This window comes from Microtus oregoni, unplaced genomic scaffold (genome assembly GCF_018167655.1).
Source record: "Microtus oregoni isolate MIOR12 unplaced genomic scaffold, Mior012 000020F_ref0000438, whole genome shotgun sequence".
In the NCBI taxonomy this organism is placed as follows: domain Eukaryota; kingdom Metazoa; phylum Chordata; class Mammalia; order Rodentia; family Cricetidae; genus Microtus; species Microtus oregoni.
In genome coordinates, this window is record NW_024543079.1 from 3098046 (window position 1) to 3368904 (window position 270859).

The 270859-nt window shown below is 45.2% G+C and overlaps 5 protein-coding genes across 10 annotated transcripts; 2 read left to right on the forward strand and 3 right to left on the reverse strand.

The window, feature by feature from the left end:
• The first annotated feature begins 4088 nt into the window (after positions 1-4088).
• Stau1 (staufen double-stranded RNA binding protein 1) lies at positions 4089-45897 on the forward strand. 5 transcript variants are annotated; one of them, XM_041670940.1, is made up of 13 exons: positions 4281-4388; positions 20977-21273; positions 30973-31111; positions 31992-32157; positions 35413-35511; positions 38326-38556; positions 40234-40377; positions 41059-41205; positions 42063-42138; positions 42299-42618; positions 43216-43338; positions 43969-44054; positions 44638-45897. In XM_041670940.1, the coding sequence occupies exons 3-13, from the start codon at positions 31032-31034 to the stop codon at positions 44651-44653; spliced, it is 1488 nt and encodes a 495-aa protein (XP_041526874.1). In that variant the 5' UTR covers positions 4281-4388; positions 20977-21273; positions 30973-31031; the 3' UTR covers positions 44654-45897. The 5 variants fall into 5 exon arrangements, with proteins under 5 accessions (XP_041526873.1, XP_041526876.1, XP_041526874.1 ...); XM_041670942.1 differs by lacking the exon at positions 20977-21273 and having other exon boundaries at positions 4117-4388; XM_041670941.1 differs by lacking the exons at positions 4281-4388; positions 20977-21273 and adding an exon at positions 22274-22293.
• Positions 45898-47818: 1921 nt separating this feature from the next.
• Positions 47819-101319, reverse strand: Cse1l (chromosome segregation 1 like). The gene is made up of 25 exons (XM_041670937.1): positions 101193-101319; positions 89584-89678; positions 82477-82619; positions 75593-75694; positions 75366-75511; positions 74821-74911; positions 73038-73145; positions 70943-71035; positions 68057-68224; positions 67825-67954; positions 67031-67096; positions 66194-66396; positions 65436-65520; positions 63628-63689; positions 60483-60619; positions 59380-59483; positions 57773-57870; positions 54990-55140; positions 54666-54874; positions 54093-54190; positions 53910-53995; positions 53465-53546; positions 51878-52024; positions 50429-50660; positions 47819-48966 (listed from the first exon to the last, which is right to left on the reverse strand). The coding sequence occupies exons 2-25, from the start codon at positions 89666-89668 to the stop codon at positions 48877-48879; spliced, it is 2916 nt and encodes a 971-aa protein (XP_041526871.1). The 5' UTR covers positions 89669-89678; positions 101193-101319; the 3' UTR covers positions 47819-48876.
• Positions 90088-90561, forward strand: LOC121460501 (eukaryotic translation initiation factor 1). Its single transcript, XM_041670943.1, has one exon. It carries the CDS (start codon positions 90125-90127, stop codon positions 90464-90466), a length of 342 nt encoding a protein of 113 aa, XP_041526877.1. The 5' UTR covers positions 90088-90124; the 3' UTR covers positions 90467-90561.
• A 7532-nt stretch (positions 101320-108851) lies between the features above and the next one.
• Positions 108852-191911, reverse strand: Arfgef2 (ADP ribosylation factor guanine nucleotide exchange factor 2). Of its 2 annotated transcripts, none has more exons than XM_041670220.1 (39): positions 191632-191911; positions 175233-175263; positions 174506-174629; positions 168001-168147; positions 166656-166835; positions 166040-166295; positions 162102-162170; positions 159672-159820; positions 155844-155974; positions 152893-153127; positions 152097-152196; positions 150599-150738; positions 148883-148991; positions 147614-147797; positions 144911-145022; positions 144243-144448; positions 142052-142136; positions 141746-141917; positions 140735-140886; positions 138941-139069; positions 137760-137918; positions 136937-137084; positions 135765-135864; positions 135569-135609; positions 135306-135475; positions 133701-133852; positions 132494-132666; positions 131347-131507; positions 130399-130529; positions 130139-130268; positions 129458-129593; positions 128073-128211; positions 127916-127970; positions 125194-125308; positions 121837-121967; positions 118155-118323; positions 116047-116185; positions 113190-113307; positions 108852-112399 (listed from the first exon to the last, which is right to left on the reverse strand). In XM_041670220.1, exons 1-39 carry the CDS (start codon positions 191750-191752, stop codon positions 112223-112225), a joined length of 5376 nt encoding a protein of 1791 aa, XP_041526154.1. In that variant the 5' UTR covers positions 191753-191911; the 3' UTR covers positions 108852-112222. The 2 variants fall into 2 exon arrangements, with proteins under 2 accessions (XP_041526154.1, XP_041526153.1); XM_041670219.1 differs by having other exon boundaries at positions 159672-159823.
• Positions 191912-192087: 176 nt separating this feature from the next.
• LOC121460339 (EKC/KEOPS complex subunit Tp53rk-like) lies at positions 192088-205906 on the reverse strand. Its single transcript, XM_041670686.1, has 3 exons — positions 205828-205906; positions 203400-203847; positions 192088-192220 (listed from the first exon to the last, which is right to left on the reverse strand). The coding sequence occupies exons 1-3, from the start codon at positions 205904-205906 to the stop codon at positions 192088-192090; spliced, it is 660 nt and encodes a 219-aa protein (XP_041526620.1).
• Positions 205907-270859: the final 64953 nt, after the last annotated feature.

Sequence of the window (270859 nt, forward strand, 5' to 3'; positions counted from 1 at the left end):
ACCAGATGGTTGTGAGCCACCATGTGGTTGCCGGTGATTGAACTAAGGACCTCTGGAAGAGCAGCTCTTAACCTCTCTGAGCCATCTCTCGAGCCCCTGGCAATTTCATTTGACCATGGTAAGAGATAAAACCTCCAGGGGCTGGAGAAATGGCTCAGTGGTTAAGAGCATTGCCTGCTCTTCCAAAGGTCATGAGTTCAATTCCCGGTAACCATATGGTGGCTCACAACCATCTGTAACGAGGTCTGCTGTCCTCTTCTGGTCTGCAAACACACACAGATTGAATATTGTATACATAAGTAATAAATATTAAAAAAAAAGAGAGATAAAACCTCCATGTTTGACTGAAAACTTGCTTGGTGGGTTGTGGGCCTAGCATGGACAAAACCCCAGATTCCATCCCCAGAGCTGTATAAACTGAGCATAGTGACACACGTCTTTAATTTCAGCACTCTGTAGATGGAGATAAGAATGTCTGGCCAGGCAGGGGTGGCACACGCCTTTAAACCCAGCACTCGGGAAGCAGAGGCCATCCTGGTCTACCAGAGCTAGTTCTAGGACAGGCTCCAAAGCTACAGAGAAACCCTGTCTCGGGGAAAAAAAAAGTATCTGAAATTCAAGTTGTCCTAGGCTACATAGCAAATTGAAGGCTAACTTGGGCTATATGATGCTGCATCTAAAAAACAAAACAAAAAACCCAGGGCTGTGGAGATGGCTCAGTGGATGTGCCCTGGAAGGGTGAGGACATGAGTTGGGGCCCCCGGAATCCACATAAAATACAGTAATGCAGACCTGGAGATGAGAAGCAAGCAGACAGGAGAATCTTGTAAGCTTGTGGGCCAGGTAGCCTGGTGTACTCAGCAGGAAGAAGCAGAAATGCTGTTGTCTTTATCCTAAGGACAAGAGTTTGACACCCCCCCCCCCCCCGGACCTACATGGTGGCAGGAGAGAACCAGCTCAGGAATGTGGGTCTTTTCTTTCCACACATGTCATGATACACGTATATACAATGTACATATACACACAAATAATTTTTTTAAATATTTATTTATTAATTATTTATTTATTATGTATACAATATTCTGTCTGTGTGTATGCCTGCAGGCCAGAAGAGGGTACCAGACCCCATTACAGATGGTTGTGAGCCACCATGTGGTTGCTGGGAATTGAACTCAGGACCTTTGGAAGAGCAGGCAATGCTCTTAACCACTGAGCCATCTCTCCAGCCCCTCTTTTTCTTTTTTTGAGACAGGACTTCTCTGTAGCTTTGGATCCTGTCCTGGAACTAGCTCTTGTAGACCAGGCTGACCTCATACTGACAAATATCCACCTGTTTCTGCCTCCCGAGTGCTGGGCTTAAAGCCATGTACCACCGCCGGGCTACAAATAATTTTTTAAAAACGTGGGCTTAAGAACTGGCTCAGCAGTTAACACTTGCTGCTCTTACGGAGGACCTGAGTTTGCTTCCCAAATCCTACGTAATAGCTCACGGCCACCTGTAACTCTAGTCTCTGATAGCATCTTCTGACCTCCCTGGCACTAGGCACATATGTGGTGCTCATACATATATGCAAAACACTCATATATATAAAATAACATTTTCAAAAAATTCCTTTAGGAGTATTTTTTGACTCCATGTGGTAGTGTACTCCAGCACTAAGAAAGCAGAGGCAGGAGGATCTCTGTGAGTTTGAGGCCAACCTGGTCTACAGAGTGAGTTCCAGGACAGCCAGGGCAATATGTCTCAAAAAGACAGACAGACAGACAGAAATAAAACAAAAACCAAAATACTACAGGAAACTACATTTTAAAACTTACATACTGCAGGGCAGTGGTGTACATGCCTTTAATTCCAGTACTCTGGAGATAGGCAGGTAGATCTGAGTTCAAGTCCAGCTTGGTCTACAGAGCTAGTTCCAAGACAGCCAGGAATACACAAAGAAACCTGTCTCAAAAAATTATGTACAAAACAGAAATTAATCTGTGTGAGCTACACATCATGTGTGTGGGTTCTTGGTTGCAGAGTGAGTTCTAAGATAGCCTAGTCTACAGAGTGAGATCCTGTCTCAAAAACAAAACCCAAAAATAACAATCATGCACGTTATCTCAAGACTGGGTAGACCTGAGCTCTTACATGTGTATACGTGTTGGGTGCACATTTGTGTGCACATGTATGGAGGCCAGAGGTCATTGTTGAGTATCTTCTTCAATCCCTCTCAAACTCCTTATTTTATATACATTACATATACATATATATTTCAAGATAGTGTTTCTCTGTGTAGCTCTGTCTGTCTCTCCTGGAATTTACTCTGTAGACCAGACTGGCCTTGAACTCAGAGATCCACCTGCCTCTGCCTCTCCTGTGCTGTAACTAAAGTCATGGGTCACCCTACCCAGCTCAAACTCGTTTTTTAAAGAGTCTCTTACTGGGGCCTAGAACTTACCAATTCAGCTATCCTGACTGGCCAGTGAGTGCCAGGAACCCTCCTCTCTCTAGCACCAGGGTCACAGATAGGCACCTTAGAGCCTGGCTTTTTCATAGATTCAGATCCTCAGGCTTTTATAGGAAGAACTGAACTATCTCCCCCGAACTCTTGGTGATCCTTCTGTCTTTATTTGGGAGTTGGGTAGTGGGCCTCCAAAAGAGTCAAAGAGTAAGAGTTAAGAAAAACAACCAACCACATTGCTGGGCGGAGGTGGCACAGGACTTTAATCCTAGCATTCAGGAGGCAGAGGCAGGTGAATCCCTGTGAGTTCGAGGCCAGTCTGGTCTACAAGTGCTAGTTCCAGGACAGCTAGGACTGTTACACAGGGAAACTCTGTTTTGAAAAACAAAACACAAAACAAACAAACAAAAAACAAAACAAAACAAAAAACCCCAACCAACCACACACAACCTTCTGTAACTCTCTTTCCAGGGGACCTGACACCTTCTTCTGCTCTCAGCCCCAGGTAAAACACACGCAGGCAAAGACATAAAGAAAAACATATAAACTACTAAAAGATAAATTCTTGGGATCCAGAGAGATGGTTCAGTGATTGAAGCACTCGTTGCTCTTCCAAGGGGTCTGGAATTGATTACCAACACCCACACGGGGCTTACAAGCAGTATATACATACTGGCAGGAGTCTCTTTCTGAGAGTTCAATAAGTACCATAGGCTGGCCTTGAACCCAAGTGCTGGAATTTGCAGTGCGAGCCAGGACTTCCAGCTTTTTCCACTGCTTTCTAAAGAGGCCTTTCTTTGGTGACATCTTCTTGCTATTGACCCTCTAACATGTAGAACTAGTCCAGTGTAATAAGTTTCCAGCAAATTTGGGAACCGCTTATCTGGACTCAGAAGTGATTTTTCAATCTTGTTTCTCTTATATAACACACACTTGAAGTAAGCTAAACACACACTCACATACACACTTTAAAAAATTAAAACAAGGGGCTGGAGTGATGGCTCAGAGTTTAAGAACACTGACAGCTCTTCCAGAGGACCTGAGTACAATTCCTGGCAACCACATGGTGGCTCACAAGCCATCTATAACGAGATTTGGTGCCCTCTTCTGGCGCAGGTATACATGTAGGCAGAACACTATACATAATAAATAAATAAATCTTTAAAAAAAAAACAAAACAAAAACCTACATGGTGAGCAGGTGATAGAACTCAGTGGTAGAAGTTTGGTCCAATCCCCAGGACCACATCAAATAAAACCGCACCAGCCTCTTGTCCACAGAATCACACTCTGTTTAGGGTCCAGTGCCAGCAACCAGTAAACACCTGTTCTGCATTAGAATGTAAACTCCACGAGAGCACGGACCTGTGCACCCTCGCCGTTTTCTTGGCTTCTGACCTTGCACACGGCAGCAGGTTCACAAATGTTGACATAAAGAAGGAGTGTCTGCATAGGGGGAAACACAAAGCCGAGAGAGAAAGGAAGATAGGCCTGCTTTCCCGGCCCAGCTTGAGGTCCTGCAAAACTACAACTCCCAGCATGCCCCGACAAGACGGAACCGTGCCGGCCCCTGACGCACCAGCATGTCTAGAGGGCGCAGGCAGGCTGCGGCGCCCGCCGGGACTTGTGGTCCCGGCCGCGGTGGGGGTGGGGCCGGTATGGAGGCGGGCGGGGGCTGGGGGCGGGCGCGGCCCCTCCCCCGTCACTTCCTGCCGGGCTGCGGGCGCCGGAGCCGCTCTTCAGCGTTTGCGCTGGCGGTCGTCGCGTCTGTGTCGTCTCCCCCTTCTTCTGATACCCGGCCTGGCGGCTCCCGCCTCCTCCGCGGCTACACCGCCTCTTTCCTTCCCGGTCCCTTCTTCCTCGCCCTCCTCCTTTGCTCCTTCTCTTCATCGCCGCCTCCCAGGACCGCCGGCCCGGGTACGAGCTCCGGGGAAGCAGCCAGGTGAGGCGGCCGGGCCGGGCCTCGGTAGGGCCCCGTAGGCACGGCGGCAGCGGGAGGTGGGCGGCGGGTGGGCGAGGCCTCGCGGGCGCGCGAGCTGCGGCCCAGGCCCGTCTCCGCCCGCGGGGCCTTCCCGGAGGAGGCGGGCCCTCCGCGGCGCTCGTGGGCCCGGTGCCCGAGTTAGGCGGGGGTGCGGGCAGGGCTGGGTCGATCCGGAGCCCCCAGGTCTCGGCGCCGTGCACAGTGCTGCGGCCACTGCCGAGCCGTCGGACATGGTGCCAATTCCCGGCTCTGCCCCCTTCGCAAGTCACTTCATACTCTTTTGTGTTTCAGTTGTGAGGGGAAACTGGGGGAGGTAGAAGACTAATCCCGTCCCAGTCCTGTCACTGCCTCTTCAGGCTGTGAAGGTGCAGTGAAATGGGGCGTGTAAAGAGCTTATCAGCGTGCCAGACCCACACCGTGTCCCAATAAACGGTTTGCATAATTTATTAGCGTGATATGAAGGTATAATTTAGGGTGCAGACTGGACAGAAGTTGACCTACCTTCCCATTCGGGTTTCCTCCGAGGTAGAAGAACCCGCGTGCCCACTGCCAGCGCCTGGGCATTGTGCTTGCCTAGCATCAGAAAGGGGCGCGCGCTTAATGGGGACACGGTAGCAGGCAAAGTATGGATGTAGACATAGCTAGCTGTCCTTTCTGGAGAACCAACTGTGGGGACTTCGTCTGTTCCCCCAAGCTCAATAATCTGTCCCATGTTTCCCGGTCACCAGCCAGAACCTTGTGATTTCTTTTTCTGTGGAAGTTGCTGGCACAAGCGCCTGTAGGGTTCAGCAGACCTTTCTGGAGCCCTCCTGTGTGTGTTAGGCTCTGGAGATGGAGTATGCAAAGATGTGAAAGCCCTGCCTTCCTGGTCGCATCCACAGCTCTTCACGTTCTTTGACTGAACTTCTCTTTCACTCCGGGGTCGCATTTAGCAGTTTCCCGGAAGCCCTGGCCGCACCTCCCTCCCTGTGCCAACACTGCTGGCTCTTGTGGAAGCTTTATTTTGTTCCGTTTTACCCGGCGTGATGTGGGGGCCCATTTTCAGGTCCGTCTGTTTTCATCTGCTGGCAACTGTAATTCTTGAGAAGGTGTTAGCAGAGATAGAAACAAGGATCTTGGTCTTTTAGGCATCTCTGCCTACCAAATGTAAATTATGAACGACTTCGACTTCGTTACTTATTGAAGGGAAAACTAAAAACTGTAGTTGGTGAGTGTGGAGGGACCAGTCTTGGCCGTTATGGTGAGTTTTAGAGGACCATCTTTTCTGACTCAGCCTTTTTCTCTTTTAGTAAGATGAAATTCTTTTGTTTTTATTTTTGAGTGTAATAGCAGCAGCAGCTGTGTGGACTTCGGAAGACAACTTTTGGGGTTCAGTAGGTTGTCGGGGCTCCTAGCTGTGCAAGCACTTTATATGCTGAGCTGTCTCAAAGTGTCTGCTTTTTGTTTGTTTTAAATCTGCTTAGTGACATTGGCGTACCCTTCCTTAAAGACAGGCACATGCAAATTTATGGAAGTAATATGGTGTGTTTGCTGTGCTCAACGACTTTTCTATGCCTTAGGATTGTTTTGTGTATGTTAGTGTGTGTGTTTTACCTTTGTGTTTGTGATAGAGTGTACACATGTGCATGACCCTGTGTGCCTGTGGAGACCAGAGGTCAACCTCTGGTGTCTTGCTGCTCTTCCGTGGTGGCTCTCTACCTTATTTTCAGAGACGGTATCTCCGTGCATGATGCTTCTCCTGACCTGCCCATCTCTTCAGCCCCTCCACCACCAGATTGTTTGGGGCAGTCAGTTTCCTTAGTAATTGGAGATGGTTCTATCACAGCCGTCTCAGCAATGCGAGGCAGCCTCTGTGTTTTCATTTTGACTCTTCCTAAAATTTGTAACAGTTGGGAAATAGTTTCTAGCATACATTGTTGAGTACAATAGGTTTTTTTTTGGTTGCTTGTTTTTTTGTTTTTTTGTTTTTTTCAAGACAGGGTTTCTCTGTGTAGCTTTATAGCCTGTCCTGGCACTCGTTCTGTAGACCAGGCAGGCCTCAAACTCAGAGATCTGCCTGCCTCTGCCTCCCGAGTGCTGGGATTAAAGGTGTGCGCCACCCTGGGCCCTGGCGAGTGTAATGACTTTTTAACAACCCCTAAGCAAACGATTCTGCACGCAGCTCTGAGCATATCCTTTACCATGTCAACAATTAAGGCAGTTCCAGGAAAAGTGATATGCTGTGGTGGAGAACCTGAGTTATTTTGTTTAGCTTTTTTTTTTTTTTTTTTTGGTTTTTCGAGACAGGGTTTCTCTGTGGCTTTGGAGCTCGTCCTGGAACTAGCTCTGTAGACCAGGCTGGTCTCGAACTCACAGAGATCCGCCTGCCTCTGCCTCCCGAGTGCTGGGATTAAAGGCGTGCGCCACCATCGCCCGGCTGACAATTGAAATGTTGAGCAGTGGTGAATGCCTTTGATCCTAGCACTTGGGAGACCAAGGCAGGCAGAGAGACCCTGTCTCAGAAGTAAAAAGAAAAGGGTTTGGGGGCTGTAGCTCAGTGTGGGACACTTGCTTAGCACGCACAAGGCTCCAGGATTAATCTCTAGTATTGCAAAACTCCAAACCATGTGTTGTTGAATTGCTGTCTGAAGGGCCCCTGCAGTGTTTACAAGCAACGCATTGGCTGAGTGTTAAGATCCTTAGCTCTGTGAGCAGTGTGCAACACCAGGTTAGGGATTGGTATTTCCCTTGTCTAAAAGTAGATCTTTTCCAACGTTGAGGTTGACCAGAATGTTGTAAATGTTTGCTGATGTTACTCAATTTCTCTGTGACTGTTATTTCTGGGCTGCACGTGTGCATTAGAGTTTGGTCAGTGCCAGTGCTCTGCCGCTCCAATTGTCACAGCCTGAGTGGTGAAGAGGGGCTGCCTCTTCACATCAATCTAAGAGCCTGTTTTTAAATAATTTATTTATTATTATTTTATGTACATTGATGTTTTGCCTGCAAATATATCCATGAGAGGAAGTCAGATTCCCTAGAATGAAGTCACAGATGGTTGTGAGCTGTCATGTGGGTGCTGGGAATTGAACCCAGGTGCTCTGAAAGAGCAGCCGGTGCTCTTAACTGCTAAACCATCTCTCCAGCCCCTAGGAGCCTCTTCTTAATCCCTGAATTCCATGTCTAAGAAGGAAGAAGATATTTAAAAACACTTGGTCTACCAGGTGGTGGTGGCGCACACCTTTAATCCCAGCATTTGGGAGACAGAGGCTGTTATATCTTTGTGAGTTTGAGGCCAGCCTGGTTTACAGAGTGAGTTCCAGGACAGCCAAGTCTACACAGAGAAACCCTCTCTCAAAAAACCAAAACAGAACCTGTTGCAGTATGAAAATGTTTTCAATAGCCCAGAATGGAGTATAATAAAAGTTTATTTATTAGGGGTAAAACTCACAGAATTTATTAGGGGATAAACTCACAGAAAGAGTAGTGATCTACAGTCCTCTGTGTGTGTGCGGGGGTGGGGGGGTGGGGGGGGCTGGATTCGACTTCAGCCGTCAAGCCCTCCTTTTTGTCTGCATATGTAGTACTTAAGACCATGCCCAAAGTAGGCCAGTATCGTAAAGGTTTTTGGTTGAAGGAGTTCCCACAGCAAAATCCCAAACCCACTTGGTCTTTCCCATTAGACTTAAAGTAAAACTTTGGAGTACTTATAATTTTTACTGTAGTCAAAATACATGTTCTTATGTTTCACCCATAAAACATTTATATATAAATTATTTTAAGTTTAGCCATGAACTTGACCCATGGATCCCCTGGCTCGTTGTTTAAATCAGAGCATCATTTCGGTTCTACTCATGGCAGCTCAAACAGCAGGAACCAGTGTGGGCACCTTTCCTGGGGGCTCTTTACCCAGCCTCGGGGGAACAGGTGCCTTCAGAATTGACCTGCTTGGTTTTCCAGGCTGCAGGTTTTTGAAAACCATAGATCTTTTACTAGTTTTCTTCTTTGGTATTTTTGTGTGCGCTGCAGTCTGACTGCTCTCCTCACAGGTCCCTCCCAGGGGTGTTATGACCTCCATGCTGTGCGGGGGCCATCTTAAATGATACTGTTGCTCCCTCAGTTGACAGCTTTTGGAGTTGCTTGCAAGGCCTTCTCTTAGCCTGGAGTTTTAGAGACTTCAGAACTGTCAGTGGGAGCCTAGAGAGATGGCTCAGCGGTTAAGAGCACCAGAGGACCCAGGTTCAATTTCCAGCACTCACATGGCAGTTCACAACTGTCTGTAATTCCAGTTTTCTGGGATCTGATGTCTTCACACCAATGCACTTAAAATAAAGTTAAATAGCCGGGCGGTGGTAGCAGACGCCTTTAATCCCAGCACTCGGGAGGCAGAGGCAGGAGGATCTCTGTGAGTTCGAGGCCAGCCTGGTCTACGAGAGCTAGTTCCAGGACAGGAACCAAAAGCCATGGAGAAACCCTGTCTCGGAAAGTAAAAATAAATAAATAAATAAATAAATAAAAAATAAAGTTAAATAAATTATTTTAAAAAAACTATTGACAGTATTTTCTTGACTTGTTTCACAGTAGACCTGTAAGTGGATAACCTGTGTGGAATTTTCCGTGGGTTTTTAAACACAAAAGCAAAAACTCCTTACTAGAATCAAAGCTGTTGTGTTATGCTGCTCTAAAGTACAGACATTGCATACTAAAGTACTGAACATGAGAAGACCTGTGAGTTGCTATGGTTACTTTCTCCCAACATTTTATTAGAAAGTTTCCAACACATACCGAAGTTTCTAAAATTTTAGTCTTCGTGCTTTAGGTCCTTCCTACTGTACCATTATCACCGACCCCACTTGCACTAACATGCTTGTCTGTCTCGTGGCAGTTGGTGCACAGCACAGGACACGCTTCAGATGATGCTCACTGGGGTTTGTGGGTTTTACTGTGCTGAGGGTGGGCCTAGCCAAATGCCCCACCGCTTAGCTCCATCTCAGCTGTTAAGGTTGATTTTATTTTATTTATTTTTTAGTTTTCTCTTTTCGAGATAGGGTCTTCCTTTGTAGCCCTGGCTGTCCTGGAACTTGCCATGTAAATCAGGCTGGCATTCAACTCACAGAGATCCACCTGCCTCTGCCTCCTGGGTGCTAGGATTTAAAGGTGTACGCAACTATGCCCAGCCTTCATCTTTTTTAAAAGTCAAGAGCTTCGTTGATTTTTACTTCCAATTAGGTTTTGACTGAAAAATCTCTGTTTTTAAGGCTAATTGTTTGTTGAACTTTTGCACCAGGAAAATGTTGACCAAATCTTTTGTTCTCACCCTCAGGAAATGGTAGGGTTAGAAGTAGCTCCATGGGGGCTTGTTAAAGGGTCCAGGTGAGGGCTTAAATAGCTCCTGCTGACAGCTCAGTGCTCTGAACTAAAAACCACTGTGAACTGTTTTCAAGGGAGTTGAAGGAAATTCCTGCCAGTACCTAATATTAATATTTTCATTCTCACACTAGTGACAGGTTGATTTATTTACTTATTTATTTTGGGCAGACTGATTTAAGACTGATGTCACCTTATAAGTGGAGGTGACAAACCCCAGGAGTCTTGTGTTCATTTCTTTAATAAAAGTACACTCCAGAAGCACAGATGGGAGGCATTTGCATCTCACTACCAGGCATGGTGGCTCACATTTTTATTTCAGCACTTGGGAGGCAGAGGCAGGCAGATCTCTGAGTTCGAGGCCAGCTTGGTCTATTAAGTGAGTTCCAGGACAGCCAAGGCTACACAGAGAAACCCTGCCTCAGACAAAACAAACCAACCAAACAAAGGAGTGTGCACTCAGAAACAACATTCTTGTGTTCTGTTTGTTCAGTGCTTCATCCTCAGCACACAGGCGCTGTCTAAACACTGCCACACTGACGTTTACTCTGCAGTGAACTAAAAGGACCTTATCTCCCTGACTACTTGCCTGTCATCCAGGTAAAGGGTCATGGCGCCTCAGGGGGTGGAGTTGGTAAATTGGGCAACAGAACTGTAGGCTTCCAATCTAATCTGCCTTCGCTGGGTATGGTAGCCTCTGACAGAGAGGGCTGCCCAGCGTTCTGTACATTACAGCATCAGGAAGCAGTATTCCCATTTCTATCAGGGAATTCTGTAAAACATAAAACTTCATAAAAATTCTGCTTATGGGAAGCATGGATTTCAGGCAAGTCTAGTAACCTAAGCCTGTAATCCTGGCGTCTGGAAGGTGGGGTAGGAACATCAGGAATCCAAGGCCAATTGTGACTGCACACCTTGAGTGAGATTGTTCCAGTTTCCATGAAACCTGTCTCTCTCACTCCTCCAAAAAAGATGTGGATCTGTGCAGGGGCACACACCTCTAATCCCAGCACTCGGAGGGAGAGGCAGGGGGATCTCTGTGAGTTCCAGGCCAGCCTGGTCTACAGAGTGAGATCTAGGACAGCCAGGGCTGTTACACAGAGAAACCCTGTCTTGAATCCCCACCCCCCCCCCACAAAAAAAATGGACATGGGAAAATAAGGCAAGACCTGCGATCACAAGACATGTTCCTGAGGGAAGGAGTTGGTACCCTAGCAGTATTGTACATGTACTTCATTTGAGAAGAGAACACCCTTCTATTGTGTGAGGCACACTCATCCCTTCTGATTTCACAGTAGCCTCTGAAATGGCACCCATCACATACCACCTCTGTGGCAGCACAAGGCCAAAGGCAGTAAGTCACTGATCAGTCATAACAGATGACTGACTGGATATGACTGCCATAAGTTCTAAGACAGCCAGGGCTACACAGTGAGACCTTGTCTCAAAAAAAAAAAAAAAAAAGGGCATGTGGTGCTCGCCTTTAATTCCAGCACTCATGAGGCAGAGGCAGGTGGATCTCTCTATCTCTGTAAGTTCGAGACCAGCCTGGTCCACAAGAACTAGTTCCAGGGCAGTCTCCAAAGCTACAGAGAAACCCTGCCTCAAAAAAAACAACAACTTTCTTTTGAATTATAATATTCTGCTTTATTGGAAAAAGCACTAAGATTCTAATTAACTTTTTTTAAAAAAAATATTTATTTTTTTATTATGTATACAATATTCTGTCTGTATGTCTGCAGGCCAGAAGATGGCACCAGATCTCATTACAGGTGATTGTGAGCCATCATGTGGTTGCCGGGAATTGAACTCAGGACCTTTGGATTTGGAAGAGCAGGCAGTGCTCTTAATCACTGAGCCATCTCTCCAGCCCTCTAATTAACTTTTGAAGGTTGCTACTTTTTTTTTTTTTTTTTTGTGATGATACTGAGGAATGAATTCCAGTTAACTTTTTTCTTGGGGTGGGGGGCGGGGCACAATGAATTTTCCAGGGTCAGTATCTATTGCTGTCTTTCCCACCTGCTCTAAGAGCCTGGCTGATGTAGTAGTTTAGTGTTCACGGGTAAGCTGCTTTTTGGACCATTTCTCTCCCACTTCCTTTTGAATCACTCATCTCCTGAACTACAAGCCTCCCTGGCTCCCCTTGAATTTACAGAGATCTGCCTGTCTGCCTCCCAAAAATTAAAGGTATGTACCACCATGCCCAGCTGAAAGTGTTTTTTTGTTTTTTTTTGTTTGTTTGTTTGTTTTCGAGACAGGGTTTCTCTGTGGCTTTTTGGAGCCTGTCCTGGAACTAGCTCTGTAGACCAGGCTGTGAAAGTTATTTTTTATCAAGAAATAAGTCTATAGTCAATGTATCACTTTTAGTAAAGTCCAGTGGCAGATGACAGCTCAGGAGATAGCTGGTGTTCTTTTCTGTGTAACAGCGCTGGCTGTCCTGGAACTCATATATATCCACCTGCCTCTGCATCCCAAGTACTGGGATTAAAGGTGTGTACCACCACCACCACCCAACTGGTGTTCTTCAAGGCTTCTCCCTTTTAGGGTTGTTGCCTATCCTGAGCCCTTACCCTGGGTCAGCAGTTCACAGCCACGGCAGCTTTTCTGTTCCATGTGTCTCTTTCAGTAACCAGGTAATGTTTATTATGAGTGATTTATTATTTTTCACACACACACACACACACATATATTGTTTTTTTTTTTTTTAATTTTCGAGACAGGGTTTCTATGTAGTTTTTGGTGCCTGTCCTGGAACTAGCTCCAGGCTGGCCTTGAACTCACGGAGATCTGCCTGCCTCTGCCTCCTGAGGGCTGGGATTAAATGTGTGCGCCACCACTGCCCCGCTATTGCTGTAGTTCTTAGACTTTAGTGATAGCTTGCGATGCTGGTCACTGCTGTAGTTCTTGGACTTCACCGCGGGATGGAACTGTTGGTTTTTTTCCCTCCCTTGACAGCTTGTACAGCACCTTCCCAGCCTGTTGGGTTTATTTTTTTTTAAATATTTATTTATTATGTATACAATATTCTGTTTGTGTGTATGCTGTTACAGATGGTTGTGAGCCACCATGTGGTTGCTGGGATTTGAACTCAGGACCTTTGGAAGAGCAGGCAATGCTCTTAACCTCTGAGCCATCTCTCCAGCCCTATTGGGTTTATTTTTAAACTGCTGTAGGGAAGGGGAAAGTAAGAGCCTGGTAAAGTTTTAGGGAGAGAAAAGAAAATGAGGTTTATGGATGGGGAGGCTGTTGGAATTAGACTTTTTTTTTTTTTTTTTTTTTGGTTTTTCGAGACAGGGTTTCTCTGCGGCTTTGGAGCCTGTCCTGGAACTAGCTCTGTAGACCAGGCTGGTCTCGAACTCACAGAGATCCGCCTGCCTCTGCCTCCTGAGTGCTGGGATTAAAGGCGTGCGCCACCACCGCCCGGCTTTTTTTTTTTTTTAAATAGGGTCTCTATGTAATCCCAGTAGTACTAGAACTCACAGAGATCTCTTGCTTCTGCCTCCTGAGTGCTGGGATTAAAGGTGTGCGCCACTGGTGATACCTAGCTTTGGAATTAAATTATTTTTTTAAACTTTTGTTTGAGGTAAATGGTTTTTCTGGGAGGAACAATTTACGATGACTTCTCATTTATGATATGTATTTTTACGTAGATGTATTTATTTTATTTGTATGAGTGATGTATACATGTGTGTACCACATGCTTGCCTGGTTCTTGTGGGGACCAGGAGACAGCATTAGATCTCCTGAAAAATGTGACATACCATGTGCGTGCTAAACATCTAACCTGGTTCCTCTGTGAGAGCAACAAGTGCCATCTTGTTGTGAGCCATCTCTCTAGCCCAGTGACTCTCAACCTGTGTGGTGTGACCCCTTTGAGGGAGGTCCAACAACCCTTTCATCGGGGTCACCTAAGACCTTTGGAAAACATATTTTTTTTTTTAAATATTTATTTATTTATTTATTAAGTATACAATATTCTGTCTGTGTGTATGTCTGCAGGCCAGAAGAGGGCACCAGACCTCTTTACAGATGGTTGTGAGCCACCATGTGGTTGCCGGGAATTGAACTCAGGACCTTTGGAAGAGCAGGCAATGCTCTTAACCACTGAGCCATCTCTCCAGCCCTGGAAAACATATTTACACTACAATTCGTAACAGCAAAATTATAGTTACAAAGTAGCGATGAAAATAATTTTATGGTTGGGGGTCACCACAATATGAGGGGAACCCTTCTAGAGGTTGAGAACCACTGCTCTAGACCCTAGGAAGGTTTTTTGTAGCAGGCCACCCAAGAGTTACACTTGTATGCAGAAGAGTCCTCCTTGCCTACTTGACTTTGGCAGATGTGATACAGGATCACATTCAAGGCTTGAACTGTGTGCAGAGATCTGAGCAGTCAGGTGTTTGCAGGCATCAATTGTAGATAGTTTTGTTGTCTAGCAAGTGAGTGGGAGTGGGACTTTGTTTCCTGTCTTTGTTTCTCTTGAGTCCCAAGTACATAGTGGAATGTTTTGTAGTTATATGGTTATATTTCTTTTTTGTGCAGTTATTTATGTATCCAGGACTGTGATTAAACACTGACTTGACATTGATCTTAAAGCAGTCATTTTGGGAATTATCGTGTAGGAAGCTAATAATGACTGACATATATCTGTGCTCATGGCTTTCCTTGCTACAGCTGTTTGGATGATATTGGAGTTTGTGGATTGTTTCCTGGGAGGGGAGGGGAAAGCAACAGTGAGAGGTGAGTTTTAATTTCAGAAAACAACTGAAGTGCAGTTAGGGTAAAAATGTCTTAGATAAGGGTCTTAGACTGGAGTGGGACTTAGTGGTTGAGAGCTCTTCCTGTGCTTCCAGAGGACCCGAGGTTGAGGGCTTACTACCTCAATTCTAGCTCCAGGGATCCTATGACCTCTTTGACCTTTGTGGACACACACACACACACACACACACACACACACACACACACCACTGCTAATTTCTTCTTAAGGGTTTATCTAATCTTGGTGCCTCATGCCTGTGATTCCCAACACTCAAGAAGTAAAGGCAGAGGATTGCCACCAGACCAGCCTGGACTGTGTAGTAAGTCCTTGTTTAAAACAACAACACCAAACTACAACAAAAGTGCTTAACTTGGTGTATACTACTAATGAGACTTGGTCTGGGCGGAGTCCCAGCACATGGAAGGCAGAGGTAGGCGGATCTCTATGAGTTCCAGGCCAGCCTGGTCTACAGAGCAAGTTATAGAAGAGCCCAAGGCGAGAAACCCAGTCTCAAAAAAACAAAACAAAACAAAAGACTTGGAAATTGTATTTGAAAGTTAGTATGACTAATGGCCATTGCATATAACTCTGGCCTCTTCTGACATGTTCCTTGTGTATTAAATCATTCCAGTGTGCTCAGTGTCATCAGGTGGTCCTGCGTTTACTGCTGAGTGAGAAACATATTCGCACCTTGCCACTTTGTAGCACATTACGTGCAATTAAAAAACAAAGAAACAAGGTTTTGTGAGGTTTACATGCTCATGTACTTTCTCCATACCAGAAAAGGTGCTTTACACTGTAAAGTGGTATCTGTCAATTAAGGTGAGGCTCTACTCTTGTTTTTATTATTATTTCTTTGCATGTGTGTTTGTATATATATAGATATGTATATATGTATGTATGTATGTATTTGTGTGTGTATAAGTCTATTTATTTTAGCTAAGACCTCACTGTGTAGTTCAGGTTGTCATCAAATGAGTCTCTTGTCTCAGCTATGTTGTAGGAGGCTGCTTGTTTGTTCCCAACTGCTTAGCCCCAAAATAACCACACAGAAACCATATTATTTGCAGTACTGTTTGGCCAATAGCTTAAGCGTATTTCTGGCTAACTCTTAAATTAACCCATCTCCATTAATCTGCATATTGCTAGAAGGTTGTGGCTACTGTGTAAAGTTCACATCTGCCTGTCTCTAGCAGGGCTACATGGCATCTCTCTGACTCTGCCTTCTTTCTCCCATAGTCATTTCTCTGTGGGTCTGCATGTCCAGTTCATACAGCATAACATCAAGCAGTCCAGGCAAGAGCAGTTTCCTGCCCAAATGGCTAGCAAACTCCATAAGGAGCCTCTTCGATGCCCATGATCCTTTTTGATGTATTGGTGCTGCCAGGAGCAGATGTGTCTCATTGTCATGAAAAGTCCTAAATTCTTAAGCATTTTAAATGCCATCTTCTGTAGTCTTTGAAAGGTTTGAAGAATGCCATCTGAAATATATCTCTGTACACTTAGAAAATCTAACTGACATGACTATAAGCTTGACTGTTAAAGATGACTATTAACCTACATTTCTTAATTATACTTTACATTTTTAAATGAATTGCACAAGCTACCTTAATCAAGAGCAGAAATACACATATAACAAAATTGACCTGAAATTAGTGTCAATAAACCTAGATCTATACCAATGCAAAGTATTTTTTTTTTTGTTGTTGTTTTTGTTTTTGTTTTTCGAGACAGGGTTTCTCTGTAGCTTTGGAGCCTGTCCTGGAACTCCCTTTGTAGACCAGGCTGGTCTTGAACTCACAGACATCCGCCTGCGTCTGCCTCCCAAGTGCTGGGCAATGCAAAGTATTGATCTCTATATCATATCCCCCTTTAAATGTAAACAAACATCTATAAACAATCATTTAGGGAATTTGGGCATAGTTCTCTCCAAGCTGTTTCCTTCTTTTTGTTGGGCAAAGTATTCTTTGTGGTGTCGTAGACACCTTTTGGGTGGTCTTGGTCCATCAAAGCACATTAGTCTGGAAGGATTCTATATTTTCATCTTCTGTGGAAACAAAAGAAGAACCTCTTTTCCAAAGCAACATATCCTGAGACTCAAATTCTGAAGTCAGGATGCCTTTATGTTAGTTTAACTTATCCATACAGCGAAATGTCTCTCATTACATAGCTCTTTAACAGTCAAAAAATTCAAAGAAAACACAATAATATACATAATCCAGACTCTGTGAATTTTCCATCTTTAAGTGGCTTGTTTTTACCCTATTACTTTAATATTTATTTTATTATCTTTATTCCTTTAATCTATGTCTGTACTCTGTCTCTTTAAAGACTTTGTTTTGTTATTTTAAAACCATTTACTTCTTTTTATAACTCTCTATACTCTTTTTCTTCTTTCCCAAGCCTACATACATTTTTTAAAACACACTATGACCCATTTAGAGGTCTTTTTCATTTGAATCTGTCTTTATTGCATATCTGTAATCCTTTTCTTACCAGAACTACTTTTTTCTTCTTTAATTAAATGCTAAGTAGGCATGGCTAGCGCCAACATGGCCCTGCCTGTTGGTTCCACCTGGTCTAACATGGAAGAAGCATGTTTACTACCTCTGAGACTGCCCGGTGGGAGCCATCCTCACCACCTCAACTCTGGTAACCAGTGGGCCCATGCTGTCCTCTTGAAAGAGCCAGAGTTCGCACTGGCAGCATGGCCCAGAAAGCCATTGTTTCAAAAAGGCATGGCTTTTTTTCTGCTACCACTGGATCAGAAAATCCTCTCTTAAAGGAGCTGTGGTGTTAAGCTGTGTTTAACTCTTTTTTAAAATTATTATTTAAATCACTGCTTGGCCCATTAGCTCTAGCTTCTTATTGGCTAACTCTCACATCTTAATTTAACCCATTTCTATTAATCTTGTATTGCCATGAGACTGTGGTTTACCAGGTAAAGTTTCTGCGTCTGTCTCCAGCAGGGCTACATGGCTACTCTGCCTCCTTTCTCCCAGCATTCAGTTTAATTTCCCCTGCCTAGCTCTGCTCTACCCTATCACAGGCCCAAAACAGCTTCTTTATTAACCAATGGTATTCACAGCATACAGAGGGGAATCTGCTCTACCCTGTCACAGCTGAGTGTTAAGACTATGGATGCCTGTCATTTTTCCCAGTGAGATTGTATGAGGCTTTTTTTGTTTTTGTTTGTTTGTTTTGAGACAGGGTCTCTATGTAGCCCTGACTGGCCCCAGTGCTCAGATGAAAGATACATGTTTTTATGATACTCTGGTGTTCAGCAGATGAAGATCTTTTGAAAGAAGTGTTCTAAGCTCCTCCGTGTCATTCTTCTGTGTTGCAGTGCTTGTGTGTAAGTAAATGTTGGCCTGAAAGGAAGACTAGCATATTCTCCAGCTGGGCTCTGAGGCCCTTCAGTAGACGATGCGGGACAATGTAGGAAGCTGGACCCTTACAGTCAGGTGTCCAGTGAGTCCTAAGGATACTCGTGTTCCAAGCTTCTAGCCTCCTTTGTCTATGAGTGACAGTTTGATCTCTCACAAGGCCCTCATGTACTGGATAGGAAACAACCCTGAAAGGCAGGTTTAAAGGAAGGTGGTTTGTGTGAAGGGTTATATATATATAGCTGCAGCGGTGGAGATGCTAAGATGCTAACAGCAGTTGGAATGCCATGGTCCTCAGGACTGCTTTGAACTCGACAGATGCCCGTAGTGGAGAGCTTTGTTCTCTGAGCGGCTGAGTACATGGCGCATTTTCCCATTTACAGCTGTGGTGTTGTACTGGTGCTCTAGTTCCTCTGCCCTCTAGATATATGAGGTCACTTTTACATTGATCAGATGTGACAATCAGAAATACCCAGCCATTGCTAGATGTTTCTGGAGGAACAGAGTTGTTCTCTTAACAGCATTGCCTCTCATTCTCTCTTCAGGCTCAAACATGATACCCAGGGTTTCATTAGTAAGTAATTAAAGAGTGACTGGCAAATTTATTATTTTTTTTTGTTTGTTTGTTTATTTATTTATTATGTATACAATATTCTGTCTGCATGTATGCCTACAGGCCAGAAGATGGCACCAGATCTCATTACAGATGGTTGTGAGCCACCATGTGGTTGCTGGGAATTGAACTCAGGACCTTTGGAAGACGAGGCAATGCTCTTAACCACTGAGCCATCTCTCCAGCCCCAAATTTATTATTATTATTGTTGTTGTTGTTGCCTGGGTCTGTGACTGAATCTAGAGACCTCTTTATGTATGCACAGTAAGTGCAGCTTCACCAGTCTCCATCCCCAGCCTCTTGCCTGGTGAGTTTTAGTGCTGACTGTGTGAGAATTTAAAGCTTATCGAGTTGTTGTATATTATGGTTTTTTTTCTTTTGTGTTTTTGTTTTTTGAGACAGTGTTTCTCTGTGACACAGTCCTGGCTGTCATGAAACTCAGTTTGTAGACCAGGCTAGCTTTGAACTCATAGAGATCTGCCTGCCTCTGCCCCGAATGCTGGGATTAAAGGTGTGGACCACCACCACCCAGCTGTATATTATGTTTTTTTATTGGTTTTTCGAGACAGGGTTTCTCTGTGGTTTTGGAGCCTGTCTTGGAACTAGCTCTTGTAGACCAGGCTGGTCTCGAACTCACAGAGAGCCACCTGCCTCTGCCTCCCGAGTGCTGGGATTAAAGGCGTGCGCCACCACCGCCCAGCTGTATATTATGTTTTAACTGCCCCCTGTCCCATGTGTTATGAGAGGCAGTGGTGGCCAGGCCAGAGCTTGACACTTGGTGTCTTCCTTTTGCCATATACCCTATCTGTCTGTCTGCCTGCCCGCCCGCCCGCCCGCCCGCCCGTCCGTCCGTCCTTCCGTCCGTCCATCCATCCCTCCATCCATCCTTCTATGGACATGTTCTTGTTTTGATTCTGGAGCTTGCTGATTGGCTAGACTATCTGGGCAGCAAACCCAGGGTTCTTCCCCAGCACTGGGATGAGTAGCTGTGTTCTGCCACTGGTCTTGACTTTTTGTGAATTCTGGGGATCAGATTCAGGTCCTTGTGTTCACATGGCAAGCACAGCTCACTGAGCCACCCATACTTTTTTCCCCTCTAGTTTTTAGCTGCTTATTTCAACTCTTTGAGGTGTATTTGAGACTAGCATTTTGGGGGCAGTCTCATTGAAAGCCCGATTGTTCTGAGCTTCTAAAATCCTCACGTATTTATGACTGGAGCTGGAAATGTTGTCACTGGGCCTGCTTTATACAGTAGGAGCAAAAAAGGATTCCTTTGGGCCCCACCCTTTCTAAGTTTAGGCATTCATTCAGTCTAAGTTCTGCCACGGGTTGGGATGATCCTGTTGGGACGGGCTTTGTTTTAGTTCATTTTCTGCTCTTGACTCTGGTTGGTGTTTACAATAGGAGTAAACTGATTGGCTCCTGCCAGTGAGTAAAGCTTTCAAGAAAGACTTTAGGGAGACTAGGAGTGAGCCAGGGAAAGAGAGGAAGCTCTTTCTCCAGAACAAGGGCACACTCGTGAGTCCACACTTGCAGCTTGTCTGCATCTTGGATGGGTGGGTAACTTTTTTCACTCCCAGAGTAAACATATGGTGCGGTGCAGCAGCACTGGGGATGAGGGCGCGAGGTCGTTCGAGCTAGGCCCTATGGCGCTTCTTTGGAGGTTTGCTTCAAGTAACTTACTTGCTCTGGTTTATCTGTGGGAGGGGCATGGTGGTAAAAATCATTGTGTGGTTTTTCTGCCAGTGCATGGCTAGTTAGTTGGTGTGTGCTGGAGGCCTGCCTGGCTGCCTGTTTCCATAAAATCATAGCACTTTCAGCTCCCTTCAAACTTCCTCTGCTTTGTGAAAAATGGACATAAGTGTGTATGGAATTGTTCCCACTCTTACATTTTTTTAAAATATTTATTTATTTATTATACAATATTATGTCAGTGTATATGTCTGCAGGCCAGAAGAGGGCACAAGACCCCATTACAGATGGTTGTGAGCCACCATGTGGTTGCTGGGAATTGAACTCAGAACCTTTGGAAGAGCAGACAATGCTCTTAACCTCTGAGCCATCTCTCCAGCCCCCACTCTTACATTTTTATTTTATATGTATATGTCTTACTTGCATGTATGTTTGTGCATGATGTGTGTGCAGTGCCCACAGCAGTCAGAAGAACTGGAGTTATATGTGGTTGTGAGCCACCATGTGGGTGCTGGCCACAAGCCGGACCTCTTAATCACCGAGCCAACTCTCCAAACCCCCCACTTTTTGTTTTATTTTGTTTTGTGGATAGGGTCTCTGTAGGCTTGTTAGTCTAGAACTCATTATGTATACCAGCTGGCCTCCAACTCAGAGATCCACCTGCCTGTGCTTCCTGAGTGCTAGGATTGAAGGTGTGAGCCACTATGCCTGACTTTTTATTTTCGAAATTATTTTATTGTATTTTGCCTATAGATTGATGTCTGTTCCAGCTATGTGAGTATGGTAGCTGTGGAGGCCAGAAGGGATGTTGGACTTCCTGGAGCTGGAGTTAGAGCGGATGTGAGCCTCAATGTGGGTGCTGGGAATAGAACCCGAGTCCTCAACAAGAACAGCTACTGCTGAGCAACTCTTCAGCCCACCCCAGCCCCTGTTTCCTGCAGCCTTGCCATCCTGCAGTCCCCTGGGCTCCCATCCTCTTCACTCGCACCTGCTGTGGTCCCAGGGCAGCACAGGGTCTATTCAAGTCACTCCGGGATTGTGAGCCTGAAGGTTGGTGCAGTGATTTTCTGACTTAGAATCTATAATTAGATGAACCTCCTAATAAAGAGAAAGAACCAGCAATAGTGAGAAACGCCTCCTATAAGTCAAATGATGGGAGACAACAGCAGTTCCTAGTGACCTGCTAATGGTGTCACTACCCAGGTTGCTTTCAATTTCTCACAGGTTTGAGACAAGGAGGTCTTTCCATATCCTATAAATATTAAGCACTGGGCTGGAGAGTTGGCTCAGTGGTTAAGAGCATTGCCTGCTCTTCCAAAGGTCCTGAGTTCAATTCCCAGCAACCACATGGTGGCTTACAACCATCTTTAAAGAGGTCTGGTGCCCTCTTCTGGCCTGCAGACATGCACACAGACAGAATATTATATACACAATAAATAAATAAATATTTTTTAAAAATATATTAAGCACTACACATCGCCGATTCTCTTTGCAATATGACCACACATTGCATGGGTATGGCAAACCATCTTAAATCACTGCATGAAATGCAAACTAGGATGCAGCAGCATGAGAAGGAGCTGTAGACTTCTAACTGATCAGCGTAGCTACATGTTGCATGGACTGTTTTGTAACTGAGGTAATGCCAGGATTGACTGGCATTTCAGCAATTACTCTTCTGCCTCTGTAATTTAGCTTTTTATTTTCTTTCCCTCGCTACTTTCATGTAGAGATTTAGATTCCATTGCTCTGGCTTAGCTGCATCGAAAGCTGTTAGTTTGCACGTTGTTCATTTTGCTGGGAGTGGCCTTTCTCATCGTGAAGTTCTAATTCAGATTGTATCTGCTGCTGTCTCTGGGAGCCAGACACCAAACAAGGATGGGCGTCTTCTAGCTTTCTGCTAGCTGCCTGCTCACCACACCTGCACTTAGACCAGCTCACAGCCCTGTAGCACGTCCTCCAGCACAACAAAGAAGAGTTCGGCCTCTCCTCGTCTGGCTTCCCATCTGACTGGCAGCTTCCAGAGGTAGTGCTGAGGTGCTCCACTTTCCTTTTAGGAAGCAGAAGGAGGTATTGCTGTCTACACTTCTGTGTCCAGATAGGGAACCTTGGGGTCTGGAGAGATGGCTCAGCGGTTAAGCTGAGCATGGTTAAGAGCATTGCCTGCTCTTCCAAAGGTCCTGAGTTCAATTCCCAGCAACCACACGGTGGCTCACAACCATCTGTAATGAGGTCTGGTGCCCTCTTCTGGCCTACAGGCATACATGCAGACAGAATATTGTATACATAATAAATAAATAAATATTAAAAAACCAAAATATTAAAAAACCAAACAAGCAAAAACAGATAGGGAACCTTGGTTGGATGTGGGGTAGACAGACATGTAACTGCTCCAACCCAAACCTCCTCTGTTTCAGAGTTTGGAAGCTGGCAGAATGACATGAACAGGAAATACCACTTGGAATAGTCATTGTTCTATCAAAGTTTTGCCTTTTGAATGACTTCTCAGAACTAATGAACTCTTTTTCTGTCTGAGTCACTTTTCAGGGCATCAGCAAAGTTTTCACCAAGAAAAAGGGGTGGCCAGATACTACAAGACCAGAGTCATTAACATTCATTAATTTTTCTTGAAATCTATCTATCCGTCTGTTTGTCTGCCTATCTATCTATCTATCTATCTATCTATTTATCTATAATTTATTTGAGACAGGGTTTCTCTGTAGCCTTGGCTGCCCTGGAGCTTGCTCTGTAGACCAGGCTGGCCTCAAACTCAGAGATCTGTCAGCCTCTGCCTCTGAGTGCTGAGATTAAAAGGCATGCACCACTAGTGCCCAGCAAAATATATATATATATATATATATATATATATATATATATATTTATGTTTGCTTGCGTGTATTTACGTTTGTGAATATATACTGTGGCATGCATTTGGCGGTCAGAGGGCAACTTGGTGTCTCAGTTTGGGTTACTGTTGCTGTGATAAAATAACATGACCAGAGCTGGACAGTGGTGGTGCACTCCTTTAATCCCAGCACTTGGGAGGCAGAGGCAGGAGGATTTCTGTAAGTTCACAGCCAGCCTGGTTTACTAAGCTAATGCTAGGATAGCTAGAGCTACACAGAAAAACCCTGTCTCAAAAGCAAGCCAACCAAACAAACACAAAAACACATTAATTGATTGATTGATTGATTAAATAATTCATTAATTAATTGAAGTACCATGACCAAAGTAACGTGGAAAAGAAAGGGTTTATTTGGCTTACACTTTCATAGTTACTGTTCTCACTGAAGGAGGTCAGGGCAGGAACTCCAAACATTACAGGAACCTGGGGGCAGGAGCTGATGCAGAGGCCATTGAAGGGTGCTGCTTACTGGCTTGCTCAGCCTGCTTTCTTATGGAAGCCAGGACTACCAGGATGGTACCACCTGCAGTGTACGGCCCGCTCCCCATCAATCACTAATTAAGAAAATCCCCACAGGCCTGCCTACAGCCCAGTCTTATAGAAGCATTTTCTCAAGTGAGGATCCCTCTTCTCCTGTGTCATGACTCTAGCTTTTGTGGTGTGGGAGGTCCTTCTGTCTATGTGTTGCTTTTATTGGTTAATGAATAAAGAACTGGCTTGGCTTATAGCATGGGAGAAAGAAGGCGGAGTTAGAGATGCCAGGGAGGTGCCAGAGACAGATATGCTGCAACTTTGCTGGTAGGCCATGACCTTGTGATATACAGATTAATAAAAATGGGTTAAATTAATATATAAGAGTTAGCCAATAAGAAGCTAGAGCTAATGGGCCACGGAGTGATTTAATTAATACAGTTTCTGTGTGATTATTTTGGGTCTAAGCAGTCCGGTGGCCCTTTCCTCCAGCACTTTGTCAAGTTGTGTCAAGTGTCAACCAGGACACTTGATGAGGCTCTGTTCTCTCTTATCGTGTTGTTCCAGGCTTGGCATCCAAAGCTTTTGTTCACCGAGTTGTCATGTATGTAGGCCCTTAATTTTTATTTTGAATTTAAGTGAGTTTAAGTCAGGAAAATTGTAGGGTACTTCAGAGCCCGTAAGGAGGGCTGGTTAGAAACTAAAGAAAGAAACAGATTTCTTTTGAAAAGGGATGCATTTAAAGGTTTTCAGATCTGGTCACTAGGAAATGAAAAATAACTAAAGATGTCATGAGTTAGGAAAGTCTTGACACACTTGGAGGAAGAACATACAGGTGCTTCCTTCTTCCCTAGTGTGACGAGATCATTGCACACATGCGTGTGAGTTTGAGTGCTTCCACACCAGGGTACCTGTAACAAACTTTACAGCCCTGTCTGGATAGCTGCCCTTCTGTGGACACCGTTCTTGCTTGTCTCATTTTTTTAATTTTATTTTATAAATCTGTCTGTTACAAAACATTGTTTTGCTTTAATAAATCATGCGTGTGCGTGTGTGGACACTTGTGTGAGTGTGGAGGTCAAAGGACAATTTAAGACTTGGGAACAGAATTTAGCTCATCTAGCTTTATTGGCAAAGGTCTTTTACTCTCTGAGCGTATTTGTCTGATGTGTAAATCTGTTCTTCATTTTTTAATCTGTGTAGCCCTGGCTGTCCTGGAACTCACTTTGTAGACCAGACAGGCCTCAAATTCAGAACTTCACCTGCCTCTGCCTCCTGAGTACTGGGATTAAAGGCGTGCAGATCTATAAAGATCCTGGCTCTTTTTTGCTTAGCTGTTCCACAATTTAATCTGCTACATCAGAATCCTTTAGCCTGCTTCACAGGATGGCATTCCCGATTGTCACCTCACTTCTCTCCAGATGTGTTTGACTGTCCTAAGGGAAAAGCACAGACCATTGTATTCCCCTGGGATTTACTGCTTTTTCTTTTTTTTGTTTATTTTTGAGACAGGATCCCTTTATGTAGCTCTGACTGTCCAGGAAATATGTAGACCAGGTTGGCCTCAAACTCATTGAGATCCATCTGCCTCTATTTCCCAGGTGGGATTGAAGGTGTGCATCACCACACCTTTCCGCCATGTCTTTGCTTGCCTGGAGAAGTGCCTTACCACAAAGCCCAGGGTGACTTGAACTCCAGGTAACTTAGGCTGTCCTTGAACTCAAAGCACGTCTCCTGAGTCAGCCTCCTGAATGTTGGGATTACAGTTGGGTTTTGTTTTGTTTGTTTTCTTACTTTTTTGAGATAGGGTCTCATTATGCAGTTCTGGCTACACTGGAACTCACTGGGCAGACCAAGGCTGGTCACAGATTTACAAAGCTATGCTTGTCTTTGCCTCCCATTTGCCAGATTAAATGCCTGCATCTCTATGCCTGGCAACAGGCGTAGTTTTAAAGATCTAAATTATGTATTGTGTATCCTACATGTATACACCTATACCATACCTTGCGTGTGGAGGTTGGAGGACAGCTCTGTAGAGTCAGCTTTCTTCCTGCCTTCCAGGCCTCAAACTCAGCCTTCAGCCTCACTGAGCTACTTTGCCAGCCATGTGTGTGCACTGTTCCGTTTGCACGTGGTTCACTTTGTTTTTGTTTTTGTTTTTTTGTTTTTTCAAGACAGGGATTCTCTGTGGACAGCTTTGGAGCCTGTCCTGAAACTCACTCTGTAGACCAGGCTGGCCTAGGTGGTTCACTTTGTAAGACTCCCACAGGGCCATGGCATTTTACTTACATAATTGTCAAAAATAGATCACAGTGGAGAACAGCAGTCTTTAAGAATGTTCAAGGAATGAGAAGCCAGGTTTGAGAACAGCAGTTATGACTGGGAGCTAGAGATGCACCCTTAGCTGAGCTTTGGCATGGCAGCCTGCTCAGGGGCCCTGCTTGTGGGCTTACAGGCTGCTCCAGCAGCAGTGCCTGTCAGGCTCCGGTTGTGTCTGTCCTAGGTGTGTGCTCTCTCTGTTGTTAGTTTGCAGTGCTGGGTATGGAACTGCAATGTATGCTAGGTCAGGGCTGTTTCAATGAACGGTAGCCCTAGCCCTATGAAGACACAGTACTTACTCACTTTCCTAGGTTTCTCGGCTATAGGTGGTTCAGGAATGATTCTGGTTTTGTCTTCTCTAAGCATACACTCCCAGCATGCTTTGCAGTTTTCCATCCCTGGGAAACTAGAAGTCATACATACTGCTGCTAATGTCCATGAATTTGGTTAATTTTCAGTCTCTTCCACCATGGAAAATCCAAGGAGAAAAATCCAAATTTATCTTGTGAATGAGTCAGCTGTCAGCATGGTTTAGCCTGAATCAAGTTTGTGTCTGAGCAAGGCCTACCTCTCTGGGGTAAATGATTGTCCAATCTTCTCTGATGGCTTATACAGACAAGGTTGTCTGGTTTCTGTACTACTGCACATGGGACTGTGGCTCAAAATACAAGCTCACAGATTTTAGACAGTTGCCTTTATTTTTATTTCTTTTGGGTTTTCTAGGCAAGGTTTCTTTGTGTAACCCTGACTGTCCTGACCTAGACCACGCTGGTTTTGAACTCACCGATCTGCCTCTGCCTCCCAAATGTGCACCACTATGCCTGGCTCACTGAGAATTGCCTCCACTTTTTTTTTCTTCTTATTTTGGTTTTTCTAGATAGGGTTTCTCTGTAGCTTTGGAGCCTCTCCTGGAACTAGCTCTGTAGACCAGGCTGGCCTTGAACTCACAGAGATCCACCTGTGCCTGTCTCCTGAGTGCTGGGATTAAAGGAGTGAGCCACCGTTGCCCAACGAATTGCCTCTACTTTTACCCTTGCAAGGTAGATCAAGAAAATACATACTCTCTTGGAGTATTTGGCTCTTTCTTTTCCTTCCTTCCTTCCTTCGTTCCTTCCTTCCAGATTTATTTTATGTACGAGTGTTCTATTTGTGTGTACACCTTTACGACAGATGAGGTCATCCGATCCCACTGTAGATGGTTGTGAGCCATCATGTGGTTGTTGGGAATTGAATTTGAATCTCTGGAAGAGCAGCCAGTGCTCTTAACCATTGAGCCATCTCTCCAGCCTGGAGTATTTGGCTTTTAAAACTCTTAAGTCACATGAGATTGTGTAGGTTTGGAGTAAACAATTCCCAAGTGCTATGATTGATTTGCCATAAATATTCTAACCCTTGGGACCCTCTTGTCTGCCTTTAGTTCTTTCAGTCTGTCTGATATCTGATTAAAATCAGGAGCGAGAGTGGTGGCTTAGTGGTTAAAAGCAGTCACTGTGCTTCCTGAGGACATGGGTTCAGTTCCTAGCACCATATGGCAGTTCTCAACTGTTTGTCACCCCACTTAGGGAATACTACACATTCTTTGGTCTCCTCGGGCACTAGGCACACATGTGGTATGCATACAGGCAAAACATCCATACACATAAAATAAAAATCAGTCTTTACAAACTAGCATAATTGTATTTGAAGGGTCTCTTTCTGTCGGTGCATCCATAACACATAAAATAAAAACCAGTCTTTACAAACCAGCATAACTGTATTTGAAGGGTCTCTTTCTGTCGGTGCATCTCAATAATGTGACATTGTCTCACAACGAAAAGTGAAAAAACATCTTTCTACGTTGCTGGGCAGTCTTCTAAACCACACCCACCAGAAGTGCCCAGGGTCCAGGTTGACCCCAGCCCTGGAGGTGGTTTGTGGTTGTTCTCAGTACAGCTGCTGCCACAGCTAGGGAAAGGAAGAACTTTCTTAAAAGCACAGGAAGGGAGGAATCTGGCAGTCTGTCTGGGCTAAGAAAGTCTTCTTTCAAAAATGTGTCTTGAGGCTGCCCAGTATGTCCTGATGGCTTCCTAAGCGTCGGTCCTCCACTGTGAATGGCAGATTCCTCCTCACCATCTCAGTCTGAGGTCCCTGACTGGGTGGTCTCAGAGGACTCATGCGGAGATGCTTCCCCATGCAGTGTTTTAGGTTGAGGACAAGCATGATGAAGTGCCTTTCCCTGGGTAAGGCTGTGTAGTTTGTCAAGAGCGTAGGTTTTTAGTAGAACCATGTCAACTCAGTATGGCAGTATTGCTTATAATTTGTCCATCAGCAGTGTTGCTTCTGTGTTTCCCAATGATTAACAAGGGTGAGAAGACCCTGCCTACATGCAACCTGCTAGGTCACAGTGCTTCAAACAAGGGCTAGCAGATTAGGAACCTAGGGATGTGTTTGGGAGGCACATGCAGGAGGCTGTGGCTGGTGGGCTCTAGTTACAGTCCCAGTCCTTGGTAATCAGGAGAAATTCCGAGCATCTCAGGTCAACCTTTTTGCCTTTAATTTCTCTGTGGTGGTCTGTGTCTTCTCTCAGTCACAGCTGTTCAGAGTGATTGAGGGTTTCTCATTTTATAGACCTTGAACTCATAGATCAGCCTGCCTCTCTGCCTTTTGAGTGCTGGGATATAAGGTGTGTGCCAACACTGCCCAGCAGTTGAGGGTGTTCTTTTTTTTAAATATTTATTTATTTATTATGTATACAATATTCTGTCTGTATGCCTGAAGGCCAGAAGAGGGCGCCAGATCTCTTTACAGATGGTTGTGAGCCACCATGTGGTTGCTGGGAATTGAACTCAGGACCTTTGGAAGAGCAGGCAATGCTCTTTAACCTCTGAGCCATCTCTCCAGCCCCGAGGGTGTTCTTAAAATGCAATTATGTCTGTCTGTCTGTCTCTCTCTCTCTCACACACACACACAGAGACGCTGAATTCTGTTATGAGGAAGAACAGTAACTCATTTGACCTTCTGATTGTGCAAGCCCATTCATATTCTTAGGAATTTGATTCATAGACTAAATTTAGTTGAGCCAATTTTAATATAAAATCAAAATCATTCTTATTTTTCTCTACATAATATCTTTTTTTTTTTGTTTTTTTTTTTTTTTTTCGAGGCAGGGTTTCTCTGTGGTTTTGGAGCCTGTCCTGGAACTAGCTCTTGTAGACCAGGCTGGTTTCGAACTCACCTGCCTCTGCCTCCCAAGTGCTGGGATTAAAGGCGTGTGCCACCACCGCCCGGCTTCTACATAATATCTTAAAGGCATTTAAAGGTGAATTTTCTTTTCTTTCTTTTGGTTTTTCGAGATAGAATTTCTCTGTGTAGCGTGGGCTGTCCTGTAACTCACTCTGTAGACCAGACTGACTTTGAATTTAAGAGATTTGCCTGTCTCTGCCTCCTAAGTGCTGGGATTAAAGGCGCGTGCCACCACTACCCAGCTTCTCTTTTTTTAAAAATGTGTATTGTTTTGCCTGAATATATGTGTGTAGTACTTGTGCACTTGGTGCTTTTGGAGGCCAAATAGGGTGTTAGATTTCTTGGAACTGGAGCTACAGGTCTTTGCAAGCAACCAGGTGATGATGGGAATCAAATCTGTGGACTCGGGAAGAACAACCAATGCTCTTAACCACTACTCCATCTCTCCAGCCCCTAAATGGAGTTTTCATGGCACTAATCAAGCTTGCTGTTGCTAGTGTTGTTCTGTTTGTTGTGTTTGTTTGTTTGTTGTTAATTACTATGTATACAGTGTTCTGCCTGTGTGTATACCTGCAGACCAGAAGAGGGCACCAGATCTCATTACAGATGGTTGTGAGCCACCATGTGGTTGCTGGGAATTGAACTCAGAACCTTTGGAAGAGCCGCCAGTGCTCTTAACAGCTGAGCCATCTCTCCAGCACTGTTTGTTTGTTTTTGAGATACGCAGCTTAGGCTGGTCTCACATTTATAATCTTTCTTCCTTAGCCTCCCTGGTGCTGAGATTATAGTTTTCGTTTTAAAGGTTTATTTCTTCATTGTGTATGTTTGGTACTTGTATGGCAGTGCTAAGTGGAGGTAGCGGACAACTTGCCTGCATTGCTTATTTAGATCTTCAGGTTAGACAGTAAGCACCTTAATCTACTGTGTCATCTCCAAGGACCAAAAGGGGTGTTTTCTCATTTTTAATTACTGATTTATGTGTGTGAGTGTTTACCTGCCTACCACTGTTGCCTGGTGCTTCCAGAGGCCAGCAGAGAGTGTTAGATCCTTAGGAGCTGGAGTTACATAGTTTTATCTTGTAGGTACAAAGAATTAAACCTGGATCCTCTGGAAGGGCACCTAGTGCTTTTGATGGCTCAGCATCTGTCTAGCCCACCCCACTCTCAGTGTTGTTTACGATGGGGTGTGTGGAGTGACAGTAATCTCTTCAGGCTGTTTGAACACTTTGTGAAGATGTGTGTGCTATGTGTGGCGTTCAAAGGTAGCATCAGGTGATTTCTCATGTCACTGTCTCCCTAAGCCTTAGAGGTGGGACTATCCCTACAGCTCAGGCTCATGTTCTCAGCTAGGTTGGAAGCCTGTAATCCTCCTGTTAGAGCTGGGGTTACAGGTGTGTGTGGGAGCCAGGTTCCTTATGTTGGTGCAGGGATCTAAACTGGTCTCATGATTGGACCACAAGTGGTCTTCCTGTTGAGCCCTAGTCTCTGTTTTCTCATATGGATGATTTTTGAGGTAAAATCTCTCTCGGTGTATATGAAAATGAAACTGGGTTTCCTGTCATCTGGGACCATAGTTGAGCCTCACTGTAATGTCAAGTCAGAGACATCTGAGTGTTTTCTGGTTCTTATTTGCCTTCTCCAGATAATCTACTTGCCTTGTCTTTCCCAGGTTTTTCCTGTGGTTCTGTACACTGTAGATTCTTGGGTTTCCCAATGGATGTTCAGGGGTAGAGGACTCAGCTCTTTGTAGTACATTCTCTTGAGTCTGATTTACAGGCATGCTCATCAGGGTCCAGGGCCTGAAACTGTTGTTTGTATGATTTTGTGTTGCAGAAAGTATAGGTCCTACCGCTGAGCTCAATGCACTTTGTGTGAAACTGGAAAGAAAACCAATGTATAAGCCCGTGGACCCTCACTCTCGGATGCAGTCCACCTACAGCTACGGCATGCGTGGAGGTGCCTATCCCCCCAGGTATGTGCTGGGGTGGAAATAGCTGGGATGTCTATAAATTGTGACAGGAGTCATGATTTGGCCTGATTGGGGTTAGGGTGTGCCATTGGTGTTGTCTTGGCAGATGGCCGGAGCAGGTTCCTGGGGAGCAGCTGCTCACACTCACCGTCAGGCCACCCTGGGCCCTGCAACACATGCTTCCTGCCTGCTGTTTGTTGACTGTTGTACTTTGTCAGACACTAAGACTGATGAACACTGAGAAGTACTGAAACCTAGTGTGCTTCCAGAATGCCTGTAATCCCAGCGCTCAAGAGGTGGAGGCAGAAAGATCACCTGCTGCATAGTAGCCTGGCCAGCCTGGGCTACATGAGATCCGATGTGTTGCTGCAAGCCTTTGTTGTAAGGAGTGAGATGTTAGTGAATAGATCAGTGATCGAAGTAGACGTTTATTTTCCTTCCTTCCTCTGATGAAGTGGGAAGTAGCAAAACCTCAAAAATACAGACTTTGAAGTTGAAGGAACCGACTCTTGAATTTGGTGTTACTGAAATTTCAGAAATGAGGGTCCTTTCTAAAAGGCTTCACCCTTAAAATCCCCAGATTGCTTGGGAGATGTGTGAATGCATAAAGTGAGCTGAGTTTGTCTGAGCGCACCCAGTCCGTCCTGGACCCTGCCAGTACAGCCACATGGAGAGTCAGCCACGAGCTTGACGTCAGTGTGACTCGTCCCCTGCTTGTCTGTCTGTCCTCTGCAGCAGCTGTAGTTCAGTGTGAGCCTTGAGGCAGCCTCCACTGTGCTGCAAACACAGTGATGAGACCACAGTACAGGAAATGTGGGATTTGCTGAAGAAGGCATGGGTGACTTACCAACCGGAGACTGAAACCCCCACCCTCTATTTGTAGGTACTTTTACCCATTTCCAGTTCCGCCATTACTCTACCAAGTTGAGCTTTCTGTGGGAGGACAGCAGTTTAACGGGAAAGGAAAGACGAGACAAGCTGTGAAACACGATGCTACCGCCAGAGCACTGAGGACTCTGCAGAATGAGCCTCCACCAGAGAGGCTGGAGGTAGGTGGACACAGGCCTGGGACAGCCCGCTGCTGCTGACGCTGTCTGTAGTCATAGGCTGATAACCATCGACATTCTGTGGCCTGGAGATGTCTCCTAAACGTCTCCGCAGGAAAGCCGAGCAGCCTTTCCTTTCTTTCTACTCTGGCACAGCCCGAGTGACGTGGACATGAAGGGAGTGTGCTGGGAAGGCGGGGCTCTTTCTCAGTGCTGACACCGAGCTGTTGGAGCTGCTGATTGATGTGCGCTCTCTTTCTCTCTCTCTCCTTTCTTTCACTGTGTAGCTCTGGTTGGTCAGAACTGGCAATGTAGACCAGGCTGGCCTCAGACTCACAGAACTCTGCCTGCCTCTGCCTCCTAAGTGCTGAAATCAAAGCTGTGAAGCCAGCACACCCAGCTAGACCCCACTGATTTGTGGTATTAAGTTAGAGAATTGCTGTCTTTCTAGCACACTGTCCCAGAACACGGTACAGGTTTTTGCTCACCCTGCAGCTTGGCAGGGCTATAGGTGTGGCAGCTTGTCCTCTCTGCTTAGTTTTGGCACAGGAAGTTCACCAGCAATTGGGAGGGAGGGCCTAGTGACAAAATGACTCCCTCTGCATGGACCATAGTTCCTGTTTAGTTCCCTCTGCTGGGACTGTTTGCACTTCCTCACAGTTTGGTGACTGAAGAATGAGTGTCCTTGGACTGGAGAGATGGCTTAGTGGTTAAGAGCACTGGCAGCTCTTCCAGAGGACCTGGGTTCAGTTCCCAGCACCCACATGGTGTCTGTCTGTATCTTCAGTTCCAGAAAATACAACACCTTCACAGACATGCACAGGCAAAATACCAGTGCATATAAACTAAAAATAATTAAAAAAAAAAAAAAAGAGCATCCTTGAAGACAGGAAATGGAAACTGGTTCTTAAGGCTCATTCCCAGAAATCACAGCCTGGCTCCTGCCATGTTTTATAGGCTAGGCAGGCCTGGAGCCAAAGGAGGGAGACAAGGAGCCTCATGTTTTATGTTGTTTTTATTAAAGATCACATTAGATAAACTCAGCTTAATTCTTTTTTTTTTTTTTTCAGCTTAATTCTTGTACATGTATAATCCAACTGCTTCTCTGGCATTCTCAGTGTGGAGAAGCCACTTCTGGAAGAGAGGAGTGTTTATGAATTTGGGGTCTTTCTTTGTTTTGTTTTCCTGTTGTGGAAGGTTGATGCTAATCATACACTGAGCTATGCTATCAGCCCTGGGCTGCAATTTAAGAGTTCCATGGTTAGGAAAGGAATCTGAATGTTTTGTTTTTCTTTTCTGTGACTGAAGAGTAATTCTTTTTTTTTTTTTTTTGGTTTATTTGAGACAGTGTTTCTCTCTGTAGCCTTCTCTGCCTTGAACTCACTAGACCAGGCTGGCCACCAACTCAGAGCTCTGCCTGCCTTTGCCTCCCAAGTGCTGGGACTAAAGGTGTGTGCCACCTCTGCCTGGCAAGAAGAGTAATTCTTAAATTGTCAGCCAGTAGCTGCTTGAGCAGCTCCATGCTAGTGAGAGAGTGTCTCAAAGAAGGGTGGGGCCTGAGGGTGATGTCTGAGGTGGCCTGGTTCCCTCACACAAAGTTAAATTTCAAACTAAACCTTTTAGATGCTCAGCTTTCATGGCACTTGGTTGTAAAATGGGCTTTAAGAGGTGCCCTATAAGAAGCCGGCACAAGGCCAGGGAGTGATGTGCCCCTCTGGTCCCAGCTGATTAGGAGGTTGAGGCAGGAGTGTCCCTTGAGTCCAGCTTGAGCAATATGGCTAGCCCATAAGGAAAAGAAGGCCAGGGCCCTTCCTGTTGAGGAGTAAGGACCCATCCAGGCACTGGGCACACAATGCTGATGAGGCTGCAATGAAAGGGCCCTCGCTAGGAAGGAAGCGAACACATTGTGGAGGAGGAGGAGAAAGCACTGGTGTGGATCTGGAATCAACACGTGTTGCTGTGGGTGTCTGTGGGTGTCTGTGGGTGTCTGTGGGTGTCTGTGGGTGTCTGTGGGTGTCTGTGGGTGTCTGTGGGTGTCTGTGGGTGTCTGTGGGTGTCTGTGGGTGTCTGTGGGTGTCTGTGGGTGTCTGTGGGTGTCTGTGGGTGTCTGTGGGTGTCTGTGGGTTAGTGGTCAGTGCCCAGGAGCTTTGCTTCTCTTATCTTACTTGACCTTTACAGCGTGCTCGCTCTCTTGTAGGCGGGTCTGCTTGATGAACTGACCCACACAGCAAAGCCTGTTGGCAAGTTCAGCCAGGAGTTCCTCTTAGGGCTAATCCTGGAAACAGAAGTTGACAAATTTGGCAAAAGAAAGCTACAGTGCCTGGTCAGGTCCGGATCTGCTGGTGCTGTGTTGAGCTAGCTGTCCAGAGTCTGTTAAACTCTGTAGAATCCATATTCCTAGCTAAAGAGAGGTGGCCTGGGCCCCCCTCTGAGCCCTCCTGCCAGGAATGAGGACTGGTGAACCTTGGTACCAAGGTGGACTCTACCCTGGTTGAGGAGACTTTATTGGTTTGTGCCTTGGCTGTTTGCCTGCTGCACTGTGTGAGCCAGCGCTACTGGGCATTCTGGTCCTCTGCATTATTTACAGACATGGTTTCCAGGGCCTCTGTAGTATGCCTGTGCGCCTACCACGGAGGGATTTTCCTCCGACTGACTCTGGCTTGTGGACTTTTTTAATATTTATTTATTTATTGTGTATACAATATTCTGTCTGTGTGTATACCTGCTGGCCAGGCCATTACAGATGGTTGTAAGCCACATGTGGTTGCTGGGAATTGAACTCAGGACCTTTGGAAGAGCAGGCAATGCTCTTAACCTCTGAGCCATCTCTCCAGCCCCGGACTTGGCCATTCTTACTCTCCCTGGAAGCATTGGTGCCTTCTATAGCACCGCCAGGCCCATTGTACCCCAAGGCACTGCTGTGGCTTATTATAGTGTGTTTACTAGCTGAATTTGTACAGTATTTGACATGAGGCTGAAGGTTCAATTCCATATGGCCTCCATCTCTGGTTCATTGCTAACTCTGTAAAGCTGAGGCTCAGTTACTATAGATTGATTAACTGAAAATTGAGTATTTTTTTTATGTTTTAATTTTTTTTGAGACCATAAAGTTCTGGCTATCTTAGAACTCAGCCTGTAAACCAGGCTGGCCTTGAACTCAGGGATACACCTGCCTCTGACTCCTGATTACTGGGATTAAAGGTGTATATCACCATACTTGGCTCCTCAAAGTTGACTCTAACAAGTATTTTTCTGTAGATGAATGGAAGAGAATCAGAAGAAGAAAACCTCAATAAATCAGAAATAAGTCAAGTGTTTGAGATTGCACTGAAGCGGAATTTGCCTGTGAATTTTGAGGTAAGACATGCACGACATTGTCATTACCAGATCCTGTCAGGATTCATGATGGGATCCGCTTGCTCCTAAATCCTGGAGTAGTGCTCAGCTAAGGTGGCCCTTCATACTGATGGGCTGGACAGTCCCCTCAGAGAAGGGGTTACTGTGTCTTCCTGCGAGTGTCTGTGGGTCTCTGTCCCTAGGAAAGTGAACTGTTCCACGCTCATCTTCACACTTGCACACGGGCCCTGTCCCTCCCCTTGCTCTGGAAAGCAACTTTCCCTCCCAGATCCTGTCTCCTTAGGTGGAGGCTCAGTCAGACTGGCTGCAGAACGCGTACCCAAGAGGAATAGCCTGAAGGAGGATTGTTGGTTTTTTGTTTTTTCGTTTTTTTTCTCTGACAGGGTTTCTCTATAGCTTTGGTGCCTGTCCTGGAACTAGCTCTGGAACCAGGCTGGCCTTGAACTCAGAGAGATCCGCCTGCCTCTGCCTCCCCGAGTGTTGGGATTAAAGGCAGAGTGTTGGCGGCATGAAGCTGTTATCTTGTAGAATATTTTAATTCTGCATTTATAATGATCCCCTCATTTTATTTCATAAAATGCAGATCTTCTCCTGATGCATGTTTCCCATTTAACCTTCATTCCATAGCCAGGTTAGGGTAACTGTCCTATGATCTGGCAGGTGATGTCCACTTCCCACCAGGGGCAGAGGCAGGGTGATCTGTGCTTGCCTCCCAGACCAGCCTGTGTGAGAACTGTCCTTGTTCCCTGCTTCAGAAATCAGATACTCCTGTCTTATATGCTGTCTTCTCTTGGGGAGGCACCATGTGGCTGGCTAGGGTAGGAAGGAGACATGACATAGAATGACAGGGCTAGTTAGTTGCTGGGTGGAAGCTGTATCCCAGACTCTCCCTGAGCGTTCCCTGTAAAGGAAAACATGCCCTTTCTTAGGGTAGAATAGCACGAGAGTGCAGCTCTAGAGACAGGAGAGAGGATGACCAAGATTAAGGTGTCCGGCTCCCCAGATCCCTGCTCAGGATCACCCCTGAATTCTTGATAAGTTTGTCATCCATTTTTACTGGTCACTGCCCTGCCTGAGTCTCAGAGCTTTTTGGAGCCTTTTATTGTGGTGGCATCTGGGGATTAGATTACCCCCTCTTCACGTTCACAACTTGCTTTTAGGAATAGGTAGCATTCCAGAGACATGTCAAGCAGCCACCAAAGAGAAATCATCAGGGTGCCCCCTAGTGATGGTCTTGTAAGGTGTACTACTTTTTTCTTTCTTTTTTTAAAAAGATTTTATTTATTATGTATACAACATTCTTCCTCTATGTATGCCTGCATGCCAGAAGAGGGTGCCAGATCTCATTACAGATGGTTGTGAGCCACCATGTGGTTGCTGGGAATTGAACTCAGGACCTCTGGAAGAGCAGCCAGTGCTCTTAACCTCTGAGCCTTCTCTCCAGCCCCTACTACTTTTTTCTTGTTGTACTAAGATACTACTACCAAGGCAGAAAGAGTTTGTTTTGGCTTCTGCGTCCAGAGCAGTAAGAGTCTATCCATCATGGCAGCAAGTGTGTAGGCGGGGCTGAAAGAGCAGGTGCTGAGTCTGTGTCTTCAGTGGCAAACAGGAAAAAGAGAAGTGGAATAGGATGAGACTCCGTAGTATTCGCAATGCTTATCCACGGTGATGTGCTACTTCCTTAGCAACTCCTTGACCTCTTCAGACAGTGCCACCAACTGGGTACCAAGTGTGTTCTAGTGCCTAGGGCTGTGGGAATATTTTCATGCAAATCAGTACATGAGGTAATGATGTGGAACCATCGTGGTTCATCTCTAGGTGGTGCTGGTTGAAATATTCCTGCTGAGTGACTGTCAGGTCAGAAGGGTCACAGCCGCATCTATTGGTGGGTTGAACAGGGCCTGCCTTTTCTGATGCTTGTGGCAGATTGTCTGGCCCATACTGGATTCTCAGAAAGTATTGTTGAATAAATGAACACAATAGTTAATTTCCAGTCAGGTTCAGTGTGGGCTGTGAGGTCAGAGTAAGCCAACATATATTTGATCTGAGGACGTGTGGACCATTGGGCTCCTCTCCCATGGACAGCTGTTTCTTTGAAGAACTTTGTTTCCTGGGCATTTCTTTCGACTGCTTTCAAAACTGTCAGATTTGACAGGACAGTCTGAAGCAGGACAGATGTGTGACTGGAAGGACTTTAAGCCCATGCCGTGATCGTACAGGAAGCTGAGCTCTACTGTCACCTCACACACACCCTCTTCCTGCACTCTCTGTTTTGGGGGATGTTTTTACTGTTCTGCCGTGCAGCCCAGGGCCTCCTTTCAGTCTTGTCTTTGTGGTCACCTTTCATCTGTGACAGTCCTCAGCCTTCGTTCTTCATGAGCTTGGTGTGTTGGAAGGCTAGTTGAGTGCTCTCATTCTGAGGGACTAGATCAGGATGTGCATCTTTTCAAAGGTAGAGTCCTTCTCAGAGCCCCGAGCGCCATCACTGTCCCACTGGTGCATTGGGTCAGGGCTCTCCAATGGATGGGGTCCTTGCAGAGAGTCTCTTTCTTCCCTTGGGATGTGGGACCTTTTGAGGACACCCTTGAGTCTGGGAATTAGCATTCCCATTGTCATCTGTGGGGTTGTCCCTGACAACCATCTGAATTTCTAAGCCTCTGCTGTCAATTAAACCCGTCCTTTCTCTCCCCTTTGATATTCTGCATGTGTTCACAGATGATTATTAGATCCCCTCCACATGCATTTCTTTGAAACACGTGTGCCAAGTAGTGTGCCTTACCACTTTTAACAAGTGTCTGTCACGCTTTCACTCAGTCTTACCCTCTGACACAGGTGGCCCGGGAGAGTGGCCCACCCCACATGAAGAACTTTGTGACCAGGGTTTCAGTCGGGGAGTTTGTAGGGGAAGGAGAGGGCAAAAGCAAGAAGATCTCCAAGAAGAATGCAGCAAGGGCCGTGCTGGAGCAGCTGAGGAGGCTGCCACCTCTGCCTGCTGTGGAGCGAGTGAAGCCCAGAATCAAGAAGAAAAGTCAGCCCACATGCAAGGTGAGAGCCTGTATGGCAGGGCTGCAGTGTTGCAGTGGTTAGGGTAGAAGCTTGGCTGCTGTCCAGCACCACAGTTTGCAGTAGATGCTTCCCAGGCAGCACATGAGCTGCAGGTGGAGTAGAGATGGTTGAAAACAAACACATCCAAGTGTCAGGTTAATATGGGGGTGGGCATCAAAGCCTGTTGGTCTCTGTGGAATGGGTGGGGTAGTAGACCACCTGTGGATTCTTGTCTTGAGCCACCTCTAGTTCAGGGCTCAAGGTGGAATTGGCACACACAGGGCTGGGTCTTGGGTACCAGAGCCCATAGAGACTGTTTTGGAAGAGTTTTGGATATTTGAATGAAACTTAATGGGTCTATAAAAAAACAATGACCGAGCCCATGTCTGGGGCGGGAGAAAGACAACATTGACCAGCTGGGTAGTGGTGGTGCACTCCTTTAATCCTAGCACTCAGGAGGCAGAGGCAGGTGCATTTCTGAGTTCAGGGCCAGCCTGGTCTACAAAGTGAGTTAGTTCCAGGACAGCCAGGGCTGTTACACAGAGAAACCCTGTCTCTGAAAAAACAAACACAATGAAAAACATTGACCCAGGGGGCTGGAGCAGCAGTTAAATGGCTCAGCAGTTAAAAGCACTGGCTGCCCTAGCAGAGGACTCTATCCCGGTTCAGTGCCATATGGTGATTCACAATTGTCTGTAACTGCAATTCTAGGGAATGTGACTCCTTCCCTCTGTGGACACCCGGCACACATGTGGTAATACATGCAAACCAGACATTCATACACATAAGATAAAAATAAATTTTTATTAAAAACAAAAAAATGTTGACCCCTGTTGAGCACTTAAAGGGCCAGGACTTGGGTCATCCACTGCTCATTTTCTTAAATTTTACCACGCCTCTGCCACTTTACCAGTTTTCAGCTGCGGTGTCAAGTCACTTTAGTCACCTGACAAGTGCTTTGAGGAAGGAGCCTCCTTTCCCAGGCTTCAGCTGGCATGTGTTTAATTCATAATATTGTTTTTGCAGTACTGGGGATTGAATGAAGGCCTCAGGTTTGCTGGCCGTGCCCTCTACCACTGAGCTGTATCTTCCAGTTAAGGGCTTACACAAGCTTCAGTGGTTTCTAGGTTTTAGTGACTGAGAAAGCTAGATTGTGGGCCCTGTGCCTATTCAGTCAAACATGGGTGATGGCCCTGACTCCATCTACCCTTTCTGTCATTCTTGACCAAACACTGTGGTCCCATAGCCCTTTACATGGCAAATCCCAGTAGGTGAATGTCCCAGTCATGAGGAGTCCTCTTCATCATGTAGGAAGTGGAAGAGGACACGTGCAAACACTGCGTTTGTGTCAGGTTGGGGCATGCAAAGGGATTCTGTCCTTGGGGGATCCTGGAAGTTTTCTGAGCAAATTTTGGGGGAATATATATATTCCTTTTCATTTACTGTGAAGACATGAGTGCTTTCCCCTCACAGTGAAATGTTGAAGTCCATTTTCTGTGACACAAAAATTGTTTTAGTATGACTATAAAGCACATTCAATTTTTAAAGGGTTTGGTTCTGAGCCATTAGACCAACACTGAGATTTTTGTCTCCTGTCAACTGCTGACTCTGGGTGGCTGATTTCCTGTGGAATAGAAAGTATAACGTAGCAGACTGTGTTGTACTGTTTCTCTTCAGCTACAGACAGCCCCGGATTATGGCCAGGGGATGAATCCTATTAGCAGACTGGCACAGATTCAGCAGGCCAAAAAGGAAAAGGAGCCGGAGTACGTGCTCCTTACAGAGCGAGGCCTTCCACGTCGCAGGGAGTTTGTGATGCAGGTGGGTTGGTGCAGCTGTGGACAGCCCTTCCCCAACCATATCAGTCCCTGGTGGTCCATACTCTACCAGCACATACTGTCAGTAAGGCCATGTTGCAGTTCATTGGGCCTGGCGATGCATGCATTTAATCTCAGTACTCTCCAGGCAGGTGGGTCTGAGTTTGAGGCTGGCCTGGTCTACATAGCAAGACCCTACCTCAAAAACCAAACAGAAACAAAGGCAAGAAAATGAGGATCCAACTGGTAAGAGGAAGTTAGACTGGCAATTTGCCTGAAGTGACTGGTCTAGGCTACTCTGCCTAGGCCAGAGAAGGAGTCCCTGTTAACCCTCTCAGTGTTCTGGCAGATTTTGATTTAGCAGCCAGATACCTCTGGATGGAACAGCTTTAAAAGAGTATGCTGGAACTTGTCCAACAGCCAGCCCTCAGGAGAGTGGAGGAGGAGGCTTCACTGTGGTTAGATCTAGACACATACCTATCTTTGTAAATATGCTGTTGGAAGGGATTGTGGCACACATTTCCATATAGTATTCTTGGATTTTAACTTGATTGTGACCATCACAGGAATAGTTTCAGAGTACACAAAACATGTAGTAAAGTCATCCTCGGGCTTTTGGCAGCAACCAACCAGTTCCTGTTGTGTCTTAGAAGGTTTAGTCACAGGTCTTTGATGTTTTCTTCAGGTAAAGGTTGGGAATCACACTGCAGAAGGAGCGGGTACCAATAAGAAGGTGGCCAAGCGCAATGCTGCTGAGAACATGCTGGAGATCCTGGGGTTCAAAGTTCCCCAGGCACAGCCTGCCAAGCCAGCACTCAAATCAGAAGAGAAGGTGACTGCTGGGACTCTCACTGCCAGGTGGCCTAGCTCCCTGCATGGGCAAGCCTGGGGCAAGGCTTCATCTTCCCTGCAGTAAGCAGCCTGCCCCCTGGGGATCGTCCGTTGATAGTGTTTGCAGGAGGGAAGGTTCCTGTCCAGTTCACCGTGTCCCACGCGTGGTTTGAAGTCTGTTTAGTGTCACTGTGGGGTGGATGTGCATTTTTGGGAGGATGTCCTGCTCTCTCCTGATGGGTAGCTGGGATTGGAATGAACAAGTATGGCTGTCATTTGTGCTTCATAGGGGTCTGCATGATCTAGTGGTTTTTCTGGGACTAGATAGCATGGTTAATAACAGGCCAGATCTCTAGTTTGGCTCCAGCCATTGTCCTGTTGGGGTTGACTAAAGTAGGACTGAGTCTCTTCTGAGCTCTGCCATTTTGTGACCAAGAAATAGCTCCCTCTGTGCCTGTGAAGTCAGTACCTGGGACCCAGACATTCCATATGGAATTTGCATAGACCTGGACTTGGCGTTCAGATTTCTCATTTGAAAACCTTGTAGAGTACATGTAAGCACCCTTGCCTCGTGTCTGACAGTTATGCACTAAATGCCTCTTGTGTCCTTTGTGGAAGTACTGTTTCTGGATGTTAGTTCTGGGTAATGTAAGACATACACATTTCTTAGCACCCTACTGGGCTGAGCACTTTGAAGCCAGCATTCTCTGGTCCTTGGCAGAGTCAGCTCTGCATTCATGATCTGCTCCATGTGACTGCCATCATGGGCAGTCAGAGTTTGTGTGGTGGGGGACATGAGAGACTATGCACACAGACCCCAGTGCTTGTCCATGCTCACTGCTATTTTTCTTTCTTAAGACCCCAGTAAAGAAACCAGGAGACGGAAGGAAAGTAACGTTTTTTGAACCTAGCCATGGGGATGAAAATGGAACTAGTAAGTGTAACCCTCTTGGTCCAATGTGCTTTGTCTGGGTTTGCATGGTTCTTGTGTGACAGTGTGAAGCACCAGTAGGCACCACCTTCCTAGGATTGGGATGGTGGGAAGGGTGGCACTGTAACTTCTTAGGTGGCTGTGACCTCTATGTCCCTTATAGGTAATAAGGAGGACGAGTTCAGGATGCCTTATCTTAGCCATCAGCAGCTGCCAGCTGGAATCCTCCCCATGGTGCCGGAGGTTGCTCAGGCTGTTGGGGTTAGTCAAGGACACCACACCAAAGATTTCACCAGGGCAGCTCCGAATCCTGCCAAGGCCACGGTAACTGCCATGATAGCTCGCGAGTTGTTGTACGGGGGCACTTCGCCCACAGCCGAGACCATTTTAAAGAGTAACATCTCTTCAGGCCACGTATCCCATGGACCTCGCACAAGACCCTCTGAGCAACTATACTACCTTTCCAGAGCCCAGGGATTCCAGGTGACTGTTTGTCTTTTTAATAACATCTTTAAATTAGGTTCTTTCTGCATAAGATCACTTTTGTAGTGTTTGCAAGATCCTGGGTTCTGTCCCTAGCACCACAGAAACCAGAAAAAGTGAGATCATATGCTTTGTCTAAAAGATCAGAAGTACAGTATGGTTTTGCGCAGAAGTAAAACAACAGGAATAGCTGTGGCATATGACAAGGTGGCTCATCATGTAAAGGCGCATCCTCAAACCTTGAGTTTGGGGGCTGGAGGGATGGCTCAGAGGTTAAGAGCACTGGCTGCTCTTCCTAGAGGATCTGAGTTCAATTCCCAGCAACTACATGGTGGCTTACAACCATCTATAATGAGATCCGGTGCCCTCTTCTGGAATGCCGGCAGAACAGTGTGTACATTATAAATAAATAAATCTTTAAAAACAAAACAAAAACCCTTGAGTTTGGTTGTTGGTGGGAAGAAAACCAACTCCAGCAAGTTGTCCTTTAGGTCTACAGGGAGAGAAGATATTTTTCCTTAGGAAGCAGCATTTAAAACCTAAGTAGGCTCCTGAAGGACTCTGGGCTGTGTCCCACACGGTGCTCTTTCTCCTTAGGTTGAATACAAAGACTTCCCCAAGAACAACAAGAACGAATGTGTCTCTCTCATCAATTGCTCCTCGCAGCCGCCCCTCATCAGCCATGGCATCGGCAAGGATGTGGAGTCTTGTCATGATATGGTACGTGGGCCTCAGAGGTGCCTCAAGAAGCTGACTGGGCACCTGGCACATTCCTTCTCTGGGCTGTTAGTGGTCTCAGGAAGAGAGACAAAGTTCTGTAATCTTACTCACTTCAGCCCCTATTCTGGCAGCTGTAGAAAGCCCCCTTTTAGAGAGTCTGGTTCAGATAAAGTTAAACCCTAAAAGAGAAGAGCCTGCACACATGAGCTTTGTCACTTACTGGATGATAATGCTGCATGGAGCGAACGCCTCTGATTTAGAGGGAAACATGGGAGTCTTTTGTTGAGAGCATGGTAGGTCACTGTCAGGTGAAAAGCCAAAAGTAATATGTGGTACCCGAGGAAAATGGCAGTTTGGTGCCTTATCTTAAAAATTCAAACATTTTATCTGGGCGGTGGTGATGCAAGCCTTTCCCAGCACTGTGAGTTCAAGGCCAGTCTGGTCTACAAAGTGAGTTCCAGGTCAGCCAGGGATACAGAGAAACTCTGTCTTGGTTGTTTGGGGTAGGGAACTTAAATATTTTATTGGGAAGAAAAAAGTTCTAAAAGGTTGCTAGCAGTTTGTTGATGTCCCTTTCCATGTGAGTTTAGCCTGTGTTCTGTGATTTGACTGTTCCTTCCCCTCTCTTAGGCTGCATTGAACATTTTAAAGTTGCTGTCTGAACTGGACCAACAGAGCACAGAGATGCCGAGAACAGGAAATGGACCAGTGTCAGCGTGAGTGAGCATATGCACAAATTGCTGCCACTGTTGGTTGACTCTGAGGAAGTATTTGCCAGAACTGCATTCTGGCTTTAACACCTGCAGGCCCCCAGAAGTACCCTTCTTTATCTGACTCTCAGTAGTCACATGATCACATGATTTTAATGGTACATGGTGACACACCTTCTCCAAGGGTTACCTCTTCTTTTTATTTACTTTTTTTTATGTGTAAGGGTATTTTGTGGGCACAGGCCAGAAAGGGTATTGGAGTTACAGATTGTTGAGATGCCATGCTCTGGAAGAACAGCCAGTGCTTTTGACCAGTGAAGAAACTCCAGCCTTTCCCGTGTTTATGGAAATAACCCTTTCAACTAAATATTTTTCTTTATGGAGATGGTGGGGACTAAACCTAGAGTCCTTGGTCATGTCAGACAAGTATTCCCAGAGCACTATCTCTTTCCTCAGACACAGAATACATTCCTCCTTCCCTCCAGTTCTAGGATGACTGTTCTCAGCTCCTACAAATGGGAGCTACATGCAGTTAGCTTTAGTTCTCATTTCAACATTCTTGCCATTGTCATTTTTCTCTTCCTTAAAGGTGTGGGAGGTGCTGAACCTTTTCTGGCCACAAACCATTATAAATCCCAACATGTATACTGAAAATACTGAGAACTGCTTTCAAAATTTGGAATTTCTGATAACTCCAGTGGGCTGAGACACGAATATAGAAGGTGGCAGCAGTAGCAAAGAAGACACAGACTCCAGGTGATGTGGCCTTGGTTGTGCTGGGCTGCTAGTGACAATGTGCTCTGCCAGCCATCAAGAGAGACCAGCCCCATCACCTTCAATTTTTATATTGTGATAAAAGAGAAACAGAAAGCATGGCCTATTCTCATGCTGGCTCATTCAGATACTTCGGACAACCCTGGACAGCCACGCCGGAGAGGCCCCGGAGCTAAAAGCACCAGAGAAAAGCCAGTTCTTCCTGTCCTGCATAACAGACGCAGCGTGCTCAGCCTGCCACGTGTAGTGCCCACCCACTGGAACCACTGCTTTCTCAACAGCGATGCTGGTTCATTATTTCCTTTGGTTGATGACACTATATAATTTTCTTTTCAGTTTCTCAGTTGCATCTACTTATCTAGCACAGTTTAGAAACTTGTCTGAGACCGATGCTATCAGTCTAGCAAAGATCACAGGCCTGTTTGATGCGTCTGTCCCTCAGGCTGGCTAAACAGATTTTACCAGAATCCTTTACAGCCCCCCCCCACCATCCCCTATATAAATTGGACAGCTTAGGAAATCTAAACTTTAGGTGGTCTTTTTATTTTATTTTAAGCAGCAGACTTAAATGAACCCAGACCTTATTACATAACTCGTCAGTGGGCATGTCTTTTAAGGAGGTAGCTTTTTACCACACTACAGGACATTACCTGTGGGTCCAGACCCTGCAGGCTGGTGTCCCTGGAGTGCCTAATGCAGTCAATTCCAACCTCCTTGGAGGGGAAAGGTTTCCTGGTGCTGTGCTGCTGTGCACAGATGCAGGTAGGTGAGCTGGCCCTGGTGGAGAGCATTGCAACCTCAGACTGAGCACTGCTTCCACATTTGGTTTAGCTGGAACCTTTTCACCCATGGAATGTAAGTAGTCTTTGTCAACAATAAATGGTAATACTAAATTTTTTTTTTGATTAATTTATTTTCAAACACCACTACTTCTAGATCAAACCTCTTCTGGTTCATTACCCATCCCTCTTTCTTTAAAACAAAAAGAAGAGAATATTTGTAATGCTTGTGATTCTGTCTGGGCGAAAATCTGAAGACCTAAAAATCTCTTTATATTAAACTATTGATCAATAAACAGCTACTAAGAAAGTCTTTTTCCAATTGAGCAGTAACTGAAGGCTGTGAGGAAGGGATGTGGCAGCTGGGGAAGTCAGGTTGGCAGTGACTGAAGATTAAAATAAGGGATTACTTTTTTTGTGTGTGGTTATTTGAGACAGGGTTTCTCAGCCTTGGTTTACTGTCCCGAAACTAGCTTTGAAAACCAGACTGATCTCAGAGATCTACCTTCCTTCTGAGTGCTGGGATTGAAGCCCTGCAGCACCATGCTGACAGAATTTACTTTTAAAGGCTACATGTACACTTGCCTGTGCAATGTATGAAAAATTAATGGCACACATTCAACATGAATGCAGCAAAATGAGACATTTTATCTTCAAAATAAAAATCTGCCATAAGTCAGTAGTTCCTTTTGAGACTCCCTAGTGCACACAGACTGATAGGCAAATCATACTCAAATATTTTCACCAACATGAGCATGAGGAAGCCATTCTGATTCATACCCACATGGCTTACAGGGACACAGGTACCTTGCCAACTCAAGAATATGGCTAAACAACTGATGAAAATCGTCCTTCCTCCAGTAACCACTACCTGCCTATAGATCTTCCTGTGCCCCTTCTGCAGCCAGACAGCATGCCAGCCACATTGTCTGTGGCCTATGCTGTTGTGTTCTCTGAACTCTTTCCATGTCTCTCCATGAGCATTTATATGTCATATAAAACTAAACATGCACTTTTACCCACAGACATGCTTCATGGCTCCTGATGGGCTGGAGAGCACTAGAGGTTACAATTTTAAGACACTACACAATATTTCTGAGTCAGGGAGTCTTAGCTTCAGACACCAAGGCACAATGGCTACACAGGCCCCTTTACCTCTTTAGGCTAGGGATGTTTTTATCTCCCTGCCCTTGCATGCTTTATTGTCCTATAAAAGTTATTTCACTGAACTGCCTCGGACACTTTTGACCTTGTCTTCACAGGATCTTTGTTGATACTTTAAGGAGGTAGCTTAACTGATTATTGCCACAGTCAACAACAGATATGCTTGGGTAAGCAATGTTAAACCCATTTAAGCAACAAAGTTTGTGTGTGTGTGTGTGTGTGTGTGTGTGTATGAAAATAACTCAGGCACGGCTTTGACACTCTTAACAGCAATAAAGTCAATACAAATGGAGTCTAAAATGTGACCTCATCTGCTAAATTTCCATGCCTGGAGAAGCTAGTAACAGAATAAAGATGAGATGAAGAGAGCAGCATTAAAGCTAGCTCTAGCCATACCCCTGGGTGTTCCTGGAGCAGCAGGCAGGATAGACTACAGGCTTTATCAAGAGGGAAAGCAGGACAGAGGACTGGCATCAGCCAAGAAATACTATCACCAACAAACACTTATCAGCAAAGAATGACAGGAGCTCTGAAGACCAGATTTCCTATAAACTGTGACCTGGTCAGTTTTGGTCCCTTATTTATTTTTTGAGACAGGCTTTCTATGTATAGCCCTGGGTGTCCTGGAACTTGCTCTATAGACCAGGCTGACCTTAAACTCAGAGAGATCCATCTGTCTCTGCTTCCCACGTGCTGAGATAGGGTGGTAGTGGTCAGCAAGCTCAGTGAGAATGAGCCTCTGCTCACAATCTCTGTCCCTGGCCTCCACCAAAAGATCATGGACCAGCAGCCTTCAGTGCTGGTTCCCCACAGGTTTTCTGCTTTCACGGCTGTGTGCATTATTTGTCTCTCAGCCTGAAGATGGCTATTGACACCTGCTTCTCAGTAAAGCACAAATAATTAAGAGGCCAAGTCAACTGTTACAGCTGATAGCTGTAGTGATATTTCATTTGTATTTTAATAAATAAAGCTTTTCTGAAGTTCAGAAAGTAAAACAGCTGCACACTGATCAACAGACCAGGCAGTGATGATACACACCTTTGGACACAGTCTCATTCTGAGATTCCTGGAGGCAGGATTGGACAGAGGTAGAAGTAAGAACCTCTTTGCTTTGCTTTTCTGACCTTCAGGTTGAGCTCCAAAATTCTGTCTCTGGGTTTTTATTAATCGTGCCACAGACAGCTAATGCAGACTTAACTTAAACCTCCCCTACCATCTGTCAGTGTACCTCACCACCTGACATGTTAGTGAGTCTGCTCACTACATCTGGTACAGTCCCTGAAGCTGTCTTAACTCCACAGGACCTCCAAAATGGTCAGCACACGGACACAGAAGCAGCAGTCTCCCTTCCACAAACAACCCCAAAACACACTTCCTTTGTGTTTACAGATGAACTGAGGAAGAAAAAACCGAATTGTCAGTTCTGGGAGCACCCAATGTCTCCCATAATGTTACTGCTGCACCCGTGCAATCTGTACTCCATGATTTGCCAAGAGCTAATTACATAAAGGACTCTGAGCTACACTCACGAAGTCCAGAGGGGAAACTGGAAAGATTTAAAGAAATTCTTCATTTTTATGAAAGCACCAAAACCTTGTCCTGAAGATGCTCTTAGATACACATTTTTGTGTTTTTAATTGCTGATTTTAGACTTCAACTATGAAATGTGCACAGCTTGGTAAGTCAACAAGTGATCCTTTACTTTTTCGCATTTCCAATAAAAGCTTAAAGAAACAGACAACAGTACAAATGACGAGAGAAATACTAGCTTTAAAAGAAAGGGCTTAGTTAGAAACAAGTAAGTCTCCACAGGGAAGGTCTGCCAAAAATCTGAAATAATCCAAACCGTGCAAATGCTCAACCCATGGCCATACAGGGTATTGTAAATACTTGTCCCATGAAGCCACAAACCAGACAAGATACCAGTTATGTTGATGTTCAACACAAACAGCCTCGTTTGCTTAGAGCAGTATTTACTGTCCTCTGTAAGATGGAGCTTGTCACAAATTCAAGAGGTTGAAAACCTGTACTGTTTTCACCAGAGCTGTGCTGAGGAGTCCACATGGTTCCTAAGAAACCATCCTGGGCCCATGGGGTCAGGAAGAAGCCATTCACAGCAGAGTAACGCTGGCTGCCTGCAGGTAGCCTTGAAGGTACTGCAATGCTTCTGCATTGAGGCTGGTGCTCACCATGGAGGGAACCTGTGAGGGAAGGAAGCACACGGTGTTGGAGGCTCTTGTGTCACACTCAGACTGGCACCTGAATGAATGCTTGCCGCCAGGTGGGGAAAGGCAGCTAGTTCTTGTCCCTGTCCACAGGAGGTAGAAATAACTGACTTCATTCCTTCAAAACGGCTGGGCTTAGGGCAGGTGAGAAAAGGTACTGTTTGGGTAGAGGAAGTTTGATCCCCAGGACTCATTCAGCAGAAGGAGAAAACTGACTAGTCAGCCGGGTGGTGGTGGCGCATGCCTTTAATCCCAGCACTCGGGAGGCAGAGGCAGGCGGATCTCTGTGAGTTCGAGACCAGCCTGGTCTACAGAGCTAGTTCCAGGACAGGCTCCAAAGCCACAGAGAAACCCTGTCTCGAAAAACAACAAAAAACAAACAAACAAACAAAAACAAACTGACTAGTCGTCAAGTGACCTCTACAAACATCTCAAAAACTAAGGTAGATTGCCCTCTGGCCTATACATACACACATATACATGGTAGACCCATAAAGAATTACTGTTAGGGGTGCTATGGTTGATAAAAGATTTTTGTTGTTTTTGTTTAAACGGGTTCTCTGTAACAGCTCTAGACGTCCTGCAACCAGGCTGTCCTGAACTCCTGACTCTGCCTCCTTAGTGCTGGGATTAAAAGCTTGTACAACTAACATCTGATAAGGTTTTTATGTTCTTTTAGTTTACAGACAAATTATGTATCCAAGGTTTGCCTAAAACTCACAGCTATCCACCCAACTCAGCTGGAATTGCATGTTTGGCAAAAAAAAAAAAAAAAAAATTAACGAAGCCTAATTAACTAATTAAGTACTTCTGTGTACTTATAAAACAAGTAATTTACAAAATGTTGGTAATTAGCCGGGCGATGATGGCGCACGCCCTTAATCCCAGCACTCGGGAGGCAGAGGCAGGCGGATCTCTGTGAGTTCGAGACCACCCTGGTCTACGGAGCTAGTTCCAGGACAGGCTCCAAAGCTACAGAGAAACCCTGTCTCGAAAAACAAAACAAAAAAAAAATGTTGGTAATTATTTTAGCTGGGTTTGTCATGCTGTTTCTATAGGTGAAAAAGAAACTACAATATAGTAGAAAAATGCTGAAAGACTAGCTAAATGCAGCTAAAAGGCCAGGATTAGATTGAATCCATGATCTCTTACCTAATTTCTGAGTATGTTGCAGGCTTTTTGTTTGTTTTTATTTTTTGGAACAGGGTTTTCTGTGTAGCCCTGACTGTCCTGGAACTCTGCCTTCTGAGTGCTGGGACTATGGGTGGTGTGAGCCACCATGCATAGCACGTTATAGTTTTTAAAAATATTACCAAAAATAAATAAATAAATAAATAAATAAAGAAAAAAAAAAGGTTTCCTTAGAATCCCAAGGTGCAAGAGCTACTGATGTCCTGACTGGCCAGTCTTGTCTCCAAGAATGAAACAGCACACTTACCCTTCCCGGACAAGCTGTAGACAGTTTGTGAAGTGACTGTGCCAGGTGGATTTTGGGGTTGTTCACCATCTGACCTACAGGGTCATGTTCTTTTTTACCAGCAAATGCTAGTTGTGAGAAGGCAGTCTGGTATCCTGGCGTATCTTCTATGTCGATAAAATGCTCTTCATCAGGAATGGTATCATCTTCAGGTAACTCAAAAAGGCCAATGAGAGATTGTAACAAAGGAGTCCTGGATGGTAAAAAAGAAAGAAAAGCACAGAAAATTATGTATTTATTTTTATTTTTTGTGTAATAGCCCTAGCTGACCTAGAGCTAGCTCTTGTAGACCAGGCTGGCCTCGAATTCAAAGATCAAAGAGATCCACCTGCCTCTGACTCCTGAGTGCTGGGATTAAAGGCGTGTGCCACTACCATCCAGACAGATAGATGGCTTATGTACAAAATTCCAGAAATAAAAGAAATGAAGGCAAGCTGGGCGGTGGTGGCACACGCCTTTAATCCCAGCAATCAGAGGCAGGCAGATCTCTGTGAGTTCAAGACCAGCCTGGTCTACAGAGCTAGTTCCAGGACAGGCTCCAAAGCCACAGAGAAACCCTGTCTGGGGAGGTGGGGGTGGGGGGAAACAAAACAAAACAAAAAAGAAATGAAGGCATGAAGACGGCAGTGGTTTCCAGACCAGCCTATGCTACATAGTAACAATCTATCCCAAAATAAAATGGCTAGGGATAAACAGTATTGAATAACAAGCTCGGAGAGAACCAGAGTCCAATTACTACAGCCTGGGTGGCATCAGCAAGCTTCTAGTTGAACAAGAGACCAAGCCTCAATAAAGCGTGAATGAGGAACACATCCCAAAGGTCAACTGTGGACAATATGCAAATGAACCCAGACAGGTGTGTTCATACACACATGAACACATCTATAAACATACCCCTCTCCAAATCAAGAACTAAGGCCACTGGCTGGGGCTGAAAGATAGCTAAGTGGTTAAGAGCAATGGCTGATCTTCCAGAGGTCCTGGGTTCAATTCACAGCACCTACCTAGTACCTGTAATGGGATCTGATGAGTTCTTCTATAGAGCGCTCACCTACATAAGTAAATAAATCTTAAAAAAAAAAAAAAATCAAGGTCCTAGTCAGAAGGTGGTGGTGCACTCCTTTAATCCCAGCATTTGGGAGGCAGAGGCAGGGAGTTCGAAGCCAGCCTGGTGTACAGAGCAAGTTCTACAACAGCAAAACCTGTCTAAAAAAACAAATTAAGAACCAAAACCAGATCTGCCACTAGCATTAGGAGTTGTAGGTAGGAGAACTGCTTAGATTGTAGTATGAGACACTGATACCAATAGTGTCTACACGTCATGTTAAAACTGACTAGATCAGAACACAATCTGCAGCCACAGACTTGGGAACACTTCACTTTCCCCTACTCTCAGAAGGGAGTACTCACCACAGCTTGGTGTACTCAGTATCCATCATTGGTGGACATTCGGTAAGTAATTTGGTTATGCCAACTGCACAGATTTTTTTCTCCACATTTCCAGATACTTTCTGAATCTCTGGAATGATGATTTTTTCCAAAACCATTCCAAACATTCTATTAATAAAAGCAAAACACATCACTCAGTATCAGACAAGCACTAAGTGAAATAATTAGATGTTTCTATTCAGTGGTTTTAAATGAATGAAATAAAAATAAAGTACTACTGTCTCAACTGACTGCCACGGTATCTTTATTAACACAGTTACTATAAGCCTTCCCTTAGGCAAAACCTTTGCAGCTTTTGTGGGCAGGGCAGGTGGGAAGAATTATACACTTAAAATGTTACTCAAAAATTGCCAATTTTTCTTTTAAAAAGCTGCTCAAGAAATTTTTGAAAAATTAAGGACACAGCTAAGACACAAAAGCCAGAGCACCTACCACTGGCAAGGACCAGTGTGCCAGTTCTGGATTAGGGAGTTTCTGTCTTTATTTGCTTAAACACCTATAAGCACATAAATGCTGACAGTGCGTTTAATCAGTCCTTGAATATGCTTTTGATAACATTCTGGAAGTAAAACTTCTCACATTCTAATTAATGCAAAATCCTTATTTAAGTACAGGAAGTACAGAAAATAGATCAAAGGTGGGGTCTTTACTGCCCTATATCAAGAGGACATTTATTTATTTATTTATTTATTTTTTTTTTTATTTGGGTTTTTCGAGACAGGGTTTCTCTGTGGCTTTGGAACCTGTCCTGGAACTAGCTCTGTAGACCAGGCTGGTCTCAAACTCACAGAGATCCGCCTGCCTCTGCCTGGGATTAAAGGCGTGCGCCACCACCGCCCGGCGAGGACATTTTTTTAAAAAGATTTATTTATTATGTATACAATGATCTGCCTGCATGTATCCCCGCAGACAGAAGTTGGCACCTGATCTGATTTACCGGTGGTTGTGAGCCACATATGGTTGCTGGCAATTGAACTCAGGACCTCTGGAAGAGCAGTCAATGCTCTTAACCACCGACCCATCTCTCTAGCCCCAAGAGGACAGGTTTTGCTCTGTGTAAAAGGGTCCCATAGGGCAGTAGGTAAGTTTCAGACAGCCCCACAATCCCCTACTACTAGAAATTGTATTTTCTTATACTACTTTCCAAGATAATTGACTTTAAAGTCAATCTGCACAGTTTTGGGATATTTTCTCACATGATTTTCCCCTTAACAACTATCCTCGATCTCTTCTCTGTTAGTCTCCTAGTTCCCTATAGGTCACAATATCAAACACATTCTGTGAAGTCAGAACCAAACTTCACCAACTGCAAGGTTCTATGATTGCTACCAGCTGCTGCCGTTGAACAGTGCATCTTTTAGTAGATGCTGAGCTGTGTGAAGAATGTCAGAAACTTGGGAAATGAGGCCTTTCTATGTCCAGAAGGCTTCCAAAACCTATCCGCAAACCAGAACAAAATCACCATCAACACACACACACACACACACACCCTAGTTCATACTAAAGAGGTCAAATAATTTTCTTCTTATAAACAAAGCCGTAACTCACTTTGGTTGTATGCCATCAAATATTTCTTGTAATGCTAACGCTCCATACTTAATGCAATATAAATTAATAAACACTAAGAAACCTGTTGAAAAAAGACAAAGTATTATTAGTGGAATTAACTGAAATTTTAAGAAATTTCTCTTTACCTGCCATGGGAATATATATATCAGTTCAGCACTTGCTCCCAAGACACCCCAGAGTAGTCTCCTTGTCAGGATCACAGTCTTATGAATCTCCACATCACTATTTCTACTGAAAAGGGTTTTTCTCCCTAAACTTACACAAAGCAAACACCAAACTTTGGAAGATAATGCATTTCAAACTAAGCAATTGTTTGGGAAACAAACATTTTCCCAGATATTTATATGTAATATTTATGACTGATAAAAGGTCTGCCCACCACCAAGAGTTTCAAAATCCTCAGTTTTCCAAATGATTTGCTTACTCTTGATAAACTTGGTGGTCTTGGAACTCTGCAGTCTCTGGAACAGTAGAATAAAGATCTGCTTCCTGTACTGGTCAACTGACTCACTAAATACCCGAAGAGAAGAACACAGATCATCAGGTCAGTCCTATGAGCATGTAACACAATCTTTACTTCAATACTCAGGGGGTTAATATGACTCACGGAGGCATGTGCTCTATTATGCTGTTGAGAAGATAGAAGCCTTGGTGATCATTTGCTTTGGATGCAATTAGCTTCTGGAAAACACCCAGTAACCCAGGCTGCAACAAATCAGATAAAAAAAAAAATGAGAACCCAAAGAAGTGGAGACTAATTCTACAAGTTCCATAGGCTGTTATTTTGGAAAGCGGCTACCACCAAACAATGCAACCAGCTTCATTCTCTTGCTCTTACTAGTGGACTGAGAATCATGTAGCATTGGCTACATGGAGCCAAAGATGACTGAACTTTTAATCCTCCTGCTCCATCTCCCCAGAACTGGGATTCTATGTGTGCAACCATTCCCTGCCTTTCCTAGCTCTTATTTTTGAACTGTAAAGGGGTGAAGACGACACGCCCTCTTACCATAATAACCCATTCAAGGTAAACCTTTGAAATTAACCTACTGGCTCTTATTTTTCCACTAGAGATATAATAACCAAATAATAGCTGATATCAACAAAGTATACATTATCATTCCTATTAATCACATCTCATTTTATTGAATTTAATTATTTTAAGGAAATTCTGACTCACAATTTTATCAGCTGCAGCACTTGCTATGGTACTTGAGCCTCGTTCTAAGAATGCCTGGAGCAGCCTCACTAGAGCAGGTATGTTTCCTGTTCTTTCCCAGAGCACTGGCTGAAGGAGGTGTGGAAACAAGGCCATATATGAAGATGGGATATCATTTTTGTGTGTTTCCAGAAGCAAAGACATCACTTGAAAGACGTAGGGAATAAATTCTGTTTGATGAAATTCAAAGAGAATCGTTATTGGCAGCCTGCACAGCTGTGGTATAAAGGGCAGCACTGTATAACCACAGTCTCATCACAGAAGAAGAGACTTCTGCTAGCTTACCTTGTACATCATTTTGTAAGATTTCAGTGAACACTAAGAACAGAGCCTCCTCAAAATTCACAACAGCAGCAGGGTTAGCTTTGCAGGTTATTCTTATAGACAAGCATATCGCTTCAAACATGTAGTGATTAAAATGAGGTTTGCTGGGATTCTGAAATAATAAAACCAAAGAAATACCATCTGAAAAATCCAAGTGACTATATTACCTAGATAGAGCAGAACACACTTGATCCTCCTAAAAACAGGTAAGATAGATGTTAGCTCCTTTTAAAATGGCATCAAAAGGGGGCATGAACACACCTTTAATCCTAGCACAAGGGAGGCTGAGACTGGCAAAATTCTCTGAGCTCTGGGCCAACTACATAGGTAGTTCCAGGCTAGCCAGGGATACACAGTGAGACCCTGTCTTAATGAAATAAAATAGTGGAGCTCGAGCTATGACTCAGTGGTTCCGAACACTGGCTGCTTTTACAGAGGACCTGGTTTTGTTCCCAGCACTCGGGGTGTGGTGGCTCACATCCATCTGTAAAATTCAGTTCTGAGGAATCTGACACGCCCCTTTTTTGAATTTGGTGGGTACCAAGTATGCACACAGTACAAACACTCATACACAGAAAAACAGGTAAATTACCAGTAAGAACGAAGGAAAAAAAAAGAACTAAACCAGTGATTGTTTCTTGTTTGTTTATTTTGGGAGTGTTAATGCTGGGAATGAAACTCACAGCTTGGCACACTCTAGGGAAGTGCTCTACCACTTAGCTAGCTAGGTCGTTCACAGCTCCATTTGGATTAGGTAAGCTGTAGTCCCCAGGTCTGTAAGAGTGATCTTAAATCCAATTGTCCTCAGAGACCCACACTACAGGCAGTGGGAACAGCCCACTCTGGCCCTGCCTGGCATGGACACCAGTGTTTCGGGTCTGCAGACTCAACAACAGCAGTTCTATCTTCTCAAGCGCTCTTGCAAAGTCACCCTGAGCTGGCTAGAGCAGGAGGGAGCATGCACAAGGTGTGTGTGTGTGTGCTCACACAACCCTGCCTTGTTCTCCCTCCATTCCCGAAGAACCAAAGCAGTTCTACACTGAGAAAGGAGGCAAAAGATAATCAGTCTGCTGTCAAACTAATACTCTCTCACTTTTTAAGAGAAAAGGTCTCACTATGCAATCTTGGCTGGCCTTAACCTTAGAAGACCCTCCTGCCTCTGCCTCCTGAGTGCTGGCATGAAAGGTGTGAGCTATCATACCGCACCAACTCTACTACTTATGAATTCAAATACTTTTTCAGAGCATATCATGCTTGTGTCCCCATGCTTTCATAAAAGCATGCCAACATGAGGCCAGAAGAATGCTCAGACCTCCTTGTTTGAGCTGTTGCAGGCCATGATGCAAATACTGTAGATGGCAACTGATAATTCAGATGTCAACCCACCAGATGAATAATTCTCTGATCGAGGAGAACCCAGTTCAAGCAAAGCTTACAGGACCGTAGACTCTGAAAACTGGCTGCTTTTGTCTATAAATTCACATGTGCAAAAAACAACTGTGGAATCTCCCCATTATTGTGCATTTTCATGTAATTTGTACATGTAATTTCATGACTACATCTCAATCTTATGGGCACACATATCTGTATGAGCAGGAAGATAACTTCCTAAGCTGTATAATTCAGATAAACAGAAATACACTAAGATACGCTTCATAACTAGACCTATTGTTCCATGAGGACTGGAAAACACTTAGAAGCCTGTTTTGTTTCTTTATTCAGATTAATGTAAGAAAACCATTTCTCCCCAGTCCAAAACAAGCTACATACATTTAGCTGATTTAAAACCTCAAGATCAGTCGGGCGGTGGTGGCACACGCCTTTAATCCTAGCACTTGGGAGGCAGAGATTAAGGCCAGCCCGGTCTACAGAGTTCTAGGACACGTTCCAAAGCTACAGTGAAACCTAGTCTCTTAAAACAAACAAAAAACAGACAAACGAACAAACAAAACAAAAATAAAACACTGAGGAGCAAATTCAAACTAGACTGTCTCTATAAACAGATCTTAAGTTAATTGCAGATATACACAAAGACAGAGTTACAGGCGTCTAACCAAGGTTATTAGCACAAGCAACCTAAAATACCATGCCTGCTTCTCTTGCCAAGTCTGACTGGTAAAGACCCACTCCCTATGCAAATTCCTCAACAGGTTGTCTCGTCGGGCACTGTACCCCCGGCCTCAGGTCACAGCCTATACACCAGAAACCCAGAAGCCAGGTGTTGCCATAGTTACTCCCCTCAGATGTTGCTTTTGTAACTTTTTTATTGAAAATAGTTTGTTGTTGAACGTGTATATAGGAGAGAATTGTACCTAGAGAACAAGAGCTGGGAATAAAGAGCATGACCCTCAGAGATACGTGAGTCTCCTTCCCTCAGATAGACAGGACGTTTTTGTAAGCCCTGCTGCTCTGAAGGTATTCTTTCTGCAACCCTGGTGTAATTCAGGGAGCTGGTCTCAGGCTGCAGGACCTCCTACTACACCTGGCCTGGTGCCCAAGGGCACTGAGCTCAAACAATTCACAGGAAATTTAAAAGCAATCCTATGGGCTGGCAAGAATGCCCAGCAGGGTGAAGGCACTTTCTGACAAGCCTGACAGTATGAGTTCAATATCGAGAATCAACATGGCGTAAGGAGAGAACTTCTGCAAGTTGTCCTCTCACCTCCACACACATCACAGCATCAGTGTGCCCACATACACAGTCAATGTTTTTAAAATGCAATCTTATTCTTAAGGGCTGTTACCTTACTAACAGCTAACAGCTTCTGTGTGAGCTGAGTGATGAGAGTAGCGATATAGGGGATTATGGCTTCTTGCAGGAGGGAGAAACTTCTCATGATAGCTGTAAAATATAAAAACAGCACAAACGGTTTAGTTAATCAATTAAAATAAAAGTGAATGGAGGAAAAGGCCACTACTTAATCAAATAAAAATCTAAGATGCTTAAATATTCCCTATATACCATCCTCCATTTAAAAATGTCTCCCTTCTTTTATATCAGGCTAAAGGTTGGCAACATTTAGGTGGAGAATATTAAAGCACATCTATGAGACCAAGGTTTAAATAATTCAACAAGGAACAATAAAAACATTACTAGATAAGTAAAGGAGCAGATAAAGGAGGAGGAAGGCACATTGGGGTGGCAAGGACAGCAAACCAGAGCATTCAGTAACAGACCTCAATCTCATGAATTTCAATTAGAAACCACTGGAAGAACTATTAGCCAAGATCTAAAATAAACAATCTCAGGGCTGGAGAGATGGCTCAGTGGTTAAGAGCACCGACTGCTCTTCCAAAGGCCCTGGGTTCAATTCCCAGCACCCACGTGGCAGCTCACAACTGTCTGAAGATCCAGTTGCAGGGGATTTGACACTTTCACACCAATGCACATTAAATAAACCATAAAAAATATTAAAAAAAAAAACAATCTCAGCTCACAGGAAAGTAGAAGAAAACACTGGCTACTGATCTCCTTAAAGACATTAAAAAGCTAAATACAGAGTCCATAATATAAAAACTCTGCACATCAACAGGTGCCTAAAAACACGTGGCATAGGAAAGGCATACACTGGTAAGCTAAATATGACTATTATCATCACATACACTAATTTCCAGATTCAGTGTTTACTAAAAAGCCCTACTACGACATGGTAGTCCCAAGCAACAAAATCTATTATCTCTTGGTTCCAAGTTGTGCACAAGGTGTTTCCTCTACCTGAACACACACACACATCAACACAGCCTAAGTTAAGGCAGTCAAAGGATGTGACACTGTTTTTTGAAAAGGTAATGTACCATGCACACTAGGAACACAGTAACAAAGACCACAGATCTCTTTGTTGTCCTCATGGTGTTGAAGCCCACATATATACAGTCCCAAAATCCTGATGGGAGCTGGAAGATCAGGAAGTTCCTTTGGCAAGCAAATGCCATGATGTAAGAGCACTAAGGCCTTTTAGGTGTTGACAGTGAGAAAGACAGATTGCTCCCAGAAGATAAAGCTGGTACCAAGAGACTTTCCTAAGGCAATGCATGGCAGATCACTACTGCTGCCAGCATTCCCACTCAGCAGAGCGCAGCTGATTGTTGCCCTCTGAAAGTAACTCTAGGAAAGGAAAAATGAAATTTTGCTACATGTTTTACACAAGGAGTAGCACTTCATCAACCTAAAGTAAAACATTTTGGAAAAACTGTTAGTTAATAAGGTAACAGAAAAAAACGAAACAAAACTTTTTTTGGACAAATAGTACCTGGTTCTTGAAGTATGAAACCTAATGTATAACTAAAGTGTTTACCTTGTAATCTGAGGTTAGATACTTAGTTATGGTCTGTACACCAGGGAAATGCCTACCTTTCATAATATATTCATTTTCTGAAGAGCCAGGAAGTGTGAGAGCTTTGAAAAGGTTTGTTAGCAGAATCTCAACAAACGGTGCGATTTCTGCAGCTGTAAAACTATAGATGAAAAAATAGCTTTCAGTCACTGCCAACTGTCGAGCCCTGGGCACTACTGCAGCACACTCCTTAGCATAAACAAGCATCTCGAACCAGTGAGAACTGGTGCGCAACACTGATAAATAACTGCTCACACGCGCACGTCACACTCCTAATTAGGCACACCCGAGTAACTGAGCACACACACCAGGTGAACTCACTATCTTCTCAACCTGCAGTCTTCTTGGTTCCTATCTACCACCATGGAGAACAACACTCACAATCAGGCACCCTCTTTTCTTGGAGGTGCGGCACGTGCTCTCTGCATGCATATCTGGGCCTGAAGATGCCACACAGGGCAACCTTTCATCCTGAGTGGTAACTGAGAGTGTCTGTGCTCAAGGCTGGATGAAGAACAAGGCCTACGACTGTGTTCCATGTCTTACCTAGAGCTTGGTTTCAAGAAATAACACTTGAAAAACGGCGTGAAAAATCAGAGACCCCCCCTCCTCTGCATTTCATCCTTATCAGGCCACAAGAGCTATTTTCTTGGCACCTACCGAATGACTCACTCAACTGATCTGTACATCTCAGCTGAGATCAAGGAGACACTGCAGAGACAGGCTGCTACACACACTGAGCTGCCCTCTGTCTCACTCTCATGGACACCGAATACTCAAGTCTCCCTCCATGTTTTTCCTCTCTCCTTTGACTGCTAGAAGATTACAAATAAAACTTGCAGCCTCTTCATTATTTAAGGCCCTCTGACATACCAGTTTCCATTACCCGCACTACTGTTATTTTCCTTTGCTCTAATCCATTATCACAGTGAGTCTATTTGACAAGTTGTGTTACATCCTTTTGGAATGAAAGAAGGTAAACGAACAAAAATTACACATCTACATTTTTTCTGAAGACTAATGACATTATGAACACATCCAAAGACATTTCAAAGCAGGAAGATATACCCTCGGCCCTAAGCTAGAAAGTATGCGGATGAATGAGAAATCAAATACTTACAGAGTGGCATTATTTGGACCTCTCATAGTAAACAGCCTTTCGAGAGCATGTGCAGCGTAAGTGTGGACAACAATGCTTTCAGCCTGCAGATGACTAATCAAGAGAGGAATAGAAACTAAAAGGTGCTCTTTTGGTACCTGAAAAACACATTAACAAATCTTCTAAATCAGATTATTATTTTTTAATAAAAGACAATGGAAAAATGGGGTATACTGACATTAAAAACAGCACCCCCCCCCAAACTCTGATGTACTGTAGAATGATATATTGTTAAAAACACAAAATATGAATGGTTTGAAACCCACTAATTTCTAATTTTTAAAAAGTTTCTGGGGGGGGGAGTTAGTTCTGACAGGGTTTCTCTGTATAGCCCTGACTGTCCTGGAACTCACTCTGTAGATCAGGCTGGCCTTGAACTCACAGAGAACGACCTGCCTCTGCCTTCCCAGTGCTGGGATTAAAGGCATGCACTATCACCACCCCGCTGAATAGATTAATTCATGTGTATGAGTGTATAATACATGCACACAGGAGCCTGTTTGTCAGAAGAGGGAATAAGATCTCCACGAACTGGAGTTACATAGACAGTTGTAAACCACTTCTCTAGCTACTAACCTCACTGAATTTTTTTCCTCTCCAATTCTTTTTTCTTTTTTTAAAGATTCATTTATTCATGCATTTTATGTATATGAGTGCTGATTCTGGTCCCATTATGGATGGCTGTGAGCCACCATGTGGTTGCTGGGAATTGAACTCAGTATCTCTGGAAGAACAGTCAAGTGCTCTTAACCACTGAGCCATCTCTCCAGCCCTCCAATTCTTTTCTGAACACAAAATCATATATATATTTTTTTTTTCTCGAGACAGGGTTTCTCTGTGGCTTTGGAGCCTGTCCTGGAACTAGTTCTGTAAACCAGGCTGGTCTCGAACTCCCAGAGATCCGCCTGCCTCTGCCTCCCGAGTGCTGGGATTAAAGGCGTGCGCCACCATCGCCCGGCTTTGAACACAAAATCATAAAGGCAAAATCTAATAGATAAGCGAATACACCAAAATATGGAAAAACAGCTTTCAACAATTTGAAGAACTGAGTGCCTAGCTTGGCCACAGGTGCATGTCTTTATCCTTGAAGCATCTAATAATCTGCTAAGGGTATAAACACCACAGATAAAAGCTAGAAATATGGCTTCCATAGGACCTGGGTTTAGTTTCCAGCATCCATATGGTGGCCCACAACCATTTATAACACCAGTACCAGAGAAGCAGATACCCCATTTCTGACCGTCAAGGGTAACAGGCATATATGGTCTACACATAAAACAGTAAAGTAAATTTAAAGACATTTTCGTTAGAAATCACAAATAAACAGCATTCGGTTGTCTTCCTTAGTGAGAACACTGGTAGTTATTTTGAAGCCACAAACTTACATTTTAGGGTAAATTAAAGAAATATAAATAGAATAACATTAATGTTACATAAAAGCTGAGTATAATGGTGCATATATTTATAATTCTTGGAAGGAGTATGTGGAATTTAAGGACAACCTGGTCTCATAGTCAGTCCTAGGCCAGTCTGGAAAATAGTAGGACAATGTTGTGAAGACAAAGTGAAAAAACTCAAAACAAAGGGAAAAATTATCTTATGGTGAATCTATTTCCTTTCCAATTGTCCCTATGAAAAAGCCTCGATGCAATGACACCTCACTGGCAATATCCCTGGAGCCACTGGGTGGTCTTTTCTAAGCTGCTGTTTGAGACAAAATACCCCTAAGGAGCCTTGGCTGATATGAGCCTTACTCATGGAGATCCATCCTGCTTTTGCTTCTCAGATACAGGTAACCTGGCTTCAGATGGTGGTCTTTGAATAAAATTATAACCTTTGAGAGGAGTTCTAGGAAGGAAATGTACAAGAGGAGCCTGGAACATTCTGTTATTTGAGAAAAATTCTCAGAGGTTATAGAGTCTGTATCAAGACACAGAAAGCTTGTTGGCCAAAATAGGCAGCTAAAACCCCCTAAAGCCTTCATGTGTAACCCTACAAGAGTATGTTTTCTTCTGTAGAGACTGATAAGTATACTATCCGTTGACGCAATAATGGTGATGTTAAGATACAGTAAAAATCACAAGGGTACATGTTTTGAAAGAGTAAATTAAGATTATTCAAAACATATCTGGAAAGATTAAAATGCTATTAAAAAATGAATTGGTGATAGCAATTTTTCTTCACATGAACCAACTGATAAATGTTATTTCTAAAAGTGGACAGCTGTGATTGTGTCTGCTCTGATGGAATGAAACAAAACGTATCTAATACATTTCTCTTCTCTTGGGAGGCTACATCCAATCCAACTACTAACTCCAACAAGATCAAAATACAGATGAATTTTTGGGTAAAGGTGCTTGCAACCATGCCTGATGTTTCATACACATGGCAGGAAGAGGGACCACTTCATCCAGTACCCCTCTGACCTCCATATATGTGCTGTGACATGCCTACCTACCCAAAATAAATTTATTACTTCAAAATAGCAATACAGAGACTAGAGGAATAGAAAACTACCATAAGGATGCAATCAGCTAAGGCAGAATGTGCAACTCTGCGATTTCAGTGACTATTCTCTGACAAATACGGTGAGTAGAGCAGGTCTGTGACAAAGTAGGCAATATCAAAATTGTCAACTACAAACAACCTAGTTTGGGTCAATTTTTTTGTTTTTTTCCGAAACAGGGTTTCTCCGTGTGGTCCTGGCTGTCCTGGAACTAGCTCTGTAGACCAGGGTAGCCATGAACTCAAAGAGATATGCCTGACTCAGCCTCCTGAGTGCTGAGATTAAAGGTGTGCACCACCACCACCCAGCCAAATTTTTAATAAAACTGTTATAAAACATAAGATACTAAGGTGGGTTATAGAGATCAACACATGAGAACACTTGCTTGTTATCATGTGTGAATCCATGAGTTCAGTTTTCAGGGTAAGAAGTAGAAAAACAAAACATTTAAGGGAAATTAAGCATCATCTGGAATCACAGGTTATTAAAGAGGATTTTTTTTTTAGTTAGATGCAGATGTCAAATACTGATTACACAGGAGACTAGAGAAGTTGCTGTATAAAACTATTAAATGCCAGGTGGGGAAAAAGCACTACTTACTTGATTCCTAAAAATCATAATATATTTGATACCATCAGCTTTAAGAACAGGAAACTCATTCACTATTAAAAAAAAACAAAAAACAAAAACACAATTACATAAGATTACTCACAAATCAGTGACATCAGAGCTTAAACAATGGAGCTACTACTGGTCAAGTGACTGGAGTTTGGCTGCTGCGCAATGTATGTCAGTGTCCCAACAATTAAGCTGTTCTGAACTCACATCATTCAGTTGGGATTTGCTTTCAATTCCTCTAGTGAAAGAAAAACAAATTGGTGATAATATAATACCAGCTAGCTGTTGCTAATCATAAAGCCAGCTGGACAATGGAGGCATAGAAGCTTATCAAACTACTGTGGACCCCTGTGTGTATATATGCTTTCATTGTGTAACTCTGCCTAGTCTGCAACTTGATATGTGTGTGTGTGTGTGTATATATGTGTACACACACACACACACACACACACACACACAGAGAGAGAGAGAGAGAGGGAGAGAGGGAGGGAGAGAGGGAGAGAGGGAGAGAGGGAGAGAGAGAGAGCATGTGCGCGAGCAGGCTGGTCACAAACTCATAGAAAATTGGCTGCCTTTTGGTAAGGGGATTAAAGCATACTCCAGAGATATCCTGAGTTTATGCATGGCACTGTCCTTCCTATCATGGTTGCCATGAGAAAACAGCAGCCATGGCCAATGGCCATGGGCCTCAGCAAGGACCATAAGGGGACAAAGAACATGAGCATGCCGACACACAGCCAGCGATAAGGGCACCTCACTAAGCACCCAAGTTCTTGCGGGACATGAGGCTTTGTAGCCTATGAGTGGTGTGTCATGGAGCTGCTCAAGGTGTCCAAGGACAAACTCAGGTATGCACATCTGTTCCAAGAGGAAGCAGGAAGAGCTAAGCAACATGCTAGTGGCCATGGGAAGGTGGTGGCCAAAGACTGATGACTCCCACCCCCATAAACGCAGATGACACACACATACACACAAAAGATATGCTCCAGAATGCCTGGCTATATACATTCCTCTTACCAAAAAAGTTTTAAGGAATTATCTCAATTTACATCAGCATATTCATAAACATGGGAAACTTTTCTTACCAATTTCACATACTTTGAAACTAAATTTGATTTCTTTCCTTGTTTTTTCAAGGCAGAATATGATCCATCACCATATGGCCTTGAACTTGTCCTGTTGCTTTAGAAGTCTATGAACTCCTTAGTCTTCTTGCCTCAGCTTTGAAAATGCTGGGATTACAGACATATCACTCACCCACCCATCCATCCATCCATCTATCTATCTATATGTGACAGGGTCTCACTATGTAGCTGCAGTTATCCTGGAACTCAAGTCTAGATCAAACTGGCCTAGAACTCAGAGACCTGGTGCCTCATGGGTGTTGATAATAAATCCATGTGCTACTACAACTGGCTAAAATTTTGATTTAATGTGTTTGTTTTTCCTGCACTTAAATGTGTGCTGGAATTAAAGATGTTCAGCACCACAACCATCTTAGAACTTTTAATTTCCTTTCTTTTCCTTCCTATATGAAAAACACAATAAAAATGTAGCAGGATAACAAAGCCAAGTTTCAGTCGGTCTCCTTACTCCTAGTTTCTTCTAAAACAAAGAAAAAAAGTATTGTCAGGTTAATTTTACATAGACAGGAGCTAAAGAAACCACGTCATTACTGCCTCTGAAAATTCCAGTGACAGGGAGCCCTGAACTTCTGCCATATTACTGTAGCAAAAACTGAAGGTACAACATTATAAGTTATAGAAAAGAAACAATTTCACAAAACTCACCATTATTTGATTTTAAATCAGGAAGTATGTGATTCACAAAAAATTCAGTTAGGTTTACAAGTTCATTGGCTTGTGTGATTCCATGCTAAAAAAAAATACATAACAGTAAAATAACACAATATACGCATACAATAGCACAAACTTAGGAGATGAGCGCTTTATTTAACTCTCTATTATTGTTGAGTATAAATGTTTTACTTCATCTATGTCTATGCCCCACATGTATGTCAGGTGCCTGAGGAGGCCAGAAGACGGTATCCGGTCCCATGCAATTGAAGTTACAGAAGGCATGAACCATGTAGATGCTGGGATTTGAACCCAGGTCTTCTGGAAAAATAGATGGTAGACTTAACCAAAAAGCTATCTCTTCATTGTTTTTCCTTTTTCTTTCATGAGCCAGGATCTCACTACGTAGCACTGAGGGTCTTGAGCTCACGGTTCTCCTCTAGCCTCTTGTGTGCTGGTATTACCTTTTTAGCCCAGAGATGAACACTTCAATGCCCAAATTTTTAGATATAAAATAAAACTGTCTTAATACAATAAATGTTCCTAAACCAATTAGTTTAGCTAAATTAATTATGTTTTATACAGTGAAGTAAGAATGAGCAGTGTGGATCAAGAGGCAAGTACGCAGTTCATCCACATGAAGCTGTGCGGAGAGTATATTAAGAGCAAGAGGCTGCATTAGCAAATAAGACATTTCGAGTCCTGTGGTTGCTAAGCTGTTTCAGAAACAAAACCAACAAGAAAAGATTTACCTTCTGTGTTTGAGCTTTGGATGCCAAAGACGTGACAAGGTAAATGGCTGCATCTTTGTGTTTCCAGTTGACAGAAGGATTTTTTGCATATTCCTGGAGCATAGAATTAACATAACCAGAGAAGATTCCTGTCACAGGACCTTCAAAAAATTTGCATAATCCTCGTACAAGATCACAAGCAGCCCTGCGTCTAGTATCAATATCTATAAAATCGAAAGAAAATGTATCTTGGGACAAAGAAGCAACCAACCAGTCCAATTTTTAAGAAACTGTCAGCAACACAAAGAACGTACTTTTTCCCTAAAAAAAAAAACACAGTTTAGAATGAAACTAAAGTGGTTATATCATAAATTCTACAAAAAATAATTTGAAAAGACAAAAGATTTAAGACTTTTATTTTTGCTTTTTGATAAGGACTGAACCCAAGTAATCAATGTAGCAACGTAATCAATATAAGGGCTCTACTATGAGCTATATCCCCAGTCTCTATCAATTGGATCTTTTGAGACAGGGTCTCATATAGCATACGATGGCTTTAGCTGAGGATGACATTGAACTTTTGTATGTGGTGTGTACATATATGTATGTTTCTGTGCACGCACAGGCATTTTTAGTGTGTACAGGCTAGAGGTCAATGTTTAATGTCTTCCTTGATCACTTTATACTTTTTTGTGTGTATCAGTGTGAAAGCAGATGAGGGGACAAACAGACACAAGGGTCAGAGTTAGAGAAGGAAAAGACGATACTATTAGCTATTTCCCACATTTATTAGAAAAAAAAAAAAGCCTTAAAATTGGCTTGCTAGGTGACTATTAACTAAAAAAACCAAATACATACCAGAGCCTTCTAAATCCCTTCTTATGTACTCCTCAGAATTATCTTCAAATGCCTCTTCGTCAGCAGCTACAGAGAAAGTTGATTAATTTGAGGTGGCCTCCAGAGAACACATATCATCACAATCTACATCTGAACTGCTGTTCTAAAAGTATTCTTTCACTGTGACTTTAGCAGCAAACACCCCAAAAAGTGAGTAATCGACAAATCACGATTGCAATAAATATTCTTTATTTATTATTCATTATTCCTAAAACCCACCTTCATCTCCAACATTCAAAAGTTTAGGCATCATTCTAGGAATGCCTTCTATTTTGCCAGTAAGTACATTAAAACAAAACACAACTGTATTCACTATTATTTGATAAAATATTTCATGGATAAACACAAGTAGCACAGACATTATCAGAATAAGGACCTGTCCAGATGTGTCTTGAAAACTCACAATTGAAACAATAACTGGATGGTGGTGGCGCATACCTACCTTTAACCCAGCATTTAGGAGGCAGAGGCAGGAGAATCTCTGTGAGTTCAAGGCCAGTCTGGTCTACAGAATGAGCTCCAGGACAGGCTTCAAAGCTACAGAGAAATCCTTCTCAAAATACCAAAAGAAAAAAGAATAACACACACACACACACACACACACACACACAAAATCATAGCAATCAGAAGACATCTTATTAAACTGATGTTAAACACCTTTAAACAATAGGGGATCTCATGCCTAGCTCACCAGTTTGTACTTTAGAGAACAGCTTTTAATCCCCTGAAAATCCTTTCCACTTTCCCATAATTACCTCTAAATTCCATGTTAGGCACAATAACCTTTTCACAGATACTTGTCAGTGTGTTCTGGTCCTCAAAAAGATTCTTATAATGAGGTCTTTCGCAAACTGAAGCCAGAAATTGAATTGCATTGCTTACCAACTGAAACAAAAGACAAAAATAAGAATATATTTAAAAGCAAAACTAATTTTTTTAATGAAATAAACAGGGAAGGAATATTTCTTGTCTCTAATATCATCTTACCAAATCGTATTTAACCTCTTGACCTGTTGTAACTAGTAAATTCCAAATGGCTGTGACAAAGCGAGGCAGGTACCGCTGAAACTCCTCATCATACTTTTGTGCATAGAGTGCAGCATTATCACAAATCTGAGACTTTAAAAGCTCCAATAAGCCTGCTTCCTCTTCATCCTCACATGAGAGAAAAGATAAAACTCAAAAACATACAACTTTTAGGTTGATATAAAGGAAGGAGAGAAGCTGTAATTCAGGCATAGGCTTCTTTAAAACGTAATTAAATCCAAATCAACTATTGTACTGTATTTCTGCAGGCATCACATATGCAAGGTTTTCAAAGAAACAAGTGATAAAACCATTATTTACTAATCACTGACAGTAACTCTTAACACCTCCCACCTTTTGATTTTTAAATATTCAAATATTTATTTATTTATTTATTTTGTATACGATATTCTGTCTGTGTGCATACCTACAGGCCAGAAGAGAGCACCAGACCCTATTACATGTAGATGGTTGTGAGCCACCATGTGGTTGCTGGAAATTGAACTCAGGACCTTTGTAAGAGCAGGCAATGCTTTTAACCTCTGAGCCATCTCTCCAGCCTTTTCATTTTTTAAGACAAGGTTTCTCCATGTAGCCCTGGCTAACCTGGAACTAGCTCTGTAGACCAGGCGGTCCTCAAATTCACATAACTCTGCCTCCTAAAGGCAAGCTCCACCACTGCCTGCCCCCCCTTGAAAATAGTCTTTCAATATGTACCAGGCTAGCCTCAAACTAATGATCCTTTGACTTCAACATGCCAAGTACTTGAATTATAGGCGAGCATCACAACACCTAGATCCTCACTATTTGAGCTGAGTAAGCCTTTTTTCTCCTTGTTGTTGATAATGAAACATTTCAAATATGAGACTGAAAAATATGTGGAGACTAGAGAAACATCTCAGTGTTGAAGAGCACTTCCCATTCCTGCTGAGGACCCAGGTCAATTCCTAGAAGCCAAATGTTAGTTCATGACCAACGAAAACCTCAGTTCTAGGATGTGATATACATTTGCATGTGTGAGGAAAACACACATACACAAAAAATAAAATTTAAAAATATAAAACAGAAAAAATAATACTATAGAAGCTTGAACAGTAATTATATATACTTTCTGTAGCATGGGTTTTTAAAAACTATATTATTTTCAAGTTTTATGTGCATAGGTGTTTTGCCTATATGTATGCCTGTGCTTCATGTATGCCTGATGCCAGTGGAGATCAGAAGGGAGCATTGAATTCCCCTAGAACTGGAATTACAGATGGCTGTGAGCCAGTATGTGGGTACTGGGAACTAAACACAGGTTCTCTGTGTCAGAGCTGTTTGTGCTTTTACCCATTAGGCAATCACATCAGTGCACTCCCATTTTACTATTATGCTATTCCACAGAGGATTATCATTTTATTACTAAGTATACTTATATGTGCAATGCCCTATCTCCAAACAAATTAACACTATAAGGTTTGTATAAACACTTTGCTATAAAATATTTAACAGCTGGGGGAACACAATAGGAAGCTAGGAGCACTTGCTCCTCTTGCAGCCCTGGGTTTACTTGCCAGTATCCAAACAGAAGTTCATAACCACTGGTAACTCCAGTTCCAGGGGATCAAACATCCTCTTCTGGCCTCTGCAGGCACAGCACGAATGTGGTGCATATATGTATTCAGGCAAACACTAACACACATAAAATATTTTTAAAATAGCAGCCTTTAATTAATATAACTTTAAGTAGGGCTCACCAACTGCATTGAAACTGATTAGTGCAGTCTCTCCTTGTGCCCCTCACGCTTTGAGTCCAAAACAAGTGACTCCGGCACATTTTTGATTAGCTGTATGGACCAGTTTCTCCTCCACATACTATCTCCTTCACAGAATTGGACATTTCTCAACTCTGATGAACTTTGAAAATGTATGCTAAAAAATAAATTAACAATAAACTAAATATTGAGTTGGGAATGGTGAAGCATGCCTTTAATAACCTAACTTAGGAGGCAGAGGCCACTGCATTGAGTTCAAGGCTAGCCAGGTCTACAAGCGAGTTCCAGGAAAGCCGGGGCTACCCAGAAGAACCCTGCCTCAAAGGGAGAGAAATAGAAAGTCATCAAGCATGGCAACAAATGCTATTATCTGCTGAGCTATCTTACAAGCTCCCCAAGGAACATATTCAATATAATTTAAGTTTGTATCAATATACAAAAATCGAAATCAATGTAAATTGCCTATAAATAATAGCCCACAAGTATTCACTCTGTTACTCGCTATTATTAGTATAGGCTCAGGGATCTCTTTTTAAAAAGGGGGGGGGGGATTGGATGGGATAATAGATTAGTGTGAGCTTACTCACACTAATAATAATAGTAATAGAATGTACGCGTTCTCTCTCTCTTCCAGCTGTGGGATTTGGCTGCTGTTCCCCATTGAACAGAAGACTGTGATCTGTGATCTATCTCTAAATAAATAACCCTTTATTACACTCAATTCTGACCTAGTGTGAGATTTCTTTTTAGCATCTGTCTTCAGGATCTCATAATCCAGGGTGTCCTCAAACCTGAGAATGACACTGAATTCCAAATCTTCTGATGCCGACGTTGCTGAGGTTATAGGAAAGTAGACCATTACGTTAAAAAATTTCCTACGTATTACATAGTCAAATTTCTTACATTTGTGGAATTTTATCTAGTAATAATCCACAAGTAAGTCTTCAGACTAATTTTTTTCCTTTACTGCTGTTTTGAACCCAGGTCCCACTCATGCCAAGCAAACATTTCAACACTGTATTTCATCTATACACCAAGATAATTCTTAATGAAGAAAAAAAAAACTTTTGACAATATTTTAAATACTTACATCAGTCTGTAGGAGCTTATTATCCAATGTCAAGAGGGTATGAAAGTTGTTCATCCAAGTTTCCATATTATCTTCAAAGAATTCAGGGAGATCCTAAAAAATAATCGTGGACTTGAAACTTTGATAAAATGGAGAGAGTAACCTATTTCCCCACTACGATAAAACATCTGGCCATGCCTCTGGGTTCACATACAGACTTTGGTCCATCTGTGACTGTGGCAGCTGATATCTGTCCTGCAGTCCCAAGGCCTCTGAAAATCACACCACTGTACCTACTATGTTTCCCCAGTCTATATCCACGTATTTCTTAAGAGATTCGACGAGGACTAGCATGATGCCCATGTTCACAAAGTATACTAATTACCAACCTCTTTCCCTTCCAACTAGTGAGTTTATTGTAAGATGACCACAGTCCAGACTCTGGTTTCTTGTACAATTGCTGATTTTCTCTAGTATAGACAGTACAGTACAGTCTTCTGAAGAAATGGGCTTCCTACCTGTGACAACTCAAGCTTATTTTTCCTGATTTTTCAGATAAACAAAACAAAACGACAACAACAAAAACTCAGTAGTACTCACTTAAAAATTTTGCTATCCAGTTTAACACATACATTGTTTGAAGACATTTGTCAACCTTCACCTAATAAAAATGGAATTTCTTTGGGGAAGGCTCCCTGACCACTGCAAACACTACCATGTTCTGAATGTTAAGAACAGGCAGAGACTACACAGTACAAAGGACAAATTCAGTTCCTCTATCTCGGTGCATGAATGTGCACCAGTTAATACCCCTTCCTTGTCCTGAAGTTCTAATTCAAAAATCCCTGCATCAAGAACAGGCATACAGCATGTGCATGCATGCACACAGAAAAACAAACCTAAAGAAAGAAAGAAAACTTAAGAGAAGCTCAGGTTAAGAGCACATCCTGATCTTAGAAGGGTCAGAGTCTGGGTCCCAACACCCATGTGGTTGAGTCCCAAACACCTGCAACTTGTTTTGGAATCCAAATCCAGTCCTGACCTCTAAAAATATCACACTTGGCACATACTCTGACGCATAACAAATAAAAATAGGTAATTTTTTTTTTTTTTTTTTTGATTTTCGAGACACGGTTTCTCTGTAGCTTTTGGTTCCTGTCCTGGAACTAGCTCTTGTAGTCCAGGCTGGCCTTGAACTCACAGAGATCCGCCTGCCTCTGCCTCCCGAGTGCTGGGATTAAAGGCGTGCGCCACCACCGCCCGGCTAAAATAGGTAATTTTTAAAAAGCCCAAAAGGAATAACTGGAGATGGTATCTTGATAACAAGCATAACAGATTTTTCTTGCTGTAGTGCAGTGGTCACCAGCACTCCCTCTGACATATCTATAGCTCTTATTCCTTTCAGAGCCTTCCCCTCTCACAAGCCTACAATGAGATGGTTCAGTGGTGAAGATCGCTAGCATCCACATAATAACTCACCACTACTGTGACTTCAGCCGACTTCTGGCCTCCTCAGGCACCCATACACACACGGCATACTTCACACATACAAATAAATAAAAACTCAAAAATCACATTGATTTATTAATTTTTGTCTCTGCCATGCTTTTAAAATTTAGGGCAGAGGTGTAAGGTGGAGGGAGGAGATGCTGAAGGGATAGCTAAGTGATTTTTGGCTCCTAGAATCCACAAAGGAACTCACAATTGTCTGTAATTCCAGTTCTGATGTCAAGTCATTTTTCCAACCCCTAATGTTAAAATGATGTTAAGATTTTTGAGGACTTTCTCTTGTTCATGTACATAAATATACAGTTTCTTAGAATTATCTTTATAACTTGTTCAAAGTAGACCCGTTGTAGAGAGAAAAGGTCCTGACAGCAGTTTTACAGAAAAACAAAGCTGTTCCCCGTCACCACCTCCAAGAACTATTAACAAAATAGAGAGAAAAAAAAAAAAAGGAAAAAAAGAAAAGAAAACGGCTTGGGGGTGGGGCTACAGAGATGGTTCAGTGGTTAAGGAGCACTGGGGTAGATTGTATATTTAAAGTTGAAAGAGAAAGAATGAGAGTGAGAGAGGAAAAACGAGAACCCAAAGCAAGAAATCAAATGAAACTTACCTGAAAGTTTAAACTATAGAACAATTTTGAGATCAAGATCAAAGAAGAAAAAAGAATCCTCAGGGCAGAGGCGTCATTTGCATGGGTGCTGCACAGTTCAATGGTAGCCTTGGAAAGGAATTTAGGAACATGGTTTTAGTGTATCATAAAATCAGCATGCTGAGCTTAATTAGGGCCACAATGGTCTACAGAGTGAGTTTCAGGCTAACCAGAGCTACATTATAAAGAGTAGAGAGGAGGGCGAGAGAGACGACTCAGTGGTTAAAAGTACCACAGTGGATAAGAACCTACAGTTCCAGAGAATCCTACAGGCTTACACATAGTGCAAATACATGCAGGCAGGAAAACATTCATATACAAATAGAAAAATAATCTAAAAGAGGAGACAACCCGTCTCAAAGCCACTGAAAGAATGCCTATTGTGTAGAGAATGTATAAATATTAAACAACAGGAATTTTATATGCTAAAAATTCCTGTACTTTGCACATATATTCTATGTAAGTGTTACTTGCTTTATTCTGGAATGCAGAATTTAAAATATTAAGGTTTTCTCAATGAACTGTAATACCCAAGAAAAGGGGCAACATTTCTAACAGAATATGCAGAACAATATGTTCATTTTATACACTGTAATCTGGATAAATCGTTTTTCTTTTCCAGACAGTCTCACCATAGAAACCAAACTGATGGGGACGGAACCTGCTCAAGATAGCCCAGATGGCCTAAAATTTCCAATCCTCCTGCATCTGCTTCCCATGCGCTGGGATTACAGACATGTGAACTATACCCAGTCTCTAAGACTTTTTACATTGTTAGTAAATAAAAATCTTTACCAATCTAAAGTTGGAAAACTGATTACACTGCCTTAATTTTTGAAAAAAAAAATTATTCAAACACTAAAAACCCTTATATAAGTTCTGTATCTGAGTACTGACTGACTACGACACAATTGTTCTCTGTGAAGGCAAGAAATGAAAAGCATTTCTGTCATCAAAAAAGTCAGACTTAAGCCGATGTGCTTAAGTTTCCTTTTACTAACAGTATTTGTGCAATCTTGTCTGAAAAAAAAAAAGAAAAGGTTAAATTTTCTTTCAATTTTATAGGATTCTTATAAACACGAAGAACATTCTAAAGAAAGTACCCTGTGCTCTGTAAAATAACATAATTAATTAAATTCCACATATGTCAAAAATATCAATCTCTATTTACAGATATAAATTCACTTACTTGGGTGAAATGATAGGATGCTTGGTTTTGTTTTTAAGTATCCCTATAAAAATGAGGGAGTAGAGCCGGGCGGTGGTGGCGCACGCCTTTAATCCCAGCACTTGGGAGGCAGAGGCAGCCGGATCTCTGTGAGTTCGAGACCAGCCTGGTTTACAAGAGCTAGTTCCAGGACAGGCTCCAAAACCACAGAGAAACCCTGTCTCGAACCCCCCCCCCCAAAAAAAAAGAGGGAGCAGACTAAAAAAGTGTCAGTAACATAATACTTGTACAACATGGAAGCTCACTCCTCACCATGCCCATTTCTGCACAGGGTTGAAATTTTTCTAAAGGAAATAGTTTAGCACTTGGGAGTCAGAGACAGGCAGACATATGTAAGTTCAGGCCAGACTGGTCTACACAGCAAGTTCAGGACAGACTCCAAAGATACAAAAACACTATCTTAAAAAAAAAAAAAAAAAAAGCACTATCAACCAAGCTTTAAAAAGAAAATCTCTTAAAATGTATACACATATTTCATCATTTAAAATACTAGGTAATTTTCAAGACATACCATACCTTAAACAGATTAGTCAAAGGCAAAGCAAAGGCATCCAAAACAAGTTTAATTTCAGTCCATAACTCGTTTGACTTAAACTCATGCCGGTATCTAGAAAAGGAAGAGGAAGTATAGGAGCACAACTTTCTGTTGATTTAGATGATCAAAGACAGGCGACTAGACACCTTCAACCATACAGCCTTCTGAATTCAAGGTACAAATATCTAATTACCTAATAGAAAATAGGGCAGTAGGAGATAAATGTCCTTTTTTGTTTGTTTGTTTTGGTTTTTCAAGAAGGGTTTCTCTGTAGCTTTCAAGACTGTCCTGGAACTAGCTCTACAGACCAAGCTGGCCTTGAACTCGCAGAGATCCACCTGCCTCTGCCTCCCAAGTGCTGGGATTAAAGGTACACAGGCACCACCACTGCCTGCTGAGATGAAGATTCTTAAGAAGAAGCAAACACAATAATGCTTTCTTTGCCACTCAAGGATGTTCATACTCAGAAAGTTATACTAATGTAACAGAAGGAGCATACTAAAAGAATAAACTTGCATATTAATACCTTTTAAAAAGTGAATGTGCTGTACGAAGGACTCCATTAATAACATGGAAATCTCCACTCTGAAAGCGATTCACCATTTCTGTCAACAAGTCAGGCCATTTCTGAGGGAAATCTTCTCTCCCTATGATGCTAATAGCGTCACTCAGCTAGGGAAGGAAAGGTTTAATTAGCAGAGAGCCTCAGAAAGGCGCACCCACCTTCATGGGCCTACAAGTAAGAAACATCACCTGCTTCTGAATCTGCTCTGGGCTGCTCAGCATCAGATGTACTATATTGGCTTTAATAGCCACTCGATCAGCCTCACAAATTTTATTTGGTTCATCTTCAACCTAAAAGAGAAACATCAACAAGTAGGTGATGCAGGATCCACATTCACATTCATCTGAGTTCACAGGTAAAAGACAACTAATTTTTATTATCTCAGGTTACCAAGGAAAATGGAGAATGTGGCCATTCCTCAGACTCCTCCTTCAGGAATAACAACAGATTTTAATAATCTGGCAAAAGCATGAACTCTTTCCTTAGAGAAATATATATTTTGATGATACCAGAGAAGTCTATGCTCAGGGTCTATCTTTCCAAGTATCTCTTTTTCTCTTAAGCTTCATGCTTAAATTCTACATTAAATTATTTTTTTCCTTTTTGGTGTTTTGAAACAGGGTTTCTCTGTGTAACAGCCCTGGCTGCCCTGGAACCTGCTCTGTAGACCAGGCTGGTCTTGAACTCTGAGATCTGCCTGTCTTTGCCTCCCTAGTGCTGGGATTAACAGTATGTGCCACTACCACCTGTCTTAAAATATCTTAAACTGTTTCAAAAAGAAAGAGAGGGAGGGAGGAAGAAAGAAAGGAAACAAATGTATTTTCTTTTCTAAATGTAACATCTGGCATAAAAACTACTGGGCTCTCTGACTCCCTAATGACAATTAAGAATTCTGTTTCTTGCCAGGCATGGTGGCGCATGCCTTTAATCCCAGCACTTGGGAAGTGGAGGCAGAGGCAGGTATAACTCGGTGAGTTCAAGGTCATCCTGGTCTACAAAGCAAGTTCCAGGATAGCCAAAGTTACACAGAGAAACCCTGCCTTGAAAACAAAACAAACCGGGGGCTGGAGAGATGGCTCAGAGGTTAAGAGCACTGACTGCTCTTCCAGAGGTCCTGAGTTCAATTCCCAGCGACCATATGGTGGCTCACAACCATTTGTAATAAGACTGGTGCCCTCATGTGGCTAGCAAGGAGACAGACAGAACGCTGTATACACAATAAATAAATCTTAAAAAGAAAAAACAAAACATAATACTGGTTCTGAGCTGGAGATTGTTGAGCAGGTAAAAGTATGTACTACTCTTGCACAGTACACGGGCTTGGTTCCCAATACCCACAGTGGCTTATAACCATCTATAAATCTAGTTCCAGGGATCTAATACCCTCTTCTGGCCTCCTTGGGTACCAAGGAGGCAAGAGGTATGCAGACATACATGCAGGAAAAACATCCACTTTCTTTTTTTTTTTAAAGAATTTTACTTCTGGGCTGGAGAGATGGCTCAAAGGTTAAGAGTATTGACTGCTCTTCCAGAGGTCCTGAGTTCAATTCCCAGCAACCACATGGTGACTCACAGCCACCTGTAATGAGATCTGGTGTCCCCTTCTGGCTTGCAGGCACACATGGAAGGAATGCTGTACACATAATAAATAAATATTTTTTTTTAAAAAAAGAATTTTACTTCTTAGATGAAACATAAAGATGGACATCTGTAATTCCAGCACATAAAGGATAAGTGACAGGTACTGCTTCACCGAAGAGTGAGTTTAAAGTCTATACTGTCCCTATATAAAAAAATGGATGGATGGATGGAGATGGTTCAGGGAGATGGTACTGCTAACAGTGAGTTTAAGGGTTATGTTGTCCCTAAATAAATGGATGTACGGATGGAGATGGTTCAATGGGTATAAATGTTTGCCAGGCAAATGTGAGGACCTGAGTTCAAGCAAATCCCCCAAATCTATATAAATCCAGATCTATAGCATGAACATCTATTATCCTAGTGCTACCCAGAGATGAGGGGCAGAAGCAGAAGCCCTAGAAGCCCAGGACCAGTAGACGATGCAGAAGAAAACCAACAAAATGAACATAGAAGGTAAGGACCAAACTCAGATGCTATTCTCTGACCTCCAAATGTGTACTGTGGCCCTCTTGTATATGCACTTACACTAAGTGGCCGGGTGTGCTTGCATGTGCACACTTGAGCCCACGAGCACAGACACACACACACAGGGAGAGAGGGGGGGGGGCGGGCTGAGAGCACGGATAATAGGAAGAAGAATGCTTGCATAGCACACACAAAATTCTAGGTTCAGTTTAAAGGACTAAATAAATAAATTAGGCATGGTGATGCCTGGAATCCTAGCACTTAGGAAGTACAGGCAGATGGGTTAGGAATTTAAGGTTATTCTCAGAGACACAACATATTTTGAGGCTACTCTGGGCTATGTGAGACCTGGTTAAAAAAAAAAAAAAGCTGGGCAGTGATGGTGCATGTCTTTAATTCCAGCACTCGGGAGTAAAAACAGGAAGTTCAAGGCCAGCCTGGTCTACAGAGATAGTTCCAGGACAGCCAGGGCTACACAGAGAAACCCTGTTTTGAGGGGGAAAAAAGATAGAGAGAGAAAAGGAACAATTAGAAAATAATTTGAGGTCTAGGGTGTGGGTATATTCTGGAAAACATTGACTAGGATGTATAAAACCTTAGGGTTGGTCCCTAGTAACACCAAAAAGAAGGGAAGAAGAGAAGGAAGAGAGAAAGGAGGGAGGGAGAAAAGAAAGAAGGCAAGTAGGCAGGCACGCAGGCAGGTAGCAAGGATGATGTGGGATGCCCTTCTTTATGCTGTGATCATGTCTTATTACCACTGGTTAATAAAGAAACTGATTTGGCCAATAGCCAGGCAGAATATAGATAGGTGGGAAATCCAAGCAGAGGCAGAGGGAGAAAGAAGGCAGGGTTGGGGGCTGGAGAGATGGCTCAGAGGTTAAGAGCACTGACTGCTCTTCCAGAGGTCCTGAGTTAAATTCCCAGCAACCACATGGTGGCTCACAGCCATCTATAATGAGATCTGGTGCCCTCCTCTGGCATGCAAGCATACATGGAAGGAATGTTGTATACATAATAAATAAATCTTTTTTTTAAAAAAGGCAGGGTCGGGGAGAGACACTACCAGCTGCCAGGGAAACAACATGTAAGGGAACAAAATATAAGCCCAGGAGCCTCATGATAAAATATAAACTAACAGAAATGGGTTAAGAAGTAAAAGCTAGGGTTGGAGAGATGGCTCAGAAGTTAAGAGCATTGCCTGCTCTTCCAAAGGTCCTGAGTTCAATTCCCAGCAACCACATGGTGGCTCACAACCATCTATAATGGGGTCTGGTGCCCTCTTCTGGCCTGCAGGCATACACACAGAATATTGTATACATAATAAATAAATAAATATTAAAAAAAAAGAAGTAAAAGCTAGCTGGGAATATTCCTAAACTACTGGCCAAATAGTTGGTAATTAATTTAAGTTTCTGTGTGATTACTTGGGACTGGACGGCTGAGAAAGCGCAGTCTCCAATTACAGAAGGAAGATTTCAGTTTACATGTAAGTTAATCAGCATGTGATTAAAATCTATAGATTTGTCAATGCATATTAAGTAGTCATCTTGTGTTGTTGGGGGATTTACTTGTTTTTTTTTGAGATAGGGTCTCTATGTAGCTCTGGCTGGTCTTGAATTAAAAAAAGTTTCACCTGCCTGTCTCCCATGGCTGCAATAAAAGGCACATGCCATCATGCTTGGTCTATCAAGAGTCACCTTTAAAAGCAACAATTTGATTCTCATCTTAAAGATCTGTCCTATGAAAACTCACTGTCTGTTACTAGTTAAGAGTATACTCAGAGGTACACCTCTTAAAGATTAACGAGGGGTTGGAGAGATGGCTCAGAGGCTAATTTGGAAGATTACTCTTTCAGAAGTCCTGAGTTCAGTTCCCAGCAACCAACCACAAGGAGGCTCACAACCATCTATAATGAGATCTTAATATAATGAGATCTGGTGCCCTCTTCTGGTGTGCAGGCACAACACTATACATAATAAATAAATAAATCTTAAAAAAGATAGACTCTCTTTGGTTTTATAGATAGAGACAAACACTAAGGATGCTGAGGCACAAGGAATGCTCATGAGTTTAAGGATTGCCTATGCTACAAAAAGAGACAGCCTCAAAAAGCCCTTCCACCCCTCCTACCCTATAGAAAAGAAAAGCTAGCATGCCTGCAAACTGCATGGTCTTTCTAAGATTCAAAATTATTTCTTCACCACATAGAACAATATTTAATGAATAATATAAACTTTAATTGCATCCAAAATGGGGCATGTATTCCCACACAAAATCTGAGAAGGCTTAAAAGAAAAAGTTCCAAACACACAAATATAGTGATATTCTGTTTATAATTTATATATATATATATATATATATATATATATATATATATATATATAACATTAAGAGCTTGCCTCAAGATCAGAGTGCAAAGCTAGCCTCATTAGTCAGCTATACAGGCCAGATAGTGGTGGCGCACACTTTTAATCCCAGCACTAGAGAGGAATATAAAGTGGCATGAAACAGGAACGTGCTCTTTTCAGTCTAAAGATTTCGTAGAGGGGCTGGAGAGATGGCTCAGAGGTTAAGAGCACCGACTCTTCTTCCAAAGGTCCTGAGTTCAATTCCCAGCAACCACATGGTGGCTCACAACCATCTAAAATGACATCTGGTGCCCTCTTCTGGGGTGCTGGTACATATGCAGGCAGAATGCTGTATACATAATAAATAAATCTTAAAAAAAAAAATTTCGTAGAGGTAATAGCTCTCTAGTGCTTGGCTGCTTTGCTTCTCTGGTGGTCTTCATCTTGAAACCCAGTATGTGTCTCTGGGTTGTTATTACTCGTGCTTATGTTAAGTATGTTTTCAAGGGTAAACATATATTTTTATAAATATGTTTTATTTTATATAGCCTATAAACACTCCAGAGATATACAGACATTTAAGATTTTATTTTATTTTTTTTAGAAACACAGTTTACATTTAAGATGTTTTAATGACCTAAGGCTTTTCATGATAGTAAGACACATCTGCTCCTGGCAGCACTAATTTAATTCAAAAGAGGATAATGGGCATTGAAGAACCTCTATATGGAGTTTGCTTTAGTTGTGGAAAATTAGTCACTTGGCAAGAAACTGCCCTTGTCTCGACTGCTGACAGTATGCTGTCCAAATTGGATGTACAGGACACACACACACAAAAAAAAACTGCAACTGCTGAACTTTGTCAAGGACAAGTTAAGATCAGACATGCTAAGTCTGAAGGCAGAAGATGGATGCTCCAACAGAGGAACCTAGGCAGCCAGCTGCATCTAGCTTTTCTATAGTTGGAGGTTGTTTGCTTTTGCACTTCCTGTTTAATTGGATAATATATCCTTCTCAGGTCTCTGATGGGGTTGAAGATCGGATAGTTATAATTAGTTTTCTGTAGCTTTGATAGAAAATAAATCAGGGGGGACTGGAGAGATGGCTCAGAGGTTAACAGCACTGACTGCTCTTCCAGAGGTCCTGAGTTCAATTCCCAGCAACCACATGGTGGCTCACAGCCATCTATAATGGGGTCTGGTGCCCTCTTCTGGCACGCAAGCATACATGGAAGGAATGCTGCATACATAATAAATAAACAAATAAATAAATAGAAAATAAATCAAGTACAAAACTTTGGACTCACTAAATAGATAATATCTCTTGGACTCCATCAATAGATAATGGAGTATTTTCTTTAAATTTGCTAAATACTAATGGACTAAACATTGTAAATGTATTTCTTTCTTGATAATTGTTCTTATTGCATATAATTTTACTGTTATTAGATTTTAAACCTTTCCTTTTTATTTAGACTAAAAGGGGGAAATGTTGCAGAATATTTATTTACACTATGAAGATGTGTCTTTGCCAAGGTGCCTTCTGATAGGTTTAAGAGCTGAATGGGCAAAAGCTAGGCAGGGAAAGGTTAGACAGGACTTCCTGTGAAAGAGACGACTCTAGGAAGAAAAGTGGAGTCACCAGCCAGAACAGAAGCAGAATGGGCAGTACAGACAGATGAGGTAAGGAGTGACGATATACAACGTAAATTAATATAGACGGGTTAGTTTTAAGAACTAGTTAGAAACAAGGTAAAGTTATAGAACGAACTTTCACAATTAAAAGTCTCCATGTTTTTATTAGTGAGCTGGCAGTCCAAAGAAAAATCTGTTTACACTTTAAGATATTTGTTTTATAAACATTTTCTCTAACTTTTTTCAATTTGTGTTTGTGTCTTGCCTACATAAGTACACGTGCACCATCTGCAAACAGGAGCCCCTTGAAGAAAAGGGCATCAGATCCCCTGAAGCTTCAAATTTCAGGCAGTTCCAAGCCAGGCAGGTACTGACAATCAAAACTGGGTTCTCTGTAAGAGCAGTAAGTATTCTTAAATTGCCAGGCCATCTTTACAGACTTGTTTTATAAATTCTTACGTCATCAACCCAAAAGACTGTAAATAAGAATTTTATCTTTAGACAACACACACTATAAACAGATATTTAGATAGATAGATAGATAGATAGATAGATAGATAATGATACAGTGAGTTCCAGACCAGCCAGGCCTACACAGTAAGACCCTATTGTAAAATAATAAGTGAATGAATAAGGAAATCTTAATTACTTTAAATTTTACTTTTTTTGAAATGGGATTTCACTGTGCTACCTGGCTGTCAAGACCTCAGTATCCTTCTGTTTCAACCTCAGAATCTGGGGTTACAGAAACATAACACATACCCATCTTAAACTCCTTTAATTATCCATTTAAACTGTCTTCCCATCGTAGGTCTGTCTCTTAACCTGAGTAATAAAGTTTAAGAAAGTTATGTGGAACATAAATAACAGGAGTTTGGAGAAAGAGCCTGTTTATCATGAATCTACATCTGAATATACTAAGAGAATTTATATAAACCATATCAAATATACTAGTATTTAATTCTGTATACCCAAAATACTTACAATTCTCCAGTTTCTTTTAATGTAGTTCTTGAAGGTTACTGAAGCACATACTTTAATGACGTTATCCTGTGACTTTTCCAGTAATGTTAAAAGCAACAGTGGGTAATTCTGATTTCCTTCTACAGATTCAAGAAATTTCTCAGCTGTGAAAGAATTTTCATGTTAGACTCGTTATAATAAAAACATTTACACTCTATACTTGTAATGAACTATGTCTTTATTTAAAGTATAAAAATAAGGCGGGGGGCTGGAGAGATGGCTCAGTGGTTAAGAGCATTGCCTGCTCTTCCAAAGGTCCTGAGTTCAATTCCCAGCAACCACATGGTGGCTCACAACCATCTGTAACGGGGTCTGGTGCCCTCTTCTGGCCTGCAGGCATACACACAGACAGAATATTGTATACATAATAAATAAATAAATATTTAAAAAATAAAATAAAAATAAGGCGGTGGTGGCGCACACCTTTAATCCCAGCACTCAGGAGGCAGAGGCAGGTGGATCTCTGTGAGTTGGAGGCCAACCTGGTCTACAAGAGCTAGTTCCAGGACAGGCTCCAAAGCTACAGAGAAACCCTGTCTTGAAAAACCAATAAACAAACAAACAAACAGGGTTGGAGAGATGGCTCAGAGGCTACGAGCACTGACTGCTCTTCCAGAGGTCCTGAGTTCAAGTCCCAGCAACCACATGGTGGCTCACAACCATCTATGAGATCTGGTGCCCTCTTCTGGCCTGCAGGTGTACATGCAGGCAGAACACTATACATAATAAATAAAATAAAAAATAAAGTATAAAAATATTTTTTAAAAAAGGGAAAGAGGGCTGGAGAGATGGCTCAGAGGTTAAGAGCATTGCCTGCTCTTCCAATGGTCCTGAGTTCAATTCCCAGCAACCACATGGTGGCTCACAACCATCTGTAATGGGGCCTGGTGCCCTCTTCTTGTCTGCTAGCATACACACAAACAGAATATTGTATTCATGATAAATAAATAAATATTTAAAAAAAAATAAAAAAGGGAAAGATTAGATGATGAATGATGGCTCAAGATTTAAGCTGAGCTCCTAGAAGAGGGTCTAGGCCAATCCAGGCTAAGAATTGAACTTCAGGCCAACTGGAGCTACAAAATGAGATCTGTCTTACAAACAAAACAAACCAGATACATAGATAGAAATCAACCAACAAACCACTGCAAAGATTAAAACATTTTTCCTACAGGGTAACATCTGTGTTAGTCATTAAATAGTTTTACACATAGTATCAGATGAAATGTATACCAAAGCCTTTGTTTTCAAATGACCTCAACTCAATTCTCCCACATTTATGGATGGCCTACTCAGATGATTGTCCACCCAAAGTTGCTGCTTCCCAAGAAAGTACTAGATGTTACTGTAAGTTACACATCCTGCCGCCTTCCACAAACATTATTAGATTATTAAGATTATTTATATGAACAGCTATTACCAGTGAGCTAAACTGTCACTATCACCCAGAAAGCCTGTGACTATTAGCTCATCTAAGATCACAAAACTAAGACAAAAGACTTACTTCTTTTAAAGAAGACTTATTTATGCTCCAGATTAATGGTATACAGCTTTGATCTCAGCACTTGGGAGGCAGAAGCAGGTGGGTCTCTTTGAGCTCAAGGACAACCTGATCTACACTCGGAGATCCCATCTCAAACAAATAAAACCAAAAAACAAACAAGGAGGACTAGAAGAAAAATAAAAATATTTTTTAAAAAATTGAACATGTATGAGCATTTTCCTGCATGCATGCACATGTGACTGCAGTAACCACATTGGCTTCCCCAAACCTTGTTTTGCACCTACCATGTCCTTCATGAAGAATTCAATGCTGAATAAAAAAAGTTTTCAGGAAAAAACACATAATGTTGGTTTTCTTGTTTGGGGTTCTTAATGTGATTTTTAAAAATTTGTTTATATTTACCTATTTTTAAACTGTGTGTCTGTCTGCCCAGTTTATGTGTGATGATATTCTCTTCCACCATGTTGGTTCCAGAGACCAAACTCAAGTCAGCCAAAAAGTTTGGCAGCAAGCACCTTACCCACTAACCTATCTCATCTACTCTCATCTACTCACAGACAGGGTTTCATGTAGCCTCAGCAGCCTCTAATTTGCTATGAAGCTAAGGATGAACCTGAGTATCTGATCCCAAAAGCTGGGATTACAGACATGGGCTACCATGCCCAACCTATGCAGTGCTGAGGACTGAATCTCCAGGTTCAAGTATGCTAGACAAGAACTCTACCTACACCCTTAGCCCTCAAGCATTCTTCTCAAAAGTTCAAGTCCATGTTTTTGTGTTTCCTTTAACCCACTGATGGTAAGACAGTTTAGTGTATAAGGCACTTACCATATGTCTGTACTAGTCTAACAACCCAGGTTCTATCTTTGTGAACCAGGTAAAGATAGGAAGAGAGAACCAACTCTACAAAGTTGTTCTCTGCTCAGTCCATAGAAATGTGCAGTGATTTCAGCTGATAAAACAGAAGGTCAACCCACCAGAATGAATGCATTCTGATGAAAGCAAACCCAGATGAAGGGCTACAGCCTTTGAATAACAGCTGTTCTTAAAAGCAAATTTCTTGTGAAGCCATAAACAAAGACTCTTTCTCCAAGTAGAACTCATCCCAAAAGATTCAGCAGTGTATAAATTATTATTATTGCTGGACAGTGGTGGCGCACGCCTTTAATCCCAGCACTCGGGAGGCAGAGGCAGGCGGGTCTCTGTGAGTTCGAGACCAACCTGGTCTACAAGAGCCAGTTCCAGGACAGGCTCCAAAACCACAGAGAAACTCTGTCTCGAAAAACCAAAAAAAAAAAAAAAAAATTATTATTATTATTTTCGTTTTTTTGAGATAGGGTTTCTGTGTGTAGCCCTGGCTGGCCTTGAACTCTGAGATCTGCCTGCCTCTTTAATCCCAAATGCTGGGATTAAAAGCGTGTGCCATCACCATCTGGCTTGGAATATAAACTATGGGGCACAATTTTTCCCATGTACTGGTATACTGGGTGACTTCTTCCTGACTCTGTGGGACCTCCAGTGAGAAATTTAGTCACGCAGTCAAAATTCTTGGTTTCCAAAGTCTAGTCTCCACTCCACTCCCTGAGATAAATTTAGAAGCCAGCTCCCTGCAATTATTTTGGCATGACATTTGATCAGGAAAAGTGTTTTTCAAATAGATCACATTTGGGACCTTCAAAGGTAAGGGTTGGCAAGTCCAAGCTTGCTTGGTTCCTAGTCCTTCCTGGTAAGGAGACTGGGTGTTCCAAATTCACCTGCAGCTGACTTGGGAAAGTACTAACCTTAGCTGACTCTTGCTCTAACCCTAAAAAAAGCTATTAACTCCCTACACTCACCTTCACCTCAACTTATTGATACAGGACTTTAACCTAGGAAACTGACTGTGTCCTAATCCTGAGAGATAACAGGAAAAAGCCACCATTTTTCTAGCAAGCTCTGGAGAAAAGTAATCCCTTTCACACAGGTAGCATGAGGACAAGCACTGACAATTGGCATGGCCGTGGAAAATTGTCAGGCCCCGAATTTTGTACTATGTAACCATAATTTCCCCATGTTCTAACCATTTAGGGTAATGGATGTAATTCCTAGATCTGAGAAGTCCCTTTTAGCTAGTTGCATTTGTGAAAATGCAGATAAGACTCCCCATATCTTCTTCTGTTGTTACACCAATCACCATAGCAACCCTGATGTCAGCATCAATCCTGATCACAGGCACTGCAGCCTGACAGGTAGACAGAGGGAGACTGCCAATCACTGTGTCCTTCATCCCTTTTCTTTTACATTTATCTACCACAAACCTCCAGTTTAATTAATTACTCCTACAAATGTAGTATCATGCATGAATTCCCCTAGTCCCGTCCTAGGATTTAAAGCCTCCTAAATCAGTTCTTTTGACTCTTAATGCTGCCTGGGAGTCTTTCTAACCATGCCTTCCTGGGTCCATAAAGCAAGCTGACAAGTGTTATTTTGGGTAGTTCTCATCTGTTTTGATGGCCCCGAAAAATTCAAGCCTTGTAACTTTGCTATTACCAGAGAATAGCCATTGTGTGTGGGTGTATATATAAACTGGAAGCTTTGTAGCATAAGAGAATAAAGAAACTAGCATGAAAAAGTACAGAGTGAGATTCATTTTTTGCCCTCTGATCCCAAGCCTTCCGCTGGTTGTAGATTTCTTTTTTGAACCTTGAAGAGTGCGTTGGGACTGGACCTCAAAAGCTCGTTAGTCCTCTGCCACAAATACACTGTGACATATTATCTTATCTGTCCACCTACTCTAAATTAATTAATTAAAACTTTTCCATGTTGACATGTATCTGCATAGTCAAGAAACCTCAAAAGTCTTCCAATTCCAGGCTGGGGAGATGGTTCCATCAGTACAGCAGTAAGCACGATGATGACCAGAGTTTGTCCTATAACCCTAGCGTTTGAAAGACAGAGACATGAGGATCTGTAGGGCTCACTGGGTAGCAAGTCTAGCCAATGGGTAAGTTAGGTTCAGTAAGAGATTCTGTCTCAAAAAAAAATAGGTGGTGGTGCACGCCTTTAATCCCAGTACTTGGGAGACAGAGGCAAGCAGATCTGAGTTTGAGGCCAGCCTGGTCTACTGCAGAGTGAATTCCAGGACAGTCAGAGCTACAGAGAAACCCTATCTCAAAAAGCAAAACAAAACAAAACAAAAGGTGTGACAGAGGTAAAAACTTGATGCTGACCTCTGGCCTCCATAGACAATAGAGTCTTCCAAAATCTATATACATCCATACAGCTGTTGCCTTCCAATCAGAGTTGGGATCCAGCACACAATGTGTCTTTATCACATCATAAAGACATAGACAGTCTAGCAAGCATGGGGCCTTGGATTCCATTCTCAGCACTGAGACAAGGGGTGGTAGGTCTGGTCAGATACACACAGACTTCTATCAATCTTTAAAAAATTTGCTTCCTAGAAACAGCAGTTTATTTCTATACTCTGTACTGCATAAAGCTTTAGCATCCTAACATTAAAAGAACATGTTAAAAACAGACTGGCCATGGAGGTGGCTCACTTAGGTTAGTGCTTGTCACTCAAACATATGGACCTGAGTTCCATTCCCAGGACCCACATAAAAAACCGGGTACAAGGGCTGGAGAAATGGCTCACAGGTTAAGAGCATTGCCTGCTCTTCCAAAGGTCCTGAGTTCAATTCCCAGCAACTACATGGTGGCTCACAACCATCTGTAATGGGGTCTGCTGCCCTCTTCTGGCCTGCAGGCATACACACAGGCAGAATATTGTATACATAATAAATAAATAAATATATATATATTTTTAAACCGGGTACAAGTGAAGAGAACATGGCTGTAATCCCAGGGCTATTCAAATAAGAACAGGTGGATCCTTGGGCTTGCTGGCCTGGATGGCCAAATCACTGAACTCCTGGTTCAGAGATCCTATCTGAAAAAATACCATGGAAAGGAATCAGAGAGCTGGCAGAGCAATTAAGAAGAGCCCTTGCTTCTCTTCCAGAGGACCAAAGTTCAATTCCTAGTACCCATGTGGCATCATACAACCATCTGTAACTCCAGCTCTAAGAGATAAAATTCCCTCTTCTAGTCTCCTTCGGCACCAGGCACAAGCATAGTGTATATGCACACAAATTCAGTGCATATACACAAACACAGGCATACACATAAATCTTTTTAAAAAAGAGGAAGATAGCCAACATTAACTTCTGGTTTATGCATGTGCAAGCATGTATATATATATATACACACACACACACACACACACACACACACACACACATATACACACACACACACACAGATATCACAAAGGATGGGGTGATAAAGAGAAGGGTAGTCAGATACGGGGGGGGGTATATGCTCAAAGTACATTATGTACTGGCTTGAAATGGCTTTGATAATCCTGTATAACTAGAAAAAGACATCATACGAACTTCTCTAGAATAGATAAAGCTAGGGATCTAATTCAAAAGTAGTTCCTGGCACTAGATTTCTTACCCAGCAGGGGGAATATGGCATGGACACAAACCACCCAGATAGTCACAATTCTATGTATTTTTTACAATCTTTCCCTCCACTCATGATGTTACTATTTGTGTCTTCATATCCTCTGAAGATAAACCCTCTCCACAAGCATGACATTATTATGTTCTGAAAAGGTTGGGGTATTTCTGGTTCACACAGAGTGGTATCAAAGATTACCAACTGTCTGTTCATAAGACCTTTCTGAACCACCACATTTCCAAAGTCTTTTGAAGTTGGCTGTTATCATTCAAAAATAAGGGTAATTCATATTGGTATCCTTATTTTTCAGGCAAAGTTGCAAATGTGACCATATAAAACTGATTTGCATCATCCTTAGAGTTAACATATCCCAAACAAATCAGGCGGTGGTGACATACTCCTTTAAGTCCAGTGCTTGGGAGGCATAGGCAGGTGGACTTCTAAATTTGAGGCCATTCTGGTTTACCGAACGAGTTCCAGGTCAGCCAGGGTTACACAAAGAAACCCTGTCTCAAAAAGCAAAAACAAAAAAATATTCCTAACAATTACCTTCCCTTAACAAGGACACATATTTACATTCCAACCTGGCTAGAATCCCTTCATTTACTTTTTTATCTGACTCTTATGGGCATCTGAGGTTGAAATTCCAAGTTTATACAAGTTACTCTGTCTTTGATAAAACTAATTAAAAGGATCTTGGTACTTAATTTCATTCATGTAATCACCTTTTGGGAATTACCCCTATCTTGATGCCTTTATTGTTATGCACCTAAACTTGGCAGATTTAAATAAGATTTTCAGAAAGTTCACGAGACAAAGTTTTCTTTTTCTTTTTTCTTTTTCGAGGCAGGGTTTCTCTGTAGCTTTTGGTTCCTGTCCTGGAACTAGCTCTTGTAGACCAGGCCTGCCTCTGCCTCCCGAGTGCTGGGATTAAAGGCGTGTGCCACCACCGCCCGGCTGGAGTATTATTTTTTTTTTAATTTACCACCAGGTAGACTGCACAAAAGCACAAAAGGTCTCAAAGAATGAATCAACTAAAGAACAAAGACATCTTTACCTGGACGTCTAATAGCAGGATCAGGATCCAAGGTTTTCTTCAAATACTCTGTTAGTGTCTGCAAATTTGCATCACTGAGCTCCATTGCTCTGTATCTAAAATTTAAAAACAGTCCCATAAGTGATCAATTGAGGAGAAAGTAAATGAATGAATATGAATGAAGAACATAAACGAATCTTTTTGTTACTGTTTTTTTCTATTTTGCTTTAGGCAGGTGAGTCTAGACCACTGTTAGCAGCAGGTCAGCTCCAAACTCATTAGACCAGGTGGCCTTGAACTTGTGCCATAATTCTGCTTCTGTATCTTTATAAAGTACATGAATCAGCACACTCGTCTATGAATACTTTTATATCACAACCCTTTTCTAAAATTATACAGGCCCCAGTCACTGAGCTGATGCCGAGGACTCAGCTGCCTCCCCCTCGAGCCCCCTTGCTTCCCGACGCGCCCCCCCCCCCCCCCCCCCCCCCCCCCCCCCCCCGCCTTCTCCCACAGCCGCCTTCCGCAGGCCGTTTCGACCGAGGAAAAGGAATCGTATCGTATGTCCGCTATTCAGAACCTCCACTCTTTCGACCCCTTTGCTGATGCAAGTAAGGGTGATGACCTGCTTCCTGCTGGCACTGAGGATTATATCCATATAAGAATTCAACAGAGAAACGGTAGGAAGACCCTTACCACTGTCCAAGGGATCGCTGATGATTACGATAAAAAGAAACTAGTGAAGGCGTTTAAGAAGAAATTTGCCTGCAATGGTACTGTAATTGAGCATCCAGAATATGGAGAAGTAATTCAGCTACAGGGTGACCAGCGCAAGAACATATGCCAGTTCCTAATAGAGATTGGACTGGCTAAGGACGATCAGCTGAAGGTTCATGGGTTTTAAGTGCTTGTGACTCTGAAGCTTAAGTGAGGATTTCCTTGCAATGAGTAGAATTTCCCTCCTGTCCCTTGTCACAAGTTTAAAAACCTCACAGCTTGTATAATGTAACCATTTGGTTACATTATACAATGTATAATGTATACATTAACTTGGACTAGTGTAACTCCTTCATGCAATAAACTGAAAAGAGCCAAAAAAAAAAATAAAAAATAAAATTATACAGTTGGAGTGGGTTTTTTTTCCCCTTAAATTGAAGTGGTAGGGGCAGGATCTTTGAGACAGGGTTTCTTATAGACCAGTCTAACTCTGAACTAGGTATTTAGCTGATGATGACCCAAACCTTTATTAAAAAAAATGTTAAAATTTTGTTTATCTGGGTGTTTTGCTTGTATGTATATATGTGTCTGAAGGACATACATGATGAAAAGAGAGAACTCCTGCAAGTTGTCTTCTGACATCTACATGACACAGCACACTTGCTTCCTATTCATGCCACTGCACACACATCAACGTAAAATGTAAACCGGGCAGTGGTGGCAACCACCTTTAATTCCAGCACTTGGGAAGCAGAGGCAGGCGGATTTCAATGGTTTCAGAAAACCTCTCTCTGGCTCCCCAGTGCTGGCAATTAAAGGCCTATGTTACCACACCTTTTTCTTAAAGCTTAAACCAAAACTAATCTTGCCTGGAACAATAATAATCAAAAAGAGACCACACACACACACTCACACACGTACCCAACAATATGCTGGAAAATTTAAAAATAGGGGCTGGGCAGATAGTTCAGCAGTGCTTGTACACTACTAATCCTGCAGAAGATCTATTTCAGTTCCCAATACCTACACATCAGGCAGCTCAAACATCTATAATTCCAGCTCCAACAGATCTGATATCTTCTTCTGGCACACATAGTCACATGAATATACACATAACTATCTTATTAATTAAACATAAAATGAGGGGCTGGAGAGATGACTTAGAGATTAAGGGCACTGGCTGTTCTTCCAGAGGTCTTGAGTTCATTTCCCAGCAACCACATGGTGGCTCACAACCATCTGTGATGAGATCTGGTGCCCTCTTCTGGTATGCAGACATACATGTATGCAGAACACTGCATACATAAAAAAATAAAAAATTAAAAAAAATGAATTACAAAAAACAAGTGTACAGGCAAGAAGATTCGGGGGAATCTAGGTTTGATCCCTCATGTAAGAGGGGGGAAAACCAAATACAAAATTATCCTTTGATACCTATATGTGACATAGAATGTGATCCCCAAATATTTATTTAAAAAGACCAGTGAAATAGCTCTGTAAGTTAAGGCACTTTCTACTAAGCCTGAGCAGAAGCAACACAGTAAAGAAGAGAACCAATTCCCTCAACTTGTCCTAGTTTCCACACATATGCCATGGCATGTGCATGGATATGCACACAAACAGAAATTTTTTTTTTGTTTTTTATGTTTTTGTATTCTGAGACAGTATTTCTGTGTGTACCCCTGGCTGTCCTGGAACTCACTTTGTAGACCAGGATGGCCTCAAACTCAGAGATCTGTCTGCTTCTGCCTCCAGAATACTGGGATTAAAGGTGTGCACCACCACCACTGGACTGAGAAAAAAAAATTCTTATAATTCTCCTGTGCTAGAAATGAACAAATGCAAAACACACATACATCCCACTGAACTACATCCCCAGTCCTCACATTACAAAGCTAAATAAATGGCTGACATAGATAATAGCTGATAAAGAAAAACACAGCCTAAGAAACTGCAGAGAGGTGACCATGGTCAACAATAGTGACTTTAGGCACAGAGAATAGGTTTTAAGCGTTTTAACACATAAAACAGGAGGCTAACTAGAAGAACGAGCACTTGAGACTCTGGGCTCAGTCATACCACTTAGCTTACAAAAGAGCTGTAAGGCTGCAGGTGATTTTTAAAACCAGACTAGTGATGGGTGCAGAGTAGTTAACTATTAAACTCAGCGGAACAGTGCATTTAAAATAGATGAATTCTATGGTAGATATAACATACCTCAATAAACCTTTTTAAAACCCACTTTTGGGGGCAGCAAGATGGTTCAGTAGGTAAAAAGCACTTGCTCAAATCTGAATTCCATCCAAATCCCACATAAGGAAAAAACTACACCCAATTGTCCTCTGGCATGCACGCCATGACATAGGGTCTACCCCACTCCACCCCACCCATCATACACACAAAATAAATAAAAGGGGCTGGAGAGATGGCTCAGTGGTTAAGAGCATTGCCTGCTCTTCCAAAGGTCCTGAGTTCAATTCCCAGCAACCACATGGTGGCTCACAACCATCTGTAATGAGGTCTGGTGCCTGCTTCTGGCCTGCAGGCATACATGTAGAAATTGTATACGTAATAAATAAATAAATATTTAAAAAAAAAACAAAAAAAAAAACAAAATAAATAAAAGTAAAAAGTGAAATAAAAAAACCATACTTCTGCTTAGATTTGATTACAACATAATAAGCTGGTAGCTTGTAGACCCCAACACATGCTAGCCAACTGAGAAATGTAGCCTTTCCTGGGAAATCATACACCAAATTATCCTTAGGCTGCAGAGGAGAAAAAAAAAATTGTTCACCTGGGCAGCCTTTAGTCCCAGCATTCAGGCAGCAGAGGCAGGCAGATCTCTGTGAGTTTGAGGTCAGCCTGGTCTACAAAGCGAGTTCCAGGACAGAGAAACTGTCTCGAAAAACAACAAATCTTTATAAATTCAATAAAGCTAAGTAAGAAAATGTCAAGCATACCATGATTCAAATTACACTAACTATACATAATTAATTTTACTTAATTTTGTGTAAGAAGAGGGAACTAAAGAGATGGCTCAACACTGGTCCATGATTCAAATTACATTAACTATACATAATTAATTTTACTTAATTTTGTGTAAGAAGAAGGGAACTAAAGAGATGGCTCAACACTGGTCTCTCTTTCTGGAGGACCTGGTTTTAATTCTCAGGACCCATGACAGCTCACTATTATAATTCCAGTGTTAGCGGAAACAACACCCTCTTGCCTCCTCAGACCTATACACACAATGAACAGACATACATGCAGGCAAATACCCATATACATAAAAATAAATCTCTGAAAAAACAGGGAAAGAGTGGTATGATCTATTTATATGGTGGATACAGGGATTTTCATTGTCTTCCTAGTGGACTATAATTATTTTATATATTACATTTACAATCATAAAGTTTTAAATAGTTTTATTTTTATTAGTCATTTGTTTATTTATTGAGAAAGGGTGTCGTTTAGCCCAGTCTGGCCTCAGGCTTTGAATATAGCCTTGGATGATCTTGAACTTCCCAAGAGCTTGGATCACAGGTGTGTGCCACCATGCTTGGTTTGTGCAGTGTTGGGGACGGAATTCCGCTCTCAACATGCTAGACAGCTTTCTACCAACTAAGGCACATCTCCGGCCCTATAGTGACCTTGTCTCAATAAATAATCATAGTTGACCTTGAACTTTCTTCCCGCTCAGCTACCAGAGCACCCAGAATATACAGTTTAAGAAACCAAACCTGTAATCCCTTCTGCAGACTCAAAATCCCTCAATCAGTAAACTGAAAGGATTTCAGTTTCTTACAGACCTATTGTAATCTCTCTCTAGAGTCCCAACCCCCCCCCAATCAATTAATGGAAAGGGTTTTGTTTTTGTTTCTTACAAGTATATGTCAAACTCATCTGGCAACAAAATCTGACCTCAAAGACCAACAAGATGGCTCAAAGGGTAAAGGTGCCTGTCAACAGGCCTGATGATCTGAGTTTACTCTTAGCACCCATAAGGTGGGAGGAAAGAGACTGACTCAAGAGTTGTCCTGACTTCTGCACACGCACCATGCCACCACAAATACATATGCACACCCACTATCTCCAAAAACAATTAAAAAAAATCTTGGCCTAGACTGCCTAAGACTACAAATATAATTAATAATCTAGTTTAGTATAGCAATTTGCTTCATTAAGGAAATAATGTGTTGGTGGATGGTAGTGGTGCATGCCTTTAAACCACGTACTTGGGAGGCAGAGGCAGAACTGTGACTTCAAGGCCAGCCTGGTCTATAGAGCCAGTTCCAGGATAGCCAGAGCTACACAAGGAACCCCTCATACCCCATCCCACCCCACCCTGAAAAAAAGAAAAGAAATAACATGTCTGATGAGATAGTGAGCAGGCAAAATGTTGGCATGTAGTGGAAGGAGAGAACAGATTCCCCTTGACAACTTCTACACACGCACTGTGGCATACCTCCCAATGAATAGAGAGAAAAAGATCATGCCTGTTTGTAAGTGCTACCCTAAACCCCACAAGGTATGCGGGGTAAAAAGTATATTCACATGCATGTCAAAAAAACCCTAAGGGCTGGAGAGATGGCTCAGTGGTTAAGAGCATTGCCTGCTCTTCCAAAGGTCCTGAGTTCAATTCCCTTTAACCACATGATGGCTCACAACCATCTGTAATGAGACCCTCTTCTGGCCTGCAGGCATCCATATAGACAGACTATTGTATACATAATAAATAAATAAACATTTTAAAGAAAAACCCTAAACTCTGAGAAACATTGTCCTCTGGAGTAAAAATGTCAAAGGGATCTACAGGCAGCACTTAACAGCTAGGAAAGTTACTGGAATATGAAGTCACCCAAGATTTACTAGGACTGAGTCCTGATTGAATATGAAGAATTGGAATCATCTTCAAAAGGACAATACTATGAGTTCAGTACCAGTGCTAGGAAGAGGCGAATATTAAGTAGGAGATTAACACTAGAACTACTGGTCCCTAGAAGCCAGCTGTTTCAAAACTTAAAACGTATTAATGGGAGCCACTGAAGAGTTTTTGATTTTTTAAAATTTACTTATTTTATGTGCGTTGGTGTTTTGACTTCGTGTATATCTGTGTGAGGGTGTCCAATCCTCTGGAACTGAAGTTGCAGTTGTGAGCAGCCATGCAGGTGCTGGGAATTGAACCTGGGTCCTCTAGAAGAGTAGTCATTGCTCATAACTACTGAGCCATTTATCCAGTCCTTTTAATTGCTTTTTTTAAAGATGAGGTCTCACTGTGTAGCTCTGGGTGTTCTGGAACTTACTACATAGACCACCCTGGCCTTGAACACACAGAGATCCACCCACCTGTGCCTGTTGAGTGCTAGGACTAAAGATATATGTCACTATGCCCAGCTCACTAGAGATTTTTCAAGTGGGTGAAATTTAATTAAAGCAGAGAATTTGGAACTTTGAGCTGGTAATAGTTTGCAAAACAGAGGTAAAGGCCATTCAGACAGTATTTTTAAAATGGGAGAGGGTAATTTCTATAAACTAATCATACAGTGCTAGGTGATTTATTTGCTTTACCATTTATTTGTCTTTTGAGACAAGATTTTTCTGTGTAGCCTTGGCTGTCTTAAACTTGCTCTGTTCACCAGATTAGCCTTGAACTCACAGAGATCTGCCTGCCTCTGCCTCTCAAGTGCTGGGATTAAAGGTAGGTGTGCGCCACCACCACCTGGCACCATTTTCAAACAATAAAGAAGGAAACTCAGGGGCTAATAATTTACATGCCCACAATGATAAGACCTGTCTGATCCATTAACACTTTTTCTGCTCACAAGGCAGCCTCTGAATGGAAATGACAAGGCTGAACTGAGAGCAGGGTGTTATAAACGAGAGCAGCCTAGAAGCCAGGGAAATGGAGCAGCAGTCAAGGAAGATGATCAGATACCAACAGCACTTTTCTGAAGAATTAAAAAAACCTTTCCACCAACGTTTTGTTGAGACAAGGTCTCACAAAATGACCTTGAATTTATAACAACTTGCCTAAGTGTTGAGATTACAAGCATAATCATAATCACAGTACTACCACAGTCTGCTAAGCTTTCACCTTGATATACACTCTGAAAAAGTGAAGCAGACAAGGACTCCTATCTAATGTACTTTCTCAGGGCATTTCCCAACAGCCAGAACCCAAGACCTTCAAAAACAAAACAAAACAAACAAACAACTATGCTGTCTGTATTCTTATCTTAGTCCTTTCCCCTTAGCTATAAAAGGATTTATCCCAAGGGAAGTCAATACTGAGCTTGAGGATGGGTGGCCAGACCCAACACAGGGCACAGGCACAGGTACAGGTTATGGCCCACAAATTTGATACACAACCTTGGGATCGCTGTCACCCACAATGCTGAGCTTATAGGCATTCATGCCCTACCTGACTTTAAATGAGTGCTAAGAATCTGAGTTATAGTCCTTGTGTTTGCTCTGCTGAATCGTTTACCAGCCCCTAGAAAAAAAGCAAAAACAAAAAACAGCCAGGCGATGGGAGGCAGAGGCAGATCTTAGTGAGTTTGAGGTCTAGCTACCCAAGAACAACTGCCAAAAAGACAAAACGACAGCCTACAGAATGGGAAAAGAACTTCACCAACCCCACATCAGACAGAGGGCTGATCTCCAAAATATTCAAAGAACTCAAGAAATTGGTCATTAAAAGAACCAATAATCCAATAAAAAAATGGAGTATAGACCTAAACAGAGAACTCACAACAGATGAATGTAAAATGGCTTAAAGACACTTAAGGAAATGCTCAACATTTTTAGCCATCAGAGAAATATAAATCAAAACAACTCTGAGATTCCATTTTATACCTGTAAGAATGGCCAAGAACAAAAACACTGATGACAATTTATGCTGAAGAGGATGTGGGGCAAAGGGGAACACTTCTGCACTGCTGGTGGGAGTGCAAACTGGTACAGTCACTGTGGAAATCAGTATGGTGATTTCTCTGAAAATTAGGAAACAACCTTCCTCAAAACCCAGCAATACCACTTTTAGTTATATACCCAAAGGATGCTCAATCGTGCCACAAGGACATGTGCTCAACTATGTCCATAGCAGCATTACTTGTCATAGCCAGAACCTAGAAACAACCTAAATGCCCCTCGACCGAAGAACAGATAAAGAAGATGTGGTTCGTTTTTACACAATGGAGTACTACACAGCAGAAAAAAATGACATCTTGAAATTTGCAGGCAAATGGATGAATCTAGAAAACATCATATTGAGAGAGGTTACCCAGACCCAGAAAAACAAACATCATATGTACTCACTCATAAGAGGCTTTTAGACATAAAGCAAAGAAAAACCAGCCTACAAGTCACAATCATAGAGAACCTAGACAACAAAGAGGACCCTAAGAGAGATATACAAGGATCTAATCTACATGTGAAGTCGAAAAAGACAAGATCTTATGAGTAAACTGGAAGCGTGGGAATCATGGAAGAGGGCAGAAGGGGAGAGGGGAGGGAGGAAAAGGAGTGGAGAAAAATATATAGCTCAATAAAAACAATAAAAAGTTTTTGGTGTTGGGGAGATGGCTCAGCAGTTAAGAAGAGCACTGGCTGCTTGCTTTAGTATGCTTTCTATTGCTGTGGTAAATACCACGCTCAAGCTTGGCGGGCCGTGGTGGCACTCACCTTTAGTCCCATCACTCAGGAGGCAGAGGCAGGTGAATTTCTTGAGTTCGAGGTCAGCCTGGTCTACAAAGTTCTAGACATCCAGAACAAAACCGAGAAACTGGGTCTCAAAAAACAAGAAAATATCATGCTCAAAAAGCAACATGGGAAGAAAGAGTTTATTTTATCCCTATTGTAATATATCAGGCAGGGGAGTCAGGGCAGGAACTCAAGGCAGGAACCTGGAGGTAAGAAATGAAGCAAAGGGCACATGCTTCTAATCCCAGCACTCAGGTGGATCTGTGTCTACAGAGCGAGTTTCAGGTCAGTCAGAACTATTACACAGAGAAACCCTGTCCCTAAAAACCGAAAACAAACAAAAAATAGTGAAACAGCAGAGGCCATGTAGGAGTGCTATTGATTGGCCTGCTCAGTTTGCTCTTATACAACCTGTCTAGAAGTAGCACCACCAATAGTAGGCTAGGCCCTCCTATATTAATCACTCATCAAAAAAATTAATAATAATCCCAGAGACTTGCCTATCTGGCAACCTGATGGAGACAACCCATCAACTAAGGCTCCCTCTTACCCAATGACTTTTGCTTAGTCAAAGAACACAGAGCTTTAAGAGGAGGACCTTGACTTGTTCCTAGTGCCCACATTGCAACTCACAACTGTCTGCAACTCCAGTTCCAGGGCATTTTATGCCCTTTCTGGTATCCTTAGGCATAAGGCACACACACCCGTGGTGCATGAAGACAAATACTCAAACATACAAAATATATACACACCTTTTAAAAAAATCTTGAATGAGGAGCTGAAAGTCTAGCCTCTTCCTATAGGTCCTCAGTTATAAATGAAGGTTTTGGGAATAAATACTATATCCCAAGGCCATCTCACAGACACCCATAATAAAATGACCCAAGATGTTTGTCTTTTCCTCAGATATGTCTACTGCACTAAGAGAAGCCATTTCTGGGGAGAGGGAAAGAAACCCAATACGAAAACCCATAATACACATTTAAGGGTATATCTACCCTTGCCATAAAATTTTTACAAATTTATGTGTATCTCTCTCTCTGCATGTTTCTGATTTTATGTATGTACACCTGAGCACAGATGCCCAAGGAAACCAGAGGCCATCAGATTCCCTGGAGTTAGAAGTAGAGGCAATAGTAAGCCACCTGTGAGTTATTGGAAACCTACCTCAGGTCCTCTGCAAAGGCAATACATGCTCTGACTGCTAAGCCATCTCCCCTGTCCCCCAAAATTTCACCATATGCATTTATTGTGTGCCACATCATATGTGCAGAAATTGGAAGACAATGTGCAGAAGTCAGTTCTCTCCTTCCACCCATGTGTATCCCATGGAACAAACCCAGGTTGTCTAGCTAGGTATGGGCTACTTACTCTCAATCCATCTTGCCTACCCTATCCTTAGCTTTTTTTAAAAGAACAGCTATTAGGTACACTTCAAGAGACCAACAGTACGTTGGACAGTAACTTGAGTACCTACTGCCTTTCTCTGCTTCTACGCACAGTAATCCACCACTCTATTAAATAAATCCACACTCCTTACAGTACCTACAAAGTCCCATGAGATCTCTCTTCTTCAAACAACTTGCTGGATTTTCCTATAATATCCCAACATTCCCTTAGTTTCTGTCCTTGAAAATTTGCATGCTATTCCCTCTGCCTGAAATACGGTTCCCTCACTCTTCCCTAGATAGTCTCTGTTCAAATGCCACCTGTTCAGAGACTTCTGTCACTTGTCACTATCTGAAATAATCTAATTCGTGTTCTCTCCCCCAACTAGAAAATGAGGTCCCCAAAGAGAGAAACCGTGTCCATTTTTGCCCCGTCACTGTATCCCTAGGGATTAAGTAGAATGAAGTTATTAAACATATAAAATAATAAGTCAATTCCACAATTAGAGTACTGTTCGCTCACACACCCAATCCCGGGTGGAGAATGGTTTCCCAAATCCCAACTAGAAATCTAAGCAGCCCAGAGGAGGGAAAAATTCCTATGTGCACATGGAACGGTGAAAAAGGGTTGAGTGTGGTAGCCTCCACTTGGAGAAAGATGAATCTGGGGCCAGCTTGGGCTATGTAAGACCCTTTATCTAAAACTTAAAAAAAAGGCCTTCCATGTCTTCATGAAATAACAACAGGGGCATCCATCATGTGGCACGCGTACGTGGGACACAGCAACAAACAAGAAAGGTTATTCTCGAAGGGTTTACATCAGAGCAGACGAGAAAGACGAGGAACAAGCAGTAAGAACTACCTATAAGGTCAGTGCTGCGGAGCAAAGCCATCTGGGTGCTGAGAACCGAGAAGTGAGAACGGATGCCTAGGAGGGGAACCTGAAAGGCACGGAGGCAGCCTCCAGCCTCGCCCAGACCTAAGATCACAGAAGGCGGGGGCCGAGAATCTTAAGAGCAGGCCAGCATGGCTACAACGCCGCTGGAGAGGCGGATGGGAGGCGGGCGGCAGCTCAGGTGAGCCCTCTGGGAAGCACAGCCAGCCATCGGGGGAACCGTGAAGCCACATCACCCAGGGTGCAAGGGTTTGAGGTGCGGGTAAAAACGCCATCTCAGGAGAGATCGCTCAACCTCTGCGAGAACACGGGACCCACCCCCAGCATCACATCATCAAAACACGAAAATTTTCGTAGAGCGGCAACGACTGGCCGTGAATTACACGGCCAGGGAGACACACTAAGTGTGCAAGAGGCCAGATTTTCCAACTCGAAAGCCGGCGCGCCCCAGGAAGGGGGAACCCCATTTGACTGTACTAGGAGCACGAACGACTCAGCCAGGCGAGACCCGAGGCCCCGGTCCACTGTGGTGGAGACCGAAGGCCCGCGAAGCCTCCTTCCAACCCAGGACCCGACCCACTCGGCCAACTCAGGCCTCGGCGCTCAACACCGTTCACGCTGCGGGCCACGGCGCGCCGAGAACGGACGCTCGGGCGCGACCAATCAGCGGACGCCTACGGAGCGAAGGGCGGCGGCGCGGCCAACCAGCGCGGCGCTGGAGGGGAAGGGGCGGGAGCTGCGGAAGCTCGCGTGAGGCCGAGCCTCGGGCTGCCCTCGCTTCCCGGAGCGGTCAGGCTCGGCCCTGAGGCGGCGTGCGGGGAGGTGCCGGCGCGCGGCCTCCAGCAGAGGCCCGGACCCACTTCCCAGAGCTCGTCCCCCGCCCTCAGCCGCGCCCCTGCAGCCACCCTGCTCACTCCGTGCCTCACCTCGTGCGGACACCGAGACCGAGACGGGAATCCCAAGCGAGAGCTGCAGCCGACGCTACCCACTCCTGCCGCTGCTCCGCCTCACATTCAAACCCCGGCAAAATGGCGCGGCGGCAAAGGTGGCGGCCACAGCGCATGTGCGAGCGAGGCCGAGACACGGGGCGGGGCCAGGGGTCGTTTTGGTCCCACCCCTACTGGAAGGGCCAATCGGAACCCCGCTCTGGTCTGAGGTGCCGTCGCGCAAGACACCGTGCCCTTTGATGCTTGCAGCTGGTTTGGATTTCTGAGCTCAGACCATCGCGTGTTCTACAAATGGCTCTTAAAGACTCTTAACTGTTGGATGGACTGTGCTCGTTCCCGTCAGAGAAGGGAGAGACCGTCCATCCTAAAACAAGCAGAATAACCGAATGAGTAAGAATTTCAAGCTAAGGGATAGCCGCGCAATTAAGACATAAAACCAGCCTGGGCTGCCTGACTGTAGTAATCCCGCAGGAGGGAAGGCAGAAACAGGAAGATCTCTGGGGCTAGTTGGCCGGCCAGCCTAGCTAATCGGTGAGCTCCTGTTTCCATAAGAGGTCCTGCCTCAAAAACTAAAGTTGGGAGGAACTGAAGCAGACACACACACACACACACACAACATGATTTTAGACAGAAGCTGGAGATGATAGCACGTGCTTGTTATCACTTGGCACGTAAGAGGCAGAGGCAGGGGAATCACCATATATTTGAGCCCAAAGTAGTCTACATAGTGAATTTGAGGCCAGTCAGAGCTAGGGAGTGAGATCTTTTCTCAAAATATTTTTTTCAGGTGATGTAACCGGTGGCAGCTTGAAGATAACTGGGATGAGCAGGGGAGGCCCCTGGACAAGAGAAAACATTACCTTTTTAAAAGCCAGGAGACAGCGGTGTGATGTCGGCTTGACAAGAACTGGGCAGAATAGCTGTTGGAAGCCAGCCTGAGCTAGACTTCGGACTAGTGAAATGTAGTAAGAAAAGATCAGGACCAAATGCGGGGTGGGGGACACGGACTCAGCAGCCAGCTCAGCTTCCTTTCTCTGTTCCTCCCAGTTCCAAGCTTACCCCACTTCACAGCACTGATATTTGCTGCTACCACCTCTGCCTGGATCTCTTCTAGATCCAACAAAGCCTGGCACCCTTTGCATTTGGTTTCAGAATAATGACAGCTCCCCAGGGATGCTTTACCCCTCTGAAACTGCCCACTCCACCTTAACGTGAACTCGACAGCACACCATTTAGCCCTTAAAAGACTGCTCAACTTTACTTGAATTTCAGGGAACACTTATTTTTATAATGGATATTAATTGAGACCATTAATAACCCTAAGAAAGCATTATTTATATAAGGTTCCCATTAAACTGGGCATATTTTGTTTTGGTTTTGGATTTTCTAGACAGGCTTTCTCTGTAGAATGCTTGCTGTCCTGGAACTCACTCTGTAGACCAGGCTGATCTCAAACTCACAGAGATTCACGTGCCTTTGCCTCCTGAGTGCTGGGATTAAAGGTGTGTGCCACCACCACCCAGCTGGATGTTCTGATTTTATTATATCGTTCTTAGTTAGAATGTTTTTAAAGATTTGTTTTTTATGTAGGGGGAGGGGTACATGGGTGCGTGGGGCGTGTGTGAAGGTCAGAGTACAGCTAGTGAGAGTCAGTTTTCTCCAGCTTGTAGGTTCGAGGGGTTGAACTCAGGTCCTCAGTCTTGGCAGCAAGCGCCTTACCCTCAGAACCAGCCCTCATTATGCCTTCTGTCTGGCATTTATAGGTTTCTACAATTAAATATCACCCACCAGCCCAAGAACTCTTATGAAAGTGCTCAGGGCTTACTACTCTTGTTCATGCCTCCAATACCTAGCCCAACCTAGCTGTTCAATAAAGATGTGTTGAATATTTTTTTAAAGATTTACTTCTTTTTATTTTCTGTGCACCATGCATACAGTGCCCAAGGAGGGCAGAAGTAGGCGTCTGTTCCCCTGGACCTGGAGGTTAAGGATACTTATGAGCTACCATGTGGAAGCTGGGAACTGAGCCTGGGTTCTCTGGAAGAGCAGTCAGTGCTTTAACTGCCGAGCTCCCTCTCTGGCCCCATGTGTTGGGTATTCACACAGGAATAGGTGAAATGTCATGTACAAATACGGCACATTTACTGTTGCGGCATTGATACAGATGATTGTCGCTGGAGCTGAAACTTGATGCCTCATTCCTGCTAGCAAGCACTCTGCCACTGAACTACACCACCAGCCCATAAGCAATTATCTTAATCATACTAACCTACGTCTCCCATACAACTATTTTCTTCTAGTCATGGGAAGTAGAAAGCTAATGAGTTGCTGTCTTTCAACTTTGAGAGCCATTCCTAAGGCCTGGAGCTATAACTCAGTGACAGAGCATTCCCTGGATTTTGTTAGAAGCATAAGTTCAATGTTCTGAAGTCAGAGACCGCCACTCCAGTTGAAATGTCTCAACAAGGCAAGTTTTTACTTCAATCTAGAGTCTAGACCAGGGATTCTCAGCCTTCCTTGTGTTGTGAACCCCACACATAACATTATTTTCTTTACTACTTCATAACTGTGATTTTGCTACTGTTATAAATTGTAAGGTAAATATCTGTGGGTTTTGATGGTCTCAGGCAACCCCTGTGAATGGGTCATTCGAGCACCAGGTTGAGAACCGCTGCTCTAGGCTATGGATTCTAGAGTGTGTTGCTCGCAGAAGAGCAAGCAAGGGGCAGTGGGCAGTAAGTGTGCCACATTTTCTTTCTTTTCCTTTTTTTTTGGGGGGGGGGGGGTTTGAGACAGGGTTTCCCTGTGTAGTTCCTATCCTGGAACTAGCTCTTTTTAAAAAAAAAAATTATTTATTTATTAAGTATACAATGTACTGCTGGCAAGGAAGGCACCAGGTCTCATTACATTACAGATGGTTTTGAGCCACCATGTGGTTGCTGGGAACTGAACTCAGGACCTCTGGAAGAGCAGCCAGTGCTCTTACCCTCCGAGCCATCTCTCCAGCCCCTGGAACTAGCTCTTATAGACCAGGCTGGCCTCAAACTCACAGAGATCCACCTGCCTTTGCCTCCCAAGTGCTGGGATTAAAGGCTCACGCCCAGCTGCCTGGCATGTGCTATGTTTTTAATTCTGTGCAAGTGGTAACTGTGTCTTTTCCTCATTGGCTGGGGTCTGACCACACATTCTTTCTCCACTGGCTAGTTTCAAAAGGAACTGAAGAGTCAGGCAAGGTGGCACACACCTTAATCCAAGTTGAAGTCAGTTTAGTCTGCAGAGCGAGTTCCAGAACGGCCAAGGCTAAACAGAGAAACCTTGTCTCAAAAAACAAAGAAACAAACAAATCAAAACAACAACAAAACAAAATGGAATGAAGGAAACTAAAGTAAATAAAGAAGAGGTAAAGAGATTTGAATTTTTTGTCATAAAGGCAAATGTTACAGTATATGATAAAAATACTCTTAAGATTTCTTACAGGTTTCTTACAATTTGATGCTCAATCCCAATATCACGCACATCACACATCCAAATACACACACATACATACCACATATACATATGTACACCACACATACCCCGAATGCAGGCTGATGTTCTGCATCTAGCATCAGTCAATAACTGCAGCTTTGGTAGGTAGCTCTCAAGCTGAGCCAAGATGATCAGGTCTGTGTAAGGATAAGCGCCCACACACACACCATGTATGTCTCTGTAGCAACAGAAGAGCCCTGCAGTGGGTGCCTCGAAAGGCTGATCTGCATGCTGAAGCTTCACAAACACCAATACCTATGTTTAGTGTTGGCTAAAACTGCTAATGATTGTTACACAGGGAAACCCTGTCTTGAAAAACCAAACGATTATGCTGAAAGCAAAGACAGTAACTGAGCAGAATTTCCAAGTATTCATTCATACTGTTATCTTTATTTCCAAATACTATCAAAGCAATCTGTCTGAAGTATGTAAAACCACCCTGCAAAGATGCATTTCCATGAGAAAATCATCTTTTTATCTGGATTCAGAAGGGCGTGGGTATATTCTGCTTGTGCTTGCAGGGAACAATCCTTCTCTTGGCTGCATCACACATTTAAAGCCCAACTACGATGAAAGAGTGGCCATCGCTAAAATCAAGAAGCATCCACTGGGGTTTTGTTTGTTTTAAATAGAGGCAGAGGACTAGGGAGAGAGCTCAGCAGTTAAGAGTTGTCGCTGCTTTTGAAGAAGATGAGTTCAGATCCCAGCACCACTCAGTGCCTGACAACTGACTGTAACTCCAGTTCCATGGGTCCAACGCCCTCTCCTGTCTCCACAGGCACTGCACTCGTGTGATACACAAATACATTCAGGCGAAACGCCCATTCGCATCGCATCAAACAAGAATAAATTTTTTTTAAAAATATTTGTTTATTTATGTTCTGTCTGTGTGTATGCCTGCAGGCCAGAAGAGGGCACCAGACCTCATTACAGATGGTTGTGAGTCACCATGTGTTTGCTGGGAATTGAACTCAGGACCTTTGGAAGAACAGGCAATGCTCTTAACCACTGAGCCATCTCTCCAGCCCAAGAATAAATTTTTTAACAACAAAGAGGGGCCTTTAGTTCTTACTGAGTACAGTCAATGTGGCAGAAACACCCCCACTGTCCAGCTCAGGATGTGAGCTGGATAGAAAAAAATGTGATGTCTGTATTCTCTGCTTCTACTTAGGTTGGTTTTTGTTTTGATTTTGAGACAGTGACTCACTCTGTAGCCCAGGCCGGCCTTTAACTTGCTTTAGGTCTCCTGTCTCAGGCTCCTAACTGCTGGGATTGCAGGCCTAGGCTACCATGCCTGGCTTATTTTGGGCTTTTGAGGTCAGTTCTTATGATTGGCCTATGTAGACTGACCTTGAACACCTGATCCTCCTGCTCCATCTACCAAGTGCTGGGGCTACTGGAGGCATGAGTGCTGTGTGATAATGCTCTTGCACACTCTAAAGATTTGTCACTTGTATTAGTTTAATAAAATCTTGATTTGCTAGTAGCCAGGCAGGAAGTTCAGGTGGGGCAACCAGACTAAGAATTCTGGGAAGAGGAAAGGCAGAGTCAGTCACTAGCCAGACGCAGAGGAAACAAGATGAGAATGCCTTAGTGAGAAAAGGTACCAAGTCACATGGCTAAACACAGATAAGAATTATGGGTTATTAATAAACCTGAGTTAATAGGTCAAACAGTATATAATTAATATAAGCCTCTGTGCGTTTATTTGGGAGTGAATGACTGTGTGAGCGGGCAGGACAGAAACTTCCATTCACACCTAAGCTTGACTTTTCTATTTCCTCATTTAAAAAATAAAAAATTGGGGCGTCTTACATGGCTCTGTGGCTCATGGCACTTGCCACCAAGCCTGACAACCAGAGTCTAATCCCCAGGATCCACATGGTTAAAGGATGGAACTTATTCTTGGAAGTTGTCCTGTCACCTCCACGTGTGCCACAGCATACTTGTTGACATGCACACATAAAGTATACCTTTGCATGCACATAAAAAGTGTAATTAAAGACTTTTGTTTGGTGCTGGGCATGGCACTGCAGGCCTTTAACCAGCATCAGGAGGCAGAGGCAAGGGGATCTCTGAGTTCCAGGCCAGCCTGGTCTACAGAGTGAGTTTCAGGTCAGCTTGGGCTACACAGAGAAACCCTGTCGAGAAAATCTATAACAACAACAACAAAAATATAAAACAAAAGCAAAAGTTTTTTTTTTGAAGTAAGTTTTTTGGGGGTTTATTATATTACTATTATTATTATTTGTTTTTTTGAGACAGGGTTTCTCTGTAGCTTTGGAGCCTCTCCTGGACCTCACTCTGTAGATCAGGCTGTCTTGAACTTAAGAGTGCTGGGATTAAAGGCATGTGCCACCACCACTGCCCAGCCTTGAAGTAAGTTTACAGCTGCTGCAGCTGTAGTTCATTTGCTCGTCTAGCATACACTAACCCTTGAATTTCATTCCCAGTGCTCCATAAAACCAGGTCTGGGGTGTGTTCCAGTAGTTTCAGCATTTGAAAGACAGAGGTAGGGGGATTGCTATGAGTTCAAGGCCAGCCCGAGTTACAGACTAAGACCCTGTCACAACCAGCCAACCAAATAAATAAAGTAGCTGAGATTGCAAGTATGCGTCACCAGGCTGAGTTATTCTTATTTTTTGTAGTGTTAGAGATTAAACACAGGATTCAATGCATGCTAAACATGTACTTTACTGCTGAGCTACATATACCACCTCAGGCCCACGCCTAGCTTTCATGAAACCTTTCCCAAATCCTCATTCTTACAGGTGGTGCTTCCTGAGACCAGCGCCCTCCTTGGAAAGCTTCATTCCGGCCCTGTTCTACCTTCTTCCTCCTCACAGCTAGTCTGTCCACAGGCAAAGGTTAGCTCATCCAGACAGTGGTCCTTTGAGGTCTCCCTGAAGTCATACGGATCTGTGGAGACAGACCTCTTGTTCAGCCTCTTCTAGGGGGGGTGTGTGCTAGGAGGGACAGACACATACACACATTCATAAAGAGGGTCTCAGACACACTCACACACACAGCTTTGCAGTGCTGACTGAAGGTTGAGGAAATGCTGCCAGCCATGGGCCAGTCCTCCCATGCTGCCATGTGTCGGTGTGCAGCCTGGTGGAGCCTGAGAATTCTACTTTTGAAGCTGTTGTTATAGTTCATTGGTAAAGCCAGCACGCATGAAATCTTGGATTTGATCCCCAGAACTGAATAAAGACCAGTGCAGTGCACCCCTCATAATGACAACATTATGGGTATGTGGGAGCAGGTCATCCTTTGCTACATAGCAAGTTCAAAGGCTAATTTGGGATATAAAAAATCCTTCCCATAAATAAATAAACAAGTAAATAAATAAATACTGAAAAAGATTGGGGACATAGCTCAGCGACAGCACCTGTCTTGCCTGACCTCTGGAACTCACTCCTCACCATCATACACTCAAAGGGGTCATCAGGATTATCATCGTCTCCCTTCAACATTCAAGGACCATCATGGAGGAGAAGGCAGAAGGAATTTAAGAGCTAGGAAAGGGGGCGTGTTGCGGAATGCTGTCTCCTGGGCACGGTGTGGCTGTCGCACTCTGGAACTCACTACGTCTGTGCAAGAAGCATGAGGATGATACACTGTGATGATCAGACCACCTTAACAATGGACTCCAAGAAATCAGAATCCTCCAGGAGATCTCATGCTAGGAAAGGAGAAGGCATAAAGCCTGGGCAAGCCGGAGGGGACCCCACCACACACTTGACAGACTACCCTGCCAGTGAGCAGAACCGAGACAGTGATGGGTCAGAGACTGGTGAGACCACGCCTCGGCCAGGACTGCTGTTATGAAGATTTCTTGCCCTCTGCTTTCATTTTTATTTTATAAATGTGTGGGTGTGTGGAGCGCCAAGTGTGGAGACCAGAGGAACCTCTGTGGATGGTCTCTGTCTCCACCTTTATGTGGGTCCCAGGGGTCAGGCTCAGCTCACCAGCCATCTCCCCTGCCTGGAGCCAAGTCCCATCACCAGCGGGGAATGACAAGTTTGTATCTGCTCTGGCAACAAACTCAACCCAGTCCAACCTATACGGCTTGACAGAATATAAAAAGTATGACATTAGGATCGGCTTTACTTTTTAAAACTTTATTGATTTTCCACCTGATCAAAGCATGGGGTATTTAATAGTATTATACATAATATTTTTACATAGAAAACTTTACATAGCATTTCATATTATATAATTCTGCTTTATTCTTTCAAAAATGTTTACATCCATTGGGCAAGGAATGCTTTTCATTAAATTATCAATATTAAATGCACTTAATCATTGTGTATAGATGAAATCAAAGTAGCTAGTAACTAACTTTTAGGCATTTTCAAAGAGGAAAAACATACATTTGCACATAAAGAAATGTTTGATGCAAATATGCAAGATAAAATTTTTTAAAAAATTAGAACACTGAGAAAACCCACACATTTGATGAGTGTCATTTTCTGAGAGCAAGGATTTTCAGATGGAGTCATTCTTTACGATGCTCAGCTTTGGTTTTTTGTTTTGTTTTGATGCTTCCCAAACCACAAAGCTGCTAGTAGACAACTCCAGCTTCATGTGAGCTTTAGCTGTGTCTACCCTCCCACAGACAGTGAAACAGGGTTCAGGAGGATCCAGTGCCTACTGCCCCCAGTATCCACTAGCACTGTAGCAACAAACACCTGAGTGGGGCGGCCACATCTGCATGTGCCAGCATGTTTTTTTAGAAGTAGAAAGACAAGTAAATACATAGCCATAATCACAAAAGAACAACAACAAAACTGTTTTTGGAAGGTGGTGTCTTTATAGTTTTTCTCATTTTTTTTTTCACAAAAGTCACCTGTTGGAGGAAAGTATTGTGTTTACAGATATCACTATACAACTTTCCTAATGTCTGCTTTAGTTATACAGGATGAGGGAAGGTGTGCTTGACTCTAGGGCGCACACCAGACATGGCATCCCCACTCTGTTTGCTGCTCAGATGCCAAAGCTGGTGATTTTCTTAACAGAACCGCTTGGAACTGCAGCTTCGGAACAGAAACTTCTTCAGAGACCAACACTTAAAGCATTCTGATAAAGAAATAAGGCCTTGGAAGATAAGCTGCTCTGCTCTTCCTCTTCTGCTGCAGCCGGGCGGCATCTGCCTGTGAGGGTACACAGCTGTTCCCACTCTGCACTGATGTCCAGTGGGCTCAAGCTACATTTGCCATGACAAAGACTAGATTTGTTCATTACAAAGAATTTATACCGAATGGCTTGTTTCTGGAGGTCAGGGACACCACTGTCCACTGACAAGAAAAGTTACCCTGAATGGTTTTACACTGCTTTTAAAAGATCTATTGCTGTACAATTCAAATGCATCATTCAGAAAAATCAATCTTTTTTACACAACAAAATGATAAAGAAATTGGAGCCCGGAAAAGTCAGTAAGAAAACACACTGACACACTCCCCACTCTGTAAGGGGCAAAAATTACAGAGGAGGCAGGGAACACTGGGGGCAAAGCGCTGGTGTAGATGGGTGGAATGTCACATGACAGGGGGGGAGAGCCACCAGCCAGGGACACAGCTCAGGCAGGATGTACCCACTGAACAGAATGCATGTTCCCTGATTACATGTGTAGTATAAATACTGCAGGGACCACTGAGAGCTGAGGTCATGCTGAGTGGCAACAGCAGGGAGGACATGTCAGGGGCAGGTCTGCAGTGCAGCAAAAGATGTCTCAGATTCCAAGACACGTCAGTCACATGTGCTCACACCTGCACTTACGCCAACATGTCAGTCACATGTGCTCACACCTGCACTTACGCCAACATTCTCCCTCAGTCTCGCCCTGCGAGGCCATGGCCCTCTCAGCTGATGTGTTAGGAATGATCTCAACCTGCTACTTTTTTCTTTGGTAGAGAAATTAAAATACTTTTTGGGAAATAAAAGCATAAACACAAGTTCTGCTGGCCAAACTGAGCATGTGGCGAGGCTGTCAAAAACAAGAGAAAAAAACAGCAAAAGCACCAGGAATCCCTCTCTAGAAAGAAAAAAAGGGTCCAATTCCACAGACGCACTCCCAAGGGCTGACTAACTTCTAAGGCACCAGAGTTGACATAATACAACCCCAATTTGTAGGACTTGATGCAGGCAGAAGTCTGGATGTTTCCACTGCATTTCATGACATAGCTTAGCACTCAGTGCTGCCCCAGATGAACAGTGGGGGAGGGCAGACAAGGAATCGTGTGTTGTCTTTTTCATGGGCTCCAGATCGATTAAGCTTCCTCTAGCTTTGCTGCTGTGGGTGTTGGGAGCGCTCAGAATTCTCTCTATGAGGTTCTGGGCATGACACCATTACCAGTGTAAGGACCCCAGAATCTAATCTCGCCAAAGACGCCAGCTCCTGGCTCTAGTTAACAGCTCTAGGTGCCACCCCGGCCATTGTCACAGTCCAGCTGTGCTGGCCCCACAGTAGCTCCAGTTCCACTCATGGCAGGGTGGGGGGCACTGGAGTGACCCTTATTATACTAAGTTACTGTCCCCTCCTCTGATGGTCCCTCTAACAGGGACGGCAAAGCAGCCACACTAACCGTCAGACACTCTGCTGAGAAAAAACTACAAAGGTTTACTCAAGGATAAACAAACTCTGGGTCAGGTGTTTCATTTTCATTACTATTTCATATTAGAGATTTCAGAGAGATGTGCAATGCATTCTGGAAAATTTATCTAGAAAATTTAACGGAACACTCACCCACAAATACTTCAAGGAAGGCTAACACCTTCATTAAATTCTTTTTTCCCTACAGACTTTGTCTCCCCACCTTACTAAAACAGGGAGCCATGAGGCACTACATTTTCTTCAAACCTTGCAAGCTCTTTACATCTACTAAGCTCTGCCTTTAATCAAATCTTCAATATAACTTTGTAAAATACTCTAGAAGTCACTCAGACAATAACAAAACATAAGAAATAACATTCTGTTCCCTACCTTTCTTAATCTAAATAGGCTGACCCAAAACTGACACAAACATTCAAACTTCTCTAATACATTCAAACAACAAAACACCCAGCGTACTTAGGCGGCAGTTAGCCTTACGAGGAATTTTATTAACACACTCTCCAATAAACACGAATCTATACAGTGATGTTCAGTACATCCAAAGAGAATCACTTCCTCCAACAAAACATATATCGCCAGTCTTGGAACTCTGCGAGAAAACGGTGGTTTTCACAACGACAGATGTGATAGTTCTGTCAGCGAAACGGAACGACGGATGGAGAGCTGACTCTCCATCACTCTGTTACTGGTATGCAATGGGTTAATGAGACACCGTGAGCCTCTGTTGGGGACTCTGAGGAGGCCAATGTACAGGTCACCACTATCCAGGTCTGAACCCCAACAGGGTGGGTGGCTCCCTGTTTGCCAGCCAGGATGTCATGACGGATACTCTGCAGAACCATAGCAGTGACCGTGGGAGCCAGTGCTACCACGTCGATGACAGTGCTGCGGGCACTTGTGATGGCTCTTCTGGAATCCATATCTTATACACCAGGCCTATCCGCAGGAAGAACTTTCGGAGAACTGCTCGGAGCTCAGGGATCAGGTCAAACTGCATGATTTCACACAAGTAGGGGTAGTATACTGAAGCGTGTGCTTTGAACTTGCAGTGGGAAAGCAGAAAGCCAAGTTAGACATGGAACATTTCTTTGGTTTTGCACCAGTTTTTCAAAGGTATTTATCTCAGTCTAAACAACAATATTCAACAACACTGCTGCAGCTTTTTCTTATTATTAAAACTTTTAGCTGGGTGACGTGGCATATGACTAAAGCAGAAAGACTGCAGGTTCTGGGCCAGTCTGGGCTACATAGCAAGACCTCTCATGGCCAGGCAGTCATAGCACAGTCAAGAAAATGAGATCTGGGTGTGACTTAGTAGGTAGAGTGCTTGCCTAGCACGCATAGGGCCTTGAGTTCAATCCCGAACACCCAACACCACACAAATCAGTAAGTAAATAAATCTTTTTTTTTTTTTTTCCTGGAACTCACTCTGTAGACCAGGCTGCCTCTGCCTCCTGAGTGCTAGGATTAAAGACGTGTGCCACCACTGGCCAGCTTGTAAATAAGTCTTATAATGCTGCAGAAGTAGAGGCAGAAGGATCAGGTGATCTTCAGCTCACAGGGAGTCCTAGGTTAGCCTGGGCTATATGAGGCCCTATCACAAAACACCCTCAACGAACCTGTCCATTTTAATGATACTGAGTTTAGTTATAATAGTCTTGCTTCCCCACAGCCACACACATGGGTTCACACTTCATCCCTTTTCAGCTGGGAAAGGCCCTGTCATCAGAAGACACCCACTTTCCTAACGAGCTGTCTGCACAGTCATCTCAACTGGAGGAAAAGCACCGACCCTGACCAGAGTCTGCAAGAGACATTAGCATTCACTGTACCTTTTCGTCATTAATTTTGAGGGTTTTGGTTAGGAGTAACAGCAGGAGATTCGTCCATGCTTCCCGATGGCTTTCAGAGTTCACAGTAGTGAAATAGGCAAGCGCTTCACTGCAAACCCTGGAATTAAGAGACAGGCATGTCAAGACGGTAGTTGGCATTTCATGTCCAGTGAAGAGTCAGATTCCTTCAGTGCCCTACTAAATACCTACACTGGCTATGCCAACCTGGGCAAACCACCAGGTCTTCATTTTTTTCTGTCACATGAAAGCTTGGCTCTGGCAATGGCCAATGTGAAGCTTGGTCAGTCTGTAGCACATGAAGCACTGAGGACTTCTTCACTGTATATATTAACTGTCTCCCTTCTCACCTGTACCACGTGAAATTGCTCCAGACTTAAATGTTGTGCGGCAGCCCAGACAAGAGATGCTAGGAGCCTATGCTTTAGGCTTGATTTAATGACAAGGGTATGGAGAAAATAAGGCGGGAGAATTATGAGTTTAAACTAGCCAGTTTTCGGTGGTATACAGGGAGATTCTGTCTCAAGGAAGGGTGGGGAAGAACCATTGTAGCTCCTTTAATCAAATAATTCTTTCAGTCAAGACTTAGTGCTGGGGTTGGTGGAACACACCCCCAACATTTAGGAGGCAGAGGAAGGAGACCAGGAGTTCAAGGTCATCCTTGGCTACATGGTCAGTCTGAGGCAGCCTGGGCTACATGAGATCCCATTTCAAAAGATCAAACAAGGGCTGGAGAGATGGCTCAGAGGTTAAGAGCATTGCCTGCTCTTCCAAAGGTCCTGAGTTCAATTCCCAGCAACCACATGGTGGCTCACAACCATCTGTAATGGGGTCTGGTGCCCTCTTCTGGCCTGCAGGCATACACACAGAATATTGTATACATAATAAATAAATAAATATTAAAAAAAAAAAAGATCAAACAAAAGTCTATTATAATATTCTCACTGTAAGACATCTGGAAAGGGTATAAAATTATTACTGTAAGAAAGGAACTCCATTGTTTTAAAGGACACATGACAATATTTTATAGCTGATTTTTCCTCCTACATCTCTTTTGTGGGTGTCCATGTAATGCTAAGAAATGACCCTATGATGTCTACCACTGCACTATGTAGTCAGCCCCTCCTCCCCAAATAGCTGCCAATATTTTATTATAGGAATATACCAAAATCAAAATATTGAAAATTGATACACCCACTTGACAGTTAAGATCCACAGAATGATGTTTCTGTGTGCCGCTACTAGTTGTGTTGGAGACTGCCGCCTTAGTGCAGGGAGCCAATGATGTGTGTTACTGTAGATTTCAGAAGAGTAAAAGAAAACCTGGGAACTTGAGGTGCAGCTCAGTGGTAGAGAATGTACTTAGCCTGCCAAGGTCAAATTCACACCCCAGCATCAAAGAGAACTACAAAATAAGAGGCTCAGCAGTCTTTTGGTAATGGCCAGGAAGTGGGTGGAAACTGGCCTGCAGTTTACATTGCTACACTTCTGTGTGTTGAACCTGCTAATTCTATGACCCTGAATCTTCCTACAAAGAAGGAATGACAGGATGTCAGGGCTGACAGCAACTCCTTGGACCTCCTCACAGGAGAAACCTACCCACCTGAGTACCAGCCAGAGCCAGGACTTCCCTCAGTCTCAGCACTCAGAGGTCAGAGCACTTTTTACAGTTCAGGGAGGGGTTGGAATGCAGAGGAATAGCCCTGCCTACTCTGCTCAGGATTCTAGGATCTGAATGGATGAGGCAGAAGAAGCCAATCACGGAGTGATGTTGAGTAGGAATTTCTCTCCTACACTTTTGTATATAATCCTGGCTGGCCTGCTACTCAAAGGGATCCACTTGTTCAGGACAAAAAGTTGTGTGCCACCACACCTGGCTTTTTTTTTTAATTTACTATGTATGCAGTGTTCTGTCTACACATATGCCTGCAGGCCAGAAGATGGCACCAGATCTCATCCTAGGTGGTTGTGAGCCACTAGGTGGTTTCTGGGAACTGAACTTGGGACCTCTGGAAGAGCAACCAGTGCTCTTAACTGTTGGAAAATATTATTTTCAGGTGTGTGACTTTTGTTTACGCTGCATATGTTTAACTATGAAGCTGTGATTTTCTTTGCCTGTCTAAAACACCTGATGGTCTAATAAAGCAATGAATGGACAATAGTGAGGTAGAAGCAAGGACAGGCGGGGGCTAGTGTTGTGATCTAGCTGCCCTCACAACACCCCCCCCCCACAGCTGAACTTCCTTGTGGTCTATAATTGACAAGGATGTTTGTGTTCTTTCTGGCCGGTGGTTTTCCATAGAAGTAGTAGAGGTATAAAAGGCTTTAGCTGGGGTAAAATAAAGGTTACTGTTTTTCTACCTGAAAAGAAGCTTCTGTGTCTTAATCCCAGCAACACCCCCCCCCCCCCCCGTGCAGCAGGCTAGCAGGCAGAGAGTAAAAATAGAAGGAGAAATCTGGGAGGAGAGGGAACTAGGAGCAAGAAAACAAGGAGAGGAGGACATCAGGGGCCAGCCACCCAGCTACACAGCAAACCACAGAGAAAGTAGTAAAGCAAGGTCTACAGAAATAGAGAAAGAGAAAAGCCCAGAGGTCAAAAAAGGTCAGGATAATTTAAGATAAGAAAAGCTGGCAAGAAACAAGCCCAGCTAAGGCCGCAAGTTTATAGCTAAGAATGAGCCTCCATGTGTGATTTATTTGGGAGCTGGGTGGCGGGCCCCTCAAAAAAAGTCAAAAGAGTAAAATACAACATTTAATCCCTGATCTATTGCTCTGGCCCTCTCCTATTCTTTTTAATTCACAGAATTATTAGGTAAAATTAATGGGAAAACAATCTTACGTTAAAAGTCGCTGCTGTATTTCACCCCAAGAATCCCTGCGGTCCTCGTCGACATACATTCTAAACAAGATCCTCAAACAACAGGCCAAGCTGCTGGTTTCTTGTTTGAGAAGATTGGGTTTGGACTTGCCCTTGAAGCCTAGAGAGACAAGGCAATCAGGTCAGCAGTGCACATTACCAGCCTGGACAGTTGAGATGCCATGGGAGAGGTAGTCCTCTAGTTAAGCAAGAAACCGTGAGGCAAATGGTGGTGGTCATGACTCTCCAGCGTGACCTGTGCAGGTGCAGTGCTTCTTCCATTTAAGAATTTTAGCACTCATGCCAGGCGGTGGTGGCGCACACCTTTAATCCCAGCACTCGGGAGGCAGAGGCAGGTGGATCTCTGTGAGTTTGAGGCCAGCTTGGTCTACAAGAACTAGTTCCAGGACAGGCTCCAAAGCTGCAGAGAAACTCTGTCTTAAAAAACCAAAAAAGAAAAGAGAATTCTAGAGTTCAGGCTGGCAAGAGGGCCCAGTGAGAAAAGTCACTTACTGTGTAAGCCTGGAGACCTGAGCTGACTCCACAAAGTTGTCTTCTGACAGCCACAACACACATGCTATGGTATGTACATACCTTCATGTTATGCACAGACAATAGTTTTTAAACTGTAAGAAAGAATTTCCTTTAATCCCAGCACTTGGGAGGCAGAGACAGGTGAATTTTTGTGAGTTTAAGTTCTAGGATAGCCAGGCCTACATAGAGAAAGCCCATATCATCAAAAAAAAAAAAAAAAAAAAGATTGATGTGGGATTCCTCTCTGTATGCTGTGAATACCATTGGTTAATAAAGAAACTAGTTTGGCCTGATAAGGTAGGTAGGCGGGGAAAATGAAACTGAATGCTGGAGAAAGGAGGCAGGGTCAGATAGAAGCTATGTATCCCTACCAGAGACAGACGCCAGAACATTACTGGTAAGTCACTGCCACGTGGTGATACACAGATTAATGGAGATGGGTTAAATTTATATGTAAGAGTTAGTCAAGAAGAAGCTATAGATAATGGGCCAAGCAGTGATTTAGTTAATACAGTATCTGTGTGGTTATTTTGGGACTGAGCTGCCCCGCAGCTGGGAAAACAAACTAAGATCCTTCCCTTCAACAGATGATGTATGATTTTGCCTACAAAGCACCACAGTTTTTTTTAAAGTATGAAAATATGCTTTATAAATATATAATAGATAAAATATTAATGTAAAATTAATAATTACATTAATAATTAGAATTAACAAAATGTTAGTATATAAAATATTAATATATATAAAAACAATCAGCCAGAGATGTGCCAATTACTCTGGACAAAACCGTCCCACAGGCAATGGGCATGGACAACAGTCATTTAAAATGGGCAAGGTAGCACATGCCTTTAATCCCAGCACTCAAGGTAGAGGCAGACAGATCTTTGAGGTTCTACAGAGTGAGTTCCAGGGTACCCAGGTCTACACAGAGAAACCCTGTACCAAAAACCAAACCAAACCAAAACTAAACCAAGCCCACACAAAACAAACTAAACAACAACAACAAACCCTCAGAGTCAGGCCTAGTGGCCACAGCTGTAATCTTATCACTCAGGAGGCTGAGATGGAGACTACCATGTGTTCTAGCATAGCCTGGGCTCATAGCAAACAATTTTGTTTCGACAAAACAAGGTATCTGGGGAGAAGGTTAAGGGATCATAACAAAAGTCTGTAGAATGTTTTGGCAAAGTTCAGGATTGTAAGACACCTACAGTTTCTACCCCTGGAAAAATATGTAAGTATCATATAGGCTGGTGAGACGGTTCCGTGGTCAAGAGCACTGGCTGCTCTTCCAGAGGACCCAGCTTCAGTACCCAGCACCCACATGGAGGCTCACAGCTGACTACAACTCCATTCCGAGAGGATGCAGTGCCCTCTTCTGACCCCCATGGACATCAGGCATGTGGTACACCAACATACATGCAGGTAAAACGCTCATACACATAAAAACAAACAATAAATTAAAACAATATTAACATCAGAACTCTCTCCAAAGACTTTAGTATTTTAGGATGGTGTCTGGTATGGCTTGTCACAAGCCTGTCTGTGTGCCTTACCTGCTCTCCAGAGAACAGTTCGCTGCTCATAGTTGGAATTGAAGGCCTTGGAGAACGAATGGGACTCCTGCAGGCAGTCCAACAGCTTGAAGAGGTGCTGGGAAGACATGAACTTGTACATGCCCTGATTCTCCGTCTCGATGTGGATATCTGCATCTAGTGTGTCTTGCTAAAGGGGAGAAACAAGATGGCTGAATGAAGACTTTAGCAGGTACTGAGGCATTGTTAGGGCAGACAGACAAGACAGTCCAAGTCTCTCAGAATCACTCTCGGAGTGCTTCCCACTCAGAGTCTGTCTCTGGCTGCATCCTGAGGGGCTGTGTGGTGGCGGGCTCGGGACCCATGTTTCCAAGCTGTCAGTCAGTACTGTCTGCTGCGAAAGCAGGGAGTGTGTGCTTCAGTACCTCACTACAACACTGTGTTTTTTTTCTTTTCTTTTCTTTCTTTCTTTCTTTCTTTCTCTTTTTTTTTTTTTTTTGAGACAGGGTTTCTCTGTGGTTTTGGAGCCGGTCCTGGAACTAGCTCTTGTAGACCAGGATGGTCTCGAACTCACAGAGATCCTGTGCTTTCTCTTTTCAAATGCAATCAAAGTGGCAGATGGCCAGAGTCCCAAGCTAACAAAGACAGGGAGAGGAGAGCTAAGCCCATGGCTATTGGAGCTCAGTCAGATGACTACTCAAGCCCAGCGATGGCCTTAAGACTGGCTAAATATGTGTGCAGTGCTCCAAACTGTTAGTCAATGTACAGTCTGAAACCTGACACATGCTCAAGAGACTTTTATATTTCTGGAAATTTCTAGGAATTGGCCATCCTCCTCGTAAGAGGCTGAGGAGGAAAGACTGTAAAATGTCCTAAGTTGATCTAAAACTCTGGAGCAGTTGTTGTCAAAACCCCAGCTGATGCCAGATGTGCTAACACACACCTACCTGCTATACCAGCTGAGACAGGATGATCAGGACTAGCTTGGGCTACCCAGTGAGTTCGAGGCTGAGCTGTACAGTGAGACCCTATTTTAAAGCAGATGCTAAACTCCATACAAGATTTGGATTGGTAGAGAAATCTTGAAAACATACAAGATTGGAGGGCTGGCATTCCCAGCTTCTAAAACACTAAAAAGCTACAAGAATCAGGTTAGCGTTCCGCTGGCACACAGATGGCGATGAATTAAGCAGCATGAGGACACAGAAACAGGCCTTGTACTGATGGTAAAATGGCTTCTGAGACAAATGCCAGGAAAGGAAAGACTGTATCCGTGCTGAGGGCGCAAGACCATCACACACCAGAGACAGAACTGGGTTCCCACTTTACACAGTACACAAGAACAAAGCATGTTTGAAGATGTAAGGACACCTCATGCAGAGCACCCTTTCTTTTGAGACAGGGTCTCTTTTATGTAGCTCTGGCCATCCTGAAACTCACTCTGTAGACCAGGCCAGCCTTGAATTCACAGAGCTCCTCCTGCCTCTGCCTCTAGAGCACGACGATTAGAGGTGTGCACCACCACCTCTGGTCACTTATATAAACATCTTAAAACAGTTAGAGGGGGGCTCAGCAGTTAAAGAGCTCTGGCTGTAACTTACATGTTGGCTCACAACTGACTATAACTCCAGTTCCAGGAGATCTAACGACCTCTCCCGGCCTCCTTGGGCAGCAGGCACTTTGTGCACAGATACATATGCAGACAAAACACCCATACAAATAAAATTAAAAAAAAAACTCTTAAAACATGGTTCTATAGATAAGTATGGTGGGGTGCACCTGTAACCTTAGCACTGGGGATGTAAAGGCAGGAGATGGAACACAGCCCAGCCTAAGCTAGGAAGCAAGTTCAACGCCAGTCTTGGCAGACATGAGAGCCTGTCTCAAAAAAACAAAAACAAAAACAAAAAAACCAAACAAGCCAGGTGGTGGTGGCACACTCGTTGAATCGCAGCACTTGGGAGGCAGAGGCAGTGGATCTTTGAGTTTGAGGCCAGCCTGGTCTGCAGAGGGAGTTTTCTAGGACAGTCAAGACTACACAGAGAAACTGTCTTGAAAAAAAATTAAAACCAAAACCAAAAACTGAAAACACACATAGAAAGGGAGAGGAGTTTCCGGTCATAACTGACAAGGAATGAGCATGTGTTATATACACATAACTTAGAGTTTAACAGTAAAGCAGTAGTTATAAAATGGTCAAGTGTCCACCAAATCAGATGGTAGACTCTACTACTGTTAAAGACACCATATGAGGGGTGGAGATGGGACATTTTTCTTTTTTAGTGAGTAAGAGTACTGCTGTGTAGTGGCCTGTTTTAGCTTCCGCAGCACTGGGATTACAGGCAAGCACCGCCACACCCAGTATTAGTCATAATGGCCAGAGGAGTAACTGTGCTATGGAATGGCCACAGCAGAATGTTATGTGGCCATATGTCAAAGAGATACTGCTGTGCTGTGTAATACAAATGAACTCAAAACTCCCTGCTAAATTAAAGGATCACACCCCAAAGTTCACACTCTGTACTCTTTATATGAGATGCTCTCAACAGGCAAATCCAGAGACAGAAAAGCCGATGAGTAACTCGCACGGTCAGAAAGAGGAAAGGGGACTGCTGATGGCCACAGTACTGTTTTCACAGGAAAACATTCTCAAGAGACAGTGTCTGCATGCCTTTGTTAAAACAAAGGACTGGACTGCTTAGCTTAAAAAAATGAAAAGGGCAGAACGTGCAGCTGTGTTAAATTCAGCAGTTCTTATCCACTTAGGTGGCGACAGGGCCGAGGCTCTGCCTGGATACAGGTTGCTGGCTGACTGCAGCCCCTCACTCAGAGCATGCTAGCTTCAAGCTAGCAAAGTCTCCAATGCAGCATAAGGTTATTGCCTGGATGCTGGACACTAGTTCTGCTTCTAGAATCGTTTACATGCAGAGAGCCTCACATACAATACAAAGATGTGCTTCCTAAAGAAAAGCTGGGGATGCTACATTTATTTTGTGTGTGCATGGGTACCACAGCATGTGTATGGAGGTCAGAGGGAGTCGCTTCCCTCCTTTTACCATGTAGGCCCTGGGCTCCAACTCAGGTTTTCTGGGTCAGTGGCAAATGCTTCATTCACTGAGCCATCTCACTGGCTTCAGGAGTTTTTATATACATATTGTTCCTCTCACATTTTTGTTGTAGTTTTCTCTGTAATCCCCTGGCTTGCTTTTGTTTCTGTTTGTGATTTCTGAGACAAGGTCTTATGTAGCTCAAGCTAGCTGCAAACTTACTGAGTAGCCCAGGCAGGCCTTGAACTCATGACAACTCTCTGGCCTTAGCCTACTGAGTGCTGGGATCTCTCACATGTGCCACCACACAGCCTTCTCAGTTATTGATGATAAAGCTGTACAGCAAGGGTAGGGAGTTTCCCTGAGATAAACAAACCTTTCCCTAGCACCAAGGGAGGGTGGTACCTGGGCAGTGCTATGCTAATAAGCCAACTCTAAGGGGAATAAAGACCTTTGCCTTTCAGTGTTCTCTGTGGTGTATGTTGTTTCACTGTGCTCAACTGCCAGTGAGCAGCACAATGTTTCTAAATGTAAGGGTGGACAGAGATGAGCATGATGGGATCGGGACTGCCCATCTGTGCTGGCTCCAACATGTTGCTGCTACTCACAGCCTCCCATGGACAAGAGTGCCCCAGCCCAGGCCCTGGGGTAGTTACCTGGGCAGCAACCATGTGCTCTGCATCCTCCTTTTTGCTGGTCGCAGGGTAAAACACGATGTTGTCAATGGTCTGTATCAACTCCAACTGAACCACACACTTGATGAGGAGGCTGGCCAACAGCTTCTGATCTACATAGATGATAAACATTAACCCTGACAATGATTCAGTACTCTTCACTGAGCTCTTCCTGTGTGCCCAGAACACACAATGAATGAAAACCCTGCCCCCCCAAACACCCACAGTACCCAAAACAACAGGTAGGACCTAAGAGTGGTGTTCGGTGGCATGACAGGGTAGAGAGAGGTGAACCACCAGGGTTGTATTGCAAGCTTAAGCAAAATGCCAAATGTCTCCCCCAAAAAGTGGTTATGAAACAACAAAAGAAAAAGGAAAGCAGAAAAGGAGGGAAATTCAGGAAAATTGAAAAGTAAGAAAAATTGAACAAAGATCTGAAGGTGAGAGAATCGACTGCAGAACCTGTGTCTTTCAGCAAGTTTCACCGTCACCCACAGCACTCCTACACTGCAACTGTGGGTTGTGCCCTCATGGCGGGCAGGCAGGGTGCCGACACCAGCTAGCTTCTGAAAGCAGGCATAGCTCAGTTTATAAGGGTCCGGGGAGCTCTTCTAAGTTCTTAGTTTCTTGGCCACTTTTTTCCATCTTGGAAGTGGTGCAGCCTTCTGCATCTCCTACTTCTCTACATCTTTGACATGATCTTTAGGGCACTTGTACCCATGAGGTTCTAGATTTGATCCCCACCCCTGGAGTGGGGTATGAGGAGGTGCTCATGGAATAGTGAACCTTTGCCTAATCACAGTTCTTTATTCTGACTGCTCCCTGTTCTACAATGCAGTCCTGCCATGAGAGGCTGACTCCATGCACCGTGTGTCTCCAGCTCGAGGGCTTGAGCATCTCAAAAGTTCTGTCCGATTCGTGGTCCACTAGGTAAAATGAAACTCTCTCTCAGCGCATGAGAGAACTAGAATGTTGGAAAGTCCAGCACCGCCACAGGAAGACGGAAAGCAGTCGTCTTTTTAAGCGTGGGTGTAAAAGTCTACAACAGTCTAACAACTCTCTCTGCAGAATGTTCCAACTTTCAAGGGAATGAGGAGGAGTCAGTTCAGGGGTAGAAGTTTCCCTAGCATGTAAAGCCATGGGTTCAATCTCCAGAAACATCTAAAAAAAATTTTTTTTGGTGGGGGGAGGATTTTTTTAATGTATATGAATGTTTTACCCGCACAGACATTTGTGCTGCATGTGCATTCCTGGTATCCAAGGAGGCCAGAAGAGGGCATCAAACCCCCTGGAGCTGGAGTTATAGAAGGTTATGAACCTCCAAGTAGAACTGGACCCAAATTTAGGTCCCTATAAGAACAGGCAGTGCTCTCAACTGCTGAGCCACCTTATCTTTCCAGCCCCCTAATCAAACTTTAATTTTAAAAAATACAAAGTCATCTAGGTGTGGTGGCACACACCTATGATCCCCAGTGCTCAGGCAGCAGAGGCAGTGGATCTCCTTGAGTTCATCAAGGCCAACCTGGTCAAAGCAAGTTCCAGAAAAGCCAAGGCTACACAGAAAAACTGACTCAAAAAACAGAAACAAAACAAAAACACAGTGACATTAGCTGGGCATGGTGGCACACCTTTAATTCCACACTTCGAGGCAGAGCTCTAAATAGCAAGCTCTGACCTAATAGCAAGCTCCAGGACAGCCAGGACTACATGCAGAGAACTTGTCTCAAACAAAAATTACAAAGAAGTTGTAGCTGATGGTAGTGAAAAAACCAAACTATTCAGCCAGGTATGGTGGCCATATCCTGGAGGCTGAAGCAGGAGTCGGGAAGACTGTAAATTTCAGACCAGCAGGACTAAAGTTGGATTGTGGTTCACAAAACAGAACAAAACAAGAAATTGTGCAGACATTTTGGGCTCAGAAGGGAGGCTGAGTTGGGAAAGCAGGAGAAGAATTAACTGCTGCCTGCAGGCACAGCAGGGACTCCAGTCCCAAATACCTCTCCAAATGCAGACATGTTTATACCTGACCCCATCCAACTAATGACTTGATTTAGAGATGATGACAGATCAGGAACCTTTAATCCTCTGGCTATGAGCAGTCACCAAAGGACAGGACCTCAGTCCCAGGGGCCTTCTCAGTGGATTTCAAGGGGATTTTTATTCCTTCAAAAGGTAACAGGGATCACATATTGTCTTATCCTACTGTGGTGCTTCAGAAGTCAAGTTCGTGTTTACTTCACAGCCTGGCACGTGGAGAATGGGGTGGGATTGCCCTGAAGACAAATGATGGGGACACCACTTCAGACAGAACTGGAACACTGTGAAGTGTCAAAACTGTCTGGCCCTGTCTACTACACATTGGTAAGTTATAGCACCTGCCATTCAAATGCAAAGTGGCATTCTTCAAAGGACAGCCGAAAGACCAATGAACTCGCACATGGAACAGGACAGCATCTGGCACATAAACAGGGCCATACAGTGCAGTCCTGGATGGCATGGAACTATCTATACAGATCAGGACAGGAGCATCAAACCCAAAATCCACTGCTAGAATTAAAGGCATGTGTGCTCAACGCCACAGTCCAGGTGTTTTTTCTTCGAAGTCACTGGAATTGGTTTGCAGAGCGCCTACAGCCCCAGGTGGGTGTGACAGACATAGAGAGCAGGTTCTCACAGACATGGAAAAAGGCTCCGGTCAATTATAATTAAACAGGAAATCACTCTAGAGACATTTAATTTTATTGAGGTATTCCCAAAGATCACGCAAACAGGAGCAACCTTAACAGATGGCAACCTGGAAGCATCCATCAAAATACCAAATGTTCTTCTTACCCTCTAACCCCACTGCTAGTTAATTTCTAGGAATTTTCTAATGATGTGTGTTAACGCAGAACAGTACACAAGGGTGATAGTCACAAATGACAATAATTAAACAATAACTGTCCATTATTAAGATTCATTTAAACAAAGATGCATCTATATACTGGGGTACAGATAACAGCAGGAAGGAATGTGAAAACTATGTATTCATAGTGAATGGTGCATTAGGTGAAAACGCACTATCACATACTATCCTATAACTCGTACAAAAAGGAGAGGAAGACGTGTGTTTGTAGGTACATATGTGACTATGTACAAGCATGTATTTGCAAGTATATGGATAAAATGACTTGAGAGAGGCTGAAGTGAGCCTGGCAACACTGTGGCACGGGAAAGGGGAGGAGCAGGAAGAGTAGTGTTTGTTGACACTTCTGTGCTTCCCAAACATCTGCGTCACATACATGTCTGGTCCAGTTAAAATAACTAAATGTCAACACACCCAGAACAAAAGAGTCTTACTTGCATATGGTGCACCCTTCCAGCTGTCATCAGTGGGGTTGGAGAACTGGCTCTGTCCTCTCTCGGAGGCATTTCTGTCTATGCTGCTCAAAGACTGACGGTCCAGGTCCAAATCCTAATGTAAATCAGAAAAAAACAAAAAGACAATGTTTGTTTCTCTTTGGTATCCAGCACAGATGTGACTTTTAACCAACTTTTAATACCTATGGCTCATGTAAATTAGTTAAAATGTCACAGTTTCCTATTTAAACTCAAAACATTTCTCTCCACATTATAATGATGAGTGTGGCAGGTTTTTAATTAGGTCAAGTTAAAAAAATAAACCAGCAATGTTTAGCTTCTGATACTAAAATGAATATTTAAAGACAGAACTAAAATGATGAATGAACAAGATGGCACAGCAGGTAAAAGTGTTTGCTGCTGAACCTTGTGACCCAAGTAAGTTACTTTAGGTTTTTAGAGACAAGCTCCCCCTATATAGCCCTGGTTGTTCTTGAGCTTACTATATGGACCAGGCTGGGTTTGAACTTACAGAGATCCATCCACGTCTGAGCACCACCATACCCAGCAAACCCAGAAAATATTTAAATACCATGCTTTACTTTAAACTGAATAAACTCTTGGGCCAGTGAGATGGCTCAGCAGGTAAAAGCACCGGCTACTATATCTACTGTTCAATCCTCGGAATCCACATTATGAACTGAGAAGCACTTCTCCAAGTAGTCCTTTAGATACAGGCGGGCACACAAACACACACAATTAAACAACCTAGGGCTGGAGAGATAGCTCAGTGGTTAAGAGCACTTGCTGCTCTTCCAAAGGTCCTGAGTTCAGTTCCCAGCAACTACACGGTAGCTCACAACCATCTGTAGTGAGATCTGGTGCTCACTTCTGGCCTGCAGGGATGCATCATGCAGAACACTGTATACATAATAAATAAATAAGTCTAAAAAAATCTGAAAATAAAAATTGAATAAACGTTGACTTCATCTATCTTCATGTTTAAGGCCCAAATCCTTTTAAAATCTAATGTTCTTAGTGTTACTTGGGAATGTAAATGAATCACACGCCTTCCTGAAGTACTAAAACAAAAATTGTTTTTGTTTGTTTTAGTTTTTCAAGACAGGGTTTCTCTGTGTAGCCCTAGCTGTCCTGGAACCTGCTCTTGTATTGGGAACTCACAGAGATCCGCCTGCCTCTGCCTCCTGCGTGCTGGTATTAAAGGTGTGCTCCACTACGGCTCAGCTCAAAACAAAGAATTTTAAAGAGAGATTTAAATCAGAATTTTTCGGTTAAGAGCATTTGACTGTTCTTTCAGAGGAACAGAGTTTGATCCCCAGTACACAAGTCAGGCAGCTTCACAACCACCTGTAACTCCAGTTCCAGGGGATCTGAATCCCTATTCGGGACTCCATGGGCACTGTACTCACATGCACAAACCTATACTCATCCACACAGATATACACATATCACAGTTTTTTTTTTAATTAAAATTTATGTGACTTCATACAAAAAATACCTGGGTGGTGGCGGCGTACACCTTTAATCCCAGCACTTAGGAGACAGAGGCAGGAGGATCTCTGTGAGTTTGAAGCCAGCCTGATCTACAGAGCAAGTTCCAGGACAGCCAGTTATACACAGGGAGACCCTGGCTCAAAAAAACAACAACATCACAAATAAATAATAAAAAAAAAAAAAAGATGATCACTTATTTGGTAAGCAGGGCACTGTTAATTCAGGACAACAATAAGCAAGGCGCTGTATGAGGATTTCAACAGAAAGCTGGTCCCAGAGAGAACAAACTTGCAGTACTGAGCAGCTCCTGATAAGACCTTCTCTTTTTTTTTAAATATTTATTTATTCATTCATTCATTTATTTATTATGTATACAATGTTCTGTCTGTGTGTATGTCTGCAGGCCAGAAGAGGGCACCAGACCTCATTACAGATGGTTGTGAGCCACCATGTGGTTGCTGGGAATTGAACTCAGGACCTTTGGAAGAGCAGGCAATGCTCTTAACCACCGAGCCATCTCTCCAGCCCCCTGAGAGACGACCTTCTTAAAAAGACACAGAGACATGCTCACAATGCTCTGTGCTCACCTACCTGCGCAGAGTGCGAGCCCATGGCATGTGCAGACACAAAGGACAAGAAATGCACGTGGGTTTTTACTGCAGGAGACTTATTTTAAAAAACACCTTTCTGTACTTTGTAGGAAATGATAAAGGCCTACTTAGTTCTTGGGGAGACAAGGCAGAGGGGCTCACTATAAATCCCCTGGCTAGTCTGGAACTCACAGAGACCTGCCTGCTTCTGTCTTGAGCACAGGGATCAAAGGTGTGCACTACCACACCAAGCAGGCATGTTAACAATAGATCTTGTGAACCTTGTGAACTTTTTCACTCCTGTAAGAAAACTATAAAGCATATAGGCTGATCGTTTGATGTGGGTTTTTTCCTCCCAAGACAGGGTTTCTCTGTGTATTGACTGATGTCTTAAATTACATTTTATTTGCTTATTTTAAGTGTTTGGGTGGGCTAGGAAGGGGAGGGTGTGCCATGGTGCACCTGTAGGAGTCAGTTTTCTGCCTCTACCATGTGAGTCTAGGGCACTGAACTCAGGCCATCAGGCTTGGTAGCAAGTGCCTTTACCCACTGAGCCACCTTGTTAGCCTAGGCTGACTAACCTTATTAAGATACGAGAAAAAAATAAAGGAACTTACCAAATGTTTATCTGAGGACTCTTCCTCCATTCCCGCAGGTCTCCATGTAAGCAAACTTAAGGGAACAGGAGACAAGGCAAAGATCAGTGTAAGTTGCACCCGGGAGCCAGGCAATGTCCCCTGGACACACAAACATGGTAACCGCCTTAGCACTTACACATGTGGAATGGTGGTTTTGAAAATGTCCAACATGCAATTGCAGGTTTCGTCCCAAACAGCAGGGCTGAACTTCTCTCCATTGGATATCACTAGGTTCTCTAAGCAATTAGTACCTGATCGCGCCAACTGCTCATTATCTGCAAAATCCAACAGCATCTGCCATTAAACTTGAACTGCTGTCCTGACACCAACCAAATGGAATCCAGGTCTTTATCTGATACTGGGAGGTAAGGATTGGAGCTGGAGGTCTGTAGGTTTTAATGAAGCCAGGCTATAAAGAATCACATATTATAGCTGAAGTATGCCATTAAGAGGCCCAAGTTGGGGTTGGAGAGACAGCTCAGTAGTTAAGAACACTGGCTGCTTTTCCAGAGAATTTGGGTTAAATTCCCAGCATCCACATGATAGCCCACAACTACTGTAATTTCTACCCAAGGGATTCCTCTCATGGCCTTCATGGACATTTAGCACACACTTGGTACACAGATATACATGTAGGTAGAATAGTCATGCACATAAAATTTTAAAAATGTAAAAATATGTATTTTTAAAGAAACACAGTGATCCAATCAGTTTTGCTGGTAGGGGTGGAGGAAGATGAGGGTTTTACTGCTTTAGTTAACTGGCTCACATACAGGAAATAGCAGAATATGCAGAAAAATAGTGTTTCTGATTTAATCACTAACAACATTCCAATTTTTGCCATCAAAATAATATAGCTGTTTGCTGCCTACCTTAAAATGGAATCACTTTTCAAAAATCTTAACTGAATTTAATTAAGTTTGCCTTGGCCAAAATGGGATCCAGGTCTTACTAATCAATCCATGATCTTTATCTGATATATAGCTACATGAACACACAACTACTCAAACGAAAGGATGTCCACAAAGTCCACTGATGAAGCTGTTGATTTTGATTCCAAAAATACTTTAAAAAATATTGTACTACCAAAAATTACAATCATATAAAATCCGAAAGCAAAAACGTACATCTTATCTTTTAGAACAAAACCAGTGAGATCCATTTCTAAAATGTGCTGTATAAAACAACCTGGGAAGGGACTATTGGATTAAATTGTTTTTTTTTTAAATATTTATTTATTTATTATGTATACAATATTCTGTCTGTATGCCTGAAGGCCAGAAGAGGGCGCCAGACCTCTTTACAGATGGTTGTGAGCCACCATGTGGATGCTGGGAATTGAACTCAGGACCTTTGGAAGGGCAGGCAATGCTCTTAACCACTGAGCCATCTCTCCAGCCCCCTATTGGATTAAATTGTACACAGTATCCCTTGGCATTACATCTATATTTCATAGAAAGAAAATTAATTTTTCATTAGGCTCCGTGAGGAATGTTACCCTCTCCCCAACTTAATGAATACCTTGTTTAACGCACCACTGCAGCTGTGCAAACACATCAGAGAGAAGCACTTCATTCAAAGCCTCGTAGAACTGGGTGAAGACGTCACAGATAGCATACAGTGCGTGATTGCAGGTGGTTGTCATCCACTCTGATTTCTGGGGAAAAAAAAAGATGAATCTTCAAAACCAACCTCTGTAGTGAGATGACTATTCCTATAGCTAGAACATCCTTTAGTGGTAAGTACCAACATCTCAACACCGTCTGCACCACTCACTCAGAACCACTACCTACAGAAACAGCCGTGTGAGCAAACGTGCACTGAGGAAGATGTTCAACACCATGACAGTCATACTCAGAACAGTGTGACTGGAGAAGGGCTTGTCGTGTCCATGCTGTCCCCAGCTATTATGTCACCGTGAGTACTTAGGGACCAGGTGATAGGACAAAACAACAAAGGTGAGCAGCCAGGAGCCGGCAGAGCTGGCAGGCAGAGTCCATGAGTTACTCCTTTCCTTTCTCTCCCCAGAAAGGGATCTCCCAGGACTAGCTGACGCTGGTCTAGGAGGGACATCCATCTGTCTACTTGACAAAGCACTTTAAGTATTCAGTGTTTTCAAATCCCTGCTATTTGGCAACGCAACCCCAGGAAGGTCGGCCAGGCCTTCTTGCCACTTGTAGGCAATCACCTAGCTCCACCCACCTCTGACTGTTGCTCAGGGAGTTTCATGTTGTCAAAAATCCGAAACACGATTCTGAACAGGTCCTGCCACCAGTGTTTTGCAAAGGTGTGGCCATAGCTCTTCATGATCTCAAACATGACAGTGAGTCCTCTGGAGGAAAAGCAAAGGAGAGCCGGTGGGGAAAACACCAAAACCAAGATGGGGGAGGGAATGAAACCAGGGAAAAGAAGCTGACTTATTTTAATGACGTCAAGGTCCAGCTGCCCTGAGGACCCATTACCTGGTGCGCACATCTAACTTGCATCTGTTAATGATGCAGGAGAGCTCAAACAGGATGGGAAACCAGCCTCTGACCCAGACTCTGTCACCAGGAGCCACATTCATGTCATCGCTTGTGTATTCTTGCAGTACCTGCAATGAAAATCATTTCTCAGATGCAGCCTAAGCAAGCAGTAGGGATCAGAAAGGCAACCACACATGGACTGAGCTCCAGACAACCTTTTTCCCAAATTCTCTGTTCAGCAGCATTAAAGGGAAGTCCCAGAGAGACTGAGAAAGATATCAACCTGCCCATTTGAGGTGTTATTCCCCTATGAACCTATGAACCTGAGTGAGGAAGCTCACAAGAGCACTGGGGCAGAGAGTGTTATATTAAGAACTGTGCTAAAGGGCTGGAGAGATGGTTCAGAGGTTAAGAGCAAAGGCTGCTCTTCCAAAAGTCCTGAGTTCAATTCCCAGCAACCACATGGTGGCTAGCAACCATCTGTAATGACGTCTAGTGCCCTCTTCTGGCCTGCAGATATACATACAGACAGAATACTGTATACATAATAAATAAATAAATATTTTTTTTTAAAAAAGAACTGTGCTAAAGATCAAAGGCTGCTAACCAAGTACCCAGAATAATGTTTGTATCCAGAACATTACTGCAAGACACAATAATAGCAGTGGCTACTAGTTACTGAGTGCTTGCTATGTGCCCATTTACTGACAAGCTGCCCAAGGTCAGGTAGCCAGGGTCTTGCAGGCTCTGTAGACCAGGATGGCTTTGAACTTAGAGATCAGCCTGCCTCTGCCTCCTGAGTGCTGGGATTAAAGGTGTGCACCACTATGCCATGTCTTGGACACACTTTTCTAACACACTGATGGGAAGGGCTTTGTCAACAGCAAGGGTATTGGCCCCACAACTCTATGGTTCTTCCCACAGAAGCAAGGATGGGAGACACACCCGAGGCCTCTCTGAGACATATTTCCCACAGAAGCGGATGAGCCGGATGGCCTCCATGCTGGTGTCAGGAAAAGCAGCATTGCAGGCAAACTCCGACAAGCACTTCACAGCATCCTGGAAGGAGTCGATGGCTGCGGGGAAGTGGTGCTGGAAGATGGTTGCTGGGGAGACATAAGGTAGCAGGGTTTGGAAATGGAGGTCAGAGCCAACTGTCTTCATGAATCAGGGCCTCTGGGGAAGCCTTTTCACAGCTGTTCTTTTTCTGTGCCCCAATTTCTTCTTTGACAAAGTGGAAAAAACAAAGGTTACTCATTGTAGTTCTGTTTACAATTTCCATGAACACCAACATGAAACACTAAATATCTGCTCCCATGGGAAGTAGGAGCTTCCTGGGAGCCTGTCATGTTCTCATGAACCAGTGACCATGAGCCTCGTTTCAGCTGTTCTTGACGCCTTGTGTACTGTACGGTATCAACACTGAACCAACAACCAACAGCACTGCAACTCCCGCCTACAGCAAACTTGTCTTTCAGAACAAGACACATCAGTATATAGTCAGAGGTCAACACCATGCTCTAGGTCATTTCCAAACTGAAAGCACCAACAGAAAGCACAAACAGGCCAGGTGGTGGTGGTGCACGCCTTTAATCCCATTACTCGGGAGGCAGAGGCAGGCGGATCTCTGTGAGTTCGAGACCAGCCTGGTCTACAGAGCTAGTTCCAGGACAGGCTCCAAAGCCACAGAGAAACCGTCTCGAAAAACAAACAAACAAACAAACAAAAAAGAAAGCACAAACAGGTGAAAACTGCACTTGGCAGACCGCAGAGAGGACCCCTGCTTGCCGTGAGGAGAGCGCCATCTTGTTCTATCTCAGTTCAGAGTGTGTCTTGAGTGGCTTGGGTTTTCTACACTGTAGTGAGTCTGTACCTTCAGACATGGGACTTGCAAGGTTGAGAACTGGCTGTATCTCCTTCACTGGGCTGTTGTGAAGATGAACACATGCTTCTAACCCTGCCCAGCCTGTTTATTCCAACACAGCAGAACTAGAGCAAGGAAGCTCCCATAACAGTAAGATGAACAGTTAAGAAGGGGTTACCTGCTAGACTTCAAGAGGAATGTCAGAGGGAAGGGAACTGAGACACTTACAGACAATGTGGCCAGTGGTTTGGAAGGCCAGTTCCACAATGTTCCCATCGTGGTCAGAGGCTGCCTGGTGGAACACAGCAAAGATGTTCTTCCAGCCTGAGCGGATGTTGGCAGCTTGGGAGCTCACCATCTGGGCGATGCAGCGGATCACCATGTCCCGGATGGTCGGGGACCTTGGCAAGAGGTGGGAGGGTGGGAAGATAAGACACATTCTGCCCTTTCAGGCAGCACATTAGAAAACCATGATTGATTGATTGATTGATTGTTGTTTTTCGAGACAGGGTTTCTCTGTGGCTTTATTTATTTATTTATTTATTCATCCATCCATCCATCCATCCATCTATCTATCTATTTTTGTTTTTCGAGACAGGGTTTCTCTGTGGCTTTGGAGCTTGTCCTGGAACTAGCTCTGTAGACCAGGCTGGTCTCAAACTCACAGAGATCCGCCTGCCTCTGCCTCCCGAGTGCTGGGATTAAAGGCGTGCGCCACCATTGCCCGGCTGAAAGCCATGTTTTAAAGCACACAGTAATGCATATTCGATTAGGCTCAGCTTCTCTTCCTATGCCACTGTGGAATTAGAGCAACTGACCATCCTGCAATCACAGAACCAAGGAAAAAAGTGCTACTTGGTGTCCAGCAGAAATATGGAATGGACAAGTCTGGATTTATAAGGATTTGGGCAGTGGAACCAGAGTTGGGATTATTTCTGACTTCTTGTTCATTGACAATGACCAGGCTGCAAAGGCCTGTGTTCACTGACCACATGGCAGCCATTCAGAGAAGGCAGAGAGAAAGTCCACAAAGTAAAGATGCAACGTACAGCAAGGAAAGACTGACTGCTTACCTAACCAATTCCAAAATCCCAGGAAACAGAATTCCTGACTTTTTTTTGGCTACATAGACTTTTAAAACTTGCTGGAGATGCGTATGCATATATATTTATACATATACACACAGATGCACACGTACATATATGTGGTGGTGCTGGGGAATGCATGTTCGGGATTGCAATAGGACTGCAGACATTCTAAGCAGGGGCTAAGCTAATTCCAAGCCCTTGGACTATGTGTTGATTAAAGAGGTTTTTACGCAGTTGTTCAACCAACTACCAGGAAGAGAAAGAATCCATCATGTGGTTGGTGGTGGGAGAGACTTTCAGACAGCAACAGGAAAGGTGACAAGGGTCTTTACAGTAAAGTACATTACCTATTTTTCTTCATTATATGCTCAAAAGGCCTCAGAAAATCCTTCTGAAATCTGAAGTTGGCTAATTCTCCTTTCTCCAGAAACTTCATGGAGAGTTGCCTCAGTGAATCAACAGCAAAGATGGCCACATCTTCATTGGGGTTACAGCCAACCTAGCAGAACAGGAAGTGAAAAGCAGGTTCAGTGAAAGTGTTGTGGATGTGGGGTCTACATCAGAGGCAGGCAGTCTACCTGCCCACTCTCTGGGAGGCACATCTACAAAGACAAAGAATGCTACTTCTTGGCTGAGGCCTGTCACATGTCAACTGTCGCAGTTAAAGACCAGCGAGCCTCCAGCCTCTTTCCTGGGCTGGGATTACAGGTGTGCACTGCACTCCAGCATGTGGTTGTTCTTTCTTTCAAGTATTTATTTTTGGTATATATGTGGTATATGCATACATGTGTGTAGGGTCGTGTGCAGTGCATGTGAAGGTGAGATGTTGACATCTTCTATTATTTTCCCCATTGTCTCAGACAAGGTTGCTTACCAATCCTGAGCCCACCAAGGGCTAGGACAGCTGGCCAATGAGCTCTACGAGCTGGTCTCTGCCACTACCTGGGGATACAATGTGCACTGCCTAGTCCAGCTTTTATGCGGGTTCTAGGGATCAAACTCAGGGGCATGATCATGCTTGCATAGCAGGACTTTGCAGACCAAGTCATATCCCAGTTCTCTGAATAGAATGAAATCTGGAGTGGAGAAATGAAGCCATGGCTGGCTTACTCCAGCACCTGTCTGTTTTAAAACAGCTGTTTGTTCTAGATGTCTTTCGCTTGTCTCTGACTTACAATAAACTGTAGTTTTTCCAACAAGGTTTTGGAAGAGGAGTGGCAATGGAGCCTGTGTATAAGAAGTTCTGACACTGAATAGTGTGTGAACACAGCTCTGCTATGGTCAGTAGGAAGGGACTGTAGAATTTCATGCCTCCAAGCACCAGCAGGTTTGTCCAGCCACTATAATGGTATTATCCTGTCCTCAATATGAGTTTATTTTTAAAACAGAATGGCAATAATATATGCAAATTGGCTGCAAAGGATGGTATATGCCTTTAATTCCAGGACTTGGGAGGCAGAGGCAGGCCAACCTGGTCTACATAGTGAGTTTCAGGACATCCAGAACTACACAGTGAGACTCTGTCTCAAAAGACCTTTAAAACAAAGAAAAGAAGAAAAAGAAAGGGTTATATCCAGGTTGGCCTACAACTTGCTATACAGCCAAGGATGACTGTCAACTCCATGCTGGATTAAGGCATGCGCCACCATGTCCTATTTGTGTAGTGCTGGGGACTGAACCCTGGGCTCTGTGCATGATGGACAATCATTCTACCAAGTGAGCTACTGTTCCAGTCACGGGTATGGATAGGAAAGTATCTTCATACTATTGGACTTTTAATTCATTTTACATGACTCCAATCCAAATATAAGCACAACATTTATTCCTATCAAGCTGCCCTTGATTTCACAGGGAAAAATGAATTGAGGGCAAATCCCCCAAATGGAGCCAACTCTTCCCATTCCTGTTTTCTGTCAGTTGCTGCTAAGAGCTCTTTAGAAGTGAGCAGTTACCTTGTTGAAGTGCTCTCCAATGACATGCCATATCCGAGACCACTGCAGCCGGATTCGGCTCATGTTGTAGTAAGATATCTCCACAATCTTCTGCAGGCTGAACATCCGGGGATGGTGAGGGGAGGCCAGCTCATCCATGGACACAGCACACAGCCAGCGGACAAAGTCAACTGGAGACAGCAACGCATGGGAAGCCCGGTGAGAGACATTCACACCATCACAACAGGAGGCATATACAGTTCTCACAAGAGTAAGACACATACCTATTGCATTTCCATCCAGTCTGGTAGAGCCAGTAAAAATTCTAGGGGGGAAATTGATATTTCTCAAGAACTCAGATAAGGAAGAGAGAAAACATTAACAGCTAAACAGATTGGATTCACCACACCCAGAAGCTAATAAATGACACCAGGTGCAGGTGGTGTCCTGCATGGTGTCCATGGAGAACAAAAGCATTACCTGTCCACTGCAACAACCACACTCTGGGAGCTGGTCTCACCAACAGACTCCTGGAAGCTGGCCATTTGTCTTTTATCAACACTACCACTCACCAAATTACCTAAAATACAATGCACAAAATTTAGGCTGAGCACAGTGGGGCACACCTGTATTCCTAGCACTAAGAGGGAGAGGCATAAGGATCACACAAGTTCAAGGCCAGCCTCTGCTACAAGCAGCAGGATTTGGGAAAACTGCCTCAAAAAAGCAAAGCAAGTAAACAACAGAAAACACCCTTTGCCTCAGGCAAATACAAAGGACATAAATGAGAACAGGAATGCAAGTTAAACACACTAAGAACAAAACGCTCCACTGCTGACAGAGTAAAAAGCTTACATTTGGGATTTAAAACACATCCTTGCTATGGCTCTCTTGCTTGTAGACTGGCTCCCAATGCTTAGGAAACAAGCAAGGAACAGCCAAGAGCTCTGAGAACACACAACAGCGGGACGCTGGTGGGCTGAGCAGGATTTCACTGCAGTCATCCTCCACAGCAAACAAGGACAGCTGCTGTCACCACCCGTGCCCCAGAACCTGAACTGTACTGGCTGCACTGTGCCACTCCACTGTACTTGGACCCTGCAGCCTCGGCTACTTCCCTACCATGTGACTCTGCTCAAGTCACTTCCCCTATGCTTTAGTTTTCTCAGTTCTACACAAAGGGAAGGTAGCAGCTCCCATATCACTGGATCATTGTGAGGATCAAATAAGCTAAAATACATAAACTGGATGCTCAGAATGTGGCCTGGCACATTTGCTTGGCGTTTTGACTATTATAATCATTACAGAGCTGACCAGAGTCCTTCAATCCATAGCAGAGATGGGAACAACCGTTTACTCTAAGAACATGGATGAAGTGTAGTCAGAATCTAGCCTCTCCCTAGTACAGACACAGACAACAGTGAAGCCCTTACTGCAGGGGGCCCCAGCAAGGCCCCAGGTGGAGAAGGAACAGGAAAGCACCCTACTCATGCTGGAGAACCAGATGCTTTACTCAACTCATTCACACCAAGGCACTGGGGCTGCAGCTGCACAGGAAGAGGACAGACACAGGGTAATCCTGATGTGACAAGGAGAGCATCATCACTGTTAACCTGTGAATCTGTGCTGGCCAGCTGGGCCTGGTGTCTTACCGAGGCCAAGACCCAGGAATTCTTCTCCTGCCAATGTGTGGCCCTTCAGGCTCCCTTCTCTTTCCCGCCCGGAGCCAGACAGATAGCGAGTCTTCACCCCAGTTCCTATCAGCTGAGCGAGCTCCAGCTGGCTGATGCATTTCAAGATCTAAGAAGAAGGGGTGAGAAGTGAAGCCTTTACAGCCAAAGATAGGACGCCTAAGTCTTCAGTCTCTGTGTTTCCTGGAACATACAGTTTTTCACACTAAGAATAAATCATAGGCCCTTCAGATGGCTTCCCTAAAGTCAGAATCGCTGGCTAAGCAGTAGTAAGAGTCCTGTCTGTACAACTATGATTGTGGTTTTAAAAGCACACTACTAGACACTATTGTTTTCTAACTATTAAAAAGCAAACAAACAGCTAGTGGTGGTGGTGTGTGCCTTTAATCCCTGCACTCAGCCTCCCTGGTTTCCACACTGTTCCTTCATCTTGCCACCTGTCTTTCCATTTCTGTTTTTCATGTTTTGAATGGTACTTCTCCCAGTCCATTCCTTCAGCTGTGATCAGCTATGTGCCCCACCAAAATAAGTTTCCTAAAACTCTCCTGATCCCACCCCAACACCAGCCCAAGTAGCACTCATTGCTGTCTGTCATTATGCCACGTGTCTGCTGATTGTTTTGTTACCTGCCATCAGTGTCAAGAGGGCATAAACTCTGTACTCACGGGCAACTTTTAGACTCATGAGGTAAAGGAAGGGTTAACTTAATCAACAGAACTAAGCAGAAGGGGAAAAGACATAAATAAGAGGCTGAGCTATCCCAAGAAAAGGCAGAGATGCATACCTCATGCCAAGAGTTGCCAAGGTAGTTGCCATCAGTGTGAGCCACGGTGATGAGCGTCTTTATGGTGTCAATGTTCTTCTGCTTCATTTCCGTGATGCTGGAGCTGGCTGTCAGCAGGGAGAAGCGAGCAAGGGCCTGAACATAGGCATCTCGTTCCAGCTGAAAGAGAAGCCCAGAGAGCACTGTGACTCTACCCTCAGTATACCTACTCACATAGCAGGCTGGCACACTGAGCTTTCCTGCTGTTTCCAAATGTACACAGCAGGCTTTTGGCTCACCAGCCCTCCAGCCATCCCATGCTGGCATGCTTCCACCACTGGACCACCCGAGGCTCTCTGTGCACAAGCACAGGTGAGAACTAGCTCTTTGCAGTGACAAATCACACACTATCTGTACTGTGTTCTAATCTCTCTGCTGGATGCCAAGACTATCAAATAAATGCTATTATTTACAGCAATTCTGTAAGGTAGATATAAATGAGGAGCTAAACAGTGCCTCTGAGTTTGGAGGGGCAATATCACCTGGCTAGAGAAGAGAAGTACCAGAGTGGGCTTTGAAACTTCAGAACCTCAGGTCTTGATACAAAAGAAAAATCCCTAGAAAGATGGATGGGGACAGAATACTGAAGCTGTTAGAACAAACTAATGGGCACATTTTTACTGACCTAGAAGCAAGGTGTGGAACAGACACCAACTATGTGACAGTACAAAAGCTCGAGACTGCATTGATTTGTTCAATGTTTCAGGATTCAAACAAGGTTCATATCAATATTGTATTCAACCATCTGCTTCCTCAGAGCAGGGTAGGAGATAGGGAAATCATAGTAAAAATGGGTTATAAAAAGCAGCAGCAGCTGGGGGAATGCTGGAATAACACTGAGAGCTTCCAGGCAGCTGATCACACCATGCACTTTACGAGGGAGCGATGCTCTCAACCAGACACTTAAGCACCAGGGCATGTAAGTGTGGCACGTGGACAAAGAGGCTGCTCTGTCATTGCTAGCTGAGTAGTTAGTTTTGATCTGGACCTACAGTATTCCCCCAAGCCACAGTTGTTTCTCAGTGGGAATGAATAAGCGGTTTGCTAAAACAGGTAACTGGAAATGCCTGGTAGTTTCAAAGCTTTTACAATCTGCAAAAACACACCATGGTATCTCTGGAACCCCATTCACTTCTACCCACCTGCATTCCAAAGATGCAGGCGATGCGGACTGCACACCTGATGCCTTCCAAACACAGGGAGGCCACCTCTGTGTCATCACAGTTCTGCAGGCCAATGCTATAGGCTGCCAGCAGCGGCGTCCACACCAGCTGCCAAGGAAGCAAGTTTTAATAACATCCAGAATTTCAGTATGGCAGGAGCACTTAGAACAGTGGTTCCAAACCTTTCTAATGCTGTTAACACAGTTCCTCAAGTTGTAGTGACCCCAAAACCATAAAATTATTTTTGTTCTTACTTCATAACTACAATTTTGCTACTGTTATAAATTGTAAATATCTGATAGGCAGGATCTTTGATATGTGAGCCCTGCGAAAAGGTCAGTTGACCCCCAAAGGGGTCAAGACCCACAGGTTGAGAACCAATGACTTAGCGTCCATTGTGTCAGAGGAATAGCCAAGACGCCATGTTCACTATAACTTTGACTTCAATCTATTCCATTTGCAATATAAAAACTGCTTATGAACTGTGATCACTATAAATGAATGTACTATTTAATAAACATTGTCAGATTCCCATGAAACTGGAGTTCTGAATAGCTGCTAGGAGTGGAACCCTGGCCGTCTGCAAGAGCAGCCTGTGCACTTATCGGCTGAGCCATCTCTCTAGTCCCCCAGAATCAGTTCTCTCCATAGACATTAGCGATCAGAATGGTGTGTACACCAAAGCATGTAAGTGGACTGGACTAGGTGTACACGCCTTCAAACCTGATCAAATTTAGTGGATCTCTGTAGTCAGAGGCCAGCCTGGTCTACTGGTCTACTTAACAACCTCCAGGCCAGTCAAGGCTACATAGTGTGGGGAAAAAAGATGTTGCAAGGTAAGCTCCGTGGGTAAAGAAGCTTCTGCCCAGCAGAAGACACAAGCTCAACCCAAGGACTCACATGGTGGAAATAGACTGATGCCAGCAAGCTGTGCTCTGACCTTCAAAGTCAGGCTGGGGCAAATGCATTTTAAAAATTACACTATTTGTGTATGTGTGTTTTCTAAACATTTGAGAGTAGAGAACAACTGCTATCTCTTTTCTTCCACCTGTTCTTACCTGATAAACTAACCCTGAAGCCAATAGGGTGAGCTCACATGAAAACTGGCCTTTTATGGCTGGGGAGAGGGCTTAGTGAGTAAGGGCACTCATACTTGCCTCAAACCTGACAGCCTGAATTCAACCCCTGGAACCCACATGATAAAAGAAAAGCACTCACTCCTCTCACCTCCCTAAACTCTATGGTGTGCATGCACACAATAAAGGTAATCTTAAAAACAAAATGGTCCTGCTGGGTGGTGCTGGCGCACGTCTTTAATCCCAGCATTTGGGAGACAGAGGCAGGCGATCTCTGTGAGTTCAAGGACAGCTTGGTCTACACAGCTAGTTTTGTAAGGACAGCCATGGTTACACAAAGAAACTCTGTCTCAACAAAACAAAACAAAATACCCAAAACAGTCCTTTCATAATGTCATGTGCCTGAACAATTATTAATTTGCTCAATCCCCATCAAACCATCCAAACAGTTAAAAGATGGAGAGTGACGGACCTGACCAAGGCCAGCCACATGGCTACAAAGTAGCAAAGCCAGAATTCAAACCCAGATGGTAGAGAGCAGAGGACATGGCTGTGCTGGCATTTGCAGAAGGGACTCCCTGTTGAAGCACCCCAGTTTTCCTCTCCATTCTCCCCCACTATGGTCTTGCCAGCTAATTTAGAGCAGACCAAGTGTAGAATTAGGCCTGGCAACATGCCAGTTTCCTAGGATACTCACTTTGAACATTGGCCGGACATGGTCCAAGTGTGTGGCACTGGTAAATGGAGCTTTGGCATGGCTCACGGCCTCCATTAGAGCTTTGGCCGTTTTAGCCATCTGTTCCATTTCCATATTGTACAGTAGTCGTCGCTGCTTTTCACTAGCTACGTCTGCAAAGAAGTAAGAGCACATACAGAGTGCTTGCCATGTGCCAGGAACTGCCTCAAGTATTAATGATTAACTCACAAGTCTCCCAATCAGTTTGTAAGCCTGTTACAAATATCTCCATTTTACAGATGGGGATGATGAGGCTGACTGGTTAGGTGTCTTGGCTCAGAACTAACAGAGCTGCAGCTTGGCAGGAGTAGTTAGGCTCTAGGTCCTGTGCTCTAGGCACTGCACCTGAGCTTTTCAAACACAGAGACTGACGGCACCACAGAGAGAATAAGAGTTCCAGCCACAATTGACAAAATCATCATGAGTTCAAGCTTTGTGGAGCACTTTTGGGGAGGACAATTTAGCTCTTAGAATATGCATTTTAAATTCCTTCTTGTTCCTAATTACAAATGTAGGAAGAATGAAGAACCACATAATCATAATTAATTTAATCACATTACTATTCAGGTGTCTAGATATGCAAATTAAATTTATCACCAGCAGTGTATTTAATTATACTTTCTGATGTACTCAAAAGGCAGAGCTGAGCCCCATGCCTAGACAAAGACTTACAAGCAACTAAGGACTGATCTGGGGAGAACTAGTTTCCCCAGGCTGAGGGGTTAGCTCTGAAATCATAGACTTACAAGCAACACTAAACGGCCTCAGCAGGTTGTATTTATGTATTTGTATATTTGTATGTATATGTATATGTAACATTGACAGAAAAGAGGTCATGAATCTGAAAGGGAATGGGGCGGGGGAGTCCTAGGAGGGGATGAAGGAGGAAAGGGACAAGGAAAATAATGCAATTATACTTTAATGACAGAAAAGTTAGTGCTGATGGGCAAGTCTGCAGAAGGTAAGCCTTACTCTGCTTGGTAGATTTGGTTGCAATTGTGTGCTCTTTTGTCTCCTTCATTGCAATTTTCTTGCCTTCTATTTCTTCGTAGATACTGGACAGATACTCCTCTGGTAGGTCTTTACTATCATTGATACCCCGATTCATTTTAATATATTGCTCTTTTGTCATTTTATTCTTTACCTGAAATTTAAAAAAATAAGAAAAACATATATTTTTTTATTTTTTTAAAAGAAAAACATTTTTAAAACAATGAAATACCCAAACAAATTCAGTCATGTCTGTGGCTATCATATATGAATCACAAGGCATTTTACCTGAGGGCTGTGCAAATCCGTAGTTAGCATAATAATGGAATATGCCAGGACGTATGCAGTGTCAGCACTAGCAAACAGGGTTTGCCTGGAAGAAAAGAGCCCAGATATGAAGCATGGCCACAGTGATGTCAAGCAGGAAGAATGGCAGTAGTGGGGACCTGGTCACCAAAAGCAGGCCTGCTGCACCAGATGATGTGGAAACAGGGAAGAGTCTTCTGAACAGGAATTATCACCACACAGGAGTTAACAGTCCAGCGTACAAATGGAGCTAAACAGCTTCAAGTAAATTTTTTCTTTTTTTAGTTTTTTGAGACAGGGCTTCTCTGTAGCTTTGGTACCTGTACTGGAACTAGCTCTTGTAGACCAGACTGGCCTCAAACTCACAGAGATTCACCTGCCCCTGCCTCCCAAGTGCTGGGATTAAAGGTGTGCACCACCACTGGCCTGGCTAAAGTAATTAAAAAAAAAAAAAGCTTTAAGGAGCACTGTGGGCGAGAGTGCAGGCAAACAGGCGCAGGCTGCCAGGAGATGCCTGCAGATACCAAGCCTGCTAGGGACTGTGCTGGGATGAACGACTGTGTCCTTTGTATGCTAGGAGCTTCTTGGGCCTCCACTGAAGAGCATTACTTATGGCACAAGAGCATCACACGAATTCTTTCTTAGTTATTATTTATTGATTCCATTACCCATTGTGGTACTTAACAGCAGAAACACAAAGTAAAATATTTATATTGTTTTAAAGCATATGCCTGAGGTCTGACATTTTTGTGTTAGGCAAGGAAAGAAAGGCAAAACTATGTAGACACTAAGCCACATTCCATGTGAACTGAAGATGGAAAAACTGATCTGTACACACTACCCTACCAGGAAAGTGAAATCCCAGGATGTACAACAAAAGGAGAGCCAATAGGGTCTGATCAACTGACTAGAGCAAGGTCTCCAGGCCCATGGAGGGCACACTTAAAGTTAGCCACAAACCATTGCATCTTCACATTAAGTTGTCATGTCTGTTGGGGTCAGATGACCAGAGGCTGCCTGTTGGTCACACACTGGCAGGATTGGGACTGATAAATATGAAAATGGAATTGACCTGGGACAAAAGCGTCATCAAAATGTTTCCCTCACAGTGCACTCACTCACACTGCTCGTGCAGGGAGGCCCATGAGGCCTCAGACAAATTTGCACATCTTGGCTTGGCTAGTTTTTAGCTGACTAATTTTGGACTGGATTCTCAATCTTTCAGAGAGCCTCCGTTTCCCATCCGTAACACAGGCCTGCCACTGATTCAGCACAGCGAACGAACAGCAGGGCTTAATGACACTTAGCCCTAAGTTTTGGGTCAGGACACAAAGCAATGGGTCTCACCAAGCTTCTCCGTACATACATATTTCCCCATGCAGCTTGCCTCCTCCCAGCTGGTGCTCTGCCTTCCCTAGTTAGTCCTCGTTTTTGCTATATGACACTTACATTCCAGCTCTCTTTCTGCCTCTACCCCAGTTAGTATCAAAGTTTCTCTAGTTCCTATAAAAACAGTGACTGACTATTAAGCAACTAATAGTTCAGCAGGTAAAGGTACCAGTGTTGATGAACTGAGTTCAATTCCCAGAAATCACACTAAGGCAGAAGTGAACTGGTTCCAAAGTTGTCCTCTAGCCTCCACACCAAAGTCACGGCACTCGTGCCCCTCCACACACTAATATTATCATGCACACACATGTACAATAATGAACAACATAAAATTTAAAACACCCGAGATAAAATCAAGTACTTGTTGGAAAGTTTTATAATGTTACACAGTTTATTTATCAGCATGTAATCAAAAAACCCTCTGCATTCTGCACCATGCTAGCTGTTGTGAAAGAAGACTTTACCCTAGCTTTGTAACCTGCTCCCTTCAATGATGGTATTGAACCATCCCTTGTTTTTGTTTGTTTTAAGTCAAGGTAGCTTAGGCTCGCCCCCACCTCTCACTTCCTTTGCCTCTACCTCTTCAGTGTCAGCACGCCCAGCTAGCTACAAGATCTCAGGCAAGTTACTTAACCTCCTTGTCTGCAGCACAGAAATAAATAAGGTTGTTGCAAAGTCTTCTGGGGGATACTGCTTAGCAGAGCTGCAATAATTAAACCCAAACCCCAAGGGCAAAACCTCAAAGTGCAAAAAGGAGGAAGTAGTTGCCATAGCACTCACTCACCCTTGGTTACATTCTATATATCGAGCAGCAAACTTCTCCATTAACCGGTCAATCTTCTGCGCTTCCCCAGGCAGGCGGAAGCCTTCCAGGAATGTCCTCAAGGCTGAGACAAATTCTTTTTCACAGAAGTCCAGTTGGTCCACATAGGCATACATCACCTCCTTGTTGAACCTTGTGCTATCACCCAGAAATTCGCCAACCTGGGTCTGAAATACATAGATTCACATTTAGAAACTGTCAAATGTGGGTGATGGCTGTGGTGCTGGTGGCTGGAACACAAAGACACTAAAGAGTCCACAGCATCTGACTGCTGGGAAGCAGGGAAAGATCGTCCCTGCTTCCATATGCACGACAGCTTGTCAGAGAGAGGAAGAGAAGGAGAAACATGAGGCTTACATATGAAGGGCAAGAGACATACCCAGCCAAAGAATAACTTCCAGCAGTCAAGGACCACTTTGGACTCGGACACTGTCCCCCAAACAAGGAACTGTGGGTCAAAGTAGCATTCATTCTCATTAGAGAATGCTGTGCAGTGCCAGGAGAGAGCACGACTGCAGGAGCCAGGATACAAAGCAATTTTCACTCAGGGCCAGTCAAGCTGGAGGTACAATGCAGCGAGACACAACATCAGGCCATACGGCCACATGCTGTGCCTAGCCCCGACTTACAGAATCTAGCCGCTCCTCCTGGTGCAGAAACTGGGCAATGTCCTCTACATCTGTCCCCAGCATGCCTTGCTCTTGGAGAAACTGGATTCCCCGCTTGGGCTTCTTGTTGAAGCTGTATCACAAGGAGAGGGGACAAGACACAGGTGGCTGACTTAAAACTCTGGGGGCAGAGAGAAAGTTAGCAGGGATACAGCAACTGTCCCACAGCTTTCCCAAGTTCTACCATCAAGTTTTTTCAATTTATTTATTAATTACTTATTTGCATGTGTGCACATGTGATCAAGTGTGGACTTGGTCCTGAACCTTTTACGATCAAGTTTGACGTCAAGCACCCTCACCCACTGAGTCATCTCACCAGCACTGTTCTGCTTTTGGTTTAGTGTTTTGGTTTTTTTTAAAGACAGGATCTCACTTTGCAGTCCAGGCTGGCTTCAAATTCACAGGAACCCACCTGTCTCTGCCTTTGGAGTGCTGGGATTAAAGGTGTGTATCACTATACTTGGTCTTATATTTTGTTTTTCGAGACAAGGTCCTCACTGTATGATCCGACCTGGCCTTGAACCCATGGGAACCCTCCTGTCTAAGACTCTGGGGTACTGAGACCACAGTGAACCACCCCACCTTAGCAGCTCTTAGTTTTTGACCCTCCAATTACAGACTTAGCGCCTGTCAACTAAGTCACTCTCCCCATCTTTAACAGTAAGAGAACCCTGGGCACTAAGCTGGGCACAGAGCCATCTGGAAGACAGGACAGTAGTAACACAAAGTTTAAGCCACTAGTGAGACAGCAGTAAATATAGGGACTTCTGACTCAGATAAAGGTGTGTTCTAGCATATACGTGTGATGGCTGATGCTGCCGTAGTCATCTGATATCAAAATGGGTCCTAGATGTTCATAAGACTTGTCATAATAGTCTCAAACTATCGCTTTGGCCCTCCCATCCTTTGCAAAGTAGGTACAAGATAGTTACTTTATGCTTTCTAATAAGGAGAGGCAAAATCAATGGAAGAGTTCATTTTGCCAAATCTTGCATGGGAGAGGGACAAACACAAATAGGCAAGCCATGAAGACACAAATGGATAAGGCCAGGGAAAATTGGACTTCTTTAATCAGCATGGCTGTGGGATGCCTCTCAGAGGAGGAAATAGTGTTCATGTCTGAGGGATTAGAATGACAAAGAGCACTAAGAGAACAGAAGGAGCTCTTCACCATGGTGACCAGGGGCCTAACAACAGGCCATGTGTGCCAGTGTGCCAGAAGAGGACAGGCAGGGAGGCAGAGGAGGGGTGAGGCTCATGTTTTCAACTATCGTACCACTGTTCTCTCTGCAGTGAACTCCATAAAAACTGTTATTTTAGTTGCCATGGGGAAAACAAAGCACCCCAGGGATGGTGAGGCAGGAAAACACAGAATTCAGCACTTCCACGCAAAGCCTGAGTGCTTCGCTTCAACTGTTAAAGGGAGCTCGCTCATTATTCAAAAGTAAATAGCATAGAAGACAATGTGTTAAAGTGCACAAAAGACTAGGAAGAAACAAAGACTGAGCAATTATCACAAGGATGGGTCACCATAATGTGTAGAATGTCCTTAAGTTTCAAACGTGTGTGTTCAAGTATGGTGATGGCTACAAACTACAAATGGTTCAGAAAAACCTACACACAGCTACAGAAAACACAGTCAACACTGAGTTTTCTGCTCAGGGAATACACAGTGGCTTCTTGCAGATACTTTTTGTTTTATTTTTAATTTTTTTTTGAGATTGCATTTATTGTTATTTTATGCATATGAGCATTTTGCCTGAATGTATGTCTACAAGCCACGTGCATGGTCGTGTTCCTCAGAGGCCAGAAGAGGGCATCAGACCCTCTGGGATGAGTTAACAGAAGGCTGTGTGTGAGCTATCAAATAAGTGTTGAACACTGAACCTAGGTCATCTGGAAGAACAGCTAGTGCTCTTAACCAATGAGTCATCTCTCCAGTCCATTTAGTTTTTGGTGGTTTTGTTTTCTGAGTTTATAATGTAGCCTAATCTCAACTCAAGGCTATCCTCCAGTCTCAGCCTCTCAAAGACTAGGATTACAGGCCTCAGTCACTATGCGTGGATGTTTTCTAAAGTGGTTTTTTTTGTTGTCAGAAAAGGCAAAAAAAGGCCTCCTGAGCCGCACAAAGCTGCTCTGTACAAAGCGAGTCTCCTCCTTTCACATCCCTATGCTCTCTCCATGCCTAGTAGCCATGCAGAGCGCTCGTCACAGGTATTTCCCCTGCAAAAGTCAGCCTCCAGTTCCTTGCTGTGGAATAATCCCCTTGAACACAATTTATCACTTAAATTGGTATAATAAAACACTGACTGGATAGTAGCCTAGTATAGGTGGGGTGACCAAACTAAGGATGATGGGAAGGAAAAAGGTAGAGTCAGAAGAGTTGCCAGCCAGATGCAGAAAGAATAAGATGGGCATGATGCACCAAGAAAAGGTACTGCCACATGGCAGAGCATAAATAAGGACTATGGATTAACTTAAAAATATAAGAGCTAGTTAGTAATAAGCCTGAGCTACTGACTGAGCATTTATAAGCAATATTAAGTCTCAATGTGTTTATTTGGGAGTTGCTGATGGGACAGAAACTTCTACCTATAGGTCCTAGAGAAAATGTAGCTTTGTCAAAAGCCCTGAGAGATGGCACAGCCCAGCAGCCACACTCACAGCTCGATGCCATGCTCAATGATTTCCTTCTGTTGTTTGATGACCTCAAACTGCTCTGGGTCATCCTGAATGGTTGTCTGAGTCCCTGAGGACACTGTGGATTCCACTGATGTCACACTGCACCGTCTTGCCATGTCAAGGCCTTTTCCGTCTCCCATTTCCTGATCTGGGAGCCTCTCCTGACCTGCAGTGACATAAAAGCAAACAAAACCAATTAAGCAGATAGAATAGATGTAGCTGAGCAAGCTCCAGCTTTGGTGCCCATTCCTCAGATCTACCACAGGTTTGCATTCTAAGGGGCAAAGATGCCAAGCCTATCACTTAAATACTTTCCTCAGTATCACACAGAAATTTATTTAACATAGAACTCAAACTACTTCTAAAATTCACAAGCAAAGAAAATGTCAAAGCAAGACACTTAATAATAAATGTAAGGACTTGCCTTACTAAAATCCAAACTCCCATCACTCTATATAATTCAGGAGTATGGTGTCTACGCAAGCATGGACAATTAGTAGAGAACAAGAAGACTCAGTGAAATTCTCTGGAACCAGGCCTGACTCAGGGTGGTGGCAGGAATGAGTCAGGAACGGAGGCCCAGGTAGGGCCAGGTCATGACACAGAAGAAGAAGCCTGCAATGTCTCCATGAAACTCTAGCTCCACAGATCTGACACCCTCTTTTGGCCTTCTTGGGTACCCACACTTGTGTGCACAAATTCATTCACAGACACAGATACACACACACACACACACACACACACACACACACACACACACACTTGTTTTAAAGTAGGGCTGCAGAGATGCTCAGCAGTTAAGAGCACTTCCTGCTCTTCCAGAGGGCCCAGGCTGGAGTCTCACATCAAATAACTCACTCCAGTACAGGAAATGTGGCCTCCTCAGGCACTCACACACATATGACACACATACATAGGAAACAAAAGCAAATCCTTAAATAAATAAAATCAATCCTTTTGGCTGAGCAGCTCAGTGGTAAATCCCCTTACTAGCATACATGAGGCTCTATGCTCAGTCTCTCGCACCAAAAGAAGCAAAGCCCTTTCTTTCTTCTATGCTGTTGTTGGAGCACCTTAGCACAGCTACAGGAAAAGTGAACGAACACCCCACATGTATTAAAAAGCACGAACTTTATAGTAACTGCAGGAATTTAGGAAACACGACAACTGTCTACTACAATCCCAGAATGACTTGTCCCCACCCTGGTGAGCTGCATCTGAAAGGAGGAGTCGCACACATTGCTCACTTACCCAGGGTGGCCTGGTGGTTGGGGTTCACGTACAGATCCTTGCTCCATTCCACCATGCACTTCAGAATGGACACGAGACATTCCAGGCCTTTCTTCCTCAGACTGAGCTCCTAGAGGCCCAAAGTGAAGAGTACAGAGCCTTACCACACTTTACAGTGAGCAATCTGGGGCTCCTGGGCAGTCCTGTGAGGCTGCCTGGGAATCACTAACAATCAGCACTACTACAAACAAACCCAGGGAACTATTAAGAGCTGACATGTGCTAATGGTACTTCAAAAGCCCTAGTCGTCTCTAATAGTGTCATCACGGTAAGCATTCAAGTATGACCTGTGTGACTTCCTAAGTGCAAAGGGCTATCTGTATCTTTTTAAAACTGTCTCTGTGTGCATGCATAAATATGTGCATATGTGCACACCTGTGAATGCCAGAGGACAACTAGAATATCATTCTCAGAAATGCCATTCACCTGGCTTTGGGTCTCTCATTAGCCTGGGGCTCACTAACTGGGCTAGACTAGCTGAACAGCAAATTCCAGGAATCCGCCTGTCTCTGCCTCCACAGCACACTGGGGTTATAATGTGTGCCATCATGATCAGATCTGTGCATGAGCTATGGGGATCAGACTCTGTCTTCATGTTTTCCAGGCAAGCACTTTACCAACTGAACTCTCTTACCAGCCCCATTAGTTGAATTTTCTAAAGAAAGTTTAAGGCTGGAGAGATGCCATGCAATCATGAGGACAAGAGTTTGGACCTCAGCAGCCATTAACAAGCTTGGTGACCTGCTCATGCCTGAAACCCTAGCTTTGTTAGGGGCAAGATGAGGCTTGCTAGAGATGCAGGCTTCCTGCCTAACCAAGAAAATAAGAGCTTCAGCTTCAGAGAGTCCCTGCCTCAAAGGACTACGCAGGCAGGCAGGCAGGCAGGAAGGAAGGAAGGACGGACTACACTATTCATTGCTTGTGGAATAAAATACTAGCAAGAAAAACAACCTGATAATATTTTAAATAACAATCTTAACTTGTGATCTAAAAAAAAATTTCAATTACTTAGCACATAAATAATTCTGGATAGAACATATACCCTAAATACTGACAACTGTATTTTATTTTAAGGTAAACTACAGATAAATAATACTAATTTTACTTAAATAGGGTTTTTGTCTTTTTGAGATAGAGTCTCAATATATATGCCAGGCCTGCTAAGAAATTGTGACCCTCCTGCCTCAGCATCCTGAGTGCTGGAATTATAGGACTATGCCAACATACCTGCTACATAGTTAGAATTTCTTACATTTAAAAAATGAACACTAGTTATAGACAACCTCAAAAAAAAAAAAAAGAAAGAAAGAAAGAAAAAAGCCAGTGTTTTAGACTCACAATACTTTAGGCAGCACAAATCTTCCTGTGGCCCTAAGGACGGCTCTGGCCTTCCTCCAAGAAAAAGCCCAGATGCCAAGATTCTGCACATGCCACTCAGGGACTGAAAACTGCTTTTCCCCCAGGGTTCTCTAATGGAGCCTTAACACAGGCACTCTCCTCTCCACAGCACATCAACTGACAACTCACCTCTTTACTGTCCTTTCACAACAGCAGAAGCTGCGTGTCTGTCTTTTGTCCCTTAATGTAGGCCAAACCCAGTGACAACTGTATGGCGGCACTCTATGATGTCTATTTCAGAGTAAACTTTAAAGACAGCATGTACCTTGGTATTTTTACCTGTAGAGGCGTCATCCCCAGCTCATGTCCACTTCTTCCCTGAGCGATTTTGGATAAATCATTTACTAGACGCTCGAAAATGTTAGCAGCATTTAAGTCACAGTCATAGTTGACATAAATATCCACAACACACTGGGCATCTTGGAAAATAACACACACATATTAGAAATCTGGATCAAAGACAAATGATTACATTTTCTTTCTTTCTCTTTCTTTTTTATTGTTGTCAGTATGGGTACGGAAACCATGGCTTTATGAATACTAGACAAGAACTCTACCACTAAGCCCACCTATACTTTCTTTGCTAAAAATAGCCTCTGTGAACCTTTGCCCAAGGTGGCCACACCTTAAGCAAGAAATTTGCATCAGAAGCATGATAGTCTACTGTTCTAAGGCCTCTGCCCACCTCTGTCCGCCCAGGCACTCCATTTCACCTTGCAGCAGGGGTCAAAAGGCAGTGTTTGCCTGTCTGCAGAGTCCTGGGATGTCAGAAGATCCATTTAAATTCACCTGAGGTCCAGAAAACAGCAGCACCAAAACCAATCTGCCATGATTACTAAATTTCTAGAATTTACAAAACCTGGTGCTAACATCAAAGGTCCCCTGAGCCAGTTCTTCTACAAGACAGGCGAGGTGGGCCTTTCTCGGTCAGTATGAATGAACCTTTTTAAAAAGAGATTAAAAGGCATATATTTTGCTGGCAGTAGTGGTGTAAACCTTTAACCCCAGCACTTGGCACGCAGGGGCAGGAGGCTCTCTGAATTTGAGCACAGCCTGATCTACAGAGTGAGTTCTAGGACAGCCAGGGCTACACAGAGACACCCTGTCTCTGTACGGAAACTCCCATCCCCAAAATGTATTTTTTTATTCATTTTTAAAAAAGTATGTGTAAGCCGGGTGGTAGTGGAGCACACCTTTAATCCCAGCACTTGGGAGGCAGAGGCAGAGGCAGAGGCAGGTGGATCTCTGAGTTTGAAGCCAGCCTGGTCTACAAGAGCTAGTTCCTGGACAGGCTCCAAAGCTACAGAGAAACCCTGCCTCAAAACAACAACAACAAAAAACTATGTGTAAGTTGGGTATGGTAGTACAGACTTTAAACCCCAGCACTAAGAAGGCAGAGGCAGGGGAATCTCAAGAGTTTGAGGCTAGTCTGGGCTACATAAGTGAGACTCTGTCTCAAAAGGGAAAACAATGTGTATATGTTGGTTTGAAAGTTTCTGCATATGGATGTAGTGCCTAAAGAGGCAAGAGGATGTCAGATCCCCTGGCAATTGTGAGCTACCTGATGTGGGTTCTGGGAAGCAAACTTGAGTCCTCTATAAGAGAAGGAAGGGCTCTAAACAGCTGAGCTATCATTCCAGCCCTGCAAATGAACTCTGTAATGGAAGGACTTTCTCAATAATTCACTAAAACACTACAAAGAGGAACTGATGATCTTGATACATGCTTGGCAGACAAAAGCTTCAGAAGCTGTTCTGAGTGTCCCGGGTGAACGTACCTGCACAAATCCTCGTCAGGGTCTGAATGACCATCCAGCGGTGCTCAAAAGAACTTGTGGATGTTTCTAAAATGTTTAGGAAAATCTCTTTGAAAAAGACCTGTGTGACAGAAGACAAGGAAGGAGCAATGAGCAGTCTCCATTTAGGACTCAAGATGCCAACACCTTTGGGCCAGGCAGTTCTTTGCTATGCAGAGCAGCCCGGGCAGATGCAAAGTGGGGCGTGCACTTGCTGAGGAACATGGGAGTCCAGCCTGGATGGTTAGCAGGACCTCCACCCACAGTTGAGGAGCTAGTACAGGGTCCGCATGTGTTGTAACTTGAGAAAACCCAGAAATTTGTATTTGTGAAATATAATGTATCAATCTGACAACTAATTCAAATTATTTCAAACAATTTGAGCCCAGACAGACATTGGGGTGGGGATGGGGTGGGGTCTGAGCTGAGAATATAGACCATGACTTTAAATCACGGGTGAACAGAACTTTTCTGACAAGGTCTTTCCCACTCACTCAGGTTCCACTAGGAAGGCTAGCTAGTAAAAGGGGTATCTTACTATGGTGGCTAGGCCACCAGCAGCTTACTTGCTTGCTTTTTCTGGAGACAGGATCTCATGTAGCCCAGGCTGGTTCCAAGTGAACTACATAGCTTAGGCTGTCCTTGACCTCCTGATTGCTCGGCTTCTAGCTCATAAGTGCTAGGATTACAGGCCTGTGTCATGCCTGACTTACAAGCAGGCTTCTCATCTGGCATTAATGTCCCCAAATAAAAACCACTAACTGAAGTATGTATGTACCTCTATCTGCATTTTCAAATGCATCTTGAAGTTTGAAAGAAGAGTAAGAAAAATAGCAAGTGAGAGCTCAAAGACATCAGGTACTGAGGACACGCCATTCTTGGACAGGGCCACACACAGGTACTGCTTAATGGCAGTGACAAACATCTCATGGCTCCTGAAGACTGGGCCAGCGTTCTGCAGCACAGAGAGCAGCAGCTGCAGGGAAACCACCTTGGAACGCAGCTCATGGGACCTACAAAGGCAACAAAAGACAGTGATGGTGTGCTAGTAGGCGAAATGTTAGACATGAGGATGCTTTTAGTTTTGCAGGGTCTCACTGTGTATAGCAGACCTGGAACTTGTGATCCTGCCTCTGCCTGCCAAATATTGGGCACAGACAGACACAGTATGTTACTTGAAAAGCCTTTGATCTTTTACCAGCTACTATGTGACCAAGGATGACCTTTAACTCCTGATCTCTTCCTGCCTCTGCCTCTCAAGGTTCGGTACTACAGGGATGCATACCATGCTCAGCCACGCAGAACCTCCTGAGGCCAAGATTTAAGAATTAGAAACAGCAGAGGCTGGAAAGATGACTCAGAGGTTAAGAGCTCTAGCTACTTTTCCAGAGGTCCTGAGTTCAATTCCCAGCAACCACACAGTGGCTCACAACCATCTATAATGAGATCTGGTGCCCTATTCTGGCCTGTAGGCATATATGCATACAGAACATCGAAAACATAATAAACAAGTCTTTAAAAAAATAGAAACAACATCTACATGCCAACAGGATGAAGGCAGAGAGGATAAGATGGGCCCCTCAGAACCTGTAGGCCCTCTGAAAACAAAAACGATTCCTTTTTGTCTGTTTCCAACACAAAGTGGATAACGGGCAGAACAAGGTGAGAGTTGAGTCTGGAGAGCCAGCTCTAGGATGGATCCATGTAATCACTTCACAATATTCTGCTGCAGATTCAGCCCCATACTCTTCACTCTTCATCTGCATGAAGACAGGGCTGTGATAACACTGTTGCCCTCACAGGATCTAGAATCATCTAGGAGAAAAGCCTCTGAGTGTAACTATGGGGGGGGGGGTTAGATTAAGTTAATTAAGGGCAAGACCAACCCGGAATACGGTACCATGCCATGGGCGAGGGTACAAGACTGCATAGAAAGGAGGGAGGAGCCAAGCACAGAACCCAACATTCTCTACTTCCTGACAGTGGATGCAAAGTGACCAGCTGCCTAAAGCTCCTGCCACCATGCCTTCCCCACCATAATGAACTGGACCCTCAAACTGGGAGCCAAAACAAACACCTTGTTTTCTGTCGGGAATTTGTCATAGCAATTAGAAGAGTGTCCAATCCAGGGCTCTTTATCTACCAGCCTCACAGACTCCTCCTACCACTAGCCCAAGGCAGGGTCGTTAAGAGAATTCACCAGGTACCATGGTGTACTTCTTTAATCCCAGCACTTGGATAGCAGAGGCAGTTGGATCTCTGTGAGTTATCAGTCCAGCCTGGTCTACATAGTAAATTCCAGGCTAATCAGGACTACATGGTGAGAACCTGTCTCAAAATACAAACAAACAAACAACAACAATTTAAAAAAGAGTAGGTGGAGAGATGGCTCAGTGGCTAAGAGCACTTGTTGCTTGAAGACTCAGGTTCAATTCCCAGCACCTATAATTCCCCTCCAGTTCTGGGGAATCTGGAACTCTTCTGATCTCCAAGGTCACCAGGCACATACCTGGTACACATACATGTAGGCCAAATAATTGTACACATAACATAAAATAAATGAATCTTCAGGGCTGGAAAGATGGCTCAGAAGTTAAGAACACTTGCTGCTCTTGCAGAGGATCCAGGTTCAGTCCCCAGCACCCACACAGTGACTCACAACCATCAATGACCCCAGTTCCAGAGGATACAAGAGGCATCCACATGGTGTACATACATGCATACAGGCAAAACATTAACATGTATAAAGCTAAAACAACAATAAAGAGAAAATAATTTTTTTCTAGCTAGGTAGTAAATTACTGTAATCTGATCACTCGGGAAGTTGGGGCATGAGGATGCTGAGATGAATTAGGTCAGACTAAGTAACATAAAGAGAAGCTGTCTCAGAAGGGCAGCTGTTGGGAGAGTGGGGGAGGAAATGGCTCGGCAGGTAATGGCACTTGCTGCCTGAGGGCCTGAGTTTGGTCCCTGGGACCCAGGTAAAGGTGGAGGAGAGCCCTGACGCTACAAAGTTGTATGATGATTTCTGTGCACACCAACACACATCACACATACATACAATCATAATAAAGTTTGAAAAAATGGAGAACATTCATTAGCTCTTTTCCTAATGGTTGTTACGAAGCTCAACAGAAAGACTGAGGTTATAAAGATGAGCAGTCAGGATTCCAACAGCAGAGGCTGGGAAGTACACCACCCTGTACTTAGAACAACATCTACTTCACTTCACTGTTTTCACTGCAGTTCATCACTCGGGCAACCCCGGAGTTGCCCTGCAGTGAAGGACATAAGACCTAGAATCAGTTTTCTGGCTCTAAATAAAGCCGGTTCTCTTCTCTCCACAGTACAGACACTGTTGGCCAGCCACTTCACTGGGAAGAGACACTAGGCTTAGACACTAGGCTCTGGGGCTTAAATCTTTGTTCATGGAGCTGAGGTTTCCAGTCAGGGCCAGGAATGGAGTCTGTAGGCATCTTGTCCCTTCACAGCCTCACAAAGAAATTAAGCCCTTAGTCAGTACAAGACATACAAAGCAAGAACAAATCTGGGCAAGATTCTGGATAGTGGAGACATGGCAGGGGGACGGGGAGGTGTAGGGACTGCTTGAGTCTGGAGAAATGTGAAACCATCCCACACCTACACTGTGGGAAACAGGGGAGGACAAAACACAGAACACAAACTCCCAGGTCACAGGGTAGCAGATGACCATAGCTGCTGTGAGCTTACTTTGGATCTGGGGGTCCTTCCCCGAGAGGTTTCATGGACAGCTTGCACAGGGAACGAAACACCAGGAAGGCATCCTTCTGCAGAATGTGAGAGAACCTAGCAGCCACTTGATGCCCTTGAACATCTGGTTCCTAAAGTTAGAAACAACGGGAAATTCAGGAAGAAAAGAATTATGTCATGGAAACCTAAATTCCTGTATTTATTCAACTGGAAGGTGGGGTGGGGGAGCAGACACAAAACAGATGCCCCAAAAAACAAAAAAAAAAACAAAAAACAAAACAAAACAAAACAAAAAAAAAAAAAAACAGATGCCCCAATTGTGTCATCAGAGAAACTGTAGACCTTGTGAGGCCAGGCGGAGACACACACACCCCTGTCATCCCAGCACTGGGAATGGAGGCTGAGGATCAGGAGTGTAAAGTCCTCCTCAGCTACACAATGAGTTCCAGCTCATAGAGGCTGCTCAAGAACCTGTCTCAAACAAACAAAAAAACAGCCAGGCAATGATGGCGCATGCCTTTAATCCCAGCACTCAGGAAGCAGAAGTAGGCAGAGCTCTCTGAGTTCAAGACCAAACTGATCTACAAAACCAGTTCCACAACAGTCAAGGCTACATACAGAAATCCTGTCCTTTTTTTTTTTTAAAGATATATGTTTATTTATTTATTATGTACACACTGTTTTGCCTGCATTCCAGAAGAGGGCACCGGATCTCATTACAGATGGTTGTGAGCCACCATGTGGTTGCTGGGAATTGAACTCAGGTCCTCTAGGAAGAGCAGCCAGTGTTCTTAACCTCTGAGTCATCTCTCCAGCCCCAGAAGAAAAACAAACACAAAAACCCAAAAAACAGAAACCCCCAAAACCCAAAAACCACAGAGGCCAGCAAGATGGCTCAAAGGGTAACAGCTCTTGCCATTCAAGCCTGAAAAACTGAGTTTGATCCCTGGAACTCACATAGCAGTAGAAGGGCAGAGAGCCATCTCTAGAGTTGTCCTCTGATCTCTTATATATGTGCTGTGGCACCCAATGCCAAAAAAATAATTACACACATTATACATTATACACATACGCTCTCAAGAAATGAAGGAAGGAAGGAGAGAGGAGAGAGAGAGAGACTGGGTAATGGTGGTGCACGTCATTAATCCTAGTATTCAAGAAGCAGAGACAGGCTGATCTCTATGAGTTGGAGGCCAGCCTGGTCTACAGAGCAAGTTCCAGGACAGCCAGGGCTATATAAAGAAACCCTGGTGTAGGGGAAGGAGAAGAAAACAAAAACAAGGAAGCTATTTGTAAGAACTCTAAAGCAGAATGAGTGGGGGAAAAAATGACATGTACTTCAAAATCGACTTAAAAATATTACATTTAGCTAGGTGTGGTAGTGCACACCTTTAATCACAGTATTCAGAGATGGAGGCTGGCAGATCTCTGTGACTCTGAGGCTAGCCTGATCCACATAGTAAGTTCCACACCAGCCCTGGATATCAGACCCTGCCTCAAAAAGTAAGTAAGTAAATAAATAAATAAATAAATACACACATACATACATACATTTAGAGTATATATAGAGAGGCGGCTCACTAGTTAGGAGAACTTAATACATTTCCAGAGAACCAGTTTGATTCTCAGAACCAAAATGGAAGTTCAAATCATGTGTCACTCTAATCCTAGAGAATTAGATGCCCTCTTCAGCCCTCCCCAGGCACCAGGCATGTACATGGTGTTCAGATATTCATGTAGGAAAAACACTCAATACACATAAAAATGATTTAAAAATTATTTTAAGCATAATAAAGTAAATATATACAACATATAACAAAGATAAACAGCCTTTACACAGAGATTCTTAGAATTGATTATAGAAATGTAGAAACCCTCCTCTAAAATGAAAACTGGGCAAAAAAGACGAGTAAGTAATCACTAAGAAAGCCAAATAGAGGGCTGAAGAGATGGCTCAGAGGTTAAGAGCACTGGTTGCAGTTTCAGAGGCTCGGAGTTCAATTCCCAGCAACCATAGGGTAGCTCACAACCATCTACAATGAGATCTGGTGACCTCTTCTGACGTGCAGACACACATTAAGGCAGAACACTAAGTACATAATAAATAACTAAATCTTAAAAAAATAAAGTAAAATAAACCTAGCAGGGTGTGGGATCATGATGGAGGAGGGTCATGTGTCTATTGGTTAATAAAGAAACTGCCTTGGCCCTTTTGATAGGACGGCAGCTTAGATAGGCGAAGTAGACAGAACAGAATGCTGGGAGAAAGAAGCCGAGTCAGGGAGTCGCCATGATTCTCCTCTCCGAGGCAGAGGCAGGTTAAGAATCTCCCTGGTAAACCACGAGCTCATGGTGCTACACAGGTTATTAGAAATGGGGTAATCAAGATGTGAGAATTAGCCAATAAGAGGCTAAAACTAATGGGCCAAGCATTGTTTAAAAGAATACAGTTTCCATGTAATTATTTCGGGACATAAGCTAGCCAGGCGGCCGGGAGCTGGGGCAGCAGGGAAGCAGCCCATTGCTCCTAACACTGCAGGATCACATGCCTTTAAGGCCAGTATAGGCAGAGGCGGGCAGATCTCTGTGAATTTGAGGCCAGCCTGGTATACAAAGTGAGTTCCAGGACAGCCAGGGCTGTTACAAAGAAACTGTCTTGAAAAAACAAAGAAAATAAAAAGAAAAACTAAACTTAAATAATGTTATTAGGGTGGGATTGTTCTCTTGTCAGAATATACGGATTCAAATGAATGCTGTCACTCAGTTTTAACGCAGGAAGAGAAAATGGCTTTCAACAGACTACAGGAGCGAGGGTAGGGTCTGAGTGGTACCTTCCCAGTTGATCAGTTGACTAAAGGCAGAAAGCTTTCAAATCATTCATTTGTTGGTAACAGTCCACATACACACACACACACACACACACACACACACACACACCCCTCCCTACCTTGGTACTGCTTAGCCTCCAAAATGCTGGCCTGTCAGGCATGTGTTAGCATGTTCATTTAAAACATTTCCTCTCTTGCTCTGTGTGTTATGTGTATATGCACTTTTTTAGAAATTAAATTCAGTTATATTTCACTCTGAACCAGAGCCTAGTTCATGCTAGACAAGCACTCTGCCTCTGGGATATTCCTCAGCCCAGAACTACCAACTCCTGACTCAGTGACACTGAGGAGATGGCACACAAGCATGAGAACCCAAGTTCAGATCCCCAGCACTCACGAGAATCAGGTATGGTAGCAGGTTTCTGTAACTCAGGTGTTGGAAAGTGTAAACAGGCAGATCCTGGGCTCACTAACCAGCCAGTCTAGCCAATCACTGCCTTCCAGACTCAGAGACTTTCTTTCCAAAAAGTAAGGTGGAGAACAACAGAGAAAGACACCCGGCATTGACCTTTGGCCTCCACATAAGCATAGGCAAGCACATGTACACATATGCATTTGCTTCTCTCTCTCTCTCTCTCTCTCTCTCTCTCTCTCTCTCACACACACACACACACACACACACACACACACAGGATTAGGTGTATATATTCATAAAAGAGGCAGAAACAGACAGATCTCTGTGAGTGTGAGGCTAGCCTAGCTATATAGTGAGACCTGGTCGCAAAGAAAAAAGTTCAATAGTGACAGTGCATATAACCAACGTTAGCAAAGGCAACTGTGCTTCACAGAGTATGAGACCAGGTCTGTGCGACAAACACCTGCAGGGCCCTCTCGCATAGCCATTTCTCTGACAGAGATCTAATTCTGTAACCTCTAAAAAAGCGTGCAAATGAAAGGGTGTCCGTATGGGATATGGAATATGAGATGCACAATGACATACCAGATTATCTGCTGAGGACAGTGACTGCCTGTCGTCGGCTATGCCATTGGTCTGTGAGTTTTCATCAACTCCTGGGTGAACAGCGTATTCCTGGCATTCTAGGGTACCCAGGACTCGGTCAGGCTCCATCAGACCATGCTTTTCTGCTGCTTCTTAAGACATAAGTACAAAGTCATTGCCCGGTGAGTGTACCCCAAAAGGCTGCATGAACCAGACAGCATTTGCTCGCTGACTCAGTGCTGCATGCCCCCTCTCCCTAATCCCTACAACACAGTGCTGCTTAGGCTTCCTGCCTGACTCTTACCCACAACCTCACGGCCAGGGCCACAGCAGTGCCTAACTCCCCACAGGGTTCACTCACAGCACCTGCAGAGCTGTGAGCTACAGCAGTTCTGCCCACCCATCCACTTCTGAAAAAGACAGGAAGTAGCAAAACATGAAAACCAAGATTTTATTTAAAGGGTTAAAGTTAGTAACACAAGAATTAAGACACAGTTTAAAAAAAAAACAAACAAAAAAAACTTAGTCACAAGGAAAACAGACCTGAGCTTCCTGGAAATCATGTAAAAAACAGAAATCACATAAATGTTATCATTCAACTAAAGAAAACATATCTAATCCTAAGCAAAACAATGACTGTGGGAAGAATCTATTACATAGCTCTTCATATATGCACATGACACCGAAGAACTCAAGCAGTCTTCAAAATGTTTTTTGTTTTTCGAAGACAGGGTTTCTCTGTGTAACAGTCCTGGCTGTCCTGGAACTCACTCTGTACACCAAGCTGGCCTCGAACTCAGAGATCCACCCGCCTCTGCCTCCTGAGTGCTGGAATTAAAGGTGTGCGCCACCACACCCAGCTTTAAAATGTTTTTCTAAATAGAAAATATCTTAAAATTATATCTATTTATTGTGTGTGGGGGCCAGAAGACAACTTGTGGGAGTAGCGTGCTCCTTCCACCATGAGGGTCTCAGGGACTGAATGCAAGTCCTCAGGATTGGTGGCAGATACACCTTTCCCTGCCAAGTGATCTCAATGGCCAGAAATAGTTTTATAAAACATATATTTACTGGACATGTAATTGACCCAGTGCTACTGTACAATAGGCTGAGGTGTGACACGGTTGACACGGACTGTGTGGTGGATAGCAGGAGCTACTGTGGCTCTTTAAGGGCTAAGTAAGTTCTGGGCTCTCTGGAAGAGCTTGGCTACACCCTAGTAAACAAACAGAAGGTTCAGAGATGCGGCTTTCAAACTATGACCTGAGGCTGGGATGTAACTCAGTGGCAGTGTGGCATGTGTAAGGCCCTGGACTTAAGTCCAGCTTGGAACTCACTATGGGTTCTCCTGCCTCTGTCTCCCAAGTGTGGAGTATAGGCATGGGCCACAACACTCATACAGAATTGAATGTAGGAGGTGGAGAGATGGTTCAATGGTTAGGAGCACTGGCTGCCTTTCCAGAGGACCCGGATTCAAACACTCCCAGCAGCCACATGGTAGCTCACAACTGTCTGTAACTCAGTTTGGATCAGGAATCTAACACCGTCACACCAATGTGCTTAAAATTAAATAAATTTTAAAAAAAGAATTGAATGTAAACCATGTCCCAGTCTGAACACATACACATAAAAATCCTGCAACACTGTATGAAAAGAATGAACATTTCCATGCCTCGTGTATCCAACTACACAATTGTTTGTGTTCTATTCTCTCTCTCATTTAAAAAAAACTTTTGATTGCAAACTGCTACCATTTTTTTTAAGATTTCTTGTCCAGGGGGCTGGAGAGATGGCTCAGTGGTTAAGAGCATTGCCTGCTCTTCCAAAGGTCCTGAGTTCAATTCCCAGCAACCACATGGTGGCTCACAACCATCTGTAATGACGTCTGGTGCCCTCTTCTGTCCTGTAGACATACACACAGACAGAATATTGTATACATAATAAATAAAAAAAAATATTTAAAAAAAAAAAGATTTCTTGTCCAATTAATGGCACTGGGACAGTGTTACACATGCAGTCACTGACTGAGTTTGGAGTAAAGACAAAGGAAACAGCATCAAGGCTAGCTCTATAAGCTGACCAGCACTGAGCGCACCATGAGAGGCAGCACTGGAGGCTCCCAGTGAGCACCACCTTCCTGTGTGCCTAACACCTACTGCTGTGTGGACTGGACACATAATGTCCAGTCTTGACATCTTAGCAGTTCTGCAGCAGAAGACATATGGAGTGGACCCCTGTGTCTCCAGGTAGAGCATCTAATACTCCTTTACCTCAATAGAACAGAACCAATCACTGTGTGTCAAGTGCAGGCTGGGAGGCAACAGTAACCCAGTTTCCAAGAACTCCAAGAGTTCACTGAGGAGAACCAGATGCTGCCTGAGGGGCTCCACACACAAAGAGGCATGAGTAAAGGCAGGGCTGTCCACTCACCTTTCACAGCAGATGTGACCACATCCTCTAAGATGTCCTTTACCACCTCCTGGGCTCCATCGTCAGTGCCTACATACACCCCAAACACGAACACAGACAGGGTGTTTCCAGGGAAAGAAAGGAAGGAGGAGATTATGGCGATGGTCTTCTAGAGTCCTGCTCTAAAGCACTGAGGTACAAATGTGTTCCCTCCACTGCCATCTGCCAGCAGAGAGGACCCCCTCAGATGCAGAATCCAAAGTAAGGATCTGCTTGGATTTCAAGACTCACTCTCCAGAGCACTGAAACCCTGTCCTGTCCTCTGCTCCTTCCTATGACCCAGCTGCTCAGCCCAGCCAGTCCCAGCCCCAGTGAGAACCAGAGTTGATTGGGTTTCTCTGTGCCTGCATGAAGCTCCTGACCAAGGAGAGGAGCTTTGGTGAGTGCCATGTTGGACTCCCTGAGTCAAGCCTAGAACTCAGCATGAGCTCCTAACCTGACACTTGAGGACTGGCTGCATTTCAGATGAGATTACTCGGCCAAACGGCAAATGTTTAACTGGAAAGGGTCCAACATCTCTAACTATTAATTGCTTATTTTTTTAGAAAATTAGTCCCAGAGAGGTGTTTATGGAGTGAACAGAATGAACAAGCTCTGACTAGAATATGGAAATGACATCACTGGTTAGAAAACACCGTATTGCCTCTGCCTCCCGAGTGCTGGGATTAAAGGTGTGTGTCATTAAATTTAAAAAAAAAAAAAAGAAAACACCGTATTAAGCAAAGGCATCATCTTGAATGAGCAACAACAAAGAGCGTCAGAGTGCTTGCCTCAGAGAGGACTCTCAGTTCACCACCACTTCTGCCAGACCTGAGCTTGGTCTTTGCGTTTCTGGGGAACAGTGCTAACCTAAGCATGCTCATCTTCAACTGTCACTGAACACCCATAATCAAATCCACTCACATGGAGCAAAGAGCCTGAATGGAAACTAAGAAATGACCCAGTCACAACCAAAATCTTCTAAATTCATTTATCTATCTCAAAACCATGATTTAGACTGGATTACAGTTACCCAAGCCTCTGGTTGAGTTTTCACACCATCCTTCATGACTTTTGCCCCATTTATGCTCCGCTTACATCATCACAATGCAATGACATTCAATTTACCTTAAACAGCGAACAAATATCAACGCAGCAGGTGCTAATTATACCATAGCAATACATGCTAAAGTGTGTTGCTTTAAAATACAAATTGCTCACTTACCGCCCATAAATCATCTACATTATGATCTGTAAATATTAAGGCTAGATATTCCAGAACTGGCTTTTCCACCTTCTGGTACGGGGGACTGAACCAGGGCCTCACATATTGGACAAATGCTTTACCATGAGCTCCACTCTAGCCCATGACTAGGCATTTCTTTTTGTTCATTCTTTCTTTCTCTCTTTCTTTTGTTTGCTTTTCAAAACAGGATTTCTCTGTATAGCTTTGGAGTATGTCCTGGAACTTGCTCCATAGACCAGGCTGACCTCAAACTCATAGAAATCCACCTGTCTCTGCCTCCCGAGTGCTGGGATTAAAGGTGTGCAGCACCACTGTCCAGTGACTAGGTATTTCTAGGTTCCTGTTTAGTTCCAACACACTGATGCTAGGACTTCATTAATTATGTTGATCATTTCTAAGCTGTATTATCTGCTGCACAGCACCTTGTTCACAGTCAATGTCCAAGAGACATGTAGTCATTTTATCAGAGGCGTGGGTGGCTCAGTGTAACCAGAGGCTATAAAGTGATAGCTGACAGAAGCAGGCTTGCAGGTGTGTGTCATTTCCTTGCCAATTGCTCATAAAACCTTTGAATCGGTGACAAATAATTGTTAACTGAAAGACTGTTCAATAAGTAACACATCTGGCATCTATTAAAAAACCTGATGCCAAAGCTGGGTGGGTGGTGGTGGCACCTGCCTATAATCCCAGCACTCAGGAGGCAGAGGCAGGTGGTTCTCTGTTAGTTTGATGCCAGCTTGGTTTATATATTGAGTTCCAAACAGCCAGGGCTACATAGTGAGACCTAGTCTCAGGAGAAAAAGAGAGAAAAAGACCCTGTCTCAAAACAAACAACAGTAAAAACATCTCTGAAGTCAGGCCTGGGGGGGGGGGACAGAGCGGGGGGAGTGTTAAGGCTGCAGCACTAACTACAGGGACGTTTAAAGCAGAAAGATCACAAATTAAAGAACCCCTTTAATTCCAGCACCTGTGTGGGGGTGGGGTAAAAGCAGACGGAGCTCTGTAGGTTCCAGGTCAGCCTGGTCTACTACACAGTAGGTGCCAGGGCAGCCAGAGCTAAAAAGTAATACTCTGCCCAAAAAAGGAGGAAAAGGAAGAGGTAGAGGAGGCGGCAGTGGTAGTAGAAAGAGAAGAGAAGTAGAAGAAAACAGTTCTTTTAATAAAAGACTAGAGAGAACTGTTTCGCACAAAAGTAGGTTCAATAGGGGCCTAAGGTGAAGGCTCTGGAGATGGTGTGCTTGGCCTGCTTCCCAGTGTGGGGATTTAAGTCCCTCAAGCTCCCAAGCTTCTACCCTTCACCTGTACACTCTGAGTGAGTGTGCTGGGAGAAGGCACTCATGCCCCTCCTAAGGAGGACTGCTCATTCCTGTCACTTCTCTGGCCCCAGAAACTAAATCCATAATGAAAATTTCCAATTAACCAAAAAGAAAGCACTTTCAATTCACTAAAGCCTTCTCATTTCCAAAAAGAACAGTAAAAGTTCCACATCGATATTGCAGACTTTCCATTTAGACGGCAGCAGGGTCACCCTTTGGCTCTGTATCCAAGGGCTCCACACCCACTGTCAGTGACATGCAGACAGGGAATAGTCGGGGAAAGCACATCTGTACTAACAGGCAGAGGTACCACCACCATCATCACTGGCAAAACAATACGGTTCGCCATCTGCACAGCACTGACTTGGACAGCATAGCCTGATTCACTATGAGGAGAATGAAGCTAACATACAGAAGAATGCCACATAATGACAGACATCAAGAAGGCCAACACCAGAAGACCAGACTTCATCCTTGACCTTGGTCCAGGACTGTGAGTCAAAATAAAACTTTTTTCTTTATAATTTAAAAAAGAAGCTGGGTGGTGGCGGTGGCATCATCAGTCATGTGACTGAAGCAGAGATGACATCAGCTGAAAAGACATATCAGATACACTATGTAGAGCAAAGGCCGTGAGTGAAGAATTAGAACCATCCCGGAACACAAGCTTTTGAAAGCCAAAACGGCTTTTGAATCTAGTTCAGACTACTGGCTCGAGAAGAGATGCAGATATTCCTAGGTCATCACCATTTTTTACTTAATAAATCATTTACTATCTGATTATAACCATATCTTGGCATATTATTTTGTTTAAAAATGGAAACAAAGGGCTAGTAAGATGACCTCCTGCCAAGCCTGACTCCCACAAGTAGGAGTCTAACCTCTATAGGTGCTCTGTGGCACATGCATAGCCATGCTCATACACAGTGCACACAAACACACAAACCAAACAAAAAAAATTAAAGCAAACAAAAAAAATCAAGTGAATTTTGTTTGATGACTAGAAGACAACAAAGCTGTCTCCATGCCATCAACCTACCTGCCCATCTGGTGTCCTAGCTCCTCACAGGGGCTATGCATGGCACCAGACTGCCAAGTACTAATTAATCACCTAGTTAACTCCCTGTGGAGATGAAGGGCCCCAAACTGCACCTACTGTGCTAAGGCTGACAGGAGCAGCAGCAGGCAGTTCCATTCCAGAACGTCCATCAGGCCTCAATGGCTGTGCCCCATGTAGTCAATAGAAAAGGGGAGGCCAAGAAAAAGCCCAGAATAGACAAGCTGCACCCAGGGGTTTCCTTAACTGCTAGCCCACACTTCCTGGTGTGCCCCACAACCCCAGGAGGATGCCCACTCACCCCTGGAAGGCTCAGTGGAACCAGAGAATGATGAACCTCTTTCTTGGTTAGCCTCTCCATTTTCTGAGCTTACTTTTCCTAGGCCATTCCTGGCATGATCACTGTTGGGCAATTCTGTTTTTTCAGGAGTCGTTGGTTTGCTCTGGGCCTGGCTCTGTTTCAATCGGCTGAATTTGGGAGATCCTGCTGTGGCCTGGATCACAGGGGACTGAGGTTTAGACTGGATTGGTTTTTCCAATTCTCTGGCTTCCTGTAACTAAAGCACAACAGAGAAGGATTCCATCTAAATGGTTCTGGCATCATAGTAAGAAACAAAATTACGACAGCCTATTGTTTCAAAACTTTCAACAAGCTAATCAAACTTCTGTGCTGTTTTCCTGGGCACTGGGGTTAAAGCTAGGGCCCTGTATATAATAGGGAAGGGCTCCACCACTCAGCTATATCTCCAGTTCAGCAGACTTAGAATGTGAGGACCAAACTATAAAAATCCATGCTCGAGCTGTCCCCTGGTTTTAAAATCTAAGTCTCAGGAAGGGATAAACTTCCAGAGCCAGTGGCTCTGCACATGCATGAGTTGATATCAGCAGGATACTTGGCTAGCCCAGCTGTCACTCACCACTTGGTTTTCCATGCGGGTAAAGATGACATTCAGCATTTGGGTAAGTGTGGCCTTGGCGGTGGTTTGATTGATGAGGTTTTTGCTGGCCAGATAGATATTGTAGCATGTCCTCACTGTTTGCAGGATAGTGCCCTCATGAATTTCAATGTGTGGGGACGTCACAGCAGTCAGAAGAGCCTGAGACAGCAGAAATGGTCACCTTCTAGAATGCCCATATTCCCCCTGGTCAAACCTTTCTAGAATAGTTGAGGTGTCCTGAAACTTGTTATATACAGGCTGGCCTCAAACTTTCAGCTACCCTCCTGCCTCTGTTCCCCAAGTGCTAAGATCACATATTTGTACCAACATATTCAGCCTGATTTCTCTCAGTTCTCAGGGGGTCCTTCAAAATCATCTGGATGATTAATACCCAGAGCCAGTTTCCTATTGTTCGGAGTTTGAAAAGCAACTGCTAATTCCCTAAAATTAAGTAATCGTTTGAAGTAATTAAGCTGTGATGAAACAGGTGTTCTAGTGACTAGTTTTAAAAAAAAAAAACTAAGTGCTTGGCAATGGTGGCTCACACCTTTAATGTGAGTGAGCACTCAGGAGGCAGAGGTAAGAGAATCTCTTAGTTTGAGGCCAGCCTGGTCTACAGAGTGAGTTCCAGGATGGCCAGGGTTACACATATAAACCCTGTCTTGAAAAATTAAAGTTAAAAAAAAAAACAACCCAAAAACCTGAAAATTCTAAATGCTAATATTGGTTTAAAAAAAAAACTAAAATGAAAACTAGACTGTTCCCTCACAAAACACACTCCCTGACTTCATCCACAGGAATCATGAGTACCAATGTACCGAGGCTCCCAGTTTCCTATTGGGTTCAAAAAGATTTAAGACAAGTTCACTACCATACAGCTGAGATACTCAGGACCTAAGATCTGGAAGGAGGCCTTTATCCATCCCTCTCATTCCCTGAAACACTGGTGGTACCAGTTCATGCCAAGCCCTTCCTGACAGTAACCATGGAACAGGGAAGAAGAGCTGGGAAGAAGACAGGAGCGGGTTCTGGCGTTAAGAATACCAATGAAGACTTACAGAGCAATGGTTGGCTAGAACCCAGAATCTCCAGAGAATCTCAAGCAACTAAGTTCACAGGTGATTAGAGCATTGTGGGTGGGACTGTTTACTAGGGACATACCTGGTTCTACTCCTCTGTGCTTATGGCATGCTCGTAAGTCATGATGCTAACAGGAGCTCTATGTAACTCTTCAAATCTTCTGTTCCAGCTCAACATCACCCAACCAACACATGGTAAATTAAAACCCCACATTCCCAAACCCAGACCCTGCAAACAGAAATACCTTAATTATTTGTAGCTGAACCCCTTCATCCGTCTGAGGGCCCTGAAAACAATTGCAAATGGTTTCAACAATCCTGTCGATCAGCCGCTTCCCAGGAGCTCCACTGTCAGGGGCGTTGCCAGTGATGTGCCCATATGCGATGAGTTTCTACACAAAGAAAAAACAAAGGTTACAAGTTTCTGCCTGGCTAAACAAGACAGGAGGGATGATGGTTCATATGGCAGCAGATGCTCCCGGGAGCCAGTCAAGCACAGCTGTTCTGAGTGGAACTTCTAGCTATCTGCCAGGGGATGAGCTGCCTTTCAGAGGCTACCTGCCTAAAGCACCTTATACTCGACCTGGACCATGGCAAGAGAGAGATCCATGAGACAAAAGTCAGGGTGAGCTCTACACCTGGCTGAGATTCAGACTCATGCAGAGGAGCCTGTAAAATCGCAGTCTCTTGGACCTTGACCCAGACCTACTGAACTGAAGTTATGGAGCAGAAGCTCAGAATCTGTTCTTTTCTCAGCTGTCTAGGTCATTCTAGAGGTCAGCCACCATAAGGCCCAGGCTTCTAAGGCACATTGTGCTTCCAGGAGCTGGTAAGGATGTGAATGTACTGCTGTTCCAGATGTAGCTGTGCTTCCTGCCTTTGCCTACACAGGTAGACACGTGTTGCTGAGGTTGCCCACAGAGCCCCCCCCACAGTATTAGGACGATGGCCACCCTGCAGAAGCCTGCAATATTTCTGAGTGGCTTTCTTCACTGCTAGCTACAAAGCACCTTCATGCAATAAGCATAAAAAGATTAAGAGTGGCTTGAACCGGGCAGTGCTGGGGAGGCAGAGGCAGGTGGATCTCTGAGTTCAAGGCTAGCCTGGTCTACAAGGATACACAGAGAAATCCTGTATCATAAAGAGAGAGAGAGAGAGAGAGAGAGAGAGAGAGAGAGAGACAGAGACAGAGAGACAGAGAGAGAGACAGAGAGAGACAGAGAGACTTAAAGCAGAAACACAATATACAATGGGATTACAGAAGGAACAGAATGTCTGCCCCCTCTGCTGCTCAAGCCTAATTCTGGCTCCTGGAAGGAAGTGAGTAGAATGGAAGACAAGCAAGAATTGTTCACTCCCACCATGACCTGCTGCGCTGGGCAGGCTCCTGATAGGGTAGAGCTGGCTTCAGGTGGACAAGTGCTTTTCCCTCTTGACACTAGGGTTCAAGTTGTCAGAGCACTAGGATATGAGCGGATGAGTCACAACTCCCAAAATAACAAGGTTGGAAAAGAGAGTCCCTGGACCAGAAAGTAGCTTGCTGCTTCAGAATCACACCTGGGTTCCATGCTGAGCACCAAAACAAGAGAAAACAGGCTTTCAATTGAACATGGTTACACAGGCTTGTAATCCAAGCACTTGGGAAGTTGAGGCAGAAAGATTATGAATTTGACGCCAGCCTAGGCTACATAGCAAGCAAGAGCTTGTATCAAAACCAAAAACAGGGCCAGGTATGATGGTCACACATTTTGAATTCCAGCACCTGAAAGGCAGAGGCAGGCAGATCTCTGGACTACGTAGTAAGCTCCATGCTAACCAGGAATAGATAATGAGATCCTATCTCAAAAATAATAATATTAAATAATTAACTTTAATTAAGGGCTGGGGAAACAGTTCAGTTATGAAGTGCTTGCTTGCCACATAAGCATGAAGACCTAAATTTGATCCCCAGCAAAAAGCCAAGTGTAGTGGTTGACATGGCCTTGTAATTCCAGTGTCAGGAGGTGGAGACAGGCAGATCCCAGAGGCTTGCTGGCCTGACAGCCTATCCTTATTACTGAGTCCCAGTTGCCACTGAGAGACCCTGTCTCAAAGTAGACAGCTCCTAAAGAACAACTCAAGGATCATCTCCTGCCTCAACATGTACCCACAAACATGTGCACAACCCACCACGAACACACATAAAGCCAACCAACAAAAAGAGCTAAAACACAACATCTGTGATATAAATAGGACAATCTAGGCCAATGATTTCCTATGGGCTTCACTGGGATTTAAAGAAAACAACATTCTACTTTTTATCTTTTTTCTTTTGAAACAGAGACTTATCTACACCAATCCTGAACTTTTAATCCTTCAGTCTCTATATCCTGAGTGCTGGGATTACAGGTTTGCATCACCATGTCCATTCTATTGTGCTGGAGAGTGAATCCAGAATCGCATGCAAGTTAGATAAGTACTCTACTAGCTGAGTCATAACCCTAGCACTAATTTTGTATCTAATTTTTAAAAAAAATATTTATTGGCCAGGCAGTGGTGTCATATGCCTTTAATCCCAGCACACAGGAGGCAGAGACAGGCAGATCGCTGTGAGTTCAAGACCAATCTGGTATATACAGTGAGTTTCAGGACAGTCAGGACTGAACAAAAACATCCTGTCTTGAAAAAAAAATTATTTATTATTATTTTTTATGTGTGGGGTTTTTTTTTTTGGCCTACACATATGTCTGTGCACCATGTACATGCCTGGTACCTGTGGAGAAGAGGGCATCAGATTCCCTGGGACTGGAGTTACAGATGGTTTTAGCCACCATATAGGTGTTGGAATTGAACCTGGGGCCTCTGGAAGAGTAGTCAGTGCTCTTAATCACCCAGACATCTCTCTGCTCCACTGCTCTTATTGCTTTTGAGAAAAGGTCTTACTGTGTAGTCCTACCTGGCCTCCATCTCAAAGAACTCCACCTGTCTGCCTCTACACAACTTGCATTTAATTTTTATCTTGACCTTTTAAAAGTTCTATAGCAGGGGCTGGAGAGATGGCTCAGTGGTTAAGAGCATTGCCTGCTCTTCCAAAGGTCCTGAGTTCAATTCCCAGCAACCACATGGTGGCTCACAACCATCTGTAATGAGGTCTGGTGCCCTCTTCTGGCCTGTAGATATACACACAGACAGAATATTGTATACATAATAAGTAAATAAATATTTAAAAAAAAAATACATGGCCATGTTCTCTTAAAAAAAAAGTTCTATAGCAAACAAAATTTAGTAAGTTAAAATTTTAAGTTAAAATATACTAAACTATGTTACAAAAATATTAATATACAAAAAATATTAATATACAACCAGAAAAACATTGGCTTGGTCAAGACAGGCCCTGCCCTGGGGTAGTGTGGGCCACTACGTGCAAAAGGAAAGGAGCACAGGACTCCTAGTATTGTAGAAGCTGCAGCAGAGACGTCTCTAGGCTTCTCCCAGCAGGAAAGAACTATGCCAACTGTGCTTATCACAAAGCAAACCCTAAAGCACCTTTGTCCTTGTCACCTCTCCAAGATAAATGAATGATAAGGCACAGTGCAGGTAACTTCAGCTGGCTTCACTTCTCTCAAAATCAGACTACATCCCTAGATTCTGGCCTTTGGTTTCCAGGACATGAGTTTCCTCAACTGCCAGGAAATTCCAGTCAAGCAGGCTTGACAAGGCAGCAGAGGGTGAGCTCCCTTGCCATTCAGTCTTCCAGGGTGCCCATCCACTTCCTAAAGTCATAAAAGGATAGTGCACTTTACACCTGCATACTAAACAAAGAGACCCCAGTAAACCTACTAAATGCTGAAGAATTCCATTCAAAAGGAGAACCATACACCTTAAGCCTCAAGACTCCCTGTGAGATGAAGGTGTTTGAAATCATGGACACACAGAGTTCCAGGAAGACACTAATGTCATCATTGAAAAGCCAGGTCACAGGGTGACAGCTAAGCAAGGCTGATAGGCGTAGTCCCAGCACTCAGGGGGCAGAGGCAGGTGAGTTTGAGGCCAGCCTGGTCTACAGAGTGAGCTCCAGAACAGCCAGGCCTACAAAAAAAATCCTTTCTTGAAAAACAAACGAACAATCAAAAGAGCAAAGTCAGCCATCTATCCATAGAAGACCAGGAACTGAGCACACAGGTCAGTGGTGGGAGAGCAGCCTCAGATTAGCAAATAAACATGCATCTCTGTGTTGCTATGACTGGAAGCTATGTTCCCCAGATCCATATTTTTTTTTTAAAATGTGCATTAGTGTTTGGCCATGGGTTTCTGGTTCCCTAGAGCTGGAATTTAGAGACAGTTGTGATCTGTCATGTGGGTGCTGGGAATTAAACCTAGGTCCTCTGGAAGAGCAGTCAGTGAGTGCTCTTAACTACTGAGCCATCTCTCCAGTTTCCCAGATCCATATATTTTAGTCCCAGAACCCAGTGACCAGTGTGGGGTCCTCACAATGGCCTCTGTGCTTTATAAGAAAAAACCAGAGGGCTAGCTGGTACTCTAACACACTAGGGCACAGTGAGAATATGGCAGTCTACAAGTTGAGCCAAAGTCCTCACCAAATCAGCCAGGGCCTTCAACTTGGACTGCTCACCCTCTGAAGCTATGAGAGAGCTGGAGTTCTATAGGGCTCAGTTATCATAGCCCAAACTGAGACACACTGTGCTCCAACAAAACTATCCACAGAGCCTGCTTTCAATAAGATCTTAAGTGTGTGTTATAAAGTCCTACATACCCACCAACCCTGTTACTTAGAGGGCAGGCGATCTTGAGCTTGACTAGCCACCTTTTTAGCTAAGCCTCAGATTCCTTGACTCTAAACAAGAATGAAAACGGACACCTCAGAGGGTTTTTGCGAAGCTTAAACAGGTGATGGAAATGAGGTACCTGGGCCAAGGGTGGGTTGAGGCGAGAGAGAGCCCTGTGAAGGGTGTGAGCTATCAATGTCTCAGGACATCGATGTGTTAGCCATCAGGATCAGTTCCCAAACTAAACCTTGTCATGGGGAGAAACAACTAAAATTAAAATATGTCAGATTTCCTTGGGAGACATTCACAGCATCAAATATCTTAGGACAGAAGTAGGACTGAGCCTGCTATTTAAGAATTCTTGGCTCATTAGATGCTTCACATGGGACAATCTGTACAGAATTATCTGGAATGAAAGAAATAGTTTTTCATTTGGAAGAAGAGCTTTTGTGGGGGAAAAACCCTGTCATCAATTCTAAAGTGTATGCATATTAAAGAAAAGAGATTAACTGAGTGAATACTAGATCGAGGATGGCCAAAAACGTGGTATGCCCTGCCACTTTGCAGTTCTTTGCCTTGGCTGACAGAACTATAACATTCTTTCTCAAGAAATGTGGGCATTCATGAGGCTTCACGGCCCTTTTAACACACTCTCTAGACAACCCTAACAGCATCTGTTCACAGCTCCAGGATACAGCCAATACTTCTGCATTGGCAGGACTGCCCACTAAGCTAAGAGGTGGTCAGGAACCTGGGTTAATCTAGAAAAACAAAAATCAAAAAGTACGGCTTAGGAACTAAGGCACCTGAGCTGTCCCATCTCTCTCTCTCTCTCTCTCTCTCTTTTTTAATATTTATTTATTTATTTACTATGTATACAATGTTCTATCTGTATGCCTGCAGGCCAGAAGAGGGCACCAGACCCCATTACAGATGGTTGTGAGCCACCATGTGGTTGCTGGGAATTGAACTCAGGACCTTTGGAGGAGCAGGCGATGCTCTTAACCTCTGAGCCATGTCTCCAGCCCGCTGTCCCATCTCTTATGACATTGTCAGACAGGCTCCCCACTTCTACATTTCGATGTCCTTAGCAGCTGGAGATCATCTGAGGACACCATGGAACTCTAACTGCACTCAATCCTCATTTTCAGCCTGCTGCTTTCAAATACGCTCACTGACTCCTCACTCAACGTATCTGAAAGCCCCCAAATCAGAAGGGTGGGACTTCTGTGGTCACTTGGAGGACAATGACAACCCCGAATCATAGCAGAGGACAAGATGACACTGCTTTCTTTCAGGTATTCACTGTTTTTTCTGTCATGTTTTTACTGCAGGGTTTTCACACGCTTGCTCTTTATGCTCTTGAAAATGCCCCCCTAGCGCGTGAGAAAGCGCTTCCTAGCATTAAGGAGCAAGAAGGCTGGGGCTGCCTTAGAACTGTAGGTGTTAGACTTGGTTCAAGAGTGCTCTCAATGCTTCTGGCTGTGGATTCAACATTAATGAGCCAATGGTACACATTAAGAGGTATCCTTAAATAGATGTACAGAAAATGAAGTTATAGACTTATCAGCTGGCCCAAACTGGAGACCTGGGAAACCCAAGCCTTCATTTCTCAGGGCTGGCTAGCTGATGTTCAAAGAGACTGTAGCTCGGAACTACCACAAATAATCAGGTGTGACTGTACCTGTTTCTACGCATACTGATCCTGCACATCAATGCCATCAACAATGAGGCTGGGAGCACATCATATGCCCGTATATATCAAACACAATCGACCTACAGATAATACACTTCTGGGGAAATGTGTATTGTAACCAAACACAGATCCACCCCTTCCCACCAACACGAGACCTTCACAAAGGAAGATTTGAACGCTTTTGCACCACCACCTCCAAGGGCATCCTCGGTGCCAGAGCAGCATGGCTATGGGTAAGAAGAGCCTGTGGCTCTGAAGGGCCCCTTGCACCAAGTTTACATGTGGTACCTGCAAGCAATCCAGGGATGTGCTGACCACCCGGGGAGACTTGGACTGGCAGGCCAGCTCAAATGGAAGGAAATACTTGTCGGCTTCAATGAAGTTTGCCTTTGGCGGAGCTGCAGCACCAAGCCTGGAAAAGCAGGAAAGGATGGAAAGGAAAAATGAAAAAAAATAAAAATAAAAAAGAAAGGAAAAAAAAGCTCACTTCTCTCCACCTTACTCTATTTTCCCACTCTGCTTGTAAGCACTCAGCTCAAAGTACTCCAAGCTCCATCTTGGGGTTGCTACGAGCTGAATACATGTAACCCAAGAAAGAAAACTCCAGAATGGCATGTGTAGAAAGCAAGAGCTCTGACTCATAACGGACTCACTGGCATCATGGTCTGACACTGCTGCAGCCATGCCAGAGCCAGGTTTCTAAACTATGACTCCCACCATCAAGATAAGGAGCAGGCACCAGTGCAAGTTTCCCCTCGACACACAGGACAAGGCTTCTGCCTCCTTCTCAAGAGAAGGTTAAAGGCATCAACTTGACCTTCTTTAACCTCCCTCCAAGTACACAAGCCCACAAGCCCCGGGCCAGTCACTTGCCCAGACCAGGAGTTCCACCCATGCGAGCACGTGCTAACAGGGGGTGTGCTGTCCCTTTAAATATAAGAGTAAACATGCGTGGATGGGGTTCCCATGGCCGCCACCTGCAGTACTCCCAAAAGGAGGAAGCACTGCTGCTTACCTCTGCTTTTCTATTTCTGCTTTAATTTCATCTGGTGGAAGAAGAAAAAGCATATTAGGAGCATGTAATACTTACAGAAAAGGAAGATTTGCTACAGGCATCTGGAAACCACTGGAAAGAGTACTTATGAGACTATGCAACATTCAAATATGCTATAAAGTGAATCAAGGACTTATCACAGCAGCAACTGCCAGCCCATGGGAGTTACTGTGCTAGGTATGAGTTCACCTAACACCCACAGGACCCTGTAGGTGGGCACTACTGACACCCTGAAGCCATCCTGTGCATGCCTCTACCCACTAGATAACAGCAGCACTTTCGTCTCCTGCGTGTGCTTTGTGATAAGGTCTTTTTATGCAGTCAATGTTAACTTGGAATTCAGAATCCTCCTGCCTCAGCCTATGGAGTGCTACTAGCATGCTCCCTCACAGTCCTGAATACCAAGCAGTCCCTGAGCAAACTCCCTCCAGTGAGAATGAAGATTTCAACGAGGAAACTCAGACATAGTGAGAACAGAGAATTTCCCCCATGTTAAGAACTGGGGGTAACTGTCAGGGTGGTGGTGGCACACGCCTTTAAACCCAGCACTTGGGAGGCAGAAGCAGGGAGATCTCTGTGAGTTCGAGGCCAGCCTGGTCTACAGAGTGAGTTCCAGGACAGTCAAGGCTTACACACACACACACACACACACACACACACAAAACCCTATCTAAAAAAATCCAAAAACAAAACTGGGGGAGTCAGAATTTGAACCCAGGTCATGGCTCTGTGGCCTACAATCTACCTTCTCTGCAAAGCAGGTGTATGGTAAAATAATTAACACAAAACATTTAACCATGAAAAAAAAAACATCTAACTATGCAAAAAACCATACACAGAAGACTGGAAACAGGATAAGAGAGTACTGAAACAAGGCAAATATCGGAAGTTATCTAATGATGGGGGAAGAGTCTTCTGGCTTGTGTTAATTTCATTGGTTAAATAAAGAGACTGCCTTGGCCCTTTAACAGGACATAAAATTAGGTAGGCGGAGTAAACAGAACAGAATGCTGGGAGAAAGAAGCTGAGTCAAGGAGTCGCCATGATTCTCCTACCGGATACAGACGCAGGTTAAGATCTTCCCTGGTAAGACACCTCGTGGTGTTACAGGGATATTAGAAATGGGTTAGATCGATATGTAAGAGCTAGCCAATAAGAGGCTGGAACTAATGGGCCAGGCAGTGTTTAAAAGAATACAGTTTCCGTGTAATTATTTCGGGTATAAAGCTAGCCGGGTGGCGGGAAGCAGCCCGCTGCTCTTAGTACAACAATCTAAATAGTGGAGTAGTGATGTTTTATATTCAGTTAATTGGGGGAAATGGCAACAGTGTCTATGTGAAAAATCAGAGAACAACTATTGGTTGTCTGTTCACTACTTCTACCAAGTGAGTCCCAGGGATTGAACTTAGATCACCAGGTTTGGCAGCAAGCACCTTCACCTGATGAGTCATCGTGCTGGCCCATGTTCCGGTTTTTCCCTATTTTTTTCTTCTTCTTTCATGTGTATGAGTGTTTGTCTGCACATATATCTGGCCACAGGCACGCTTGATGTCCAAAAAGGCCAGAAGAGGGCAAAAAATCCCCTGCAACTGGAGTTACAGACTGCTGGGAGCCATCATGTGGGTGCTGGGAATCAAAGCCAGGTCCTCTGCTCAAGTCCAGTGTGGCTCAGCTAAAGAGCAACAAGCAAAGCAGGCCAGGATACAAGACTAGACTCTGTATAAATCCTAGATTAGCAAACAAAAGCCAGAGAAGGTTCAGGTAGAGGAGGGATGAATCCAGGAAATCAGTCTAGAGAGCCCATGTTCATAAGCTCATATGTCCCCAGCTCACAAAGCTTGCATTGAGAATTAATCTGTAAACTATAAAAAAAATAAACTAGAGCTGGTTTACAACTCAGGTATGGAATCTCCCAGTCACCTTTCCCATCAGGACCAGGGTAAAAGTACACTCTGGTTTCCCTAAAGTGCTAGGGAAGTCTCCGGCCTCCCATGGACAGCAAGCACCCTAACCACTGGCATATATGCTGCAGCAGCCTAGGGAAACATGAGCCTCTCCCATGAGCAAATGCTACCAGGGAGTTCAAGAAATCTCCAATGGCTGGGCATGGTGGTGCACACCTTTAATTCAGAATTTAGGCAGAGGTAAGTGGATCTCTGTGAATCTGAAGCCAGCCTGGTCTACACAGAGACTTCCAGAACAGCCAGGGCTAGGTACAGAGATCATGTCCCCAAAACAAACAAACAAACAAACGAAAACAAAAAGCAAATCTCAGATGCAAATCCCGCAATCACAGACTTTTAATTTGACCCTTAAGTGTTAAGAATTAGGAATTGTTGCACTTCCTAAATGACTTCTGTTGAAGAAAAACCGCCCTGAAATTCTGTCCACTCAGCACAAGAGCACAGCATGGCACAGACAGTGCAATACCTTTGCAGAAGCAGGAAGCTCCTGAGCCTGCCTACCACGGGGCAACTTAGACTGGCCATGAGTGTAAAGAGGAAGGCAGGACAGAAGGCAAGGTTAGCCAAGAGATAATTACACAGGCCAGTTAGAGTGCTGGGTCCATGTGCAAATCATCCAGACAGAGAAGCAGCAGCAAACAGGCTGCCAGAGCCTTTTTCACAGGCTGGACATGTCCAAGAAACGGTTCTGGTGTCCATGGTTCTAGCCGACTGATGGGCCCTGGATATACCATAGTTGTAGCCGACTGATGGACCCTGGATATACCATGGTTCTAGCTGATTGATGGGCCCTGGATATACCATGGTTCTAGCTGATTGATGGGCCCTGGATATACCATGGTTCTAGCTGATTGATGGGCCTTGGATATGCCATGATTCCAGTTGAGAGGTGGACCCTGAATATAATATGGTTCTGACTCAGACAGGCCTTGGATATGCCATACTGTGATTCTGGCTAAGACAAGTTCTGGGTATATTTAGAAAACACAACTGTTTTCTCATTAAAAAGAGGGAGAATAAGGAACCAGGGCAAGTGTGGGGTAGAACCAAACTGACAGTCTGAGTGTAAGATTCAAACACAGCCAGGTACCAAGCCAGACAAGGTCAAACCTGTCAGCTGAGTGACATCAAACCCCCTGAACCTTGACTTCCTATAGAAAAAATTTTGGATGACAAGAAGCAGCCCAAGACCCCAGAGACTGCAAGATGACTTGAGTGCAGCTAACTGTATGAGCCACCTCAGGAAAGAAGTCTTGCCACAATGTGACAGGGGCAGAGCAGGCACATAGCACGTGGCCAGTGTCACTTTAGCTCTTACCTTAAATCAAAAGCCAATGGGAATGCACACTCTGTAGTGCCCTGAAAGAATACTTGGGACAGCTGCTACCAGTACTAGCAACAATGCTGTGTACTCTGCAACCCAGGGTGGCAAACAAGATCCATTCATCAGCCAGTGTGACATATATGAAGCCCACAGTCCTTTCAGTGGGGACCTCTTAGCAGGCCACCCAATCCAGGGCACACAAACCCCACCCACTTAAAAAGATGACAGGAGGATAACAGGGAGAGAGAGCAGCTGGTGGGACTCTCACCCCTGCACTTCACTCCTCCACATGCTAATACCACTGCATCTCCCAGTTGAAAAACTGGCAACCAGCAGCAGTAAATGAGCAGGTTGCAGAGAAGGAGACAGGGCTGAGCTAGAGCAGCTGCAGCTAGAAAGACACAGAACTCCCCAGAGATCATTTCTGGGTGTTGCCATTACCTCCAGAAACAACACCTCCATTTACTAGCAACCTGGCAGCAGGCTTACACTCTCCTTCCCAACAATGACCATCACAATCCTCACATCCAACCCTGCCCAAGTCCATCATCAGCCAGTGCCCTCAGATCCCAGAGCATCTCTTCTAACAGGACAGCCACACATCCCTGCTATCCTAATCAGTCCTGTCCCCCTTTAAGTCTCTCTCAACCACCTGTTCCTCCACCCCAAATCCACCTACAATGGCTGGTCACACTCTGAAGCTTGGTACTGTGAGGAATTGGGACACTTTCAGCTCCTTGCTAGCCTCTGTACATGCCCTCCTCTCCTTTCAGCTAGCCCACCTATCCACATGCTCCCAGAGGAACGTACTGTGGCCTGCCAGACCTTCCCATGACTGATCCTTCAGTTTTCCTCTTCCTACATTTTCCAGGTGGAGCCCTTCAGCAGAACTGCTGTCGGATGAGGCACTCTGCAGCCATGACGTCTGACCTCTAGTCTCAATGTCTGGCACAATTCCACCCTCTGGTGACCTGTCTCCACCTAAGCAGACATCCAACAACATGCTGGTCTATGATGTTGCCATCACCAGACTCAGAGAGAGCCTGAATACTGTCAGCCTGTCCCTCCCATCCTGTTTCTGCACCATACTTTGCTCTCCTTGGTCTCTCTCACTAACTGCCATCATGACAGCCTTCCCTCACAGCTGGGGTAGCAGCCTCTCCTTCACAGAGAAGTTAGACGCTATCACAAGAGACTCCCTCAACTTCCTGTTAGTAAGCCTACAAAGGGACCTGCCTGTGCCCACCCTCTGATCCCCTTGTGTGGGGGTGAGGCACCCAAGCCTACCTGCTTCCTTGGGGACTTTATGTTCTCAGGACTAGTCACTCTGACCACTTCTCACCACAAGGTCCCATCACCGCCACACTTAATTGCCTAATTATTCTGCTTCTGGTTTTTCCTTTCCCTCTCTCCCACCCTATAGCTCTTCTCTACACAGCAGTCAGAAGAACTGTCTTAGAGTGTGTGACAGTTAATACTGTCAACTTGACGGGATCCAGAATCACATAGTAGACAAGCCTCTGGGCATACTTGAGAGACTGCCTACATTAGGCTGGCTGAGGCAGGAGGACCTACCTAACTGTGGGCAGTACCATTCTATAGACTGGAGTCCTGGTGGAGAAGAGAGAGACAGAGAGAAAGCTAAGCATCAGCAACCACTGCTCTCTGCTTCCTGGTTGTGGACATATGACCAGAGCCTCGAGCTTCTGAAACAATCAATGCACTAGACATCAAACCCGAAACAAACTCTTCCTTTCAGAAGCTGCCTGCTGCAGCAAGGAAGTAAACAATGTGGGAAGTGCCTCACAGAGAGGAGCCAATGGCCCTCATTTGCTCAGCTCTTTCCCATAGTACAAAGTAAGCTCAGCACGGAAGCATAATTCTTAGTTAAGGGAGCCACCTTAGGGTTGGCAAGAGACTTGAACCTAGAGTGGCTCCCAGGAGCCCAAGCCGAGGTCCCCAGTTAGTTCCTTGGGCAGCTGAGGATAGGGAACCGGAAATGACCCTAGCCTATAGCAATACTGACGAATATCTTGCATATCATCATAGAACCTTCATCTGGTGATAGATGGAGATAGAGACAGAGACCCACACTGGAGCACTGGACTGAGTTCCCAAGGTCCCAATGAGGAGCAGAAGGAGGGAGAACATGAGCAAAGAAGTCGGGACCACGAGGGGTGCACCCACCCATTGAGACAGTGGAGCTGATCTACTGGGAGCTCACCAAGGCCAGCTGGACTGTGACTGAAAAAGCATGGGTTAAAACTGGACTCTTTGAACATGGCGAACAATGAGGGCTGATGAGAAGCCAAGGACAATGGCACAGGGTTTTGATCCTATGCAATGTGCTGGCTTTGTGGGAGCCTAGCCAGTTTGGATGTTCACCTTCCTAGATATGGACAGAGGGGGGAGGACCTAGGACTTACCACAGGGCAGGGAACCCTGACTGCTCTTTGGACTGGAGAGGGAGGGGGAGAGGAGTGGGAGGAGGGAGAGAAGGGTGGGAGGAAGGGGAGGGAAATGGGAGGCTGGGAGGAGGTGGAAACTTGTTATTTTTTTTCTTCCTTTTCTCAATAAAAAACAAAAAAACAAGTAAGCTCAGAATCCTTATGGCTGCCAGGCCTCTATGATTTGACTCCAGTCACCCCTCTGGCCTCCCCATCCACGATAACTCTGGATACCACCCTCCACCCCAACCATATCCCAGGGCTCTCCTTTAGTCCTAGGATCACGTTACCATTCTAAAAGGCCTCTCAGCATCATTAACAACTGCCACCTGGTAGCACCCTGCTCCGAAGCTCCCTAACCCTTTCTGTTTCACTCTGGTTTCCTCTTCTCATCTTTCTTCAGAGTGCTGGTCACCCTTGACACACTATGTGTCAGCTCCTTTACACCCGCTTCCCCAGCAGGGGAGAAACCCTACGACAAGCCCGTCCACAATGCCCACGAGAATGTACAGCAGACAGAAGCAGGCCCTCTGTGTGTGCTCAACACCTGTGCAAATCATTCTTTTCCTTTCCTGTATTATTTAACCTCTCCCTCTGTGGATCCCTTTTCAATGACATTTAGAAAATTCCAAGTGTCTAATGGGACCAGAATTTATCCCTAGTGCATGAACTGGCTTTTTGGAGCCCATTCTCTATGGAGGGATATCTTGCTCGGCCTAGATATAGAGGGGAGAGGCCTTGGTCCTGCCTCAAAGCGATGTGCCAGACTCTGTTGACTCCCATGGGAAGGAAGCCTTACCCTCTCTGAGGAGTGGATGGGGGGGGGGGGGGTAAAAGGTGGGGGGAGTAGGACGAGGGGAGGGAGTGGGAACTGGGATTGATATGTAAAATGAGAAAAGATTATTCTAAAATAAATAAATAAATAAAAAGAAAAAATTCTAAGCATCTTCTACCTTAAAGAAAGAAAACTAAGTCGGGTGGTGGCGGCATACACCTTTAATCCCAGCATTCGGGAGCCTGAGAAAGAACCGTCACAAGTACCAGGCCCACCACCACTAACTACATAGCAAGATTGCTTCAAAACCAAAGAAAAGAATTAAGCCTTCCATGGGCCACCCTCCCCCTGACAGCAGCCCAAACAAAGCCTGCGCTCACTCTATTTCCTCATCTCCCACACTTACTTCTGACCACAAGGATTCCACCTGCAGCACCCCACCCAACAGTTCAAGAGGCCACCGGTGACCACATGTCCCTAACCTGATAAGCATGCTTCCAGTCTCCATCTGACTGGCCTCCCTCAGCACCCAGAATTTTTCTCTGCATCTGCCCTGTGCTTCTCACCAGTTTCTGCTCTAGCTCCCTCTGCCCAGGCAGGAAGAGCTGGAGGTCCTCACACTAGGCCCCCACCCACAGACTCCAGTCTCTAGACCAGGCCTCTTAGGGATCTCAGGCTTATCTATGCAGTCACTTCCTTGATTTCAGGTGTCTAACAGGATGATGCTAGATATAGTTTGTATATAGCATGTCCTCCAAAGGGCCAAGTTTTAAAGACGTGGTCCACAGATGGTAGAGCCAAACACCGAGAGGTGATTAGCTCGTGAAGGTGCTAACTGCACGATAGGTTAATCACTGGTGAGTTCATCCATCAAAAGTGGGCCTGGCTGGAGGCCAGTGGAGGGAGTGGATCACTCAGGGATGTGCCTCTGAAGGCTGGCTTCTTCCTGGTGCCTGTTTCTGTTTCTCTCACCTTCCTGGCCAGCTCTTAACCCACCACATCCTTCTACCCTGATGCTCTGCCTCACCTCGGACCCAAAACAATGAAACTAGCCACAAACGGTCTGAAGCCTCTGAAACCATGACCCAAAGTTTTCCTCCTTTAACCTATTCCTCTAAGACATTTGCCACAGCAATGAAACACTGACTAATGAAAGTCCAAAGGCAGATCTGGGTTCCAGCTCAGATGAATCTACCCCCTCTTCCTGCCCATATGGTCTTCCCTCTTTCCATCTGATAGTTCAGATCACTGAGTCAGCAATCTGGAGCTGGATGAACAACTCCAGTTCTTATGCCCTTAGCCAACTCGTCATCAGATTACCTTAGCTCTACTTTTCAGGCAGGCCAACAATCCATCCACTTAGCTCTATTTGCATTGTCATCAGCCCAAGCCACCCACCCACTCACCAACATGATGCTAACTGCCTCTTAGTTGATCCCAAGCAATCCCTTTACCTCTCTGTAATATGTGAACACTGGTCAAAGAGACTTCAAAACACAAGCCTGACTGTGCCAGCACATTTCCCGTTTCGGGCTCTTCCATGTAACCCCACTGCTTTTGATCATGATCCTATGGGTCTCTGACCAGCCTCTCCTGCCTTACTCCCAAGTATACTGTGCCTCAGCCGTATGCTGCTCTGTCACAAAGCCTTTTCTTAGGCTGGTCCCTCTCCTGAAGTACCTCCCACCCAACCTCTGCGTCTGCATTCATCATTCAGATCTCACTCAAGACAGTGTCCAGTGCTCTGAAACGGCAGGCTTCTTGCTAGCATGGCCCAGAGGGTGTGACTCTGACTGCACCAGAGCACAGTTTATTTTATTCCCTTGTTTATTTTACTCCTCTGGCATCATGATCCCAAGACATCCCTCTAAACGAAAGTCAGACTGTCTGGACAACAGACGAAAACAAAATAAACTGCAACAGATATGCAGAGACAGCTCCCTAGCACTGAGGGGAAAAGCCTTTTTTGTTTGTTTGTTTGGAGACAGGGTTTCTCTATGTAGCTTTGGAGCCTGTCCTGGAACTCACTCTGTAGACCAGGCTGGCCTCGAACTCACAGAGATCTGCCTGCCTCTGCCTCCTGAGTGTTGAGATTAAAGGTGTGAGTCACCAGTGCCTGGCAGTGGAAATCCTTTACATCCCATCACAGAAGGCCTGTTCTCCCCATAAACCATAAAACCTATAATGCACGCTAACTAAGACTAGCCTGGCAGAAAGAGCCCAAGAGTGAATCAGCAAATGTGAAACTATTTTCTAAGCTAACCTCATTGGAAAGGAGACCAAGCAGTCTCCTGGTGGGTCACTTGCACCTGCAGAGAGCCATGATAAGGAAACCCGCCAGAGCTACTTAAGACTTAGCATCCTGTGATTAAGCACACGCTCTCACAGGTCTGTTCTTCTCTGTAATCGCCCTAGCACTGCCTTAACTCTTCCAAGATTTACAAGTACAGATCACAGGTCTGGATTCATTCGCTCAGCCAGAGTCCTGAGCTCTACAGACCAACTCATGAGTCAGAAGGGTGAGCACCCAGGTCCTCCTCCTTGGCCACACAGGCCTGAGAAACAGCAGGTCACCACCTGCTCCTGTCTGTGCCCCTTCTTCATGGCACTAGCTGCGCTAGCACACTTCAGCCGGCTCAGTAGATATTCTCATCTCAGAAACAAGGCACCAAGAAGCTAGATTAGCTTACTTGTATAAGCAAAGGGTCAGCCTTTCCCACCGATCTTGACATACATTTTAATTACCAACACAACACAATGTTCAGCTGCTGTTGCTCTAAGGTGAGCTCCCTCCTGGAAATGCTATAAAACTTTTCAACAAAGAGTAATCTGCAGGAAGCTGGGGAGATGGTTCAGCAGTTAAGAGCACATTCCACTCCTGTAGAGATATGAGTTTTGTTCCTAGCACCCACCCATGACAGGCACCTATAACTCTTCTTCCAGGGGATCTGGTAATCTTGTCTAACTTTCACAGGCACTTATACACATACATGTGCACACACAATAAAAATAAAATAAATCTATTTTTTAAAATGGAAGTTTATATTTTAAGTTATTTTATTATTTTGTATGTATGGGTTTCTGCACACAATGTATGTGCAAGGTACTGAGAGCACATCTGATCCCCTGGATCTGGAGTTACAAATGACTATGAGCCACCCATGTAGGTCAAACCCAGGTCCTCTTACAGTCTGTGGTTTTAACCAATGAGCCACCAATTCAGTTTCCTATGTTTTGGTTTCTTTTTTCTTTTCTTTATTTCTTTTTTCTTTTTTTAGCTTTTTGTTTGTTTGTTTTTCAAGACAGGATTTCTCTATGTATCCTTGGCTGTCCTGGAGCTTGCTCTGTAGACCACACTGGCCTCAAACTTACAGTCTGCCTCTGCCTCCTTAGTGTTGGGATTAAGGGCAAGCACTACCTATCTTGGTCTTTTTGTTTGTTCAGTTGTTTGTTTTAAAGAGTAATCTGTAGAGGCCATGAGCCTTGCCAGTTCAGGTTTTGTTTTGGTTTTTGAAGACAAGGTTTCTCTGTAGAGCCTTGGTTGTCCTGGAACTCGATCTGTAGACAAGCTGATCTCTAACTCAGAGTTCCACTTGTCTCTGCCTCCCAAGGGCTGGGATTAAAGGTTTGCACTACCACCTCCCAGCTTCCAGTACAGTTTTTAATGTAGTATATCACTTGTAGACAAACTTCCTAATCCAAACACCAGAATTTACTAAAATTGAAGGCTTTGTTCTAAACAGTTTCAATTAGTTATTCTATTTTTGGATTTTGAGATAAAAGTTTGTCATAGAACCTGGGCTAGTACAGAACTCACTCTGTAAATCAAAATGGCCTCAAACTACAGCAACCTTCTGTTCTGGCTCTCAAGTTTTGGGATTAGAGGTGTATACCCTGATGCATCAAATGTCATTTCTGAGACAGAATCTCAATAGATAGGAGAGCATGGCTTCCAACTCATGATATTCCCACCTCAGCTTCCAGAATACTGGAATTACAGGTATATGCTATATTAAGCAAGCTGCAGTATTTTTAACATTTTTCAAATTTCACGCTTAAGGTTCTTCCTAACAGTGACAAGAGGATTTTTGTGCTGTGAATAGGACTTCGCACATGCTAGACAAACACTGCACTGAGCACATCTCTAGGCCTAAATACTGACTATTCCTACACAGCTAGAGCTTATAAATATATCTGGTAACTGCTTCTTCTGAATGACATTTAAACAAGCTCAACCAACAAACCAACAGACCCACCCACAGGCCACCTCTCCTTCGTCCTCTTCACAGTACAGCTAACCCTGGAGAAAGCCCTGCTTGTGCTTACTATCTCCCCATCTCCTCCCACACCTCCTCCCACACCAGTCTGCCTTTCCCCTGCAGTGTGCCACTCAAATAGCTCAATGGATGGCCACTCGTGACCCACAAGTCTCTAAACTCTGGTATTAAACAGAGAAATCAGCATGCCTGAGACTGGACTTCATCCTCCACAGGTTAAATAAATGGGAGCTGCAGCTTCCTTTGTCCACCCACTGTGTAGCTGTGGGCAAACCACTCTCTTTTGTTTCCCACTGCACAGGTATCCCAAACAGTCATCATTCTGTAGGACAGAGCTCAATGTGGCTGATGCAGACAGACATCACGAATCAGAAAAAGCTAGCTCAATGATGCTCATATGAAACCACCTACCAACACAACAAAGACAGAGTAAAATGCTACAGAGAGAAAAGATTTTTTTGTAGCATATGCCTTTAATCCCAGCACTCAGAAGGCAGAGGTAAAAAGATCTCTGTGAGTTCGAGGCCAGCCTGGTCTAAAGAGTGGGTTCCAGGACAGCCAGAGCTACACAGAGAGAGACCCTGTCTCAAAAAAAAAAGAAAGAGATCATTTTGACCATAAGCTTTCAAATGTATCTCAGAATTCAGCTACAGAAAACAATCTCTTCATTGAAACGTCACCAGTGTAAGACTGTTTTCAAAGACACGTAACTACAGAGTCAGTTTTATATGAAAAACAGATACACATTTGTTCTTAGATTTTCACGATGACTGAGCATGACAGTTAGCATTTACAGAACACCTTGACCCTTTCATAGTACTTTCTGCATACTAAATTATTAAATAGTCTATCTCTCACACATACACAGAAGGGAGGATCGTTAGGATGATCCAGTTAAACTGTAGATAAATCTTTCCATATTCAATTTAAAAACACTTAAGATTTTTTTATTCCTTTTGGTCAACCTTCCAAATGTCATACAATTTAAGAACAGAAATATAGAGACATCATCGAGAAAGGGGCCCTAAGTAAGACAATTATAAAAGGAAGGCTTTAAGAATGGCATTAAATTCTCCAATTGAGGGCTGAAAGGTTGGAGCTTATTAACGCAATCCAGGCATCATTAAAGAGTCAAAGCAACAATGTCCCTGGGTGAAGAATACTCTCACAGGCTCTTGTTTTCTCCTGACAGAGTTAGAAGGACACCACCCCCAATTTGGATCGCCATCTATGTGTTTGATATTTAGAGAGATGACTCATTAGGTCACTCCAATCTTGTTCCACCTGATCATCCCTGCTTTTATAAGATACAACTCCTGTCTTCACTGCACTTAGCAAGTTAACGCTGTACCAAGCATAGCCTATCCATCTTGTAATCACATATTTTTAGAAAAGATTTATTTATTTTTACTTTATTTGGATGAGTGTTTGTCTACATGTAGATATGTATACCATGTGTGTGCCCACAGAGGCAGAAGAGGATGTTAGATCTCTTGGCACCCATAGTTTGTTGTGAGCCACCATGTGAGTAATAGGACTAGAGCCCAGGTCTGCAAAGGCAGTCCGCATCCTAACACTCCTTAACAGCTAAAGCCAGCTCTCTGGTCCCATAATTACATTCATTTATTTTATCTACAAACCAAGCAGATCAATAAGTGACTCCTGAAAGACCTAACCAAGGCTAAAAGCACCACATCAGGGTGCTTAGATTCTGAAGTAACAATCACGGCAGCATGCATCTGCTGAGCATCCAGCTAACTTCACCTTAACAGTAACCCTGGCAAATGTGGAAGATTAAGACCAAACATGGCAAGTAAAGGCAGATGATTTGAACCCAGATGATCTTGAATCCCAGAAGGCTCAGAGCTTCTCACAGACATGAGATACAGCCCTGAAACCCTAACACTGCCTCCCATCCTCCTCATCCCACTGTAACAGGCAGGAACCTGTCACAGAAACAGTTTCTGGTAAGGACTCTTTACCATCTAAGCACTTCAGCTTTCATTGGTCACTTACAGTTCTTACCAAAATTAATGATAATCTACACATTATCTTTAAAAAATATTATACTTTTTGGGGTTGGAGAGATTCAGTGGTTAAGAACACTGGCTGTTCTTGAGGACTGGGGGTTCAATTCCCAGCAGCCACATGGTGGCTCACAACTGTCTTGTTCTATAACTCCAGTTTTAAGGGATCCGACACCCTCACACAGACATACATGCCAGAAAAAGACCAATGCACATAAAATAAATCACTTTTAAAAAAGTAAAGCAAGGGAGCCTAGGCAGTTTGGATGCTCACCTTACTAGACCTGGATGGAGGTGGGTGGTCCTTGGACTTCCCACAGGGCAGGGAACCCTGATTGCTCTTTGGGCTGATGAGGGAGGGGGACTAGATAGGGGAAGGGGAGGGAAATGGGAGGCGGTGCGGGGAGGAGGCAGAAATCTTTAATAAATAAATAAATAGATAAATAAATAAAAGTAAAGCAAGAGGGGGCTGGAGAGATGGCTCAGTGGTTAAGAGCATTGCCTGCTCTTCCAAAGGTCCTGAGTTCAATTCCCGGCAACCACATGGTGGCTCACAACCATCTGTAATGAGGTCTGGTGCCCTCTTCTGGACTGCAGACATACACACAGACAGACTATTGTATACATAATAAATAAATAAATAAATATTTTTTTTTAAAAAGTAAAGCAAGAGAAAAAAAATCCTGCTTTAAAAATAAATAAAGCTGGGAAGTGACCTTTAATCCCAGCACTCAGGAGGCAGAGGCAGAGGTAGGCGAATCTCTGTGAGTTCGAGGCCAGCCTGGTCTGCAGAGTGAGTTCCAGGACAAGCTCCAAAACTACAGAGAAACCCTGTCTTGAAAAACAAAAATAAACAAAACGCATTATACTTTTTACCCACTTCCACTTCAGTCATTTTTCCTTATTTCTTCCTCTTTTTTGTACATACATGTGATACACATTCAGAGTATGCACGGTCATGTGTGGGAGTGTATACTCTCACCCTTGGGCACGGAGGCCCAAAGTTGATGCTGGATTTCTTTCTTGATTGCTCTCCAGTTCCCCAGGCAGTGTCTCCCACTGAACCTGAGCTTACCAATTCAGCTCGTTAGCTAACCAGCTTGCCCCAAGAACTCCCTATCTCTACCTCCCAAGTGCTTGTGCTATAGGCAGTCACCACACCTGCTTGTCTTATATACACGTGGGTTCTGGGGAGCTGAACTCTGGTCTTCACACTCATGCTGCAAGCACTTTATATACTGAGCTCTCTTCCAGCCCCACACATTTCTCTTCTTAAATGGAATTACTTAAACCCAAGACAAGGTCTTGAGATACAGAGTGAAGGAACACCACATATGCTGTGATGTTTTTACTGCTTAGCCGGGCGGTGGTGGCGCACACCTTTAATCCCAGCACTCGGGAGGCAGAGGCAGGCGAATCTCTGTGAGTTCGAGACCAGCCTGGTCTACAAGAGCTAGTTCCAGGACAGGCTCCAAAACCACAGAGAAACCCTGTCTCGAAAAAACCAAAAAAAAAAAAAAAAAAAAAAGAAAGAAAGAAATAAAAGCAAGTCTTTTCACTAACTATACACATGGCTACTCTCTTAAAGGATGGTTCCCTTAAAGCAGTCCTGTGTGAATTCCCTAATCACTGGTAACAAGGAGCCTTCCCTCCATTTTCACATAACCCATTGAGCCATTTCTTACATACATATGTGTATGTAGTGTGCATGCATGTATGCACGCTCACATGTGGACACACATGTAGAGTAATTCAAATGTGCATTTCTACATCCTGACTTGCAAAAATCTGAACTTCTAAATAAAAACATGATCCAAGAATATCTAATAATGCACCAATGCTATGGCCCACGGGATGATTTTATAAGTAGGTCCTAGCAGTGTGATATTTGATGTTAAAATTTCTAAACAGGAAATTAAAACTATGGGTAGAATGGAGTCCAGGCAGGTTTCACCCTGAGGCTCCTGCCATTATAACTTACAGGCTGCTTTTCCAATGCTTCTACATTTCCAACTCTCAGCCCTGCTTTTTGAAACAGAAAAGCTTCAGTAACTGCCTTCGATAGAGCCCGAATTCCACAAGATTAGCTGCTTCTGGATTACACAGGCAGCAAGCACCTCCTCCCAACAACAACAGGACTCACAAATGTTTCCCACAAGGCCTAGACCTTCCACAGGGAAGTGCAAAGATCCCAAATCCATTCCGAGGTCTCAAGTGAACGCTCTCCTTGCACCAGAGAAATTTGACTGTAACAGAAAAGCAGCCTTTCTATTTGCTCAATGTGTTAGGAAAACAGTCCCTTTAAAAAGATCCCCACAGATAGCCAGGCACACACCTTTAATCCCAGCACTTGTGAGATTGGGGCCAGCCTGGTCTCCAGAGTGAGTTCCAGGACAGCCAAAGCTGTTACACGGGGAAACCCTGTCTCTGAAAACAACAGCAGCAGCAGCAGCAGCAGCAGCAGCAGCAGCAGCAAAGATCCTAACATGGAATTGCACAGGCCTTAGGGTGGTGAATTAGTAGGAAGACAGATCTGGTCAAATGTTCTGGTGCTTTCCACCCACAACTTTTCCTCTCGAAACTCCACATGGTAGACAATGGCTTGCTTTTTAGAAGTGGGCTCAAACGTCACATCAAATCTAAAGCAGATCTCGGGTCCTCTGGATCACTTTCGGCTCTTTTATCTCAAGGCAGTAACTGTTAGTATTGTTTTGTCTGCGCTCCCAGAACGTAAGCGCCACAGGAGTCAGCAAGGACTCCATTTCCCCATCATGGCCATGTCCTCAGTGTCTGGTACACTAGCACTTGATAAGTAACTAAGACGGGAGACTGATGCTGGTGTTAACTACCAAGCTTTTACCTAGTTAGACGCTAGAGACATCTCTTTCCGTAATCCATGGGTCCATTCAACAAGCAAATATTTACTGAGAAACTATTATATGCCAAACACTGTCAGAGGTGCACAGGGCACCGCACTGAACAAATCAGACAAGTATCTTTGCTGGGCAGAACCTTTATTTTAGGAACCCGCCCTAAAATGAGGCGATGTCTTGCACACTGTCCAGTGCCTAGAATATAGATCACCCTGCACGCCTTCGAGGTGAAGAGCTCAGAGTCCGGGTGTTCTCCAGTGGGACATTTTCAAATTAAGCCTCTGGGGCTCCTCAGCACCAACTGGGCAGCTCTCTCACCTGCTCTGCTCGCTCACGTGGGAGAACCCCAACCAGAACAGCCCAGGTAAAGGAAAAACTTAAAAGCAAAGGCGACTGCTTTTGAGGACTTGGAGATGGTTGAAGGGAGGAACCAGGAAACGGGACAAGAAGTCGTGGCAAGGCCCTAGGCAAGGAGGCTGGAGAACCAGCTCTGGCTGTCACCAAGTTGCTAGGTGACCTTGGGCCAGTCTCTGCCGCCCCGACACCAGCTCCCCCAGGACAGGAGGCGGAAGAAGCCGGGAGGGTGGGATTCGGGTTGGGGAAAGCGGAGGCCAGCAGGGTAACGGCCGGCGCGGGGAGACCGGTGCGGGCCAGGCCGGGGCGGCTCACTCACCGAGCGCCACCTGGCAGGCCCTACGCAGCTGGGAGTGCTGGGGCCGCTTCACCTCCTTGTCGGCTAGGATCTTCTCCAGGGCCCGGGACACGAACATGCTCTTGGTCTGGCTTTCCTGCATGGCCCCGGCCGGCGGGGGCCGGCAGCCCCGCAAGCCGGCGGCACGAGCGAGCAGGAGAGCGAGGCTGAGGGACCAGGCGTCCCGGCCGGCACTGGCCGCGTCCGTGCGCGCCGCCCTGTCAGGAAGAGACGGCCCGGCCCCACGGCGCCGCCATGTTGAGGCGCGTCACGTGACCACGTGACGGGCGGTGTCGCTACGTCTGTGCGTCGGTCGACCCTATGACCCCAAGGGCGGGGGCCAGCCCGGGGGCGGGGTCAGGATAAGGGCAGGGCTCTGTGGGGGCGTGGTGGGTGGGTGGGTGGAATGTAGTGGGTGGGGCCACGGTGGGCGTGGTCTTATGGTTGGGCGGGGCCTACACCGGTGGGGATGGGTTGGCGACCCGCCAGGGGATGCAGGGCTGGTCCAAGTGGGATGGGTCTGGTAGGGGGCGTGATAATCACTGGTGAAAGGCTGGAGAAGTGGGCAGCCCTGAAGGGGAGAGGAGGGAAGAGAGGTGACAGAGAGCATGAGACAGATAAACTGAGAAAAGAGAAAGAGGAAAGAGGGAAAGAGTAAAAAGTTGTAAAAAAGAATTGAGAGTGATAATAAGCAAGAAGAGGTCAAAGGGGAGAGAAAGGAATGAGATGACAGAGAGTAGGGACAGTGAAGAGAAAGGAGTAGCCAGGCGATGGAGGATAGGAAGATGACAAGGAGGGGTGTTGCAGGAAGGGCAGAGAAAGCGTGAGCAGAAAGAGGAAGCTCTAGTAGTGAAAACCGGGGCTGAGGACGAAGCCAGGAGGTGAGGGTGGGTATGAGAGGACGCAGAAAGAGAGGGAACAGGGCAGAGCGGACGGGAACAGAAAAGTAGGCAGAGAGAGAAAGTGGAGAAAGAGGGCACTGGAGTGGATAAAGGGGAGCAAGCGAGGAAATCTGGAAAGAACTTTCTGGCAGAGAGGAGGAAAAGAAAGGGAGTGAGAAGAGGAGCGGTGAGGTGAAGGATTTGCGTCCCTCTCAAGAAGCCAAACCAGTCCTGTTGCCCCAGGGGAGACAGCTCCTAGTTGGGTAATTTGGAGGCTTCGGCTTGATTTTTTGTTTGTTCATTTGTTTGTTTTTGTTTGTCTGTTTTGTTTTTGTTTTTACACAGGGTCTTACTTTGTAGTTTAGGCTAGCACGAAACTCTGGACCAGGCTGGCCTTGAATTTACATTAATCCTTCTGTCTCTGCTAGTGCTGGGACGAAGGACACACAGCGCCTTCTTGGTTAGGAGTTTGTTTACTTGCTGCTTTGGGTTTTTGTTTGTTTGTTTGTTTGTTTTTGATAGGAGCCCCACAGCATCCCAGGCTGACCTTGACCTTGAACTCAATGTCATCACACACACCCACTCAACTGGGATTGTAGGAGTTTGCCAGCACACCTGAATGTCTGCTTTCTAAGTGGCAGTCTTTGGTGATGCTGCCAAGAAGGACTCTCTCCCTTTTTTCCTGATCAGTTTTCATCAGCCTCACGTTCTCACAGGATGGAAGACAAGACAGGAGCCTTTGGAGCACTTGACAGGAGAAGAAACTGACTCAGAGGGCCGTGTGGCATCGTCTGTACCCGAGTGGAAGATAGAGGCACTGACCCCAGGGCAGTTTCCACTCCATGGCTCAGCAGTACTGATACCCCCAGCCTGCCTCCCCATAGGTCAGCCTTGATTCTTTGGCTCACAAGCAAATGGTTATTCCTCATGGTAATTTTGGGAATGACCCATGCCAACATGATCAAATGCTCAGCTCAAACATCCCCTATTACCTGTGTCTCCCTAGCTGGTGTTTCTAACGGCATTTGCAGACCTTCAGTGTTTGCCATTTTGTTGGGCTCAGTCCCTGGACGTGGTCCAGAGCCAGGCGGAAAGTTTCAAGACTGCAGAGTCCATTGATTCCAATGTGACTTCGAAGCTCCTGTCAATAGGAAGCAGTCTGTTTCTCCACGCCCCTGAGCCTGGGCTCCCCTCATGACTGTCCTGACCCACAGAGTGGCAGGGTGTGAGGCTGGGCACAGGGAGGCCTGGCCCGTACCTTCCTTGGCAGGGTGTTGTATGGTTCCCAGAAGAGTCCCAGAACAAAGAGCACATAGAGAGAACCCAGTTTTCCCAGCTTTAGCCAGCCCTCAGCCAACCTGTATTCTGCAGGAGAATACAACAGCATGAGACACTCTAGTGAGACCAGCAGAGATGCTCAGAAAACCCATGTGCTGGAGGGAAACAGCAAACACTTAGGTCACTATAGCTTGGAGGGATGCTTGTTACACAGCAGTCAACCACTGGAATCTCTTGATCCTTATGCCTTGAATGAATGAATGAACAAATGCATGAATGTGTGAAATTCTCAAACTACAGCACCAGGTGGAAAAGTTACACTTTGAGCTGCATATCCTGCAGGGAGGTCAGACTGAGACATTTAGGGCTCAGTGCGAGGGAACCAAAGGCAAACAAGCTCAATGCCCTTAACTGCTGGTTGTTGAGAGGATACTTTCAACAGCCTTGACAAGACACCAGGGAGAGTGGCAGGCCCTACACCAGGGAGGGTCACAGGCAAACAAGTGAAGACAGGGGGACTGTTGCCAAGGGGGAGCCTTGTTCCATACAATGCCCTTCGAAGCTCCCAGATCAGCCCAGAGAGCACGCAGACAAGCTCTGAAGGCAAAAGTCACCTGTTGGTTGACCTAAATGTCATTAATTTTGGAGTGATGCATTATGAGCCCCTCCGTACCTTCCTTGTGGATGACACTGCTGTGTGCCTTATGGTAACAGTTGCCTGGTTACGTTTGCAGACACCCAAAGGCCACTTTTACTACAGTGGTGGTGACTCCTTACTAGAGCTGCAGGACCTGATGGGCATCTGAGATGGAACAAAACTCTGGGTAGCTCCATCTTCAGACCATATCTGGCCCTGTTAACTAACTCAACCACCGAGCCAGATTCTATTCAGTTAATAAACTGGGAAATGTTTTATCCAAGACAACAATCCAAGGCGGACTTGACCTAATGTCCACTGGAGCCAATATGTGATTCTTGTGTTTCACCCTTGACAAACCAAACACCCCTAGTCTTTCAGCCTTGTTATCTAAAAGGCCCAGACTCAACCACAGCTGGAAGAGGACAGCTACGAGAGCAACACAACACTTCCTGAGCACTCTGTGCCCACCAAACACAAAGCCAAGATATGTGTGGACAAGAACATCTCTCCTTCTCTATCCCTGAGACGTGGTCTCACAAAGCTCAGGTTGGCCCTGAACTTCTGATCCTCTTGCCTCTTCCTCCCCACTGCTGGGATTCCAGACCCGTGCCTTGTCTACATAGTTTTGGAGCTCAAGTCCAGAGTTTCAGGCCTGCTAGGCAAGTACTCTTACCAGCCGAGGCACATCCCCAGCCCAAAAATTGCATGAATAATGAACGGACGACTGCCAAACTTTAACCCTGTTCCCATAAGACAATCAATAGAGATCTTCACTTCCCTTTGTCAGGCTGGTGTCTGGGAACCTCTGGTTTCCCTAGGCTTGAGTGACAGTAAAGGAACCCTGCCTATCTCATGCCTTGGTCTCCTTTCTCCCTTTATACACTATATGATCTGCCACCCACTATGAAGATCATGCCACCCCTCTACCTAAAACCCAGAGCTGGCTCCCTGTTAGCTGTGGAGCTGACTCTCAATACCATTCTATGGTGACAAGCTGGCATGGCCCCCCTAAGCTCTCAGACCTCATCTCCCATCTTTTCCTCCTTCTTGGGGATGGCAGGCTGCTCTAGGCTCCTTTGTGTCCCTTTAAGACTTTGGCCTTTAGCCAGGTGATGGTGATGCATCCCTTTAATCCTAGGAAGGTGGAGGCAGGCATGCAGCCCTCTGAGTCTGAGGCGAGCCTGGTCTACAGAATGAGCTCCAGGACAGCCAGGGCTACAAAGAGAAGCCTTGTACCAAAAACCGAGGGGGGAGGAGGCTTCTGAACTCCTGTGCCTCTCAATCAGTGCTTCTCTATAAAGGCCAAGGTCCCCAGAGGTGTTTTGAAATTTGGGGGTGGGATAATGGGGGTTGAACCCATGTATGTGCTTGGCAAGTGATATATCAGAGAGCTACACCCTCAGCCTTTGTTTTATATTTTACTTTGAGACAGGTTCTCACCAGATTACATAGGTCTTGAACTCAAAGTGGGCCTGAAGTTGTGATGTCCTGTCTCAGCTTCCTGAGTAGCTGGGGCTGCAGGCCTGGGCCACAGCCAGCATTTTGCCGGAATTATACCATCCAGATCTGGGTCAGCCCATAAAACAAGGATTGCATGTGCCTTGTGGCTGGACAGTGCTGGAGCTGAGGGACAGGACCTAGGAATGGAGTCTACTTTGCATAAAAGCACACAGTATGTTTTGCATAGCTTGGGTCCATCTCCCCTTCTAGAGACAGGGTCACATGTAACTCAGATTAGCCTTGAACGCAATATGTAGCTGAGAATGATTTGAACTCTTGATTCTCCTGCCTCTGCTCCCCAGGTGCTGGGATTCCAGGTGCGTCCCATTACTCCCAACCGTAATTTGAATACTGTAAAGCTCTCCAGAAATACAACTCTCATTGTAAGTCAAGGGGCCATGACATTTTGTCTGGAATCTCACTGCACAGTGCTTGCCACCTGATGTGTTTGAAAGCACAATGATCATGCATTTCAAGTGGGGGCCATTCCTTTCAGAAGGCTGAGCCATCTTTAAGGTGGAGCCTTGCTGAAGAAAGTGGGGGTGTAACAGCCCTGTCTGTCCTGGAACTCGCTCCGTAGACCAGGCTGGCCTCAAACTCACAGAGATCCGCCTGCCTCTGCCTCCTGAGTGCTGGGATTAAAGACGTGTGTGACCACCACCGGCTGGGGCTCAAGGTTTTATAGACCGGCCTCTCTTCCTGTCTGCTCTCTGCTTGTGGACTACCAGTGTGACATGATGGGCTGTAACCCTTTTCACATTGGAGGCTGAACAAACCCTTCCTCCGAAGTAACTCTTGTCAGAGACTGAAGTAACTAACCATCACCTGACAACCTGAGCACCGTCGTTCCTGCTAGTGACTGGTGCGGTACTGGTGGGTCCGTAGCTGCAGCTGCAGTGGGAGGGGTTGGCAGATGCTGCCTGTGGGTGGCAGCTCCATCCTGTATTCTAGTGTAATTGTGCCTGTTGATCTATTGAAATAAAATTAGTAAATTATACACTGCTTTCTTTTGGCTTATCTTTTAAGGTCGTTATCATTTATTAAAACTATGAGTGTAGGAAGATGCTATTATCTATGAGTTTCTTTTCAAATTTGTTCCTGGAGGCCTTTGGGTATGAAATGAGATGTATACTACCTACTGAGACTGTAAACATGCCTTTGGCCCCTTCCCCTCATCTCTGTTATCAGCTCAGTGTCACAAACAGGAGGCCTTCCCCATCTGAAGCCCCTCCTTCATCACCTGCTTCCACATTATCCTGACCACTTTCTTACTTGTGATGAGCTTAATTTGAAAAGACAGTATCTAACTGCGGTATACTAATTATTGCTATACAACAAGAGATCTGAATAACTAATGGTTTAAAATTATGCATCAGAGCCAGGTGCACATCTGTGATGCCACCTACTCAGAGGCCAAGCAGGAGAGTGAATTCAAGGCTAGCTTGGGCAACTTGGTCAGATTAAAAATTAATAGTAATAATAACTGGGTATGGTGATGTATGCCTTTAATCCTAGCACCCGGGAGGCAGAGGCAGGCAGATCTCCGAGCATTTGAGGTCAGCCTGATCGGCATAGTGAATTTCAGGACAGACAGGGCCACAGAGAGAGATTCTGTCCCAAAGTAAACAAATAAAAAGAATAAAATAAACGAAACCAGACATGGTAGTTCACACCTGTGATTCTGGCACTCTGGAGAGCTGAGGCAGGAGAACCGCTGCAAGTTTGAGGCCAGCCTGGGCTACATAGCAAGACACTGCCTTAAAAAAAAACTGTGAATAAAAAAGAACAAAAAATGAGGCATTTATCACCTTCTAGTTCCTGTGGATTGGAGATTTGTGGCACTGTGGACACTTCTCTTGGGAGGGTGGATGGAACCAGAAGTGAGGAGGTTTTTTTGTTTTGTTTTGTTTTGGTTTGGTCTGGTCTGGTTTGGTTTTTCAAGACAAGAGTTTCTCTGTGGAACAGCCCTGGCTGCCCTGGCGATTTGGGCCATCAAGCTTGGCAGCAGGCATCTTTATCTGCTGAAGTCATCTCACTGGCCCACCAGCAGCAGTCTTAATTGAACACTCTCCTTCCTCTGGTGCTGGGTGGGACTTTATTGTGTGGCGGCAATGACCTCTTAGCTCTTGGTGGACTAGGGGAGACTGTGGCTGCTCCCCTTGACGCAGTCCCTGGATAGGCTGCTTCCTTCCCAGCATTTTCGTCCCTCTCTCCCAGTCCAGGTCAGTAATCATTGGCTCCTCTCCAGTCTGCCTTTTCCTACTACATGCTATCTGTGATCACGTTGCTGTTTGTCCATCTCTCCCTTGTTCTTCGTCCCTGCCAGTCAGTGTTCATTGCCAACTTGACTGGAGTTGGAATCACCTATGAGTGATGTGGGATTCCCCTCTGTATGTTGTGAATATGTTTTATTGTCATTGGTTAATAAAGAAGATACTTTCAGCCAATGACTTAACAGAGTAAACTCAGGTGGAAAATCCAAACAGAGATGTAGAGAGAGAGGGTAGGCAGAGTCGAGGAGATGCCATGTAGCTGCCAAAGGAGAAAGCAAGCAGAACACCTGACCCCATCTCTTGGCTTCCACTTACAAAAGCCTGCCACCTTCGCTTGAGGTCACTACAGTAGTGCCTTCCCACCATGAACTGCATCCTCTCAACCTCTGAGTCAAAGTGAACCCTGTCAGAGGCCATGGAAATATATAGCATATGGTAACTGATAATTCAGATGTCAACCCCCCAGAGGAGTAACTCTCTGATGGAGGTGAATCCTGTCCAGGAAAGGCCTGCAGGACCATTGACTCTAGAAACTGATGCTCATTTTTGCTAAAATAGCTTGGTGTCTCCCCAATACCTGCACTGTAGTGTGTAATCTCATGTGATGTATATATGTAATCTCATGATGATATCTCATCTTATGGGCACAGGTGGTCAGGAAGATGACTTTTCATTAAACTGCATGATTTTGATATAGAGTGTCTATACTGGGACATGCCTCATAACTAGATCTATTTGTCCCATGAGGACTGTAGGTACTTAAAAACCTGTTTTATTCCTTTTGCTCAGACTCACTGCACACAATCAGCTCATTTTTACCTCAGAAAAAGTTCAAACTAGACTAAAGGCTTTTTGTAAATTGATCATAAGTTTAAAACTTTGCAGTTATGGGGTGGGGGGGCTGGAGAAATGGCTCAGAGGTTAAGAGCACTGACTGCTCTTCCAGAAGTCTTGAGTTCAATTCCCAGCAACTACATAGTGGCTCACAACCATCCATTATGAGATCTGGTGCCCTCTCTGGCCTGCAGACAGACATATAGGCAGAACACTGTACACATAATAAATAAACCTTGGGCTGGAGAGATGGTTCAGAGGTTAAAAGCACTGACTGCTCTTCCAGAGGACCTGAGTTCAATTCCCAGAAACCACATGATGGTTCATAACCACCTGTAATGAGATCCGGTGCCCTCTTCTGGCATACAGGTGTAAATGCAGGCAGAACATTGTATACATAATAAATCTTTAAAAATAAATCTTAAAAAAATCTTTACAGTTATGCACAAGGTTAGAGTCACAGATGTCCAACCAAGGTTGCTACACAAAGCACCCTAAGAAAGACATGCTAATGTTTCACTTGCCAAGTCTAGCTGATAAAAGACCCATGGACGCTGTGCCACTGGGCTCTGATCACTCTTACTCCTGAAACCTTGGTTGCCATAGTTAATGGCCTGGCTCCTTATCACTTACCCAAAAGGTCAAAAGGAAGGTGCTTTTGACCAATGAGAGGTAACTCTTGTAATCTTCTTCTTTTCTTTTTTGTTTTTTTAAGACAGGATTTCTCTGTAGCTTTTAGAGCCTGTCCTGGAACTCGCTTTGTAGACCAGGCTGGCCTCAAACTCACAGAGATCTGTCTGTCTCTGCCTCTGCCTCCCAAGTGCTGGGATTAAAGGCGTGCACCACCCATCCAGCTTGGAAACTTTTTCATTGCTTCAAGGCTCACATGGAGAGAGAATTTTTAGGCTAGAGGAGAAGAAGCTAGGAGACACTAGAAGTGGGACAGGAGAATTAGAATAGAGGCAGAACAATAAAGAGACTGATTTGGGAAAACACAGCATGACAGAGCTCATTTGTTATGTTATGCCCAAAGTCTGGAACTCCAAGAAACCACCAAATCTGATGCAAAAGCAAAGAGTCTTTATTGTGAGTTAACTCAAGCCTTCCTGTCTATCTGAGTAGCAACAACAGTAGCAGGAGCAAAGCAGGAGAGACCCCAAGTAGTGTGGGGAGGGGGGTTTGTAGTAGGGAAAGTTTGGGGAATTCCAAGTTTACTGGCTTGGGATTGGCTGCCCCCTATGGGATGGTGCCTGCTGGTTGGCTCCTCCCATTTTAGGGAGGAGTCCATGATGTCATGGTTCAGGGAGAGGTTATGCCTGTGTACTAGAGGTAACTACTCCCTGGGCTGAGGTCCAGAAATGGTCATGGCATATTTCTAGGCTAGAAGTTACCACTTCCCTGCTCAGGGACTGTACTAGGGCCTGGATCTCTTAGTTGCCCTCTAATACCCTAAGAAAAAAGTGCTTTTTACTTGCTGTAGTGTCTGATCTGAACCCTGAAGATAATCTTGGGCCTGGACCCCAAAGAGACTCGATAGAACCCTTCTTACCTTAATCTCTTTGTCAGATAGTTAAAGCAATACGGGAAGTAATTCGTAGATTTTGTCCCTCTCTTCTCCTGAGGTGATTAAGTATGCAAACATGAGATCCAGATAAACAAATACATTTTAATATGGGTTATGGTTCGAATGAGAAATGTCCTGAACCTGGGGAGGTCTCTGGCATTTTGGAAAGTTAGGCTGATTCTGAAGAGAGTATCTCAGCATTCACACAAGACAGAACCTGGCACCTTTTTGTTTTGTTTTCTTCCTCTTGCAGTAATGGATTTCTCCCTGGTCTCCCTTTCCTGAGTAATGTCCCCACATGGCAAGGAAGCCAGTCCTGAGGTCTGGTGTCTGGGTGCACGCCTGACTTTCCAGCAGGCTGTCTGCTCCCTCCCTGGCATACACAGGCTCTCCTTGTTCTCCTGCCACGCTGGACAGCCTGTCTCCTTGGGCCCTTGGATGCCTGCTCCTGTATCACTGCTCAGCTGCTTTCTCCACACCGAGAAACAGTTTCTTTGTTGTTTGTTTTTTTGTGACAAGGTTGCATTTTTTGTTTTAAAATTCTAAAATAATATTAAAATATTAGAAATATTTTAAGGCAGGCAGCAGTAGGTACACACCTTTAATACCAGCATACAGGAAGTAGAGGAGAGGTGGATCTCTAAGTTCGAGGCCAGCCTGATCTACAGAGTGAGTTTCAGGACAACCAGATGTGTGTCTGTAATGGACATGTGCACATGAGTGAATGTGCCATTGGGGTCCAAGAGTGTTGGATCCCCTGAAGTTGGGGGACACAGGAGGCTGGGAGCTACCCAATGTGGGAGCTGAGAACTCAGGTTCTTGAAAGACAGCACATGCTCTTTATGGCTGAGACATCTCGCCAACACCATATTTTAGTGTGCAAACATACCCCTCCATGGCCACCAGAGTTGAGAGCAGGCTCAAAGCAGAAACATCACTGTGATAGGACTTGCAGATTTTCTTCAAAGTCAGAGTGCGTCTGTTCTCATCACCCATCTTTCCCCCTGTCAGGGACTCGTCCCATCATCCATCTCAGCTGTGCTGTATTTGTGTGTGCCATCTGCACTGAGGACATGTTCAAATATAACTATTTCAGACACTGCAGAAGCCAGAGGTGTCACGATGAGGTTTCTGTTTTTCTTGGCAGGGCCTCTCCAGGGCTGCAGGAGCTACCCCTGCACACAGTGTAGAATAGGAAGGGAGGCCGGTTTCTTAAGAAAATGAGCTACTCTGTCAAATGAGAGGGCACGTACACCAGGAGCTGCTGCAGCCTCTACACCCCTGCTTCAGCCGAACTTAGCCCAATCCCCACCAACAATAACAATGATCAAAATGATAATTAACATTATGTCAATCCAGGTTGATTATCCCTTCATTTGATTGTTCCAAATTTAAACCATGCATTGTGTAATTATACAGACTTAACTCTCTCCGTTGTAACAGTGTTTCCCATTTTTTAACGTGGGGAAAAAAACCTCTCTTTTAACTAATTCCTCCCTTTAAGACAGTTGTCTCACCAAATCTGATGGTGATGGCAGTGGAGCCGAAGACTGTGCAGCACATCAAACTGGAGCACACAGGCGGTGCACAGCCTGTCTGAGGACAGTGCAATTGCTAGCGTGCAGCCGTGAGCTGAGAGCATGTAGTGGTCCCAATAACAGCAGAAGCCTGAGCAGGTGTCAAGGCAGCTACCTAGTGTGCCGGCATCAGTCCAAGGAAGGGGTATGGGGGAGCCCACAACCCACAGGGGAGAGGGAGCCGGCTGTCTGAGAAACACATCTGAGGAGTGGTGGAAGCCTGCGGCCGGAGCTGCCTAAAGCCAGAGCCAACCAGTATAAAGGGGTAAGTCTGCCTGCAACATTTGAAGCCCACGTGCCTCTGGCGCTTGGGGCCTGTGGAGTTTGCTGCAGAGAGGCTGCAACAAAAAAATTCCAAACTTGCTCAGAGGCTTGGGGAAAATTGGGAGAAAAGCTTAGCCGGTGAGGCAGTAACTCCAGTGGGAGCCCCTGCGTGTAGTTCTGGTGTGTGCCAGTGGCTGCAAAGCCATAGGCAGGCAGCCTTTTCGTGAATTCACGCCCTAAAGTTGGGCACTAGATATAGCATGAGTTCTAATTGGTCTTAATAATAAAAACCCAGAGTCAAACATTAGAGGGTGAAAGCTGAAAGATCAGAGAAGCAGAGCAGTCAGTCACTAGAGTTCTTACCTCTACAAAATCCTCAACCGAAAAGGGGCTGAGTTCCTATCTCCTCCCACCTTATATTCCTCTCTCTCGGCCCAGCAATATCTGTACAGACCTCCAGACCGCTGTGGTTAACTAGTGGCTAGCTCTGCCCTCTGATCTTCAGGCAAGCTTTGTTAGAGTACAAAGAAGATATCAACATCCAGTTCTGCCTAGACCAGGCCTTGTGCACATTAAGCTCCTGAGAACAGTGAACCGCAGGTGACGGTGGCACAGCACGATCGCAGGCCACTTAACAACAACCCCACTGCTAGGCCCAGCCGCACCCACAGCATTCTCACTGGGAGACAGTTACCATAGCAACTCTGCTACCTGACCATGGACCGCTTTCTCCCTTTCAGGCGCACTTCATCTAACTTCTTCTTCTTCTTCTTCTTCTTCTTCTTCTTCTTCTTCTTCTTCTTCTTCTTTTTCGAGACAGGGTTTCTCTGTGGCTTTGGAGCCTGTCCTGGAACTAGCTCTGTAGAGCTGGTCTCGAACTCACAGAGATCCGCCTGCCTCTGCCTCCCGAGTGCTGGGATTAAAGGCGTGCGCCACCACCGCCCGGCTTCATCTAACTTCTTCAGCACTGGACCAGACTTTTTGGATGAAGTACCATAGCTCTTGAGAAAGACTTCAAACACCGTCTCTGTGTGGGGGTGGGTGCTGAGGAAGGCCTTCTCCAGGACACAGAGGTCGACGCCTTTATCTTCCGGCAGTCCCGAAACAGAACTCAGCCCGAAGTCGATGAGCACGATGTGCAGCTGCTCCAGGGGCCGCCTCAGGAGCATGTTGGAGGTGATGAGGTCCCCATGAATGAGGTCTTCGTCATGCATTCTAGCCAGAACCTGCCCGATTCTCCTGGCCAAGCCCAGGAGGCACTGGGGGTCTTTTTCGGTCTCCATAGTAGATTGGATATAATCTCGAACAGTCACCGAGTCTTCAATTTCTTCCATATATAAGCAGTTAGAAGCATAGTCCACGAAGAAGACAACCGGGGCAGCTATACCTGCAGTGGACACACAGGTGCTAGTGAGTGCGTTCTGTATGAAGGAGGCGTCACCTGCACAGGTAGGGCCAGCTTTTCAGTCTAAATCTACTTACTCTGGAGCAGGGCTGAGGAATATGGTGGGAATGATAGAACTTACCCAGAAGCTTGCCCCAAGCCCTGTCCAAGCCTTGCTCAAGCCCTGAGGGACTATGGCCCAGCTCAGGGTGCGTCTGCAAGTGTCAAAGCTTGCTCCTCTTTCTCAAGTCACCTTAGGACTGGAATTCATTGCTACTCCCCCCCTCCAAAAAAAAATGAAACTAGAATTCAGAAGGGAAAGCATCCTCGCATCCTCCAGTCTGAGCGGCTACCTGACTAGCAGGAGGCTAAGCAGTATGTCATCTTACAGACCCATCTTTTTGCCAGGACAGGCAGGTTCAAATCCCAGTTTCCTTCTTATTAGTGGTGAAACCTCAAGGTTCCATTAGCTTCTCCATATCTCGGTCTCCGATACTGTTAATGCAGTAACAATAGCTCCAGTTAACTCCAGGACTCTCCTGAATGCCAACCTCGTCCAGGACACTTTCCTAGAAACTGGGGACCTGTCAATGGGGATCAGGGTAGCCACCACCTCTGTCTGATAAAACTTACAAAAGAAGGTGAAACAGAAAATATGGACATTACAGCTCCATTGCGTCTGCTAGGACAGGAAAATGCTGGCCTGTTCACTGCTGAGCTTCCCAAGGCCCCTGGCACCTATCAGCCACTAAGGAGAAAACCAAAGGAGTGTAAAAGAGAAAGGCCCAGATCCCAGCTACAAAGCCAGGACACTTGGTTGTCTGCGGAACTTTGGACATTTTCCCTCTTTGTGCCTACTTTCTCTGGAGGACAAAGCTTTCTTGCGGGGAACCAGAAGATGTTTTAAAGAAAGAAAGAAAAAAAAAACACCCAGGAGTAGTGGCTCACGCTTTAAATCCCAGCACTTGGGAAGCAGAGGCAGGCAGATCTTTATGGTTCGAGACCAGGCGAGGTAGTGAGGTCCAAGAAAGGCACAACAAACAAAAAAAGAAACTATTTAATGAAGTCTGACGTTTATTGAATGCCATGGCAACATACAAACGTAATGTACATCCTGAGATGCGACCTCGACTATGATTTCACATTACAGCTGAGGAAACTGAGGCAAGACAACTTACTAAAGGGCCACACGGGAAGCAGCACGGGGAAAATCTGAATCCGGCAAGCCTGGCTCCAGATGCACGCCTGTCAGGGCGCCCGGTACTTTTTGTTTGTTTATTTTTCGAGACGGGGTTTCTTTGTGTTGCTTTAGAGTGTGTCCTGGAACTCGCTCTGTAGACCAGGCTGGCCTCGAACTCACAGAGATCTTCCTGCCACTGCCTTAAGAGTGTTAGGATAAAAGGTGTGCTCCACCACCTCCCAGCCGACATCAGTGCTTAAAACTACAGGTCTCAAAGCTAGACAGAGAAACAACAGCAGCAACAACAACAACTAAACAAAAAACAAAAACCCTATCAAATGGAGAGAGGACTACAGCAAGTAGAAACGAGGAAACCGAGGCTCCGTGCGCTGAACTACACGTTCAGAGATAGCTGCCGAGCAACAAACCAAACGGAAAGGCGTCCCGTGCGACGCTGGGAGTCCTTAAACACTGCCGTCTGGTCCCGTCTCCCGGGTCTCGGAGCCCTATTCAGTCCCGTCCGCCCCATCTCCCGGGCCTTGAAGCCCCGTCCACCCCCGTCCCGTCCGCCCCACCCGCGCGGCGACAGCGGAGCAGCGCCCGCGCCTCCTGCACCGTCCTCCACCGGCCGAGCCGCGCCTCCAGCGCCGGGTGCCGGTAGCTCTTAGGGAAGCGATGCTTCACCATGGCCATACGGCCCTGGAAGCGGCCGCGGAAGACGCGCGCCTCCGCGCCCTGCTGCAGCAGCTCCAAGCCGCTAAGGACCAGCCGGCTCTGCCCTCCCTCTCCGAGGACGGCTATACCTCTGCCTCCGGTTCGTCCCCCGCAGCGCGGCTTGCGCTCGCTCGCTTCGGAAATCGTCGCTTCCGCGCCACACGACATGCCCCGCCCCCGCCCCCCCCCCCCCGCCCCTCTTCTGCTCTGCCGGACCTTTCCTTCTTTCCTTGCTCTGGCTTTCCAGACAGGCGACTTGGCCCTTCCCGAAGCTCTTCTATCTCCGTGACCGCTCGGCAACTTTCGGTCAACAGCGTCTCACTTTCGGCTTTCTCCAGAAGTCGGTGATGCTCAGACTTTGGGAGCCGGCTCCAAGTTGGAGACATTTTAGGGTCTCCCTTCCCTCCACTAACCTACCCTTCTCTTCTTTCTCTCTCCTTTTCTTTTTTTCTTCTTTTTTGAGCAGGGTCTTACTGTGTAACCCAGGTTAACATCGAACTCATGCTCTTCCCACTTCAGTCTATGGAAACATTCTCTTTAAACCAGGTGGGAATGAACAGGACCAAGGAAAAACACCCTGACCCTGACTTGGGAACAGGGATTGAAATCCCACTAATCCTAGATGTTCCTGAGTACAAAACCCCACCCCACCAAGCCCTGACCATGTATTCCCACCAATCCCTGAGCCCCTGTGGACAAAAATCCACCAACCCCAAACCACCCTGGAAAACTCTGTAACCACCCCCTTCCCAGAAATCCTATAAAGATCTGTACCCTGTTCAGTTTGCTGTAGCCTCATCCTAGAGGCAGCCACACTCCTGAATTCTTTTTTCCCAAAAAAATCTCTTGAGTGAGGTTTGTTGTGTGGTATGACATTTTCGACTGAGCTAAACCCATCTGTAACAACTTTCTCTGGAGCCTGAGCCAGGGCAGAGCGAAGTAGACTAGTAACAGTTCCCTAACTGAGCAGAGTTGTTACACACCCAGGGGAACCTAAGCAGAGCTGTAACACTGTAGCTGGGGAAACTTTCCCTTAAGCAGAACAGCTCTGTATGTAACACTTCACTGAACCTGGGCAGAGCTGTAGCAACGTCACTGGAAAACCCTCCCCTGCCCTACCGGGCAGAGCTGTTAACAGTGGGGAAACCTTTCCCTGGAGCAGAGCTGTAAGCTGCTATGCTTACAGTGACTTAGTGGCATTCCTTGCCTCCCGACTGCTAGGATACATCACTGTCCAAGCTGCAAAGCTTACAGGGTGGAAGGTACTAGGCAGAGCTCTCTATCCAGATGCCACCAGTGTCTGGCATCAGCGTGACAGCAGCCAGCACCGTCCCGTGACAGCAGCCAGCACCATCCCTCTGTGTTCGGTTTCCTCATCTTCAAAATGAGGATGATGCCGGGTTCTGCTGGAGCCAGGGTTTATCAGATTAAAAGAAGAGGGTGATTATGCAATGCCAGTGGACAGGGGCCCTCTTCACATGGCCTCTGACCTCCCAGCCTCTGCCCTATGCTCCTTGGGGTCCTGTTGAATATACAGAAGAGAAGCCCTTTGGACCAGGGTTGCTATGGCACCAGCATCCTGGCTCTGTGGTCCCTGGGTTTCGTTCACACTCATGACAGGACCCTTTTCACACATCAGACCCTTTGTGTGGATTGAATGTTTTCCAGTAAAGCTCACCCCGAACCGGTTCCCTTTATATCCCCCAGTGCTCAAGTTTGTAGCTTCATTATCATAACTGTTTGTGTCCACGCAGCCATTGCTATGGTGACCCAAAACCATCTGACCCTTTGCCTTAGAAATCTACTGTGCAAAGACGCTGACCAGAGCCAGGCTTGCTAAGTCAGGCTGGGTTTAGCTCTTTAAACCAAAATCAAACGTTCAATGGCTCGTCACTGTGCTGAGGATAAAGTACCTACACCTTAATTCAGCCCATGAGGCCCTGCAGGGAGCTCCTGCATCTCTTAGACTGCTCAGCAGACTGCTGCCCCCTACTCTCTGCTGAGAGGGCAGGATGTCTCAGCACTAAACTCAGTGCACCGAGAGCTGAGCTAAAGTGCCCGGTATTGCTGGTACAGTGATGTACAGGGCAGGGCATCTTGTATTATTTACCACTGCATCAACAACCAAATGACACGCTTAAATGCCAGGGGAAATAATGCTAGACACAGCCACATGGGGGCTCATGTAAGGCCATTCGAACTTCTATCCAGATGCTGCTCAAATCCTCCCTCTTCTCTGCCAGCTCTCTCCCCAGTGGGAGTCACCTGAGGAACCGGCACCTGCTATCTGCACCCCTCAGTAGAGGGTGACCCTCCTTCCTCAGTTTTCAATGGTGGCCATCGAAGTCCCTGAACACTTCTCACAGTTCTGGAGATCAGCAGTGTGGGTTGAACCTCCCTGGGGGAGAGGCCAATGTTGTAAGGAAGGTCGCTTGGTGGTTCCGGCCTCTCAGCAGCTCAGACTCATAATAACCACACAGAAACTGTATTATTTGCAATACTGTTTGGCCAATAGCTTAAGTGTATTTTTGGCTAACTCTTACATTGTATATTAACCTGTCTCCACTAATTTGTATAACACCACAATGCTGTGGCTTACTGGGTAAAGTTCCAGTGTTTTTCTCTAGCGGGGCTACATGAATTCTCTCACACTCCATCCTTCTTTCTCGCAGCATTCAGTTTAGTTTTCCCCGCCTATCTCTGTTCTACCCTATCACAAGCCCAAAACAGCTTCTTTTTTAAAAAAAAAAAAAAACAGGCCGGGCGGTGGTGGCGCACACCTTTAATCCCAGCACTTGAGAGGCAGAGGCAGGCGGATCTCTGTGAGTTCGAGACCAGCCTGGTCTACAAGAGCTAGTTCCAGGACAGGCTCCCAAAAAAACCACAGAGAAACCCTGTCTCGAAAAACCAAAAAAAAATATTTATTTATTATGTATTCAATATTCTGTCTGTGTGTATGCCTGCAGGTCAGAAGAGGGCACCAGATCCCATTATAGATGGTTGTGAGCCACCATGTGGTTGCTGGGAATTGAATCAGGACCTTTGGAAGAGCAGGCAATGTTCTTAACCTCTGAGCCATCTCAAAACAGCTTCTTTATTAACCAATGATATTCACAGCATACAGAGGGGAATCCCACATCAGGCCAAGGTGCTAACAGTTCTATCTCTTTCTGGATGCTCTGAGGACCATGTTTCCTCACCTTTTTCCTTGGTTTTTTGTTTGTTTGTTTGTTTCTAGTGCCTGGTAGCCTTCCTAGCATACAGGAGGAACTTGATAGATTCAAAGAACTGATGGATAAAGAAAACAAGGAAACATTTGGCTCCGGTGTGAATCAGGTCCTGCTTATCAGCACACCTTTACGTGCTCCACACTGTTGGTTCATAGATGCACACACACCTCAGATGGCCTTGAACTTGTAGCTGAAATTAAAGGTCTGCACCACCACACCTGGACCAGAGAAATTCCTTCTTATTAGGAAAGTAAGCTATGGGAATGTGAGTCTGGGCTACCCCAGAAACCTGCCTGACAACAGGCAGGGAGGATTACTGTGTCTATCCTTGGGACTGGATACAGCTATGCCTGAAGCAGGTTTCAAACACAAGTGAACCAAGGTATTTCTACTTTTTTTCCATCACTTTACATCTCTCTTACCTGCAATTTAGAGCATATCATCTCCAGGACAACAGACAGGTGGCCCAGAGCCCTTGACAGATGAAAGAGAGAGACCCCAACCTCACACAAGTGAGGGAAGTTGCCTGCGGGCCATGCCGGAGGCGCCCCAAGTTGCAGTGAAAGTTCCAGGTGTCAGCCCAGCAGAAGGGAATCCTCTGATGGGCCAATCTTGTCTAGGCAAGTCCACAGAACTACAGACCCCCCAAAGAACGTCTTTTGCTTCTGCTGTGGCTCTCTTTGTCTGGTGTCTAGCATGGTGTGAGCGCATGTGGGGAGACCTCCACTGCCTGTAGTGTAGTGTGTTTATCTCTTGGAAACATCCCATTCTACTGGGTATTTTTACCTGTGGATTGTCAGGAAGATGACCCCTACCTAAGCTGTGCTGTCTAATTTGATAATAATAACGATAACCTGTGCAGAGTTTTGAGGAATAAAAATAAATACAAGAATGTGTTTCATAGTCAGGGTCTGTGAGTCTCATGTAAGAAGCGGCATGGATTGTTGTTCAAGTTAATGACTTACTATTGAGTCCCCATAGCCCAGCTAGTTTAAATTCTTTTTACCTTAATGTTGGGAGATGAGTTCCCGGTCTCAGAGTGCATCACAGCTGCAACAAAGCTGTGAAAACAGCAAAGTTAGACTAAGATGCTTTTGCTAAATAACTTGGAGGTGAAAAACCCAAGAAGACAATCTCAAGTTTCAGAAAGGCACACAGTTGAATGCGGGACTCTTTAAGGTCAGGGAACAAGAACAAAGCAGCCCAGTTATTACTGGCTGACAAACTCTCCTTGCTAGGTTTGGTTGATGACCAGAGGTGATGATTAATTTCTTATACCCATTTCTGTCTGTGGGGGCCAGCCATGATAAGCTAAGTATGGACAGGTCACCCAAAGGAAGTTCTTTATTTCCAACCATTATCACCTGCCAGAGTAGAACTCTGGCCCTCAATAAATTTAATAAGAGGCCCGAAGCTCAGTAGTTTACCCTGAAGCAATACCTGGTAGCAGGAAAGAACCACAAGCTGAGATAACCCGACCACCACCCAATAGCAGACCATTAAAAAAAAAAAGCCACTTGCTGTCGATAGGACCACCTGCCAGCACACCTCACCTGAACATCCCTAGACAAATGTCAGCCAATCAGGGGTTCTAAACCTCCGAGACCCCTCACCCCCACCCTTACTACTATAAAAAGCCAATTCTACTTGAGCTTGGAGATCTCTGGTTATTCCAATAAGATGGAAACGCGGAGAGACCAAGTTTGCAAACTTGATTAAAATAAAGGCTCTTTGCTTTTACATACGGGACTTGGTTTCCTTGTTGGCTTTTGCGGGGACTTTGCGGATTTGGGCATAACACTATCCTCAATCTCCTGATGTAAGAAACTATTAAAGAATGGATATACACCCTAAAGATTTAAAGCAGAGCTGACTGATTCTTTTTCATATATAAGTTTGGGTTTGTGATTTCTTTAAGACTCTTTATAAGATTACCTTTCAGGATAAGTAATAAAGTAATTGGCCCTTTCTTTGTAACTGCAAAATGCAGCCTGCCAGTAAGAGACCTGACAAGAACACCTTGCTTGCCACATGGTTATTCTGTAACAAGTTGCTTGGGTATGAATGTCTGTGGGTTCTTGAGATAATTTGTTTTTCACCTATAATAATAAAACGTTTGAGCATGTGAGGGAGATGAAAGCATGTTTTTATCTATAATCATTCGCTTGAAAAATGGAATGCAACTGTTTTGACTCTGTACTTCCTGGAAGATTCTGTTGGGGTCTAAAAGCTGTAAAGCAACATGAGATGAGAGAGAGAGAATAGAGAGAGGATAAAGAAGAATAAGAATAAAGAAGGAAAATATCAAGAGAGTGAGTGTTTTTTTTTTTTTTTTTTTTTAGTTTTTCGAGACAGGGTTTCTAGGCTGGTCTCGAACTCACAGAGATCCGCCTGCCTCTGCCTCCCGAGTGCTGGGATTAAAGGCGTGCGCCACCACCGCCCGGCTTGAGTGAGTGTTTTTTTTTTCCTAACCCCTCTCAGATAGAAAATTTTAGCCTCACTGACTTCGTGGATTCCTATCAAAGCCCTGTGCTGCTGGAGGCTGGTCCCCCAGACAGCAGTAGGAAGTGTTACAGAGTTTGTGAGCCCTGGGAAAAGACTATAGACTCAACCCAATTATAATTAAAAGATTCATTGATTAGCTGCTAACAGGACCAACAATCTCTGAGCCAAAGTTGAGATGGCTGTGAAGGAAGAGTGTGGCAGTTTGAAAGAAAATGGCCCCAAAGGGAGTGGCACTGGTAAAAGGTGTGATCTTGTTGGAGTGGGTGTGATCTTGTTGGAGTGGTTGTGGTCTTGTTGGAGTGGTTGTGGTCTTGTTGGAGTGGGTGTGGTCTTGTTGGAGTGGGGGTGGTCTTGTTGGAGTGGTTGTGGTCTTGTTGGAGTGGGTGTGGTCTTGTTGGAGTGGTTGTGGTCTTGTTGGAGTGGGTGTGGTCTTGTTGGAGTGGGGGTGGTCTTGTTGGAGTAGGTGTGGTCTTGTTGGAGTGGGTGTGGTCTTGTTGGAGTGGGTGTGGTCTTGTTGGAGTGGGGGTGGTCTTGCTGGAGTGGGTGTGGTCTTGTTGGAGTGGGGGTGGTCTTGTTGGAGTGGGGGTGGTCTTGTTGGAGTAGGTGTGGTCTTGTTGGAGTAGGTGTGGTCTTGTTGGAGTGGGGGTGGTCTTGTTGGAGTAGGTGTGGTCTTGTTGGAGTAGGTGTGGTCTTGTTGGAGTGGGTGTGTCTTTTTAGAGAAATGTGTCACTGTCGGGGTGAGCTTTGAGGTCTCTTCTCTCAAGCTTCACTCAGTGTGACAGTCAGTTAACTTCCTGTTGCCTGAGTCAAGATGTCTGACTCTGTTCTGGCACCACATCTGCCAGCACTCTCACTGCCATGCTCCCACATGGACTAAGCCTCTGAAACTGTAAGCAAGCCACCCCAATTAAATGTTTTCTTTAAAAGAATTGCCATGGTCATAGTGTCTCTTCACAGCAATAAAAACCATAACTAAGACTACCTAAGACATATGGGAAGGACTCTTAAAGGGGAAAAACCACATGAAGACCTTCGTTATCTGTGCAAGCAAGCAAAAACTGTTCTGTTCTGCCAAGTGAAGATGTTAAGGCAATTCAAAACAATCTTGGGTATTTGTGCAAGCAGATCACAGAAGCGAAAAAAAGCAGTTAGTCATATCAGAAGTCATGGCTGTTGTTTTGGGTGGCCTCACTGAGTCGAAGTTACTGAAACTTTTCTTCCAGACACCAGAGTCAGAGACAAATGGCTAGTGGGTACCGTTTATGGCTAACATAAAACAACTTCTTTAGCCATAAATTCCCCACTGGCCCTAGATCATATGAATCAAATTATTGATTCACATTTATGTAGGGGTAAAGGTTGATATTCTAATTAAGCCATGCAATCAGATCTCAGCTCCCATCTTGAGGGACCCTTTTTGTAACTTTCTGATTTTAATAGGTGTTTGTAATACTGAAGGTGCCTGGAAGCCAGCATGAGCTTTGGTATGCTAATAGGTACCATAGACATCCCTTTGTTTTATTTTGGCAGTGATAGGGAAAAGGTTTCTTTGGTAGAAGGAAACTACTTTCCTTTGAAGCTAACCTTCCAGCCTTTTGTTTATGATAAGGGGTGACATATAGTCTCTTCTGTAACAGCTTCTCTGATGACCTAGGACAGTGTTGTCAGGCCCAGGAAGGCTGGAGTACTGGTCAAAGTCCTGGAGTGGGCAGGGTGCATCTAGTTTGCTGTCCAAGCTTTGTTGGGCCATATGAGGCTAGTGAAGTATAGGTAGTTTTGGAGCAGTCTGGAATGCTGGTCCAAAGCTGGGGCTCAAGCTGGTATGAGATTTTGTGAGAAGCGTCTGGTTTACATTGGCCTCGAGTCCAGGACTTGCTAGTTTGAAGGACCTGAGGCTGGTGTGTTGGAGCAGTTTGCACTCTTTAGTTGATGGAAACCTGCTGGACAAGGAACAGAAGTTAAAGTTTAGGAACTTAAAGGAAAATCTTATATTTGGAAGTTTTAGGCCTATTATCCTGGTAGTCAGGGAAGAGAGAGAGAAACCCCATCTTCAGGGGTAGACAGGGGGAAATTTAAGCTGTATTAATCTGGAGTCCACTTGACCTATGAGAGGGATCCAAGTCTTATTACTCCCTTGATTCCTTGAGCTTACATGAATTTTACATGATTTTTTTTACAAAAAGAGATAAAAGTTTTAAATATATTAGCATTACCACTGTTTGTAATCTGTGCTAAAATCTACCTCGTAGAAAAGGCAGGTTACAGGTGTCTGAAAGACAGCTGGAGTAGGCTCACACATCTGAGTCATAGCAAAAGCTATGGATTTGGGTTAAAAAGCATGAACACTTTTTCCTCTGTCCAGAGAGCCAGATATATGTAGATTGGGCAGAGATGTTTTAGTCTAATGAGAAGCACCTTTAAGTCTATACTTCGAAGACATCCAAAGGAAATTTAAAATCTTGAGCTGGTGACTAACTAGAAAGTAATAAGAGGTCTACCAGCTTGTCATAACTCCATTGATCAAAATTAAAAACCCTGAACTTTTGAATCTTATTATAACACCCACATGGCAGCTCACAACTGTAATCCCAAGATCTGACACCCTCACACAGACATACATGCACGCAAAACACCAATGCACATAAAACAAAAATAAATAAATTATTCAAAAGTACATATATAAAAACAGAACTAGTTTGGAACAAACCTAAGGTAAGACAGAGCTTTCATAATTAGTAATAAGTCTCCATGTTGTTATTTGGGAGCTGGGCAGTACAGAGAAATACTTGCTACATATGGCGTCCAGCATGGGGGCTGAAATATCCAAACACGGGACCTGAGAAAGCCTAGAAGGGTTCTGCACAAGGAGCTGGATGTAGCTTCCTAATCCTTCTGTCTCTCAGGTAGGCTGGCATTCAGTGGCTTTCAGTGGTGTGCCTATTGGCTGCTACTGCAGGCTGGAGCCAGCTACCAGTGCCATGTGCTGAACTGAGCCACACAGCAGCTGACTTGGCAGCTCAAGATTTGTCTCATGTGGTCAGAGAACACTGCAGATGCTTAGTAAAGCCAGGTCCAGACACAGAAAGCCTCTAAAAAGGTACGGTTTAAAAATGTTCTCACGTGCTGAAGAAAGAAAAGAAAATGGGTATAGACAGCCATAGGAAAAATAGTTTAAAAAGAATGAAGTCTTTAAAGAGGGGGTAAAATTGTTATGAGTCAGGCATTTACACTGACCTGCTCTTAGGGACCTGGTAGGACACAGCAGCAACTGCCGCCAAGATGTGGCACTGTAGCTACTGTAGCCACTAAGTAGAACACTCTCCCTACGCGCATGCACTATATCCCATTATAAAAGGCAAGCCCTTCTCGACCCCCTTCTTTCCTTCTGTGTTGGCTCAGAGGCCATCTCTGCACCTCCCCCCAATAAACCTCCCTTATGACTTTGCAATACCCTTTGGTTCTAACTCGCCAAGGTTGCCTTCTGCCACTAAACTATTACAAAAATAATATTTTTTTAAAAAGTCACATAAAGATGAGAAATACATTAACACAATGGAGTACTACATAGCAGAAAAAAATAATGATATCTTGAAATTTGCAGGCAAATGGATGGAACTAGAAAACACCATATTGCTGGGCCGTGGTGGCATAAGCCTTTAATCCCAGCACTCGGGAGGCAGAGGCAGGTGGATCTCTATGAGTTTGAGACCAGCCTGGTCGGCAAGAGCTAGTTCCAGGACAGGCTCCAAAGCTACAGAGAAACCCTGTCTTGAAAAACCAAAAAAAAGAAAAGAAAACATCATATTGAGTGAGGTAACCCAGACCCAGAAAGACAAATATAATATGTACTCACTCATAAGTGGCTTTTAGACATAAAGCAAAGAAAAACCAGCCTACAATTCACAATCTCAGAGAACCAAGGCAACAAAGAGGACCCTAAGAGAGACATACATGGATCTAATCTACATGGGAAGTAGAGACAAGATCTCCTGAGTAAATTGGGAACATGGGGATCATGGGAGAGGATTGAATGGAACAGGGGAGGAAGGGAAGGGAGAGGAGAAAAATATATAGCTCAATAAAAACAAGAAAAAAGAAAAAATGTAGAGAAACCCTCAGGGCCAACCTTCTGAAGGAAGAAGAATGTCATGCATGTGGGAAAGGCAAGAAGGAAGAACCCAGAACCCCCCTTTCATCAGAGCAGGCTAAAGTGCTTTAGTGACTCACTGACATGTGACAGAAAGAGGCACAAACTGTAGAGGCATTGCAGCAACTTCCTTCAAGGCCTGGGTGCCAGGCAGCCTGCAGCGTGGAGCTGATCAGTCTGTGTTGTTTCAGTATCTGGGTGGGAGGGGTACTTTGTTGCATGGTGGTTGGGTTGTGTGCTGGCACCGACCACAGGACCCTCTGTCCTATGGCCACACTGCAGTCCTGTCAGTAAAACACAAATCGCTGCCATCAGAGACGACAGTGCAATCACCCCTGTCTCTGGCCATCTGGAAGGCGAGGCTGATTCTGAGGAGCGTATCTCAGCTTTCACAGGAGAATCCAGCACCTTTTATTTTGTTTTCTTTCCCTTGCAGTTGATCAATAGTAGAGCTGTCTTCAGGATCTCCCTGGCCCCTGCTTTCCTCTGAGTAACGTCTCTAATGTCTCCACTGTACACACGCCTGACTTTCCAGCAGGCTGTCTGCTTTCTCCCCAGCACACACAGACTCTCCTTGTTCTCCTACCATGCTGGACAGCCTGCCTACCTCCTTGGGCTCTGTCCCTGCGTCATTGCTTAGCTGCCTTCCCCACATTTTGAAACTGGATTTTGAAAATATCTTCTTTTAAGCAGGGTGGTGGCGGCACACGCGTTAAATTCCAGCACTTGGGAGGCTGAAGCAGGTGGATCTTTGTGAGTTTGAAATCAGCCTGGTCTACAGAGTGAGTTCCAGGACAGTCAAGGCTGTTACACAGAGAAACTCTGTCTCAAAAAAAAGTCTTTTAAATTTATTTTATGTGTTTATCCATTTTGCCTGCATTTGCATCCATGCACCTTGTCCTAAAGATGTCAGAAGAGACTGGGCAATGCTAGTGCACCCCTTTAATCCCATTCCACTAGGGAGGCAGAGGAAGGTGGATCTCTATGAGTTCAAGGCCAGCCTGGTCTACAGAGAGATTTCCAGAACAGCCAAAGCTACACCAAGAAACCCTGTCTCAAACCCCCCCACACACAAAAAAAGAGGTCAGAAGAGGGCATTGGAGCCCTTACAGCTAGATTTCCGAATGGCATGAATTCTAGGAAGGCTTCAGGTCCTCTGCCAGAACAAGTGCTCTTAACTGCGGAGCCATCTCTTCACTCCCCTGGACAGTGCTTTGTTTGTTTCTTTGATTGATTTTGTGACGTATTTTCTCTGTGTACCTTGGCTGTCCTGGAACTCTTTCTGTAGACCAAGCTAGCCTCAAACTCACAGAGGTCCACCTGCCTCTTCCTCCTGAGTGCTGGAACTAAAGACATACACTAGCCCTGACCAGTTGAAACAGCACTTTTTAAAATATGCACTTAAGGAAAACCTCAAATGCACCTTCCCCGGGCCTTCTAGGGCTCATAGTGGTGTTTGAGGCAAAAGCTTCATTAGGTTGGGCCCCAGTTAGGAACAGGAAAGAGGATCTGGGGATTTTCCCCGAGGCAAGATAGGTCTGTTCTCTATGTACCATTCATCTACCTATCCACTATGTATGTCTCTATCTGTCCATCCATCCATCCATCCATCCACCCATCTGCTTATCCATCCACTCACCCTCCCAACCACCCATTCATGGATTCAACAATTCACTCACCCAGTGGTCTGAGTTTCTTAGAGAATGAGGTAAGCGTAGGGTCATTTACCAAGTGCGGAAAAGGAGACTAGAGACTCAGGCCCAATGTTACACTTGCGGATGAACACTTCCAGAAGCGATGCCACTTTTCCTAGCAGCTCATCTTTTGTCATGGCTAGAATTGGAAAGGAAGCCAGTGCCCATTAAGTCCATTTTCTCCACCTCAACGCCATTTCCATCTTGTCCATCAGAGGGCGGAAGAGCCCTGGCAGTTCCTGCAGGCTCCACGCCCGGTTTTACTCTAAAGGACTGAAGGTTCTGGCTTCCTTTTCTTCTCTTAGACTCCAACTCAAAAGCCAGAGTAAAATCTGATGTCACATCACGTATGAGGAGAAGTTTGCTACTGACCTGTTTAGTGTGCAGAACAAAATCTCTCCTGGTGCCTGAGCCCTTCTTGAAGGCTACAGGAGACTAACGCTTAGTGATCCTGTGTGAGGAGCTACAAGGTGTGATCCTGATAACTGGTATTTTCTCTAGGATACCTGTGCATCACCCATGCACGATTTGTTCTCCCCAATTTTTGAGGTCCCTGGAAAGTCAGAGATTGATTCCTTCACCATGGTGTCAACCTCATCTTCCTCCTGCCACGTATTCATCAAGGGGACTTGAGAACTTGAGTGTCTCTGGGAGTGTCAGCTGTGCCGGTGTGTCTTCCTTTACTGGTGATTCCAAAGCCCCACCAATTCCCTTCTCCATCTGCACTGCAGGTGACTGAGTTGAAGTCATGGAAGCTCCTGGGACCGGAGGTGAGGGCTCCAAAAGCCCCGAATGGAAGAGATTATCCACAGCAGACGATGCTCCAAAGTACCAAGCCGGTAGGAACTGCAGATCCTCTCTGGTCTAAGTTATCCTGCAGACCGTGGGTGTGGAGTTCATCTCTGCCATCTGGGTCTGCAGAAGCTTTGCTGCAGACCCGATCTCCTCCGGATCTCCTCCCCAGCGCCCTACAGAGATCTGGCTCCTGCTCTCTCTGTGCCTTCATGAAAGCAGCTGCCATGGCTTTTTATACTGTCAGTCCGAAAAGGGCTGAGGGCAAGAACTGTTTCCTGTTTCTCAGATTCCTTAGAACTGGGGTGTTAACCGCCTTGCCCCCATTCTCAGTAGACTGTAGTCCATGAGGATGTTCTTTTGTTGGTTTTCCCACTTCGTAGTACATTGGGAAAAACACAGTATGTGGCTAAACTTTTATAAACGCCAAATGCTGTTGTTTCATGTTTTAATTTTCCATTGGTGGTAGTGATATTGATGTTATTTAAAACATTCTATTTAAGGGACTGGAGAGGTGGCTCAGCTGGTGGATTTCTTGACTAGCATGCAGAGGGACCTGAGCTCGATTCCCCAACAACACATAAAACAAAATAGCATGAAGGCACGGCCTGTAATCCCAGCTGGGTAAGTGGAGGCAGGAGGGTCAAGGTCAAGGTCATGCCCAGTTCTACAGAAAGTTTGGGGCCAGCCTGAGGCACAGGCAACACTGTCTAAAAATGATTCTGTTTTTATTTATTTATTTTCATTGTTTGAGACAAGATCTCTTGTAGTCTTGACTGTCATCAAGCTATGTGTTTAAGGTTGGCCTTGAATGTCCAATCCTTCTGCCTCCGCCTCCCAAATGCTGGGATTATAGGCGTGAACTACCATGCCCTGCTCTTACATAGTCTTTCATTGTGAAATACTAGTGTAAATATTTCTTTCTTTCTTTCTTTCTTTCTTTTGAGACAGGGTCTCACTATGTTGCTCTGACTGTCTCAGAATTCACACTGTAGACTAGGCTAGCCTCACATTCAACAGAGATCCACTTGCCTCTGTGTTCCAAGTTCTGGGATCAAAGGTGTGCACAACTATGCTCAGATAGCACAAATATTTCTGTTCGTTTTGGGAGTTTTACCCTAAGCCTTTACTTGTCTATACAAAAAGTAGGCCATCTTTAAGTTGACCTTCCAGGCCTGCATTTTGTTTTTAAGAATTATTACTGACCTTAAGACATCCAAAAGGCTAGAGACCATTGTCCCTTCATACCTAGCTCAGACCCCAAAGAAGAGCTGACATCAGAAAACACTGGGTTGCTGATGGAGGAAGGTCATTGGCTAATAAAGGCACTGCCCTGGCCCATTTTATTGGTTAGAGGATAGGTGGGAGGAGTAAACAGAACAAAATGCTGGGAGGAAGAGGAAGTGAGCTCAGAGACTCCACAGCTCTGCTCTCCGGAGCAGACACCTCAGCAGAGACGCCATGCCCTGCTCCCTGGCAGACACACGCGATGAAGGTCCGACCCAGGATGGACATAGGCTAGAATCTCCCCGGTAAGCGCACCTTGGGGTGCTACACACAGATGATTAGAAATGGGCTAAATTAATATGTGAGAATTAGCCTATAAGAGAATGGGCCAAGCAGTAATTAAATGAATACAGTTTCCATGTAATTATTTCGGACATAAGCTAGCCGTGTGGGCGGCTGGGGTGCTGGGGACGCAGCCCCGCCGCCCTTATTACTACAGGTTGCCATATTATATAACAACATTACTCTATTCCTGACTATTTAGTCAAGAAAACAGAAAGCAAGACAGAAACTTATACACGAAGGCTCATGGCGAAGTTATTCCAAGGAGAGAAACAATGCTAAGATCACATGTCCGCGATGAGATGAGATGAATGGGTGAATGAAATGCAGGTCATCTGACTGTGCACGGTGGTGCACACCTTCAGTTCCAGCACTTGAAAGGCAGAGGCAGAGACAGGTGTATCTCTATGAGTTTGAGACCAGTCTAGTTGACAGAGCAAGTTCCAGGACAGCCAGGGTTACAGGAAGAAACCCTGCCTCAAAAATAAAAACAAAAAGAACAACAACAATAAAAAAAAACAAATAAAACAAACAACAACAAAAACCCAAGGAATTCTTTTTTACTTCTAAAATCGTTCGGTTAGGTTTTCTGTCACTTGCAGTCAAGAGTCCTGGCAGCCAAACATGCATTTCCACAGCTAGGCGACTGTTCCAGGTGTTGCCAAGAGTTCATCATGCTGATTTGGTATCTCCTAGGGAGCCAAATTCTAATTAATGATCAGGTGATCGATCAGAGAAGCAGAGCTCCTGTGGGTATTCTGACATACAGTGTAATTCAGGGAGTTGCCTATGGGTGGCAGAAACGAGGCAACAAAGAGCATGCCAACCAGTGAATAGCCACAGAGGGCGGAAAGGGCTGCCTTGGGGTGGGGCAGGATAGGGTGAGGTGTCCAGGACCAGGAGAAGCTGCACGGCAGAGCTAACCTGGGGTCCTGTGAGGAAAGCTGGAACCTTAAGGAGCCTGAGAAATGAAAAGTATACTGAATATAGTGTCAGGGATGTAACACAGCAGCCGCTAAAGATAATGCGCACACACAAATGCTCATGTGTATGTATGTGTATATATATACATATGCATATACATACACACACACACACACACACACACACACACACACACACACACACAGCTTTTCTTACCTTAAATTAGCCCATCTACCTTTTGCCCCTGGGCTTTTATCTTCCTCTATTCTATGTACCTTTCTTTACTTCTTAGTCCATGGCTTGCTGTGTTACTGTGTGACTGGCCCCTGATGTCCTCCTCCTTTTCTTGCTCCTTCATATTTTTTCCCCAGATTTCTCTTCCTATTTATTCTCTCTGTCTGGCAGTCCTGCCTATCCTTTCTCCTGTTTAACTATTGACTGGTCAGCTCTTTATTAGACCAATCTAACACCAATCAGGTGTTTGAGGCAGGCAAAGTAACACAGCTTCACACAGTTAAACAAATATAACATAAAAGAATGCAATACATCTTTGCATGACTAAACAAGTGTTGTTCATCATAAACAAAGGCAACATATCTTTAATATTCTACAACACATCTGATATTCTACAACACATATATTTACATGCAGACACACACAAAGATGCACACACAAATCCTCATACTGCACATGCACAGATGCACAAGGCTCATACACACATGCATGTACACATGTGTGCATGAAGAGGAAAGTATTTTTTTTTTTTTTGGTTTTTTGAGACAGGGTTTCTTTGTGGCTTTGGGGCCTGTCCTGGAACTAGCTCTGTAGACCAAGCTAGTCTCGAACTCACAGAGATCTGCCTGCCTCTGCCTCCCGAATGCTGGGATTAAAGGTGTGTGCCACCATCGCCCGGCTAGGCAAGTATTTTTTAAAGATTTGTTTTTGTGTGCATTGGTGTTTTGCCTGCATGTATGCCTGCGTGAAGGTGTCAGATCCCCCGGAACTGGAGTTATTGTGAGCTGTCATGTGGGTGATGGGAATTGAATCCACTTTTAACAATGCATCATCTCTCCTGTACCCCCAACCCACAATGAAATTTACTTATTTTATGTATATGGAAGTTCTATCTGCATATACACCTGCATATCAGAAGAGGGTAGCAGATCCCATAGGACTACAGCTGTAGATGGTTGTGAGCCACCATGTGGGTGCTAGGAATTGAACTTGGGACTTCTGGAAGAGCAGGCAGTGCTCTTAACTGATGAACCATCTCTCCAGAGAGGAGGCAAATATCCCCACTCCCCTTCCTCTCCTTCCCTTCCACCACTGACCAAGCACCCTCAAAACTAGGCAGCTCCCACAGGCGCTGCTCCTCTCTGCCTCCTGTAAGCCCTTGGGAGCTGCTGGTCAAACTCAGATCTGGAGACAGCCTCCTCACGAGGTTAAGTATGGCAGTGGTGGTGCTGGTGTTGCACAAGCAGGATGGGCTGTGGGGCTGGACCAGATAATGCATGAAGCATAAACAGCCATTAGCACATAGTAAGTGTTCGAGAAATGTGCTACGAAATAGGCCAATCCTCGCGGCTGCCATCCACTGCAGCATTGCCGTCATTATGGTCCCGTGTTGACAGTGAGGCTTAATTAGATTGAGAGACCAAGTTTTCGCTAGGGGGGAGAACCTCCCTCCAGAGCCACTTTTGGTTGTCACGAGTGGGGGCAGGGCATTGCTGGCATCTACAGGAACTTAGAGATGTGGTGGCCAAATGCTCCAATCCAGGACAGCCTCAGAAGGGGACTTGTCCGCAGTGATAAGGGTGTGGCGAATGCTTTAGATACCAGCCCCAAATCAAGGAACTTAAAGAGAGTGAGCCCCCCAAGGTGTGTAGACCACATTCCTCCCAGGCCTAGCCCCTCCACTGTTCCTGTTAACATCTTGGTCCTCAGCAGGCAGCCACCCTCCTTGGAGACAGTCCCTCTCCCCTGTCACAGCTGCCACTGACCACACTTAGTACTTCCTTTTCCCTTCATGCCCCTTTCAATTCCCCACTGATGTCTTCTGGGAAGTCTGTCTTTCTATTTCTAGAAGGGGAGGCTTGGAGGGTCCCTCATCACGCCAGGCCCTCCGCAGGAAGTTGTGAGCACACATGTCCATCACCCCATCAGCTGTGCAAGAGCCCTGCGAGGGTTTGCAGAGATGGATTCAGGTCAGGGCTCAGAGAGGAGAATGAATTCCCACAGGCACACAGCAGAGAACAGCTGAAGTTAGGGATTCAAACCCAGGGCTGTGTCACTCTGCAGGATGGCTGCAGGCCATCCCACCTTACCAGGAAACTTCCCACCCCTGAAACACTTCCAGAAAGATACAGAAGTGGAAGAAACAAAAACAAAACAAAAATCAAAAAAACAACCCATCTCCTTTATCAGCTACTGGGCAATAGGAAGACTCAAATCCTACAGCCTTCAGCTTAGGGTCCTGGGACTGCTAGGGAGACAGGAATTCCTGATGAAAGGGGCCCTGGTTGGCATTGGAGAAGTCAGAGGAACTTCCCTAGGGGATGATGTTACCTGCAAGGAGGAACTTGCGCAGTGCTGGAGAGGGCCCTTGCTGTCTGAGATGTAGATGCTGGGATGCAGGACCTGGCCATCAGAGGATGATGCTCACCTTCTCCTGGAGGGAAGGGCAGTTGGGAAAGCACTAGCACAGCCCCAGAGTGGTGGCAACAGGAGACTGCCCTTGCACATTGTAGGAAGAAGGCAAACCCTTACCTGGCAGGGGATGGCTAGCTAGCCAGTCGGTCCTGAGCATGGTTGGGTGTAGAAGATCCCAGTGCTGAGTGAGATTCTCAATAGTGATAGGAAGGCCTCAGCTGGCTGAAGCTCAAGGTCATTCTTCCCCTGGCCTGGGGCACAGTGGCACCCAAAGTGAGTCTGGGAGAGTTAAGGCAGACAGCCAATTTCAATGCCAGTTCTTTCCCCTGTTGTTTATGCCAGCACAGTGACATTCATGACAACTGGCCTTGTCCCTCCCTGCTCCAAATTCATAGCGTAGATTTACCATAAAACCACAAAAGCACCCTGCCTGTTTGTCCTTTATAGACTGGCTATACCATGGCTTATCTGTCTTTGGCTTATTGCCATTACAAAGCCACTATAAGCAGGGCATAAGCGCGTGTTTCCATGGGTGACCGGAGATGACAGGAGGTGAAACAGCCTCACCAGGAGTCTGTTCTGGGCTGCACTGCAAATTTGAGAACAACCTGAGCTATATGAGACCCTGTTTGTTTGGCTGTTTGGTAGGTTTAATTATTTGTTTGTTTTGATTGTGTGTGTGTGTGTGTGTGTGTGTGTGTGTGTGTGTGTGACAGGTTCTGACTATGTAGCCTTGGCTGGCCGGGAACTCAATACATAGATCAGATCTTATAGAGTTCCATCTGCCTCTACCCCCCTGAGTGCTAGGATTAAAATGTAGTCTATCATGCCTGACTGAGACCTTGCCTTTAAAAAGATGAAGAGATTGGACTGGAGAAATGGCTCAGTAGTAGTTAAAAGCACTGGCTGCTCTTCCAGGATTCGGTTCCCAGCACCCACATGGCAGTTTACAACTGTTTGTAACTTCAGTCCCAAGGGATCTGACACCCTCTTCTGACCGCCACAAGCACCAGACACTCAAAGACCTGTGTGCAGGCAAAACACCCAGACGCATAAAGTAAACCTCAAAAAATTTAAGAAGAAGAGAGAGAGAGAGAAAGAGAAATGGGATGGTGGGAGAGGAAACAGCACAGCTGAGGGTGATGCAATTTTAATTTCATAAAACCGAAAATTTCCCTCCAAAAGATGGTGTCAGCTTACCGGAACTTATGGTCGTGTTTTCTGGTTGTCACCAGCGCATGACAACATGAACTTCCACAGTGTGGATTTCACAACCTTCGAGGCTGAGGCATCTCATCAACTATCCGCCATCTGCTTCTCCCCTCTGGCGCTGCCTGGCACCCCCCTTCACCTCCTGCTGTATCCGGCAGTTTGTCTTTCATGGTATGAAGCTGCAACGTTGGCTCTTAACCCAGGGGTAGAACATTCGCCCAGAATGCATCAGGCTCTTTGTTTGATCCCTACTCCCCACCATCATCCCCCTCCAAAGATGTCTGCCATTGCTGTATGGGACATATTTAAAAAACATTTTTGGGGAAGCAGCTATGGAGGGAACCTGGTACTCTGCCACTGAGCCACTTCCCCCGTCTTATTTATAAAGCGCCTTCCCCCAGCTGCTTTTAAAGACATTATCTGATAAAGCCTAGCCTGGGCTAAAAAGCACTAAGTAGCTAAGGTTGGCCTTGAACTCCTGATCCTCCAGCTTCCATTCCCACGTGTTGGGATTGCAGGTGTATGCCACCAGACCTGGTGTTATGGGGTGTCAGGGATTGAGCCCAGGCTTTTCATGCATGCACCTGCATTTAATCCCAGCACTTGGGAGGTGGAGGCAGGCAGATCTCTGGGAGTTCAAGGCCAGCCTGGTCTACAGAGCGAGTTCCAGGACAGGCTCCAAAGCTACACAGAGAAACCCTGTCTTGAAAAACCAAACCAAACAAAACAAAAATGGTGTGGCTCTCATCTCTAGCCTTTACATATCTAAATGTCCACTATCCACTATGTAGCCCAGCGAAGCCTGGGGCAAAGTCAGTAGGTCAGCACCCGGGTTGCCCTGGCAATCCCGACCCAAAGTCGGTCTCTTTGAGGATTCATCTCATCTGGGCCTAGCTTCTGGTGTTTCCTGGGAGACAGGTTGCAGGTCACACAGCCGTTGCTTCTGGGGGTCAGATCTGTCTGAACAGTGGCCAGATGGAGCCCATTGACTCACAGAAGACAGGTCCTGAGCCTGGACTGGACCAGGTTTCTCTTTTACTGGATTGAGCAAGTGGCCCGGGTACAGCGGAAGGAAGTGAGAGGCCCTGTCTCAGGACGACCAGTGTCTGGAGGCAGATCTAAGCAGAAACACTGCCAGGCACCTGGCCAGATGCTGGAAGCTTCCAGAGTCTCTTCCTACATCCACATGGTCTTTCCTTCTTTCTTATCTATCTGTCTGTCCGTCCATCCATCTATCTATCTATCTATCAATCATCTATCTATCTATCTATCTATCATCTATCTATCTATCTATCTATCTATCTATCTATCTATCTATCTATTTTTTGAGACAGGGTTTCTCTACGTAGCAGTCCTGACTATACTGGAACTTGCTCTTGTAGACCAGGCTGGCCTCAGACTCACAGAGTTCCTCCTGCCTCTGCCTCTCAAGTGCTGGGATTAAAGGTGCACCACCACTGCCTGGCAGCAGCCAATTTTCTTTAGGTTTAAAGATTGAGCAGTCAGAACAGAAAGTCACACGTGCATGGCCACTCTACTGCTGAACCCTGAACCTCAGTGGTCCCCATGACACCACAGGCTCCTACAAGGACACAATGTCACTGAAAGTCCATGTGTAAGTGCAGGTCCACTCTGTGTGCTGTATCCTTTTGTTAAAATGTGGGCAACCAGCCGGGCGGTGGTGGCGCACGCCTTTAATCCCAGCACTTGGGAGGCAGAGGCAGGCGGATCTCTGGGAGTTCGAGACCAGCCTGGTCTACAAGAGCTAGTTCCAGGACAGGAACCAAAAGCTACGGAGAAACCCTGTCTCGAAAAATCAAAAAAAAAAAATGTGGGCAACCAGGGGTGGAGAGATGGCTTAGTCTTTAAGAGCACTGGCTGCTCTGCTAGAGGACCCAGGTTCAACTCTCAGCACACAAACAGTGGCTCACAACCTTCTGTAATTTCAGTTCCAGGCCATCTGATGCTGTCTTCTGGCCTCCTCAGGCACTGAATGCATGTGGCACACAGACATGCATGAAGGCAAAACACCCAGACACATAAAATAAATGAATGATGTCTTAAGATGCGAGCGGCTTTCTAGATGTGCATGCCATCCTTGCAAATCTCCTCTGAATCGTCCCAGTTCTAGTGTGCCTGCTGCCCAAGTGGGCACTGGACTTGTGGCTTTGATGGACTCCAACAAATGCCTAATGCCAAGCCACCACTGGGAGTGTAAGTGGTCACACACATTTATCTTTCTGCTTCAGAGCCCTCCACACCCCTCGGGTTCTCCTTCAACTCTGGCAACTGCTGATCTGTTTGTCCTTTATTGGGGGGGGTGTTTTTCCCAAGACAGGGTTTCCTTGTGTAGTCTTGACTTTCCTGGAACTAACTCTGTAGACCTGGCTAGCCTTGAACTCAGAAATCCACCTGTCTCTGCTTCCCAAGTGCTGTGACTAAAGGCATGTATCACCACCACCTGGCTTGTTTATTCTTCTTTTGTATTGTTTTTGTTTGATTTGGCTTTTTGAGACAGGGTTTCTCTGTGTAGCTCTGGCTGTCCTGGAACTCTCTCTGTAGACCAGCTTGGCCTCAAACTCAGAGATCTGCCTGTTCCACCACACCCGGCTTGATCTGTCCATTTGCCATGGCTTTTGGTATTTTTAGAAAACTGTGGCTCATGTGTGCATGAGTGTGTGGGTTTGTATGCATGTGTTTGTGTGTGCATGTGTGTGTGTATATATGCACATGAATACAAGAGTTCATGAGGGCCCTAGGACTGCTCTCTGGAGAGCTAGGGTCCCTCTTGCTTCTGCCATTGTGCAGGGTGCTCCAGGCTAGCAGGCCCTCTCCCTTCAGCTAGTTCCCATCTGTCTCCCATCTCTCTGGAATCTAGAATTACAGCTGTGTGCCACCACCTCTGGCTTTTTACAGAGGCTCCAGGGATCTGAGCCAGGTCATCAGGCTTGCATGCCAAGTGCTGTTTACCTCCTGAGCCATCTCACCGGCCTCCACGCTGTTTCCAGACTGTCATGTGCTTGGGGCTGTACAGCGTGCCGCTTTTTCAGAAAAAGGCTTCCACTTGGCAACAGGCATTTAGGTCTCTGCATGGGCCAATAGCGCTTGCCTTCTCTTTCTCCCTTCTTCTTCTTCTTCTTCTTCTCCTTCTCCTTCTCCTTCTCCTTCGTTTTTCGAGACAGTTTTTCTGTAGCTTTGGAGTCTGTCCTGGAACTAACTCTTGTAGACCAGGCTGGCCTCAAACTCCCAAAGATCCGCCTGCCTCTGCCTCTCAAGTGCTGAGATTAAAGGCATGCACCACCACCACCACACGGCTCTTTTGCTTTTTCTTATCTTCCTGCTGAATAATAGCCCGCTGAGCTGATGCTGGTATCTGTTTCCACTCATCTATGGAGGGACATCTTGGTTGTGTATACGTTTTGGGCAATGATGAATGAAAAGATTTATCTGGAGTCCAGGTCATCGTATGGACTTGCCTCTTTCATTTTGGGGGTAAATATCAAAACAGAGTATGATGCTGGCTGAGTGGGATGGTGCACGTATGCTTCATTTTGTAAGAGGCTTCCAAACAGGCTTCTTCAGCATGCTTAGGGCTCGGTACCCCACCAGCAGGGAAGAACATTCCAGCAGTTCCATGGCTTCAGCAGCATTTAGTGTCCTGAGCCTGCACCCTTAAGCAAAAGCTTTCCCACACTCATGGCTTTCTTTCTGCTCACACATTCCTTAAGTACCAAGTATTTATTGTAGAAATATTTACCATGCTTATGTGAGGAGACGCAGCCACTGCTTCAGGGCCTGAAGAGCCAACAACGAGACAGTACTATTCCCCTCTGAAATGGGCTACGAGAACCATGATGAAGATGAATACAGACACGTTCCTGACTATGATGTCTGGGTTTTATTCCGTTATGTTTTCAGGGTACCAACGCCAGGCCTTGTGCACACTAGACAAGGGCATCACCACGGAGCTGCGCACCCGTCCCCCATCATCTTGCATGTTATTGACTCCTCCCCTGAAACCCTAAGGGAGCTGCACCAACTTCCCTTGTCACTGCAGCAGAATGAATGCCTGCCTGAGCAGCCTGGAGAAGGAGAGGCTTACTTTGACCCCCCTGGCCATCCACTGTTGTAGGACCATGCTGTGTGAGGTCTGTACATCCTAGGGGATCTGGAGGCAGAGAGAGCTAGACCAGAGGCTGGGTAAGTCAAGTCAACCAGCTGAGCCCCATGTCAAAAAGGTCCTGCAACCTCCCGAAATGGTGCCACCATTGGTGGATACGTATTCAAACACATGAGCCTGTGTGTCTCTCTGTGTGTCTGTGTGTGCAGTCCAGACTCAAATTCTAATAGGAATTATTATTATAGTTAACTCCATTGTATTTATTTTTGTTTATGTGTGTTGTGTGTGTCACATGAGCGCATGTGCCTGTGGAGGCCAAAAGAGGACGTTGGATCCCCTGGACCTGCAGTTACAGGCAGTTGTGAGCACTCTTAGCAAGTGAGCCACTTCTCCTGCCCCATCTCCATTTTATAGATGAGGAAACAAAGGCACAGAGAGAGCCGTGTGATTTGCCTGAGATTGACCACCTGGTGAAAACGGGCCTGAGAGTAAAACACAGGTGGACTGACAACACACGCTGAGGTCTTTGGTCCAGGTCCACAATCGGGGCAGCTGGGCCTCATGAATGCTGCTCCAGCACAGTTACCAAAGGCAACTCCCACAGAGCTCATCCCTCCTACTTTGGGTGGCAAATGATGTGGTCATTCTGCATCTGGAGGCTTGAAATCTTTTTGCATAAGAAGGTTTCACAGCTGGCTTATGGGAACTGCCAGCATCTAACGGGACTTCATAACCTAACAAACAAATAAAAACCCAGTGAGTTCTTTCTTTCTCTTTTTTTCATTCATTCATTTTTGTTGTTGTTGTTTTGTTTGTTTGTTTTTCCAGACAGGGTTTCTCTGTGTAGCTTTGGACCCTGTCCTAGAGCTCACTTTGTAGACCAGGCTAGCCTTGAACTCACAGAGATCCACCTGCCTCTGCCTCCTGAGTGTTGGGATTAAAGGTGTGCGCCACCACTGCCCTGCTTCTGAGACCTATGGGATTTACAAACACAGCGAATGTTCAGAGAAGCTGTGCAGTATAAAAAACAATAAAAACAGTTACTAGGCTGTTTGGTGGTAGTACAAGACTTTAATCCCAGCACTTTGGAGGCTGAGGCAGGCAGGTCTTTGTGAGTTCAAGTCAGTCTGTTCTACAGAATGAATCCCATGATGGCCAGGGCTAAACAGAGAAACCCTGTCTCAAAAAATCCAAAACCAAACAAGCAAAAAACAAAACCAATGACAGCAGACATTGACTAACTTTTAATGCCAGCTCTCAGGAGGCAGATGGTGCTCTGTGAGTTCAAGGCCAGCCCGGTCTACATAGTGAGTTCCAGGACAGCCAGAGTTATATCATAGAGAGACTGTCTCAAAAGAATACACATACCATTAATCTCTGTCTCTACACACGTGCACACACAGAACCTGCCCATGGAGGTTTGAGGCCTTACATACTATAGCCCCCCCAGTTAAAAACCACCCACACATCCATCACTTAGTGGCCAAACAGTAAAAATATGGATACCGTGTGAGAGGCAGGAAGCTGACCTACTAGGCAATGCATTGAACCTTGAAGGTGTTATGTTAAGGAAGGAATGAGGCTGTAGCAAAAGGCAGGGTTTCTAGAACTCTACCGAGAGAAGAATGCTCAGTGGGGTGGGGGAGAGAGAGAGACAACAAGAGAGACAGACACAGAGAGAGACAGAGAGACACACAGAGAGACATAGAGAGAGACACACACAGAGACAAACACACAGAGACAAAGAGGTTCCAGATATGTGTGGGGAAGTGGGAGTGGACAGAGAGCCACGGTGGTGGGGGCTACAGGTCATTCGGACAGGCTCTAAAATTGGACGTGGGGATGGATGGTCGCGCAACACCAAACCATCAGACGATGCTCTTTGAAAAAGCGGACTTATAATGGTATATGTGGAATCTCACGGTACAAGTTAAAAAAGTTAAAAAATAAATAAGGAAAGCAGATTTTTAAAAGGCTTAAACTATGAGGGCGTAATTACGACAGAAACTGCAAGTTTATGAAAAGGAACATTTTAAAAGCAAAGAAGTTACTGCATAATTGAACTTCTTTATTGTAGAAAAAAATTAAATACACAGCAAAATGAAGGCAGGGGCCAGGCAAACCCTGTCCCCCTCACTCAGTCTAGTGGCCGCCACTGCCCATCTGCTTTTAGCTACAATCCCACCCACTCCCTTGAGCTGAATTTTTGAAGTAAATCCCAGTATAACGTCACCCGTAATTGCAGCCATGCTGCGTGAATGTCACTCCCTGGTACCATGTCTTCCTCACTCCACCGCAGGGGCAGTTTCTGTCCCAGCACCTGCCTTGGGGAAATGAGAATGGATTTGCTTTTCTTGTTAGCATTCGGTCACTGGCAGCCAGAAACCTTAAAGATCCCTAGGCTAGACGGTTTTGTGAGCCTGCTTAGACCCTGGCTTTATCTCAGTATCCTCCCTTTGCAATTAAGATAAATTCTGAGCAATATATGTAAACACATACATTGAAGTTTGTGGCTGAAACATTCAAGATGCTCCTTTAAAACAAAAAACAATGAGGCAAACAAAACAAAGAAACAAATAAAATGGTGGTAAGAGTTTTTCTTTCTCCCCTTGCTGCCCGAAAAGTAGCTGCAATTGCTGGAGCACCTGCAGTCCTGTTGGTATATGAGGAAGATTTAACGGTCACTTTCTGAGAATAATGGAACAGGGTATAGAAGGACTTGACTTGGTCCTCGATTTTGTGGCACTGCTGGGCTTTCTCCCTCCAGATTTAACACATGCAGGAGGAAAACACACATCTGTGATGTTGCGGCTACTATTCTTTCTGGACTCTCTTAGCTGTCGCCCAACACAATACCTCCCAGCTCTCCTCCTCCATATTTTAACTTCTCCCACACATTGATTTTTCCTTGTATATATATTTTATAACCTATTTAAGCCCTTTATAGACTTAGAGTTAAAATAAATAATTTATTGAACAATTACATTACAAATCAAGCCCTTAGCTTCTCATTTCAAAGACTGACAGAAGAAAACACTTCCAGACTGAGGGTCACTTTGCCTGGGAAGCACAAAACCAAAGCTCGGAGGAGAGAGGAAATCCGTCCCTTATTACCCCAAGATGGGCACCACATGGGAATTCAATTTGCAACAGAGTGAGTTTTTAAAATTCAGAAAGCTGAACAAAGGCAGACCACATGTCCCATCGTGACGAGGGCAGCCAGCCAGTGGGCAGTAAAACAGAGTATCAGATCACGACTCTGATTTAGACATGAGGGCCTTGGGGCTGGACACGGTGAGGACGTGGCTCTGTCCCCACATACACCATCACCCCTGGTATCTTCAAAGGTCAGCAACGGAGAGAGAGTCACTCAGTAGACAGGGGTCTGTGGCAGGCAGGGGCTGAGGAGAGTCACACAGTAGACAGGGGTCTGTGGCAGGCAGGGGCTGAGGAGAGTCACACAGTAGACAGGGGTCTGTGGCAGGCAGGGGCTGATAGTCCAGGGTTTCTATATAAATGCACTCAGGCTGAGGAGTTGAGAGCCCGGAACTCTCCTCACGGGGCTGGGGAGACAGATCAGTCAGCAAAGCCCTTGCCACACAGCACAAGGACTGGAGTTTTTGCCCTAGAATCCATATAGAAGAGCAGTATGTGACATCAGCCTGTAATTCCAGTACTTGAGAGGTGGAGACAGGGGGATCCCTGGAGCTCACTGGGCTGGTGTACCAGGGTTTATCTTTTGTGCCACCAATCAGCTCCCAAATCTTGACACAGAGACTTATTATTAGTTTTGATTGCTTGGCCTTAGCTTAGCTTGTTTCTAGCTAGTTAGCTCTTTTAACTTAAATTAACCTGTTTCTTTCTATCTTTGTTTTGCCTTGGGGTTTTAAACTTTTTCTTGCTTTCTTGCTGTCTCTGTGTCTGTCTGTCTGGTGGCTGCCTGACTTCTAGCCCCGGGTGTCGCCCTGGTTCTTTCCTCTCTCCTTCTCTCATTCTTCTCGAGCCAAGATTTCTCCTCCTACTTATTCTCTCGGCCTGCCAGTCCCACCTATCCATCCTCTGCCTAGCTATTGGCTGTTTAGCTTTCTATTAATCCAATCAGGGGCCTTAGGCAGGCAAGGTGAAACAAATACAACACATCTTTACATAATCAGACACACATTCTAAAACTGCCAACTCCAAATACAGCATAAATAAATGTAACACACCTTTGCACAGCTAAAGTAAATATTCCACAGCATAAGCAAATGTTGTTGGTGTTTGTTTACTCTTTAATTCCTTGGTCTTTTGTCTTTTGGAGGGACCTGCCACCCAGCTCCCAAATCAAGACATGGAGGCTCATTCTTTCTTATGAACACCCGGGCCTTAGCTTGGCTAGTTTCTAGCCACCTTTTCTTATCTTAAATTACCCCAACTACCTTTTGCTTCCGGGCTTTTATCTTTCTCTTGTTTCTGTATATCTTACTTTCACTCTTATTCCGCATATTGCTGTGTAGCTGGGTGGCTGGACCCTGAAGTCCTCCTCTCCTTGTTCTCTTGCTCCTCTTTTTTCAGGTTTTCCTTCTATTCATACCCTCTGCCTGCTAGCCTCGCCTATTCTTTCTGTTGGCCGTTCAGCTTTTGTTTTGTTTGTTTTTCAAGACAGGGTTTCTCTGTGTCTCTGGCTGTCTTTGAACTCACTTTGTAGACCAGTCTGGCCTTGAACTCACAGAGATCCTCTTGCCTCTGCCTCCCTGGTCATTCAGGTTGTTTATTAGACCATCAGATGTTTTAGACAGGCAAAGAATCACAGCTTCACAGAATTAAACAAATGCAGCATAAACAAAAGCAATATATCAGGGACCAGCTTCAACAAAACACCTCTTGTCAGGGTAGGGGTGTGGGAATCAGAAATATAAATAAAGAATACAAAGACGAGTTTAAAACTAATAAAACAGAAAATACAGAATAGTTCCAGGAGGGAGCTCAAGTGAATACTGAAAATTGCCCGCCAGGACAACTTGAACAGTTAGTTGCTTTAACACTTTGAGACATCAAGTCATTAGCATTCTGTTGTTTAGGCAGTGAAGCTGCTCTTGACCAAGTATCCTGAAGGCAGCCACTCCCCAGATAACCTCATATTACAAAAGGAGGGACAGAAGTATGCTTGCATATCCTGACCATCTGTCAGGATGGATTGGTATGAGCCATTTTAGTGTCAAAAAACCAAGTAATCACTTCCTGAGTCAAGATGTGTAGTTACACTTGTCAACCATTTGAGCAGCTCCCAAACTCTCTGACCATCAGACAAGGGGGCAATAGGCTCACATTTTTGGGTCTCCACAGCAACACATCATTAAACAAATGTTCCACAGCATAAACAAAAGTAACACAACTTAAGATAATTTTCTACAAAAAATTATGGAATATTAATAAATATGTAACAATTTTTTTTTGCCTAGTTAAACTAGTATTCCACAATAGACAGGAAGTCTAGCTGACTCAGTGAGCTCCAGGTTCAGTGAGAGATCCTGCCTCAAAAAATATGGTGGAGAGCAGCTGAGAGAGATCAAACTCTAGTTTCTACGTATATTGTGCACTTTTAAACACACAGGTCTGTCTGCATGCACACGTGATGGTGTACACACACACACACACACACACACACACACACACTCATACAGGTAGCATGAATAGGGAGTCCAGGAGCCTCTGTGGGGCCCTGTGGTAACCCTTTAGGCATTTCCTCATTGGTTGAGCACATCTTGGAGAGCAGAGAGGTAGACAGGGTTAGAACAGAGCTGAGTTGAGCATCAGAATCAACCATCACAGAAACACTTCAGTATTTAAAAGGCCTACGTGGTCACGCTGTCATCATGTGAGCATCAACCCCAGTCACACGAATGTTCTTTTTTATTTCATAAGTAAACATTTTAAAAGTAGAAACAGATTTGAATCTGCGTGTGAAAGATGAAATCATAAAATATTAATAATAATGACTTCCATTTGGGGGGAGTGCTTCCTACTAAATACTTCACAGTTCATGGTCTAATGTAACCCTTGCTGGGAAGCCCTGGACAGGGTTCTTCTGGTTAGAAAAGACTGAACCCAGAATCTTGGAGGTGAAGGTGCTTGCTACCAAGCCCAACGACCTGAGTTTGATCCCTGGGACCTAAAGGATGAAAGGAGAGGATTGACTTCCACAAGTTGTCTTCAGACCCCAATATGTGCACTGTGTCCTGTGTGTGTGTGTGTGTGTGTGCATGTGTGTACATGCACACACATAAATAATAGGCAGGCAACAGAAAAGTCCAGTGGGATTCAGGCACAGCTGAACCAAGAGCCTCAAAGCTGTTGTGGGAGTTCCCTTTCTTCATCCCTGGCTCTGGCTTCACCCAAGGTGTTTCCAGGTGGCTCAAGGCTTCCATTACTCTTCAGTACTCCCAGCAATAGAGTCTTTTATTTATTGTCTATTGTTATCATTTTGAGATAGGGTCTCATGTAGCCCAAGCTAGCCTCAAACTCAATATATAGCCAAGGGTCACCAACTTCTTCTTCTTCTTCTTCTTCTTCTTCTTCTTCTTCTTCTTCTTCTTCTTCCTCTTCCTCCTCCTCCTCCTCCTCCTCCTCCTCCTCCTCCTCTTCTTCTTCTTCTTCTTCTTCTTCTTCTTCGTTTTTCGAGACAGTTTTTCTGTAGCTTTGGAGCCTGTCCTGGAACTGGCTCTTGTAGACCAGGCTGGCCTCAAACTCACAGAGATCCGCCTGCCTCTGCCTCCTGAGTGCTGGGATTAAAGGCCTGCCCCTCTACCACCCAGCAACCTTGAATTTCTTTACCACCTCCCTGCTGAGATTACAGGTGTGTACCAGGCCCATTCTATGTGGTGCTACGGATTGAACCTAGGCTCTCTACTGAACCACATCCCTGACTCCAGATAATCTTTTTCTCCTAATAATCCCAATGATAGCTCAGGCCTTCCCTGAACCAAATGCCAAGCCATTCAGAATGTTTCTTGCTCTGTGCTCTCATTGGCCAGGCTTGGTCACATGTCCACCTGTAGATCTGAAGTGGGTTAACACTTCCCAGAAGACAAGGTGGACAGGGAGGTGTCACTCAGTTGTTAGAAAACTTGGGAATGCTGGAAATATGGGCAAACAAGAAGTGAGATATTTCCACTTTATCAGGAAACAAACCAAGGCTCTGGCTTTGCCTGTTTGTGGATCTGTGAGAACCTCAGGCTGTAAGAGAGTGATGATGGGGAGACTGTGGGAGGCCTGGCCAGACAGGATCCACTGGGGTAGGACTCTCAAAGCCTCGGAGCAGAAGAGTGAAGTGGTTCGATGTGCACTTCAGAAAGGGTCAGGTGCGAGGCAGGTAGACCGCACAAGACTCTGTCTCGAGGCACAAGGTCTGAGGAGGTGGCCTAGCCGATCACTTGCCACTCAAGCAGAGGACTGGACTTCACACCCCAAGAACCCGTTACACCGATGGGCACGGTGGCTTCCCTGTAATTCCAGTATCAGAAATAGAAAGCAGAGACAAGGATTCCCCAGCAATCTGCCTAGCAAGACCATCCGTCCGTCCATATCTGTGAGCTCTGTGGGCGGGGGAGCAAGATCCAGCTATGGAGTAAAGATTCTTCAATATTTTTTCTTTTATGCATGTATGTATGTATGTATGTATGTATTTATTTTTGTGAGACAGGGTTTCTCTGTGTAACAGTTCTGGTTGTCCTGTAACTTTGTAGACAGAGCTGGTCTCAAATTCACAGAGATCCGTCTGCCTTTGCTTCCCTAGTGCTGGGATTAAAGGCATGCACCACCACTGCTGGGCAGAATACAGGTCCTTTTTTGTTTTGCTTTTTTTTTGTTTTTTTTTTTTGTTTTTTTTGTTTTTTAATACAAGGTTTCTCTATAGCTTTGGAGTCTGTCCTGGAACTCCTTCTGTAGACCAGGCTGGCCTCGAACTCACAGAGATGGGGGGGGGGGGGGGAGGAACGTGCCTTTAATACAGATTCTTTATAGAAAAGACAGTACCTTCTTCCTTTCCAGACCGCCCAGGTCTTAGTCCACTGTGGAGTGTTTCACGAGTGCCCCTTAAGCGGTGCTCACCACTTAGCCTGAGGACACAATTTCCAACAAAAAGTTAAAGACCCAGGTCGGGTGGGAGACCTGCCTGCCTCTCAGGCTGCAGCTCACCCACCACCCCCACCGAGCAGACCCCCGCTGACAATCAGCCAGGAGGGGAGAAAGGAGAAAGCTAGGCAGGCCCTATTCCTCTGGGTGCCTGGGGGGAGCTGGCTTGGTGAGAAGCCCCTGGCAGCCACAGCCAGCTCTCAAGTTGCCTTGAGTTCCAGGCTGTCCTCTGCAGGATGGATCCTACAATCTGACTCACGTTCTCCAGAGGCCTCGGTGGCGTCCATCCTGCCCACCTGACGACACAGGTTCCAACCTTAGTCTCTATAGCAACCAGCGGAGGTTTCGCCCAGTTAGGGGTGTCTTTCCTCGGGGTAAGGGATAAGTTTACTGAATCTGTCGCCCCCATCTGCCAGTTCTTCCTCCCCAAATATACGCGCGCGCGCGCGAGTGCGTGCGTGCGTGCGTGCGTGTATGTGTGTGTGTGTGTGTGTGTGTGTGTGTGTGTGTGTGTAGAAAGAAGAGAAGGAGTTCCAAATCACTCACTGTAGTCCCTTGAGATGAGACGGCACAGGAGGTGACTAGGGTATCCGCCACCTTAGCTGTTCCTCAGCTCCCTGTCTGAAGGAGGAGCACTTCCCCAGTGCTCCTGTCCTCCAGGGCCCTAGACTCCATCACCCTTAAAGTTCTAGTTTATCTGTGGCCTTGTGATGCCCACGCTCCCCTCCTTCTGCTGCCCCGCATCCGGGCATGGAACTCTACTATGCAGTTAGGGGCTCTCGGGTTGCATGATTAGACCCCGCAGAGGATTCTGGGAAAGCAAGTGCTCGCACACTGGACTCCACCACCAGTCCTGGCCTGGAACTTTCAGCAATCCTCCTGCCTCAGTCTTCTGAAAGGTTTTGAGTGGGCCTTCAAGAGGGACACTGAAATGTGCTGGGTAATGGCCTCAAGTCATGGGGATTGAGGCAGGCTGAGCTGGGCAATAGTTCCTAGCCATGAAGAATTGCTGGGCCCCCAGGCTTACAGGTCTGCTTTACCTGCAGAAACAATATGCTCACCCTGGTATCAAAACAACCCATCCTAAAGCCGGGCGATGGTGGCGCACGCCTTTAATCCCAGCACTCGGGAGGCAGAGGCAGGCGGATCTCTATGAGTTCGAGACCAGCCTGGTCTACAGAGCTAGTTCCAGGACAGGCTCCACAGCCACAGAGAAACCCTGTCTCGAAAAACCAAAAAAAAAAAAAAAAAAAAAAAAAACAACCCATCCTGCTTCCAGGCAAACCACAAAACACAAAAAAGTAGCTGTAACTTCCTGGTAGCTCCCTATGTATACATGCGGGTCCCCCAGCCCCATTAAATGTCTCAATCTCCATCCCACAGAAAGGTTGGGGCCCCTCGCCGCTCCAATAAAGCACTCTCAGCCTGTTGAGAGAGTTTGTCTGCCTCTCTGTCTCTTTCTTCTTACAGGTGTATTGTTGGGGTGTAGGAGGTTCATTAGCAGTAGTGTTAATGCCCTGGACACGTAGACTGAGAGGCAACAGCATGGGGGGAGGGGGGACGGCTCTGAGGAGAGACGTTCAAGTCCCCAGCACCAGAGACATGGCGGACTCTGAAGAGCAAAGTCAGACACTGTGGCAGAGTACCTTTGGGGCTGGTCACATGGTCACAGCACAAACTGTGGCCAGGCTCTCTGATTCCCAGGAAGGAGGCAGGGGAGGGGGTGGGAGCCACATGTGTGGCCACCAATACCCCTTTGATGTAAGTCACTTCCTAGGTGAAAGGTCCTGGCTCAGGGAAATCAATTAGCTGGGGACCCCCAGTGTCTCAGCAGGATGTCTGTGGGAGGGAGGGGCCGCCGCACGTGTCCCCACACACCATTCTTCACACCTTCCAGGAGCTGGAATGGCAGAAGTGAGTCCCCATGCATATCCAACTGCCAGATTTGGAATTCCCAGTTGCACACCTGAGCAGACTTAGCTGCTCCAAAGTCTTCATATGACTGACACGGGGGCTGCCCTTGTCCTGCCCCAGAGCCAGTTATTGCCCTGACTCTTGGTTGCTCTCCGAGCTTGGACCCTGGCAGATTCAACAAGCTAGTCTCAACCACCATGCTCAATTCATCATTTAAAGAGACAAATGAGTAAAAATCAAAAACAAAACAAAACAGCTGTGTTTAGTGTGGCCATGTTTGGAAGAGCAGCAAATAAAGAGGTCCAGGAACCCGCCCCCACCCCAAGCCCGTCTTCTGGTTTGGCATCAAGTTTAGGTTTAAGCAGAAGGTGGAAGGCTCCATAACCAAGCGCTCCTGTTCAAGGTTGGTTCCTCTCATCACTGCGAGGCAGTTTAACCTGTCAGAACTGTGTGGAATCTCTTCCTAGAGGGAGACAAGTGGCCCGCCCCCTTTAGGTGTCATGAGCCTGTCAGCTCCCCTCCCCAGGCATGGGTTCCTGGGACAGTTTTAATTCTTTGGGGTCCATTGTGATCCATAGCACAAGTCTCTCTCACTAGGACAGCTTCTGTCCTGCCGGGGATATGGCCTTTTACTTTTTCTTTTTGTGTTTTAGAGTTTCACATAGCTCAGGCTAGCCTCAAATATTCTGTGTAACCCAGGGTGACTTTAATTTCCGAATCTTCCTGCATCCACCTCTCAAACGCTGGGATTGCAGGTGTACAACTGTAGCCAAACCCGGTGATGTCACCCTCCTGCATAGGAATGAAACTGCCTTCCTGTGGTCACATAAATGTGCCATGCCCCTGGCCACTAGCTGTGGTCAGAATTCTGCCTTTGCCCTCTTATCAACCTTCCAACAACTCTGAAGCTCAAGCCCCGGCCAGCTGCCCGGCTTCCTCCATTCTCCCCATGCTCCTCCTGGTCCCTTCCTGGGGTGCTCAGCTCTCCGCTGTCCCTTCCTGGGATGCTCAGCTCTCTGCTGTCCCTTCCTGGGATGCTCAGCTCTCTGCTGTCCTTTCCTGGGATGCTCAGTTCTCCATCCCAGCCCCAAAGGTCTCGCATTGGTTGTCCCTTTTGTTGACCTAGATTTCCTCATTTCTCATCTATTTTACACTCAGCCTCAGGTTTTGTCCCCTGCTCACAAGGCCCTCCCTGACCCCCCCTAGTCTAGATGAAACCCCAGTTGTGTACTGACCTCTCTCCATGTCCCCAGTGAGCATGGCATTGGGCACCTTCCCTGTATCCACCCACTTTCTAAGACTGTGGCTCCCCAGAGCCTGTGCAGAGACACAGTGATGCCTGAACTTGTCTTGGGTCCCCAGTTTAGAAGAACAGATATGACACTTCCTGCCACTGGCCGCACTTTAACCATCACAGCCTGCTTTGTCCTCTGACAGCCCCAAGGGAGCTCCTGATTTCTTGGGCTAAACTGTAGCAGCAGAGTGAGAGGAGGATCTTTCCCCCCCAGTCTTGTCTCCCAGAGCACCTTACAAAAGTCTCGCATAATGAACATGCTCCTTCACCCCAGACACACACTACCCTGTCCTCCTGCATGTGCGCGCACACACACACATGTACACACACACACACACACACACTCTTTCTGACATTCTAAAGAACGGGTAGGGAGCCATATTATGGTTCGAATGGGAATGTCCCCACAGTTCCTGTTTGTCCATGTGAGTAGGACTGTTTGGGGAGAGGGGTGGTGAGACCTGACTGGCAGATGTGTGGCTGTAGTGGTAGGAGTTAGAGGTCAAAAGCCAGGTGTTTTTCCAGGCCCTTTAGTACTTCCTGGCCAGCTTCATTTGAACGAGCAGTGGCACACATTCCAGCCACCATGGCCTTCTGGCTGTGATCAACTGTGTCCTCTCCAGCCTCAAGTTGCTTCTGTGAGATCTTTGGAAGACTTTTGTTATACTAAAGAGATTGATGAATAAAAGCTCGGGGATAGGCTCTGTGGTACAGGCAGCCTTGTTACAACTGGAGGCATTTTTTTGAAAGGCCTGGGTTTGGATCCTGTTCAGCTACTAACAAGGTAGGCTACTGTTTCCACCCCAGACCCCTCTTGTTTGAGAAGCAGCGCTAAGTGAGTGGGCAGCGATGCCTGCCAGTTAGGCTGTGTGATGGGAGCTCACCAGGTAACATCCTCAGTGTGTGGGGCACTTTAGCAGGTTACATCCTGAACCCTAACATCCTGGGACGGAGATGGGTGGGAGCTGCTGTGTGGGAGGGTTTAGGTCCTACAGTTTCTCATAGTCCCTACACTCCTTAGTGTCCCCAGTTCCCAGCATTCCTTGGTGTCCCTTGTCTCCTGACAACCACCATTGGTTGCCATGATTATTTTGCCTGCCATATTTTTTCTGGGAACCAGACTGTGGTCACCAGAGTCGTCAGGGTCAGGGCTCTGCCCACCCTCAATAAGCCAGTAGAAGAGACAGCTTAGAGTGAAAGGCAGGGAAAGGAGGTTTATTCAGTGTGGCGCACTGGGAAACGGAAAAAATAAAGAGGTCCAGTAACCCCTCCCAAGGCGACCCCCCCCCCCCCGCCACAAGTGCATCCTTGGGGTCTGATGATGTTTAGGGTTAAGTAGTGAGCGAGAATCTGCAGAGTTCATCAGTGCTGGTCAAGATCTGGCCCCACCCATCATGGACACAGCATTGTTGGTTCTAGCCTGTCCTGCTAGGTGGTCTGGCAAGTTTTCAGATACGTGTGAATTCTCTTTCCAGGAGACAATCCCTCCCCCATCAGCTGGCACCTTCTCCTGCATGAGATACTGGGGGAGTTCCAATTTATTGGGGTCCATTGTCTCTATAGCCAACGGGAGGCACTTGTCCCATAGCATAAAGGGACTCTTCAGTCCTTCCAGGATGCTGACACTGCCGCACATGCCCCTAGCCAGGTGGTGGCTCTCTGTGCAGCAGTGTGAAGCTCTGTAACTCAGGTGTGCACACCAGGTGTGTACACAGGTGCCCTAGCTTTGCATGAAAATGTTGGGCTCTGCCCCTGTGGGTAGAGACTAAGTCCAGGGGTCCTAGTGTGTCTCTGCAGACCATTGTGTGTTCAAGTTTGAAGCCAGAGTAGGCTGGAATCTGCGACTCTTTTGCCCCTAAGTGACTGGGTTGCATTGGACCAGCCTCTTGCCCTCTCTGAGCCTTGTTTAAGGGAACAGTTTAAAGAGGAAGCTCTCCAGGGTCCTTCTGCTCTGGAAACCGCTTCTTCCTTACTCTCGGAGAGGAGTGTCTCTCCCGTCGTTATTTGGACAGAGCTGCAGTGGGCGGGGGCAGGCAGGGAGCAGAGCCCTGAATTCTTGGTGGGCTGTGTGGGTGGCAGTGGGAGTTCCCTTTTCTTTCTTCTTAACTTTCCTTTTTCCTTTTTTTGAACCAGAAGTTATTTTAAACCCTAAGTGGGGAGCTGCTAAAAGCCGCCCGCCTCGGGCCTCACGTGTTACACCAGTTGCGGAGAGAGCGAGCAATTCTGAAATCTTGCATTTTTTGCTCTGCCCCCACCGCAGGGAGAGGCCACCACTCCATCCATCCCTCGCATGACACAGGGGCAGAGTTCAGAGCTCTGGCTCTGGACACCTTTGGCGCCTATGAGGACTGCACCCACACACCTGGGCATGCTCTTGCCTTGGGTGCGCCTGGATGTGCTGTTAGTGAGGGTTCTGGCTCTGTGGACCTAAGGAGTCACCTAGCCCCTGTGTGTGAGGGTCATAAACAGGGCAGCCTGAACTCAGGGCCCAAGTCGCCTTTAGTTCAGAAAACACAGCTGGAAAATTGCCTGGCAACCATTCACCTGCTATTTCTCATTCTGATTTTGCACTGATCTCTTAGCATAGATACAATGTTTTTTAAAAACATGTTTAATTTAGTGTGTGTGTGTATGAGTGCACATGGATGTTGAGGCCAGAGGTCAAGGCCGAGTGTCTCCCTCTCTTGCTCTCCAGCTTCGTTTTTGACACAGCTTCTCTCACTGAACCAGAGCCCACTCCATTAGACCAGCCAGTACAAGCCAGTCAGTGAGCTCCAAGGATCAACTTCTCTGGTGTTGCTGCGGCTGATTCCTTCCCCAATATCAAAACCAGCCTTTCCAGGTTCCATGGAGGACCAGCAGCCCTCCAGCCCTCCAGTATCTAGCTGAGACACCCAACCCTGTGGACTGAGCAACCACGGTCACAGTTCTCGGCTTCCTGGGTATGAGACGACTGTTGTCACTATTTTAGTGTGAGTTGATGCAAATGTATATATTGGGAGTGGACTTGGGCATTCAAGCTTGTGCAGCGAGCATCTTCATCCACTGAACCATGTCACTAGCCCCTACAGTAACTTTTTACTGATGGTTTTCTAGCTCTCGGCACTGAGCTGACCCCCTAGCATAGACCACAAATTGACCCCTTCCAAGCAGCCCAGGTCTACAGTTAAGGGGACCACAGTCCAGCCCAGAGAGTCTAAGCACTTGGTGACACAGCACCAAGGCCAGGGCTGGGACTCTCAGCCCAGGGTCCTTGCTCTCTTTGAAACTCTGATGGCATGCAGAATTCACACACTTGCATTTTCCTCTTGACAATATGACTTAAAGACGGTCCTGGCAGGACAGATATACCCTTCCTGCAAGCAGCTGGATGGGAGTCTCTTGTGAGGAGGGTCCTTGCTTGTTAAACCAGGGACCTGTGTGGGTGCCAGAGGAAGAGAGCCAATCCAGTCCCACACTGCTGTTGGGTACACCATAGTTTACCAGAGAATCTGCAGAATGACTTGTCACTGGCTCTGTCCTTGTCAAGTGATGTTGTTTGCCAAAGAGACAATGGTGGCTCGGGGGCGGGGGGGTTGGTGCTGATTTTGAAGCAGAATCAGGCAAGATCCAGCCCCCCACTTCCCTCATTGCTGGAGTCACCTCCAGAGGTGTGCAGCTTGGCGGGCCAGTCTGCTTTTCTAAAGAATGGCATTTATCAGGACGGATTTTGTGGTTTAAGATTAAAGGGGACAGGGCTCCAGTCAGCAGGAGCTCCTGCCCTTACCTCGTCCACAGCTGAGGAATTAGATGGAGCCAAGAAGAAAATGGAGCTGGACTTCTCAGAACCCCGCGAAGCAGAGAGCCAGACAACAGAGAGGCGAGCCTGGGGTCCCTTCAGTCTGAAATGACCACCTCTGACTTTAAAGAGAGCTGAAGTGCAGGCCTGTGACCTAAATTTAAATCCTGCTTCCTACTCTTCCACATGTGGGGACCTTAGCTCAGTGGTTTCACTTCTCTGAGCTCAATTCCTCCATCTATAGCAGTCTAAAGATCAGCTTGACTCCCGGTGGCCTGGAGAGGGTTAATTGCCTCACTAGACACAGAGTTCCTACAGGAATGCCTGGTGTCAAAGGTCCACAATAAATAGTTGTTACTTCATTCTTCACAGAATTCATTGAGTAACTAGGTTTTCATTTGTCCAGTCTCTCTCTGGAGATAGTGTCAGAAGTGGTCCCTGCTCTGGACAGCGCATGAACGTGGTGGCTCCTCTTTGAGCAGTTACAGGAGGAACAAATAAACATATGAATGAATGAGTGAGTGAATGAATGAAGGAAGGAAGGAAGGAAGGAAGGTTCACACATTCCTCCTCAGCCACAGTTGAAGCAGTTCAGAAGTGGGAGGATTTTAATTTTGTCCTCTGGGCTCGTCTATGTTTTTCTAATCTATAGGGATCTGGTGTTATTACTTCCTGCATCTAGAAGAGAAAGTGATAAAAAAAATGATAATTCCCAGCTGGGTGGTGGCACACGCCTTTAGTCCCAGTATTGTGGTGACAGAGGCAGGCAGATCTCTAGTTCAAGGACAGCCTGGTCTACAGAGTTCCAGGACGGTCAGGTCTACACAGAGAAACCTTGTTTTGAAAATAAAACAAACCACCAACAGCAAAAATGATAAAACCTAATTCATAATGGTGCGTTTGGAAGCAGCCAAGATGTCCTTCAATGGATGTGGGGGGCACGGTTGCAGGGGGATTTAGTGAGACAGGCCATTGACTATCTGGACATCAAGCGAAACCTTGGGCATCTGTGGGAAGGGAGGATGCGTGTAAAAGGTGGGGATGTTTAGGGCAGGAAACGGCTCCTTATGACAGCACGCTGGTGACAACCACAGATTGTGAGCAGAGGCAACACCAAGACAGACTGAGACAACCACTAACCATGTATGCAATCAGCTCATTGGTGGTCACGAGGGAGCCAGGGGCTGCAAGAAGCTTTCCTCCGGGAATTAGAAGCCCTTTCAATTTTTTTCTGGAAATCTAAATAGACTCTGAAAATGGCGTGTTAGCTCCGTGTGTAGACGCAGGCCTGAACTTCAGGCTTGCACTGTTTCTAAAACACATTCACAACAGACAGAAGTTTCCAGGCTCTTCTCTGTGTGCTTTGATCCTTAGGAAGAAGGAGCCATGCATGCCGTAAGGACTGCCTAGGACTGCATGCAGAACTGGAGCTGAGGAGAGAGGAGGTGCTGTTTTCGAGCCACAGGCACTCAGTCTTCCTGCCCTGCCATGGGGGCTCCACCTTCACTCCCTTCTCTCTAAAGTGGGTTTCCAACAGCGCTCCTCCTTGGGTGGTTGTGAGGGTTAAATGTTGTAGTATGTCCGGGACATAGTAAATACTTGGTTAACGTCACCTACAGTGACCATCGCATTACAGAGACGATGAGGAGGGTCCGAGGCCAATCTTTGTCTTTTCTGTTTAGTGTTTCAGGAGGATTACAGAACTTCAGTAAGGACAATTTCTAAAATGAATAAATGTGTATGTATAAGTAGGCACATATTTCTGTGTGCAAGTACATGGAAACCAGAGGTGGGTGCTAGATGCTCTCCACCATATGTCTTGAGACAAAGTCACTGAACCTGGAGCTTACCCATTGGCTAGACTATCTGGACAGTGAGCTCCAGGGATCTTCCTGTGTCCACCTCTCCGGAGCTGGGATTACAGGCTCCACCACACCCGGCTCTTTTATGGGTGCTGGGGATCGAACTCAGGTTCTCAAGCTTGTGTGGCAAGCTCTTATTGACTAAGCCACTTTCCCAGCCTCAGTAAAGGTATTTTTGGTTTTGCTTTTTGATTTTCTGTCTTGAGATGGACTGGAAGGGAGCTTATTAGAGGGAAGTCCCTAGAGCAAGGTATAGGAACTGATGGGGACTCCCCCCTATTCCCCTGGGAATTCCAGCGTAAAGTCAAATTGTGGGGTATCAACGGGGATCTCCCTGCCTGACCTAGTCTATAAAGTCTGTGAGAATGAAGCAAGAGAAAAGAGAGCAGAGAGCCCTAACCAAAAAACCCCCAGGTGTTTCCAGAGAAATCTCCACCCGTGAGACCCTGGCTGAGCTGTCACTGAGGTTGGCCACATCATTTTGTTCAATTCAGGAAAACTCAGCCGCATATGAAGCCCTGGCAGGGAAGGGTCGTACCCTTATGCAGGAAGCCTCAGGTGGCCTCGGCAGGTGTTTCCAGACAGAGACGCTGGGATTTGGCAACAGCGGCTAGGCCTTCCAATAGGTTGCTTCCAGGTTTTAAGTCTAGAGGCAGACAAATGAGAGATGCCAGGAGCCAGACAGTTCAGAATCCCGGGCAAGTTCTGAAGTCTGGTCCCTCACTTGAAGAGATGAGGAACTGAGGCCTCTGGAGATGGAGAGACCTGTGCAAGATCCCCTGAAGTTTGTGTTAGAACTCTAGCTCAAAGAGACAGGATAGCCTGTGAGAGAACTGGCTGCCTTCATGGAGGTTCAGTTCCCAGCACCCACATGGCGACGCTCAACCACCTGTAACTCCAGTTCTTGGGGTCATGATATCCTTTTCTGATCCCTTCCTCCCAGGGTATGACACATTCTGTGGTGCATGCAACAGAGAAGCCGGCACGTACACATAAATATAATGGAAAAAGAGAAAAGAACTCCATCTTTACAGCCAACCCCAGCAAACACTCATCCTCCTGCACACACCACCACCCTGCACACACCCACCCTCCTGCACACACCCACCCTCCTGCACACACACACCCTCCTGCACACACACACCCTCACGCCCCCACCCCTGCAATCCCCACCCCCTCACACCCCATCCCTGCACATACCCACCTTTCTGCACACCCCCACCCCTGCACACCCTCACCCCTGCTCATCCCCACTCCCTGCACATTCCTGCCCCTGCACACCCCACTCCTGCACACCCCACCCCCACACTCCCCCACCCCCATACACCCACCCCACCACCCTCACTCCTGCACATCCCCACCCCCTGCACACCCTCACCCCTGCACATCCCCACCCCCTGCACACCCCACCCCTGCACATCTCCACTCCCCCCCCTGCACACCCTTACTTCCTCACACCCCCACCCTGCCTCAGCCACTAAGGGGATGTTCTGGAATCCAGCATCCTCACTGAGGTCTCACAGAAGCCTGCTCTGAGTGCGAGTGTGATTGTGAGGGGGGCAGGTGCGGCTGCAGGGACCTCGCTCAGGGCCCTGCCGCAGAGGCAGATTTGCTCTCCAGACCCTCAGGGAGGCATCACGATCTCTTTTTCATTTTTTTTTTTGACATGGGGTTTCTCTGTGTAACAATACTAACTGTCCTGGAGCTAGCTCTTGTAGACCAGGCTGGTCTAGATTTTTGTTTTAATTTTTTAATTTTATTTTTTTGGTTTTTTGAGACAAGGTTTCTCTGTGTAGCCTTGACTGTCCTGGAACTCTCTTTGTAAATCAGGCTGGCCTGGAACTCAGAGATCTACCTGCCTCTGCCTCCTGAGTTCTGGGGATTAAAAGCATGTGCTACCACTGCAGGCCTATTTTTTCTTTAAATTAAAAAATACTTATCATCTCACTCTTTTATTTTTTTAGCCTTTTTTATTTATTTGTTTCTGTGTATATGGTGTGTGTGTGTGTGCCTGTATATGGTGTGTGTTCATGTGCTATGTGCATATGTGTGTGTGTGTGTGTAGGCCAGAGGTCTATACTGGGTGTCGTCCTCAGTCGCTCGTGTGTGTGTGTGTGTGTACGTGTGTGTGTGTGTGTGTATGTGTGTGTGTGTATGTGTGTGTGTATGTGTGTGTGTATGTGTGTGTATGTGTGTGTGTATGTGTGTGTGTATGTGTGTGTGTACATGTGTGTGTGTGGAGGCCAGAGGTCTATACTGGGTGTCGTCCTCAGTTGCTCTCCACCTTACTATTTTTTTTTTTTTTTTTTTTTTTGGTTTTTCAAGACAGGGTTTCTCTGTGGCTTTGGAGCCTGTAACTAGCTCTGTAGACCAGGCTGGTCTCGAACTCACAGAGATCCACCTGCCTCCCCGAGTGCTGGGATTAAAGGCGTGCGCCACCATCGCCCGGCCACCTTACTATTTTTTGTTTGTTTTCTTTTTTGGATTTTCGAGACAGGGTATCTCTGTGTAGCCCTAGCTGTCCTGGAACTAGCTCTGTAGACCAGGCTGGCCTTGAACTCAGAGACTGTCTGCCTCTGCCTCCCAAATGCTGAAATTAAAGAAAGAACTACAGTCCCACAAATCCCAGGAATTTTCACTGCTCCGGGCCTCTGTTTCCTCATCTGGGGCCAGGGCCATGAGCCCAGCTTCTTCTCTATCTCCTAACTGGAACTGTGTAGATTCAAGAACGTTACGAGGGGGTGCAGGTGAGGGTGGGGATGTGGCCCACTTGCCTGGCTCCTGGGAGGTCCTGGGTCCATAACAGCACCACACAGACAAGCCAGAAGTGTGATGATTGCACTCTGGAAAGCACAGAAGTTGAACCACAGCTCCTGTTGAATTTGTCCTGCAACGTGTCTTCCCAGCAGCCCACAGGGCTAATAGCCTCACCGACTTCGTGTCGTAGGGAAATGGGAAGATCTTAAGGACAGAGACTTTTCTCCACCTGGGAAGAAGTGGGTCAATATTGTCACAGCCTCAGTCTGCTTCTGAAAGCCTTGCTCTGTCCAGAACTCACTTTGTGACCTGGGGCGGGTCTCCTCCCAGCTCTGGGCTCTGCTTTTTCCAGCCCTCAAATGAGAGGGTGAAAAATACACAGGTCCTCTCAGCCCCGGTATTTAGACTGATGAGGACTCACTTGCCAGAAGGGAGGAGAAACCACACTGTCCCAAAGTGCCCCTTGCACAGGCTGGCCATCCATCCATTACTGACAGTCCTCCAGGCTGAGCTCAGCCTCCCTGGCACTTTCCAGTCCATTAGCTCCTGAGGGGGAGCAGGAGAACTGGCCTCTGTTCTCACTCCAGCTTGGCAAAGAAGAAAGTAAGAACAGGCCTTGCCAGTTTGCCTTTCCTTGCTCATTCTCCCAATTAGCTCCACCCACCCCAGGGCCTTTGCATGACACCCGTCATCCCCAGATTCTCCCCAAGGGTCCTCACACTTCAAAGGCTCCCTTCTCAAACCTCTCCAAGAGGCCTCTCCCATTCCTTCCTTTACACACACACACACACACACACACACACAGATATTCACATACAGATACACACACTCACATAGTCACACACTAACACTCACACAGAAACACACTTGTTGGGGGCTGCAGACCCCTGGCCCCTTGACTTTCTTTGCCTGCCTCAGACCCTTTGCCTGCTGGAGTGAAACAACTTGTTTTCCTGTGCCTGTTGCTGCTCTGAGCACAAGACCCTCATGAGTTCCTGATGGCAGGGGAGTGAATTCTGGTGGGTTTTACAGCTGGAAATCGCAAGAGCTGGGGCATGGCTATTATTTAACGATCCCTATATAAGCTGGAACGCAATAAAGTGGGCATTCCTTGTTTCAGGGATGACTAGTGTCCCCATGTCTTTGTCTGTGTGTGTGTGTTTTTAAATCTCCAGCTAGTTCCTGGCTCACATACAGTCCTATATTGCAGGCGCTACACACACTCACACACACTGATACACATACACACACACACACGAGAGATATACACACACTCACATACTTACACACAGATACACACTCACACTTATACATACACACACACAGATACACACACTCACACGCTCTCATACTTATATACACACCCACAGGAGGAAGGGAGAGACAGAGAGAGACATACACATATATTTCTTTTTTTAATAATTTATTTTTATTTTAATATTGGTGTTTTGCCTGCATGTATGTCTGTGTGAGGATATTAGAAGCCCTGGAACTAGAATTACAGACAGTTGTGAGCTGCCATGTGTTTGGGGGGAATTGAACATGAGTCCTCTGGAAGAGCAGTCAATGCTCTTAACCACTGAGCCATCTCTCCAGCCCCACATATATTTCTTTTATTTTTATTTTCCTCTTTTCAAAACATTTCCCTGTGTTTCCCTGGCTGACCTGAAACTCACTCTGTAAACCAGACTGGCCTTGAACTCAGAGATCCACCTGCCTCTGCCTCCCAAGTGCTGGAATTAAAGGTGTGTGCCACCCCCGCCAAGATATATTTCCTTTTTTAATTTTTAGCTTTCTTTTTTTTATTATTTTATGAGTATGGGGGTTCTGCCTGCATGTATATATGCATACCACAGGGGTGCAGTGCCCACAGAGGCCAGAGAGCGCATCAGGATCCTTTCGAACTGGAGTTAAGATGTTTGTAAGTGGCCCTGTGGGTGCTGGGAATTGAACTTGAGTCTTCTGGAAGAGCAACCACTCTTAGCCACTCTCAATCACAGAGCCATCTCTGCAGCCCCTATATTTTCAAACAGGGACTCATGTATCCCGGGATCAGCTCAAACTCTCTGTTTAGCCAGGATGGCCTAGAACTATTTGGTCCGGCCTGCTCCATATCCCTGTAGCAGGAGCTACAGGCAGGCACTACACATGCATCGCCGCGCCTGGTTTATGTGGTGATGGCCTCGCGCATGCTAGGCAAGAACGCTACTGACTCCTGCTCCTTTCTGTTTTTTAGAGGGACAGGGTGTCCTGTAGTTCAGGCTGGCCTTAATTTGTTATGTAGCTAAGGATGGCCTTGAATTCCTGACCCTCTCGCTTCCCTCTCCCGTGTGCTGAGAACACAGACTTGCACCGCCGTGCCTGGTTCCTTAGTGGTAGACTTTTCACTGTGGCACGTCGGGAGCAAGTGCTTTTACTCAGGGGTCCATCTTGCTGCTTCTCGAGGCTCTCTGCTACCATGCTAGCTCTGTAGAATGAAGATGTGTGGCTGTTCTGTCTTTTGTCTGTCCTGTCATCTGTGTTGTCCCCAGTCCCCAGCAGGCACCTAGCAGTTCCCAAGGGATACAGAAGTGAAAGTGGGTTCGAAGGAAACATTTCCTTTGTCCCTCCTGTCACTGCCTGGACCCAGAGCCATGGTGGGTCCCCTCTGTGAGACTATCTTCAACAACCAGGATGTTTAAAGTGGAATGATGTGGCTTCCTCGTGACGAACAGCTGCCGACTGTGTCCGGAGGACTTTTCACACAGAAACAGTAGAAAATGGATGACAGGAACCGGCCAGTGAGAAGAGATGTTTGGGTCTGGGAGATGGCTGTACAAGTGTGAGGGCTGACTTTGAACCTCAGCACCTTGTAAAAGCCAGGCGTAGCAGCGGAGTCTGGGGCTCACTGGTCCAGCCAGTCCAGCAGAATTAGCGAGCTCCAGGTTCAGTGGAGACCCAGTCTCAAAAAACCAAGAGGAGAGTGACAGAGAAAGACACCACATGTCAACTTTCTAGTCTCCACTCAAGTACACACACAGTGAGACACAAGAGGTGGGGGGGGGGGGAGGAAGAGGGAGTTATTCCTGCTATCAGGTCCAGAGGTCTCACTTCACAGCTCATCCAGCAGAACTGGTAGGAACAGAGGCCAGTCATCCCGGGGAAGGCCTGGAGGACTTCACTGCTGTTCTTCAAGGGCTGAAGCCCCTGGAGCTGAGGTAGGGGCTTTGGGGCAGGCTCTGTCTGACCCCAAGCTGTGTGACCTCAGGTGAGGGGACATTGCAGCTGTCTGCCTGTATGTCAGTATGGGGCTTCGAAGGGTCACTGAGCTGAGCCTCTGTGGAGGTGAGGATGGTGGTCAGTATGTGTGGTACACGGCACACTCTAGTTAGTTCAATGGTGCCCTTTCACACATTTCTCTCTGCGGCTCCTTACAAGCCTGCACATACCCTGTGGGCTTCCTGGAGGAGGAGGTATGAAACCTCCGACACCCTGATCACTGCAGCCCCACACCCAGGTCATGTGCTGTTCCTCTGTCTGCTGGTGACTCAACCTGACAGCTGAACAGATGGGAGACCGATGGAGTTTGGCACTCACTGCTCTGCTCCTCCAAGAAGCTGCCTCAAGCAAAGGTCAAGGTGTTGGGTTTCCACCCTTATCCTGAGGGTGTGCAGAGCCCTGGGAGCCCAGGCTAGGGCCACCCCACCCCAGCTCACCCTTGTAGAGCTCTCACCTTATGCCCTGGGCAGATGGTGACGGCTTCTGTCACTCAGGGCTACAGGCGCCAGCACTGCTGGTTGAAGTGGGGCTTATGACTGCTGGCTGCTGAGCTTGACCTCGCTGCTGAGGCACAAGGGTCCGTGAAGGGTTTGCAGAACTCAGGCCTGTTTGCCTCCCAAGCACAGGGGCAGAATGTCCTCAGATCTGCGTGCGTGGAGTGTGCACATGGGGTGTGGACATGGGCAATGACCTTCCCTGTGACATAGCAGTTCAGCTGTGTGATTATGCTCACCTGACCATTAGATGGCGTGATGTGAGCTGGGCATGGTATGCACGCCTTTAATTCCAGTACTCGGGGGCAGAGGCAGGCAGATCTCTGTGAGTTTGAGGCCAGCCTGGTCTACAGAGTGAGTTCCAGGACAGTCAGGGCTACACAGAGATACACTGTCTCAAACAAACAAACAAACAAACAAACAAAAGATATAATATGGAGCTTGGTGATGTGCTACAGGTTTGGGAGGCAGGGGCAGGAGGACCAGTGATTTAAGGCCAGCCTTGACTATATAGCCATATGGAGGTCCACTGGGCCTACATGTGGTATGACTTTATTTGTATACCATTATAATTAAATTAATAATCCAGTGTGTGTGTGTGTGTGTGTGTGTGTGTGTGTATGTGTGTGTGTGTGTGTGTGAGAGAGAGAGAGAGAGAGAGAGAGAGAGAGAGAGAGAGAGAGAATCATGCAGCCCTTTGGCTTACTCTATAGAGTCCTGGAGTGCTGGGATTATGTAGTCATGCATTAACATGTCTGATTTTTGCTGTGCTGTGCTGGGGATCAACCTCAGGGCTTTGTGTTGAGCTTGCATCCCTGACTCTTCACTTACTTTTTAATAGGTGTGTTAGCATCGCTAAATTCAAACTCCAATGAAATATATGTCTCCCTCTCTCCTGGCCACTCCCACAGTCCATCCTCCTCCCACAGGTGCTCACCGCCTCTGTCTTCTGCTAGGTGACCAGTTCTCTGTTCGACCATGAGTGTCCCTCCCCTACCTCTTTACAAACGGTGACCGAGAACCACTGCTCCTCATTACTGCTCTGTTCCTCTTTTTGTTGTTGTTGTTTCACTTATTAATAAGTCCCAGGATAAGCAGCTGCCTGGATGCCTTTCAAGGCGTGCAACACTCTGAATTTGCAGGGATATGTGTCATATTTTGACTGGTGCCTTATGGATGGATACTTAGGTTATTTCCAATACTTAAAATTACAGACTATGGTACAATGAATCATTGTGGTGGGGTGGGGTCTAGAGTTTGGCTGCTCAGAATATTCCAGAACTAGCAACTGAGGGGGTTGTTAGAATCTCAGTGTTATTGGTTCTACCTCTTTCCCAGATCTGCTGGGTTGGGACCTTCTTTCTTTTTTCAAGGCAGGGTCTCATGTAGCCCAGGCTGGCTTTTTTTTTTTACTCATTAGTTGAGGAGAACCTTAAACTCCTCATCTTCCTGCTTTTACTTCCAGATTGCTAGAATTATATGTGCCCCCTGGCATGCCCAGTCTATGCAGTGCTGGGGAATGGAGCCCAGGGCTTCATGCAAGCTAGGCAAGTGGCCTACCAATGTATACATTCCTGGTCTCTGGGATCTATATATTACAATGATGTCCAGGGGCCCAGATATGTATTGAGCTTGAAGAAGAAGCTGTCTGAAAAACAAATTCCTAAAAGTGAGGTTACTGAGCTGAGAGTTGGGTGCACATATAATTTAGACAGGTGCAGGCAAATGGATGGCAAAACATGAGTCAGTGCACACACTCCCTTCTCATTCTGAGAGAAACTTATAAAGCTTCTGTGCCCAGCTTGGGTCCTAGCTGGTGGCATTGCTTTGAGGAAGCAAAGACGCTTTGGGGCAGAGCTTAGATGAAGGAAGTAGGCCATGGGGGGATGGAACCAGATCTGCAGTCTCTCTGTCTGGCCTCCTCCTACACACAATCCTGTTGTCATGATGCTCTGGTCTTACATTTGGGCTGAGGTCATGCCTGCAGTGCTAGAGCCTGTGACTTATCCATTCTCCAAAGGTCTTTTTAATGTTCACGAGGACAATCCCACATAGCCTGATGAAGTCTACACAGTGTCAGAGATCTTGGGGATCAAGGCTCCCACTTCACAGATGAGAAAAATGTGCTCAGAGTGGCTAAAAGGTGGCCTCCAGTATTTAAATATTTAAGAACAGCCAGATCAATATTTACCAGTAGCAGGTAAGCAGCTCAATGCAGGCCTCCGTCCCTAAAGGCGAAGAGGACAAACATGACCAGCAAGTGAACAGCCAACCAGTTCACACCATGGGACAATGAGCTGGTTACTGGTCTAATGTGGTTCAGGGAACCAAGGGAAGGTCACACTGGAAAGATGTCACTGTCATGGGGGCGATGTTCTTTCTATGGGATCCCGTGAAAGGCTTTTTTTTTTTTTTTCGAGACAGGGTTTCTCTGTAGCTTTGGAGCCTGTCCTGGCACTAGCTCTTGTAGACCAGGCTGGCCTCGAACTCACAGAGATCCGCCTGCCTCTGCCTCCCGAGTGCTGGGACTAAAGGCGTGCGCCACCACCGCCCGGCGGGATCCTGTGAAAGTAAAATGATGGTTAAGTTCCAAGATTACTGTCTGGTATAATTGCAAATAGCCTCTGAGTATTCGGTAGGGTTTTTCTGAGGCTCCTATTTGGAGTTCTGGCCAGAACGTTGTAAAAAAAAGTTCACCATTTCAGCTAACTAAGTGATGCTGGTTTTAGACCTGGGCTTAGCACACATTTCATGTGTGGAACCATGCATCGAACATTTTGTATGTTGCAGGGCACACTGGTCTCTGTTTCAAATGCCCACTTGGGCCCTCTAAGTACAAGAACAGCCCCAGATGGTAGGTAAACGAGGGACCATGTGCCAATAAACCTTTATTTATGGACACTGAAATTTGAATTTCATATCGTGTTGTCTTGTCACAGAACTCTTCTGAATTTTCCTCTCAGCCATCTGAAAATGTAGAAACCATTCTTAGCTCACAAGCTGCACAAAACTGGTGATGGGGCTGGATTTGGCTGGTGGCCAAAGTTTGGGACCCCAGAAGATGAGAAAGTGGGAAGCAGACAGGCAGGGCAGCTGGAAGGTGACAAGGCAGTGAGGTTTAAGGTGGAAGGTGGGATCACAACACCGGGCTCTCTACCTCCGCTCCAGCCCCACTCCAGCTCCTCTTGACTCTGGAGAGATCTCTCTTGAAATGGGATTTACCCTCAACTCTGGAGAGATCTCCCTTGAAATAGGATTTACCCTTAACTCTGGGCAGCGCCTTTTGTCCTTAGCAACCAGCATCAGGGCTGAGGGACAGCTCCATCAGACAAGTGGTCATGAACACATGAGTACGAACCCCAAACGCCCAGAAATACCAGGCTCACGGGGTGCTAGACACAGACTCACGGGACTTGCTGGTCAGCTTGTCTAGCCAAATTCAGTTCCAGGTTCAGTGAGAGACTGTCATGAAGAAAGAAGGTGACAGACCTACAAGATGGCTCTATAGGTAAAGGTGCTTGCTGCCAAGCCCGATGACCTGATTCGATCCCAGGAGAATGACTAAGAAAGACACTTGACTTCTGACCTGTTGTAGAGGATTATTCTAAGGTGTGCTACATTTGTTTATGTTGCATTTGTTTAACTCTGTGAAGCTGTGATTCTTTGCCTGTGTAAAACACCTGATGGTCTAATAAAGCGCTCACCAGTCAATAGCAAGGCAGGAGAGAGAAATAGGCGGGGCTGGCAGGCAGAGACAATAAATAGGAGAACTCTAGAGAAGAAAAGATCAGGGAATGAGGAAAGTAGCCAGAGAAGGAGGAGGACATCAGGGGCCAGTCCCCAGAGTAAAGGTAAGATTTACAGAAGTAAGGTAATGGAAAAGTCCAGAGGCAAAAGGTAGGTGGGATAATTTTAGGTTAAGGAAAACTGGCTAGAAACAAGCCAAGCTAAGGCTGGGCACATATTAGGAATAAGCCTCCGTGTGTGATTTATTTGGGAGCTGGGTGGCGGGCTCCCAAAGGAGGAGAGTGAAAAGAACAACACTGGTCTTCACATGTACGCACACAAACACATACAATACACACATGTGCATATAAACTAGCACTCACGTGAACACACATTTGTGCACACTAACAAACACCTGCAGAGACACCGGCACGCACATGCCCATGGTAACACACATCTGTATACACTAACACACACTTGCACACACACAGTAAGCTGCAGGGCAGCATGTCTAGTATTCTGTCCCAGAGGTTTATGGAGTGTTCCCAGCACCAGGGTTGTCACCGTGAACGGAACACACGAGCTCCCGTGGCAGTCATGCTAATGTCCGAGGTGGGTAAAGAAACAGTAGGCCATAGCTGGAGAGAGATAACGGTAGACAGTTTTCTTTCTGGATGGATGCTCTCCCTGACTCACACTACATTTGTGTGTGGACTTGGGGATCCTGGGTACTGAGGGATTATGCAAAGGGCTCTCGGCCCTCAAGGGAATCTGCTTGTATTACTTTTGTAAATGGAAATTGACACCACAAGTCCCTGGAACCCTGGTGGGAACCTAAAGTGGTACAGGCCCTTCAGATAGGGTTGCCAGTTTCCTATGAAACTTAGCCACGTGTCCCGGCAACTTCACTTTTAAGTATTTGCTCAAGGAAGATGAAAACCTAGCCAGCTGTATTGGTGCACACCTTTAATCTCAGCATTCGGGAGGCAGAGGCTAGTGGATCTCTGAGTTCAAGGCCAACCTAGTCTACCTAGTGAGTTCTAGTTAAGGGCTACATGGTACAAACGCTGTCTCCAAAAAAGAAAGAAAGAAAAGAAAGTCAAACAAAGCTCCTCATGCTAACTCATCTGTGAATACCTGAATATTACATGTCATCCGTGGCAGCCCACAGCGTGGACAGGCTAAAAGATCATCCCAGGGCAAATGGCTGACACGTTCACACAGAGGAATACAACTCAGCAGGAAAGAGGACTGAGCCCCGGAGCAGCAGAAGTGGGGACATCGCTATGAGGAATGAAAGAAACCAGATGGTAGAAAGTGCACGCTGGGCCATGTGATTCCAATTACGTGAGAGGCAGGACTAATCTACAGTGACAGATATCAGAAGGATGGATGCTTGTGGGGATTTAGGCAGGGCTGGAAGGGGACCCCAGGGAGATTTCTGGGGGCAGTGGCAATAGTCTTCTTGCTTGGAGGGGCGTACATACAGGCCGCAGGAATCCAGCAACATTCTCTAACCCCACATCTTCAGATCTGCCCATTTCACTGCAAGGCAGCCAGCCTTACCTTAGTAATAAACCAGCCAAACCCTGTAAAGCGGGCAGAGGCACCCTGGGCAGACTGAGCCCAGACACAGGCAGTGTGGAAGGCTGTATGGAAACAGGTGATTTTCATTTTCTTCCCTCTGCTCCTCTGGGTTTTGGAAGGCGTCAGAAACCGTGCAAACTTGTGCCTCCAGAGACCAGGAAGAAAGCTTCTCAAGTCATGTGACCTGTGTGTTTATGGAAAAGAACCCGCGGTTGCTTTTCTGCATCTTTTGTTGTTTAAGTCTTTTCAGAAAAGGCTTTTTTCTTACATTTTTTTTAAAGAAACCAAGGGACTAGAGAGGTGGTGCAGTGGTTAGGAACACTGGCTGCTCTTTCAGAGGACCTGAGTTTGGCTCCCGTACCTGTGTTGGGCAACATGAAAACCTCTCATAGCTCCAGCTTCGGGGGATTCTTGAGCTTCAGATGGCATTTGCACACATGTGGCAAAATACACGAACACACACACACACATGCACACACACATACAAGTAAAGTAAAATTAAAAACAGTAAAGTAAAATAAATATTTAATGAAGGCAAGAAAGCCAGGCATCATGGGTTATGCCTGTAATGACAGCCCAGGAGAAGCTGAAGCAGGAGGACCGCCATGAGTTCAAGTTTCATAGTGAGCCTTAGAATGGCTTGGGATACTGAGAGACTGTCTTTAAAATTAAAAGAAAGAAAGGAATGAAAAAGAAAAGAGAAAGAGAAGAAAGAAAGAAAGAACCACAGGAGGCTTGGAGAGAGGGCTCAGTGGTTAAGAGCACTGTTTGTTCTAGAGCCGTGGTTCCCAGTCTGTGGGTCATGACCCCTTTGACAAACCTCTATCTCCAAAATATTCATTACTGTTCATTACAGTAGCAAAATTACAGTTGTGAAGCAGCAGTGAAATAATTCTATGGTTGGGGTCACCACAACATGTATTAAAGGGTCACAGCATTAGGAAGGTGGAGAACCAGGGTGGTAGAGGATCCAAGTTCAGTTCCCAGCACCCACATGAAAGCTCACTACTGCTGGTAACTCCAGTTCTGGAGATCGGAACCCTCTTCTGGACTGTGGGCACTGAACACATGTGCACACGCGTGCACACATATAAATAAATATAAACGGAAGAGGAGGAGTGCTTGGTGGTAGAATATTAATGTTCATGATTTTTATTACACACACACCACACACACACACACGCACACACATGCACGCACTCGTGCGCGCGCGCACACACTACGCAGCAAGGAAGAGGGAGGACAGGTGAGCGAACAGCCCCCTGTCCTTTGGGTCGCTGTTTCTGCAAGGCTGGGGATCAAGCCCAGGGTCCTGAGCTAGTCGGGCCGGTTCTCCACCCTGAAGTTGCAGCCCAGCCCTTTCCCACCATGGGGCAAAAACTGACTCCTCCATGAAGTTCTCCCTGATTTCTCCCTGAGACCTGTACTTCCGCTAACCTCATTCCTAGCCCTGGAGGACTGGGTACTTTCCTTGGGTCTCTGATTGTCATGCCATTGCCAGGTGTCCCTGACTGTCAGCCACTGCCTGGTCCCAGGGCTGATGAGGAACTGAGAGGTGACCTCGAGCTCCTGTGGGGCAGGAAGACACCCATGGGAGTTTTCAGAAACCCCAGTCACCCTGAAAAAGGTCAGGCAATTTGGTTTTGTCACAGGGCCATGGGGCTCCCTGAGGCTATCTGGCACAGTGGGGTAACCTTTGACCCACTGCACAGAAGTTCTGCAGGAGCCCAGGAGTGTATGGGAAATTTGGGCTGCAGAATGACACAGGACAGGGAGCCAGGTCAATGCTGGACTCAGGTCCCAACTGTGGGCAATGCGACAGGCCATTCTAGGGGGCAGGAGGGGATTTATTTAACATGCACAGTGGATGTGCTGTAGGGTAGGTGGCAGCAGAGACACCCACACATAGAGATGGTCAGGGAGACCCCGAGGAGGCCTCCAAGACAGAAGCCACTTTGGGATCCTTCCCCACCCAGAAAAAAGAATCAGAAGGGACAAAATACGCCCCCACCCACCACTCTTCCTTTCCATTTTATTTATTCGTTTGCTTGCTCTTGAGGCCGACTTTCACCATGCAGCCCGATGTAACTGCCTCTGCCTTCCCAGTGCTTCAGAGCTTGGATTAAAGGCATCTGTCGCCATACCCAGCTTGGTCTGGCACATAAAATCCTCCTGACAGGCAATGCCACCAGCCCCAGCCTCGCCTTTCCACAGGCTGCCTCCAGGCTGGAGCAGTCGAGTGTCACTCTGAAAAGTCCAGCTTCTGTCCACAGCAGGGAGACAACAAGGGCACAATCTAGGGTGTCCTGGCAGGGCATGAGGTTGGAGGGTGGCTGAAGGAGCCGTGGCTTTGCCTGGTTGATATCTCCTTCGTCTAGTCCCATTGTGGACCCCAGAGGCTCCCAGTCCCTCCCTCCAGGAACAGGAGCTCCCCACTCAGTCACAGTGACCAGCAATTGGTCAAGTCTAGCCAGTCTTCCTGTGGGAAAGGGGCAGTTCTGTGGACACCTGGACCTGCCTGGTTGAGATGGGTCAAGATATGCTCTCCTCTGCTGGTCCCGGCTTGAGCTGTGTTTTGCCGTCTCGTCGTAAAGGTCCTAGAATATCACAGAAGCTAAACAATGAGAGGGCTGAGAGTCCTGGATGTGGACCACCAAGGAGTCAAGGATGGCCTTGAAGGCATCTTCCCAGAGGATACTGGGCCTTCTAAGGTTAGGCAGGTGTGAGAGGCCACCGTCCATTTGTTCATCCGGCACACACTCGTGGAGCTACAATGTTACAATGTTGGTCCATATTCGTGTCACAGTATCAGACACAGCAATTTATAAATAACAGACAGGACTGGGGTCTAGAGAGGACCCTCCTGCTGTGTCATCACAGAACAGAAGCATAGGAGGCAGCTGAATGTGCTTAATGCATGTGTGTCTCTGTGTGAGCTATGTGGAGGCCGAGGTTGACTTTTGTTTTGTTTTGTTTTGTTTTTTTGAGACAGGGTTTTTCTGTGTAACAGTTCTGGCTGTCCTGGAACTTGCTTTGTAGACCAAATTGGCCTCAAACTCGCTGAGATCTGCTTGCCTCTGCCTCCCAAGTGCTGAGATTATAGGTGTGCACCACAGCCTGGCCCAATTTATTTCTTTGTGTGTGTGTGTGTGTGTATGTGCGCACGCGCGTGTGAGCACGCACATGGGGTGTATGTGTCTGACTCTGTGAGTGCCTGTCATATATGAGTCAGAGAGGTCAGAAGAGGACAATGGATTCCCTGAAGCTGGCATTATACATGCTTAGGATCTGCCTAACTGGGATGCTGGGCACTAAGCTCAGGTCTTCCGCAAGAGCAGCAAGCTCTTTGAACTGCAGGGACATCTCTCCAGGCCCTACACTTTATGTTTTGAGACAGCATCTCTCCTTGAACCTGGAGCTCACTGATTCAGCCAGACTAGCTGGTCGAAAAGCGCCAGGTGTTCTCCTGTCTCCACTCAATTGTCTCTGGGGTTATAAATGCACATGGCCAGACCTGGCTTTTTACATGGGTGTCAGGGATCCCAAGTCAAGTCCCCAGGCAAACACATTAGTCCTTAGGTTATTTTATTTTATTTTTTTTGGAGACTGGATGGTTTTGAACTTCTATGTAGCTGAGGATGACCTTGGATACCAGATTTTCCTGCCTCCATTTCCAGGGTGCTGGGATGAGAGGCCTGTGCAACCACGCCCCAATGAACTTTAATGACAGACTAATCCAGTCTGTGGTCCAAGCCCCTCCCACAAAGACATCATCAGGCCATGCAGGAGTCCAGAATCTTCCGGGACTGACCTCCTCTTACAGACCCTGCCATTGCCCTAGGGATAGAGCTTCCAGCACAAGGACTTTGGGAGACACACACAAAGGCAACAGGTCCCTTCAGGCTGGATTCTGTGCTGGGGCTCAGATGTCGCAGTAGAGAGAAACCCATCATACTTAGTCAGTGAACCGCCCAGGAGAGACAACCTGCGTCCGTTCCATTACCATGGCGACCACCGTCCCCATTTACACACGCAGGAGGACAGGCCCCAGACATGAAGTCACACAGCCAGTCAGAGGCCAAGAGCCGATCTGACTTCTGATTTCATAATTTCCAAGTCAGCTGTGCTTGCCACACCAGGCTGGAGAGAGAAAACACAGCCACGTGGAAATGACCTCACGTGTCTCCTGCTCCTCCTCAAAGTGAGCTCGGAGTTGATTGAAAAGCTGCAGCAGGACATACCAGGACAACTGTGTGGGCGGTAGAGGGGGGGATCGGATGCACAGGTCATAGTTATGAGCTGGGCTTCAGGATCAGATTAACAAAGGCTTTTTGGACGGAGGTGGTCAGGGCAGGGAAACCATAGATGATAGAGGGTAACCTGACTGCCTGACTCACTTCACATCCCCACACAAAGCCTGTCTCTCCTTTATTTACTGGATGCTGGTGGTATGGGGAAGGAGGGCTGGTGAGCGAGACGTGACAGAGTTTGTCGTTGCAGCTGAAATCCTTAGCCCCCTGCCAGCGGCACCCAGACCAGTGGGTCTGCAGTAAGGAGATAGACACACAAGGGTACATTTGAAAACACTCTCTGGCGAGAGCTGTGACTCACGCTCATTACTTCAGGACTCACGAAAATGCCAAGAGTGAGGGATGGATTCGTCACTTGGAGTAGCTTGCTTCTGAGAACTCGGCCCCCCTGTGGCTGTCCTTGTTCATTAGTTTGGCGAATCTGGAGAGCAACACGTTCGGCTGACGTTCCGCTGATGTCTGGCGTGGGTTGGGGGTTGGGAGACCAGATAGTCTCCATGGAACAAAAATGAGTCTCTATCCTGGGCCAGACTCCCCTGGGGCATGAAGGCTTCTTGTTCAGGTTGTGCCCAAGTTGGTATCTGCTAGGTTGTTCACTGGGACCCCTTCTAAATGAGATCCACCCCTTCACCCTCATCCATTCATTCAGTCACTCTTCTGAGGTGGGATTCCCCTCTGTACACTGCAAATATGTTTTATTACCACTGGTTAATAAAGAATCTGCTTGGGCCTATGGGCAGCACAGAACAGAGCAAGGCAGGAATTCCAAGCAGAATAGAGGAGAAGAGCAGGTAGAGTCCCAGAGATGTCATGCAGCTGCCGAAGGAGACAGATGCCGGAACATTACCCTGTAAGCCACAGACTTGTGGCAAAACACAGAATAATAGAAATGGGTTAATTTAAGATATAAGAGTTAGTTAATAAGAAACTTAAGCTAATAGGCCAAGAATGTTTTAATTAATATAGTATCTGTGTGATTATTTCGGGTCTGGGTGGGTGGGGAACAAACGAGAGGCCTCCGTCAACACTCTATGATGGACTAAAGAGTATGTTGGGCTTCGTGATTACTCCCTGTATAGGTAAGGGAAAAAATGCTTACTAGGCAACTAAGACCAGGAAAATATGGCCTCGGTAAAGATTTAAAGAGAGGGAGCTCTCTCTCTCTCTCTTTGCTTAAGACTCAGCAGCCACAGGTTCTGGGGCATTGTTTTTGTGAATAAAGCTTTATTGAAAGCTGGCCATGCTCACGCATTTTCAATCCCCTTGATACTTCAGAGTTAAGCTATGGGATAGACACTGCACATCCATGAAATGAGAATGATCTGTTGTTTGCCATTCATGGAAGTTAGTGGCACAGTCAAGCATAAAAGAGACCACAGCTTTGTGGGTAAAAAATGCTAACCATAAGCCGGGCGGTGGTGGCGCAAGCCTTTAATCCCAGCACTCGGGAGGCAGAGGCAGGCAGATCTCAGTGAGTTCGAGGCCAGTGTGGTCTAGAAGAGCCAGTTCCAGGACAGGAACCAAAAGCTACAAAGAAACCTTGTCTCAAAAAAAAAATAAATAAAAAAAAATGCTAACCATCAAGAGTGATGCTCTTAGAAATGGGTTCATCAGGGTCTCTTAGAGGCCACATGTTCATATGAGTCAACCTGAGAGCCAGAACCCGGCTGTGTCTTCAGTTTCCCTGGTAGGTCAGACTTTGGGCAGGTGGGCGTAATCTATACACAGAGAGCCATCTTGCTCTCCTGTGGATGGATGGTAGATATTTGCTCACCGATTCAAGGGGAAACAGACACAAGGAGGCTGATCTAGAAGGACAGGAGACATTGCTCCCAGCACTGGGGAGTGGAAGTACAGAGCACAGCTCTCTGTTGAGAGTAACCTGACCTGACCCACTGTGACCAATGTAAAACACTCAACTGACTGGTGGCTTGGCTATGCACAACAGTGAGACCCTTTCAGACCAGGCTGTTGTGGCTCCACTCACAGCCTTCAAGGTCATTCTAGAGGTCACCAAAAGGGCAAGAAGGGGGGGGGTGTGGGAAGGCTTCAGGGATTTGGCCTAGAAGGCCAGGCACAGAGGTCATAGGCTTCCAGGAGCTTAAAAGCCAGTCCCCGTGGTTTTGCCCACATACAAGGGACACTGGGAAATGTAGTCCTCAAGTGTGCTAGACTGGCTGGTGGTCTGTACCAGGTGGTATAGGCCCAGGATGGAACCCTAAATGATCCTCACAGACAGGAACAGGAGTGACAGACACAGAAGAAAGAAGATGCTGAGGGAAAAAAAGGAAGAGACACAAAACCAGAAACACAAAACAGCCCAGCACGAGGTCTTTCTCGCCTTTGTATTCCCCCATGTCTGTTTGGATACACATATATCTAAACAAATGTACAGCAGATGGGCAGAAGGAACACGCTTTAAATACACCTGAGTGGGTGTCTGTGGGGGACGGGACTCTGAGGAGTGGAGAAGAAAGAAGGCAAAAATAAGACATTAAAATCAAACCAAGCTAAGGCTCTAGTCCAAGTTGGGGTAGTGGGCTGGGGCAGAGTAGGGGTTCAGCTTGGGAGAGGATTTGCCTAGAATACAGAGGAATAGAATAGAAGTGGTGGGGCAGGAGAAAAAGAGTGAGATAAAGAACAAAAGCTACTACCATCAGCCAGGTGATGGTGGCACACACCTTTTATCCTAGCATTAGGGAGGCAGAGGCAGGCGGATCTCTGTGAGTTTGAGGCCAGCCTGGTCTACAGATACAGAGCAAGTTCCAGCATGATCAGGGCTATGCACAGAGAAATCCTGTCTCAAAAAAACCAAAAACAGAAAAGTTATATCCATTGTGGAAAATTTGGGAAATATATAAAGAAATCAATACCCATAATCTAGTCTACAGATGTGACTGTGTGTGTGTGTGTGTGTGAGCGAGCCACAGCATACACGTCGAGGTCAGAGGACAACTGGCAGGAAGTCACTTCTCTTCTTCTACCACGTGGGACCTGGGGACAGAACTCAAACTACCTGGCTTAGCAACAAGCTTCCTTGCCTGATGAGCCATCTCGTCTACCCTTTCTGTTATTGTTATAGAATCCCTTACTGTTTTTTCTGTTTGGCTACACAGTGCACACAGGCCAGGCTACAGCGAGTTTATTTACGACGCGCGTTCCCACTCTCTTCACAGTTCCCATTTCTCACAGCCGTTTTCCCCATTCCACTAAGTATTCTTTGAGCAGATGGTCCGGTGGCTGAATAGTTTCCATGCTGCGGCTGACTAGTCTGTGATTAACTGTTTGCTGACTTGTGGGGATGCAGGTTCTTTCTGGGGTGGGCTGGCGCAGGTGACACCATGACAGCCCTCTTTGGGCAGCAGGTTGCCTGGATGGGTGGTTATTCCTGTCATGCAGATGGCCAGAATGAAAATAATTTGGTCAAAGAGCATGAATCTAAGTGTGTAAGTTTTTATCTTTAAGGCTTTGGGGGCATTTTTAAATTAGGGAAGAAAAGAGAACCCTTTCTTTTAAAGAAAAAAATGCTTAAATAATAAAATGTGGGGCTAGCAAGATGGGCCAGTGGGTAAAGGAGCTGCTAAGTCTGAGCTCTTGTGTTTGATCCCTAGGATCTACGTGTGGAGAGAAATGACTCTCCAAAGTTGTCCTCCAGTCTCTATGTGCCATCCCATTACCCTCCCCCAAGCCAAGGTTAAAAAAGAAAACAAAAAGCATAAATGTCACAGATTATTTTAAAGTTAACACATGGCATCTCCACCCTATACTGGGTCTCACAGGTTTATCGGGATAGTAGACCCTCCTAAGCCTAGAGGAAACCCATGCTCAGCTTGTTTGTCCTGGTCCTTTGCCATCTGCCTCTGTCTGTTGCTCTGATAAAATGCCCAGCAGGCCACCAAGTTCACAGGTCACACTGTCGCACCAGCAGAGTGCTCGCCTGTGACCACCATAGTCCTGCAGACTTTCTGAGCTCTCTACAGGGACTCACGTCACAGGCTCTTGTTTTCTTTTACGCTTTTGGGCCAGCAAGGTGGCTCAGTGGGAAGGCACTTGCTGCCAAGCCCGAGTATCTGATCTTGGGACTCATTGGAGGAAGGTGAGAACCAACGTCCACAAGGCCTCTGAACGTCGCTTGGGCTCCGTGTCAAGTGTACATGTATATATTCTCTCTCTCTCTCTCTCTCTCTCTCTCTCTCTCTCTTTCTCTCGGCTATCTCACCCCCTTCAGTAGCTTTGACATCACCCATTACTCACCCTGATAGTGTCTCCCCTGGACCTCAGAATTGATCTTACTGTCCACAGAGCATCTCCCCGTGGAGTTTTAAATTGACATCTATAACAGTCAAGCTTCAGAATCAACATGGGGGCTGGAGAGATGGCTCAGTGGTTAAGAGGATTGCCTGTTCTTCCAAAGGTCCTGAGTTCAATTCTCAGCAACCACATGGTGGCTCACAACCATCTGTAATGAGATCTGGTGCCCTCTTCTGACCTTCAGACATATACACAGACAGAACATTGTATACATAATAAATAAATATTAAAAAAAAAAACTATCCAGCGTACTAGAAAGGTACTCCATTGGATGTGTCCGTGAGAATGTCCCCAGAGAGGATGAACTGAGGGAGAAGACCTGCCCTCAATGTGAGTGTCACTATCTTATGGGCTGAGAAACTAGACCAAGTATAAAGGGGTGGGGGAAGGGAGAGAAGAACATCTGCTTTGCACCAGCAATCCTGTCTCTGCTTCCTGGTCCCTACCCCGACGTGGACAAACAGCCTCATGCACCGGATGCCATGCCTGCCCTGATGTGAAGGTCCAAATCCCCTCAAACTCAGAGGCAAATAAATCCCTCCTCCACTAAATGCCTTCTTAATTGGGCATTTTGTCAAAGCAACACAAAAGCAGCTAATACAGAAAGTTGGTGTCAGCTGGGCTGCGGTGGCGCACGCCTTTAACCCCAGCATTTGGGAGGCAGGGGCAGGCGGATCTCTGTGAGTTCAAGGGCCAGCTTGGTCAGCTAGGGCTGTTACAGAGAGAAACCCTATCTTGAAAAACAAAAACAAAATAAAACAAAACAAAAAACAAGAAAGAAAGAAAAAGACGTGGGGCTGTAGCAGAATAACCTGACCAACTGGTTCACAGGCCTTCGAACTGGTTTCGGGAAGAATGTGGAAAAACTTAGAACCCTGGACTAGAGAAACCCTGGAGTCTTGTAAGCAGCTGGCTGGGCCTTTGTGGCCGGAGTGCTGAAGACTAGATTGCTGATAGGAATGAGGATAGCACAGACTTGCTCATGTGGCGTCAGAGGGAAGCAGACGCAGCAGGAATCTGGCTAGAGGCCACACATGAAATAGTCTGACAAAGACTCTGGCTTTGTTCTGAGTAAGGTTGATTTGAAAAGTAACGGACCAATTTGTTTTGTAGAGGAAACGTCAGAACAACAAAGCAGTCAGGCAGTGGCGTGGTTACTGCTCATGGCTTTTGGTCAGATTTATAATGTAAAAAGAGTATAAGGTGCCGGGCGATGGTGGCGCACGCCTTTAATCCCAGCACTCGGGAGGCAGAGGCAGGCGGATCTCTGTGAGTTCGAGACCAGCCTGGTCTACAAGAGCTAGTTCCAGGACAGGCTCCAAAGCCACAGAGAAACCCTGTCTCGAAAAAAAAAAAAAAAAAAAAAGAGTATAAGGTGAAGATTAAAAGGAGATTTAAAAAAAAAACCCAAAACCAGTAACAAAGTTGAGAGAACAGGACGCAGAATTCAGCTGTATTGTTAAGAGAGCACTGCATTTACAGGGGAACCTCAAGGTTCCTACAGAGAAAGGTGCCTTGAGGGTGAGACTTTGACCACCTAAAACTCCAGGGCATAACAATGCAAATTTGTTTAAAAGAAGACTCCTGGCGAAGAAACAGCCTTCAGGGTACTCCAAGGGAGAACAGATATTTAGGGAAATGCTTTCCCAGGTTAAGCTGCAAAAGCCACTGCAGCTGTGCAAATGGGGGTCATGCTACTTCTTCAGCCGACAAGGCAATGTGACAGCAGCATCCTTGTGATGCTGGTTGTGAAGCCATGCAAAATGCAAGACCTGTAGGGTCAGGGAGGATGGGGTTGTGGAGGATTGCATCAGGTTCTGGAAAGTCACCAAGGCCAGGAAACACACAGCAAGGCCAGAATTCCTGCAAGGGTGCCCCGAGAGGCTTTTTCGTGAAGCTGTGGAGACGAAACTCGAGTGGAAGGATGTTTTTTTTTTTTTTTTTTTTTTTTTTTGGTTTTTCGAGACAGGGTTTCTCTGTGGTTTTGGAGCCTCTCCTGGAACTAGCTCTTGTAGACCAGGCTGGTCTCGAACTCACAGAGATCCGCCTGCCTCTGCCTCCCGAGTGCTGGGATTAAAGGCGTGCGCCACCACCGCCCGGCTGAGTGGAAGGATGTTAGAGACAGCTGTAGGCACAGAGTGGAGCCAGCACAGAGACGTGCTCTGCAGGGGTCAAAACTGGAAAGGCAAGCCACTCAAGCCCTCAGAGGCCAGTGATTCCTTCATGAGACCAAGGTGCCAAACATGAAGTTACAGGATATTTGGTGTTTGCCATCCTGGGCTTCAGAAGTCTTGTCTCCCCTGATCTCTACTGGCTGTGCCCCCAGCCCTCCATTTTTGAAAGAGAGGTGTTTACCTTGTGTCAGTGTATACCGGAAGTATGCTACTTGCCTTTTAATTTTACAGGGATTAAGAGTTTGTCTTGGGCTGCAGAAGGTTGGGGCTATTAAAGCCTATGGGGACTTCTGAAGTTGGACTGAATTTCTTTTGTATTACGAGATGGCCGTGACCCTGTGGAGATCAGAGGTGGAAACTTGCGGTTTGAAAATTATGTGCTGGGCTGGTAAGATGACTCAGTGGGTAAAGGACTTGGTATGCAGGTTTAACAACTTAGATTAGATATACCTGGACCCTCCAGTGGTAATAGAGAACTGACTCCTGGAAGTTTTCCTTCAGCTTCCAACATGTGCACTGTGGCAAGCTTGGGCGCGCGCGCGCGCGCGCACACACACACACACACACTAATAACAAAAATGATGTGGGTTGCGTATGGAGTTTTCAAGGGACTTGGGAAAGATGATCTTTACTGTGATCTGATTGTTTCAAAAAACGTCCAGCACATCAGAGAAGTATACCTTTGGATGTGCCTTTAAGAATGTTTCCAGAGAGTTTGATTGACAAGAGAATTTTCATGCTTAAGATGTGCTTCAGCACCCAATGGGTTGTGTTCTGGACTAGATAAACAGGAGACGAGGAGAAAGCTGGCAGAGCACCAGGCTATCCTTTCTCACCCTCCTGATCTGCCCACATGTGAGAAAGCAGCCTTATATTCTGCCGTCTGCTTTCTCCCCACCGCCACTGTGATGAACTGTGTCCCTTTAAACTGGGAGCCAAAAATAAACCGTCCCTCCTCTAAGCTGCTTCTGGTCAGGCACTTAGTTACAGCAATGAGGAAAGTAGTTATCATGTGACGGTTTGAAAGGAAACCCTCACAGGCTCATAGACAGTGGCACTATTAGGAGGTGTGGCCTTGTTGGAGGAAGTGTGTCACTGGAGGTGGGCTTTGAGGTTTCAGATGCTCAAGCCAAGCCCAGTGTTACTCTCTTCCTGCTGCCTGCAAATCCAGATGCAGAACTCTTAACTACATCTCTAGCACCTTGGCTGCCTGCATGCCACCATGCTTCCCACCATGATGGTAACAGGCTAAACCTCTGAACTGTAAGCCAGCCCCAAAATAAATGCTTTCCTTTATAAGAGTTGTTATGGTCATGGTGTCTCTTCACAGCAAGTCTCTCCCCCTCTATTGTGTATGCTTGTCTGTGGGTACAGTGCCTATTTAGGCATGTATGAAGAGCAAAAACAGATATAAGGATGCCTTTTTTGTCCTCCACCTTACCTTTTGAGAAAGGCTCTTTCATTGAATGTGGAATTGATGTTTCAGCTAGTCAGCCTGGCCAGCCAGTCCTTGGCATCCGTCCGTCTCCATCTCCCCACACTAGGGCTGCAGGTGTGCCCCACCATGTCTGGCTCTGACATCCATCTGTCTCTCTTCCCCACTCTAGGATTGTAGGTGTGCACCATCATGTCTGGCTTTTACACAGATGCTAGTGACATGACCTCAGATCCTCATATTTCCTTCACAAGCATCTCTCACCCAGGGAGGCGTCTCCCCAACCCCAGATGTAACAAGTCTTTATGATCATACTCACACCTGATTCCCCTCCTTTTCACAGCTCCCCCTACCATGATTCCTTACAGTTTCCTGAAGATGAGGGGCTAGCCTCTAGGCTCTGCTTGCTGTTCCTGCTGGGTCTCAGGCTCCTGCTTTTCTGGCCTTTTCAGACATAAAAATGTTGGTGCTAGCTGGTACCTTTCACCTGATGTTTACTGCTCTCAGCATTGTGCCCAGAACACACCAAACATTCAGGGTGAGGTTTCTCTCAAGCTAGAATCCAAAGTGTTTACTGCATTCCTTCCTTCCTTCTTTCCTTCCTTCCTTCCTTCCTTCCTTCCTTCCTTCCTTCCTTCCCTCATCTGGCTGACATTCACTTGCTGGTAGTATTCCTGCACAGAGGTCACAAGGTTCCCACAGGCCACTGGCAGCATCTTAGAAGTAACAGGTGGTGTGGTACGGACTTGAGTTCTGACATCAGGGTGGCCAAGTTCTGGTCATAGAGGTAGGCGCATAAGAGACTTCTGGATTCCTTCTTTGAGTACCAGACTCTCTTTCTCAGAATTTTCTTTTTCTTTCTTTCTTTCTTTCTTTCTTTCAAAAAAATTTTTTTTGAGACAGGGTTTTTCTGTGTAGCACTGACTCTCCTGGAACTCACTCTGTAGACCAGGCTGGCTTCAAACTCGGAGATCCGCCTGCCTCTGCCTCCCGAGTGCTGGGATTAAAGGAATGTACCATCATCATCGGCTCTCTTCTCTTTCATCTTCTTCTCCTCCTCCTCTTCTTCCTTCTCTTTCTCATCCTCTTCCTCTTCTTTTTCTCATCTTTTCCTCTGCTTCCTCTTCTTCTTTTTGAGAAAGCTTTTATTTTTTGTTTTCTGGGCACTGGTGTTTTGTTTGCATGCATGTCCGTGTGAGAGCATCAGACTCCCCAGAACTGGAGTTACAGACAGTTGTGACTGTCATGTGGGTGCTGGGAATTGAAC

Bases quoted from the DNA above. Each gene is read 5' to 3' on its own strand.
- Stau1 (XM_041670939.1), top strand. From the start codon at position 4,105: ATGGAGGCGGGCGGGGGCTGGGGGCGGGCGCGGCCCCTCCCCCGTCAC. The intron at 35,512-38,325 runs GTAAGACATGCA...GCTTTCACTCAG, and splicing joins ATTTGCCTGTGAATTTTGAG to TCTTACCCTCTGACACAGGT. The intron at 38,557-40,233 runs GTGAGAGCCTGT...GTTTCTCTTCAG, and splicing joins AAAGTCAGCCCACATGCAAG to CTACAGACAGCCCCGGATTA.
- Cse1l (XM_041670937.1), bottom strand. From the start codon at position 89,668: ATGGAGCTCAGTGATGCAAATTTGCAGACACTAACAGAGTATTTGAAG. The intron at 67,097-67,824 runs GTAATTATGGGA...CTTTCTCTGTAG, and splicing joins GCCTAACATGGAATTTAGAG to CTGCTGACGAAGAGGCATTT. The intron at 63,690-65,435 runs GTGAGTTTTGTG...TTTTTTTAATAG, and splicing joins TGATTTAAAATCAAATAATG to TGAATGAGTTTCCTGTTCTT.
- LOC121460501 (XM_041670943.1), top strand. From the start codon at position 90,125: ATGTCCGCTATTCAGAACCTCCACTCTTTCGACCCCTTTGCTGATGCA.
- Arfgef2 (XM_041670219.1), bottom strand. From the start codon at position 191,752: ATGCAGGAAAGCCAGACCAAGAGCATGTTCGTGTCCCGGGCCCTGGAG. The intron at 159,824-162,101 runs GTGAGTGGACAG...TTATGTCTTAAG, and splicing joins GGTCACATCTGCTGTGAAAG to AAGCAGCAGAAAAGCATGGT. The intron at 150,739-152,096 runs GTACGTTCACCC...TTATTTTCCAAG, and splicing joins CCTGACGAGGATTTGTGCAG to ATGCCCAGTGTGTTGTGGAT.
- LOC121460339 (XM_041670686.1), bottom strand. From the start codon at position 205,906: ATGTCGTGTGGCGCGGAAGCGACGATTTCCGAAGCGAGCGAGCGCAAG. The intron at 203,848-205,827 runs GTATAGCCGTCC...TGTCCACTGCAG, and splicing joins GGGACGAACCGGAGGCAGAG to GTATAGCTGCCCCGGTTGTC. The intron at 192,221-203,399 runs GTGGTGGCGCAC...TCTCCCCTTCAG, and splicing joins AAGTTAGATGAAGCCGGGCG to GGCTGCCCACTTCTCCAGCC.